Raw genomic sequence first — 288,358 nt, 5'->3', positions numbered from 1 at the left:
TAACCTTGATCTTGGCATTGCGGTAGGTGTTGTTTTATGCTTGTAGTGAACATGGTTGGTAGTTCCCTGTTTGTTGGCCATGTTGTACTTTAGTGGCACCCATCCTTTTGGCTCTTTCTCCAATGATTGTGTTGCTGCCATTTGGTTCTTCCTGGGTTGTTGAGCAAAGGCTATCACCTGTTTTTCTTGTGCATGTTGAATTTTGACTGCATCCGCATTCCAATCTATCTGCACATTATACTCTTTTTACTAAGGTTGTCCCAACAACATGGGGTGTTGTGCGCTTTCATCCTCAACCACATAAAACTTGTGTGGGTAAATATATTGATGTACTTGTACATGCAATATAGTCCAACCCAATGTTTTTAGCGAATGTGATGTACTACTTTCCAGCACTTGTGGAGTAGGATGTAGTTGACCTTTGGGCTTGAGCTGTTTGTATAACCTGTAAGAGATCAAATTTTCTTGAGCTCCAAAATCAAGCAATGCCATCGATTCAACTTGATTGCTACCCACTTTGACTGCAATTATTGGCTCCACTGTGTCTTCATCAAAATTTGTTAGGGTCGAATAGCATTTATTCGCAACGGTGATACACATTGTTGTTGTTGTCGTAGAAGCCGTCTTTTTGCAATGCGTTCTTTTGCTTCTGCTTGGGCTTCTTCTCGTACCCTCTGTTTCTCCTTCATCCGTTGTTTTTCTTGATGGATTTGTTGAAGCATATCCTATGTTAGTGGTAATCCAATTTGGCATTTCTTCACCTGCGAATGTAGCAAGCTTGGCAGCTCCACTTTGTGATAAGTCACTAATCACAAAGGGTCCCATCCCTCGCTTTTTAAGTTTCTTGGCATGTTGCTTCAAGGTATAAACAAGTACATAATCACCTGTTTTGAACTCTTTCGTGTGCACATGCTTGTCAAAAAACTATTTTTGTCTTCTCTTTTTAGCATAGATCGAAGCTACAGCTCTCAAGTGAAGTTCATCTAGCTTTTCAAGATCATCCACTCTTGAAGAGAGCTCATGCCCTGTCCATTCTAAGCGTTTCTCCACTCGTAGAATTGGAATTAAAAAATCTCGGTAATATAGCATTTAGATCAAACACCATGTTGTACGGTGTTGTTCCTATTGATGTTTTGTAAGCTACCCTGTATGCCCATAGTGTTGAGTGTAACTGCTGATCCCAGTCTGTCTTTGATTCTGATACAATTTTAGTTAGAACAGTGCATAGTGTTTTATTTGTGGGCTCAGCTTGTCCATTTGCTTGTGGATGATATGGAGCAGATTTTCTATGTATGACCATGAATTCCTCTAGTAGATATTCAATGACTTCATTAAGAAAATGTGTTCCTCAATCATTGACAATTTCTATTGGTAATCCGTATCGTACAAAGACATTCTCATACAAAAATTTTGCAGGGATTCTTGCGTCTTCTTTTTGTGTTGTCTTGGCTTCCATCCATTTTGTGAGATAGTCCGTAGCCACAATGATATATTGGGTATGGGTGCAATATGCAGGGGGTGAAATAGGCCCCACAAAATCAATGCCCCATTTTGCAAATGCTTTTGCTCCCATCATTGGCCGTAGTGGCATCCGATCTCTCTTTATCGACACTTTGGTGCGCTGACATGCGTCACAACTCTTTACGAACTCCTCAGCATCCATATGCAATGTAGGCCACCATATTCTTGTGGTTAAGACAATTTTTGCCGTCTTATCGCCTGAAAAATGACCTCCACTTATTTCTCCATGTGCGTGTTCTAGAATCAGCAGGTATTCACTTTCACTTGCACAGATTTAAGTTGATTATCCTTTCCTCGCTTATAGAGTTGATTCCCAATTAAATTAAAGTCGCAAGCCTCCAGCTCTATAGCCCTTTTCCGCGCTTTTGTTATGTTTTCAAGAAATGTCCTTGTGGTTAAGAAATCAATGATATATTGACTCCATGCAGGTGCAATGTTTGCCTGAAACAATGTCGCGTGATCCACTGGTTGTTTGGCACTACATATAGTATAATTGTTAACATAAGCATGTGTGTCAGCATACATAGTTGACCAATAAACCCCTAATTGTTTCAGTCTTTGGTGTGTTTTCATTGTTGAACAATGAAATGAACAATCTTGGACGTGTGCCTCTTTAAGATAACACTCGAATTCCTCCGGATTTATACATACTCGTAGAATCTGGTCCGATCCTAGATGATACAGTCGTCCTGCAATCAACTGGAAGTTTTTTGTTTGTCGAATTGTTTGTTGTTTGGATCTGTCTTTCTTGTTATCAAACCTACCTCCAAAGGAAAGAATGCTAACAATTTCCTGAGACCATTTGGGTATCATTTCAATATTGAAAAGATAAGCGTCAGGTATGTCATCATCTACTCCTTCAGGAGCTTCCCCGTTTTGCAGCCTTGAAAGATGATCCGCCCGTAGATGAGTTTTACCCTTTTTGACTACCACTGTGAAGTCAAATTCTAGCAATATAATAAACCACCGTACAATTCTCCCAGTATTGCATGGTTTATTTACTAGATACAAAAGAGCTTGATGATCTGTGAAGAACACAAATTTGTTTGCGAGCAAATAATGCCGAAATTTCTTTACAGCATAGATCATTCCTAACCCCTCTCTTTCAGTGGTTGTGTAGTTCTTTTTTGCACTATCTAGCTGCTGTCGGCATGCATAACAAACTGGGAAATCCATTGTTCCGTCTCCAGGTTGAGCCAGAATACTCCCAATTGCATATGCAGATGCATGAATGTGAACATGGAATATCTTTTCCTAATCTGGTGCTTTAAGTATAGGTGTTGATACAAGGGTTTCCTTAAGCTTTTGGAATGAAGTTTCACACTCCTCAGTCCAGTCGAAACTGACTAACAAACAATACAAAGGTTGTGCAATGACTGCATACATATATATGAATCTTCGATAATATCCGCAGTGTCCCATGAAGGATTGTACTTGTTTGGCATTAGTAGGCCTGGGCAGGTCTACTATGACTTTTTTTTGTCTAGGTCAGTGGTTATGCCATTTCTTGAGACAATATGTCCTAAGATGTGGCCTTGCCTAACCATAAAAATGCACTTTTTTGGGTTAAGACAGATTCGATATGTTCTGCACTTCTCAAATACCTTTTGTAAATGGTCAATATATTCTTCTCGTAGAAGAGAGTGTACACAGAGATCATCCATATATATTTCTAAGAATATTCTCAGGTATTCTTTGAACGCATGAGTCATTAAACTTTGAAAGGTAGCTGGGGCATTGGTTAAGCCAAAAGGCATAACTCTATACGCATATATTCCCCATTCTGTGGCAAACGCTGTTTTGTGTTGATCCTCTATTGCAATTGCCAGTTGGTTATACCTTGAAAACCCATCTAGAAAGGAGTAAGCCCGTTTCCCAGCCACCCTCTCAAGTACATGTTCTGTGATCGGCAAGGGATAATTATCCCTTATGGTGGCTGCATTTACTTTTTTGAGGTTCACACACACTCGCAGCTTTTCGTTCTTTTTGGGTACAACCACAATGGGTGACACCCAATCTATATGTTCGATTTCATAGATGAATTCAACATCCATCAGCTTGTCAATCTCCTCTTTAATTCGTTTAGCAAATGTGTCATTATATGTGTAAGGACGTTGTTTGCTAGGTTTGGCATCTGATTTCAATGGAATTGTATGTTGGCATGTCGATGGATCAAATCCTTTGAGGTCTTTGTAGGACCATGCCAACACATCTTTATACTTCTTGAGAAGTTGTGTTAGCTGTTCTTCTTCTTCAAGCTCTAAATCAGTTGCTATATAGACCGGCTGAGGCTTTTCTCCTGGTTCAACGAGGTCTATCCGTTTTGCATTTTCCGGCCCGTCGTAAGATTCTTGGTTTATTCTTTCCCTAACTGGTGGTGTCATTATGATTTTTTTGTCCTGGATGGTGAATTTTTGATAGTGGGATGGTACATTCATGTTTCCTTTTTCTGACTCCTCCTTACCATCACTTTCTCCCTCAGTCGTCCATACCTCTCGTAATGATTGTTTTAGTTCTTGGTATTTCTTTTTACGCTCCAATTTGGTCCACTCTGGGTCTTTTGTTTTTTCTTGTTTTGATTTTTGAGATTTTTTTGATTTTGTTTCTGTTTTAGCCTTCTGTAGCTGTTTTATTTCCTCTAGTGTTCCTTCCCTTTGAACTTTAGAGAATCTTCCTGATATTTGGTCTTTTACAAAATCCTCTGCTTTGACAAGCATCAGATAGTGAGTTTTATTTTTTATCCTAGGCATAGGGTTCTCTCTCATTTTGTTTTTTGCTCGTTTTTTCCTATAGCGTTCCTGGCGTCTAGGGTGTTGATTGGCAAAATCATAAAACTTGATATTCGCTGTTTTCTCCCGACGCTCGCTTGAGCTTTCGGAACACTCGTTATCTGCATCGTCATTTACCTCCAAATGCTCAGAGGAGTTATAAAACTCTTCTTGTTCTGGTGGTTCTACATTTTCATCTCCTGCTGGTATAAGGATTACCATGTAATAGGGTAGCACATCATAGCCATCCTTATCGCAAAATTTTGTCGTTGGGCTATCTATAATGGCACAAACATCCAATGTTGCTAGTATGTGTTTCCATTCCAGAGGTTCTAAGGAATCTTTGGGAAAAGGTTCCGGAATATAATCCTTGTCCTCAATAGCTCTTTCTAAGACGCATTCCTCTCTTTTTAAGCTCCCACAATGTGAAGCTCCACATATCCATAGCTCCTTTTTTTGCCCTAACCATGCTGGGAGTTCGGACCGTGCCAATGTGGCTGAATCAAACTCTTCCACTGGTGTCTGGTTTACATCTTTGTAACTATGGTCTTTTAGATGTATTTTGGTTGTAGTCTCGCCATTTCTGAGGTATATGTGGTCGTAACCCCAATCTTGGACCATCTTTAATTGTCTCATGAATGGTCTTCCCAAGATGATCTCGTAATTGTTCTTTTTGTCGAAATCGACTATTGCAAATGTATGCTCATACTCGATTCCGCACGAGGTGACAATTACTTTTTCTAAAAGTCCTAGAGGCTTTTCCATGAACCCATTTGCCAGTTGCAATTTCATTCTGGTAGCTCTCAAAGCCGGTTTTTCCCATTTTTTCCAGATTTCCTTGGTGGTGATAGCGACTCCTGCTCCACTGTCAAGAATAGCTTTGGAAACTACTCCTTGGAATTCTACTGGTAGCATGGTGTTTCCATCTTCTCCCTCACAATATTCTCCAACCTTGTTTAATGGTACTGGCCTAGTGTTTAGTTGAGGCTTGTCCAATTCTCAGATCCCTTCTTGAAGCTTTGAGGTGGGGTCTTTTACTCCAAATTTTTCTAAACATTTTCCTACGGTGGTCCACATGTTTGGTCGTAGCCTTAGGAGTTCGGCTAATGTGATTGTGCATGCCAGAAGGGTGGACAATAACTCAATCAACCCTTGTGAATCCATCACTCTGTTAGAAGAAAGTCTTTGAGATGGGATTGCTCTCACCTCCGACTTGGCTTCATACTCTCCTAGGTAAGAGGGTAGAGTTTTTAGCGAGTCTGGTTGGCTTTGCCTTGAACTAATTGACCCCTGGTCTCCCCCTTGTGAATGCGTATCAAAGTTCATTTGTGATCTTGCCTGAAATTCTTCAATAGGAGATAAGATCTCATTTTTCTCTTTTCTCGTGCTATTCATTTGGTAGCTCACCCTATTAGCTTCGTTGGCATCCCGGATTTGCTTCCACAGGTCATCTAGACCGTTGCAATCCTTACCCATTTCTACCAATGTTTTAGGCTGAAAATCATCAATTGTCTCATCTGTTATATTTGGCACTATGATAGGTTCTCTCCTAGACTCGGAGGCAGTCATCAGTCTCTCCTTTGTGTCTACTGGTTCCTCTAAAGTTGGTTTTATAGGGGTTGGAGCTGGTACTTCATGCCAACTTGCAGGTTTACCAAGCGGGTTTTCTATCAAGGATTGAGCTGTTTCAATCATCTTTCGACACATTTCCAACCTCTGTTTTTCTATTTCGGCATATGGATAAGTCATCCATCTTTGCTCTTGGGTTTGGTTGTTTTTGAGTCTGGCTTCGTAAACTTTTAAAAGTGCATCTAACTGCTCATTTACCTTTTCTGCCAACACTGATCCTCCTGATCCTGCAATTTTGGGTTCTGCTATTTCCTTGGGTGCTATGGTTGCCGCAGTGTGTGAGCTTAGACTAGCTAGATCCTCTAACCGCTCTAATCTATCCTTCGTGTGTTTCAACTCCTCGGATAGAGCAGTTTGCTCTCGTTCTCTCCTGGCTTTCATATGCGCCTTTCTAGCTTTCCAATTGCTTCTCTGATTTTTCATTTCTGAACTTGGGGCATCAGTTTTTGGCTCTTCAATTATGGGTTCATTCGTCATTCTTTGAGCTTGGGCTCATATCACTACCTGAATAGGTATTACTGTCTCGTTTTCTGACCCTCCACTAGAAGGCACTGCTTCCAGCATGTTCAAGGTAGTTTTTGCTCCTTTGCTCGGGCTCTTAGGGCAATCAGGAATTAAATGAGTAATTCCACACTCGGTGCAATATGCGTTGACTCTAATGATTTCATCATGAGGACAGTCTCTTAGCCAATGGTCTCCACCACACTTGTAGCAGGGTCCCTTAGGCTGTTGAGGTGCTCCTTGAGCTCCTCTTTGTTGGTATGCATGTCTCTGCCCTCCCATGTCTCCGTTGGCTATGAACAACAATGTTCGTTCATCCAAGCTATATCTTCCTTCTTCTGCTGCCTGTGCAGCTGTTGGTGGTCCTTCACTTCCCATCATGCTCCATGGTTATGGTGTTGGGGGTTCTTTCGGTGGGATAATAGACAGGATTTGCAGCATATCCATTGGGATCTTCGTAATATGCATGCATAGGCACCGAAGCCTTCTCTTCTGGTTCGGTTACTGTTGGTGTGTATCTTATGCCAACTGGTCGTAACCCTAGTAGGGGTGGTTGGTGCCCCAACACTGGTTGTGGTCTTTCTACACCTACAGGTCCTGGTAGGTTGCCTGCTTGATACCTAGGCATCGGTGGAAGTTGAGGAGATGCTACCTGAGCCTGGGGAGCATAAGGTCGTTCTCTCACATACCCCTTGTTATTATAACATTCCTCCGTCCCATGGTTTGTCCACTTTTGTTCAATAGCACACCATTTTGGCTGTTTAGCCTGAGGCTTGGCGTACATGTTAATCTTTTTTAGCACTTCTTCTACAAGTTGCTCTTGGCTTACAGCTACTTCTCCTTTCGGTGCCGTCTTAGCGGACTTGCTTCCACTTTGTTGTGAGGATGAATCGTCGTCAAGATCCTTGAATTCACCCTCCTTTGTTGTAAACCGCACAATTGTCTACAAGGTAAAGAGCCCCCTTAGTTAACTCGTTTAACATCGTGCTCCTCTTCATATGTAAGTCCTTATGGAGATCTGCATTCCTTAGTCCTTGAATAAATATAAGCATAAGTCTGGACTGAGTTGGCAGTTCTTCCACATGACAGAACTTAACATATCTTTTTAGTAGTAGGGCTGCCTTTCGCACAGATTCCCCTTCTTTCTGTTTGAATTTATGGATTTGTGAGACTGTATTATGAGCTCTCCCCCTTTGTGAGAATTCCTCAATAAACTCGTCAAACACCTCATCCATAGACTCAAAGTCTCTACGCTCCACATAGTCAAACCAAGTAGCAGCATCCTCCTCTAGGGTCAGTCCAAACCCTGCAAATTGGGTAGGGAAGTCTAACACCTCTTCAACTCTAATTACACGCACAAAGGCTTCTACATGATCTCTAGGATCTCTGTTTCTCGTGTATTTCTTGTTTACCCATTTTTGCACTTGAGAAGGTCTAATTCTACGATGGTCTACAAATCTCATCATTGGATCTCCTCGTCCTAATTGATATACCTCCTCTTGCCTTCGGTAATGGGCTGGTTCCTCTCCCAATGGTGCTCCTAAGCCATAATTTCTGACGGTTTTTGCAAGAGATGGTTCATCTCGTCGAACTCGTTCTATGGGTGGTCTTCCAGGCTCTGTTGACCCTTGAGTTTTTGGCTTACTCTCTTCGTGCGGCTGGATAACCATCTTGGTTTCGGTCTTGTTCTAATATTGCACTCTGTCGAAGCCATGCTTGCAATGATGGTTGGGTTGCTGGTTGGTTTTGGTAGTTGAACGTTTGTTGTCGGGTAGAATGTGAGGTCGTGTCATATTCTTCTGAAAATGGATTTGTCAACTTGCTAGGGGTGTAGGAAACCCTTGGCACTTCTTCGGGGGCATATGTTGATGCTTCGGGAATTGTTTCCTTTTCTACCTCCTCTGGGAGAATACGTTTGTATTCTCGCCCGTATCTATCAACAAAAACAATATCCTTCCCCATAGCAATTTCATAAGAGAATAAGTAAAGAACCTCGTCTTTGCTTAATTTGTTTGGGTCGGCTTCTTTGCATCGAAAGTAAGAGACTATTCCCTCGCTCTCATGCTTGTAAATCCCCACATTCTCATTATAGGTTGAGACCCTGGTTGTTTTCTTATCATACATAAAAAGAGCTCCAGGTCGATCGATGTTTGGAGGCGGTTCTTGAGTCTCTGAAACCCATTTTTCCTTTTGCCACGTTATCTCCATATCTATTGTAATCCTCAGGGTTACTAACTATCAGATAGTGGTTCCCTTTTTTGTCTCGAAATCTATCTCCATCATCATAGACTCGAATTATCTCCAGTCTCTGAGCAGGTCTTTCTCCAATACAAATACACTTGCGTCCTCGATAGTCAGAATAAACTAGGGCTCCCCTAGAGTTTGTTCCTTCTAAGAAGATTATAGTGATCTTGGAATCGTTCAAAGGATTTAGGGAGGTGCTTACTCCTAGCATTGGTCCTGACTATTCCCTCGCTCTCATGCTTGTAAATCCCCACATTCTCATTATAGGTTGAGACCCTGGTTGTTTTCTTATCATACATAAAAAGAGCTCCAGGTCGATTGATGTTTGGAGGCGATTCTTGAGTCGCTGAAACCATTTTTCCTTTCGCCACGGTATCTCCATATCTATTGTAATCTTCAGGGTTACTAACTATTAGATAGTGGTTCCCTTTTTCGTCTTGAAATCTATCTCCATCATCATAGACTCAAATGATCTCTAGTCTCTGAGCAAGTCTTTCTCCAATACAATACACTTGCATCCTCGATAGTCAGAATAAACTAGGGCTCCCCTAGAGTTTGTTCCTTCTAAGAAGATTATAGTGATCTTGGAATTGTTCAAAGGATTTAGGGAGGTGCTTCCTCCTAGCATTGGTCCTTCATTGGAGAAACCTGGCTGTTAACTACCCATCATGAAGAAGGACTTATCGGATGAAGTGTCAGTATCACTACCCTCCTCAATAATCGGTGCTAGTGGATCTAGCCTTTCTTGAGTTACACTCTCTCCGGTGGACACTAAGCTACCCTGATCACCTGCCACCTTTTGGTCTCTAAGAATGTGCCTTCCTGATCTTAAATTCATCAAACTTAGCAATGCAATTTAACACAAATCCAACCACTCACCTGGAAAAGGATCAGTTTCTGCACAACTTCTTGCTTTGCCGCTGAATATACCTGTACACAAGCGTTTAATTTTGGCAATCGAATCAAAGCATTTAACCGCTAGAGGTGGTCTTAGTAATGATTGGTATAACTGGAGGTTTAACCCCAACCACTACTGTATTTTATACACTTCTGATGTTTTGGATTAGGTCTGCTAATTTGGAACTGTACTTCCCTCGGATGTTGGTCAATTTACATGGAAAGTCTTAATTCCGTCTTTGCTTCGTCAAAAGGTCAAACAAGGTCCAAATTCACTTATGAAAGAAGTTCTAGAACCCTCAAGTCAATTGGAACATCACCCTATTTCCTTAGTCAATTTTTCTCTTCACTAAGCCTCTGTAGACATCCTACGCGTAGGATGTCTCCTGCTCTGTTTTGCCTGGTTTTTGCACTATGGATTCCCCCTGATGTGCTGAGTCCACAATTCTTTTTACTTTTTGATTTGGACACCTACAAGCTGGTCAATGGATCAGAGATCTGTTCCAGCAGCCTGATGTTGGTCTGACGAATCAAATCAACTCCAAATTGGACCAAAATTGACTAGGAGGCTTGCCTAAGGCTATACAACACCCTGCTATGCCTACAATCAGCTTCTGGCTTCAATTTCATGCATTAGACATTCTACGCGTAGCATGTCTAACTGCTCAAAATGTCTTCAAATACAAAGCATAAACTCCCCTTAAGGTGCTTGTCACTTTGGTATGCTGAAAGCTGGGTTTGGAGTGCTCAATCACACAGAACATATCCTACGCGTAGGATGTCTATTTGGCATGTTTGACCCCAGACTTGAGCCACAGCTTCCCCTTGATGTCAGCAACCCAGTGCTATGCTTAGATTTTGGTTTGGATTTCAAAAGACTCCAATTTTAGCTATTCTAGCCCTTTTCGGTCAAAAATGCTAAAGTCTGCTTAAAACCCAATTTTCTCACCCAATTGAGATGAAACCTTCCTCAGGCACTCAATAAATCATGCAGATCATGCTCATGTAGCCATCCTATGGTTTTGGTCTTAAAATAATGCCTTGGCACAATTTGGGTAGGATGTCTGGCAATTTCTGTCTATCTGGCCTTATCCTGACAAGATATGGTCAAATTTCCACTTTCCAGGTGAAGATAGGGTAAAACCTACCTTCTGAACACACTGGTCAACTCAGAATTTCAAAATTTCCACTAGATCACCTTGTAGACATCCTACACGTAGGATGTCTCCTGGCTTAAAATTTAATTTTTTTCCTGACAGAAATACTCCTAATGCTCTGCAGCTCTCTGAGAAACACTCACAACAACTTTTGAACTTCACTTCAGATTTCAAACACTCTTTTGCGTCTTTTACAACCTTGTGATGAACCTAACAGCAAGTATAACATGCATGAAGTGCTCCAGATCATAAATCATGATGTCCTACTTACCCTGCTCCTACTTATCATGTGAGATGGTGATAATGGTGTCTTGGTTGCTTCTTGGCCTCTTCGGACTCTCAAGATATCCTTTCACTGCTTCTACCACTCCAACTCCTACTCTTTACACCACAACTCAACTAATACCTAAAACTACCTAAGACTACCTAAGTCGAAGGATCTAGGCCAAACACACGCTCCCTAGACTCTTCCTAAGACCTAGAGAGTCCTCCACCCTCTGATCCTATCTAAATGTAAAATGAGATTATGGAAAGTCAGAAAATCCCTATCCTCAAGGACTAGTCTCGGTCACCTACCTAGGGTTTTTGTCCCCGACAGCGGCGCCAATGTTGGCGAATACGCTGCGACGGACGTTAGCACAGCGAGAACTCACCTAACAAGATTTGTCAGCTAAGGACGAAGCTCGACCCGCAGGCGCGTGGAAGCAAGCATAGGGTGTCAACCTACACTCGACCGACTCTTGACTAATTCCTACAGAGGTCTCTACCCAATGTCTAAGCTACAGCCTTCATGAGTGCATAAGAAGAGGTTTCCTACAACGCTTTCAAGAGCCAAATACCCATCAAATGTTCTCGAAATGCCACAGAACTTGAAGGAGACCCTACTAACATCAATAGGTCACTCTCCCTAAGGTCTATGAACCAAAATCCCAACCCTAAACACCTGGTGCAAAATCACGTAGGATGTCTGGTTGAAATTTGCAGGTCGTCGTTTTCAAAAACTAAAGTGCCTAATGTGTAGCTCTACTCAATGCGAACATGTGGATATGCTGAAATGCGAAAACGGATAACGTATGCTCACCGAATCACCAGATGAAGCTCGTAGGTCGAGCTTGCAAAACCAGACCGTACACCCGCAATGTAGATATCGGTGTGTAGCTCTCGTCAGGGGAAACACGCTGCACTTCTCCACACTCAATTTTGACCACCGATGCGCGCGTAGCGTCAAGATGAAACTCTCACTCTCTCTCGTACACACAGTACGCTCACTCACAGATAGAACTTTTTTTAAAATGACAAAAGGTTTTTTCATTAAGGTCAAAAGTGGTATAAATACCTTACAATCTCAAACCCTAATGTTCCAATTTAACCATCTACGCAATCTAAATGTCAAAAATGGGATACAATCTGGAAGCTTCTGTAAGCCCCACTATTTACAAAGGTGAAATGTCGGGTTTTCTCAATTAAAGAATAATTACAAAAAATAATATTTCATCGAGCAGTCTTTTCCTGGTAGGGTGTGTCCACCTGCTAACAACACTTTATCTTTGAGCTTGCAATACCTAGATCCACTGAAGTCTGTGAACATTGGGGAGTTCTCTTATTCTGGTGCTACTCTGATCAATAGGATCTTGGCTCCTGTGCTGCTTTTGCTGCTCATCAAGTATCTCTGAATTTGCATATAAGGATTTATCTCCATTGTAGCCATATAGCTGTAAAATATGCTCTTGCAGTTGTACCGATGTTGCTATTGCTACTAGCTTGCTCTGTTGTACTTGGATCCTTGGCTCGACTTGAGTCCATGTTGGCTTGTTCTGTAAAAATTGTCTCTTAATAAATTCTCGTATTGTGTGAGAATCAATGAGAGCTTCTTATTCTTTGTATGTATAAAGAAGAAGGAGATAAATGTGGGCGGCCGGACACTCGCCAACGAGCACAAGCAAAGCACGGTGAGGCACACCACCTTTACCTAATAGTAAAAGGCCGGCGCAGGTGTTTACCTATGGGATAAAACAGGAAATGGTCCTTTCCAGCTAGGATTGAGAATTGTTGGTCTATTTTTTGAGCTCAGGATCATTCAATGCCCTAGAACTGGGAATGAATGGGAGCGAGTCTCCGCCGAGGGATAGAGACCCGTCGATACGTCTAGAAATCAGCCTAGTCCGGGTAGGCCTAATGTCGATGGGATAAAGAAAGAAGGAAAGGATCTTGGGAATGGATTGAATAAGCAAGGGAGTTGTGATTAATTAAAGAACACTTGTTTTCAAAAATTGTTTCCTAAAAAATGAACCTTGGAAAGGCTAGGAACCTAAATGGGCTATCCTGCACTCGTCCACATCAACCAGACAATGCTCTACTTCTCGGACATTTTTTTAAAAAAGGAACCTAAAGAAGATTGTTTTAAAGGCCTTTTCCAAACAAAAGAACAAAATGAAAATTGTGTGAAGGTGCCGCCTCAAACGTGGTAGAGGAGATAGGATACCCGAGTCTTGGGACGAGGATCAGGATATTCCTGGGAAGGTATATGTGATTACTTGAAAGAAATAGCTAGATATATTTAGTATTACTAAAGGAAGAAGGAAATAAAAGAATTCAAAAGGATAAAAAGGTGAGAACAACTTGATAAGTGCACATTTTCAAGGGTATGCAATAGTTTGTATGCTGCTTTCAATTGCTTCAAATGTATTCTTTGATCGACATGACTGGAATATTGGGTTCTAGTATCATAGTACTACCTTAAAAAAAATGTATTTATCAAACGGTTCGGAGGGTTAATTTGTTGCTTAGAAAGTTGAACCCAATTTTATGTTGTCCAGTAAGTTGAGTCAAGTATGGGGAAAGGGAATCCGATCCACGGAGTGAGAGCCAGACTTGGAAACGAGAGATTTGTGCCCAGTAGTTCCACTCATGTCAGGGGAATGCATTGATGGTTGTGCTCGGTCCTAACCGAGAAAAAAACATCAGTGACCTTGAACCAAGGGTGAATTAGTGAACTCCCACCAGTTGACCCTGGAAGGTTGATGTTGTAATTTAGTCTTGTTATGAGACTGGGCACCCTCCTAATGCATGTGGTTAACTGCAATTGTGATAAAATGGTTTATTGTTTAATTACGTGATGTCTATTTGAATTTTACTAACACTGAGTGCATGATGGTTTGTAGATTGGAACTCTGGGAGTTGACGAGGAGGTGTTGGCAAATAATAATTCTCTTAGTCATTTTATCCTAGCACAGTATTTTAGAAATAAACCACTATGGCTCCTTTGTAAATAGAACAATGAGAACCCACCCTAAGAGGGTCATGCAATAAGTAGTGTGTACCACTCATAACTAAAATGGAACTAAAGTGTAAAAGAGGGGCCTCCAATCTTGGCACCAATAATAAATAAAAATATCAAATACCAACTCCACAAGAGAGGTGCTGTGGAATTTGAGGCTATGATTTTAATCCTTTTTTGTGTAGATGCTCTCGATTTTTCATCTCCCCCCTCTTAAGCTATAATGTGTTTGCTGTGTACTCCTTAATTAAGTCTACATCTTCTCTTCCATGTTCTTACACCCTCTTACAACTTGTCTCTATCAATATTATGCTTTTAGTGCGCGCGCGCGCGCGCGTGTGTGTGTGTGTGTGTGTGATAGTCTAGGTGTGTGTGTGCGCTTAGAAATTGGAGAAAGAGGTTGAAAGGTTGATGGTGATGTTTGTGAGCAACTGTTGAATTGTTTTAAGCAACCGGTCTCCCCCCTTTCTCCCAACAAGTTTGATGACTTCAAATTGTAAGTGGAACCGATGAGGAAAGGTGTTTCCGGGTTAAGGGACCCAAATGACAAAAGTGAATGATAACACCCCCTTGAGTTGGCATCAAAGAGAAAGAGGAGTATTGTCTTGGTGTTGGTCTCAAGTGGGAGGGATGTCCGGAATCACGGTGTAGTTGCGGGAAGGAATTGTAGCTGGTGGTACCTGATAGATCCCTCACATTTTGGCCATAAAGTTGAGGAGGGTTTGAAGGGGAGACTCTCTCTCTCTCTCTCTCTCTCTCTCTCTCTCTCTCTCTCTCTCTCTCTCTCTCTATTTGTATCACCAAGGGGAACCAAGGAGGGGTGGCATCTTAAATTTTAAAAAGAAAACTCTTTCTTTATCTCTCCTTCTCTCTCTCTCTCTCTCTCTCTCTCTCTCTCTCTCTCTCTATTTTTTCCGCCACCAAGGGGATCCATTATTATGGTAAGACCACATTTGTGGCACCACATGTGAAACACCCTTTGTCTACTAGGATGGATGAAATGATGACTTGGTCCAATAGAAAAGGATTCAACATCTCTATCCAATGGATGTAAAATACCAAGTCTATATTAGAGGCTATTTTCTTATTAAGCTTTACACTTTGAGCATTATCATTGTGTCTATACTCTCTCTCTCTCTCTCTCTCTCTCTCTTATTTTTGGCATAGCATAATCTTGATCTTCATACCCCTAAGCCTAACCCTAACCCTAACACCATGGCTAAGCTAAGGCTTCACCTCATTAGCCTAGTGCTAACCATTGGTGATTAGGGAGTACGCTTCCACAACTAACCCTACAAGTGGTATCAGAGCCGATGGTTTTGTACCTAAGCCTATTGCTCATTTAATCTCTATTTGCTTTAGATTAATAATCCCAATTCCTAATCACCACTTGGGCACAAGTTGGCTTTACTACCCTTTGGTGATTAGGTGAAGAGGAACTCGTATTTGGCATTGTTTTTCTTGCATTGGCTTAACAATCTAGCACTCTAGGAAACATATTCCACACTAGATTGATTGGGGAATCCCTCTCCTCATCAAAAGCTTCAAGAAAATATCACTTTTGCATGTGGAATGAATGTATCATTTAGCATGGCACAGATAGGCATGACACCAAGCACTTGTATGTATCAAACCTTAAAACCCTTTCTCAAAATAAACATTCTGTATGCAACACAAGTGCAATGAGGCACAAGGGTTCTAGACACTGTTTGCACAATACGTGTATGATAAGACAACCCATGAGCACACACACAAGCATCACAATTGACATGTATGTGTACTTTACATCATTGGCTATGAATTTTGCATCCTCTCCAAACCATACCAACAACATCAATGACGATCAAGAAGCTACATCAACATCAAAATGATGAAGAAAACGTCAACACACACGACAAAGCTCATGACATGAATATGAAGATAAAGACAAATATGGTGAAAGGGGAAACATTGAAAACCGTTTAATTTAAAAACCCATGAATGAAATTTTTGTATCACCCTAGGCCATTAGAGAACCCTATCTTAATTCTCACTTGTGAACCACAGCACTGAATCCGGTAGAGAACAGCTATGATGTATCATAAGGCATTGAACCATGGTTACTGACTCCACTGAGAATCACCACGATGTATCTAGTTGATAACCGCAAGTGTTAAATGCAGTGAGAACTAACATGTTGAATTAGGGTAGCTGAATCCTATAGAACGTAGGAGACTTTTATGACAAAAACAAAACCATTTGTATTTTGCCCCGAGTGTTGGCTTAAAGGGGCGCCTGTTAGGGTAAGCCCACAGTTGTGGCACCACATGGGAAACATCCCTTGTCCACTAGGATGGATGAAATGATGACTTGGTCCAATAGGAAAAGGATGCAACCTCTCTAACCAATGGATGTAAACTACCAACCCTATATTAGAGGCTATTTTTAAATTAATCTTTAAACTTTGAGAATTATCATTCTCTTTATACTCTCTCTCTTGTTTTTGAAATAGCATAATCCTAATCTCCATATCTCTAACCGTAACTCTAAGACCATGGTTAATTAAGGCTTCACTCTCCATATCCTAGTGCTAACAATTGGTGATTAGGGAGTACGCTTCCACAACTAATCCTACATCTAAGAGGGGACTATCCATGTGGCAGTGAGCTTGGTGCCACATGATATGGACACGTAACTTGTCGAGTTATGTGGAAGTCCTATGTGGCACCGAGCTTGGTGCCACATGGAGGGTTTACGTAACTTGTAGAGTTACATGGATGAAACCATGCGGCATCATTTAAAGGCTCAAAATGCCACATTTGTTGACGAGGTATGTGACTCAAATCACATTCTAAGTGTTACACTTGGGGGGAGAACTGCAAAAAGTGGGTACAACTGATCATGCATACACCCAAAAATAGAGATAGATAGATAGATAGATAGATAGATAGAGAGAGAGAGAGAGAGAGAGAGAGAGAGAGAGAGAGAGAGAGAGAGAGAGAGAGAGAGAGAGAGAGAGAGAGAGAGAGAGAGAGAGAGAGAGAGATAGAATATATTATCATCCTCGGAGGTCAAATATGACCTATGGGACCAAAGTTACATGTGATGTAGTATGTGTATGGCTCATGAGTGACTCTCGATGCTCCAAAATTGCGGTGATGAGAGTTGCAATGGAGAGCCCACACTTTGGCTAGGAGAGGAAAGTGTGTAGGTCTAAGTTATGGCTGAAAATGTGAGAGAAGCAAGTTTGGATGTGACCAAAAGCTGAGCACTCTAGTAGTGTGTGGTACTCAGACTCTGGAACTTGCAGTGAGCATAATGTGCATAGTCGATTTGACTCTTCTCCAACACCCTATCTCGCATCGAAGGAAATGGGAGCTAAGCCGAATGGATGCGATAGTGCGTATCGACGACAAGGGGATAGGATCAAGCATGTAAGTGTGAGTACGGTTTGCTCTTTCAGCGAAGAACATGGTTTTCTAGTTGGGGGCAATATGGGTGGTGTAATGTATGAAGCGTAACCCACCGGATTTCTCCCAAGCCGTAATACATTGGCGTTGTAGAAAAGCTTCATTCACTTGGGAGTCAATTGAAGCATCATGTAGCAAGTGTAATGCATCCCATCTCCCAAACCACTTCTATATGTCTTGCATCCAACCCGTGCTCAAGATCTTGCTTTTATGCGCCTTTTGAACTTTTTTGCTTCCTTCCCATGCAATTGTAGGAAGTCGATATGAGGGGTTTTGATGCATCTTTATCATGTACTCCACAACCCTTTCCATGCCCATAACCTCAATTGGAAGACATCCCGACTCAAGAAGTAGGAGTATATATGGTGTTTGTGTTTTCACTTGGAGAAAGTTTGTAAGAAAATGCTTTTGGACATTTTCAAACTCTTTCCAAGTAGACTTTGAGATGCTCCCACCCACACTTCAACTCCATAAAGAAGAACCGGTGTCACCAATGCATCAAAAAGATACTTCTTGAGAGCCCAACACTTGATGTTTCCTGCATTACAAATGTTCTCAAACGCATAAAATGCTCTCTTTCCCACTTCCAAACGACGCATAGCACATTCATGCCACTTGTGATTGGACGGAACCTCAAGGCCAAGGTACTTAAAGCTCTCAACAACTTCAAGTTTCTCATTGTTGTACACAATGCATGGCTTCTCCTTATGGTTGGTTGTCACAAGCATAACCTTTGTTTTGGATTCGTTCACAATCAGCCCATGTTCTCAAGGACAACCATAAGCTTTTGTGCATCTTCTACAGTGTGTGCTAGAAGCACTACATCATCCGCATACAACAAAAGCATGATTACCGCATTGCAAATAGTGACCTCTTCAATGCCTTCTTCTTGCATAAAGTCAAGTACCATTTGTTCCAATTGATCGATGCATAGACCAAAGAGAGTTGGTGACAACACACATCCTTGTTTAACCCCAATAGTGCTTACAATTTTTTTTGAAATTTCTCTTCCCATGCACAATTGACAAATCACCTTCTCATAGATTCGAGAAACCGCAAGCATAAAATCACTTGGCACTTGGAGTTCTTCCATCCTTTTCCACACATTGTTACGTGGAATCATATCAAAGGCTTTCTTAAAGTCCACAAAACAACAATACAATCGCTTTCCTTTCAACCGACTTTCCTCCATGGGAACACGAAGAGTGACAAGATGATCAATGGTGCTATGGCATCAACAAAAACCCGCTTGTCCCTTTGCACGCTTGTCATTATCTTCAGTCCAATCTCAATTTTATCTCCATTATGCACCCAAACAACTTTGCCATAAGAGACCCAATCATTATAGTCCGGTAGTTGTTTACATTCTTTACATCCCTCCTAAATCTCCCGTCCATTTGATCATCTCCGGCTTGATACCTTGAAGATCTCCCGCTTTACGAGTGGCCAACTTTTCAAGCCCACCACATACATCCTCAATAGTAAAAAAAGGAGGGCATACATGGGAGTGAACCATACAATGGCATTTTTTCAGCATTTGCTTGCTCATATAATTGCCTACAATGTGTGTACATATCCACAAGACTCAAATTACCAAACTTCTCAACTCGCTTGCCCCTCAAGTTTCTCCAAAATCTTCCACATGCATGTGCCTTTTCTTGGACTTGAAAAAGTTGTTGCTTTACTTCCCATCTTCTTCTGTTCTTTTGAATCAATGCCTTGTATGTATGAAAATGACTTTGATAGCTGTCTTTGTCCATAGTTGCATCAAGATTTATCAAGGACTTGTGAGCATCTTGACATTCTTTATCAAACCACCTTTTGCGTGATCTATCTTTGTTGATACCATGGAGATGCTTTATAGCAAAGCATTCTTCGGCACAAGAACAAATAACTTTCTTGAAAGCTTCCCATTTAGTTTCCAATGGTGCATCATATTGAAGCTTCCTCACCCATAATTTTTGCTCAACCATTTCAATGTACATTGGTGCCCGCTTGAAATCCATACATAGTAATAATTTCTCTTTCATTTGGCTGAAATTATCATGCTTAGTTGCTTCTCCACATTAAAGGCCAATACATAAGGTGCGATGGTCGGATTTCGGGGTCCATTGGCCAAACATAAAACTCTTTATGTGATACATGATGGCTTCGGAGAGTACCATATAGTAAATCACACTATCCCCATTATGTCTCCTACATGTAAATCCATTGGTTCCACTCCACAAAGATACACCATTGGCAATGAGAATACCTGTGCTATTACACATGTGTAAAAGTAACTTTCCATAGTGATCCGGCTATTTCTCATCCATTGAAGAACGATCATACAAGTGAACTTCCTCCAACTCCCTTGAAATGTATGGCATATTAAATTGTTGAGTATTATGTTGCAATGTTTGAACCATATCTTGCACGAATGAGAAATTAGAAACCACATTGCTACCACATACATCATCCCAAGACTTGTTTGTGCATACATTTTTCATGTGGCCTACATCCCGGATCATGGTGTCAAATTTCTCCTCTTTCAATACATGGTCATGCTCTACTTTGCTCATCCGCTCCTTCAAAGCATTCAAGTCCACAAGAGAGCATTTACATTTCTTCACTTCTTCTTCAAGTTTCATCAAACGTGTTGTTTGCATTCAAGCGTCCTCTTGAGATTCTCATTCTCAACCACAAGTACCCTTAATGTGCCATTCTCCATTGCAAGTGCTCGTAAGTCTTCGCCTTGTTTGTTTATGGTCTCTTGCAATGATACCAAGTATGCCATGATCATGGTTTCCAATGTTGTTGGTTGGGTGGTTGTGTTGCTACCTCCACACTTAGGAGATTTTGGATCATTTTCCACAATGGTTGTGGACCTTGTTGAAGAAGAAGAACCCTTGCGAGTGCCGGAAGACATTGTATGTAAAATAAGAGATGAGAGTCAGTTTTCCTGAACCTATTCACTTCGGAAATACTGTTACAGAAACACCTTCCATAAATCTAAAAATTTCTGTCTTTACATCAATGCTGAGAGAGAGAGAGAGAGAGAGAGAGAGAGAGAGAGAGAGAGAGAGAGAGAGAGAGAGAGAGAGAAATAAAGAGAGAGGGACAGAGAGATAGAAAGAAAGATAGAGGGAAAGAAAAGAGAGGGAGAGGGAGGGAGGGAGGGTGGGAGGGAGAGAATAGAGAAAGACAAAGAGAGAGAGTGATAGAGAGAAAGAGAGAGGGAGAGGGAGGGAGGGAGAGAGGGAGGGAGAGAGAGAGGAGGGAGGGAGAAAGAGAAAGGGAGGAGGGGGACGGAGATAGATAGATTTTATAATCGTCGTCAGAGGTCAAATATGACCTATGAGACCAAAGTTACGTGTGATGTAGTATGTGTAATGGTTGATGAGTGACTCTCGATGCTCCAAAACTGTGGTAATGAGAGTCGCAATGGAGAGCCCACACTTTGGTTGGGAGAGGAAAGTGTGTACGTCTACATCATGGCTAAAAATGTGAGAGAAGCAAGTTCGGATGTGACCAAAAGCTGAGCACTCTAGTAGTGATCATAATGTGCACATTTGATTTGAATCTTCTCCATTGCCTCAATGCCCTGCCTCGCATCGAAGGAAATGGGAGCTAAGACAAATGGCTGCGATAGTGCGTATCGCCAACAAGGGGATAGGCTCAAGCATGTACGTGTGAGTTACGGTTTCCTCTTTCAACGAAGAACATGGTTTTGTAGTTGGGGGCAATATGGGTGGTGTAATGTATGAAGCCCACCGGATTTCTCCCAAAGCGTAATACATTGGCGTTGTAGAAAAGCTTCATTCACTTGGGAGTCAATTGAAGCATCATGTAGCAAGTGTAATGCATCCCATCTCCAAAACCACTTCTTTATGTCTTGCATCCACCGTGCTCAAGATCTTGCTTTTATGCGTCTTTTGAACTATTTTGCTTCCTTCCCATGCAATTGTAGGAAGTTGATGTGAGGGGTTTTGACGCATCTTTATCATGTACTCCACAACTCTTTCCATGCCCATAACCTCAATTGGAAGACAATATATATGGTGTTTGTGTCTTCACTTGGAAAAAGATTGTAAGAAAATGCTTTTGGACATTCTCAAACTCTTTCCAAGTAGACTTTGAGATGCTCCCGCCCCACACTTCAACTGCATAAAGAAGAACCGTTGTCACCAATGCATCAGAAAGATACTTCTTGAAAACCCAACACTTGATGTTTCCCGCATTACACATGTCCTCAAATGAATAATATGCTCTCTTTCCCGCTTCCAAATGACGCATAGCACATTCATGCCACTTGTGATTGAACAGAATCTCAAGGCCAAGGTACTTAAAGCTCTCAACAACTTCAAGTGTCTCATTGTTGAACACAATGCATGGCTTCACCTTATGGTTGGTTGTCACAAGCATAAACTTTTTTTTGGATTCATTCACAATCAGCCCACTATGCAAGCAAAAGTTCTCAAGGACAACCATAAGCTTTTGTGCATCTTCTACAGTGCATGCTAAAAGCACTACATCATCGGCATACAACAAAAGCATGATTAGCGCATTGCAAATAGTGACCTCTTCAATGCCTTCTTCTTGCATAAAGTCAAGTACCATTTGTTCCAATTGATCGATGCATAGACCAAAGAGAGTTGGTGACAACAAACATCCTTGTTTAACCCCAATAGTGCTTACAATTTTTTTTGAAATTTCTCTTCCCATGCACAATTGACAAATCACCTTCTCATAGATTCGAGAAACCGCAAGCATAAAATCACTTGGCACTTGGAGTTCTTCCATCCTTCGCCAAAAATTGTTACGTGGAATCATATCAAAGGCTTTCTTAAAGTCCACAAAACAAAAATACAATCGCTTGCCTTTCAACCGACTTTCCTCCATGAGAATACGAGGAGTCACAAGATGATCAATGGTTCTATGGCATTGACAAAAACCCGCTTGTCCCTTTGCATGCTTGTCATTCTCTTCATCCCAATCAATCAATTTCATCTCCATTATGCACGCAAAAAACTTTTCCATAAGAGACCCAATCATTATAGTCCGGTAGTGTTTTACATTCTTTACATCCCCTCCTTTATGCAAAGGCTTAACCCAATTAGTACTCCAATCATAAGGCATACCATGTTGAAGTGCAAGGTTGAACAAATCACACATCCACTCATGGATAAAATCTCCCATCCATTTGACCATCTCCGGCTTGATACCTTGAAGATCTCTCGCTTTGCAAGTGGCCAAATTTTCAAGCCCACCGCATACATCCTCAATAGTAAAAAAAGAGGGCATACATGGGAGTGAACCACAAAATGGTATTTTTTCAGCATTTGCTTGCTCATATAAATTGCCTACAATGTATGTACATATCCACAAGACTCAAGTTACCAAAATTCTCAACCTGCTTGCCCCTCAAGTTTCTCCAAAATCTTCCACATACATGTGCCTTCTCTTAGACTTGAAAAAGTTGTTGCTTTACATCCCATCTTCTTCTGTTCTTTTGAATCAATGCCTTGTATGTATGCAAATGACTTTGATAGTTGTCTTTGTCCATAGTTGCATCAAGATTTCAAGGACTTTTGAGTATCTTGACAGTCTTTATCAAACCACCTTTTGCGTGATCTATCTTTGTTGATACCATGGAGATGCTTTATATCAAAGAATTCTTTGGAACAAGAATAAATAACTTTCTTGAAAGCTTCCCATTTAGTTTCAAATGGTGCATCATAATGAAGCTTCTTCATCCATAATTTTTGCTCAACCATTTCAATGTACATTGGTGCCCGTTTGAAATTCATACATAGTGATAATTTCTCTTTCCTCTGGCTGAGATTATCATGCTTAGTTGCTTCTCCACATGAAAGGTCAATACATAAGGTGCGATGGTCAGATTTTGGGGTCCATTGGCCAAACATAAAACTCTTTATGCGATACATATGATGCCTTCGGAGAGTAGCATATAGTCAATCACACTATCCCCATTATGTCTCCTGCATGTAAATCCATTGGTTCTATTCCACAAAGATACACCATTGGCAATGGGCATACCCGTGCTATTACACATGTGTAAAAGTAACTTTCCATAGTGATCTTGCTCTTTCTTATTCATTGAAGAACGATCATACAAGTGAACTTCCTCCAACTACCTTGAAATGTATGGCATATCAAATTGTTGATTATCATGTTGCAATGTTTTTGTGCGAGCATTCATATCCCCAAATACAATAACATCAGCTTCACCTTTGAAATAAGCAATGTCCTCTTCTAAATAAAAAAATGACTGATCTCTATCCATGCAAGCATAAAAGGGGGAATCATGATAAGGAATGTAGCAACCGGCTACAAAAATGGGTGTTCTTTTTGGTGTCATAATTATCAGCCATACATAATGTTTGTACTTGTCATCTTTCACAATTGATACAAAATCTTTCAATCCTTTCTTAACCATACATGCTATCCCTTTTTGTCATCTTCGTTGCTTAAGATTCTTTGACCACATCAATGAATGTACATTGTAATTCTCCAAGCCGTTAATTCTTTGTGTATCATGCTCCCAAGTTTCAACAAGAAGTACAACATGTGCTTTGCTTGTTAGTTCATCAATGCCAACCCTCGCATTCCATGGGTACCAATTACGATTCCAAAAGCATATTTTCAATTGTAACTCGGTCTCATAGATCACGCATCCCTATTTGCTCGAGGGATTTTCCTCCTGCTTGGGCACATTCTCTTCATGAGAGATCTCGTTGCTTTTCTTATTCTTTTCCTCATATGCCTTGCAATGCATATTTTGTTGCCAAAGTGGGTTTTGAAGAAATCTTCAATAACAATGGCAAGAGAAGGAGGTGTCTCTAGATTCTCTTCGGGAATTCCACAAATAACAATGTTCTTGGAACGCCGCTCCCGTTCCTTCAACTCCTCCTCATCCACATTCTCAACATTCTTTGTTTGAACCATATCTTGCACGAATGAGAAATTAGAAACCACATTGCTACCACATACATCATCCCAAGACTTGTTTGTGCATACATTTTTCATGTGGCCTACATCCCGGATCATGGTGTCAAATTTCTCCTCTTTCAATACATGGTCATGCTCTACTTTGCTCATCCGCTCCTTCAAAGCATTCAAGTCCACAAGAGAGCGTTTACATTTCTTCACTTCTTCTTCAAGTTTCATCAAACGTGTTGTTTGCATCTCAAGCGTCCTCTTGAGATTCTCATTCTCAACCACAAGTACCCTTAATGTGCCATTCTCCATTGCAAGTGCTCGTAAGTCTTCGCCTTGTTTGTTTATGGTCTCTTGCAATGATACCAAGTATGCCATGATCATGGTTTCCAATGTTGTTGGTTGGGTGGTTGTGTTGCTACCTCCACACTTAGGAGATTTTGGATCATTTTCCACAATGGTTGTGGACCTTGTTGAAGAAGAAGAACCCTTGCGAGTGCCGGAAGACATTGTATGTAAAATAAGAGATGAGAGTCAGTTTTCCTGAACCTATTCACTTCGGAAATGCTGTTATAGAAACACCTTCCATAACTCTGAAAATTTCTGTCTTTACATCAATGCGGAGAGGGAGGGAGAGAGAGAGAGAGAGAGAGAGAGAGAGAGAGAGAGAGAGAGAGAGAGAGAGAGAGAGAGAGAGAGAATAGACAGAAAGAGAGGAGGGAGAGGGAGAGAATAGAGAGAGGGGGAGGGAGAAAGAGAGAAGTAGAGATAAAAAGAGAAAGAAAGGTAGAGGAAAATACAGATTTATAGCTTTAGGATTAGGGTTTAGATTTAGGGTTTAAAATTAGATAGAATGTAGACATAGAAGATAGAGAGAGAAGATGGAAAGTAGAGAGAGAGGATAGAGAGAGTAATAGTAGATAAAACTCCTTTTTCTCTCTCTCTCTCTCTACCCTATCTTTTAGTCTCTGCCCTCATCATACTGCTCTCTACCTCTCCATAAAGAGAGTGCAGAGATAGATAGTTAGTGATTAGAGCCTAGGTTTCCTTTTTCTCTACGTAAGAAGAGATGCACCCCTCTAATCTATGAAAGGTTGGCGTTGTTCATTGCAATAGGGCAAGTGGACATACCTATTTAGAGGATTCGAGGGACACCATCAGGAACTATGGTCTTAATAATGGAGTCCTTTTAGACTTTCCTACGGCTTAACCATTATTGAGCTATGAGCAAGCTCAATAGGAGCCGGTGTCAACTTAACACTATTAAACCCACTCCACTACTCATTGTAATAAAGACATATTTGAGATTTTTGGGAACATTCAAGTCTCAAATTTTATAATGTTACTTAAACTTAGTATTTTTGTGTAGTTTGAGCCTTCATCTATTTGCTAGTACACTCTATGCTCCATTAAAATATATCCCTTGGTTCATATCTATAGGGTTGTCTGTATTTTAAAATATAGGTACATACATCAACTGTAGTGACATTGAAAGCATGACACTAAACTTAATTTGTATTTTACAATATTCTTCATGTGAAAAATGCAATGTAAATCAATGAATTAATTTTGAGACATTCATGTTAAAGATTTGGATTTATTAACATTAAAAAAAACTATAGAATACCCAAAAATTAATTTTAGAATTGAAGGGACCTCAAAAGAATGTGATGTTAAGAAACACCAAGATAGAAAATAAAATCCAATTGACATATTAAGATGATATCCAAGTATTATACAACTCATCCTTAGAAAATTAAAATTTCATCGCAAATATATGTTAAGTGGCTCAATGAGACTGCAAATAAGAAAAAGATAAAATTCCATCTCTTTCAAGAGGCTCAATGAGTACAAATGAGAAATAGGGTACTATGGCTCCTTTGTAAATAGGACAATGAGGACCCACCATAAGAGGGTCATGCAATAAGTAGTGTGTACCTCTCATAAGTAAAGTGGAACTAAAGTGTAAAAGAGGGGCCTCCAATTGTGGCACCAATAATAAATAAAAATATCAAATACCAACTCCACAAGAGAGGTCCTATGGAGTTTGGGGCTATGATTTAAGGCATTTTTTGTGTAGACGCTCTCAATTTTTCATCTCCCCTCTCTTAAGCTATAATGTGTTTGCTGTGTACTCTTTAATTAAGTCTACATCTTGTCTTCCATGTTCTTACACCCACTTGGAAATTGGGGAAAGAGGTTGACGGGTTGATGGTGATGTCTGTGAGCAACTGTTGAATTGTTTTAAGCAATTGATCTCCCTCCTTGCTTCCAACAAGTCTGATAACTTCCAATGGTGGTAAGTGGAACCAATGAGGAAAGGTGTTTCCGGGTTAAGGGACCCAAATGACAAAAGTGAATGATAACACCCCCTTGAGTTGGCATCAAAGAGGAAGAGGAGCCTTGTCTTGATGTTGTCGGTCTCAAGTGGGAGGGATGTCCAGAATCACGGTGTAGTTGGCAGGAAGGAATTGCAACTGGGGGTACCTGATAGAGCCCTCACATTCTGGCCATAAAGTTGAGAAGGAGGGTTTGAAGGGGAGATTCTCCCTCTCTCTCTCTCTCTCTCTCTCTCTCTCTCTCTCTCTCTCTCTCTCTCTCTCTCTCTCTCTCTCTCTTTTTCTATCACCAAGGGGAACCAAGGAGGGGCGGCATCTTAAATTTTAAAAAGAAAACTCTTTCTTTATCTCTCCTTCAGAATCTCTCTCTCTCTCTCTCTCTCTCTCTCTCTCTCTCTCTATTTCTGTCGCCAAGGGGATCCATTGTTAGGGTAAGACCACATTTGTGGAACCACATGGGAAACACCCTTTGTCTACTAGGATGGATGAAATGATGACTTGGTCCAATAGAAAAGGATTCAACCTCTCTATCCAATGGATGTAAAATACCAAGACTATATTAGAGGCTATTTTCTTATTAATCTTTACACTTTGAGAATTATCATTGTGCCTATAATCTCTCTCTTATTTTTGGCATAGCATAATCCTAATCTTCATTCCTCTAAGCCTAACCCTAACCCTAACACCATGGCTAATCTAAGTCTTCACCTCCATAGCCTAGTGCTAACCATTGGTGATTAGGGAGTCCGTTTCTACAACTAACCCTACAAGTGGTATCAGAGCTGATGGTTTTTTACCTAAGCCTATTGCTCATTTAATCTGTATTTTCTTTAGATTAATAATGCCAATTCCTAATCACCACTTGGGCACGAGTTGGCTCCACTATCCTTTGGTGATTAGGTAAAGAGGAACTCGTATTTAGCATTGTTCTTCTTGCACTGGCTTAACAATCTAGCACTCTAGGAAACATATTCCAGCACTCTAGAAAACATATTCCTCCTCACCAAAAGCTTCAAGACAAGATCACTTTTGCATGTGAAATGAATGTATCATTTAGCATGGAACACATAGGCATGACACGAAGCACTTGTATGTATCAAACTTTTTAGAACTTTTCTCAAAATAAACACTATGTATTCAACACAAGTGCACCTAGGCACAGGGGTTCCAGACACTACCTGCAGAATACGTGTATGGTAAGACCACCCATGAGCACACATACAAGCATCACATCTGACATGTAGGTTTACTTTACGTCATCGGCCACAAAGTTTGCATCCTCTACAAACTGGACCAACAACATTAATGAAGGTCAAGATCTACATCAACATGAAAATTATGAAGAAAACATCGACACACAACAAAGCTCACGACATGAAAACAAAGATCAAGACAAAGATGGTGAAAGGGAAAACAAGGACAACCCTTCAAATTAAAGACCCATGAATGAAATTTTAGTATCACCCTAGATCATTAGAGAACCTATTTTAAGTCTCACTTGTGAGCCATAACGATGAATCTAGTAGAGAACCACTATGATGTATCATGAGACATTGAACCATGGTTACTGACTCCGGTGAGAATTTCCATGATGTATCTAGTTAAGAACCATGAGTGTTAAATCTTGTGAGAACCAACATGTTGAATTAGGGTAGTTGAATCCTATAAACCTAGGAGTGTTGTATGACAAACACAAAACCATTTGTATTTTTCCCCAAGTGTTGGCTTAAGGGGGAAATTGTAAGGGTAAGCCCACACTTATGGAACCACATGACTACTAGGATGGATGAAATGATGACTTGTTCCAATAGAAAAATGATGCAACCTCTCTAGCCAATTAATGTAAACTACCAAGCCTATATTAGAGGGAAGTACGCTTCCACAACTAACCCAAAAATCTAGCACTTTAGGCAACATATTCCATGCTAGACTGATTGGGGAATCCCTCTCCTTACCCAATTAATTGATTAATAAACTTCATTTCATTTAGCCCTCACATTTAGCCTAGCTTTTGTATGATTTTAAATCTCCAATTACTCTTTGTGCAAGATCTTCCTTGAAGTGTGACTTTTTGTGTCTGTGGAAAGCCATCAGTAAGACCTTTCTATTGAGCCCAGCATTGGAAGATTTTGACCTTGGATGAACCTCCATTGAGCAATCTTTAGCTTTTTGAATTTTTTCTTTTATGTAAGCTTGCAGCAACTTAAAGATATTTGTGTGTGTGTGTGTGTGTGTGTAGAATTGGTGTGTGTGTGTGTGTGTTGGGGGGTGGGGGCATTATTGATCAACCACCAAAAAGAAGATTATTTTTCCTTTGCTACACGTGGGAAACTCCCAGATATAGGAGACAACAAGGAACAAGCATGGACCTCAAACAAGTGCTCAGTCACGTTGTTGGTGCAGACTTCAAACACGAACCTCAAAAAAATAAGTGAAGTATATTTGGATCCCTCCTCTAAATGACCATTGTGTTCAAGTTTGACAAAATTGCCCACAACAAACTCTACTTCCCAGTTTGTATTTTAGACATGCCCTGACTGGTCTCCCTAGTGAATCCGTCCACCTGCACCTCAACATGCCCGCCATCAATCACACTTCTGTTGGCCAAACGATTGAGGCTCTCACTCACCAACTGCAACTTGCAAACCTTGTAGGCCTTGTCACCATCTTAGAAGCACTGCTTGGAGCATTGCCGATTATATCCCTTTTTGCCATATAGTACGCATCTTTGCTCCGCTCGTCAATCCTCTATCATTGCACGTGCAAGCTTATTTCACCCTCCATTATTTAGTTATTTCAGGGCCTTGTTCCCACATCCCCAAGCAAGGGATCTTTTCCACCGTGCATTTACTACCCCTTTACTCTTTGAGCCATGATTTCGACATTGGATAGCCAGAATTCCCACTAAATGAAGGCCTCCTCCACCAAGAGCTTCAAGAAAAGATCACTTTTTCATGTGAAATGAATGTATCATTTAGCATGGCACACGTAGGCATGACACCAAGCACTTGTATGTATCAAACCTTTCAAACCCTTTCTCAAAATAAACATTATGTATGCAACACAAGTGCACTAAGGCACAAGGGTTCTAGACACTGCTTGCACAATACGTGCATGATAAGACCGCCCATGAGCACATACACAAGCATCACGATTGACATTTATGTGTACTTTACATCATTGGCCATGAATTTCGCATCCTCTACAAACCATACCAACAACATCAATGAAGATCAAGAAGCTACATCTACATCAAAATGACGAAGAAAACATCAACACACATGAAAAAGCTCGAGAAATGAATATGAAGATAAAGACAAAGATGGTAAAAGGGGAGACATTGAAAACCCTTTAAATTAAAAACCCATGAATGAAGTTTTTGTATCACCCCTAGGCCATTAGAGAACCTATCTTAATTCTCACTTGTGAACCATAGAGATGAATTTGGTAGAGAACAGCTATGATGTATCATAAGGCATTGAACCATGGTTACTGACTCCACTAAGAATCGCCACGATGTATCTAGTTGATAATCGCGAGTGTTAAATGCAGTGAGAACCAACATGTTGAATGAGGGTAGCTGAATCCTATAAATGTAGGAGACTTTTATGACAAAAACAAAACCATTTGTATTTTGCCTCGAGTGTTGGCTTAAAGGGGCGATTGTTAGGGTAAGCCCACACTTGTGGCACCACATGGGAAACATCCCTTGTCCACTAGGATGGATGAAATGATGACTTGGTCCAATAGGAAAAGGAATCAACCCCTCTAGCCAATGGATGTAAACTACCAAGCCTATATTAAAGGCTATTTTCTATTCAATCTTTAAACTTTGAGACTTATCATTGTGTCTATACTCTCTCTTTTGTTTTTGGCATAGCATAATCCTAATCTCCATAGCTCTAACCCTAACCCTAACCCTAACACCATGGTTAATTAAGGCTTCACTCTCCATATCCTAGTGCTAATAATTGGTGATTAGGGAGTACACGATCAATGGTAGTCGGTTGAGGTGCAATAGGGACATTGGAATTAATGGGAACTCCATTTCCTCTAGGAGGCATGATCTCTTTCTACATCATGTCAAATCCAAAATCTTATTAACAATATATTATATTAATCCTCCCGCATTATGAGTCAAAAAGGGTGGGCGGGAGGGAAATTTTTTTAAACCATAATTTTCTAAGAAATGGGTAGTCATTTACACCCCATTGAAAGACAAGATCTAGTTTACGAGACGTTAGAATTCACCTGCAAAGGTCATTACTAAAACAAACATTCAAATAAAGTTCTTGATACACTTGTTGAACACTTCAATCACTACTCAAACCAAACACGTCCACTCAAGAAGACAAGTCAAACAAGTACCATCAACTAATGTCACTTATAGATGCATCATGAATACAATATCCTTTCTCAAACAACATTCATGAATGCGTGCATGATGCATAACTAACCCAACTAGTATCAGGCTTCAGGCTATCCCCATAACCTTAAGCATTGGCTCTGATACCAAGTGAGAATACCCCTCCCCAAGGGTCTATACACAAAATATACAATTTACACTTTTATACAATTTTCAATATACATCAGAGTTGCAGAAGCATTTGCATAGGGGAGGAGTTCTCAGCGCCCGACCAAGCATGGAGTTTTGGCCATGAGCCGGACTGCATCCAAAGGTACCTAGCGACTAGTGATACCCCTGAATGGGTTTTATGAATGAAAGCATACTCAAGAAAAATATAACATTGTGGAGGGTGAATATATGTGTACACCGTGTTGGAGGAAGAGAGAGAGAGAGAATATAGTGGAAGGTGAAATAGAGTGCACAGAGACATGAGAAGATGACAACAGAGAATCTTTAAATGCCCATGTAAATGGAATAGGCAACCATATATTAATGCAATGACAAAATCTGGGTATACAATAACATCAAATAGTTTATAAAAAAACAACTAGCAGAACACCGGACCCTGTGTAGGGATTGACTGGTCCACCCATCCACTTCCGCTCTACTATGGACATAGAAAATTTCAATTCCTCGGGAGTGATCCAGAATACCTCTAGCCTACCTGAGCCAGACATAGGTGAGGCCGCTTCGCCTCCCTCCATGAACCCGAGCTCTAAAAGGATCCCAAATATTAGCAGGTGTGGTAGGGTATCAACACCAACCATACCAATTTATGCGCCACGCCTCTTCGATGCCCAACACTGGGTGTTTAGGCAAAGCCAAGGCAAGATCCCCGACGCGTTAGCCATGTAGGTCATTCAACCCCCGATGCACTAACCGTGTAGATGAGCCTAACAAAAAGAAGAAGACCTAGGCAACACCCCCGATCCAGCAAAGCCCCAGGTCAACAACCCTTTAGTCTAAGTCTAAGCGATGTAGGTGATTCTAGTCTTGTAGCAACGCTACCATGAGAAACATAACACATGAGTCCAATCACAATAGCACTTCCCAGATGCACAAACAATCCTTTTCCAAACAGTTAAACCGTAGCAGGGTCTCTACCCTTACACGTCCACCATAAACCATCTCGATCACTTCATGATCCAATCCCAAAAACCATCAACCATAATCCAATCACATCACACGGGTGAGCGCTCCACCCTACTTGGGTGAGGCACGACCAATCTTGCATAACCACTTTAGAACGTAACATGGCTGCAAAAATTTCGGCAGCATAACCATTTCCAAAAAAAAACCATAAGCCACACCGGCTTTCACCATAAATTTTCAACCATAATCCATGAGGGAATCTCAACCCTTAACCATAAATCATAATCACACTGAACCAACTCCCACACTTGGAGTTTGACACATGTGACTCTTAAGATGTGATTATTTCATGCATAAAAAGAGTCCAACTAGAGACCAATCATGATATGAAAATCAAACATCCAACCATGCAAAGTTGATGCATCACATATGCACTTCACCACTCTAGCACATAGAGAGCTAGTTTTGACCTAGAAAGGTGGAAATCAATCATAACCATGCATATGGGGCATCCACATCAATCCATGGGTTCCCATACATCATATGATAACATTCCAACATTATAAGCATGATGAAAAACAACTTCGACCTTTAGGTCAACAATAAACCATAACTTCATACATATGCAAAAAATGATTTTTTGACATTTTTGGGAGCATGCAAAATATGAAAATGAAAGTATTTGACCTCAAAAAAATGCATCAAGTTCAAATCCATAATATAGACTAACACTTCATCACATCACTTTGACCATATGGTATTCACACAAGAAACGGTAACCCCAAAAGAAAGTCACTTTATTCATATCTGCCTATGCGATTCGGAATGTTTAACCATATACTCCTATGTAAGTTTAGGGTCATCTAATAATTGAAATCAACTCACCAAAAAAAACCATAAAACATATCAAAACAGCTCGGTTAACTCACGATGTCATATGGTATCCCCCTTTTGATAGCACTCCTACGCATGTAGGTAAAACTGATAATAGAGTGATTAATCACTCACATTTCCGAAGAGATAACGGAGACCTAAATTCATTTATCATCTAGTTTCATCAATCTTTTAAATTGGTAAGGTGGGTTTGCCCATCCAGTGAATCTATATAGTAGTTATCGAAGGAGCCTGGAGTCAAAAATTGTGGTTAAAGTGTAGTGGGCAGCAATCTGTTTTTTGATTATATCTCTTAGCTTGTGCGTGTTTTTCACATGACACATAAGAGAGAAAATGTTCTAAAAAATGTATTTTATCTATGGTGTAAAGGGTTGGGGTTGATTCATAACGGTTTGTGATTTATGACCAAAACATTGTTCCTATCGCTTCTATGACGCGAAAAGAAAAGCGTTTTTTTATGCACGTGCGTGACCATAACACATCATGTGCATAAATCAATGTGTAAAACATGATGAAACAATCATGAGGCAACCTCGTATGTACCTGGTTAATCCATACATAAACTCGTATGCAAAAAAAACAATCACCAAGAGGGTGACTACGCAAAAAAACAATATATATAGAGAGAGAGATGATGACTATGGAGTTTATGGTTTCTCACCGTGCTTTAGAATCGATTAGGGGTTGTCAAAAGGCTTCTTGCTTTGCTACAAGAGAGCGGTGATGAGAGCTAAATAGAGGTATCCGCCATGAAAACTTCCAGAGAGCGCGTACATCGTGAAACGAGAGAAGATAATAAGCAAATAGAGAGAGAGTAGCCTTCTTTTTCTTCTTCATGAGAGAGAAGAGCTTATGGAGATGGTGATGAAGAACTTTCACCACTCCGTATAATAGATAAGTAATTATGACGTCAAGGCAAGAGAGCTTTCGCGTTTGAGAGTGTATCTATCTCCCCAAAGTGAAAGAAGAGAGGTTTTTATATAGCCTCCCAAGGCCAAAAGCACTAGCTAAGAATAGGATGAGCAAGGAGAGCGCGCACGTTCGCGGATTTTCAATTTTATTTTTTTGAGGACATGGATTTCGATGCGCGATTTAGAGGCTCTAAGAAGAAGCTTGGCTTCCAAGAAAAGAGTTCTAAACTAATCTCCTCCTCTCTTTTCTAAAAAGACTCTTTCTTTCCTAAAAACAAGCCTTTTCTTTTTGTGGTCAACTCTCCCACTTACCATTCAATTTTTACATCAAATTTGCCATCCAAGTAGTATCTAACCAACTAATGGAAACCGTAGCTACACTACGCCATCCCGACATAATTATGACTTTCCAATACTGTCAATCAAAATTCAACGAATTAGATATTGAAAGTTATTTTTTTTAATTTTTAGAAGAGACCCAAAAATTGGGGATCTTACAATATCACTATATCTCAAGGCAAAACGACAACTCTTCTTAGAAATTGAAAGCATGACCTTTACAATAGAAACTAAATGATGCATAACTTTGCAGAGAACTCTAACTCACTTGATCATTGGCATCAACTCCTCCATGACTACCATAGCTTGCTTTAAAAAGCCTGTACCAAAACATGTGCAAACTAGTATTGCCATTTGTTTTGACCTTGTAGCTTCCATCCTAGGTTATGAGGATTTTGAGGTCGCTCAATCTCTTTTCTCAAATTTAAAGGATGAGGAAATCTCCTCTGCTAAACTATCAAGCAAGTACTAAAGAAGTTAGATCACCTCACCCTTATCAACTTAAATCAATCATCCCTTTTTGTAGAGGTTTCCAATTACAAAAGTGTACCCCCTTATAGAGGAAAACCTTCTTCCCTTGTGGACGTAGAGAAGGACAACAAAAGCGCACACTTAGTGGTAACCAAGAAATTCCCACAAAGTTTCCTCAGGAAAGAGACAAGAAATATCATAAATGAAGTTGCTCTTTTGGAACATCAAGGGGCTAATAGACCCCAAAAAGGCTAAAGGGCTTACATGGAACAAGGTTGATGTCATAAGTCTCCAAGAGGTCAAAGTCTCTAGTGAAGATTCAACCAGAAGGCTCCAAGAGATTTCCATGCACTACTCACTGTAAGAAGAAAAATTGCCGTTATTACCACGGATTAACAAATGGAAATGGAGAGAGAAAACATTGCGTTGGTGGTAATATAGGCGGCAATAAGCATGACAATAGTTTATCATCAAACAATAGATGCGGATTTACATCCACGACTATAAACACGTCTATTGTTGCACCTATTATCGTGGATATTATCGTTATATGGATTTTCAAAAATAAAGGTGCTCATTAGTGCCACCAAATTTTGGGTGGCTCAAACGAGCATCTTTATTTTTGACCTGCAAAAAATATATGAAATTGGATCCACAATTCAAGCCTTTGTTATAATGGCCAAGTAGTAGATCTTTGATGCACCTACTTCCTAATTCTTAGTCTAAATGGCGACGTGGTGGATCTAAGATCTACTCATCCCACAAACATGGTGTAAAATTACAAGTATTATGATGGACAAGTGCTGAATGCACCTAACTTTAAGACATGGTTAGAATGGCCAAGTGGTGGATCTAGGAGACATTAGCAATTGGACCCACATTTCAAGCCTTTGTTATAATGGCCAAGTGGTGGATCTTTGATGCACCTACTTCCCAATTCTTAGTCTAAATGTCCAAGTGGTGGATTTAGGATCTACTTATCTTGCAAACATTGTGTAAGATTTTAAGTGTTATGATGACCAAGTGGACATGACATTGTTGTGCACTATGGAGGAGATTTTAGGACAATGGCATTGCTAGGGAGCCAAATGGTTATAATTTTTGAAGACAATGAAGAGTACGCTAACAAGATTCATATCATCTTAGATCAGTAGGCCTCTCATCTCAGAGAGATGCAAAAGAATGGAAAGAGGAAAGTGATTGAGTTGGCTCATGCGATAGGGGAAGGAGTATTCATGGTACCAAAGCCAAGGATTGTAGAGTTAGAACCACCGACCCATGACCTAGAGTAGGAGCGTTTACTTGATCTAACCCTGTATGTAAACCCTAATCCTAAAGCTATAACTCTGTATTTTTCTCTACCTCTCTTTCTCTTTTATCTCTATTTTTCTCTATCTCCCTCCCCCTTTATTCTCCCCCTCTCCCTCCTCCCTCCCCCCCCCCCCCCCCCCCTCTCCTCTCCTCCCCGTCCCCCCTCCCCCCCCCCTCCCCCCTCTCCCTTTCTCTTTCTCCCTCTCTCTCTCCTCTCTCTCTCTCTCTCTCTCTTTCACTCTCCCTCATCTCCCTCCCTCTCTCTCTCTCTCTCTCTCTCTCTCTCTCTCTCTTTTCTTTATTCTCTCCCTCCCTCCCCCTCCCCCTCTCCCTCTCCCTTTCTCTTTCTCCCTCCCTCCTCTCTCTCTCTCTCTCTCTCTCTCTCTCTCTCTTTCACTCTCCCCACTCTCCCTCCCTCTCTCTTTATCTCTCTCTCTCTCTCTCTCACTCACTCACACACACACACACACACACACACACACACACACACACACACACACACACACACACACACACACACACACACACACACACACACACACATCTCTTTCGGACCTAGTAGACATCAATTCACTCTTTTGACCATCACTTGCTCATTCGAACTCCGATTTAGGTGATCTATAGCCTCAATCGAGGAGCACGAAGCCCTCTACGTATTGATGTAAAGACATAATTTTTGTGTGTGTAATGGAAGGCTTTGCTGTAACAACATCTCAGAACTGAAAAAACTATCAAAACTTTTCGTTTTTGTTGCTGACTTGAAAGGCAATGTCAGAAAAAACTCGCAAGGGTGGAAAAGCCACACTCTCCATGGAGAATGATGCAAAATCTCCAAGGAATTTGGATGCTAATCCAACCACATCGTCTACAACAACCGAAGCAATGATCATGGCTTACTTGATCTCATTACAAGAAACCGTCAAACAAGCAAGGTGAAGAGTTGCGCGCACTTGCAATGGAGAATGGCACTTTAAGAGTTCTCATTGTGGAGAATGAGCACCTCAAGAAGGTTCTTGAAATGCAAACAACACGCTTGATGCATCTTGAGAATGAAGTTCAAGAATGTAAACACTCTCTTGTTGACATGAATGTATTGAAAGAGCGCTTGAGCAAAGTTGAGAGTGATCATGTATTGAAAAAGGAAACGATTAGATACAATACGACATGATGTATTTGAGATGAGAAATGCATCCAAATCATGGGCTGATATATGTAAGGATAATGTGGTTTCTACATCTCCTATCACGCAAGCCGTTGTCCAAGCAAAGAATGTAGAGAATGTGGACACTCAAGAATTGCAAGAACGACAAAAATGCTCAAAGAACATCGTCATTCGTGGAATCAAGGAGGAAAGCATGGAAACACCAATCTCTTGCCGTTGCTATTGAAGAGTTTTTTGCTACACACTTTGGCATGTCAGGAATCATGGCTTATGGTGCACATCGAGTCGGAAAACAAGGAGTCCCTCGCTCGGGAGAAAGACCTATTGTATGTACCATGGCTGATGAGGTAAAGAGAAAGATCATCCTTGACAATGGTTGGATCTACCTCAAAGGAACGGGTTGTAATGTATATGAGGATCGCACTATTATGCAAAAAAATGTACGTCGCAAAGCGTATGAGGAAAGAAGCAAGAAGGTTAAGGTATCATCTCAAGAAGAAAAGCCTCCGATGTGATACTTCTTGTCGTAACATGGGAGCATGATGCGCAACGAATTCTTGGATTTGACAAATACGATGTGCATTCTTTGACGTGGGCCAAAAATGGAAAGCAACGAAGAGGCCAAGGAGGTGTAGCATCTATGACAAAAAAGGGTTTGAAAGATGTTTCCATTGTCAAAGAAGATAAGTATAAACGCTAATTATGGCTGAAAATCAACCCACCAAATGGTCAAGTCATGTTTGTGGACTGGTTGCTACATTCCTCACTATGACTGCAACTTTTATGCTCGCTTGAATATGGATAGAGATCAGCCCTTTGTTGAACTAGAGGAAGACATTGCTCATTACAAGGACGAAGGTGAAGTCATTGTTTTTGGAGACATGAATACTCGCACAAATATGTTACAACACGACACACAAGAAGTCGATATGCCGCATGTCTCAAGAAGAATGGATGACTCATATATGTATAATCGAAGTTCTAATGATGCAAAATAAGTGGATCACTATGGAAAGTCACTTCTACATATGTGCAATAGTACCGGAATGCTCATTGCAAATGGTGTATCTCTATGGCAAGGCACCAATGACTTTACATGTAGAAAGCACAATGGTGATAGTGTGATTGACTATATGTTGTTCTCGAAAGCCAATCTAGAATGCATACAAAGCTTTACACTTGGTGAATGGAATCCGGAATTGGATCATAGGATGTTATGTATTGACCTCAAGTGTGGTAAATGGCCCGAGCATGTAGCCTCCAATCATGATGTGAATCATTTGTACCTACATCTAGACTTTAAACGAGCACTTATATTGCTGATATGGTGGACCAAATGTTAAGCATGATAGAGCATCAAGAGAGCCCAAAATTAGAATGCAAGTGGAAAGTTTTCAAAGAAGTAATTTGCTCTTGTGCGAAGGAATGCTTTTCAATGAAACACACGTCTTGCAAAAGGTCTAAGAAGGGTAGCACCAAGAAGAAATGGTTTGACATGGAATGTAGTCAAGCCCGAAAACACTTGCTAAGATAGGATGCAATCAAAGACAAGGAAGTTTACTTGGAATGTTCACACACATACAAAGAACTTGCTCAAAAGAAGAGGAGAAGGTGGGAAGTCAAAAAACAACTTCTTTTAGCACAAGAGAAAGCACATGCATGTGGCAAGTTTTGGCAAAATCTAAAAGGCAACCGTGTTGAGAGCTTTGGTGACTTGACTCTCGAGGATATGTATATGCATTGCAAGAACCTCTATGGGAAACCCAATGTTGATAAGATGGAGTGTTGTAGCTCCCTTCCGTTTATGTCTCCCTTATTTACCATTGAAGATGTATGCCGCGCGCTTGAGAAACTTGCTACTCGCAAGGCAGGTGACCTTCAAGGTGTCAAGGTTAAAATTATTAAATGGACAAGCAAGAAAACATGATATTGGATATGCGATATGTTTAACCTTGCACTTCAGTATGGCATGCCTCATGATTGGAGTGCAAATTGGATCAAGCCTTTGCACAAAGGAGGATATGTAAACAATGTGAACAACTATCGCACTATAATGGTTGGTTCTTTGATGGCAAAGTTATTTGGATGTATCATGGAGATGAAGATAAGTGAATGGGCTGAAAAGAATGGCAAACGTGCACTTGGCCAAGCAGGTTTTTGAAAGCATCATAGCACTATTGATCACCTTATCACTCTTCAAGTTCTTATGGAAGTGTCTTGATTGAAAGGAAAACAGTTGTATTGTTGCTTTTTGGATTTCAAGAAAGCTTTTGACATGGTACCGTGAGGAAATATTTGGAGACGTATGCAAAGCCTTCAAGTGCCGAGAGAATTTATGCATGCAGTCTTTCGCATCTACCAAAAAGTGATATGTCGATTACGTATGGGAGATGGAATTTCAGAATTTTTTGCAAGCACCATTGGTGTCAAACAAGGATGCCCACTTTTCCCAACCCTCTTTGGGCTACTCATTGATGAATTGGAATGCATGGTTCTTGATTTTATGCAGCAAGAAGGTATAGAAGAGGTTAAGATCGGAAATGCGGTGATCATGCTTTTGCTTTATGCCGATGATGTAGTGCTCTTGGCACATACCTTAGAAGATGCACAAAAGCTTATGAGTGTCTTGGAACGCTTTTTCCTACATAGCGGGCTGATCGTGAATGGATCCAAAACCAAGGTTATGCTTGTAAAGACCCTCAATGACGAAAATTCATGCATTGTATACAACAATGAGCAACTTAGATCACTTCAAGTACCTTGGACTTGAGGTTCCATCCAATCATAAACGGAAGGATTGTGCAATGCATCGCTTGGAAGCCGGAAAGAGGGCTTATTATGCATTTGAGAACATGTGCAATGCTGGAGAGATCAAGTGTTGGGCTCTCAAAAAGTACCTCTTTGACACATTGGTGACACCGGAGCTTCTTTATGGAGTGGAGGTGTGGGGTGGAAGCATCGGGAAGTCTACTTGGAAAGAGTTTGAGAATGTCCAAAAGCGTTTTCTCACCAACTTTCTCCAAGTCAAGACACAAACACCCTACATGCTCTTACTTCTTGAGTCCGGATTGCTTCCCATTGAGGTCTTGGGCATGCAAAGGATTGTGGAGTACATGCGTAAGACACAAGGTAGCCCTTTGCATCGACTTCCTAGAATCGCATATAAAGCAAGTCAAAAGGTTCAAAAGACATGTAAGAGAAAAATACTAAGTTCAGGGTGGATGCTTGACATCAAGAAATGGTTTGGAAGATGGGATGCATGTCACTTGGTCAAGGATGCGTCTATCGACTCCCAAGTTAATGAGGCCTTCTTACAACGCCAATGTATCATGGCTTGGGAGAAATCCGGAGGTTCTCGCTTCAACCATTACACCACACACATTGCCCCAAGCTACAAATCTCTCTTCTTCTCCGAACGAGGTAACCGAACCCATCCCTACATCCTTGAACCCATCCCCGTTGAGTGCGATCCGCACCATTGCCTCCATTCGTCTTTAGCTCCCATTCTCTACACTGTGAGACAGGACGTTGGGGCACTGACGAGGAGTGTCATCAACTTTGCACCTTATGCCCTCGTCAAGTGCGAGAGAGTGAGTACCACACACTACTTGAGTGCTCAGCTTTTGACCACATTAGGTCCTCTTTTTCCCATATATTCAGCCATGGGCTCTCCCTACATACTTTCCTCTCCCAACCACGATGTGGACTCTCTATTGCGACGCTCATTTCAGCCATTTTTGATCATTGAGAGTCACTTATGACCTCCACCCACACCACATGACATGTTCATTTGGTCCCATAGGTCATATTTGACCTCCAAGGACGATAATAGAACTATCTCTCTCTCTCTCTCTCTCTCTCTCTCTCTTATCTCCCTCCCTCTCCCTCTCTTTCTTTCCCTCTATCTTTCTCTCTCCTTTCTCTCTCTCTCTCTCTCTCTCTCTCTCTTTCTATTTTTGGGTGTATGCATGATCAGGTGTACCCACTTTTTGCAGTTCTCCCCCCCAGGTGTGACACTTACAATGTGACTCGATCCACATATCTCATCAAGAAATGTGGCCTTTCGAGCCTCCAAATGATGCCACATGGTTTCGTCCATGTAACTCTACAAGTTACGTGGACCCTCCATGTGGCACCAAGCTCGGTGTGCTACACAAGACTTCCACGTAACTCAAGAAGTTACGTGGCCATATCGTGTGGCACCAAGCTCGCTGCCACACGGACAATCCCCCTTGGATTTAGGGTTAGTTGTAGAAGCGTACTCCCTAATCACCAATTGTTAGCACTAGGATATGGAGGGTGAAGCATTAATTAACCATTGTGTTAAGGTTAGGGTTAGAGATATGGAGATTAGGATTATGCTATGCCAAACACAAGAGAGAGAGAGAGAGTACAGACACAATGGTAATTCTCAAAGTTTAAAGATTAATTAGAAAATAGCATCTAATATAACCTTGGTAGTTTACATCCATTGGTTAGAGGGGTTGCATCCTTTTCCTATTGGACCAAGTCATCATTTCATCCATCTTAGTGGACAAGGAATGTTTCCCATGTGGTGCCACAAGTGTGGGATTACCCTAACAATCACCCCTTTAAGCCAACACTCGGGGCAAAATATAAATGGTTTTGTTTTTGTCATAAAAGTCTCCTATGTTTATAGGATTCAGCTATCCTAATTTAACATGTTGGTTCTCAGTGGATTTAACACTCGTGGTTATCAACTAGATAAATCGAGGCGTTCTCAGTGGAGTCAATAACCATGGTTCAATGACTTATGATACATCATAGCGGTTCTCTACTAGATTCATCACTATGGTTCACAAGTAAGACTTAAGATAGGTTCTCTAATGGCCTAGGGTGATTAAAAAATTTCATTCATGGGTTTTTAATTTAAAGGGTTGTCAATGTTTCCCCTTTCACCACCTTTGTCTTTATCTTCATATTCATGTTGTGAGCTTTGTCGTGTGTTGACGTTTTCTTCATCATTTTGATGTTGATGTAGATCTTGATCTTCATTGATGTTGTTGGTATGGTTTGGAGAGGATGCAAAATTCATGGCCAATAATGTAAAGTACACATACATGTCAATTGTGATGCTTGTGTGTGTGCTCATGGACGGTCTTATCATACACATATTGTGCAAGCAGTGTCTAGAACCCTTGTGCCTTGGTGCACTTGTGTTGCATACATAATGTTTATTTTGAGAAAGGGTTTGAAAGGTTTGATACATACAAGTGCTTGGTGTCATACCTATGTGCGCCATGCTAAATGATACATTCATTTCACATGCAAAAGTGATCTTGTTTTGAAGCTCTTGGTGGAGGAGGCCTTCATGTAGTGGGAACTCTGGCTATCCAATGTCAAAATCATGGCTCAAAGAGTAAAGGAATAGTAAATGCACGGTGGAAAAGAGCTTTTGCTTGGGGATGTGGGAACAAGACCCTGAAATAAATAAATACAATCAGTGAAATGGGGGGTGAAATAAGCCTGTAAGTTCAATGATAGAGGATTGATGAGCGGAGCAAAGATGCGTACTATATGGAAAAAAGGGATATAGTCGGCAATGCTCCAAGCAATGCTTCTAAGATGGTGACAAGGCCTGCAAGGTTTGCAAGTTGCAGCTGAGGGAGAGCCTCAATCATTTGGGCCAACAAAAGTGTGATTGATGGCACGCTGAGGCATAGGCAGACATATTCACTAGGGCGATCGGTCAGGGCATCTCTAAAAATATAGATTGGGAAGTAGAGTGAGCTGCGGGCAATCTTGTCAAACTTGGACACAATGGTCATTGAGAGGAGGGATCCAAATAGACTTCACTTATTTTTTTGAGGTCCCTATTTGAAGTCCGCACCAACAATGTGACTGATCACTTGTTTGAGGTCCATGCTTGTTCCTTGTTGTCTCCTATATTTGGGAGTTTCCCATGTGTAGCAAAGGAAAAATGACCTGCTTTTTGGTGGTTGATCAATAATGCACCCCCCCCCCCCCCCCCCCCCCCCGCCCCCAAACACACACACACACACACACATCGATTCTACACACACACACACACACACACACACACACAAATATCTTTGAGTTGCTGCAAGCCTACATAAAAGCAGAATTTCAAAAAGCAAAAGCTTGCTCAATGGTCCAAGGTCAAAATATTCCAATGTTGGGCTCGATAGAAAGGTCTTATTGATGGCTTTCCACAAACGCAAGTAACACTTCAAGAAAGATCTTACACAAAGAGTAATTGGAGATTTAGAATCATGCAAAAGCTAGGCTAGATGTGAGGGCTAAATGAAATGTTTATTAATCAATTAATTGGGTAAGGAGAGGAATTCCCCAATCAATCCAGCATGGAATATGTTGCCTAGAGTGCGAGATTGTTGGGTTAGTTGTGGAAGCGTACTCCCTAATCACCAATGGTTACACTAGGCTATGGAGGATGAAGCCTTATATTATCCATGGTGTTAGGGTTAGAGATCTGGAGATTAGGATTATTCTATGCCAAAAACAAGAGAGAGAGAGTATAAACACAATGATAATGCTCAAAGTGTAAAGATTAACTAGAAAATAGCCTCTAATATAGGCTTGGTAGTTTACATTAATTGGCTAGAGAGGTTGCATCATTTTCCTTTTGGAACAAGTCATCATTTCATCCATCCTAGTAGTCATGTGGTTCCATAAGTGTGGGCTTACCCTTACAATTTCCCCCTTAAGCCAACACTTGGGGAAAAATACAAATGGTTTTGTGTTTGTCATACAACACTCCTAGGTTTATAGGATTCAACTACCCTAATTCAACATGCTGGTTCTCACTGGATTTAACACTCATGGTTCTTAACTAGATACATCATGGAAATTCTCACCGGAGTCAGTAACCATGGTTCAATGTCTCATGATACATCATAGCGGTTCTCTACTAGATTCATCGTTATGGCTCACAAGTGAGACTTAAAATAGGTTCTCTAATGATCTAGGGTGATACTAAAATTTCATTCATGGGTCTTTAATTTGAAGGGTTGTCCTTGTTTCCCCTTTCACCATCTTTGTCTTGATCTTTGTCTTCATGCCGTGAGCTTCGTTGTGTGTTGACGTTTTCTTCATAATTTTCATGTTGATGTAGATCTTGATCTTCATTGATGTTGTTGGTCCGGTTTGTAGAGGATGCAAACTTTGTGTTCGATGACATAAAGTAAACCTACATGTCAGATGTGATGCTTGTATGTGTGCTCATGGTGGGTGGTCTTACCATACACGTATTGTGCAGGCAGTGTTTGGAACCCTTGTTCGTAGGTGCACTTGTGTTGCATACAAAGTGTTTATTTTGAGAAAGGTTCTAAAAGGTTTGATACATCCAAGTGCTTGGTTTCATGCCTATGTGTGCCATGCTAAATGATACATTCATTTCACATGCAAAAGTGATCTTGTCTTGAAGCTTTTGGTGGCCTTGGCTCTTGGTGGTGGAGGAGACCTTCATGTAGTGGGAACTCTGGCTATGCAATGTCGAAATCAGGGCTCAAAGAGTAAAGGGATAGTAAATGCACAGTGGAAAAGAGCCCTTGCTTGGGGATGTGGGTACAAGGCCTTGAAATAACTGAATACAATCAATGAAATGGGGATAAATAAGCATGCACGTGCAATGGTAGAGGACCGACAAGCGGAGAAAAGATGCGTATTGTATAGCAAAAAAGGATATAGTCGGCAATGCTCCGAGTAGTGATTTTAAGATGGTGACAAAGCCATCAAGGTTTGCAAGTTACAGTCTCGCTGAGGGAGAGCCTCAATTGTTCATCCCAAAAGAAGTGTGGTTGATTGCAGGCACATTGAGGTGCAGACGAACTAATTCACTAGGGCAATCGGTCAGGGCATCTCTAAAATACAGACTAGTAAGTAGAGTGGGCTGCATGCAGTTTTTGTCAAACTTGGACACAATGGTCATTGAGAGGAGGGATTAAAATGGACTTTACTTGTTTTTTTGAGGTCCGTGTTTGAAGTTTGTCCCAGCAGTATGAGTGAGCGCTTGTTTGAGGTCTGTGCTTGCTTGTTCCTTTTTTTCTCCTATATTTGGGAGTTTCCCACGTGTAGCAAAGGCAAAATACCCTACTTTTTGGTGGTTGAGCGATAATGCTCCCCCCCCCCCCCCCCCCCCCCCCCCCCCTTAATTGGGTAAGGAGAGGGATTCCCCAATCAATCTAGTATGGAATATGCTTCCTAGAGTGCTAGATTGTTAAGCCAATGCAAGAAAAACAATGCCAAATACGAGTTCCTCTTCACCTAATCACCAAAGGGTAGTGGAGCCAACTCGTGCCCAACAAGTGATTAGGAATTGGGATTATAATGCAAATAGAGATTAAATGAGCAATGGGCCTAGGTACAAAACGATCGGCTTTGATACCACTTGTAGGGTTAGTTGTGAAAGTGTACTCCCTAATCACCAATGGTTAGCACTAGGCTATGGAGGTGAAGCCTTCGCTTAGCCATGGTGTTAGGGTTAGGGCTAGAGGTATGAAGATTAGGATTATCCTATGCCAAAAATAAGAGAGAGAGTATAGACACAATGATAAAACTCAAGGTATAAAGATTAATTAGGAAATAGCCTTTAATATAGTCTTGGTAGTTTACATCCATTGGATAGAGAGGTTGAGTCATTTCCCTATTGGACCAAGTCATCATTTCATCCATCCTAGTAGACAAAGGGTGTTTCCCATGTGGTGCCACAATTGTGGGCTTACCCTAACAATGGATCCCCCTGGAGACAAAAAGAAAGAGAGAGAGAGAGAGAGAGAGAAGGAGAGATAAATAAAGAGTTTTCTTTTTAAAAGTTAAGATGCCACCCCTCCTTCGCTCCCCCTGGCAACACACACACACACACACACACACACACACACACACACACACACACACACACACACACACACACACACACAGAGGAAGAAGAAGAAGAGATAGAGAAAGAGTTTTCTTTTTAAATTTTACTTGTTGATGAAAATCTATTTGTCCATATAGATGATGAGCTAGTGGTCCAAGTAGACACCAATCTAGTTGACCATATATGCGACAATAAAGATGATGATATAGAAAATAATCTAAAAGACCTTATTGATAGAAATCTAGTTAACCAAAGGGCTTGGATAAATCATATAAGCAACCATATAGATGACTATATTGAGGATCTTACCATCAACCACATTGATGATCATATAGATGAACATATGTATGTCTACATAGAAGATTGTTGAAGTAACCATATAGACTAGCATAGAGCTAACCATATAGTCTACCATATGGACTAGCATAGACATGTTTTCCATGACAAAAGGATAGCACTATATTGAGATGACCATATGGAGGCCAATGTAGAGGACTATATAAATGTCCATGTAGATAGTCATAGAGACAACCATATTATAGACAATCATATGCTAATCCATATGGATGACAATGTATACAACCATATAGAGGACAATATAGATTTCCATAGAGCCCAATATAAAGACGTTCATATCCTAATTCATCATAGAAAGATAGCAATGAAGATGACCCTATTGATGACATTAGCCAATGATATTGATGATCCATGTAGACAACCAATCTTTGCCAAAATTAACCATGTATATGCCCATGCAAGAAATTGTATAGATAACCATAGAGACAAAATTGTAGATGCACTTGTAGAGGACCATATAAACACCCATATAGAAACTATATAGGCAATCATGTCGTAATCCATTATAAAAGGATACCAATATAGATAACCATATATTCTACATATATGGACATAAAGCTACAGGTCCACATATATAAATGATACTAATGTAGATGACCATATAAAGGTTCACATATAGCCATAAAGCTAATCATATAGATGAAAATATAGAAAACCATATAAGGACCCATGTACATGGCCAAAGATCCAACCATACCAAATGATTATATCTTAATCCATGATAGAAGAGCTAAATGGGTTGTATGAGCCATACATCCCATTTTAGCACATAGTATGGCCCTTGACCGCCCAAACCATATTGGATGGATGTGTGACTTTGTAGGAATAGGTGAATGTTGCTCATCCCCACTCCTACAAAGTCTCACGGCCATTCAATATGGTTTGGGTGGTCTCGACCCATACTATGTGCTAAAATGGGTTGTATGAGCCATATGTCTCATTTTAGCACATAGTATTGACCCTTCAGTGTATGTATGGTTGTGCAAAATTTTAAGGGTGTGGAAATGGTGCTCACATGGGCCGTATGGCTCATACGATCCATTTTAGCACATATTATGGGCCTTGACCACACATATCATATTGGATGGTTGTGCAAAGTTATAGAGGTGGAAAAATGCTTCTCATTGCATCTTGTTAAAATCTTTATGGCCAGCCAATATGGTTTGAGCAGTCTCGAACCATACTACGCGCTCAAATGGGCTGTATGGCTCATATGACCCATTTTAGTACATAGTATGGGCCTTGACCACCCATACCAATTTGGATAACTCTGCAACTTGGGGGTGAACACCATTTTCCCACCCGTGAAAATTTTCACAGCCATCCAATATGTATGGGCGGTCAAGGTCCATACTATGCGCTAAGATGGGCCGTATGAGTCATATGGCCCATTTGAGCGCATACTATGGTTTGAAACCACCCAAACCATATTGGATGGCCATAAGACTTTGCATGAGTGGGTATGAGAACCATTTTACAACCCTTAAAAATTTTCATAGCCATCCAATATGGTATCGGTGATCAAGGCCCATAATATGTGCTAAAATGGATCGTATGAGCCATATGGTCCATTTTAGCGTATAGTATGATTTGGGATAGCCAAAACCATATTGGATGGTTGTGAAACTTTGCATGGATGGGGATGAACACCATTTATCTACTTATGCAAATTTTCACAACCATCCGATATGGTATGGGCGGTCAACGCCCATACTATGCGCTAAAATGGAACGCATGAGACATATGGCCCATTTTAGCGCATAGTATCAATCGAGACTGTCCAAACCATATCATATGGCTGTAAACATTTTCATGGGTGGGGTTGAGCACCAATACCCCACCCATGTAAATTTTGACAAAACCATCCAATATGGTATGGTCAGTCAAGGCCCATACTATGCGCTAAAATGGGCCATATGGCTCATACAATCCATTTTAGCGCATAGTATGGGTTGGGACCGCCCAAACCATATTGGATGGCTATGAAACTTTGGATGGGTGTAGGTGAGTATCATCAACTCAGCTATACAAAGTTTCCTAGCTATCCAAAGTGGTATGGACAGTCAAGGTCCATGTTATGCGCTAAAATGGGTCGTATGAGCCATATGGTCCATTTTAGCGTATAGTATGAGTCAAGACCCATATAGTATGAGTCAAAACCGCCCAAACCATATGGATGACCAAAAGACTTTGCATGGGTGGAGGTGATCACAATTCCCCCTCCCTTTAAAAGTTTCACAACCATCCTAAGTGGTATGGGAGGGCGGTCAATGTCCATACTATGCACTAAAATGGGCTGTATGAGCCATACAACACATCTGAGCACATAGTATGAGTTGGGACCACCCAAGAAATATTGGATGACCATGAGACTTTATAGGGTAGAGGTGAGTACTATTCCCCCACTCATGCGACATTGTAGAGCCATCCAAATTGGTATGGTGTCAAGGCCCATACTATGCACTAAAATGGGTTGTATGGCTCAGATGAACCATTTTAGTGCATAGTATGGGCCTTGACCACCCATACCAATTTGGATGGTTATGAAACTATGTATGAGTGGAGTAATCATACTCATCCCCACCCGTGAAAAGTTTCATGACCATCTGATATGGTTTGTGTGATCTCAACCCATATTGTGCTCTAAAATGAGATGTTTGGCTCATAAGGCCTATTAGAGGGCCCATTTTAGTGCATAGTATGGGCCTTGACTGATCAAACCATATTTGATGGCTATTCAGCTTTACAAGAGTAAGTGAATGTTTCTCCCCAACACTCATGAACAATCTCATAGCCATACGATATGGTTTGGGCGGTCTAGACCCATATTATGCGCTAAAATGGGTTGTATGAGCCATATGTTCCATTTTAGCACTTAAAATGGGCCTTGACTGCCGATACCATATCAGATGTCTATGAAAAATTATAGGGGTAAAGTAATGGTGCTCACCTCCACCCGTACAAAGTCTTGTGGCCATCCGCCGATATGGTTTGGGCGACCATGAACCATACTATGTGCTAAAATGGATCGTATGGCTCATACGGCCCATTTTAGCACATATTATGGGCCTTGATGGCCATACCATATTGGATGGCTATGAAAATTTTCAAGGGTATGGAAATGGCTCTCACCCCCTCTCTTGAAAATTCTTGTGGCTATCCAATATGGTTTATATAGTTTCAAACCATACTATGCGCTAAAATGGGTCATACAGCTCATACAATCCATTTTAGCATATAATATGGGCCTTGACCACACAAACCATATTGGATGACCACAAGAATTTAATTCATGTAGCCATTTGATATGGTATGGACGGTCTCGGCCCATACTATGCACTAAAATGGGTTTATGAGCCATATGTTCCATTTTAACACATAGTATGAGCCTTGACTACCCATACCATATCAGATGGTTGTGTAACACTATAGGGGTCAAGTAATGGTGCTCACCCTTACCCATGTAAAGTCTTGTGGTCATCCACTGATACGGTTTTAGCGGCCCCGAACCATACTATGTGCTAAAATGGGTCGTATGGGTCATACGGCCCATTTTCGCACATATTATGGGCCTTGATCGCCTATACCATATCGGATGGCTGTGAAATTTTGCAAAGGTGGGGAAATGGTTCTCACCCCCTCTCTTGAAAATTCTTGTAGCCATCCCATATGGTTTGGGAGGTCCCGAACCATACTATACGCTAAAATGGATTGTATGGCTCATACGACTCATTTTAGCGCATAGAATGGACCTTGACTACCCAAACCATATTGGATGGCATCAGATAGTGCACAAGTGGGGGCGAGTAATATGCCCTCCTGAGTGCATTGTATAGCCATTCAAAGTGGTATGGGTGGTCAAAGCTGCTAGGATTTACACCTACTTCCATCCTATTCCTATGTTAACTACCCCTAAAGATGCTACTCTCACACACTTTAGTGGGAAACGTGCCTACGCCTAGCATGCCACATGGAGCAGACACTTTTCCTAAAGCTCCTCATGCACATCACACCTAGCTACCTATGTGGATACATTAGCATCTGCCACCTCCACTGCTTGCATATATTGCTCCATCTATAAATGGAGAAGCATTGTACAAATAATTATCCCATCGATCAACCTACTTATTTTGTGCTATTTTGTACTTATCTTGCTTGCGTCATTTTAGTTATCTTGTTATTTTAATGTATTAATTATGAATGCACCAATTATCATTCGCCATCGTTACTAGCCTTACAAGTGGTATCAGAGCGATTGTGAGGCTCATTATAATTATTATTAGCATTAACATTGTGAAAAAAATATCATTTATTGTCTCCTTTCTGTATGTATGCAATTTTCAAGTAGTTTTTCATCTCATTGTGTTTATTCTTTAGCCTATTTTGTTGTACCGTAACTCTCACTGTATTGGACATTACATTTTGCAACTCACAGATCTATAGCGTGCTTCACAATGCTATTTTTTTAAAGAACTCTCTCGTGCTTAAATCACATGTCGTTTGGGTCTTCTATAAAGCTCTCAAAATTTTCTCTATTTTTCAGGTTTTTCATAGCCTATCTAATTTTTGGATTTAAAGTTCATTAGTATCCTCTGTGTGTGTGTTTAAATAACTGCGTGGGAACCATTTTCTTTGTCTTTTGGAAGTTTTTTATATATTAGGCTAATAAAAAATTGGGGCAACTAGTGGAGATTTGATAAGGGAAAGTGACACTCATTAATGCTACCAGCTATCCATTCTTTGCCACACACCCATCATATGCTCACAGCGGTGCCGAGTCTCCTGACTGCTCTCCACACTGATCCTTCTATCGTTGTTGCAATTCCATGGAAGCCCGTGCCCCTTGTCACCATTGGATTTCTCAACTCTTGCTTGTGAATCATAGGCTAGCTTGTGCCCTAGACTCTATATTCTACTATCTATACTGCCAATGTTGAACACACCTTGTCATCACCTGATATCGGTTTGCTCCTTCTCGCTATTGAAGCACGCTCACTACTCGTCTCGTGGTGCCCTCATCCTCTACATGTCCTCTTGGTTCACCAATCTAGCTATCCATGGCCATTTTCAAATTGATTATTTGTCATTATCGGCAGTAATTCATTGGCCCCTCATCAAGAACCTGAAGAGGGTGCAACTCGCAAGTCGCCAAGCCCAAGGCAGCAAGGTAGCAAGGCAGCAAGTCTTGCCTTGACCATTTGTGATTTTTCTTGTAACATTTAATGGCCTAGTAACTTAAGTGTAGCGAAAAATAGCATGAACATAGTGAGAATTTCATTAGAATAGATTCCTAATGAGCATAACAAGAGTGCTTGGGTGGAGAGAGCAACAAAAAGCATAACAGTTCAGGAGCGGATTTACATGGAGCCGGTCCCCCCTCCAAAAGGCTTTGTATTATAGGTTTTCCCCATCAAGAGAGACATTTTACGATACAATTCTTTGTGTTCCTTCAATAACTAGCTAGTGCAATGAAGATGGAAGCTTCAAGCACTAAGCAAAACACTTATAAAAAACAACATCAATTCCCTCACGGTTTGAGACCCAAGACCTCACACACCTTCAAAGATGGTGAGAGCTAGCGGGGTATGAGAGTAGATTGAGAGGAAGGAGTAGTCTTACGAGAAAGATGTACATCTCCTCACATAAAATCACTCATTTAGCATAGCATAGCTTAGTAATTAGCATGGTAGAGGAGATGAGCATGCATTGAAGCTTGGCTCTTGGTTGGATTTGCATCACAAAGTCAAGAGTTGTTGGTGTAGGCCTCCCTCTCACAAGCTTGGAGTAGGTGATAAGCTTTCCATTAAAGCTTGAGAAGGAGAGAGAGAGTCTTCTTGCTCCACACATGAGATAGTGTGAGTGTGTGTGTGTGATAATGCCTTGACAAAATCAGCCCTCTCTCTCTCTCTCTCTCTCTCTCTCTCTCTCTCTCTCTCTCTCTCTCGGTCGACCCCTCATGAAAATTACTCATGCTGACACCCTATTGGAACTCTCTAGGCTTAGCCAATAGGATTTAAGAAGCATAAGTGATAGCCTTCTGACATGTGTCCCCATTTTCCCTTTTGTGTGAGCTTTAGGTAATTAATTAATGCAACTGAACTCTCATTGGACCCCTTTGTCTTCTGGCCAATAGGAATCAGGCAAGCCATTGGGCTGCTGAATGCTCATTGGACCCCTTGGGAGACTGTCCAATAGTCTTCTAGAGAGCTTGATTCTTATTGGTTCTTTTATTAAGTGTTTTTAAATGAATTAAACTAGATTAAATAAGACTGTCCAATAGTCTTCTAGAGAGCTTAATTCTTATTGGTTTTTTTATTAAATGTTTTTAAATGAATTAAGCTAGATTTTCTCTAGCCTAATTCTCATTGGTCCACTTCCATGGCCATCCAATAGGATTTGAGTGCACCTTGTGGGCATCTGGGCTAGGGAGCTGACATATGTCCCTCATTCCCTTTGTGTAAAGGAAGCTTGTGAGTGTGTGTGTGTGTGTTTCTCTCTCATCCCCTACTTACAGGGCTGGCCCCCTCCTATGTAGGAATCATGAAGACTTTTTTGTACACACACAAAGCATCCAATTTTTATAAGCTTGACCATTGGACACAACCTTTGATTTTTGGAACCTTAGCATTTTGGAAGTCTTAATGGGCTGAACCTTAGGATCTTTAAAGCCCATTGTTGCACATTGCTCTTTTGCAGATGGCCCCCCATTTGGATCCCTATTTTCCCTCCTTGGGATCCCTACTGTGTCCGGTCTACGAGCTTAACCAATATTCTAGCTTTTTGTGCCCTGGTACTTCCCCATAATAAATGATCAGTTTAACATGAGAAAATCATTTAGGAGAATTAGATATTAGTTATTATGACATTACCTCTCTCTTGAAATCATAGTTGTCCTTGACTATGGGGTAGAGAAGATAAAGCCTATTCATTAGTCCTTTTTCTAGCGGGTAGAGGATCCCTATCTTACCCACGACATCATTTCAGAATGGATGACTAATCCATTTGGCGCTTGAGAGCCTAAGCTGCCTAAGCTTGACAATCTCTACTTGGTGTTTGGGAGACATCGTCTCCGCAAACTTGATTCTAAGCATGCATACTACTTCACATTTGTGCACAATAAAGAAATAGAGAGTCTTATAAGACAAAAACTTTGTTCATTTTAAACATTTGTACATTTGCTTACTCTAGGGAATCATTGCATGCATTGACAAGGTTTAGGTTATCCTTTAATTGTATCCTTGCATCTTCAAAAGAATAATTCTTAAACTTAATAAGATATCATCGGATAGTCTTACCGCCTCTTAATACCTTGTCTTCATGTCGGAGAATGAACTCGGGTTGCAACACCTCTTCTTGGTCCTCGATCTCCGTTGGGTCTTCAATAGTTGGTTCTTGAGGTGGCTCTCCTTTGTAAGGCTTTAGTAGGCTCACATGGAAAGCATTGTGTATGAGCCAATGGCTGGGAAACTTGAGTTGATAGGCCATCTCATTGATTGGCCTAAGAATCTGGAAGGGACCATACTACCTTTTTGCTAACTTAGCATAGTACTTTTGGTGTCCCGTAGGATTCTTGCCCGTCGTGTGCCTTAATCAAGCCTTGGAAAATTTAAGTAAGACCCAATCATTTTCTTTAAAGGCTTGGTTTCTTATGTGCTTATCAGCAGCAACCTTTTGCCTTTGTTGTGAGATAGAGCTAGCATCCTTAATCTTTTGGAAAGATTCTTGTAGGTCTTGGCTATACTCATCTGCGGCGAAGATCTTCCCGTGTACCTTAAGTAGTAGGGGTCTTTTTTATCTTCCCTCAATTATCTCGAAAGGTGCTTTTCCCGTGGAAGTATGTACACTGTTATTGTAGGCATAGTCCACTAAGGGTAAGTACTTCTCCCATTGGGACCTTTGATCTACTTTCGTTACATAGGCTTTTAGTAGATAAAAAATTGTTAGGTAAGCATTTCACTTTGGCCATCCGTTTGCGGGTGATAGGCTGAAGAGAAGTTTAGCCTTGTCCCTGAATTCTCAAAGAGACCCTTCCAGAAATTACTGGTCATTCTAGGATCTCTATCCGACACTATGGACATTGGCAAGCCATGGTACTTGAAGGTTTGTGAAATGAAGAGGGTTTCCATTTGATGGGCTTTGATAGTCTTTTTAACAGGTATAAAATGAGCTTGTTTGCTGAACCTGTCTACTATCGTCCATATTCCCGTATCCCCATGGATAGACTTTGGCAATCCAAAGATAAGATCCATGGATATTCTCTCCCATGGTGAATTAGGGATTGGCAAGGGTTGAAGAAATCCAGGTTGCTTCCCTCTATCAAACTTTTTCGTTTGGCATACCCCACATTTAGAAACATACTCTTGTATATTTGCTTTCATGGTAGGCCAATAGAAATATGTTTCAATCCCTTTTAGGGTAGACTGAATCCCTCTATGTCCCGCATAAGGAGGAGCATGAGATTCATACATTACTTTCTCATGTGGTGAGTTAGTAACACATAGTCTATTGCCATAGAGAAGATAATCATCTTGTAAAGTAAATGGTTCCTCTTTCTTCCCTAGTGCAAGGACTGAAATCACATCTCTAAAATTGGGATCAATAGCATACTCATCTATCATAGAAGATAGATCATCGTGATTTTCTATGGAAACCGCATTCACTCTAGATTGTCTTGAGAGTGCATCGGCTATCGATTATGCTTGCCAGCAACGTGAGCAATATGAAAATGAAATTGCGAAAGGAAATTTTCCCACCTCATTTGTTTGTCGGAGAGAGCTTGGTCTGCATTATGAAACTTAGAGTGAGATGATGATCACGAACTTACTTCAATGGTGGTGGAGATGATTCCCCAGCATTCTTCTTGTTTGTCTCCTGATATGCTTACAAATTCAGGAGCATCTTCCAGTTGTGTTTGGCCACATTTTTTCCAAGTGAAAAAGGACATGAAGTTCTTGTCTAACGGAAAATCTAGCTTCACTTCTCTTGACAACTTTTCTTCGTTTTCACCAACAATGTTGCACTTGATCGTCTCAGGATTTCTTTTTGTATTGACTGCTTTTGCTGTGGCCATGTCCTTTGGTTGAGCTTTATCTGCATTTTCTTTGCTTTGATCACCTGCTTCAATTTATGTTGGCTCCATTGGCTATAATATTGCACTTTTTGTCTTCAATTGATGAGCATTATCCACTTGCATATGAGTAACCCTTGATTGTAGAAGATCCAATGTACTTTTTGACAGAATTTGTCTCTTTTGTGGAAATTTTGGTGGTGAATTTTGTGTAGCCTTTTGAACTTTAGCTTCCATTGACTTTGACTTTTTTGTCACCTGTTCTAGTAGCTTGATGCTCTGCATCATCTTCAGATAGTCTTTGATTTCAGTCTTACCATTCATATGGGTTTATACAAGGTCATAACATTTCTGGTATTCATTGCCATCTGCGTCTTGATATGCATATGTGAGCTTGATCACATGTATATATTTGAACACTATTGGATTTGTTGGCTTTTGACTTTGACTTGTGGAGATCAGCTGAAACTTTTGTCCTTGATGATCTTCATATAAGCATTTGTCTGCAGATTCTAAGGGAACCCGGGTCAATTGGAAACTTCCAACAACCATATGACGTTTCAATGGTTTTTGCTTTGAAGGGGTTTGTTGGTTAAAGGCTATAGGGCTTCTAACTGGTGTAGCATTTCCTGGTACATAAGCTGAGCTTGATGAATTTACAGCTCCCCCCTTCCTAGGGTGATCACTATAGCTTGCTTCATGGTAAGAGTTCAAAATTGGTTGGATCTGGTGTAGTCTCACCTTTTGGGACTATGAAAGCACACTTTGATGTTTGGCATCTGCTAACCTTTTGCATAGTTTCCTATGTATCTCCGTGAAACATGACAAATTATTCCCCAAGTCAAGCTGTAGATAGCTTTATCTTTGCCTTGATATTGTATATCCCATGGGTTTCCTATGATATGATCTTTTGTGGTTCAAGGTCCCAAGGAATCATAGATGCTAGACTCTCGTCTATATCTACGACTATGTTGGTCAAAGTTTATGCTCGTTTGGTTACAACATCAAAGCTTGATTTTTGATGGATGAGAGTTTGGCTCTGAATATATTTTTGGGTTCACTCTGGTAATATCCTTCAGCTCTAGAGAGGATGGGCTATAATCAATTATTTCCTCTAAAATGAACCATCCTTACTGATCTATCACTAGATGCACTTCTATGAGTTGGTATGTGGGCCGTTCAATCACTGGTTGATCCTTTTTGTACAGTTGTCCTTTTTAGTCTACATAGTGTGCATATGAATTATGTGTACCATATAATGCTAAAAACATTCTACTTGATGTGTCCCTTAGACTTGTGAATGATTGCACACTTGTGCTAGTGGATGCAGAATCATTTGCAAACCTAACAGTCTTTTCAACATTCGATGATATCTGGACACCTTGACCAAATTCATGCAGGAACTTGTTGCTCAAAAAATCAATTTTAAGCTTTTTAGGTGTTTGTGCATCTTTATGCTGATTTTGAACTTGTAGTGTTTTTACTGGTGCTTCTAATGGTAATGCAGAATTATCCAATTGCATTAAAAATGACAAGTTAGATGCACTTACATCGAGATTCACATTGACAATTTTCTTTGTGCCCTGTTTGGCAATTGATGTGTCCTCGTTGTTTGGATTTCTTGGACAATCTTAAAAAAAAATTCCACCTTTTCGTCCACAATCTGAGCAATACGCCATGATTGGTGGTATTTCATTTGGTTCTGTCATGTCAAGCTCTAGCTGAAAAGTTTTTGTTTCTATGCTTGCCAATTGTTGGTATTCTCTTTTAAAACACTAAGCATCAAGATGTAGATTGCTCCATCTTGACCTTTGTACCGTCTTTGGTTTTTTTCTCCAATTAGACTAGCTTTTATTGGTTGATCTGCTGGATCTTGCAATTCTGGCTCTCGATTGTAGATTTGACCACTGTAATCCCCATGTACAATGACCCCAATTGCGTATGCACTAAAGGGATGCTTTGCGGACTTGTGCAGATTTTAGGAAAAACACTTGGGTTGACTTTTTGAACTTCTATCTGCACTTGTTGGTGGATACGCCGCGACGGACGTCAGCACAACGAGAACTCACCTAACAAGATTTGTCAGCTAAGGACGAAGCTCGACCCGCAGGCACGTGGAAGCAAGCATAGGGTGTCATCAACCTACACTCGACCGACTCTTGACTAATTCCTATAGAGGTCTCTATCCAATGTCTAAGCTACAGCCTTCAGGAGTGCATAAGAGGAGGTTTCCTACAATGCTTTCAAGAGCCAAATACCCATCAAATGTTCTCGAAACGCCACAGAACTTGAAGGAGACCCTACTAACACCAATAGGTCACTCTCCCTAAGGTCTATGAACCAAAATCCCAACCCTAAACACCTGGTGCAAAATCACGTAGGATGTCTGGTCGAAATTTGCAGGTCGTCGTTTCCAAAAACTAAAGTGCCTAATGTGTAGCTCTACTCAATGCGAATGCGTGGACATGCTGAAATGCGAAAATGGATAACGTATGCTCACCGAATCACCAGATGAAGCTTGTAGGTCGAGCTCACAAAACCAGACCGTACACCCGCAATGTAGGTATCGGCGGGTAGCTCTCATCAGGGGCAACAAACTGCACTTCTCCGCATTCGGTTCCCACCACCGGTGCATGCATAGTGTCAAGATGAAACTCTCACTCTCTCTTGTACACAGTACGCTCATTCACAGACAGAACTTTTTTTAAAATGATAAAAGGTTTTTTCATTAAGGTCAAAAGTGGTATAAATACCTTACAATCTCAAACCCTAATGTTCCAATTTAACCATCTACTCAATCTAAATGTCAAAAATGGGATACAATCTGGAAGCTTCTGTAAGACCCACTATTTACAAAGGTGAAATGTCAGGTTTTCTCAATTAAAGAATAATTACAAAAAATAATATTCCACTGAGCAGTCTTTTCTCCGTAGGGTGTGTCCAGCTGCTAACACTCCCCCCCTCCTTGTTGATGTCATCCCCGACATGGCAGTTGAGCTGCTTCTTCAGTGTAGGCTTTCTCTCATCTTGAGAAGAGACTCATATCTTGCATGCTGAGCCGGTAGCATCGGGTTGCATATATCTGTGCTGATTGTGAAGAAGCCAGTGTAGAAGGCTTCTTCAAATGCCTGGAGGTGATACGAAGGCAAAAACATGATTCTCTGATATAGTGCATGTATCACCTAGTGAGAAGGATGAGCAGACAGATCGTATGCACATCTGTATGTATCTTGAAAGAAAAAGATACTGCATGTCGCCTGGCCTGGTTTGAAGGTTTCGAAGACTACCAGAAGGGTATTACATATTTTTCTCATCATGATGCAAGATAGGTCAGGCGAGCCAGTGAACAATTTGATGGCGCCCGTTAGGGTTTTCACCATGTATTTCTCACTTATTCTCTCACCTGCCTTCGAGCCTGGCAGCTTCGGGTAATTGATCCAAGTGGGTTGGCTTCTCTGCAACAGCTCGTGGGCTTTCCATGTCCTCATACTTGGTAGAGGACAGAAACTGAGATTGTCTCTGATCACTTTAGGTGCCTCTACCAGAGGGATTAAATATTGAGGATAATTTTGTGAGCCATGCCTTTCTCCACCTGGGTTGAGAATCCACTATCAGCTTGACTCCTTCAGGCTTGGAGATATCTGCTTTGTACAATGTCACTGGTGGCTCCTCTTTGATCCGTTTGTTGATCGTAGCAGCTTCATACTTTAGTAGAGGATATGGGAGAGATGGTTGTAGCCATTCACGCCAAAGGTTACTGGCATCTATCTTCTGAATGGTCATCGACTTAAACACCCTCTGCTTCACTCCAATGCTTCTCTGGCTGTGTCTTTTACTGCTGCTTCTATGGCTTTCTGTAGCTTTTCTTCCTCTTCTTGTGTCAGATCCCGGGGTTCTTGTGAGGGTCCCACTAGGATTTCCTCTTGCATGGTGGTGTCCACTGGATGTGACACATTCTCTATGTCGATCCCCTCCATTTCGGTTGGCCCAGTGCTAAACTGTTGCTCTTCCGTTTGCTGCTGGCCTCTCAGCTCATCTATCTGCTGTTGAAGTGTCTTCTTTTCCTCTTCCACTTGCTCTCCCATGTTTACTAGGAGGTCGTTTAGATATGCATTTATCTTTTCCACCTCCTCAAGCTTCCTCTTGATGGCTTCATTTTCTGCTTGCCATCTCTGAAAATCCTCATCCATCCTTCTTTTTACGGCTTCTAGCTCATTCTTCATGGCCTGGTTCTCTTCTTCCAATCGGTTTTGCATTACCAGAGACCCCTTGGCCAGCATCAGCCTTTGCCTTTTCTCTAATGTTAACTCCTTTTGGAGCTCCTTCATTTGTTCTTCATATAGCTCATTCTCTGAAGTGGAGCCAGTCGAGCTAGCAGCTCGGACTCTGGCCGGAGATGCTCTTAGCCTTTGGGTGGTCTGATCGTTTACTTTCATCTGATCTTTCAGCTCGATGACTTCATTCTAGCTCGCTTCATGCTCTATCTCTACCTTTTCCTTGGCATTCCTCAGTGTTTCCACTTCTTTGGACTCTTCAGAAAGTTGTAGAGTCAGGTTGTCCCTTTCTCTCTCTGCATCTGTCAATGACTTGCTGATTTTCTTGTATTCTTATTCAGCTCTTTGAAGCTTGTTTTCTGCTGCCTAATTTTGTCGTTCCATCTCCTGGCATCTTTGTAATACCGCGTTCAGATTGGCTTGTTGCTCTGTTTGTTTCCCTATATGCTCTTGGCCTTGTTTTTGTAGCGAGTTGACTTCAGCCTTGATCTGAACTTCATTGGTTTTGAGATTATCAATCTCACTCTCAGTGGCCATTGATCTTGCCCTGAGCCCGATTAGCTTTTGCATCACCACATCCCAATCATTGGTAGGTGGCTGTAGGTCCATTGTATCAGTAGCCATCTCTTTCAATTCCACTAACTGAAGGCTCTGCATCTGTTCCTTGGGCCTTGTGCTTGTCAACTCAAACGCTACCGTAGCTGCCTCTTCTCGAGAGTAACCCGCAGCTAGTAGATCAAGAAATGTGCTAAAATTTCTTTCTTCTGGATCTAGCTTCTCCTCTTTTGGTTCAACTTCTTCTTTCTGCTCTTGCTCTTGCCTCTTCTCTTGCTTGGAATCTTCTTGTTCATCCTCCTTTTGTTGGGTTTGTGGAGGGCTAAGAGGAGGTGGTGATGGCGATGGGCTGGATTCCGGGCTTGACGGTGGAGTTGGTGGCTTCTTCTTGAAGTCCCGGTCCGCCTTGGTATTTCTCTCTCTTTCTTGTCCTTCCTGCTCTTTTAGCAGTTGCCGTCGTACTTCGTCCACTTCTTCTTCTGTAAATGGGATATTAGGGATATTCTCTGTCGTAGCATCTAAAATCTCAAAATTTTTGATGTAGTCTTCAAATCGATCTCTGTGCACACTTCGAGATGATCCGGACATGGATTCCAGGGATGGCTTCCATAGCTTTCTTAAATCTCCCTTGAGTGCTCTTTCGGCTTTGAAGCTTTCCATGAGTCGTTCTAGCCGTGCCGCTTTCTGTGACTTGGTCTCTTTGATCGGCACTTGTAGATTCTCTTTATTTTCTTTCTTCGACTTTGGCGGCTCTTCTAGCATGGTCTCTAACCGGCGCTTCAAATGTGTGGCTACTCTGGGTTCCCTGGGAGGTTCTTCTTCTTTATCTTCTTTCAGCTTTAGCCAGTCATTCTCTGAGGGAGGTTCAGGCCAGTTTCCTTTGGCATGCAATGCTCCATAGATTCCTTTTGTTATCAGCTCACCAAGTACAATATACGTGGGATTTTGTTCCCCATCTTCACCAGGTTGTCATGGATGTAAGTAGCATAATTGATCACTTTCGGCTTGCTCTTCTGCATTGCCCAGGTGAAGGTAGTAGCAATTGCTCCAGGTGGCATCCTGTACTTTTGTGGCCGCTTTGTACACATGTGGAAGTATTGGTTGTAGAGTTGACTCATTATAGCCACTTTAGGGTTTGCAATATCTTCAAAAGTGTAGTTCTTCTTTTCTGAGTACACCTTGACTTCATCTCGCCTCTTTGTCACACTATCTCCCTTGTTGGAGATGTCTAGTGCGGCTGCCACCACCCTCTCTGTGATGACAATCATGGTATCTGGCTTGCCCTACAGATCAGTGACTCGGGCCACTCTATCTTCTTTGATAGTGGTTACAAATTCCCACACTCTTTTGATGTCAATTCCTGCTGGCAAAGCTTCAAAGTAGTTATGGAGGTCCAGCTTCTCCAGGTAATCTCCCATCTTGCTTCTGACAAATTCATTGAGCTCCTGGGGTATCATGGGTATCTCTACTGCATTTCCTTCAAGATCTTTGAACACGCCTTGGTAGATATTCAAATCATTGGACTCTAGCAAATCATCCTGAATCCATGTGCTAGTTGGCTTCAGGGTTCCTTCTGGGATCACAAACGGCTCCAGTTCTTCTAAATAGTCTTTTATTGTCATCCTCTTCTTCTTTGCAGGTGATTTTGCGGCTGCCATGGATCCTATTGCACTCAGTAATCCGAAGTTAGCATTTTTCCATATTAGCTGAGAAATTGAGTTCTAACTATCCAAATGACTTGAAAATTGAAAATAAAACTTTAAAGGAAATAGGGAAACTCTTCATGTGCTCACAGTAGCTTTTTGACTAAAATTTATCATTTAGACATCCTACGCGTAGGATGTCTACTTTGCCTGTTTTTGGTGAAACTTGGTTAGCTGGTGGTCCTTGACCTGTGCAACATGGTTATGTGATTGAAATTGGATTTGGGCATTAAAAAGTGCAATTATGGGCAGATTCAGGCTTTAGGCTCACAAATTGGGTAGAATGTCCTCAATAGGGGAAAAATGATATTCAAATGGGTTGAAATTTGATATACAGGCTTCTTGCACCATGTTAATTGTTGGGTTTTCAAGCCCTCTACCCGTGGGAAAGATCTTTTGTAGCATGCAGTTGCATGGTAGTTAGCATGTTTCAGTTTGCATGGCAAGGAGGAGTCTCTATATGTAAAGGCTTTGATTTAATCAAATAATATAGTGTTTTTGAGTTGATCTCTCTCTCTCTCTCTCTCTCTCTCTCTCTCTCTCTCTCTCTCTCTCTCTCTCTCTCTCTCTCTCTCTCTCTCTCTCTCTCTCTCTCTCTCTCTCTCTCTCTCTCTCTCTCTCTCAATTTGCTCTGCAGCTTCTCCTCGCCATGAACCCTCACAGGCTTCATCCTCCCTAGCTCCGCAGTCCTAATAACTGGTATCAGAGCCATAAGAGCCTGCCCCGGTCTCGGCTCGACTCGAAGAAGCTACCCTGTGGGAAGCGCTGCCTGCAGAGAAGCAGGACCCGGAATCGACCTACTGAAAAACACACAAAAACGACATCAGGCTGTTCGCCCTGGCTGTCTGAGACAGTTTCGACATTGCATCATCTGCTAAATCGGCCTCTTGAGCCTGCTGTGAGCGAAACTGTCCACAAGCGTTGTCGTCGACTGTTGCTACAGAGAACGCATAATTTTTCCTTTTCTTGGGTATTCACACCATTTGGAAAATAATTGAATTATTCAATTAAGAGGACCATCCCACTCTTCCCAAGACGGTGTGTGACTCGACCAAGGTCTTGACGACGGTGGCGGTTAAGCTCATATCGACACGCAGGACTACATCTCCCCTGCTTTTGGTGGCGTGAGCAGTAAACACCAACATGTCCAATGGTATAACCATTCAGTCATCCCAAGCAAAGGTATATGACATGCATCATGTGCCAATGAGTGTCAAATCAAGGCAGGTTCTTGGGACTATGATCGATGAAGATTTATTTGGTATTGAAGATCAACAAGGTGATAGACCTGTAGTTGCAATACATGCGGTGCATAGGCATGTTCCAAGTGCCAAGGAAGCTTTACGACATGTTCGAACACATCGACAATTGCCAGAACAAAGGAGAATATCCTTTGAGACTACAATACAAGTTTTCAAAACTATTTTTTGTCACTTTTGGTGCCATAAATTTTTCCTCTTTTATTGTTAAAACCATCATAAACTTTCAGTCAAAGCCTTATTTTTGCCTATAAATTGTCAGTTATTGTCATGCTTGTTAGTTTTCATCATATCAGACACGGCTCTAGACACTGCCACACAAATAAGTGGTAAGACCTCCCAATTTTTGTCAGTTATCAGCCTATTTTTTACCGCTTCTCATGAGGTTACTGGGTACACCTTAAACCCAAGGTTTGGCAGTAAACCAAAAACTCCACTTTTAGTAGCTACATATTTGGCCTACACCCTATCTGTTTAAGGGGGGGTTACTGATCTAGCACCAGGTTATGGATAAACCAAAAATCCTTGGTTGTGAGAAAACCTAAAACTCACGGTTGACGAGTATACCAAAAACTCCAGGTATCATGAGTTGCTTGTCCAGTTCGGGCTTGAGGGGGGGATTGTTGGGTTTTCAAGCCCTCTACCCGTGGGAAAGATCTTTTGTAGCATGCAGTTGCATGGTAGTTAGCATGTTTCAGTTTGCATGGCAAGGAGGAGTCTCTATATGTAAAGGCTTTGATTTAATCAAATAATATAGTGTTTTTGAGTCGATCTCTCTCTCTCTCTCTCTCTCTCTCTCTCTCTCTCTCTCTCTCTCTCTCTCTCCTTCTCCTTCAATTTGCTCTGCAGCTTCTCCTCGCCATGAACCCTCACAGGCTTCATCCTCCCTAGCTCCGCAGTCCTAACATTAATGGCTCCCATGAGGTCATATCCTGCACAGTAGGTCAAAATCACACTTGAGACATCCTACGCATAGGATGTCTTTTTCATCAAAATGATTTGAAGTTGGTTCTGGGGGTAGCTCTTGGCATGTGGAACATGGCCCCGCTCTTGGATTTTGATTTGGACAAGAATTGGTGTTGGTAAGAGCATGTGTAGTGTTTTTAGGCTCAAAAAGTACATCTTGGAGGTGTTGGGGACCAAATGTGATGAGAATGGCTTGAAACTTGATATATGAGCTTAGGAAGGTGTTATAAGGAGATCTGGAACTGAAAAATGCCAGCTGGGGGCCAAATTGGTCATTTAGACATCCTACACGTAGTATGTCTATTTCATCATTTTTCAGATATGACCCCACAGATAGCTTGGCAATGTGCTCATGAGTGTATTGTGCAAGTTTCATGTGATTTGGATTAGTTTTGGTAGGTCTATGGTCCATTATTGCCTCTATGCTTTGACTTTGCGTTTTTTGATGCACATGAGGTCAATTTTTGTCCAAATGTGATGAAACTTGGTGGCTAGCATGTACATGCTATTCAGAAGCTGTGTGTGATGAGAGATGTTGAGTTTTGTGCCCAAATTTGGCCTTAAGACATCCTACGCGTAGGATGTCTCCTGATGAAATTTACATTGGAGGTGCTACTAGTACCTGCCCTGAGCCCCCCTGAGTCCCTTTTAAGCCCTATTGCAATAAAAAAGGCAAATAGATAGAAACAAACTCCTTGTGTGGATTTCAGAGCCTCCGAGCCATTTTCTGAATCTTCGAGTGCTTTTCGGCGATAAATTTCTTGATGTTGGTCTCCATAGCTTCATGGTCCCTTGGGGATCCTTGCCATATGGTTTTTGTCGACTTTGGCTTCACCAGAGCTTCGTTGGCAATTTGTCACTCTGGAAGCACCCGTGGTTGCGTTTACATGTTGTCGATGACTTGTGGTGGTCTACCACCATAGGACCTGGTTGTTGATGGTCTAGGAAATCCGCTCGTGAAGTTTGGTGGCAAACGGACATGCGGTTTGGCCGTGAGAGCTTTTTGACGCTTTGTGTGTCTGATGCCAACACTGAAGTTTAGTGCTGCTTCCGATCACCGTATGGCCATTTGGGCTATATAGACTTGTCAAGCATGTCGAGATGCTCCTACCTATGAGTTTTGGTAGCATTTGGACGCCTCTTCGCCGATTTTCCATTTGGTGGCCTCTTGTAGGGCTCTAGAAGTTAGGGTTTTTTCGATGGTTTTCTACCGCCTTTGGGCATTCAAAAGTGGTCTCCTATGCTAGGGTAAGCCGCCGATGAAGTTTCATTGCTTTTGGGTTAGCCGTTAGGTGGTCACTTCTACTTGTAGGTCTCTACTGCTCGCTTCCCGTGTGATCTCTACGCTAGTTTTCGCGACAAAACAAAAAACATGCGCAAAAAGCTCAAAGTGGTGAGCCTACCTCTCATGTCTGGATCCTGTCGAGTGGTCGTGCGCGTCGTAGAAGCCGCTGGAAGTTCTGTTCGCTCTAGGTGGCAAGAGCTCTCTCTCAAAAGGCAATAGTAGAAATGAGCTTAAAATGGAGTGAAAAAATCTTATAATGGGGGTCCCCGAACCACTTTCCATGAAATTTGACATGTGCTCCCAACTTCTTGCGAGATGCGGTTTATGCTCAAAAATTTCTTGATTTGGACTCCATTTGCCCAGTTTCCGATAAATTTGACGTTTCGGTCAAAATCTGGCCAAAACACGCTTTTCGCTCCATTTACATAATTGCACCCCCATTGTACCATAGGTTGTCCTATAGTCACTGAATATCCCCATTTTTTTTTTCATTACAACCGTTTTTCACCTGCTTTTTGTATTTTTGAAGTTTTTCTGCCTATAATTAGTAAAATTAAAAGGAAAATAGCAAATCAAACCCAGAAAATCCCCAAAATTCATAATAACTCAAAAACATCACCGCAAAACACTATATACACTCATATGAAATTTTTATGATCGGATACCAATATTCTACCCAAACATGGCTGTTTTTACTTATATACACACACGTAAGGGCTTGATTTGGCGTTTGGCCCCATATACTTGTAGATTCATGCTGTATAAGGGCATATGTACTTGGGTTTGTCCAAAAAATTTCGCAATCAAACGACAACCCTTTAAAATAGTCAAAAAACATGCCCTTTTCTGCTCTTTTTTCCATTGGGTCCGCATTTGAGAATGCCTCCCCCCCTCTTAGCCGGTGTCCTCCCGGACGACAAGGTATCGCCTCGGAGTATGTGCCGTGCATGGGTTAAAAATTGTGCTAATGCTTGGCCACGTAATGTGGCCCTATATGATGCATACTCGATCAATGCATGGAAAAAATTAATGTTGTGCAAGAGGAGGGTATAAGTAAGATGCTTATTGGAATTCTCCGTCGAGGTTTCCTGTTTGTTGTTGATTAGGTTGGCAGATTTTCTTTGCAAGTAAAAGTTGTAACTCTACCGCTCTTTGTTTGATCGTCTTTCTTGCAAAAGTCGCTTGGTGTTCCGCTACAGTCCATATGGCCATGGTTATCTCCTTGGAGAGAATTTTCGTGGCAGAATTGGCCATAGTCTTTGTCTCTTTTGCTTTCCATATGTATATGTGTTTTGGAGGTCTTTGTAGGTTGATTTCTACGATCGCGGTTGTCTTTGTTGTGCTGCTGATTGGCACCCACATTGATTGGTTTTCCGGTTTTATATGTAGTGTGTGTCTGTATGCCGATCTTGCTTGTACTGAAGGGAGTTCCTGTTGCTTTGGTTTCGGGATCCAAATGCGAGTCGCATTTAAGTTGTTACTGAGCATTCTCTTTGGGATCCATATCTGTTTTATTTCCTTGGTTTTTGGTTGAACTCTTTTCTCCTTTGACTTCTGCTGTTGTATTGTGGTTTGTCTGCCATGTCATCTCTATCCTTCCGCACCCATACTTGTTTGTTGCGTGTTGCTAACCTTGATCTTGGCATTGCAGTAGGTGTTGTTTTATGCTTGTAGTGAACATGGTTGGTAGTTCCGTGTTTGTTCGCCATGTTGTACTTTAGTGGCACCCATCCTTTTGGCTCTTTCTCCAATGATTGTGTTGTTGCCATTTGGTTCTTCCTGGGTTGCTGAGCAAAGGCTATCACCTGTTTTTCTTGTGCATGTTGAATTTTGACTGCATCCGCATTCCAATCTATCTGCACATTATACTCTTTTTACTAAGGTTGTCCCAACAACATGGGGTGTTGTGCGCTTTCATCCTCAACCACATAAAACTTGTGTGGGTAAATATATTGATGTACTTGTACATGCAATATAGTCCAACTCAATGTTTTTAGCGAATGTGATGTACTACTTTCCAGCACTTGTGGAGTAGGATGTAGTTGACCTTTGGGCTTGAGCTGTTTGTATAACCTGTAAGAGATCAAATTTTCTTGAGCTCCAAAATCAAGCAATGCCGTCGATTCAACTTGATTTCTACCCACTTTGACTGCAATTATTGGCTCCACTGTGTCTTCATCAAAATTTGTTAGGGTCGAATAGCATTTATTCGCAACGGTGATACACATTGTTGTTGTTGTCGTAGAAACCGTCTTTTTGCAATGCGTTCTTTTGCTTCTGCTTGAGCTTCTTCTCGTACCCTCTGTTTCTCCTTCATCCGTTGTTTTTCTTGATGGATTTGTTGAAGCATATCCTGTGTTAGTGGTAATCCAATTTGGCATTTCTTCACTTGCTAATGTAGCAAGCTTGACAGCTCCACTTTGTGATAAGTCACTAATCACAAAGGGTCCCATCCCTCGCTTTTTAAGTTTCTTGGCATGTTGCTTCAAGGTATAAACAAGTACATAATCACTTGTTTTGAACTCTTTCGTGCGCACATGCTTGTCAAAAAACTATTTTTGTCTTCTCTTTTTAGCATAGATCGAAGCTACAGCTCTCAAGCGAAGTTCATCTAGCTTTTCAAGATCATCCACTCTTGAAGAGAGCTCATGCCCTGTCCATTCTAAGCGTTTCTCTACTCGTATAATTGGAATTAAAAACTTTGGGTAATATAGTGTTTAGATCAAACACCATGTTGTACGGTGTTGTTCCTATTGATGTTTTGTAAGCTACCTTGTATGCCCATAGTGTTGAGTGTAACTGCTGATCCCAGTCTGTCCTTGATTCTGATACAATTTTAGTCAGAACAGTGCATAGTGTTTTATTTGTAGCCTCAGCTTGTCCATTTGCTTGTGGATGATATGGAGCAGATTTTCTATGTATGACCATGAATTCCTCTAGCAGATATTCAATGAGTTCATTAAGAAAATGTGTTCCTCAATCATTGACAATTTCTATTGGTAATCCGTATCGTACAAAGACATTCTCATACAAAAATTTTGCAGTAATTCTTGCGTCTGCTTTTTGTGTTGTCTTGGCTTCCGTCCATTTTGTGAGATAGTCCGTAGCCACAATGATATATTGGGTATGGGTGCGATATGCAGGGGGTGAAATAGGCCCCACAAAATCAATGCCTCATTTTGCAAATGCTTTTGCTCCCATCATTGGACGTAGTGGCATCTCATCTCTCTTTATCGACACTTTGGTGCACTGACATGCGTCACAACGCTTTACGAACTCCTCAACATCCATATGCAATGTGGGCCACCATATTCCTGCGATTAAGACAATTTTTATCGTCTTATCGCCTGAAAAATGACCTCCGCTTATTTCTCCATGTGCGTGTTCTAGAATCAGCAGGTATTCACTTTCACTTGCACAGATTCAAGTTGATTATCCTTTCCTCGCTTATAGAGTTGATTCCCAATTAAATTAAATTCGCAAGCCTCCAGCTCTATAGCCCTTTTCCGTGCTTTTGTTATGTTTTCAAGAAATGTCCTTGTGGTTAAGAAATCAATGATATATTGACTCCATGCAGGTGCAATGTTTGCCTGAAACAATGTCGCGTGATCCACTGGTTGTTTGGCACTACATATAGTACAATTGTTAATATAAGCATGTGTGTCAGCATACATAGTTGACCAATAAACCCCTAATTGTTTCAGTCTTTGGTGTGTTTTCATTGTTGAACAATGAAATGAACAATCTTGGACATGTGCTTCTTTAAGATAACACTCGAATTCCTCCGGATTTATACATACTCGTAGAATCTGGTCCGATCCTAGATGATACAGTCGTCTTGCAATCAACTGGAAGTTTTTTGTTTGTCGAATTGTTTGTTGTTTGGATCTGTCTTCCTTGTTATCAAACCTACCTCCAAAGGAAAGAATGCTAACAATTTCCTGAGACCATTTGGGTATCATTTCAATATTGAAAAGATAAGCGTCAGGTATGTCATCATCTACTCCTTCAGGAGCTTCCCCGTTTTGCAGCCTTGAAAGATGATCCGCCCGTAGATGAGTTTTACCCTTTTTGACTACCACTGTGAAGTCAAATTCTAGCAATATAATAAACCACCGTACAATTCTCCCAGTATTGCATGGTTTATTTACTAGATACAAAAGAGCTTGATGATCTGTGAAGAACACAAATTTGTTTGCGAGCAAATAATGCTGAAATTTCTTTACAGCATAGATCATTCCTAACCCCTCTCTTTCAGTGGTTGTGTAGTTCTTTTTTGCGCTATCTAGCTGCTGTCGGCATGCATAACAAACTGGGAAATCCATTGTTCCGTCTCCAGGTTGAGCCAGAATACTCCCAATTGCATATGCAGATGCATCAATGTGAACATGGAATATCTTTTCCCAATCTGGTGCTTTAAGTACAGGTGCTGATACAAGGTTTTCCTTAAGCTTTTGGAATGAAGTTTCACACTCCTCAGTCCAGTCGAAACTGACTAACAAACAATACAAAGGTTGTGCAATGACTGCATACATATATATGAATCTTCGATAATATCCGCAGTGTCCCATGAAGGATTGTTCTTGTTTGGCATTAGTAGGCCTGTGCAGTTCTACTATGACTTTTGTTTTGTCTAGGTCAGTGGTTATGCCATTTCTTGAGACAATATGTCCTAAGATGCGGCCTTGCCTAACCATAAAAATGCACTTTTTCGGGTTAAGATAGATTGGATATGTTCTGCACTTCTCAAATACCTTTTGTAAATGGTCAATATATTCTTCTCGTAGAAGAGAGTGTACACAGAGATCATCCATATATATTTCTAAGAATATTCTTAGGTATTCTTTGAACGCATGAGTCATTAAACTTTGAAAGGTAGCTGGGGCATTGGTTAAGCCAAAAGGCATAACTCTATACGCATATATTCCCCATTCTGTGGCAAATGTTGTTTTGTGTTGATCCTCTATTGCAATTGCCAGTTGGTTATACCTTGAAAAACCATTTAGAAAGGAGTAAGCCCGTTTCCCAGCCACCCTCTCAAGTACATGTTCTGTGATCGGCAAGGGATAATTATCCCTTATGGTGGCTGCATTTACTTTTTTGAGGTTCACACACACTAGCAGCTTTTCGTTCTTTTTGGGTACAACCACAATGGGTGACACCCAATCTATATGTTCGATTTCATAGATGAATTCAATATCCATCAGCTTGTCAATCTCCTCTTTAATTCGTTTAGCAAATGTGTCATTATATGTGTAAGGACGTTGTTTGCTAGGTTTGGCATCTGATTTCAATGGAATTGTATGTTGGCATGTCGATGGATCAACTCCTTTGAGGTCTTTGTAGGACCATGCCAACACATCTTTATACTTCTTGAGAAGTTTTGTTAGCTGTTCTTCTTCTTCAAGCTCTAAATCAGTTGCTATATAGACCGGCTGAGGCTTTTCTCCTGGTTCAACGAGGTCTATCCGTTTTGCATTTTCCGGCCCGTCGTAAGATTCCTGGTTTATTCTTTCCCTGACTGGTGGTGTCATTATGATTTTTCTCTCCTGGATGGTGAATTTTTGATAGTGGGATGGTGCATTCATGTTTCCTTTTTCTGACTCCTCCTTACCATCACTTTCTCCCTCAGTCGTCCATACCTCTCGTAATGATCGTTTTAGTTCTTGGTATTTCTTTTTACGCTCCAATTTGGTCCACTATGGATCTTTTGTTTTTTCTTGTTTTGATTTTTGAGATTTTTTTGATTTTGTTTCTATTTTAGCCTTCTGTACCTGTTTTATTTCCTCTAGTGTTCCTTCCCTTTGAACTTTCAAGAATCTTCCTGATATTTGGTCTTTTACACAATCCTCTGCTTTGACAAGCATCAGATAGTGAGTTTTATTTTTTATCCTAGGCATAGGGTTCTCTCTCATTTTGTTTTTTGCTCGTTTTTTCCTATAGCATTCCTGGCGTCTAAGGTGTTGATTGGCAAAATCATAAAACTTGATATTCGCTGTTTTCTCCCGACGCTCGCTTGAGCTTTCGGAACACTCGTTATCTGCATCGTCATTTACCTCCAAATTCTCGGAGAAGTTATAAAACTCTTCTTGTTCTGGTGGTTCTACATTTTCATCTCCTGCTGGTATAAGGATTACCATGTAATAGGGTAGCACATCATAGCCATCCTTATCGCAAAATTTTGTTGTTGGGCTATCTGTAATGGCACAAACATCCAATGTTGCTAGTATGTGTTTCCATTCCAGAGGTTCTAAGGCATCTTCGGGAAAAGGTTCCGGAATATAATCCTTGTCCTCAATAGCTCTTTCTAAGACGCATTCCTCTCTTTTTAAGCTCCCACAATGTGAAGCTCCACACATCCATAGCTCCTTTTTTTGCCCTAACCATGCTGGGAGTTCGGACCGTGCCAATGTAGTTGAATCAAACTCTTCCACTGGTGTTTGGTTTACATCTTTGTAACTATGGTCTTTTAGATGTATTTTGGTTGTAGTCTCGCCATTTATGAGGTATATGTGGTCGTAACCCCAATCTTGGACCATCTTTAATTGTCTCATGAATGGTCTTCCCAAGATGATCTCGTAATTGTTCTTTTTGTCGAAATCGACTATTGCAAATGTATGCTCATACTCGATTCCGCACGAGGTGACAATTACTTTTTCTAAAAGTCCTAGAGGCTTTTCCATGAACCCATCTGCCAGTTGCAATTTCATTCTGGTAGCTCTCAAAGCCGGTTTTTCCCATTTTTTCCAGATTTCCTTGGTGGTGATAGCAACTCCTGCTCCACTGTCAAGAATAGCTTTGGAAACTACTCCTTGGAATTCTACTGGTAGCGTGGTGTTTCCATCTTCTCCGTCGCAATATTCTCCAACCTTGTTTAATGGTACTGGCCTAGTGTTTAGTTGAGGCTTGTCCAATTCTCTGATCCCTTCTTGAAGCGTTGAGGTGGGGTCTTTTACTCCAAATTTTTCTAAACATTTGGCTACGGTGGTCCACATGTTTGGTCGTAGCCTTAGGAGTTCGGCTAATGTGATTGTGCATGCCACAAGGGTGGACAATAACTCAATCAACCCTTGTGAATCCATCACTCTGTTAGAAGAAAGTCTTTGAGATGGGATTACTCTCACCTCCGACTTGGCTTCATACTCTCCTAGGTAAGAGGGTAGAGTTTTTAGCGAGTCTGGTTGGCTGTGCCTTGAACTAATTGACCCCTGGTCTCCCCCTTGTGAATGCGTATCAAAGTTCATTTGTGATCTTGCCTGAAATTCTTCAATAGGAGGTAAGATCTCATTTTTCTCTTTTCTCGTGCTATTCATTTGGTAGCTCACCCTATTAGCTTTGTTGGCATCCCGGATTTGCTTCCACAGGTCATCTAGACCGTTGCAATCCTTACCCATTTCTACCAATGTTTTAGGCTGAAAATCATCAATTGTCTCATCTATTATATTTGGCACTATGATAGGTTCTCTCCTAGACTCGGAGGCAGTCATCAGTCTCTCCTTTGTGTCTACTGGTTCCTCTAAAGTTGGTTTGATAGGGGTTGGAGCTGGTACTTCATGCCAACTTGCAGGTTTACCAAGTGGGTTTTCTATCAAGGATTGAGCTGTTTCAATCATCTTTCGACACATTTCCAACCTCTGTTTTTCTATTTCGGCATATGGATAAGTCATCCATCTTTGCTCTTGGGTTTGGTTGTTTCTGAGTCTGGCTTCGTAAGCTTTTAAAAGTGCATCTAACTGCTCATTTACCTTTTCTGCCAACATTGATCCTCCTGATCCTGCACTTTTGGGTTCTGCTATTTCCTTGGGTGCTATGGTTGCCGCAGTGTGTGAGATTAGACTAGCTAGATCCTCTAACCGCTCTAATCTATCCTTCGTGTGTTTCAACTCCTCGGATAGAGCAGTTTGCTCTCGTTCTCTCCTGGCTTTCATATGCGCCTTTCTAGCTTTCCAATTGCTTCTCTGATTTTTCATTTCTGAACTTGGGGCATCGGTTTTTGGCTCTTCAATTATGGGTTCATTCGTCATTCTTTGAGCTTGGGCTCGTATCACTACCTGAATAGGTATTACTGTCTCGTTTTCTGACTCTCCACTAGAAGGCACTGCTTCCAGCATGTTCAAGGTAGTTTTTGCTCCTTTGCTCGGGCTCTTAGGGCAATCAGGAATTAAATGAGTAATTCCACACTCGGTGCAATATGCGTTGACTCTAATGATTTCATCATGAGGACAGTCTCTTAGCCAATGGTCTCCACCACACTTGTAGCAGGGTCCCTTAGGCTGTTGAGGTGCTCCTTGAGCTCCTCTTTGTTGGTATGCATGTCTCTACCCTCCCATGCCTCCGTTGGCTATGAACAACAATGTTCGTTCATCCAAGCTATATCTTCCTTCTTCTGCTGCCTGTGCAGCTGTTGGTGGTCCTTCACTTCCCATCATGCTCCATGGTTATGGCATTGGGGGTTCTTTCGGTGGGATAATAGACAGGATTTGCAGCATATCCATTGGGATCTTTGTAATATGCATGCATAGGCACCAAAGCCTTCTCTTCTGGTTTGGTTACTATTGGTGTGTATCTTATGCCAACTGGTCGTAATCCTGGTAGGGGTGGTTGGTGCCCCAACACTGGTTGTGGTCTTTCTACACCTACAGGTCCTGGTAGGTTGCCTGCTTGATACCTAGGCATCGGTGGAAGTTGAGGAGATGCTACCTGAGCCTGGGGAGCATAAGGTCGTTCTCTCACATACCCCTTATTATTATAACATTCCTCCGTCCCATGGTTTGTCCACTTTTGTTCAATAGCACACCATTTTGGCTGTTTAGCCTGAGGCTTGGCGTACATGTTAATCTTTTTTAGCACTTCTTCTACAAGTTGCTCCTGGCTTACAGCTACTTCTCCTTTCGGTGCCGACTTAGCGGACTTGCTTCCACTTTGTTGTGAGGATGAATCGTCGTCAAGATCCTTGAATTCACCCTCCTTTGTTGTAAACCGCACAATTTTCTACAAGGTAAAGAGCCCCCTTAGTTAACTCATTTAACATCGTGCTCCTCTTCATATGTAAGTCCTTCTGGAGATCTGCATTCCTTAGTCCTTGAATAAATATAAGCATAAGTCTAGACTGAGTTGGCAGTTCTTCCACATGACAGAACTTAACATATCTTTTTAGTCGTAGGGATGCCTTTTGCACAGATTCCCCTTCTTTCTGTTTGAATTTATGGATTTGTGAGACTGTATTATGAGCTATCCCCCTTTGTGAGAATTCCTCAATAAACTCGTCAAACACCTCCTCCATAGACTCAAAGTCTCTACGCTCCACAGAGTCAAACCAAGTAGCAGCATCCTCCTCTAGGGTCAGTCCAAACCCTGCAAATTGGGTAGGGAAGTCTAACACCTCTTTAGCTCTAATTACACGCACAAAGGCTGCTACATGATCTCTAGGATCTCTGTTTCTCGTGTATTTCTTGTTTACACATTTTTGCACTTGAGAAGGTCTAATTCTACGATGGTCTACAAATCTCATCATTGGATCTCCTCGTCCTAATTGATATACCTCCTCTTGCCTTCGGTAATGGGTTGGTTCCTCTCCCAATGGTGCTCCTAAGCCATAATTTCTGACGGTTTTTGCAAGAGATGGTTCATCTCGTCGAACTCGTTCTATGGGTGGTCTTCCAGGCTCTGTTGACCCTTGAGTTTTTGGCTTACTCTCTTCGTGCGGCTAGATAACCATCTTGGTTTCGGTCTTGTTCTAATATTGCACTTTGTCGAAGCCATGCTTGCAATGATGGTTGGGTTGCTGGTTGGTTTTGGTAGTTGAACGTTTGTTGAAGGGTAGAATGTGAGGTCGCGTCATATTCTTTTGAAAATGGATTTGTCGACTTGCTAGGGGTGTAGGAAACCCTTGGCACTTCTTCCGGGGCATATGTTGATGCTTCGGGAACTGTTGCCTTTTCTACCTCCTCTGGGAGAATACGTTTGTATTCTCGCCCGTATCTATCAACAAAAACAATATCCTTCCCCATAGCAATTTCATAAGAAAATAAGTAAAGAACCTTGTCTTTGCTTAATTTGTTTGGGTAGGGTTCTTTGCATCGAAAGTAAGAGACTATTCCCTCGCTCTCATGCTTGTAAATCCCCACATTCTCATTATAGGTTGAGACCCTGGTTGTTTTCTTATCATACATAAAAAGAGCTCCAGGTCGTTCGATGTTTGGAGGCGGTTCTTGAGTCTCTGAAACCATTTTTCCTTTTGCCACGTTATCTCCATATCTATTGTAATCCTCAGGGTTACTAACTATCAGATAGTGGTTCCCTTTTTTGTCTCTAAATCTATCTCCATCATCATAGACTCGAATTATCTCCAGTCTCTGAGCAGGTCTTTCTCCAATACAAATACACTTGCGTCCTCGATAGTCAGAATAAACTAGGGCTCCCCTAGAGTTTGTTCCTTCTAAGAAGATTATAGTGATCTTGGAATCGTTCAAAGGATTTAGGGAGGTGCTTCCTCCTAGCATTGGTCCTGACTATTCCCTCACTCTCATGCTTGTAAATCCCCACATTCTCATTATAGGTTGAGACCCTGGTTGTTTTCTTATCATATATAAAAAGAGCTCCAGGTCTATCGATGTTTGGAGGCGGTTCTTGAGTCTCTGAAACCATTTTTCCTTTTGCCACGTTATCTCCATATCTATTGTAATCCTCAGGGTTACTAACTATCAGATAGTGGTTCCCTTTTTTGTCTCGAAATCTATCTCCATCATCATAGACTCGAATTATCTCCAGTCTTTGAGCAGGTCTTTCTCCAATACAAATACACTTGCGTCCTCAATAGTTAGAATAAACTAGGGCTCCCTAGAGTTTGTTCCTTCTAAGAAGATTATAGTGATCTTGGAATCGTTCAAAGGATTTAGGGAGGTGCTTCCTCCTATCATTGGTCCTTCATTGGAGAAACCTGGCTGTTAACTACCCATCATGAACAAGGACTTATCGGATGAAGTGTCAGTATCACTACCCTCCTCAATAATCGATGCTAGTGGATCTAGCCTTGCCTGAGTTACACTCTCTCCGGTGGACACTAAGCTACCCTCCTCAATAATCGATGCTAGTGGATCTAGCCTTGCCTGAGTTACACTCTCTCCGGTGGACACTAAGCTACCCTGATCACCTGCCACCTTTTGGTCTCTAAGAATGTGCCTTCCTGATCTTAAATTCATCAAACTTAGCAATGCAATTTAACACAAATCCAACCACTCACCTGGAAAAGGATCAGTTTCTGCACAACTTCTTGCTTTGCCGCTGAATATACCTGTACACAAGCGTTTAATTTTGGCAATCGAATCAAAGAATTTAACCGCTAGAGGTGGTCTTAGTAATGATTGGTATAACTGAAGGTTTAACCCCAACCACTATTGTATTTTATACACTTCTGATGTTCTGGATTAGGTCTGCTAATCTGGAACTGTACTTCCCTCGGATGTTGGTCAATTTACATGGAAAGTCTTAATTTCGTCTTTGCTTCGTCAAAAGGTCAAACAAGGTTCAAATTCACTTCTGAAAGAAGTTCTAGAACCCTCAAGTCAATTGGAACATCACCCTATTTCCTCATTCAATTTTTCTCTTCACTAAGCCTCTGTAGACATCCTACGCGTAGGATGTCTCCTGCTCTGTTTTGCCTGGTTTTTGCACTATGGATTCCCCCTGATGTGCTGAGTCCACAGTTCTTTTTACTTTTTGATTTGGACACCTACAAGATGGTCAATGGATCAGAAATTTGTTCCAGCAGCCTGATGTTGGTCTGACCAATCAAATCAACTCCAAATTGGACCAAAATTGACTAGGAGGCTTGCCTCAGGCTATACAACACCCTGCTATGCCTACAGTCAGCTTCTGCCTTCAGTTTCATGCATTAGACATTCTACGTGTAGCATGTCTAACTGCTCAAAATGGCTTCAAATACAAAGCATTTACTCCCCTTAAGGTGCTTGTCACTTTGGTATGCTGAAAGCTGGGTTTGGAGTGCTCAATCACACAGAACACATCCTACGCGTAGGATGTCTATTTGGCATGTTTGACCCCAGACTTGAGCCACAGCTTTCCCTTGATGTTAGCAACCCAGTGCTATGCTTAGATTTTGGTTTGGATTTCAAAAGACCCCAATTTTAGCTATTCTAGCCCTTTTCGGTCAAAAATGCTAAAGTCTGCTTAAAACCCAATTTTCTCACCCAATTGAGATGAAACCTTCCTTAGGCACTCAATAAATCATGCAGATCATGCTCATGTAGCCATCCTATGGTTTTGGTCTTAAAATAATGCAACATAAAATCATAAGCAAGGATGCAAAACGACTCCAAATATAGAAAAAAAAAAACCGATGAAATGTTGAAAGATCATATAGTAGAATGGTTAACGAGGGCATTAAGGGGTGATTAAGGTACAAGGGGGTAGGATACCAAACACGTTTCGCTCAAAATGAGCTCATCAGTGGTGTGGGTTTAGATACAAATGGAGGGGGTGAGCGAGGCTTTATAGAGGGGCAATTTGAGGTGGGATTTGGGGGGAAAAAGGGAAGTTAATGGCAATGTACTCAAGTACATAGGGAAAGAGTAAGGATAGAAGGGGTGGTACTTGCTTTAATGGTAAGAGGTAGACAAGTTGTACCCAAAAAAAGGAGTTTTAATTTCTTGCAGAGAATGGTGAGGGTGTGATTAGATGCCAAAAATTAAAGATGGGGGGTGGGGAGGGTGGGGGTGTGATTTGATGCCAAAAAATAGGGGGGAGAATTTGTTTACATTTAAGCGAGCAAGCAAACAAAGTGTTTGGTAAGCGAGGCTTTGTAAAAAAGGAAGGAAGACAGGGGATCATTGGGTATGAGTTAATGAGGGTATGCCAAAACTTTGGGGAGTATAGAAAGCTATACTAGGGAGGGGAAAGCAAATTGTGAGGATTTGATGGAGACAGGCAAAATTAGGTGGGAAGAAGTTTAAGCGATAGAGTGGAAGGTAGGTACCAACCACTACTTCCCTTATGAGCACGACCATCATAGAGGGCCGCAACATCAAAGGTTAGGGTGTTCACCGGGGTGGTGTAAGGTATGTACAAGAAGTTTATGGATGTTGGGCCCCGAGTTCCAACAAATGGTGGGTCTAGGTAGGTGTGAGAGTGTAGGGTTGCATTGGCAGGCCCGAGCAATGGGGTTACTGATACAGTGAGAGGGTGATAGCCTTCTTGTGGAAGGCGTAAAAGGTAGCTTGAAGGTTATGGGGGGTGTTTTCTTAAGTCGGAGTGATGGTTCCAAGAGGGAAGTACGGTTCTGATAGGTGACTTTGTTGAACACATTATGTAGGAACCCTTGTGGGTAGCCTTTTGTCCTAAGGCGTTTGTAGAAGAGGCTGCGGATAATGAGGTAGCCATCCAAGGAGCTTTCCCTAATGATATATCTTTTGAGTTCATTGATGATGAAGGACACTTTTTGATGCGTAGGGTGCCAAGAGATCCAAGGGATGTAGTTATAAGCGTTTAAGGGTTTTTGGTGGCAATGGTTGTCCAACAAGCTTGAGGAGGCAAACTTGGTACCTTTATAAAATTCAATGTCGAGGATAGTGGCGTGGTAGGGAGAAATGTGGCTAGAGATTCTAATGTGTTCTTGAAGTGGTTTCCCATAATCATTCAAAAGAGATTAGCGCTTGTTGGTGCTAATCTGGAACTGTACTTCCCTCGGATGTTGGTCAATTTACATGGAAAGTCTTAATTTCGTCTTTGCTTTGTCAAAAGGTCAAACAAGGTTCAAATTCACTTCTGAAAGAAGTTCTAGAACCCTCAAGTCAATTGGAACATCACCCTATTTCCTCAGTCAATTTTTCTCTTCACTAAGCCTCTGTAGACATCCTACGCGTAGGATGTCTCCTGCTCTGTTTTGCCTGGTTTTTGCACTATGGATTCCCCCTGATGTGCTGAGTCCACAGTTCTTTTTACTTTTTGATTTGGACACCTACAAGCTGGTCAATGGATCAGAAATTTGTTCCAACAGCCTGATGTTGGTCTGACCAATCAAATCAACTCCAAATTGGACCAAAATTGACTAGGAGGCTTGCCTCAAGCTATACAACACCCTGCTATGCCTACAGTCAGCTTCTGCCTTCAGTTTCATGCATTAGACATTCTACGTGTAGCATGTCTAACCGCTCAAAATGGCTTCAAATACAAAGCATAGAATCCCCTTAAGGTGCTTGTCACTTTGGTATGCTGAAAGCTGGGTTTGGAGTGCTCAATCACACAGAACACATCCTACGCGTAGGATGTCTATTTGGCATGTTTGACCCCAGACTTGAGCCACAGCTTTCCCTTGATGTTAGCAACCCAGTGCTATGCTTAGATTTTGGTTTGGATTTCAAAAGACCCCAATTTTAGCTATTCTAGCCCTTTTCGGTCAAAAATGCTAAAGTCTGCTTAAAACCCAATTTTCTCACCCAATTGAGATGAAACCTTCCTTAGGCACTCAATAAATCATGCAGATCATGCTCATGTAGCCATTCTATGGTTTTGGTCTTAAAATAATGCCTTGACACAATTTGGGTAGGATGTCTGGCAAGTTCTGTCTATCTGGCCTTATCCTGTCAAGATATGGTCAAATTTCCACTTTCCAGGTGTAGATAGGGTAAAACCTACCTTCTGAACACACTGGTCAACTCAGAATTTCAAAATTTCCACCAGATCACCATGTAGACATCCTACACGTAGGATGTCTCCTGGCTTAAAATTTAATTTTTTCCTGACACAAATACTCCTAATGCTCTGCAGCTCTCTCAGAAACACTCATAAAAACTTTTGAACTTCACTTCAGATTTCAAACACTCTTTTTCGTCTTTTACAACCTTGTGATGAACCTAACAGCAAGTATAACATGCATGAAGTGCTCCAGATCATAAATCATGATGTCCTACTTACCATGCTTCTACTTATCATGTGAGATGGTGTAATGGTGTCTTGGTTGCTTCCTGGCCTCTCCGGAATCTCAAGCTCTCCTTTCACCGCTTCTACCACTCCAACTCCTACTCTTTACACCACAAATCAACTAATACCTAAAACTACCTAAGTCTACCTAAGTCGAAGGATCAAGGCCAGACACACGCTCCCTAGACTCCTCCTAAGACCTAGAGAGTCCTCCACCCTCTGATCCTATCTAAATGTAAAATGAGATTATGGCAAGCCAGAGAATCCCTATCCTCAAGGACTAGTCTCGGTCACCTACCTAGGGTTTTTGTCCCCGGCAGCGGCGCCAATGTTGGCGAATACGCTGCGACAGACGTCAGCACAACGAGAACTCACCTAACAAAATTTGTCAGCTAAGGAAGAAGCTTGACCCGCAAGCGCGTGGAAGCAAGCATAGGGTGTCAACCTACACTCGACCAACTCTTGACTAATTCCTACAGAGGTCTCTACCCAATGTCTAAGCTACAGCCTTCATGAGTGCATAAGAAGAGGTTTCCTACAACGCTTTCAAGAGCCAAATACCCATCAAATGTTCTCGAAATGCCACAGAACTTGAAGGAGACCCTACTAACATCAATAGGTCACTCTCCCTAAGGTCTATGAACCAAAATCCCAACCCTAAACACCTGGTGCAAAATCACGTAGGATGTCTGGTCGAAATTTGCAGGTCGTCGTTTCCAAAAACTAAAGTGCCTAATGTGTAGCTCTACTCAATGCGAACACGTGGATATGCTGAAATGCAAAAACGGATAATGTATGCTCACCGAATCACCAGATGAAGCTCGTAGGTCGAGCTCGCAAAACAAGACCGTACACCCGCAATGTAGATATCGACGTGTAGCTCTCATCACGCGCAACACGTTGCACTTCTCCGCACTCAATTCCGACCACCGGTGCGCGCGTAGCGTCACGATGAAACTCTCACTCTCTCTCGTACACATAGTACGCTCACTCACAGATAGAACTTTTTTAAAAATGACAAAAGGTTTTTTCATTAAGGTCAAAAGTGGTATAAATACCTTACAATCTCAAACCCTAATGTTCCAATTTAACCATCTACTCAATCTAAATGTCAAAAATGGGATACAATCTGGAAGCTTCTGTAAGCCCCACTATTTACAAAGGTGAAATGTCGGGTTTTCACAATTAAAGAATAATTACAAAAAATAATATTCCGCCGAGCAGTCTTTTCCTCGTAGGGTGTGTCCAGCTGCTAACAACACTTTATCTTTGAGCTTGCAATACCTGGCTCCACTAAAGTCTGTGAACATCGGGGAGTTCTCTTATTCTGGTGCTACTCTGATCAATAGGATCTTGGCTCCTGTGCTGCTTTTGCTGCTCATCAAGTATCTCTGAATTTTCATATAAGGCTTTATCTCCATTGTAGCCATATAGCTGTAAAATATGCTCTTGCAGTTGTACCGATGTTGCTATTGCTACTAGCTTGCTCTGTTGTACTTGGATCCTTGGCTCGACTTGAGTCCATGTTGGCTTGTTTTGTAAAAATTGTCTCCTAATAAATTCTGGTATTGTGTGAGAATCAGTGAGAGCTTCTTATTCTTTGTATGTATAAAGAAGAAGGAGATAAATGTGGGCGGCCGGACACTGGCCAACGAGCACAAGCAAAGCACGGTGAGGCACACCACCTTTACCTAATAGTAAAAGGCCGGCGCAGGTGTTTACCTATGGGATAAAACAGGAAATGGTCCTTTCCATCTAGGATTTAGAATTGTTGGTCTATATTTTGAGCTCAAGATCATTCAATGCCCTAGAACTGGGAATGAATGGGAGCGAGTCTCGGCCGAGGGATATGGACCCGCCGATACGTCTAGAAATCAGCCTAGTCCGGGTAGGCCTAATGTTGATGGGATAAAGAAAGAAGGAAAGGATCTTGGGAATGGATTGAATAAGCAAGGGAGTTGTGATTAATTAAGGAACACTTGTTTTCAAACATTGTTTCCTAAAAAATGAACCTTGGAAAGGCTAGGAACCTAAATGGGCTATCCTGCACTCGTCCACATCAACCAGACAATGCTCTACTTCTCGGACATTTTTTTTTAAAATGAACCTAAAGAAGATTGTTTTAAAGGCCTTTTCCAAACAAAAGAACAAAATGAAAATTGTGTGAAGGTGCCGCCTCAAACGTGGTAGAGGAGATAGGATACCCGAGTCTTGGGACGAGGATCAGGATATTCCTGGAAAGGTATATGTGATTACTTGAAAGAAATAGCTAGATATATTTAGTATTACTAAAGGAAGAAGGAAATCGAAGAATTCAAAAGGATAAAAAGGTGAGAACAACTTGATAAGTGCACATTTGCAAGGGTATGCAATAGTTTGCATGCTGCTTTCAATTGCTTCAAATGTATTCTTTGATCGACATGGCTGGAATATTGGGTTCTAGTATCATAGTACTACCTTTAAAAAAAAAGTATTTATCAAACGGTTCGGAGGGTTACTTTGTTGCTTAGAAAGTTGAACCCAAGTTTATGTTGTCCAGTAAGTTGAGTCAAGTATGGGGAAAGGGAATCCGATCTACGGAGTGAGAGCCAGACTTGGAAACGAGAGATTTGTGACCAGTAGTTCCACTCATGTCAGGGGAATGCATTGATGGTTGTGCTCGGTCCTAACCAGGAAAAAAACATCAGTGACCTTGAACCAAGGGTGAATTAGTGAACTCCCACCAGTTGACCTTGGAAGGTTGATGTTGTAATTTAGTCTTGTTATGAGACTGGGCACCCTCCTATTGCATGTGGTTAACTGCAATTGTGATAAAATGGTTTATTGATTAATTACGTGATGTCTATTTGAATTTTACTAACACTGAGTGCATGATGGTTTGTAGATTGGAACTCTGGGAGTTGAGGAGGAGGTGCTGGCAAATAATAATCATTTTAGTCATTTTACCCTAGCACAGTATTTTAGAAATAAACCACTATGGCTCCTTTGTAAATAGAACAATGAGAACCCACCCTAAGAGGGTCATGCAATAAGTAGTGTGTACCACTCATAACTAAAGTGGAACTAAAGTGTAAAAGAGGGGCCTCCAATCTTGGCACCAATAATAAATAAAAATATCAAATACCAACTCCACAAGAGAGGTGCTGTGGAGTTTGAGGCTATGATTTTAATCATTTTTTGTGTAAATGCTCTCGATTTTTCATCTCCCCCCTCTTAAGCTATAATGTGTTTGCTCTGTACTCCTTAATTAAGTCTACATCTTCTCTTCCATGTTCTTACACCCTCTTACAACTTGTCTCTATCAATATTATGCTTTTAGCGCGCGCGCGTGTGTGTGTGTGATAGTCTAGGTGTGTGTGTGCGCTTAGAAATTGGAGAAAGAGGTTGAAAGGTTGATGGTGATGTTTGTGAGAAACTGTTGAATTTTTTTAAGCAACCGGTCTCCCCCCTTTCTCCCAACAAGTCTGATGACTTCAAATTGTAAGTGGAACCGATGAGGAATGGTGTTTCCGAGTTAAGGGACCCAAATGACAAAAGTGAATGATAACACCCCCTTGAGTTGGCATCAAAGAGAAAGAGGAGTATTGTCTTGGTGTTGGTCTCAAGTGGGAAGGATGTCCGGAATCACGGTGTAGTTGCGGGAAGGAATTGTAGCTGGTGGTACCTAATAGATCCCTCACATTTTGGCCATAAAGTTGAGGAGGGTTTGAAGGGGAGACTCTCTCTCTCTCTCTCTCTCTCTCTCTCTTTCTCTCTCTCTCTCTCTCTCTCTCTCTCTCTCTCTCTCTCTCTCTCTTTGTATCACCAAGGGGAACCAAGGAGGGGTGGCATCTTAAATTTTAAAAAGAAAACTCTTTCTTTATCTCTCCTTCTCTCTCTCTCTCTCTCTCTCTCTCTCTCTCTCTCTCTCTATTTTTGCCGCCACCAAGGGGATCCATTATTAGGGTAAGACCACATTTGTGGAACCACATGTGAAACACCCTTTGTCTACTAGGATGGATGAAATGATCACTTGGTCCAATAGAAAAGGATTTCAACATCTCTATCCAATGGATGTAAAATACCAAGTCTATATTAGAGGCTATTTTCTTATTAAGCTTTACACTTTGAGCATTATCATTGTGTCTATACTCTCTCTCTCTTATTTTTGGCATAGCATAATCCTGATCTTCATACCCCTAAGCCTAACCCTAACCCTAACACCATGGCTAAGCTAAGGCTTCACCTCATTAGCCTAGTGCTAACCATTGGTGATTAGGAGGTACGCTTCCACAATTAACCCTACAAGTGGTATCAGAGCCGATGGTTTTGTACCTAAGCCTATTGCTCATTTAATCTCTATTTGCTTTAGATTAATAATCCCAATTCCTAATCACCACTTGGGCACAAGTTGGCTTTACTACCCTTTGGTGATTAGGTGAAGAGGAACTTGTATTTGGCATTGTTTTTCTTGCATTGGCTTAACAATCTAGCACTCTAGGAAACATATTCCACACTAGATTGATTGGGGAATCCCTCTCCTCATCAAAAGCTTCAAGACAATATCACTTTTGCATGTGGAATGAATGTATCATTTAGCATGGCACAGATAGGCATGACACCAAGCACTTGTATGTATCAAACCTTAAAACCCTTTCTCAAAATAAACATTCTGTATGCAACACAAGTGCACTGAGGCACAAGGGTTCTAAACACTGTTTGCACAATACGTGTATGATAAGACAACCCATGAGCACACACACAAGCATCACAATTGACATGTATGTGTACTTTACATCATTGGCTATGAATTTTGCATCCTCTCCAAACCATACCAACAACATCAATGAAGATCAAGAAGCTACATCAACATCAAAATGATGAAGAAAACGTCAACACACACGACAAAGCTCATGACATGAATACGAAGATAAAGACAAAGATGGTGAAAGGGGAAACATTGAAAATCGTTTAATTTAAAAACCCATGAATGAAATTTTTGTATCACCCTAGGCCATTAGAGAACCCTATCTTAATTCTCACTTGTGAACCATAGCACTGAATCCGGTAGAGAACAGCTATGATGTATCATAAGGCATTGAACCATGGTTACTGACTCCACTGAGAATCACCACGATGTATCTAGTTGATAACCGCAAGTGTTAAATGCAGTGATAACTAACATGTTGAATTAGGGTAGCTGAATCCTATAGAACGTAGGAGACTTTTATGACAAAAACAAAACCATTTGTATTTTGCCCCGAGTGATGGCTTAAAGGGGCGCCTGTTAGGGTAAGCCCACAGTTGTGGCACCACATGGGAAACATCCCTTGTCCACTAGGATGGATGAAATGATGACTTGGTCCAATAGGAAAAGGATGCAACCTCTCTAACCAATGGATGTAAACTACCAACCCTATATTAGAGGCTATTTTTTAATTAATCTTTAAACTTTGAGAATTATCATTCTCTTGTTTTTGAAATAGCATAATGCTAATCTCCATATCTCTAACCGTAACCCTAAGACCATGGTTAATTAAGGCTTCACTCTCCATATCCTAGTGCTAACAATTGGTGATTAGGGAGTACGCTTCCGCAACTAATCCTACATCCAAGAGGGGACTGTCCATGTGGCAGTGAGCTTGGTGCCACATGATATGGCCACGTAACTAGTCGAGTTATGTGGAAGTCCTATGTGGCACCGAGCTTGGTGCCACATGGAGGGTTTACGTAACTTGTAGAGTTACATGGATGAAACCATGCGGCATCATTTAAAGGCTCAAAATGCCACATTTCTTGACGAGATATGTGACTCAAATCACATTCTAAGTGTTACACTTGGGGGGAGAACTGCAAAAAGTGGGTACAACTGATCATGCATACACCCAAAAATAGATATATATATATATATATATATATATATATATATAGAGAGAGAGAGAGAGAGAGAGAGAGAGAGATAGAATATATTATCGTCCTCGGAGGTCAAATATGACCTATGGGACCAAAGTTACATGTGATGTAGTATGTGTATGGCTCATGAGTGACTCTCGATGCTCCAAAATTGCGGTGATGAGAGTCGCAATGGAGAGCCCACACTTTGGCTGGGAGAGGAAAGTGTGTAGGTCTAAGTTATGGCTGAAAATGTGACAGAAGCAAGTTTGGATGTGACCAAAAGATGAGCACTCTAGTAGTGTGTGGTACTCAAACTCTCGAACTTGCAGTGAGCATAATGTGCATAGTCGATTTGACTCTTCTCCAACACCCTATCTCGCATCGAAGGAAATGGGAGCTAAACCAAATGGCTGCGATAGTGCGTATCGACGACAAGGGGATAGGCTCAAGCATGTAAGTGTGAGTACGGTTTGCTCTTTCAACGAAGAACATGGTTTTCTAGTTGGGGGCATTATGGGTGGTGTAATGTATGAAGCGTGACCCACCGGATTTCTCCCAAGCCGTAATACATTGGCGTTGTAGAAAAGCTTCATTCACTTGGGAGTCAATTGAAGCATCATGTAGCAAGTGTAATGCATCCCATCTCCCAAACCACTTCTATATGTCTTGCATCCAACCCGTGCTCAAGATCTTGCTTTTATGCATCTTTTGAATTTTTTTGCTTCCTTCCCATGCAATTGTAGGAAGTCGATATGAGGGGTTTTGATGCATCTTTATCATGTACTCCACAACCCTTTCCATGCCCATAACCTCAATTGGAAGACATCCCGACTCAAGAAGTAGGAGCATATATGGTGTTTGTGTTTTCACTTGGAGAAAGTTTGTAAGAAAACGCTTTTGGACATTTTCAAACTCTTTCCAAGTAGACTTTGAGATGCTCCCAGCCACACTTGAACTCCATAAAGAAGAACCGGTGTCACCAATGCATCAAAAAGATACTTCTTGAGAGCCCAACACTTGATGTTTCCCGCATTACACATGTTCTCAAACACATAAAATGCTCTCTTTCCCGCTTCCAAACGACGCATAGCACATTCATGCCACTTGTGATTGGACGGAACCTCAAGGCCAAGGTACTTAAAGCTCTCAACAACTTCAAGTTTTTCATTGTTGTACACAATGCATGGCTTCTCCTTATGGTTGGTTCTCACAAGCATAACCTTTGTTTTGGATTCGTTCACAATCAGCCCATGTTCTCAAGGACAACCATAAGCTTTTGTGCATCTTCTACAGTGTGTGCTAGAAGCACTACATCATCCGCATACAACAAAAGCATGATTACCGCATTACAAATAGTGACCTCTTCAATGCCTTCTTCTTGCATAAAGTCAAGTACCATTTGTTCCAATTGATCGATGCATAGACCAAAGAGAGTTGGTGACAACACACATCCTTGTTTAACCCCAATAGTGCTTACAATTTTTTTTGAAATTTCTCTTCCCATGCACAATTGACAAATCACCTTCTCATAGATTCGAGAAACCGCAAGCATAAAATCACTTGGCACTTGGAGTTCTTCCGTCCTTTTCCACACATTGTTATGTGGAATCATATCAAAGGCTTTCTTAAAGTCCACAAAACAACAATATAATCGCTTTCCTTTCAACCGACCTTCCTCCATGGGAACACGAAGAGTGACAAGATGATCAATGGTGCTATGGCATCAACAAAAACCCGCTTGTCCCTTTGCACGCTTGTCATTATCTTCAGTCCAATCTCAATTTTATCTCCATTATGCACCCAAACAACTTTGCCATAAGAGACCCAATCATTATAGTCCGGTAGTTGTTTACATTCTTTACATCATTCCTAAATCTCCCGTCCATTTGATCATCTCCGGCTTGATACCTTGAAGATCTCCCGCTTTACGAGTGGCCAACTTTTCAAGCCCACCACATACATCCTCAATAGTAAAAAAAGGAGGGCATACATGGGAGTGAACCATACAATGGCATTTTTTCAGCATTTTCTTGCTCATATAATTGCCTACAATGTGTGTACATATCCACAAAACTCAAATCACCAAACTTCTCAACTCGCTTGCCCCTCAAGTTTCTCCAAAATCTTCCACATGCATGTGCCTTTTCTTGGACTTGAAAAAGTTGTTGCTTTACTTCCCATCTTCTTCTGTTCTTTTGAATCAATGCCTTGTATGTATGAAAATGACTTTGATAGTTGTCTTTGTCCATAGTTGCATCAAGATTTATCAAGGACTTGTGAGCATCTTGACATTCTTTATCAAACCACCTTTTGCGTGATCTATCTTTGTTGATACCATGGAGATGCTTTATAGCAAAGCATTCTTCGGCACAAGAACAAATAACTTTCTTGAAAGCTTCCCATTTAGTTTCCAATGGTGCATCATATGGAAGCTTCTTCACCCATAATTTTTTCTCAACCATTTCAATGTACATTGGTGCCAGCTTGAAATCCATACATAGTAATAATTTCTCTTTCCTTTGGCTGAAATTATCATGCTTAGTTGCTTCTCCACATTAAAGGCCAATACATAAGGTGCGATGGTCGGATTTCGGGGTCCATTGGCCAAACATAAAACTCTTTATGTGATACATGATGGCTTCGGAGAGTAGCATATAGTCAATCACACTATCCCCATTATGTCTCCTACATGTAAATCCATTGGTTCCACTCCACAAAGATACACCATTGGCAATGAGAATACCTGTGCTATTACACATGTGTAAAAGTAACTTTCCATAGTGATCCGGCTCTTTCTCATGCATTGAAGAACGATCATACAAGTGAACTTCCTCCAACTCCCTTGAAATGTATGGCATATTAAATTGCTGAGTATTATATTGCAATGTTTTGTGCGAGCATTCATATCTCCAAATACAATAACATCACCTTCACCTTTGAAATAAGCAATGTCCTCTCTAAATCAAAAAATGGCTGATCTCTATCCATGCAAGCATAAAAGGGGGAATCATGATGAGGAATGTAGCAACCGTCTACAAAAATAGGTGCTCTTTTTGGTGTCATAAATTTCAGCCATACATAACGTTTGTACTTGTCATCTTTCACAATTGATACAAAATCTTTCAATCCCTTCTTAACCCTACATGCTATCCCTCCTTGTCCTCTTCGTTGCTTAAGGTTCTTTGACAACATCAATGAATGTACATTGTAATTCTCCAAGCCATTAATCCTTTGTGTATCATGCTCCCAAGTTTCAACAAGAATTACAGCATGTGCTTTGCTTGTTAGTTCATCAATGCCAACCCTCACATTCCATGGGTACCCATTACGATTCCAAAAGCATATTTTCAATTGTAACTCGGTCTCATTGATCACGCATCCCTGTTTGCTTGAGGGATTTGCCTCCTCCTTGGGCACATTCTCTTCATGAGAGATCTCCTTGTTTTTCTTATTCTTTTATTCATATGCCTTGCAATGCATATTTTGTTGCTTAATAGTGCAATCTTCACATACAAAACATTTTGTATCCTCAAATAGATCCAACTATTATCAAGGATAATCTTTCGCTTGGTCTCATCCGGCATGGTGCATACAATTGCCCGTTCTCCCAAGCGAGGAGCTCCTTGCTTCCCCACTCTATGTGCTCCATAGACCATAACTCCGGACATGACAAAGTGGGTTTTGAAGAAATCTTCAATAACAATGGCAAGAGAAGGAGGTGTCTCTAGCTTCTCTTCGGGAATTCCACAAATAACAATGTTCTTGGAACGCCGCTCCCGTTCCTTCAACTCCTCCACATCCACATTCTCAACATTCTTTGTTTGAACCATATCTTGCATGAATGAGAAATTAGAAACCACATTGCTACCACATACATCATCCCAAGACTTGTTTGTGCATACGTTTTTCATGTGGCCTACATCACGGATCATGGTGTCAAATTTCTCCTCTTTCAATACATGGTCATGCTCTACTTTGCTCATCCGCTCCTTCAAAGCATTCAAGTCCACAAGAGAGCGTTTACATTTCTTCACTTCTTCTTCAAGTTTCATCAAACGTGTTGTTTGCATCTCAAGCGTCCTCTTGAGATTCTCATTCTCAACCACAAGTACCCTTAATGTGCCATTCTCCATTGCAAGTGCTCGTAAGTCTTCGCCTTGTTTGTTTATGGTCTCTTGCAATGATACCAAGTATGCCATGATCATGGTTTCCAATGTTGTTGGTTGGGTGGTTGTGTTGCTACCTCCACACTTAGGAGATTTTGGATCATTTTCCACAATGGTTGTGGACCTTGTTGAAGAAGAAGAACCCTTGCGAGTGCCGGAAGACATTGTATGTAAAATAAGAGATGAGAGTCAGTTTTCCTGAACATATTCACTTCGGAAATGCTGTTACGGAAACACCTTCCATAACTCTGAAAATTTCTGTCTTTACATCAATGCGGGGAGAGAGAGAGAGAGAGAGAGAGAGAGAGAGAGAGAGAGAGAGAGAGAGAGAGAGAGAGAAAAAGAGAGAGGGACAGAGAGATAGAAGGAAAGATAGAGGGAAAAAAAAGAGAGGGAGAGGGAGGGAGGGTGGGAGGGAGAGAATAGAGAAAGACAAAGAGAGAGAGTGATAGAGAGAAAGAGAGAGGGAGAGAGAGTGAAAGAGAGAGGGAGGGAGGGAGACAGGGAGGGAGAGAGAGAGGAGGGAGGGAGAAAGAGAAAGGGAGGAGGGGGACGGAGATAGATAGATTTTATAATCGTCGTCAGAGGTCAAATATGACCTATGGGACCAAAGTTACATGTGATGTAGTATGTGTAATGGTTGATGAGTGACTCTCGATGCTCCAAAACTGTGGTAATGAGAGTCGCAATGGAGAGCCCACACTTTGGATGGGAGAGGAAAGTGTGTACGTCTACATCATGGCTAAAAATGTGAGAGAAGCAAGTTCGGATGTGACCAAAAGCTGAGCACTCTAGTAGTGAGCATAATGTGCACATTTGATTTGAATCTTCTCCATTGCCTAATTGCCCTGCCTCGCATCGAAGGAAATGGGAGCTAAGACAAATGACTGCGATAGTGCGTATCATCAACAAGGGGATAGGCTCAAGCATGTACGTGTGAGTTACGGTTTCCTCTTTCAACGAATAACATGGTTTTGTAGTTGGGGGCAATATGGGTGGTGTAATGTATGAAGCCCACCGGATTTCTCCCAAACCGTAATACATTGGCGTTGTAGAAAAGCTTCATTCACTTGGGAGTCAATTGAAGCATCATGTAGCAAGTGTAATGCATCCCATCTCCAAAACCAGTTCTTTATGTCTTGCATCCACCATGCTCAAGATCTTGCTTTTATGCGTCTTTTGAACTATTTTGCTTGCTTCCCATGCAATTGTAGGAAGTTGTTGTGAGGGGTTTTGACGCATCTTTATCATGTACTCCACAACTCTTTCCATGCCCATAACCTCAATTGGAAGACAATATATATGGTGTTTGTGTCTTCACTTGGAAAAAGTTTGTAAGAAAATGCTTTTGTACATTCTTAAACTCTTTCCAAGTAGACTTTGAGATGCTCCCGCCCCACACTTCAACTGCATAAAGAAGAACCGTTGTCACCAATGCATCAGAAAGATACTTCTTGAAAACCCAACACTTGATGTTTCCCGCATTACACATGTCCTCAAATGAATAATATGCTCTCTTTCCCACTTCCAAATGACGCATAGCACATTCATGCCACTTGTGATTGAACAGAATCTCAAGGCCAAGGTACTTAAAGCTCTCAACAACTTCAAGTGTCTCATTGTTGTACACAATGCATGGCTTCACCTTATGGTTGGTTGTCACAAGCATAAACTTTTTTTTGGATTCATTCACAATGAGCCCACTATGCAAGCAAAAGTTCTCAAGGACAACCATAAGCTTTTGTGCATCTTCTACAGTGCGTGCTAAAAGCACTACATCATCGGCATACAACAAAAGTATGATTACCGCATTGCAAATAGTGACCTCTTCAATGCCTTCTTCTTGCATAAAGTCAAGTACCATTTGTTCCAATTGATCGATGCATAGACCAAAGAGAGTTGGTGACAAAAAACATCCTTGTTTAACCCCAATAGTGGTTACAATTTTTTTTGAAATTTCTCTTCCCATGCACAATTGACAAATCACCTTCTCATAGATTCGAGAAACCGCAAGCATAAAATCACTTGGCACTTGGAGTTCTTCCATCCTTCTCCACAAATTGTTACGTGGAATCATATCAAAGGCTTTCTTAAAGTCCACAAAACAGCAATACAATCGCTTGCCTTTCAACCGACTTTCCTCCATGAGAATACGAGGAGTCACAAGATGATCAAGGTGCTATGGCATCGACAAAAACCCGCTTGTCCCTTTGCATGCTTGTCATTCTCTTCATCCCAATCACTCAATTTCATCTCCATTATGCACGCAAAAAACTTTTCCATAAGAGACCCAATCATTATAGTCTGGTAGTGTTTTACATTCTTTACATCCCCTCCTTTATGCAAAGGCTTAACCCAATTAGTACTCCAATCATAAGGCATACCATGTTGAAGTGCAAGGTTGAACATATCACACATCCACTCATGGGTAAAATCTCCCGTCCATTTGACCGTCTCCGGCTTGATACCTTGAAGATCTCTCGCTTTGCAAGTGGCCAACTTTTCAAGCCCACTGCATACATCCTCAATAGTAAAAAACGAGGGCATACATGGGAGTGAACCACAAAATGGTATTTTTTCAGCATTTGCTTGCTCATATAAATTGCCTACAATGTATGTACATATCCACAAGACTCAAGTTACCAAAATTCTCAACCTGCTTGCCCCTCAAGTTTCTCCAAAATCTTCCACATACATGTGCCTTCTCTTAGACTTGAAAAAGTTGTTGCTTTACTTCCTATCTTCTTCTGTTCTTTTGAATCAATGCCTTGTATGTATGCAAATGACTTTGATAGTTGTCTTTGTCCATAGTTGCATCAAGATTTCAAGGACTTTTGAGTATCTTGACAGTCTTTATCAAACCACCTTTTGCGTGATCTATCTTTGTTGATACCATGGAGATGCTTTATATCAAAGAATTCTTTGGAACAAGAATAAATAACTTTCTTGAAAGCTTCCCATTTAGTTTCCAATGGTGCATCATAATGAAGCTTCTTCATCCATAATTTTTGCTCAACCATTTCAATGTACATTGGTGCCCGTTTGAAATTCATATATAGTGATAATTTCTCTTTCCTCTGGCTGAGATTATCATGCTTAGTTGCTTCTCCACATGAAAGGTCAATACATAAGGTGCGATGGTCAGATTTTGGGGTCAATTGGCCAAACATAAAACTCTTTATGCGATACATATGATGACTTCGGAGAGTAGCATATAGTCAATCACACTATCCCCATTATGTCTCCTGCATGTAAATCCATTGGTTCTATTCCACAAAGATACACCATTGGCAATGGGCATACCCGTGCTATTACACATGTGTAAAAGTAACTTTCCATAGTGATCTGGCTCTTTCTTATTCATTGAAGAACGATCATACAAGTGAACTTCCTCCAACTACCTTGAAATGTATGGCATATCAAATTGTTGATTATCATGTTGCAATGTTTTTGTGCGAGCATTCATATCCCCAAATACAATAACATCAGCTTCACCTTTGAAATAAGCAATGTCCTCTTCTAAATCAAAAAATGACTGATCTCTATCCATGCAAGCATAAAAGGGGGAATCATGATGAGGAATGTAGCAACTGGCTACAAAAATGGGTGTTCTTATTGGTGTCATAATTATCAACCATACATAATGTTTGCACTTTTCATCTTTCACAATTGATACAAAATCTTTCAATCCTTTCTTAACCATACATGCTATCCCTTTTTGTCATCTTCGTTGCTTAAGATTCTTTGACCACATCAATCAATGTACATTGTAATTGTCCAAGCCGTTAATTCTTTGTGTATCATGCTCCCAAGTTTCAACAAGAAGTACAACATGTGCTTTGCTTGTTAGTTCATCAATGCCAACCCTCGCATTGCATGGGTACCCATTACGATTCCAAAAGCATATTTTCAATTGTAACTCGGTCTCATAGATCACGCATCCCTATTTGCTCGAGGGATTTGCCTCCTCCTTGAGCACATTCTCTTCATGAGAGATCTCCTTGCTTTTCTTATTCTTTTCCTCATATGCCTTGCAATGCATATTTTGTTGCTTAATAGTGCAATCTTCACATACAAAACATTTTGTATCCTCAAATAGATCCAACTATTATCAAGGATAATCTTTCGCTTGGTCTCATCCAGCATGGTGCATACAATTGGCCGTTCTCCCAAGCGAGGAGCTCCTTGCTTCCCCACTCTATGTGCTCCATAGACCATAACTCCGGACATGCCAAAGTGGGTTTTGAAGAAATCTTCAATAACAATGGCAAGAGAAGGAGATGTCTCTAGCTTCTCTTCGGAAATTCCACAAATAACAATGTTCTTGGAACGCCGCTCCCGTTCCTTCAACTCCTCCACATCCACATTCTCAACATTCTTTGTTTGAACCATATCTTGCATGAATGAGAAATTAGAAACCACATTGCTACCACATACATCATCCCAAGACTTATTTGTGCATACGTTTTTCATGTGGCCTACATCCCGGATCATGGTGTCAAATTTCTCCTCTTTCAATACATGGTCATGCTCTACTTTGTTCATCCGCTCCTTCAAAGCATTCAAGTCCACAAGAGAGCATTTACATTTCTTCACTTCTTCTTCAAGTTTCATCAAACGTGTTGTTTGCATCTCAAGCATCCTCTTGAGATTCTCATTCTCAACCACAAGTACCCTTAATGTGCCATTCTCCATTGCAAGTGCTCGTAAGTCTTCGCCTTGTTTGTTTATGGTCTCTTGCAATGATACCAAGTATGCCATGATCATGGTTTCCAATGTTGTTGGTTGGGTGGTTGTGTTGCTACCTCCACACTTAGGAGATTTTGGATCATTTTCCACAATGGTTGTGGACCTTGTTGAAGAAGAAGAACCCTTGCGAGTGCCGGAAGACATTGTATGTAAAATAAGAGATGAGAGTCAGTTTTCCTGAACATATTCACTTCGGAAATGCTGTTACGGAAACACCTTCCATAACTCTGAAAATTTCTGTCTTTACATCAATGCGGGGAGGGGGAGAGAGAGAGAGAGAGAGAGAGAGAGAGAGAGAGAGAGAGAGAGAGAGAGAGAGAGAGAGAGAGAGAGAGAGAGGGAGAGAGAGATAGAAAGAAAGATAGAGGGAAATAAAAGAGAGGGAGAGGGAGGGAGGGTGGGAGGGAGAGAATAGAGAAAGACAAAGAGAGAGAGTGATAGAGAGAAAGAGAGAGGGAGAGAGAGTGAAAGAGAGAGGGAGGGAGGGAGACAGGGAGGGAGAGAGAGAGGAGGGAGGGAGAAAGTGAAAGGGAGGAGGGGGACGGAGATAGATAGATTTTATAATCGTCGTCAGAGGTCAAATATGACCTATGGGACCAAAGTTACATGTGATGTAGTATGTGTAATGGTTGATGAGTGACTCTCGATGCTCCAAAACTGTGGTAATGAGAGTCGCAATGGAGAGCCCACACTTTGGATGGGAGAGGAAAGTGTGTACGTCTACATGATGGCTAAAAATGTGAGAGAAGCAAGTTCGGATGTGACCAAAAGCTGAGCACTCTAGTAGTGAGCATAATGTGCACATTTGATTTGAATCTTCTCCATTGCCTCAATGCCCTGCCTCGCATCGAAGGAAATGGGAGCTAAGACAAATGACTGCGATAGTGCGTATCGCCAACAAGGGGATAGGATTAGGGTAAAAGAGAAGCAGAGATAAAAAGAGAAAGAAAGGTAGAGGAAAATACAGATTTATAGCTTTAGGATTAGGGTTTAAAATTAGATAGAATGTAGACATAGAAGATAGAGAGAGAGGATGGAAAGTAGAGAGAGAGGATAGAGAGAGTAATAGTAGATAAAACTCCTTTTTCTCTCTCTCTCTCTCTCTCTACCTTATCTTTTAGTCTCTGCCCTCATCATACTGCTCTCTACCTCTCCATAAAGAGAGTGCAGAGATAGATAGTTAGTGATTAGAGCCTAGGTTTCCTTTTTCTCTACCGAAGAAGAGATGCACCCCTCTAATCTATGAAAGGTTGGAGTTTTTCATTGCAATAGGGCAAGTGGACATACCTATTTAGAGGATTCGAGGGACACCATCAGGAACTATGGTCTTAATAATGGAGTCTTTTTAGACTTTCCTATGGCTTAACCATTATTGAGCTATGAGAAAGCTCAATAGGAGCCGGTGTCAACTTAACACTATTAAACCCACTCCACTACTCATTGTAATAAAGACATATTTGAGATTTTTGGGAACATTCAAGTCTCAATTTTTATAATGTTACTTAAACTTAGTATTTTTGTGTAGTTTGAGCCTTCATCTATTTGCTAGTACACTCTATGCTCCATTAAAATATATCCCTTGGTTCATATCTATAGGGTTGTCTGTATTTTAAAATATAGGTACATACATCAACTGTAGTGACATTGAAAGCATGACACTAAACTTAATTTGTATTTTACAATATTCTTCATGTGAAAAATGCAATGTAAATCAATGAATTAATTTTGAGACATTCATGTTAAAGATTTGGATTTATTAACATTAAAAAAAACTCTAGAATACCCAAAAATTAATTTTAGAATTGAAGGGACCTCAAAAGAATGTGATGTTAAGAAACACCAAGATAGAAAATAAAATCCAATTGACATATTAAGATGATATCCAAGTATTATACAACTCATCCTTAGAAAATTAAAATTTCATTGCAAATATATGTTAAGTGGCTCAATGAGACTGCAAATAAGAAAAAGATAAAATTCCATCTCTTTCAAGAGGCTCAATGAGTACAAACGAGAAAAAGATAAAATTTTGTCAAAAATACTATGTCAAAAGGATCAATGACCACATATACATCCTCGAACATTACGTTTCCTCATGCGTTGCTTCAATAAAATACTATGTTAAGCATTTCCATGCATTACTTCAATAAATACCATGTCAAGGGGCCTATTTATAAAACCTCTTGATTATGAATCTTTCAAGCTAGGATACCTTATTCTTCATGATCTATAATTTTTTTTGTTATTTATAATAATATTTTGTAATAATGCTCACAAGGCTAGCCTCACATGGCAGTGCTACACTAGCATATGGAGGCAAGGCTCGACCTTAAGTTTGAGCCTATAACTAAATGTCAATCTCTTGTTAGCTACAAAAATATTATGAGTCAAATAAGGAAGGGAGTGTGATTAATTAAAGAACACTTTTTTTCAAAAATTGTTTCGTAAAAAATGAACCTTGGAAAGACTAGGAACCTAAATGGGCTATCCCGCACTCGTCCACATCTATTGGACAATGCTCTACTTCTCAGACATCTTTTTAAAAAGGAACCTAAAGAAGATTGTTTTAAAGGCCTTTCCCAAACAAAAGAACCAAATGAAAATTGTGTGAAGCTGCCGTCTCAACACGTGGTAGAGGAGATAGGATACCTGAGTCTTGGGACGAGGATCGGGATATTCCTGGGAAGGTATATGTGATTACTTGAAAGAAATAACTAGATGTATTTAGTATTACTGAAGGAGGAAGGAAATAAAAGGATTTAAAAGGATAAAAAGGTGAGAGAGACCTGATAAATGCACATTTTCAAGGGTATTGAATAGTTTGCATGCTGCTTCCAATTGCTGGAAATGTATTCTTTGATCGACATGACTGAAATATTGGGTTCTAGTATCATAGTACTACCTTTAAAAAAAAAGCATTTATCAAACGGTTCGATGGGTAGATGGATTCTGGAGGGTTAATTTGTGGCTCAAAAATTGAACCCAATTTTATGTTGTCCAGTAAGCTGAGTCAAGTATGGGAAAAGGGAATCCTATCCACGGAGCAGGAACCAGACTTGGGAACGAGGGATTTGTGTAGCCAGAAGTTCCACTCATGTTAGGGGAATGCACTGACGGTTGTGCTCGGTCTTAACCGTGAAAAAAGTGTCAGTGACCTTGAACCAAGGGTGAACTAGTGAACTCCCACCAGTTGACCCTGGAAGGTTGATGTTATAATTTAGTCTTGTTACGACACTGGGCACCCTCCTATTGCATGTGCTTAACTTCAATTGTAATAGCTGGTTTATTGTTTAAATATGTGATGTCTATTTGAATTTTACTAACACTGAGTGCATGCTGGTTTGTAGATTGGAACTCTTGGAGTTGACGAGGAGGCACCGGCAAATAATAATTCTCTCAGTCATTTTATCCTAGCACAATATTTTAGAAATAGGGTACTATGGCTCCTTTGTAAATAGGACAATGAGGACCCACCCTAAGAGGGTCATGCAATAAGTAGTGTGTACCACTCATAAGTAAAGTGGAACTAAAGTGTAAAAGAGGGGCCTCCAATTGTGGCACCAATAATAAATAAAAATATCAAATACCAACTCCACAAGAGAGGTCCTATGGAGTTTGGGGCTATGATTTAAGTCATTTTTTGTGTAGACGCTCTCAATTTTTCATCTCCCCTCTCTTAAGCTATAATGTGTTTGCTGTGTACTCTTTAATTAAGTCTACATCTTGTCTTCCATGTTCTTACACCCACTTGGAAATTGGGGAAAGAGGTTGACGGGTTGATGGTGATGTCTGTGAGCAACTGTTTAATTGTTTTAAGAAATTGATCTCCCTCCTTGCTTCCAACAAGTCTGATAACTTCCAATGGTGGTAAGTGGAACCAATGAGGAAAGGTGTTTCCGGGTTAAGGGACCCAAATGACAAAAGTGAATGATAACACCCCCTTGAGTTGGCATCAAAGAGGAAGAGGAGCCTTGTCTTGATGTCGGTCTCAAGTGGGAGGGATGTCCAGAATCACGGTGTAGTTGGCGGGAAGGAATTGCAACTGGGGGTACCTGATAGAGCCCTCACATTCTGGCCATAAAGTTGAGAAGGAGGGTTTGAAGGGGAGATTCTCCCTCTCTCTCTCTCTCTCTCTCTCTCTCTCTCTCTATTTCTATCACCAAGGGGAACCAAGGAGGGGCGGCATCTTAAATATTAAAAAGAAAACTCTTTCTTTATCTCTCCTTCAGAATCTCTCTCTCTCTATTTCTGTCGCCAAGGGGATCCATTGGCAGGGTAAGACCACATTTGTGGAACCACATGGGAAACACCCTTTCTCTACTAGGATGGATGAAATGATGACTTGTTCCAATAGAAAAGGATTCAGCCTCTCTATCCAATGGATGTAAAATACCAAGACTATATTAGAGGCTATTTTCTTATTAATCTTTACACTTTGAGCATTATCATTGTATCTATAATCTCTCTCTTATTTTTGGCATAGCATAATCCTAATCTTCATTCCTCTAAGCCTAACCCTAACCCTAACACCATGGCTAAGCTAAGGCTTCACCTCCATAGCCTAGTGCTAACCATAGGTGATTAGGGAGTCCGTTTCTACAACTAACCCTACAAGTGGTATCAGAGCTGATGGTTTTTTACCTAAGCCTATTGCTCATTTAATCTCTATTTGCTTTAGATTAAAAATCTCAGTTCCTAATCACCACTTGGGCACGAGTTGGCTCCACTATCCTTTGGTGATTACGTAAAGAGGAACAATCTAGCACTCTAGGAAACATATTCCTCCTCACCAAAAGCTTCAAGACAAGATCACTTTTGCATGTGAAATGAATGTATCATTTAGCATGGAACACATAGGCATGACACCAAGCACTTGTATGTATCAAACTTTTTAGAAATTTTCTCAAAATAAACACTATGTATTCAACACAAGTGCACCTAGGCACAGGGGTTCCAGACACTACCTGCAGAATACGTGTATGGTAAGACCACCCATGAGCACACATACAAGCATCACATCTGACATGTAGGTTTACTTTACGTCATCGGCCACAAAGTTTGCATCCTCTACAAACCGGACCAGCAACATCAATGAAGGTCAAGATCTACATCAACATGAAAATTATGAAGAAAACATCGACACACAATAAAGCTCACGACATGAAAGCAAAGATCAAGAAAAAGATGGTGAAAGGGAAAACAAGGAACACCCTTCAAATTAAAAACCTATGAATGAAATTTTTTTATTACCCTAGGTCATTACAAAACCTATCTTAAGTCTCACTTGTGAGCCGTAACGATTAATCTAGTAGAAAACCGCTATGATGTATCATGAGACATTGAACCATGGTTACTAACTCCGGTGAGAATTGCCATGATGTATCTACTTGAGAACCATGTGTGTTAAATCCAGTGAGAACCAACATGTTGGATCAGGGTAGTTGAATCCTATAAACCTAGGAGTGTTGTATGACAAACACAAAACCATTTGTATTTTTCCCCAAGTGTTGGCTTAAGGGGGAAATTGTAACGGTAAGCCCGCACTTATGGAACCACATGACTACTAGGATGGATGAAATGATGACTTGTTCCAATAGCAAAATGATGCAACCTCTCTAGACAATTAATGTAAACTATCAAGCCTATATTAGAGGCTATTTTCTAATTAATCTTTACACTTTGAGCATTATCATTGTGTCTATACTCTCTCTCTTGTTTTTTGCATAGCATAATCCTAATCTCCAGATCTCTAACCCTAACACCATGGATAATATAAGGCTTCACCCTCCATAGCCTAGTGCTAACCATTGGTGATTAGGGAGTACGCTTCCACAACTAACCCAACAATCTCGCACTCTAGGCAACATATTCCATTCTGGATTGATTGGGGAATTCCTCTCCTTACCCAATTAATCGATTAATAAACATTTCATTTAGCCCTCACATCTAGCCTAGATTTTAAATCTCCAATTAATCTTTGTGTAAGATCTTTCTTGAAGTGTTACTTGCGTTTGTGGAAAGCCATCAATAAGACCTTTCTATCGAGCCCAACATTGGAATATTTTGACCTGGGACCATTGAGCAAGATTTTGCTTTTTGAAATTTTGCTTTTATGTAGGCTTGCAGCAACTCAAAGAGATTTGTGTGTGTGTGTGTGTGTGTGTGTATACAAGCATCACATTTGACATGTAGGTTTACTTTACGTCATCGGCCACAAAGTTTGCATCCTCTACAAACCGGACCAGCAACATCAATGAAGGTCAAGATCTACATCAACATGAAAATTATGAAGAAAACATCGACACACAATAAAGCTCACGACATGAAAGCAAAGATCAAGAAAAAGATGGTGAAAGGGAAAACAAGGAACACCCTTCAAATTAAAAACCTATGAATGAAATTTTTTTATTACCCTAGGTCATTACAAAACCTATCTTAAGTCTCACTTGTGAGCCGTAACGATTAATCTAGTAGAAAACCGCTATGATGTATCATGAGACATTGAACCATGGTTACTAACTCCGGTGAGAATTGCCATGATGTATCTACTTGAGAACCATGTGTGTTAAATCCAGTGAGAACCAACATGTTGGATCAGGGTAGTTGAATCCTATAAACCTAGGAGTGTTGTATGACAAACACAAAACCATTTTTATTTTTCCCCAAGTGTTGGCTTAAGGGGGAAATTGTAACGGTAAGCCCGCACTTATGGAACCACATGACTACTAGGATGGATGAAATGATGACTTGTTCCAATAGCAAAATGATGCAACCTCTCTAGACAATTAATGTAAACTACCAAGCCTATATTAGAGGCTATTTTCTAATTAATCTTTACACTTTGAGCATTATCATTGTGTCTATACTCTCTCTCTTGTTTTTTGCATAGCATAATCCTAATCTCCAGATCTCTAACCCTAACACCATGGATAATATAAGGCTTCACCCTCCATAGCCTAGTGCTAACCATTGGTGATTAGGGAGTACGCTTCCACAACTAACCCAACAATCTCGCACTCTAGGCAACATATTCCATTCTGGATTGATTGGGGAATTCCTCTACTTACCCAATTAATCGATTAATAAACATTTCATTTAGCCCTCACATCTAGCCTAGATTTTAAATCTCCAATTAATCTTTGTGTAAGATCTTTCTTGAAGTGTTACTTGCGTTTGTGGAAAGCCACCAATAAGACCTTTCTATCGAGCCCAACATTGGAATATTTTGACCTGGGACCATTGAGCAAGATTTTGCTTTTTGAAATTTTGCTTTTATGTAGGCTTGCAGCAACTCAAAGAGATTTGTGTGTGTGTGTGTGTGTGTGTGTGTGTGTGTGTGTATACAAGCATCACATCTGACATGTAGGTTTACTTTACGTCATCGGCCACAAAGTTTGCATCCTCTACAAACCGGACCAGCAACATCAATGAAGGTCAAGATCTACATCAACATGAAAATTATGAAGAAAACATCAACACACAATAAATCTCACGACATGAAAGCAAAGATCAAGACAAAGATGGTGAAAGGGAAACAAGGAACACCCTTCAAATTAAAAACCTATGAATGAAATTTCTTTATTACCCTAGGTCATTACATAACATATTTTAAGTCTCACTTGTGAGCCGTAACGATTAATCTAGTAGAAAATCGCTATGATGTATCATGAGACATTGAACCATGGTTACTAACTCTGGTGAGAATTCCATGATGTATCTACTTGAGAACCATGTGTGTTAAATCCAGTGAGAACCAACTGGATCAGGGTAGTTGAATCCTATAAACCTAGGAGTGTTATATGACAAAAACAAAACCATTTGTATTTTCCCCAAGCGTTGGCTTAAGAAGGAAATTGTAAGGGTAAGCTCACACTTGTGGAACCACATGGGAAACACCCCTTGTCTACTAGGATGGATGAAATGATGACTTGGTCCAATAGGAAAATGATGCAACCTCTCTAGCCCCAATGGATGTAGACTACCAAGCCTATATTAGAGGCTATTTTCTAATTAATCTTTACACTTTGAGCATTATCATTGTGTCTATACTCTCTCTCTCTTGTTTTTGGCATAGCATAATCCTAATCTCCATAACTCTAGTCCTAACCCTATTAATATAAGGCTTCACCCTCCATAGCCTAGTGCTAACCATTAGAGATTAGGAAGTACGCTTCCACAACTAACCCAACAATCTAGCACTCTAGGCAACATATTCCATGCTAGACTGATTGGGGAATCCCTCTCCTTACCCATTTAATTGATTAATAAACTTCATTTCATTTAGCCCTCACACTTAGCCTAGCTTTTGTATGATTTTAAATCTCCAATTACTCTTTGTGCAAGATCTTCCTTGAAGTGTGACTTTTTGTGTTTGTGGAAAGCCATCAGTAAGACCTTTCTATTGAGCCCAGCATTGGAAGATTTTGACCTTGGATGACCCTCCATTGAGCAAGCTTTAGCTTTTTGAATTTTTTCTTTTATGTAGGCTTGCAGCAACTTAAAGATATTTGTGTGTTTGTGTGTGTGTAGAATTGTGTGTGTGTGTTGGGGGGGGGGGGGGGGGGGGGGGGGGGGGGGGGGGGGGGGGGGGGGGGGGGGGGGGGGGGGGGGGGGGGGGGGGGGGCATTATTTGATCACCACAAAAAGAAGATTATTTTTCCTTTGAGAACACGTGGGAAACTCCCAGATATAGGAGACAACAAGGAACAAGCATGGACCTCAAACAAGTGCTCAGTCACGTTGTTGGTGCAGACTTCAAACACGAACCTCAAAAAAATAAGTGAAGTATATTTGGATCCCTCCTCTGAATGACCATTGTGTTCAAGTTTGACAAAAATGCCCACAACTCACTCTACTTCCCAGTCTGTATTTTAGACATGCCTGACTGGTCTCCCTAGTGAATTCGTCCACCTGCACCTCAACATGCCCGCCATCAATCACACTTCTGTTGGCCAAACGATTGAGGCTCTCACTCACCGACTGCAACTTGCAAACCTTGTAGGCCTTGTCACCACTTAGAAGCATTGCTTGGAGCATTGCCGATTATATCCCTTTTTGCCATATAGTACGCATCTTTGCTCCGCTCGTCAATCCTCTATCATTGCACGTGCAGCTTATTTCATTTCACCCTCCATTATTTTTTATTTCAGGCCTTGTTCCCACATCCCCAAGCAAGGGATCTTTTCCACCATGCATTTACTACCCTTTTACTCTTTGAGCCATGATTTCGACATTGGATAGCCAGAATTCCCACTAAATGAAGGCCTCCTCCACCAAGAGCTTCAAGAAAAGATCACTTTTTCATGTGAAATGAATGTATCATTTAGCATGGCACACATAGGCACGACACCAAGCACTGTATGTAGCAAACCTTTCAAACCCTTTCTCAAAATAAACATTATTATGCAACACAAGTGCACTAAGGCACAAGGGTTCTAGACACTGCTTGCACAATACGTGCATGATAAGACCGCCCATGAGCACATACACAAGCATCACAATTGACATGTATGTGTACTTTACATCATTGGCCATGAATTTCGCATCCTCTACAAACCATACCAACAACATCAATGAAGATCAAGAAGCTACATCTACATCAAAATGATGAAGAAAACGTCAACAGACATGAAAAATCTCGAGACATGAATATGAAGATAAATACAAAGATGGTAAAAGGGGAGACATTGAAAACCCTTTAAATTAAAAACCCATGAATGAAGTTTTTGTATCACCCCTGGGCCATTAGAGAACCTATCTTAATTCTCACTTGTGAACCATAGAGATGAATTTGGTAGAGAACAGCTATGATGTATCATAAGGCATTGAACCATGGTTACTGACTCCACTGAGAATCTCCACGATGTATCTAATTGATAATCGCGAGTGTTAAATGCAGTGAGAACCAACATGTTGAATGAGGGTAGCTGAATCCTATAAATGTAGGAGACTTTTATGACAAAAACAAAACCATTTGTAGTTTGCCCTGAGTGTTGGCTTAAAGGGGCGATTGTTAGGGTAAGCCCACACTTGTGGCACCACATGGGAAACATCCCTTGTCCACTAGGATGGATGAAATGATGACTTGGTCCAATAGGAAAAGGAATCAACCCCTCTAACCAATGGATGTAAACTACCAAGCCTATATTAAAGGCTATTTTCTATTCAATCTTTAAACTTTGAGACTTATCATTGTGTCTATACTCTCTCTTTTGTTTTTGGCATAGCATAATCCTAATCTCCATAGCTCTAACCCTAACCCTAACCCTAACACCATGGTTAATTAAGGCTTCACTCTCCATATCCTAGTGCTAATAATTGGTGATTAGGGAGTACGCTTCCGCAACTAACCCTAGACCCTAAACCCTAATCTCTCTCTCTCTCTATATATATCTATATCTATAATATATATATATATAGAGAGAGAGAGAGAGAGGAGAGAGAGAGGAGACGAAGGAGGGAGAGAGAGGGGGGAGGTTATTAAAGATGAGAGATAAGGGGAGGAGAGGGAGAGAGAGGGAGAGAGAGATAGAAAGAAAGATAGAGGGAGAAGAGAGGGAGAGAGGGAGGGACCCTAGAGCATCTGGAATTATGAGGTGAGAGAAGGTATTGATTAGGGAGGATGGAAGAGAGAGATGAGAGTCAGGAGAGAGTGGAGAATAGGCCCAAAGAGGGGGGAGGTGGGAGTAAGATCAAGGGGTTAAAGAGAAAGAGAGGTAGAGGAAAATACAAAGTTATAGCTTTAGAATTAGGCTTTATATATAGGGTTAGGATCAGGGTTTAAAATTAGATAGAATGTAGACATAGAAGATAGAGAGAGAGGATAGAAAGTAGAGAGAGAGAGAGGATAGAGAGAGTAATAGTAGATAAAACTCCTTTTTCTCTCTCTCTCTCTACCCTATCTCTCTAGTCTTTGCCCTCATCATACCCCTCTCTACCTCTCCATAAAGAGAGTGCAGAGATAGATAGTTAGTTATTAGAGGCAAGGTTTCTTTTTTCTCTACCTAAGAAGAGATGCACCCCTCTAATCTATGAAAGGTTGGAGTTTTTCATTGCAATAGGGCAAGTGGGAATACCTATTTAGAGGATTTGAGGGACACCATCGGGAACTATGGTCTTAATAATGGAGTCTTTTTATACTTTTCTACGGCTTAACCATTATTGAGCTATTAGCAAGCTCGATAGGAGCCGGTGCCAACTTAGCACTATTAAACCCACTCCACTACTCATTGTAATAAAGACATATTTGAGAATTTTGGGAATTATTCAAGTCCCAATTTTTATAATGTTACTCAAAAACTTGGTGTTTTTGTGTAGTTGGAGCCTTTATCTATTTGCTAGTACACTCTATGCTCCATTAAAATATATCCCTTGGTACATATGTATATGGTTGTCTGTATTTAAACATAGGTACATACATCAATGTAGTGACATTGAAAGCATGACACTAAACTTATTTGTATTTTACAATATTCTTCATGTGAAAAATGCAATGTAAATCAATAAATTAATTTTGAGACGTTGGTCTTAAAAAAAACTCTAGAATACCCAAAAATTAATTTTAGAATTGAAGGGACCTCGAAAGAATGTGATGTTAAGAAACACCAAGATAGAAAATAAAATCCAATTGACATAATAAATAATAAAAATAAAAATATCAAATACCAACTCCACAAGAGAGGTGCCGTGGAGTTTGGGGTTATAATTTTAGGCATTTTTTGTGTAGATGCTCTGAATTTTTCATCTCCCCTCTCTTAAGCTATAATGTGTTTGCATTGTACTCCTTAGTTAAGTCTACATCTTCTCTTCCATGTTCTTACACCCTCTTACAACTTGTCTCTATCAATTCTATGCTTTTGTGTGTATGTGTGTGCTTGGAAATTGGGGAAAGAGGTTGACAGGTTGATGGTGATGTTTGTGAGCAACTGTTGAATTGTTTTAAGCAACCAGTCTCCCCCTTTCTCCCAACAAGTCTGATGACTTCAAATGGTAAGTGGAACCGATGAGGAAAGGTGTTTCTGGGTTAAGGGACCCAAATGACAAAAGTGAATGATAACACCCCCTTGAGGTGGCATCGAAGAGCAAGAGGAGTCTTGTCTTGGTGTCGGTCTCAAGTGGGAGGGACGTTCGGAATCACGGTGTAGTTGCGGAAAGGAATTGCAACCGGCGGTACCTGATAGGGCCCTCACATTCCTGGCCATAAAGCTGAGAAAGTGGGGTTGAAGGGGAGACTACCCAACCTTTGACACAATTGTAGTGCTTGGGTGCCGGACCAATGTGGATAGGTAAACCACACTACAAAGGGTCCGACAATGAGGGAAAAAACCTCATTCTTCTCATTGTTGGGTGGTGAACATTGACACTAGAACCTCTCATGCCCATAGTGGCATTATGCTCGTGTTAAATTTACCTAGAGAAATACAAAAAGAGCCCATATTCATCTTGAAAAGGAAGTGAAAGTTTCAAGTTATCCATAGGACGATAAACTATATTCAATATAAATAGTATTGACCAAATACAACATTGGCCCCATTGGGTATAGGTATATGCTCTTGCTCTCTCTCATACAACCCCAACACACTCATGTACATATACAAGAGCACAAGTCTATTAAAACAAAGGTCTATGCATTCAGATCCTCTCGTGGAAGATACACCCACAATGAAGCTTGGTGTGTTGTTACCTACCACATCCCAAAACGCATGGTTTGCCTCAATTTTTTTTACAAAGTTGTCTGAGACACCCAAGTTCATATGGTAGTTTTGCAAACTTTATCTAGAAAACCTTTGATGACATGGTCCAAATACAACTAGCTGCTTTGAAACCTTTTGCAAGCAAAAAACTACCTTCCAAATGAAGGGTCACATTTTGAGATAAGCTTAAGTCTCGCTTATCGTTCTTGACTATCACATTTAAGAAAATAGGCCTTTGTTTGTGTACTAAAATGCTTAGAGTACCTTCTAGATAGTTGTTTGGACAAACAATTTGAATTGTAGACTCTACATACATATGAGTCTTTTATAGACAATGGAATACACCAACAATCTTACATGGTCACAACATTGTCATGAGCATGTAACTCCTACGCTTTCCTTACGCCATCATGAGTTAGTTAAATCCTTTATTATCCATCAATATCTATTTTTTCCCATAGAAGATTTTTTATGCGTGAAAAATTTCAAAAGTGGCTTATGCACTAGTTTCACCACTCTGAAAAATGCAAAACCAACAAAATAGAATGATGTAAATGCTTAGTAAATAATAGGAAAAAATTGTCTCATTTTTCATCTTCAATAAATATACAGAGCAAGAACGTGTGTTGACTTGAGAAACTTTGCTACAACAACCCATTGCATGTTGTATAAAACAATTAAAGAATTGCATGGCATTGGACTTTTTAATGTAACTATGATCCCATTGTACTTATTGTAATTTGCAACTCTCACCATAAGCATGGGAGCTGTGAGGCCAAGCATCTCCAACACAATGCTTTTTTCCTGCTAAAATCTTTTCTAGTCTAAGCTTGCTCTACAATCCATAGCTAGGTCTTGCTTATTTTTTATCTAGTCTTTAATGTTGACAACACTACTATCTATATCTGAGAGATACGCCTCCCAGGGGTCTATGCACAAAATATACAATTTACACTTTTATACAATTTTCAATATACATCAGAGTTGCGGACGCATTTGCATAGGGGGGAGGGGTTCTCAGCATCCGACCAAGCATGGAGTTTAGGCATGAGCCGGGGACTGCATCCAGAGGTACCTAGCGACTAGTGCTACCCGTGAATGGGTGTTATGAATGAAAGCGTACTCAAGAAAAATAAACATTGTGGAGGGGTGAATATATGTGTACATCGCGTTGGGAAGAGGAGAGAGAGAATATAGTGGAAGGTGAATTAGAGTGCACAGAGACATCAGAAGATGACAAAAAAGAATCTTTAAATGCCCATCTAAATGGAACAGGCAACCATGTATTAATGCAATGACAAAATCTGGGTTATACCATAAAATCAAATAGTTTATGATAAAACAACTAGCAGAGCACCGGACCTTGTGTAGGGATCGACGGGTCACCCATCCACTTTGCTTTTCTATACAGACGGAGAGAATTTCACTTCGCTGGGAGCGATCCAGAACACCTCCACACTACCTAAGTAGACATAGGTGAGGTCGCTTCGCCTCCCTCCATGAACCGAGCTCTGAAAGGATCCCAATACTAGTAGGCGATAGGGTATCAACACCAACCATACCAGTTAGGTGCAACGCCTCTTTGATGCCCAACACGGGTGTTAAGGCAAAGCCAAGGCAAGATCCCTGACGCATTAGCCGTGTAGGTCATTCAACCCCGATGCACAACCATGTAGATGAGCCTAACAAAAAGAAGAAGACCTAGGCAACACCCTCGATCCAGCAAAGCCCTAGGTCAACAATCCTTTAGTCTAAGGCTAAGTGATGTAGGTAATCCTAGTCTTCTAGGACGCTGCCATGAGAAACATAACACATGAGTCCAATCACAATAGCACTTCCCAGATGCACAAACAATCCTTTTCCGAATAGTTAGACTGTCCCAGGGTCTCTACCCTTACACATCCACCATAAAACATCTCAATCACTTCATGATCCAATCCCAAAAACCATAAACTATAATCCAATTACATCACATAGGTGAGCGCTCCATCCTACTTGGGTGAGGCACGACCAATCCTGCATAACCACTTTAGAACGTAACATGGCTGCAAAAATTTCGGCAACATAACCATATCCAAAAAAAAACCATAAGCCACACCGTCTTTCACCATGAAAATTTAACCGTAATCCATGAGGGAATCTCAGCCCTTAACCATAAATCATAATCACACTGAACCAACTTCCACACTTGGAGTTTGACACATCCCCTACAATCAATCGGAGTCTACACACATGTGAACCTTAAGATGTGATTCTTTCATGCATAAAAAGAGTCCGATCAACGACAAATCATGATATAAAAATCCAATTTTGACAACATCTAACCACGCAAAGATGATGCATCACATCTGCACTTCACCACTCTAGCATATAAAGCTAGTTTTGACCTAGAAATTTGAAAGCAATCATAACCATGCATATGGGGCATCCAAATCAATCCATGGGTTCCCATACATCATATGATAACATTCCAACACCATAAGCATGATGCAAAACAACTCAACCTTTAGGTCAACCATAAACCATAATTCATACATATGCAAAAAATGAATTTTTGACATTTTTGGGAGCATGCAAAACATGAAAATAAAAGTATATGACCTCAAACCTGCATCAATTTCAGTTCAATTTCTTACTCCATAATATAGACATAACACTCCATCACTTCACTTTGACCATATGGTATTCACACAAGAAAGATAACCCCAAAAGAAAGTCATTTCATTCATATCTGGCCAATGCGGTTCGCAATGTTTAACCTTATACTCCCATGTAAGTTTTAGGAATTAATTTGACCTCAAACCAATGCATCAATTTCAGCTCCATAATATAGACTAACACTCCATCACTTCACTTTGACCATATGGTATTCACACAAGAAACGATAACCCCAAAAGAAAGTCATTTCATTCATATCTGCCAATGCGGTTCGCAATGTTTAACCATATACTCCCATGTAAGTTTAAGGCCATCTAATAATCGAAATCAACTCACCAAAACAAACCATAAAACATATCAAAATAGCTCGGTTAACTCACGCCGTCATATGTTATCCCCCCTTTTGATAGCACTCCTACGCGTGTAGGTAAAACTAATAATAGAGTGATTAATAACTGGCATTCCCGAAGAGATAATGGAGACCTAAATTCATTTATCATAAAGTTTCATCAAGATTTTCAATTGGTTAAGTGGGTTTTCCCCTCCAATGAATCTATATAGCAATTATCCAAGGAGCTTGGAGTAAAAAATTGGTGTTGTGTAGTGGGCAGCAATCTGTTTTTTGACCATATCTCTTAGCTTGTGTATGTTTTTCACATGACACATAGAGAGAAAATGTTATAAATGATTTTTTTTATCTATGGTATAAAGGGTTGGGACTGATTCATAACAGTTTGTGATTTGTAACCAAAACAATGTTCCTACCACTTCTATGACGTGAAACAAAAAGCGCTTTTTTATGCACGTGCGTGACCATTACGCATCATGTGCATAAATCAACGTATAAAACATGATGAAATAATCATGAGGCAACTTCGTATTTACCTGGTTAATCCATACATGCACTCGTATGCAAAAAAAACAATCATCGAGAGGGTGACTACACAGAAAAAGGATATATATAGAGAGAGATGATGACTATGGAGTTTATGGTTTCTCACCGTGATTTAGAATCAATTAGAGGTTGTTGAAAAGATTATTGCTTTGTCGCAAGAGAGCGGTGATGAGAGCTACGTAGAAGTATCCGCCACAAAAACTTTCGGAGAGTGCGTACACCGTGAAATGAGAGAGAGGATACTAAGCAAATAGAGAGAGAGTATCCTTCTTTTTCTTCTTCACGAGAGAGAAGAGCTTATGGAGATGGTGATGAAGAGATTGCACCACTCCGTATAATAGTCACGTAATTTTGACATCAAGGCAAGAGAGCTTTCACGTTTGAGAGTGTATCTATCTCCTTAAAGTGAAAGAAGAGAGGTCTTTATATAGGCTCTCAAGGCCAAAAGCACTAGCTAAGAATAGTGTGAGCAAGGAGGGACAAGTTCGCGCACCTTCGCGGCCTTTTTTTTTTGAGGACACGTATTTTGATGCGTGATTTAGAGACTCTAAGAAGAAGCTTGGCTTCCAAGAAAAGAGTTCTAAACTAACTCCTCCTCTCTTTTCTAAAAAGACTCTTTCTTTCCTAAAACAAACCTTTGCTTTTTGGTGGTCAACTCTCCCACTTACCATTCAATTTTTACATCAAATTTGACCATCCTAATAGTATCTAATCAAGTAATGGAAACCGTAGCTAGACTACGCCACACCATAACATCCCGGCATAATAATGACTTTCCAATACTGTCAATCAAAATTTGATAAATTAGATATTGAGAGTTATTTTTCTTATTTTTAGAAGAGACCCAAAAATTGGGGATCTTAGAGCCTCCCACACTTGAAAAATTCAAGATGTCCTCACCTTGACATGGATAACAAATGAGTAAGTCTAAAACCTTCTATAGATATATGCTAAATTGACTATCCTATTTCTCAATTATGATCCTGTCTTGGAGAGATTTTGGTTGTCATAATATTAAATAAGGTTGGAGCATTTGTAAGTCCAAATGGTACCAAAAGTTATTCACTTTCTCCTTCGTTTGTAATAGCTACATGGACACGAACATTTGATGGATTTCCTCCACCTCGAGCATTCTACTGGCTTGGGTTCCTCCTTGAGCCTGTTGATTTCCTCCTGAACGAGCTGGTCTATTGAATTGTCCATTTCTTATAAAGATTGGATTCCCAATCTGAAATTCCCTTGGTTTTGTGGTGGTCTCTGGTTTGTATTAGGTCCAGACTGTGAGGTCCATGTTAGTGTCCGTACTTCTAGCATCATTTTGTGTTGCAAGTTCATAATTTTTTGGATCATTAAATGGACAATCGCGAGACACATGGTTAGGCTGAAAACAATTGAAGCAAAGGTGATCTCTTATTGCCCTCCTATGTAATACGGCTTCTCGAGTCTGAGGATATGAAGATCTAGACTCATCCTCTGGTCGTGGTCCTTTATTACTATTTGATATTTTGAGCTCAATTGGTTTACCCGTATCAAGAACATCTGTAAAATTTGTAAGGTGTAAGCTTTGGAGTCTAGTCTTCAAAGGATTATGGAGTCTTGACACGAATCGATCTGCCTTGACCTCTTGAGTCATCCCTGCTGGAGCATACTTGACAAGGGTTAAGAAATGTTGGTAATATGATTCCAGATCTTTGGTCCCTTGAGTACAGTCAAGAAACTCATTCATACGGTCCGATAGTTCTTTTTAAGCTGGGTCTTAAGATAATCCCAAGTTGCAGCATTAGGATCAACATTTTTTTCGGTGCAATGGTCTCTCCACCAACGCTTGGTTGTTTTCTCTAGTTTAAACTTAGCAATGATAGCCTTGTTCTTTGCGGATGAATGAGCTAAATCAAAGTAATCATCCATGTGCTCAATCCAGTCCTCAAGAACCTTCCCTACATCTTTGCCTTCTCCGCTAAAGTTCCCAGTTTGTGACTTTCGAAGCATAGCATCGATATCACGATCAATGGTAGTCAGTTGAGGTGCAATAGGGACATTGGCATTAGTGGGAATTCCATTTCCTCTAGGAGGCATGATCTCTTTCTGCATCATGTCAAATCCAAAATCTGATTAACAATATATTATATTAATCCTCCCGCATTATGAGTCAAAAAGGGTGGGCGGGAGGGAAATTTTTTTAAACCATAATTTTCTAAGAAATGGGTAGTCATTTACACCCCATTGAAAGACAAGATCTAGTTTACGAGACGTTAGAATTCACCTGCAAAGGTCATTACTAAAAAAAACATTCAAATAAAGTTCTTGATACACTTGTTGAACACTTCAATCACTACTCAAACCAAACACGTCCACTCAAGAAGACAAGTCAAACAAGTACCATCAACTAATGTCACTTATAGATGCATCATGAATACAATATCCTTTCTCAAACAACATTCATGAATGCGTGCATGATGCATAACTAACCCAACTAGTATCAGGCTTCAGGCTATCCCCATAACCTTAAGCATTGGCTCTGATACCAAGTGAGAATACCCCTCCCCAAGGGTCTATACACAAAATATACAATTTACACTTTTATACAATTATCAATATACATCAGAGTTGCAGAAGCATATGCATAGGGGAGGAGTTCTCAGCGCCCGACCAAGCATGGAGTTTTGGCCATGAGCCAGACTGCATCCAGAGGTACCTAACAACTAGTGCTACCCCTGAATGGGTGTTATGAATGAAAGCATACTCAAGAAAAATATAACATTGTGGAGGGTGAATATATGTGTACACTGTGTTGGAGGAAGAGAGAGAGAGAATATAGTGGAAGGTGAAATAGAGTGCACAGAGACATGAGAATATGACAACAGAGAATCTTTAAATGCCCATCTAAATGGAACAGGCAACCATATATTAATGCAATGACAAAATCTGGGTATACAATAACATCAAATAGTTTATGAAAAAATAACTAGCAGAACACCGAACCCTGTGTAGGGATTGACTGGTCCACCCATCCACTTCCGCTCTACTATGGACAGAGAAAATTTCAATTCCTCGGGAGCGATCCAGAATACCTCTAGCCTACCTGAGCCAGACATAGGTGAGGCTACTTCGCCTCCCTCCATGAACCCGAGCTCTGAAAGGATCCCAAATAGTAGCAGGTGTGGTAGGGTATCAACACCAACCATACCAGTTTATGCGCCACGCCTCTTTGATGCCCAACACCGGGTGTTTAGGCAAAGCCAAGGCAAGATCCCCGACGCGTTAGCCGTGTAGGTCATTCAACCCCCGATGCACTAATCGTGTAGATGAGCCTAACAAAAAGAAGAAGACCTAGGCAACACCCCCGATCCAGCAAAGCCCCAGGTCAACAACCCTTTAGTCTCAGTCTAAGCGATGTAGGTGATCCTAGTCTTGTAGCAACTCTACCATGAGAAACATAACACATGAGTCCAATCACAATAGCACTTCCCAGATGCACAAACAATCCTTTTCCAAACAGTTAAACCGTAGCAGGGTCTCTACCCTTACACGTCCACCATAAACCATCTCGATCACTTCATGATCCAATCCCAAAAACCATCAACCATAATCCAATCACATCACACGGGTGAGCGCTCCACCCTACTTGGGTGAGGCACGACCAATCCTGCATAACCACTTTAGAACATAACATGGCTACAAAAATTTCGGCAGCATAACCATATCCAGAAAAAAACCATAAGCCACACCGGTTTTCACCATAAATTTTCAACCATAATCCATGAGGGAATCTCAACCCTTAACCATAAATCATAATCACACTGAACCAACTCCCACACTTGGAGTTTGACACATCCCCTGCAATCAATCGGAGTCTACACACATGTGACTCTTAAGATTTGATTATTTCATGCATAAAAAGAGTCCAACTAGAGACCAATCATGATATGAAAATCCAACATCCAACCATGCAAAGTTGATGCATCACATATGCACTTCACCACTCTAGCACATAGAGCTAGTTTTGACCTAGAAAGGTGGAAATCAATCATAACCATGCATATGGGGCATCCACATCAATCCATGAGTTCCCATACATCATATGATAACATTCCAACATTATAAGCATGATGCAAAACAACTCCGACCTTTAGGTCAACCATAAACCATAACTTCATACTTATGCAAAAAATGATTTTTTGACATTTTTGGGAGTATGCAAAACATGAAAATGAAAGTATTTGACCTCAAACAAATGCATCAAGTTCAAATCCATAATATAGACTAACACTCCATCACATCACTTTGACCATATGGTATTCACACAAGAAACGGTAACCCCAAAAGAAAGTCACTTTATTCATATCTGCCTATGCGGTTCGGAATGTTTAACCATATACTCCTATGTAAGTTTAGGGTCATCTAATAATTGAAATCAACTCACCAAAAAAAACCATAAAACATATCAAAACAGCTCGGTTAACTCACGATGTCATATGGTAGCCCCCTTTTGATAGCACTCCTACGCATGTAGGTAAAACTGATAATAGAGTGATTAATCACTCACATTTCCGAAGAGATAACGGAGACCTAAATTCATTTATCATCTAGTTTCATCAATCTTTTAAATTGGTTAAGTGGGTTTGCCCATCCAGTGAATCTATATAGTAGTTATCCAAGGAGCCTGGAGTCAAATTGTGGTTAAAGTGTAGTGGGCAGCAATCTGTTTTTTGATTATATCTCTTAGCTCGTGCGTGTTTTTCACATGACACATAAGAGAGAAAATGTTCTAAAAAATGTATTTTATCTATGGTATAAAGGGTTGGGGCTGATTCATAACGGTTTGTGATTTATGACCAAAACATTGTTCCTATCGCTTCTATGACGCGAAGAAAAGCGCTTTTTTATGTACGTGCGTGACCATAATGCATCATGTGCATAAATCAATGTGTAAAACATGATGAAACAATTATGAGGCAACCTCGTATATACCTGGTTAATCCATACATAAACTCGTATGCAAAAAAAACAATCACCAAGAGGGTGACTACACAAAAAAACAATATATATATAGAGAGAGATGATGACTATGGAGCTTATGGTTTCTCACCGTGCTTTAGAATCGATTAGGGGTTGTCAAAAGGCTTCTTGATTTGCTGCAAGAGAGCGGTGATGAGAGCTAAATAGAGGTATCCACCACGAAAACTTCCAGAGAGCGCGTACATCGTGAAACGAGAGAAGATAATAAGCAAATAGAGAGAGAGTAGCCTTCTTTTTCTTCTTCATGAGAGAGAAGAGCTTATGGAGATGGTGATGAAGAACTTGCACCACTCCGTATAATAGATAAGTAATTCTGACGTCAAGGCAAGAGAGCTTTCGTGTTTGAGAGTGTATCTATCTCCCCAAAGTGAAAGAAGAGAGGTCTTTATATAGCCTCTCAAGGCCAAAAGCACTAGCTAAGAATAGGATGAGCAAGGAGAGCGCGCACGTTCGCGGGTTTTTTTTTTTTTTGAGGACACGGATTTCGATGCGCGATTTAGAGCCTCTAAGAAGAAGCTTGGCTTCCAAGAAAAGAGTTCTAAACTAATCTCCTCCTCTCTTTTCTAAAAAGACTCTTTCTTTCCTAAAAACAAGCCTTTTCTTTTTGGTGGTCAACTCTCCCACTTACCATTCAATTTTTACATCAAATTTGCCATCCAAGTAGTATCTAACCAACTAATGGAAACCGTAGCTACACTATGCCACACCGTAACATCCCGACATAATTATGACTTTCCAATACAATCAATCAAAATTCAACGAATTAGATATTGAAAGTTATTTTTTTTAATTTTTAGAAGAGACCCAAAAATTGGGGATCTTACAATATCACTATATCTCAAGGCAAAACGATAGCTCTTCTTAGAAATTGAAAGCATGACCTTTACAATAGAAACTAAATGATGCATAACTTTGCAGAGAACTCTAACTCACTTGATCATTGGCATCAACTCCTCCATGACTACCATAGCTTGCTTTAAAAATCCTGTACCAAAACATGTGCAAACTAGTATTGCCATTTGTTTTGACCTTGTAGCTTCCATCCTAGGTTATGAGGATTTTGAGGTCGCTCAATCTCTTTTCTCAAACTTAAAGGATGAGGAAATCTCCTCTGCTAAACTATCAAGCAAGTAAAGAAGTTAGATCACCTCACCCTTATCAACTTAAATCAATCATCCCTTTTTGTAGAGGTTTCCAATTACAAAAGTGTACCCCCTTATAGAGGAAAACCTTCTTCCCTTGTGGACGTAGAGAAGGACAACAAAAGCGCACACTTAGTGGTAACCAAGAAATGCCCACAAAGTTTCCTCAGGAAAGAGACAAGAAATATCATAAATGAAGTTTCTCTTTTGGAACATCAAGGGGCTAATGGACCCCAAAAAGGCTAAAGGGCTTACATGGAACAAGGTTGATGTCATAAGTCTCCAAGAGGTCAAAGTCTCTAGTGAAGATTCAACCAGAAGGCTCCAAGAGATTTCCATGCACTACTCACTATAAGAGGAAAAATTGCCGTTATTACCACGGATTAACAAATGGAAATGGAGAGAGAAAACATTGCGTTGGTGGTAATATAGGCGGCAATAAGCATGACAATAGTTTATCCAACAAACAATAGATGCGGATTTACATCCACGGACTATTAACGCGTCTATTGTTGCACCTATTATCGTGGATATTATCGTTATACGGATTTTCAAAAATAAAGGTGCTCATTAGTGCCACCAAATTTTGGGTGGCCCAAATGAGCATCTTTTTTTGACCTGCAAAAAATATATGAAATTGGATCCACAATTCAAGCCTTTGTTATAATGGCCAAGTAGTAGATCTTTGATGCACCTACTTCCTAATTCTTAGTCTAAATGGCCAAGTGGTGGATCTAGGATCTACTCATCCCACAAACATGGTGTAAAATTACAAGTATTATGATGGACAAGTGCTGAATGCACTTAACTTTAAGACATGGTTAGAATGGCCAAGTGGTGGATCTAGGAGACCCAACAATTGGATCCACATTTCAAGCCTTTGTTATAATGGCCAAGTGGTGGATCTTTGATGCACCTACTTTCCAATTCTTAGTCTAAATGGCCAAGTGGTGGATTTAGGATCTACTTATCTTGCAAACATTGTGTAAGATTATAAGTGTTATGATGACCAAAGTGGGACATGACATTGTTGTGCACTATGGAGGAGATTTTAGGACAATGGCATTGCTAGGGAGCCAAATGGTTATTTTTGAAGACAATGAAGAGTACGCTAACAAGATTCATACCATCTTAGATCAATAGGCCTCTGTCTCAGAGAGATGCAAAGAATGGAAAGAGGAAAGTGATTGAGTTGGCTCATGCGATAGGGAAGGAGTATTCATGGTACCAAAGCAAGGATTGTAGAGTTAGAACCACCGACCCATGACCTAGAGTAGGAGCGTTTACTTGATCTAACCCTGTATTTAAACCCTAATCTAAAGCTAATAATTTATCTCTCTCTCTCTCTCTCTCATTCACTCTCCCTCATCTCCTCCCTCCACTCTCTCTCTCTCTCTCCTCCCTCCTCTTTCTCTCTCTCTCCTCTCCTCTCTCTCTCTCTCCTCTCTCTCTCTCTCTCTCACTCACTCTCACACACACACACACACACACACACAACACACACACACACACACACCTCTTTCTGACCTAGTAGACATCAATTCACTCTTTTGACCATCACTTGCTCATTCGAACTCCGATTTAGGTGATCTATAGCCTCAATCGAAGAGCACGAAGCCCTCTACGTATTGATGTAAAGACATAATTTGTTTGTGTAATGGAAGGCTTTGCTGTAACAGCATCTCAGAACTGAAAAAACTATCAAAACTTTTCGTTTTTGTTGCCGACTTGAAGGCAATGTCAGACAAAACTCGCAAGGGTGGAAAAGCCACACTCTCCATGGAGAATGATGAAAAATCTCCAAGGAATTTGGATGCTAATCCAACCACATCATCTACAACAACGGAAGCAATGATCATGGCTTACTTGATCTCATTACAAGAAACCGTCAAACAAGCAAGGTGAAGAGTTGCGCGCACTTGCAATGGAGAATGGCACTTTAAGAGTTCTCATTGTGGAGAATGAGCACCTCAAGAAGGTTCTTGAAATGCAAACAACACGCTTGATGCAGCTTGAGAATGAAGTTCAAGAATGTAAACACTCTCTTGTTGACATGAATGTATTGAAAGAGCGCTTGAGCAAAGTTGAGAGTGATCATGTATTGAAAGAGGAAACGATTAGATACAATACGACATGATGTATGTGAGATGAGAAATACATCCAAATCATGGGCTGATATATGTAAGGATAATGTGGTTTCTACATCTCCTATCACGCAAGCCGTTGTCCAAGCAAAGAATGTAGAGAATGTGGCTCTCAAGAATTGCAAGAACGACAAAAATGCTCAAAGAACATCGTCATTCGTGGAATCAAGGAGGAAAGCATGGAAACACCAATCTCTTGCGGTTGCTATTGAAGAGTTTTTTGCTACACACTTTGGCATGTCAAGAATCATGGCTTATGGTGCACATCGAGTCAGAAAACAAGGAGTCCCTCGCTCGGGAGAAAGACCTATTGTATGTACCATGGTTGATGAGGTAAAGAGAAAGATCATCCTTGACAATGGTTGGATCTACCTCAAAGGAACGGGTTGTAATGTATATGAGGATCCCACTCTTATGCAACAAAATGTACGTCGAAAAACGTATGAGGAAAGAAGCAAGAAGGTTAAGGTATCATCTCAAGAAGAAAAGCCACTTGAGGAGGATGCAAGTTCACCCAACAAATAGGGACACATGATCTATGAGACCAACTCACGCTTGTGGTAAGCTTTTGGAATTGTAACGGGTATCCATGGAATGCGGGAATTGGAATTGATGAGCTTACCAATGACTCCGATGTGATACTTCTTGTCGTAACATGGGAGCATGCTGCGCAACGAATTCTTGGATTTGACAAATATGATGTGCATTTTTTGATGTGGGCCAAAAATGGAAAGCAACTAAGAGGCCAAGGAGGTGTAGCATCTATGACCAAAACGGGTTTGAAAGATGTTTCCATTGTCAAAGAAGATAAGTATAAACGCTACTTATGGCTGAAAATCAGCCCACCAAATGGTCAAGTCATGTTTGTAGACTGGTTGCTACATTCCTCACTATGACTGCAACTTTTATGCTCGCTTGAATATGGATAGAGATCAACCCTTTGTTGAACTAGAGGAAGACATTGCTCATTACAAGGATCAAGGTGAAGTCATTGTTTTTGGATACATGAATGCTCGCACAAATATGTTACAACACGACACACAAGAAGTCGATATGCCGCATGTCTCAAGAAGAATGGATGACTCATATATGTATAATCGAAGTTCTAATGATGCAAAAGAACTGGATCACTATGGAAAGTCACTTCTACATATGTGCAATAGTACCGGAATGCTCATTTCAAATGGTGTATCTCTATGGCAAGGCACCAATGACTTTACATGTAGAAAGCACAATGGTGATAGCGTGATTGACTATATGTTGTTCTCGGAATCCAATCTAGAATGCATACAAAGCTTTACACTTGGTGAATGGAATCCGGAATTGGATCATAGGATGTTATGTATTGACCTCAAGTGTGGTAAATGGCCCGAGCATGTAGCCTCCAATCATGATGTGAATCATTTGTACCTACATCTAGACTTTAAACGAGCACTTATATTGCTTATATGGTGGACCAAATGTTAAGCATGATAGAGCATCAAGAGAGCCCAACATTAGAATGCAAGTGGAAAGTTTTCAAAGAATTAATTTGCTCTTGTGCGAAGGAATGCTTTTCGATGAAACACACGTCTTGCAAAAGGTCTAAGAAGGGTAGCACCAAGAAGAAATGGTTTGACATGTAATGTAGTCAAGCCCGAAAACACTTGCTAAGATTGGATGCAATCAAAGACAAGAAAGTTTACTTGGAATGTTCACACACATACAAAGCACTTGTTCAAAAGAAGAAGAGAAGGTGGGAAGTCAAAAAACAACTTCTTTTAGCACAAGAGCAAGCACATGCATGTGGCAAGTTTTGGCAAAATCTAAAAGGCAACCGTGTTGAGAGCTTTGGAGACTTGACTCTTGAGGATATGTATATGCATTGCAAGAACCTCTATGAGCAACCCAATGTTGATAAGATGGAGTGTTGTAGCTCCCTTCCGTTTATGTCTCCCTTCTTTACCATTGAAGATGTATGCCGTGCGCTTGAGAAACTTGCTACTCGCAAGGCAGGTGACCTTCAAGGTGTCAAGGTTGAAATGATTAAATGGACAAGCAAGAAAACATGATATTGGATATGCGATATGTTTAACCTTGCACTTCAGTATGGCATGCCTCATGATTGGAGTGCAAATTGGATCAAACCTTTGCACAAAGGAGGAGATGTAAACAATGTGAACAACTATCGCACTATAATGGTTGGTTCTTTGATGACAAAGTTATTTGGATGTATCATGGAGATGAAGATAAGTGAATGGGCTGAAAAGAATGGCAAACGTGCACTTGGCCAAGCAGGTTTTTGAAAGCATCATAGCACTATTGATCACCTTGTCACTCTTCGAGTTCTTATGGAAGCGTCTCGATTGAAAGGAAAAAAGTTGTATTGTTGCTTTGTGGATTTCAAGAAAGCTTTTGACATGGTACCGCGAGGAAATATTTGGAGACGTTACAAAGCCTTCAAGTGCCGAGAGAATTTATGCATGCAGTCTTTCGCATCTACCAAAAAGTGATATGTCGATTACGTATGGGAGATGGAATTTCAGAATTTTTTGCAAGCACCATTGGTGTCAAAAAAGGATGCCCACTTTTCCCAACCCTCTTTGGGCTACTCATTGATGAATTGGAATGCATGGTTCTTGATTTTATGCAGCAAGAAGGCATAGAAGAGGTTAAGATCGGAAATGCGGCGATCATGCTTTTGCTTTATGCCGATGATGTAGTGCTCTTGGCACATACCTTAGAAGATGCACAAAAGCTTATGAGTGTCTTGGAACGCTTTTGCCTACATAGCGGGCTGATCGTGAATGGATCCAAAACCAAGGTTATGCTTGTAAAGACCCTCAATGACGAAAATCCATGCATTGTATACAACAATGAGCAACTTAGATCACTTCAAGTACCTTGGCCTTGAGGTTCCATCCCATCATAAATGGAAGGATTGTGCAATGCATCGCTTGGAAGTCGGAAAGAGGGCTTATTATGCATTTTGAGAACATGTGCAATGTTGGAGAGATCAAGTGTTGGGCTCTCAAAAAGTACCTCTTTGACACATTGTGACACCGGTGCTTCTTTATGGATGGAGGTGTGGGGTGGAAGCATCGGGAGTCCTACTTGGAAAAGTTTGAGAATGTCCAAAAGCGTTTTCCTCACCAACTTTCTCCCTCTACTTGGAAAGAGTTTGAGAATGTCCAAAAGCGTTTTACCTCTTGGAAAGAAGTTTGAGAATGTTCCAAAAGCGTTTTCTCACCAACTTTCCTCCAAGTCAAGACACAAACACCTACATGCTCTTACTTCTTGAGTCCGGATTGCTTTCCATTGAGGTCTTGGGCATGCAAAGGATTGTGGAGTACATGCGTAAGACACAAGGTAGCCCTTTGCATCGACTTCCTAGAATCGCATATAAAGCAAGTCAAAAGGTTCAAAAGACATGTAAGAGCAAAATACTAAGTTCAGGGTGGATGCTTGACATCAAGAAATGGTTTGGAAGATGGGATGCATGTCACTTGGTCAAGGATGCGTCTATCGACTCCCAAGTTAATGAGGCCTTCTTACAACGCCAATGTATCACGGCTTGGGAGAAATCCGGAGGTTCTCGCTTCAGCCATTACACCACACACATTGCCCCAAGCTACAAATCTCTCTTCTTCTCCGAACGAGGTAACCGAACCCATCCCTACATCCTTGAACCCATCCCATTGAGTGCGATCCGCACCATTGCCTCCATTCGTCTTAGCTCCCATTCTCTATGCTGCGAGACAGGACGTTGGGGCACTGACGAGGAGTGTCATCAACTTTGTACCTTATGCCCTCGTCAAGTGCGAGAGAGTGAGTACCACACACTACTTGAGTGCTCAGCTTTTGACCACATTAGGTCCTCTTTTTCCCATATATTCAGCCATGGGCTCTCCCTACATACCTTCCTCTCCCAACCACGATGTGGAATCTCTATTGCGACACTCATTTCAGCCATTTTTGAGCATCGAGAGTCACTTATGACCTCCACCCACACCACGTGACATGTTCATTTGGTCCCATAGGTCATATTTGACCTCCAAGGATGATAATAGAACCATCTCTCTCTCTCTCTCTCTCTCTCTCTCTCTCTCTCTCTCTCTCTCTCTCTCTCTCTCTCTCTATTCTCTCCCTCCCTCTCCCTCTCTTTCTTTCCCTCTATCTTTCTCTCTCCTTGCTCTCTCTCTCTCTCTATTTTTGGGTGTATGCATGATCAGGTGTACCCACTTTTTGCAGTTCTCCCCCCCAGGTGTGACACTTACAATGTGACTCGATCCACATATCTCATCAAGAAATGTGGCCTTTCGAGCCTCCAAATGATGCCACATGGTTTCGTCCATGTAACTCTACAAGTTACGTGGACCCTCCATGTGGCACCAAGCTCGATGTGCTGCACAAGACTTCCACGTAACTCAAGAAGTTATGTGTGTTAGGAAATAAGATGTAGCTAAATAGATAATTGAGTAGATTACTTAATGGAGAGAGACAGATTTATATACATGAGATTATAGAGTAGAGAGAGAGAGAGAGAGAGTACACACGATATACGTGGTTCACCCAATGTGGGCTACGTCCACGGGAAAGCAGCCACTCAATGGCTTTAGTACTTCAAAACAAGAAGTAGTTTACAAAGGGATTATACTCTTAATGGAGCTCCCGCCTTGCTTCACTCTCACCACCTCACACTCACCTTGTTGCATCAACTTCACACTATGAAATGTGTGTAGAAATGGCCTCCTTTTATAGGCCAAAAGGGCTGCCCTCTCTTATGAGAGACAGCCATGTGTAGCCGCCCTTGTGTGAATAAGTCCAAATCGGACCCTCCAATCCGCCCATGTGTGGCCGCCCTTGAGAAGATAAGTCCGCTTTTGAATTCGGCCACCGGCCACCGGCCATTGACTTCTGACCACCGGCCACCGGCTATTGACTTCTGACCACCGGCCATCGGCCATTGACTACCGGCCACCGGCCAACCGACCTGTTGTTTTCCGACCGCTTTCCGACCGCCGTTCGGTCATAATATTCCGGCGAAAAAAAGTCTTGGGGGCCTCCGCCCCCAAGGCCTTTAAAGTTGCCCCTGATTCTTGTGCGTGAAAATTTTGGTTTTCGGTGAGTGATTTTCCTTCACGCACGATGGCTTCTCCTCATAATGGGGGCCTTACAAATGTGCGCTTTTACCACAGAAAATTACAAGGGTAAATCAGGCTCCATACTTAACAATCTCCCACTTGGAGACTGATCTCCAAACCAAACCTGTGAATGCTTTCCATTCTGGCTTCTTATCCTTGAATGCCGATTGAATATGAACAAAAGCTCAACTTCTCCTTGTTGACCACCTTTGTAAACATGTTTGCAGGATTTTCACTTGTATGCACCTTTCCTAGCTTTAGTTGTCCCTCTTCCAAAAGAGTGCGTATGAAGTGATATCTCACCTCAATGTGCTTTGTCCTTGAATGAAAGGCTGAGTTCTTCGCAAGATGGATAGCGCTTTGGCTATCACTGTACAAGACACAATTGTCTTGTTTGAATCCAAGCTCTTCTAAGAATCTGTGAAGCCACAGAATTTCTTTGCTTGCCTCCGTCATTGCTACATACTCTGCTTCCGTGGTAGAAAGTGAAACCACTTTCTGCAGCTTTGAAGCCCAGCTTACTGCTGTGCCTCCAATCGTGAACACATAGCCAGTAGTGCTCCTTCGAGTATCTTTGTCACCTGCCATATCTGCATCAGCATACCCTTCTAGAAAAATATCAGTTCCTCCAAAATACAAAGCATTTGTTGTTGTCCCTTTTAGATACCTAAGTATCCACTTCACAGCTTGCCAATGCTCTTTACCTGGGTTGTCCATGAACCTACTCACAACTCCCACTGCATGTGCAATGTCTGGCCTTGTCCAGACCATAGCATACATTAGAGAACCTACCGCTGCAGCATATGGAACTTTAGACATATAGGCTATCTCCTCTTGTGTCTTTGGACACATATCCTTCGTTAGTTTAAAATGACCAGCCAAAGGTGTAGAAACTGGTTTTGCATTTTGCATTGCAAACCTTTCTAGTACCTTCTTGATGTAATCTTCTTGAGATAGCTTTATTGTCTTCTTCGTCCCGTCCCTTGATATTTTCATACCAAGTATCCTCTTTGCAGCACCTAAATCTTTCATTGAAAAATATTTAGACAGCTCCTCTTTTAGGTCTTTGATGTCCTGCATGTTAGCACTTGCAATCAACATGTCATCAACATACAACATTAGGATGATGAATTTCCCATCTCCCAAATTCTCCGTGTAGACACAGTGATCCGAGTTGCATCTTGTGAATCCATGATCCAACATCCATCGATCAAACTTCAAGTACCATTGTCTTGATGATTGCTTTAAAACATACAAGCTCTTCTTTAATCTGCAAACCATTTTCTCCTTACCTTTTACTTCATACCCCTTTGGTTGAAGCATGTAGATTTCCTCCTCTAAGTCACCATGAGGGAATGCCGTATTTACATCCATTTGCTCGAGATTTAGATCATGAGCAGCCACAAAGCTTAAGAAAAGCCTAATTGAGTTCATTTTTACAACAGGAGAAAATATTTCATTGAAGTCAATACCTTTCTTTGGAGAAAAACCTTTTACCACAAGCCTAGACTTGTACCTTTTCTTCCCACCTTCTTCTTCCTTTAGCTTGTACACCCATTTGTTTTGAAGTGCCCGCTTACCTTTAGGCAACTCAACCAACTCCCATGTTTGGTTGCGATGTAGTGAGTCCATCTCCACTTGCATGCTCTTCGTCCATTCTTCTTTGGATTCGTGTTGCATAGCTTATTCATATGATTCCGGCTCTCCAGAATCTGAGATCAAGAGATGGTTGAAGGAAGGAACAAACCTTTCTGGAGGTCTACTTTCTCTTGTAGATCTTCGGGGAATAGGTTGAGGCTCCTCATTTGGTTGACGTTGTTGCACATTGTCACCGTTTGCAGTCCTTGAGTCTTCACCGTCCTCAAGCTCCACGTACTCATCACCTGTTTCTTTTGTTTGTTTTCTTTCCAAGTAATCTTTGTACATATTTTGTTCGTTAAAAATTACATCCCTACTCCTTAAGATTTTACCATCTTCAGGATTCCATAGGCGATACCCAAAGTCTCCTTCTCCATAGCCAATGAAGAAACACTTTTTGGACTTTGCATCTAACTTTGATCTTAGGCTTCTATCTATGTGCATGAAAGCCTCACACCCAAACACTTTGAGAAATGCATAATTCACCGGTTTACCTGTCCATGCCTCTTCTGGAACTCCCCCATGCAATGCCGTTGAGGGTGACTGATTGATTAAGTACACAGACGTACTTACAGCTTCCGCCCAAAGCTCAAGCGGTAGGCCTGCATGTAGCCGCATGCTTCGTGCTCGTTCCATGATTGTCCTGTTCATCCTTTCCGAAATCCCATTTTGTTGAGGTATCCTTGGGGTTGTCCTTTGCCTCCGAATGCCATTGCTAGCACAAAAGCTTTCAAAAGCTTGGCTGTAATATTCGCCTCCATTGTCGGATCCGAGGCATTTAACCTTGGTACCTGTTTCATTCTCCACAAAGGCTTTCCACCTTTGAAATATGGAAAATACATCGGATTTATTCTTCATGACATAAACCCATGTTTTTCTAGTCGCATCGTCTATGAATGTTACATAGTACAATGAGCCACCAAGTGATGGTGTACTTGCAGGACCCCAAACATCAGAATGAACCAACTCAAGTTTTTTATTTTTTCTTTCATTTCCTGATTTTTGAAATTTTACCCTCTTTTGTTTACCATAAACACAATCTTCACAGAACTCTAAGTCCACTTCTTTCAAACCTGGTAGAAGCTTCTTTGTTTGAAGGATTTGCATTCCTTTGGCACTCATATGCCCAAGTCGGTAGTGCCACACCGCACTGTCAACTTCTGTAGTTGCTGCACAAGCTGAAGGTTGCGTGCTAACAGTACACAAGTAAAGTGTACCGACTTTTTCACCCTTGGCAACCACCAAAGATCCCTTTGAGATCTTCCACCGTTTGTTTCCGAATGCAATGTTGTGACCTTCATCGTCCAATTGTCCTGTAGAGATCAAATTTTTGCGAAGAGAAGGAACATGCCTAACATCTTTAAGATTCCATTCATTTCCGTTAGCAGTTTTGACAGAAACTGTACCTTTGCCGACAATCTCACAAGCTTCATCATCTCCCAAGTATACATACCCAAAATTACCTTTGGTGTAGTCTTGGAAATGTTGCTTGTGTGGTGTCGCATGGAATGAAGCCCCAAAATCTACTATCCAGGAATTAGACACATTGTCTAATGAGAGAATTAGAGCATCTTGCTCTACTTTACCTGCCACATTGGCCTCCGATGTTGGCTTGTTGTCTTGAGACTCTGTCTCCTTCTTCTTCTTGGACTAGCAATCCTTCTTGACGTGGCCCTTCTTGCCGCAGTTCCAACATTCAAGAACTGACTTTGTGCGTGACTTGCTCCGCCTTGAGCGATCACGACCCTTTTGGTTTTTGAACCTCTCCTTAAGCCTTCCTCTTGTTTCCACTGATAGTGCAACACTTGATGATTCTCCTGTGCTTCTCCTTCGCATTTCCTTGCTTAGGAGAACACCCACAAACATCATCAAACTTAAGAGTATTTGTGCCAGAGATAGAATTACTTACAGCCATCACAAGGCTGTCCCAACTATCCGGTAGAGATGATAGTATAAGGAGAGCTCGTACTTCGTCATCGAAATTGATTTTCACTGATCGAAGTTGACTTATGTTTGTGTTAAAGTCATTTAGGTGTTCTGCAACTGAACCATTCTCTGCCATCTTTAGATTGAACAAACGCTTCATAAGAAATACCTTATTGGATGCCGATGGTTTCTCGTAGAAGTAGTCAAGTGACTTCATCAAGTCCTCCATGGTCTTCATCTCCGAAACATTGAAGGCCACCGTTGACGCCAAGCTTAACCGAATTGTTCCCAGTGCCTTTCGATCAAGGACAATCCATGCTTCATCTACCATTGTTGCGGGCTTCTTCGCAAGACCGCCTAGTGGCAAATAGAGGTCCTTCTGGTAGAGATAGTCTTCAATCTGCATCTTCCAATGTTGGTAGTTTTTACCGTTGAACTTCTCAATCTTGAGCTTCCCTTCCTCCGCCATAACTCCCACTCAATTCAAGGAATCCTTTCCTTGAGATAATTTAGCTACGAGCAAACCTTGCTCTGATACCAGTTGTTAGGAAATAAGACGTAGCTAAATAGATAATTGAGTAGATTACTTAATGGAGAGAGACAGATTTATATACACGAGATTATAGAGTAGAGACAGAGAGAGAGAGAGAGAGAGAGAGAGAGAGAGAGAGAGAGAGAGAGAGAGAGTACACACGATATACGTGGTTCACCCAATGTGGGCTACGTCCACGGGAAAGCAGCCACTCAATGGCTTTAGTACTTCAAAACAAGAAGTAGTTTACAAAGGGATTATACCCTTAATGGAGCTCCCTCCTTGCTTCACTCTCACCACCTCACACTCACCTTGTTGCATCAACTTTACACTATGAAATGTGTGTAGAAATGGCCTCCTTTTATAGGCCAAAAGGGTTGCCCTCTCTTATGAGAGACAGCCATGTGTAGCCGCCCTTGTGTGAATAAGTCCAAATCGGACCCTCCAATCCGCCCATGTGTGGCCGCCCTTGAGAAGACAAGTCCGCTTTTGAATTCGGCCACCGGCCACCGGCCATTGACTTCTGACCACCAGCCATCGGCCATTGACTACCGGCCACCGGCCAACCGACCGGTTGTTTTCCGACCACTTTCCGGCCGCCGTCCGGCCATAATATTCCGGCAAAAAAAAGTCTCGGGGGCCTTTAAAGTTGCCCCTAATTCTTGTCCGTGAAAATTTTGGTTTCCGGTGAGTGATTTTCCTTCATGCACGATGGCTTCTCCTCATAATGGGGACCTTACAAATGTGCGCTTTTACCACATAAAATTACAAGGGTAAATCACGCTCCATGCTTAACAATGTGGCCATATTGTGTGGCACAAGCTCGCTGCCACACAGACAATCCCCCTTGGATTTAGGGTTAGTTGTAGAAGTGTACTCCCTAATCACCAATTGTTAGCACTAGGATATGGAGGGTGAAGCCTTAATTAACCATGGTGTTAAGGTTAGGGTTAGAGATATGGAGATTAGGATTATGCTATGCCAAACACAAGAGAGAGAGAGAGAGAGAGAGAGAGAGAGAGACAGAGAGAGTACAAACACAATGGTAATTCTCAAAGTTTAAAGATTAATTAGAAAATAACATCTAATATAACCTTGGTAGTGAGGCGGTCCGGGGCGGGCAACAAGAAGAGCAACCTCTAGACACCCTTCAAGGCTCCCGTGCTGCTCAATTGGGTTGGGGTTGGAAAAAACAACAAACACACACACAAACCCACAACCTAACCCTACACAAATTTGGGGCACCACCTAGTTTTGGATGCGAACTAGGACGCGTAAAGAGAGAGAGAGAGAGAGAGAGAGAGAGAGAGAGAGAGAGAGAGAGAGAGAGAGAGAGAGAGAGAGAGAGAGAGAGAGAGAGAGAGAGATAGTGCTTGGGCTGCTTTGAAACGTATCGGCAATGATCAAGCAAACACAATTATATATGTAAGAAAGAGAGAGAAGGGAGAGGGGGTGTTTGTTGCACGAATACCTTCTTACAAATCTGTCATGACCAATCAAAGTGATATTAGTATTTGTTCAACATCGCTTGAGTAAATTACACCACAACACATCACAAGAAAAGCCACCCCACTCACTGTCTTAAGGCCAGGGGAGTCCTCTCCACCCTGTCGCCCTCTTACAGTATGTGGGATTTATGGCTAAATTGATGACAACACTAGAGACAAGCTATCAAGAACTTAATAAAAAAAAAACCAAGACACTTACACATCATTGTTGTCCATTACTTCACGTGGGAAGAGAGACAAAGTATCCAAGCTTAGTCCAAATCCACCCTCCTTGATTCAGAAAATGTTGGGCTTACACTAGTAGGAGAAATGATAGATTTCCTACTCTCAATTGAGTGATCACTCTCTCTCTTACAATGGCATAGAGTTCCCTTGCTAATCTCCTATTACAACACATGCACATGCATAAGACAATGAGCTTCCACTCAAGAGCTCCTTCTAGAGAGGTTGAGCTTGGCTTCTCAAGTTATAGCATAGTGCTCTTGCTTATGGCTCCCCCTTTTGTGCTAGCTACACCCTTGTTTTATAGCAATTTTGAAGGCTAGGGTTACTCCTCTAACCATGGTTGGGTTAGATTTTCAGCAATTTATCTAATTTCTTTTGCTTGGAATTATCAAGAAGTTGGTGGGGAAAGAGAGAGGAGAGAAATGGAGGTGATAGGACTTTTCATAGTGGGTTAGTGTTAGTAGAGTTAGTATTAATTTACAAATGGAATTGGATATTTACAATGGGAGTATCCATGTAGGATACAAATAAGGAAGAAAAACTCTTAAGAGGTAAGAAAAGGTGGATTTCTTACAAGGTTGATGCTCCAAGTGTCTTGAGTAGGGCCAATTTTGACGCTTATTGACGGTCCACTAGCTTTGACGGTACATTTTTTCTCCACTCTTGACCTTCCTTGAGAGACAAGGTAATTGAAGCTGAGTAATCAACCACCATGATGCTGTCTTTTAAGAGAAGAGGCTGAATTTTGTGGTTTTTTTGATAAATATGGGTAAATTGGAGGAGGAAAAATGAGACTAGGTGGTCAATTTTGGAATGGAATTGTGTGTGGGAGGTATGAGTTCACCATGGTTTCTCTTATTCTTCAAGGTTGAGGAGAAGGTGAGTAGGGTGCAGAGAGGAGTGGTGAGAGAGGTGGGGATGATGAGTGGAGAAGTGTGTGTGAAAGAGGAAAATGATAAAGTGGAAGAGAGAGTGTGGCTGCATAGCATGGGAAAACTGGGGTCCACAAATAAAATCATAGCTCACAGCTCGTAGCTCAAAAAAATATGAAAAAATTTGAGGCAAAAGTTCAGCCCACGAGCTACAACTTTTGTTTGTATCACCTTTTCAAATTTGGAGAGCAAGTGAACTTTAAAAATTCAGAAAAACTGACCGTTTTTTTCCATTGCACAAGGTCCTTGTGGGGTCCTTCTTTGGATGATTCTTTTGAATACCTCCAAGAGTGAGCCCTCCATAGTGCATGTATGCATGCCACCTACCCTTGACCTTATTTGGTAGGTCTGTAATTGAAGATATTGTTGAGATTATTATATAAGTGAATAGTACAACTAAGAAAATCAAATATTGAGGGGTCTAAAAAATATGTACATGTCAAATATAAATAATATAAGTGGAAAAAATATAAAGGGGTCAAAAGAAATCTCTCTCATTATGAGGCTACCATAAAAAGATAAATATTTTTGGTGTTCTAATTTTTTAGAAAAAAAAAAACAAAATAGATGTAGAAAGGGAAAAATCACAATAGTGAAAAAATATACACATAAATAAAACTAGTTTTTTTGGATTTTTGTTGGGGTGGAGTTACACCAAATATAAGAGAAGCTTACATGAAAATATTTCTATATGGAATAAAGAGTATGAAAAATGGTAAGAAAAATTGTGGTAATGGTGAGGCAATGTACAGAGCATAAATAACACACACCTAGGTAGAAATATTTAAATAAATACCAAAATAATTATGAAAAATCTTTTATTTAGGCCCTATATACAAAGAAATATTTACATATGCATGGGCCATAATATACTTATATTTTTTATTTTATTTTTATTTTTTTGGCTCAACTAGCCCAATGACTAGCTAATTGAGGGTTTTTTAAGAAGATATGGGAAAAGTCCCGTGACTCACGCACGCCTATGTACAGTGAAATGGTAGGGATAGCCACAGTGTTTGGGTGATTTTGGTAGGGTGAGGTAACTCACTGTGGCAATTACAAAGAGCCGAAAAACGGCTATCAGTAGTTTACATCCATTGGTTAGGGGGTTGCATCCTTTTCCTATTGGACCAAGTCATCATTTCATCCATCCTAGTGGACAAGGAATGTTTCCCATGTGGTGCCACAAGTGTGGGATTACCCTAACAATCACCCCTTTAAGCCAACACTCGGGTCGAAATACAAATGGTTTTGTTTTTGTCATAAAAGTCTCCTATGTTTATAGGATTCAGCTATCCTAATTTAACATGTTGGTTCTCACTGGATTTAACACTCGTGGTTATCAACTAAATACATCGAGGCGTTCTCAGTGGAGTCAATAACCATGGTTCAATGCCTTATGATACATCATAGCGGTTCTCTACTAGATTCATCACTATGGTTCACAAGTAAGACTTAAGATAGGTTCTCTAATGGCCTAGGGTGATAAAAAAATTTCATTCATGGGTTTTTAATTTAAAGGGTTTTCAATGTTTCCCCTTTCACCACCTTTGTCTTTATCTTCATATTCATGTTGCGAGCTTTGTCGTGTGTTGACGTTTTCTTCATCATTTTGATGTTGATGTAGATCTTGATCTTCATTGATGTTGTTGGTATGATTTGGAGATGATGCAAAATTCATGGCCAATAATGTAAAGTACACACACATGCCAATTGTGATGCTTGTGTGTGTGCTCATGGAAGGTCTTATCATACACATATTGTGCAAGCACTGTCTAGAACCCTTGTGCCTTGGTGCACTTGTGTTGCATACATAATGTTTATTTTGAGAAAGGGTTTGAAAGGTTTGATACATACAAGTGCTTGGTGTCATACCTATGTGCGCCATGCTAAATGATACATTCATTTCACATGCAAAAGTGATCTTGTTTTGAAGCTCTTCGTGGAGGAGGCCTTCATGTAGTGGGAACTCTGGCTATCCAATGTCAAAATCATGGCTCAAAGAGTAAAGTGATAGTAAATGCACGGTGGAAAAGAGCTCTTGCTTGGGGATGTGGGAACAAGACCCTGAAATAAATAAATACAATCAGTAAAATGGGGGCTGAAATAAGGCTGTAAGTTCAATGATAGAGGATTGATGAGCGGAGCAAAGATGCGTACTATATGGCAAAAAGGGATATAGTCGGCAATGCTCCAAGCAATGCTTCTAAGATGGTGACAAGGGCTGCAAGGTTTTCAAGTTGCAGCGGAGGGAGAGCCTCAATCATTTGGGCCAACAAAAGTGTGATTGATGGCACGTTGAGGCATAGGCAGACATATTCACTAGGGCGATCGGTCAGGGCATCTCTAAAAATACAGATTGGGAAGTAGAGTGAGTTGCGGGAAATCTTGTCAAACTTGGACACAATGCTCATTGAGAGGAGGGATCCAAATAGACTTCACTTATTTTTTTGAGGTCCCTATTTGAAGTCCGCACCAACAATGTGACTGATCACTTGTTTGAGGTCAATGCTTGTTCCTTGTTGTCTCCTATATTTGGGAGTTTCCCATGTGTAGCAAAGGAAAAATGACCTGCTTTTTGGTGGTTGATCAATAATGCACCCCCCCCCCCCCCCCCCCCAAACACACACACACACACACACACACACATCGATTCTACACACACACACACACACAAATATCTTTGAGTTGCTGCAAGCCTACATAAAAGAAAAATCTTGCTCAATGGTCCAAGGTCAAAATATTCCAATGTTGGGCTCGATAGAAAGGTCTTATTGATGGCTTTCCACAAACGCAAGTAACACTTCAAGAAAGATCTTACACAAAGAGTAATTGGAGATTTAGAATCATGCAAAAGCTAGGCTAGATGTGAGGGCTAAATGAAATGTTTATTAATCGATTAATTGGGTAAGGAGAGGAATTCCCCAATCAATCTAGCATGGAATATGTTGCCTAGAGTGCGACATTGTTGGGTTAGTTGTGGAAGCGTACTCCCTAATCACCAATGGTTACACTAGGCTATGGAGGGTGAAGCCTTATATTATCCATGGTGTTAGGGTTAGAGATATTGAGATTAGGATTATGCTATGCCAAAAACAAGAGAGAGAGAGTATAGACACAATGATAATGCTCAAAGTGTAAAGATTAACTAGAAAATAGCCTCTAATATAGGCTTGGTAGTTTACATTAATTGGCTAGAGAGGTTGCATCATTTTCCTATTGGAACAAGTCATCATTTCATCCATCCTAGTAGTCATGTGGTTCCATAAGTGCGGGCTTACCCTTAAATTTTCCCCCTTAAGCCAACACTTGGGGAAAAATAAAAATGGTTTTGTGTTTGTCATACAACACTCCTAGGTTTATAGGATTCAACTACCCTAATTCAACATGTTGGCTCTCACTGGATTTAACACTCATGGTTCTTAACTAGATACATCATGGAAATTCTCACCGGAGTCAGTAACCATGGTTCAATGTCTCATGATACATCATAGCGGTTCTCTACTAGATTCATCGTTATGGCTCACAAGTGAGACTTAAAATAGGTTCTCTAATGATCTAGGGTGATACTAAAATTTCATTCATGGGTCTTTAATTTGAAGGGTTGTCCTTGTTTCCCTTTTCACCATCTTTGTCTTGATCTTTGTCTTTATGCCGTGAGCTTCGTTGTGTGTTGATGTTTTCTTCATAATTTTCATGTTGATGTAGATCTTGATCTTCATTGATGTTGTTGGTCCGGTTTGTAGAGGATGCAAACTTTGTGTTCGATGACATAAAGTAAACCTACATGTCAGATGTGATGCTTGTATGTGTGCTCATGGTGGGTGGTCTTACCATACACGTATTGTGCAGGCAGTGTCTGGAACCCTTGTTCGTAGGTGCACTTGTGTTGCATACATAGTGTTTATTTTGAGAAAGGTTCTAAAAGGTTTGATACATCCAAGTGCTTGGTTGCATGCCTATGTGTTCCATGCTAAATGATACATTCATTTCACATGCAAAAGTGATCTTGTCTTGAAGCTTTTGGTGGCCTTGGCTCTTGGTGGTGGAGGAGACCTTCATGTAGTGGGAACTCTGGCTATGCAATGTCGAAATTAGGGCTCAAAGAGTAAAGGGATAGTAAATGCACAGTGGAAAAGAGACCTTGCTTGGGGATGTGGGTACAAGTCCTTGAAATAACTGAATAAAATCAATGAAATGGGGGTAAATAAGCATGCACGTGCAATGGTAGAGGACCGACAAGCGGAGAAAAGATGCGTATTGTATAGCAAAAAAGGATATAGTCGGCAATGCTCCGAGTAGTGATTTTAAGATGGTGACAAAGCCATCAAGGTTTGCAAGTTACAGTCTCACTGAGGGAGAGCCTCAATTGTTCAGCCCAACAGAAGTGTGGTTGATTGCAGGCACGTTAAGGTGCAGACGAACTAATTCACTAGGGCAATCGGTCAGGGCATCTCTAAAATACAGACTAGTAAGTAGAGTGGGCTGCATGCAGTTTTTGTCAAACTTGGACACAATGGTCATTGAGAGGAGGGATTAAAATGGACTTTACTTGTTTTTTTGAGGTCCGTGTTTGAAGTTTGTCCCAGCAGTATGAGTGAGCGCTTGTTTGAGGTCTGTGCTTGCTTGTTCCTTTTTTTCTCCTATATTTTGGAGTTTCCCACGTGTAGCAAGGGCAAAATACCCTACTTTTTGGTGGTTGAGCGATAATGCTCCCCCCCCCCCCCCCCCCCCCCCCCCCCCCCCCCCCCTTAATTGGGTAAGGAGAGGGATTCCCCAATCAATCTAGTATGTAATATGCTTCCTAGAGTGCTAGATTGTTAAGCCAATGCAAGAAAAACAATGCCAAATACGAGTTCCTCTTCACCTAATCACCAAAGGGTAGTGGAACCAACTCGTGCCCAACAAGTGATTAGGAATTGGGATTATAATGCAAATAGAGATTAAATGAGCAATGGGCCTAGGTACAAAACCATCGGCTTTGATACCACTTGTAGGGTTAGTTGTGAAAGTGTACTCCCTAATCACCAATGGTTAGCACTAGGCTATGGAGGTGAAGCCTTAGCTTAGCCATGGTGTTAGGGTTAGGGTTAGAGGTATGAAGATTAGGATTATCCTATGCCAAAAATAAGAGAGAGAGTATAGACACAGAGATAAAACTCAAGGTATAAAGATTAATTAGGTAATAGCCTTTAATATAGTCTTGGTAATTTACATCCATTGGATAGAGAGGTTGAGTCATTTCCCTATTGGACCAAGTCATCATTTCATCCATCCTAGTAGACAAAGGGTGTTTCCCATGTGGTGCCACAATTGTGGGCTTACCCTAACAATGGATCCCCCTGGAGACAAAAATAGAGAGAGAGAGAGAGAGAGAAGGAGAGATAAATAAAGAGTTTTCTTTTTAAAATTTAAGATACCACCCCTCCTTCGCTCCCCCTGGCAACACACACACACACACACACACACACACACACACACACACACACACACACACACACACACACACACACACACACACAGAGGAAGAAGAAGAAGAGATAGAGAAAGAGTTTTCTTTTTAAATTTTACTTGTTGATGAAAATCTATTTGTCCATATAGATGATGAGCTAGTGGTCCAAGTAGACACCAATCTAGTTGACCATATATGCGACAATAAAGATGATGATATAGAAAATAATCTAAAAGACCTTATTGATAGAAATCTAGTTAACCAAAGGGCTTGGATAAATCATATAAGCAACCATATAGATGACCATATTGAGGATCTTACCATCAACCACATTGATGATCATATAGATGAACATATGTATGTCTACATAGAAGATTGTTGAAGTAACCATATAGACTAGCATAGAACTAACCATATAGTCTACCATATGGACTAGCATAGACATGTTTTCCATGACAAAAGGATAGCACTATATTGAGATGACCATATGGAGGCCAATGTAGAGGACTATATAAATGTCCATGTAGATAGTCATAGAGACAACCATATTAAGAAAATCATATGCTAATCCATATGGATGACAATGTATACAACCATATAGAGGACAATATAGATTTCCATAGAGCCCAATATAAAGATGTTCATATCCTAATTCATCATAAAAAGATAGCAATGAAGATGACCCTATTGATGACATTAGCCAATCATATTGATGATCCATGTAGACAACCAATCTTTGCCAAAATTAACCATGTATATGCCCATGCAAGAAATTGTATAGATGACCATAGAGACAAAATTGTAGATGCACTTGTAGAGGACCATATAAACACCCATATAGAAACTATATAGGCAATCATGTCGTAATCCATTATAAAAGGATACCAATATAGATAACCATATATTCTACATATATGGACATAAAGCTACAGGTCCACATATATAAATGATACTAATGTAGATGACCATATAAAGGTTCACATATAGCCATAAAGCTAATCATATAGATGAAAATATAGAAAACCATATAAGGACCCATGTACATGGCCAAAGATCCAACCATACCAAATGATTATATCTTAATCCATGATAGAAGAGCTAAATGGGTTGTATGAGCCATACGTCCCATTTTAGCACATAGTATGGCCCTTGACTGCCCAAACCATATTGGATGGATGTGTGACTTTGTAGGACTAGGTGAATGTTGCTCATCCCCACTCCTACAAAGTCTCACGGCCATTCAATATGGTTTGGGTGGTCTCGACCCATACTATGTGCTAAAATGGGTTGTATGAGCCATATGTCTCATTTTAGCACATAGTATTGACCCTTCAGTGTATGGATGGTTGTGAAAAATTTTAAGGGTGTGGAAATGGTGCTCACATGGGCCGTATGGCTCATACGATCCATTTTAGCACATATTATGGGCCTTGACCACACATATCATATTGGATGGTTGTGCAAAGTTATAGAGGTGGAAAAATTCTTCTCATTGCATCTTGTTAAAAGCTTTATGGCCAACCAATATGGTTTGAGCAGTCTCGAACCATACTATGCGCTCAAATGGGTTGTATGGCTCATATGACCCATTTTAGTACATAGTATGGGCCTTGACCACCCATACCAATTTGGATAACTCTGCAACTTGGGGGTGAACACCATTTTCCCACCCGTGAAAATTTTCACAGCCATCCAATATGTATGGGCGGTCAAGGTCCATACTATGCGCTAAGATGGGCCGTATGAGTCATATGGCCCATTTGAGCGCATACTATGGTTTGGGTTGGAAACCACCCAAACCATATTGGATGGCCATAAGACTTTGCATGAGTGGGTATGAGAACCATTTTACAACCCTTAAAAATTTTCACAGCCATCCAATATGGTATCGGTGATCAAGGCCCATAATATGTGCTAAAATGGATCGGATGAGCCATATGGTCCATTTTAGTGTATAGTATGATTTGGGATAGCCAAAACCATATTGGATGGTTGTGAAACTTTGCATGGATGGGGATGAACACCATTTATCTACTTATGCAAATTTTCACAACCATCCGATATGGTATGGGCGGTCAACGCCCATACTATGCGCTAAAATGGAACGTATGAGACATATGGCCCATTTTAGCGCATAGTATCAATCGAGACTGTCCAAACCATATCATATGGCTGTAAACATTTTCATGGGTGGGGTTGAGCACCAATACCCCACCCATGTAAATTTTGACAAAACCATCCAATATGGTACGGGCAGTCAAGGCCCATACTATGCGCTAAAATGGGCCATATGGCTCATACAATCCATTTTAGCGCATAGTATGGGTTGGGACCGCCCAAACCATATTGGATGGCTATGAAACTTTGGATGGGTGTAGGTGAGTATCATCAACTCAGCTATACAAAGTTTCCTAGCTATCCAAAGTGGTAAGGACAGTCAAGGTCCATGTTATGCGCTAAAATGGGTCGTATGAGCCATATGGTCCATTTTAGCGTATAGTATGAGTCAAGACCCATATAGTATGAGTCAAAACCGCCCAAACCATATGGATGACCAAAAGACTTTGCATGGGTGGAGGTGATCACAATTCCCCCTCCCTTTAAAAGTTTCACAACCATCCTAAGTGGTATGGGAGGGCGGTCAATGCCCATACTATGCACTAAAATGGGCTGTATGAGCCATACAACACATCTGAGCACATAGTATGAGTTGGGACCACCCAAGAAATATTGGATGACCATGAGACTTTATAGGGTAGAGGTGAGTACTATTCCCCCACTCGTGCGACATTGTAGAGCCATCCAAATTGGTATGGTGTCAAGGCCCATACTATGCACTAAAATGGGTTGTATGGCTCAGATGAACCATTTTAGTACATAGTATGGGCCTTGACCACCCATACCAATTTGGATGGTTATGAAACTATGTATGAGTGGATTAATCATACTCATCCCCACCCGTGAAAATTTTCATGACCATCTGATATGGTTTGTGTGATCTCAACCCATACTGTGCTCTAAAATGAGATGTTTGGCTCATAAGGCCTATTAGAGGGCCCATTTTAGCGCATAGTATGGGCCTTGACTACTCAAACCATATTTGATGGCTATTCAGCTTTACAAGAACAATCTCATAGCCATACGATATGGTTTGGGCGGTCTAGACCCATATTATGCGCTAAAATGGGTTGTATGAGCCACATGTTCCATTTTAGCACTTAAAATGGGCCTTGACTGCCGATACCATATCAGATGTCTATGAAAAATTATAGGGGTAAAGTAATGGTGCTCACCTCCACCCGTACAAAGTCTTGTGGCCATCCGCCGATATGGTTTGGGCGACCATGAACCATACTATGTGCTAAAATGGATTGTATGGCTCATACGGCCCATTTTAGCACATATTATGGGCCTTGATGGCCATACCATATTGGATGGCTATGAAAATTTTCAAGGGTATGGAAATGGCTCTCACCCCCTCTCTTGAAAATTCTTGTGGCTATCCAATATGGTTTATATAGTTTCAAACCATACTATGCGCTAAATTGGGTCATACAGCTCATACAATCCATTTTAGCATATAATATGGGCCTTGACCACACAAACCATATTGGATGACCACAAGAATTTAATTCATGTAGCCATTTGATATGGTCTGGACGGTCTCGGCCCATACTATGCACTAAAATGCTTTATGAGCCATATGTTCCATTTTAGCACATAGTATGAGCCTTGACTACCCATACCATATCAGATGGTTGTGTAACACTACAAGGGTCAAGTAATGGTGCACTGATACGGTTTAAGCGGCCCCAAACCATACTATGTGCTAAAATGGGCCGTATGGGTCATACGGCCCATTTTAGCACATATTATGGGCCTTGATCGCCTATACCATATCGGATGGCTGTGAAATTTTGCAAAGGTGGGGAAATGGTTCTCACCCCCTCTCTTTCAAAGTCTTGTGGTCATCCCATATGGTTTGGGAGGTCCCGAACCATACTATACGCTAAAATGGATTGTATGGCTCATACGACTCATTTTAGCGCATAGAATGGACCTTGACTACCCAAACCATATTGGATGGCGTCAGATGGTGCACAAGTGGGGGCGAGTACTATGCCCTCCTGGGTGCATTGTATAGCCATTCAAAGTGGTATGGGTGGTCAAAGCTGCTAGGATTTAAACCTACTTCCATCCTATTCCTATGTTAACTACCCCTAAAGATGCTACTCTCACACACTTTAGTGGGAAACGTGCCTACCCCTAGCATGCCACATGGAGTAGACACTTTTACTAAAGCTCCTCATGCACATTACACCTAGCTACCTATGTGGATACATTAGCATCTGCCACCTCCACTGCTTGCATATATTGCTCCATCTATAAATGGAGAAGCATTGTACAAATAATTATCCCATCGATCAACCTACTTATTTTGTGCTATTTTGTACTTGTCTTGCTTGAGTCATTTTAGTTATCTTGTTATTTTAATGTATTAATTATGGATGCACCAATTATCATTCGCCATAGTTACTAGCCTTACAAGTGGTATCAGAGCGATTGTGAGGCTCATTATAATTATTATTAGCATTAACATTGTGAAAAAAATATCATTTGTTGTCTTCTTTCTGTATGTATGCAATTTTCAAGTAGTTTTTCATCTCATTGTGTTTATTCTTTAGCCTATTTTGTTGTACCGTAACTCTCACTGTATTGGACATTACATTTTGCAACTTACAGATCTATAGCGTGCTTCACAATGCTATTTTTTTAAAGAACTCTCTCGTGCTTAAATCACATGTCGTTTGGGTCTTCTATAAAGCTCTCAAAATTTTCTCTATTTTTTCAGGTTTTTCATAGCCTATCTAGTTTTTGGATTTAAAGTTCATTAGTATCCTCTGTGTGTGTGTGTGTGTAAATAACTACGCGGGAACCATTTTCTTTGTCTTTTGGAAGTTTTTTATATATTAGGATAATAAAAAATTAGGGCAACTAGTGGAGATTTGAGAAGGGAAAGTGACACTCATTAATGCTACCAGCTATCCATTCTTTGCCACACACCCATCATATGATCACAGCAATGCCGAGTCTCCTGACTGCTCCCCACACTGATCCTTCTATCGTTGTTGCAATTCCACGGAATCCCGTGCCCCTTGTCACCATTGGATTTCTCAACTCTTGCTTGTGAATCATAGGCTAGCTTGTGCCCTAGACTCTATATTCTACTATCTATACTGCCAATGTTGAACACACCTTGTCATCACCTGATATCGGTTTGCTCCTTCTCGCTATTGAAGCACGCTCACTACTCGTCTCGTGGTGCCCTCATCCTCTACATGTCCTCTTGGTTCACCAATCTAGCTATCCATGGCCATTTTCAAATTGATTATCTTTCATTATCGGCAGTAATTCATTGGCCCCTCATCAAGAACCTGAAGAGGGTGCAACTCGCAAGTTGCCAAGCCCAAGGCAACAAGGTAGCAAGGCAGCAAGTCTTGCCTTGACCATTTGTGATTTTTCTTGTAACATTTAATGGCCTAGTAACTTGTGTGTAGCGGAAAATAGCATGAACATAGTGAGAATTTCATTAGAATAGATTCCTAATGAGCATAACAAGAGTGCTTGGGTGGAAGGAGCAACAAAAAGCATAGCAGTTGAGGAGCGGATTTACATGGAGCCGGTCCCCCCTCCAAAAGGCTTTGTATTATAGGTTTCCCCCATCAAGAGAGACATTTTACAATACAATTCTTTGTGTTCCTTCAATAACTAGCTAGTGCAATGAAGATGGAAGCTTCAAGCACTAAGAAAAACACTTATAACAAACAACATCAATTCCCTCACGGTCTGAACCCAAGACCTCACACACCTTCGAAGATGGTGAGAGCTAGCGGGGTATGAGAGTAGATTGAGAGGAAGGAGTAGTCTTACGAGAAAGATGTACATCTCCTCACATAAAATCACTCATATTAGCATAGCATAGCTTAGTAATTAGCATGGTAGAGGAGATGAGCATGCATTGAAGCTTGGCTCTTGGTTGGATTTGCATCACAAATCCAAGAGTTGTTGGTGTAGGCCTCCCTCTCACAAGCTTGGAGTAGGTGATAAGCTTTCCATTAAAGCTTGAGAAGGAGAGAGAGAGTCTTCTTGCTCCACACATGAGATAGTGTGAGTGTGTGTGTGTGTGATAATGCCTTGCCAAAATCATCCCTCTCTCTCTCTTGGTCGACCCCTCATGAAAATTACTCATGTTGACACCCTATTGGAACTCTCCAGGCTTAGCCAATAGGATTTAAGAAGCATAAGTGATAGCCTTCTGACATGTGTCCCCATTTTCCCTTTTGTGTGAGCTTTAGGTAATTAATTAATGCAACTAAACTCTCATTGGACCCCTTTGTCTTCTGGCCAATAGGAATTAGGCAAGCCATTGGGCTGCTGAATGCTCATTGGACCCCTTGGGAGACTGTCCAATAGTCTTCTAGAGATCTTGATTCTTATTGGTTCTTTTATTAAGTGTTTTTAAATGAATTAAACTAGATTAAATAAGACTGTCCAATAGTCTTCTAGAGAGCTTAATTCTTATTGGTTTTTTTATTAAATGTTTTTAAATGAATTAAGCTAGATTTTCTCTAGCCTAATTCTCATTGGTCCACTTCCATGGCCATCCAATAGGATTTGAGTGCACCTTGTGGGCATCTGGGCTAGGGAGCTGACATATGTCCCTCATTCCCTTTGTGTAAATGAAGCTTGTGAGTGTGTGTGTGTGTGTGTGTGTGTGTGTGTGTGTGTTTCTCTCTCATCCCCTACTTACAGGGCTCGCCCCCTCCTATGTTGGAATCATGAAGACTTTTTTGTACACACACAAAGCATCCAATTTTTATAAGCTTGACCATTGGACACAACCTTTGATTTTTGGAACCTTAGCATTTTGGAAGTCTTAATGGGCTGAACCTTAGGATCTTTAAAGCCCATTGTTGCACATTGCTCTTTTGCAGATGGCCCCCCCTTTGGATCCCTATTTTCCCTCCTTGGGATCCCTACTGTGTCCGGTCTACGAGCTTAACCAATATTCTAGCTTTTTCTGCCCTGGTACTTCCCCATAATAAATTATCAATTTAACATGAGAAAATCATTTAGGAGAATTAGATATTAGTTATTATGACATTACCTCTCTCTTGAAATCATAGTTGTCCTTGACTATGGGGTAGAGAAGATAAAGCCTATTCATTAGTCCTTTTTCTAGCGTGTAGAGGATCCCTATCTTACCCACGACATCATTTCAGAATGGATGACTAATCCATTTGGCGCTTGAGAGCCTAAGCTGCCGCAAGCATGTCTGCACATTAGTCCTTTCAATATTCCATAGTAGAGTGACAATCTCTACTTGGTGTTTGGGAGACATCGTCTCCGCAAACTTGATTCTAAGCATGCATACTACTTCACATTTGTGCACAATAAAGAAATAGAGAGTCTTATAAGACAAAAACTTTGTTCATTTTAAACATTTGTACATTTGCTTACTCTAGGGAATCATTGTAAGCATTGACAAGGTTTAGGTTATCCTTTAATTGTACCTTAAGTAGTAGGGGTCTTTTTTATCTTCCCTCAATTATCTCGAAAGGTGCTTTTCCCGTGGAAGTATGTACAGTGTTATTGTAGGCATAGTCCACTAAGGGTAAGTACTTCTCCCATTGGGACCTTTGATCTACTTTCGTTACATAGGCTTTTAGTAGATAAAAAATTGTTAGGTAAGCATTTCACTTTGGCCATCCGTTTGCGGATGATAGGCTGAAGAGAAGTTTAGCCTTGTCCCTTAATTCTCAAAGAGACCCTTCCAGAAATTACTGGTCATTCTAGGATCTCTATCCGACACTATGGAAATTGGCAAGCCATGGTACTTGAAGATTTGTGAAATGAAGAGGGTTGCCATTTGATGGACTTTGATAGTCTCTTTAACAGGTATAAAATGAGCTTGTTTGTTGAACCTGTCTACTATCGTCTATATTCCCGTATCCCCATGGATAGACTTTGGCAATCCAAAGATAAGATCCATGGATATGCTCTCCCATGGTGAATTAGGGATTGGCAAGGGTTGAAGAAATCCAGGTTGCTTCCCTCTATCAAACTTTTTCGTTTGGCATACCCCACATTTAGAAACATACTCTTGTATATTTGTTTTCATGGTAGGCCAATAGAAATATGTTTCAATCCCTTTTAGGGTAGACTGAATCCCTCTATGTCCCGCATAAGGAGGAGCATGAGATTCATACATTACTTTCTCATGTGGTGAGTTAGTAACACATAGTCTATTGCCATAGAGAAGATAATCATCTTGTAAAGTAAATGGTTCCTCTTTCTTCCCTAGTGCAAGGACTGAAATCACATCTCTAAAATTGGGATCAATAGCATACTCATCTATCATAGAAGATAGATCATCGTGATTTTCTATGGAAACCGCATTCACTCTAGATCGTCTTGAGAGTGCATCGGCTATCGATTATGCTTGCCAGCAACGTGAGCAATATGAAAATGAAATTGCGAAAGGAAATTTTCCCACCTCATTTGTTTGTCGGGGAGAGCTTGGTCTGCGTTATGAAGTACTTAAGACTTTGGTGATCCGTCCGTAGAATGAAAGGAGTCCTCAATAAATAGTTCCATGAGTCTAAGGCAAGTAGAACTACGAGGATTTCCTTTTCATATATGCATAGAGCTTGCTCAACAGGGTCGAGCCTTCGACTTTCATAGGCTATGGCGTGCCCTTCTTGGAGTAAAACAGCTCAAAGGAAATCACCACAAGTGTCACATTGGACCTCAAATGGCTTTGAGAGATCCGGCAGTGTAAGCACATGTTGAGAGATAAGCTTTTCTTTAAGCTTTTCAAAAGCATTGCTCTCCTTGGCAGACCATGTATACCTAATGTTTTTATTTGTTAGGTCATGTAATGGTCCTGCTATTAGTGAGAACTTTTCTATGAAGCGTCTATAGTATGCACAAATACCTATAATGCTTCTTAGTTCATGAAGATTCCTTGGTTTAGGCCATCCTTTTATTACCTCTAATTTTGATGGATCCATTTGGATGCCATCTTGAGAGATAATGTGACCTAAATACTAAATCTCTTGTAAGAAAAACTCACTTTTCTTTCGATTAACATAAAGTTTATTCTCTCTTAAGACTTGAAATATTACCTAGAGGTGTTGCTTGTGTTCATGTAGTGAATTAGAGTAGATGATAATATCATCAAAGAACACTCCAATAAAGGTTTGGTGAGGCCTGAATAGCTTCTCCATCCAACGGTTGAATGTGGCTGGTGCATTGGTCAAGCCAAAAGGCATGACAATGTATTTGTAAAGACCAAATGTAGTGTGAAATGTGGTATTTACAATATCTTGATCAACTATCCTTATTTGATGGTAGCCACTTTTAAGGTCAATCCTAGTGAAGTAGGTGGACCCTTGTACCTTATCAATAGGTCTTCTACCCGTGGAACGGGAAACCTATTCTTGATAGTGATCCTAATTAGTTCTCTATAGTCGACACATATACAATATGTGTCTTCTTTCTTTTGCACTAGTAACACGGGTGAGCAAAATGGAGATGAGCTAGGCCGAATCATGCCCTTCTCAACTAACTCATGCACTTGACGCATAATCTCCTCTTGTTGAGCTTGAGAAGCTCTATAAGGAGGTTTATTAGGTGGTGAACTTCCTAGAAGGAGTTCAATTGCATGGTCATCATTGCCTCGTTTAGGAGGTAGTTCACAGAGGATGTCGTCATCAATAAAGACATCTTGAAACACCTTGAGAAAATTGGATAACTCTAATTCTTTGTAGTTGTTTATATTTTCTTTTGCTAAATCATTAGGTTCATTTTGAGAATCTTTAACAAAAATCATGTACACATAAATAGAGCTCTTTATTGACTTATTGAAAGCTTGCATATGTACAATGGGTATGGTGTTACCCATCTCTATGGCATCTATGTACACATCTTTTTTCCTGTACTTAAATTAGATTTTCCTTTCAGGGAATTTAACATTGGCAGCCATGCAATCAAACCGTGGTGTCCCTAGGATTACATCCTTGTGCTTGAGAGGAGAGATAAAGAAGCCCTCTTTGTCCACATAGCTTTGGACATGGAGCCTCAATTTCCCAATTAAGGGAGTGACTCAAGCTTCTTGCCCCTTGAAAGCACCATCTATGGGTAGGACATCTCCCATCTCATAGGCTTGGATGCCTAGCTTGGTGGCCAACTCTGTGGATATAAAATTGTGAGTAGAACCAGGGTCAAAGAGAATAAAAGCATCATGTTCTCTTACCTTTGCCAAGCATGGTATAGAGGAGATCCTTTGTGGTGAGATTCCTCTTCTTGGATTTTGACCAAGGTAGCTCTAGGAGGCTCATGGCGGGTGTTCTATTGGAAACAAGCACGGTACGCATGCCCTTGCTCGCTGCACTTGAAACAACGGTTATCCTTGCAATAACACTCAAGCTCTTCAAGAGAGAGTAAACTCCCTTATCCTTAGCCTTGTTGTTATTGGAATTTCCCTTAGGAGACTTTTGGACATTTTCCTTCCTCTTAGGCTCATTGGGACCCTTGTTTTCCGTGGGCTTAAGATTTCTCTTAGGCTCTATTTGGAAATTGATTTGAGAAGCCACCATAGTATGGTGTTTAACCGCGGATATGGTGTGTGGCCTTTGGGAGTTGACATACTCCACCATTTCTTCAGTTAAGCCCGCAAAAAATTGTTGCTTTTGCTCTCCAAAATCCATCTTTTTGAGCACAGTGCCTTTGAGATGTAAATCCCAAAACTTGTCTACATATTTGTGAATGGATTTGTAGGGAGAGAGCTTCAAGCTTCACCATTTGGTGAGTACGTTGTCTTTGCAATCGATGGACAAAAACTGCTTCATAATGTAAGCTCTTAAAGATTTCCATGTTTGTGGAGCTTCACCATTTGCTCGTAGGCTAGACCACCATTGCCTGGCGGACTTTTGAAAATGCATGGGTACATGATGTAGCTTAGAGGACTCCATGAAGCCCTCATCTCCAAACGCCGCATCCAATTGTTGGATAAAGACCAAGACTTTTTCCTTAGCACCAAAGGTGCCATCGTAGGTAAGAAAAGAGATGCTCTTTCCTCTCTCTTTGAACTTCTTGAGTTTGGACAACCTCTTCCATGCGGCATAGGATTTCCTATGGCCTCTTCTTTTTTATGGTTTGCACCATCACTTTCATTCTTTAGAAGATGAATAATTTGAGGAAGATGGAGAAGAGGGTGACCTCTTTCTCACCTTTTTATTGCCTTGGTCCTCCTTGTCTGCACCATCACTTTCATAAGATGAAAAAGATGGAGAAGAGGGTGACCTATTTCTTGCCTTTTTCTTCTCTTGTTTTCTATCATCCTTCTTTGAATTCTGGTGTGGAGAAGTGTGCAATGGTCTTCTCCGTTTAGGGGGTGATGGAGAGCGTTTTGCCTACCGTCTTCGTGGAGCCATCTCCGTCGAGGTGGTAGGAGACTCGCTTCTTTCTCGTTCCTTTGGTGGGGGACTCTTAAGTTCTCCTTTCGGAAGGAGATGCGTTACCAAGAAGCAAATTTTTGGCCCCTTCGTATGGATCCTCTTCTTCTTCCCGAATCGGAGAGAGGCCTCTTTTGGGAGTCTCGCAAGGAGGTTTTCTAGGTACTCTCTCGTCATGTTGGGGAGTTTGAAGAATCCCATGAGCACGAAGATGCCGTTACACTTCACTTTGGAGGGATGGATTGCCCTTGGCTTGTTGAAGCCTAGAAACAAGGTAGTTAACAAGCATAGGGGCATCATTAGTAGCCTTCTCTCATTAGCAAAATCAAAGCTATCAACATTAATTTCACTCTCTTTATTATTGTCAGCCATTCTAACAACTATTAGGTGTAAACCTTTTTAGGTGTACTTTGGCACTTCAAGCCCTAGCATTAGGAAATTTTGGAGGTCATCTGAAGGGCCTTCTAAGAAAAAAATAATTTTGCATTTCTCTCTCTAGAAAATAGGTGTGGTAAAAGAAATTGTAAACTTGGAATAACCATTCAAAAAGTGCACTTACAAGTAGATTCTTGCCACAGTGTCATAACGGCCGTGATGATTGAAGAATTAATCATTTTCAATTGCATTTAATGAATGTCCTAGAATTGGAGGGAGTTTCCTGTACATGGAATGTATGACTAAAGAAAATAGGACGTATCCTTCCAAACCTGCTCTCTCCTTACTCTCTCACTGTTTGTGCACTGACCTTAAAGAAATCCTCCCTTTCTTGCCCTGTTGCATACATGGCTTCTTCTTCCACCCTCACAAATTTCCTCCTTAAAAGACCCTTGTATCATCTACACATTGACCTGGATCCCCAATATGCACCACTGTGTAAGTGAGGAAAAACTAACATCAAAGTGACACCGATCATGATAGAGAGACTCAGAGCAAAGGGAGCAAAACACTTAGATATTTGGACAAAAGGCTCACTCTATCCATTGAATCCCATGACCAATGCTTTCCATGCATTTTCAAATCCCACTAACTTATTGACCTTTGTAGGTAATGGAGAGAAGGGATTGCTTGGCTACTATAAAGCTCTAAACAACAAATCGGAAATTTATAAAGACATGCAAAGCACCAAGAAATGAAATTCAGAGACTTTCAAACTTGCATTATGAGGACCAAAAGACTGTAATGCAGCGCACACAAGAATCACAGTTCTTGCCGAACAAAGGTATGGTCATTACAAAACAAAGAGACAATGTTAGGCACTCGTGTGCGAAAGAAGAAACTACGGAATCTTGAAACGTTGAAGGTAGTCTCTGGCGGCCTTAAGAAAAGAATCCAAGCATTGAAGTGAGCATTGTAAATTAATTTAAACTAATCTATGTTTTTGTTTATGTTAGTTATGCTTTCTTTGTAGAGATTCCATCTATCCAGACAAAAAAAACATAGACCCAAAGGCCAATGTAGGAAAGCAGTTAAAGCCATTGGTAATTAGTGGTCTTGCAAAAGATATAATGCATGACAAAAAGTTTAAGGTTTTGCAATGGGATGTCGTTGACAGATTCATTTCAAAGAATGAACTGCCTGCCAAGCATATACAGGGTACATTGGACTCCCTTGGAGTTAGTAAAAGAGGTTACTCAACTATTCAATAGTCTATCTCTTCCATGTTTGTGTCAAGAAGAGAATAAAGTCTAAGCTTTTACCAACAGCCTGCAAGTGTTTGGAAGAAAAGACTACAGCTCAATAATGAATAGACAGACTTCATTGGATATCCATTTCATATTCAAGATATTTATAGCTCACAGGGAAATACTGTCACTTATGATGAGTACAACAACATCTTCATGGACCTCACTTTGTTGCAAATTATGGTAGAGTTCTACAATATCAAATTTGAAGAGACAGGTGGCGTTCTACATTTTGTTTTGAAGCTAGATGAGTGTGAGATTCTTAAAGAGAAGAAGCTAGAGTGAGTTACAATCACATCAATGAATAGGGCTCTTTCCAAATGTCCCACTGATGACCCTTCATACTTCAGTGTTCAGTCAAAAACAAACATATGGTGGCTTGGTGCATTTCAGATAATCCAATTATCTCCAATTTTGTAGCTCTAGCAAGCCCTCTATTGTACCTAAATTTTAGATTTATTTTTCATATCTCATAAGGATTAATCTTGCAGATAAAGAAAGAAGACCATGACATTTTATTTTGGGTGTGCCATCAAACCCCTATTCCAGATATCATTGATAGGCAAATGAATCGAGGAGAGGTATTGGCTGTAGATGGGAGAGGAGATTTTCACGTTCAATGGAATCTTGCAGGTGACCTCAAAACACTGAAGTGTATGTATAATTGTGGAATGGGTGCCATGGCAAGTCTCCATGCTTGTATTGCATGGAGCCTGCAAAAGTGATGGACCCAAAGTGGTGGCGAAAGGCTCCTACTCGTCACAATCAAGACTCTAATTTCCGACCAGTTCTGGATATACCACTTGTTAATGTCCATATTTGTACAATGCATGGGCTTTGCCAAATTGTAGAGAAGTTGGTATATCTGTACATTGGGTTTGCTTGGAAAATCAAAAAGTTATCTGAACGACAAGTCGCTCAAGAGGCTTTGGAACTAGTTTTGTCAGATATTGGTCTACATGGGGGCAATGTGAAAATACAGCGGGACGAAAAAAGATCAATGAATGAGAAAGATGTACCCTGCAAACCATCCATAGGTGGGGTCAAGGCACGCCGTTTTCTATCTAAACCTCAAGGTATGAAAGATGTGAAGCTAACAAAGCGAGGGAGAGTATATCACTCTACCTACATTAGCAAAGTTGAGTATATGCAATGGAAAAAACTTCATTTAGCAGTGAAAGACCAAGAGCTGACAACTCGCAATGCAAAGGGTGATGTGTGGCATTCCATTTACACCTTATTTCAAATGTATGATTGGTCGCAGGATAATCTCAACAAGTTTAAACAGAACCTTCACCTACTGAAAAAATCCTTCAAGACAGCATGGACTGACACTGAAATCACTCATTACGTGGTAAATTCAAATCACCTCAGATAGTCTTATTACTAAGTTTGTGTTTAAATTTCTTGTTTTGCAACACATTATTTTTAATGAGTTTCCATACTTCATCCAAAGGTATGGGAATCCAGGTATATGGAACACCCAGGGCCTGGAGAAGTCTCATTACATGGCTAGAAATGCCTACTTCAAACACACATAGCATGGAGGATTTCAAAATAAGGCAAACAGTCTGAAGGAGTTATTTCAATGGTTTTATCACAGAATCATTTATTGCATGCAACAAAATCAAGTATTGGCCTCTTTAGAAACCGTACATGCAATTAGACATTTGCAACTTTAGAAAAGAAAGCGAGTAGACGCATTCAGCAACTCAAGTGCTCTTGAAAGTCAAATCAGGTGGAGGGAGACAATGCAATATGCCAATCATCGGTGGAACAAGAGAGTTAGAGTTTAAATGATCGGATGTACCACAAATGCCTGTAGAATTAAATTCAATATGTACCACAACTATTTCAACCTTTTGATGATTTGCAAATATCATTTGGAACCTTGCCCTTATATCCGATCATTAAATGTTTGCCATACTCTAAGATTTTAGTAGAGTTTTCTTCCCTAAAGATAATGTGTAACATTTAATGGCCTAGTAACTTGTGTGTAGTGGAAAATAGCCTGAACATAGTGAGCATTTCATAGAATAGATTCCTAATGAGATTAACAAGAGTGCTTGGGTGGAGAGAGCAACAAAACACATAACACCTAGTTAGAGAGCATGAACAATACTTCAAAAGAGAGAGAAATGAATCAATTGACAACAGTTGAGGACCGGATTTGCATGGAGCCGGTCCCCCCTCCAAAAGGCTTTGTATTGTGATTTCTCCCATCAAGAGAGACATTTTACAATACAATTTCTTGTGTTCCTTCAATACTAGATAGTGCAATGAAGATGGAAACTTCATGCACTACGCAAAACACATATCGAACACAACATCAATTCCCTCACGGTCTCAGACCCAAGACCTCACACACCTTCGAAGATGGTGAGAGCTAGCGGGGTATGAGAGTAGATTGAGAGGAAGAAGAAGTATTCTTACGAGAAATATGTACATATCCTCACATAATCACTCATATTAGCATAGATTAGCTTAGTAATTAGCATGGTAGAGGAGATGAGCATCCATTGAAGCTTAGCTCTTGGTTGGATTTGCATTACAAATCCAAGAGTTGTTGGTGTAGGCCTCCCTTCTCACAAGCTTGGAGTAGGTGATAAGCTTTCCATTAAAGCTTGAGAAGGAGAGAGAGTCTTCTTTTCTTCACACATGAGCTAGTGTGAGTGTGTAGGTGATAATGCCTTTGAAAAATCATCCCCCTCTCTCTCTTGGTCGACCCCTCTTGCTATTTTCTCTTGCTAGCATCCTATTGGACCTCCCCAGGCTTAGCCAATGGTAATTAAGCAGCATAAGTGATAGCCTTCTAACATGTGTCCCTCTTATTCCTTTTGTGAGAGCTTTAGGTAATTATTTAATTCAACTAAACTCTCATTGGACCCCTTTGCCTCCTGGCCAATAGGAATCAGACAAGACATTGGGCTGTTGAATGCTCATTGGTCCCCTTGGGAGATTGTCCAATAGTCTTCTAGAGAGCTTAATTCTTATTGGTTCTTTTATTAAGTGTTTTTAAATTAATTAAACTAGATTTACTCTAGCCTAATTCTCATTGGTCCACCTCCAAGGCCATCCAATAGGAATTGGGTACACCTTGTGGGCATCTAGGCTAGAGAGCTGACATGTGTCCCACATTCCCTCTGTGTAAAGGGAGCTTGTGTGTGTGTGTGTGTGTGTGTGTGTGTGAGTTTATCTCTCATCCCCTACTTGCAAGACTTGCCCCCTCCTATGTAGGGATTGCCAAAGACTTTTGGGACACACACAAAGCGTCCAATTCCCCCAATGTTTGACCTTTGGACACAACCTTTGAATTTTGGAACCTTAGCATTTTGGAAGTCTTAATGGGCTGAACCTTAGGGTCTTTTAAGCCCATTGTTTCACATGGCTCTTTTATAGATGGCCACCCCTTTGGATCCCTATTTTCCCTCCTTTGGATCCCTAATGTGGCCGATCTACTAGCTTAACCAATATTCTAGCTTTTTTTCCACTGGCACTTCCCCTTGTTAAATGATCAGTTTAACATGAGAAAATCATTTAGGAGAATTAGATATTGATTATTATGACATTACCTCTCTCTCTTGAAATCATAGTGCTCCTCGACTATGGGGTAGAGAAGATAAAGCATATTCATTAGTCATTTTCTTAGCGGGCAGAGGATCCCTATGTTACCCTACGACAGCACTCCACAATGGATGACTAGTCCATTTGGCGCTTGAGAGCCTGAGGCTACCGCAAGCATGTCTGCACATTAGTCCTATCATCTTCCATAGTAGAGTGACAAGCTCTACTTGGTGTTTGGGAGACGTCGTCTCCGCAAACTTGATCTAAGCATGCATAATACTTCATTTTTGTGCACAATAAAGAAAAAGAGAGTCTTATAAGACAAAAAATTTGTTCATTTTTAACATTTGTACATTTGCTTACTCTTGGGAAGCATTGTAAGCATTGATAAGGTTTAGGTTATCCTTTAATTTTATGGCTTGCATCCATCTAGCATCTTCAAAAGGATAATTCTTGAACTTATTAAGATATCGTCGGATAGTCTTACCGCCTCTTAGTACCTTGTCTTCATGTCGGAGAATGGACTCGCGCTGCAACACCTTTTCTTGGTCCTCGATCTTCGGTGGGTCTTCAAGAGTTGGTTCTTGAGGTGGATCTCCTTTGTAAGGCTTTAGTAGGCTCACATGGAAAGCATTGTGTATGAGTCAATGGTTGGGCAACTTGAGTTCACAGGCCATCTCATTGATTGGCCTAAGAATCTGGAAGGGAACATAGTACATTTTTGCTAACTTAGCATAGTACTTTTGGTGTCCCGTAGGATTCTTTCTCGTCGTGTGCCTTAATCGAGCCTTGGGAAATCTTAATAAGACCCAATAATTTTCTTTAAAGGCTTGGGCTCTTCTATGCTTGTCAGTAGCAGCCTTTTGCCTTTGCTGTGAGATAGAGATAGCATCCTTGATCTTTTGGAAAGATTCTTGTAGGTCTCGGCTATACTCATCTGCAACGAAGATCTTCCCGTGTACCTTAAGTAGCAAGGGAATTTTTTATCTTCCCTCAATTACCTCAAAAGGTGCTTTTCCCATGGAAGTATGTATAGTGTTATTGTAGGCATACTCCACTAAGGGTAAGTACTTCTCCCATTGGGAGAAGTAGTAGATCGAGAATTGTTAGGTTAGCTATTTCATTTTGGCCATCCATTTGTGTGTGATAGGCCGAAGAGAAGTTTAGCCTTGTTCCTAAATTCTCAAAGAGACCCTTCCAAAAATTACTCGTCATTCTAGGATCTCTATCCGACACTATGGACATTGGCAAGCCATGGTACTTGAAGATTTGTGAAATGAAGAGGGTTGCCATTTGATGGGCTTTGATATTCTTTTCGATAGGTATAAAATGAGCTTGTTTACTAAACTTGTCTAATATCGTCCATATTCCCGTATTCCCATGGATAGACTTAGGCAATCCAAAGATAAAATCCATGGATATGCTCTCCCATGGTGAATTAGGGATTGGCAAAGGTTGAAGCAATCCAAGTTGCTTCCCTCTATTAAACTTCGTCTTTTGGCATACCACACATTTAGAAACATACTCTTGTATGTTTGATTTCATGGTAGGCCAATAGAAATATGTTTCAATCCCCTTTAGGGTAGACTGAATCCCTCTATGCCCTGCATAAGGAGGAGCTTGAGATTCATACATTATTTTGTCACATAGTGAGCTAGTAACGCATAATCTATTGCCATAGAGAATACAACCATCTTGTAAAGTAAATGGATCCTCTTTCTTCCCTAGTGGAAGGGATGAAATCACATGTCTAAAATCCGGATCAATAGCATACTCATCTATCATAGAAGATAGATCATTGTGAGTTGCTATGGAAACCGCATTCACTCTCAGCCGTCTTGAGAGTGCATCGGCTACTTGATTATGCTTGCCAGCAATGTGAGCAATATGAAAAGGAAATTGTGAAAGAAAATTTGCCCACCTCATTTGTTTGTCAGAGAGCTTGGTCTGCGTCATGAAGTACTTAAGACTTTGGTGGTTGTTGGCGCGGATACGCTGCGACGGACGTCAGCATAGCAAGAACTCACCTAACATATAATGTTGAGGACGAAGCTCGATCCGCAGGCGCATGGAATCAAGCAAAGGGTGTCAACCTCTACTCGACCGACTAATGACTACTTCCTACAAAGATATCAAATCTACATGCCATTGGTTCTGTGAATGTGAGAGTCTCCTATGATGCTACCGCAAGCCAAAATCCCATCAAACGATCTCGAAACTTCACAAAACTCTAGGAAAGTCCTACACACACTGGAAGTCCACTATCCTTAAGGTCTCTGACCACAAATCCTAACCCAATACCCTCCGTGTAGAAAAATTATAGGATGTCTGGTCGGATTTTATAGGTCACTGTTTCTAAAATCTAACATGCCTAATGTGTAGCTCTACTCGCTTTGATCGCGTGGATATGCTGAAATGAAAAAACGAACAACGTTTACTCACCAAAACTCCAAAAGTAGCTCACGGGTGAATCTGCCAAAACACATACGAACGTGCGTGATGTAAGCATCAACGCGTAGCTCTCCTCGTGGGCAACACGTTGTTGCTCTCCGTTTTCGATTCCGACCATCTTAGCTCTTGTAGCACACACACACACACACACACACACACACTCTCTCACTCTCTCGCAGTCTCCCAGTCGACATAGAAGATAAGATTATTAGAAAATCCCTTACAATGCTTTAGGTTTTGGTTTATATACTAAACCTTAGAAAACCTGATGTCTGGCCAAAATGACATTATTTGTCCCTAAGCTTCTATAGAGCTTAATTACAACACTGTGAGCTGGCTTTGCTCATGGCTTTGCTCATCCAACAAGCATCTGCGGCCAAAATACAATTGCCGACTTAAAATATGAAGTTCCTGTAAACATTACAAAAGTGGCCGTAATGGCTCAAAATGATAATAACGGGATATTCAATGATGTCCATGAGCTTGTATCTTCACATTACAGCATCCATCTTCATCTTCATCACTTCATCAGCATATTCATATGGAATATTTAGAGAATCTTTGAGAAATGTAATGGGAATGGCCTATGAACTTAGAGAATAGCGGAATTTAGAGTGAGCAATTTTGAGAGCATAGAGGGTGAACTTAATGGGTAGTAGCAACTCTATCATAACACTTAATTAACTAGGCATGAACAATACTTTTACAAGAGAGAGAGTGTAGAGAATATGACAACAGTTGAGGACCGGATTTATGTGGAGCCGGTCCCCCCTCCCAAAGGCATTTGTATTATAGATTCTCTCATTAAGAGAGACTTGGTACAATACAATCTTTGTGTTCCTTGAGACCTCCTTGGCAATATGGAGATGGAAGGTTCACACACCAAGCTTTTGCATAATTTCAACAATCAATCTTAGCTTGAAAACAATCAAGATCTTGTGAACATCATTAATCTTTGTGTTCCCTAAATCATTTGAGTGCATGAAGATGTATACTTTTATGCATCAACTTGTGCTTAAAGCAATAATTAATCTACCTTGCAATACAATTAATCTACTTGCATTAAGTAATTAATCTACTTGCAATAAACCATTAGCCTTCTTGCAATAAGCATAACATGCACTTGTAGAAAGCATTAAATATCCCAAGCCTCAATCCCAAGACCTCAAACACCTTCGAAGGTGGGGAGAGCTAGCAGGGAATGAGGATAGGGAAGAGGAAGAAGAAACATTTCATAGGAGAAAGAATTAGTTCCTCACTTATCATACTCTTGTTGCTAGCATACATAATAGCATAGTAATGAAGAAGAATAATATGGCAAGCTTAAGCATTGAAGCATAGCTCTTGGTTGGATTTGCATTCCATAGCCAAGAGAGTTGGTGTAGGCTCTCTACTTCTCAAGGAGCTTCGAGAAGGAGATGGAGCTCTTGCACTTTGCATAGCACCCCATGAGAGTGTTTGTGAGTGTGTGTGGGTGAGTATACCCCCTAAGCAACCCCCTAGCTTGCTTGGGTCGACCCCCCCTTGTAGCTCATGCTTGAAGCTCATTGGACCCCTCCAGGCCTAGCCAATCACAAGCAGGAGCCATTACAAGCAACAGGGGTAGCCTTGGGACAAGTGTCCTCCTTTCCCCTTTGAGAGAGAGGACTTGATAAATGCAAAATAAATTAATTAAATATCTTAAATTATCATTGGACCCCTTGGGTGGCCAACCAATAGGCTTCAGGCACACCATGAGGGCAACATGAGGAGGAACTTGACAAGTGTCCTTGCTACCTCTTCAAGCTGGGGTTTCCCTTGTGTGTGTGTGTGTGTGTGTGTGTGTTCTCTCTCATCCCCCCCCCTTGTAGGCTCGCCCCCCTCCTTGTAGGGATCTTTTTGACTTTGGATGAGCAAGCCCCTTAGTCATCAAGCATGACAAATCACTTGAACTAGGGGGTGTTCTCACAAGCATCTCAGGCAATCATCGCAAGGCACCTCAAGCACCTTAATCATGTAGCAAGTGAAGCACCTCAAACATGGAGCCAGTCAAGCACCTCGAGCTTGGGCCGGGTTCCCACCTCAAGCTCAGCCCTAGCTTACCTAAGGTCAAAGGACTTTTACACACATTATTGGAGGTCTTCAATGAAGCTAACCCTAAGGTCTTATGCTCCATTGGTTAGCCTTGCTCTTTGATAGACCATCTCTCATTTGGGCCCCTTAACCATTGGCCCCGTGTTGAGATAGATCTATAAGCACATGTCTATATCTTAACCCTTGTTCCCTTGTATTCTCCCACATTAAGTGATTAGTTTAATATGAGAAAATCATTTGGGTTGGATAGATATTAATTTTTATGACATTACCTCTCTCTTGAAATCATAGTCGTCCTCGACTATGAGGTAGAGATGGTAAAGTCTCACCCATTAGTCCATTGGTTTAGCAGGTAGAGGATCCATTTTTACCCTACGACATCATTCCAGAGTGGATGACTAATCCACTTGGTGCTTGAGAGACATTGTTTGCCGCAAGCATGTCTGCTCTTTTTAGTCCATATCATACTTCCAAAGTAGAGTGACAAGGTCTACTTGGTGTTTGGGAGACATAGTCACCACAAACATGATCCTAAGTATGCATACTTTAAAATTTGTGCACAAAACATAAAAAGGAGAGTCTTATAAGACAAAAACATTGATCATTTAAAATGCATTTCTTTTACATTTGCTTACTCTTTTGTGTCATTGTAAGAATCATTAACAAGGTTCATATTATCCTTAAGCCATGTTCTTTGCATGCATTTAGCATCTTTGAAAGGATAATTAAATAAGATACTGTCAGTAATCTTACCATTTCTTAATACCTTGTCTTCTTGTTGAAGGATGAACTTGGGTTAGAGCTCCTCTGCTTCATCCTCGATCTGTGGCGGGTCTTCATTTGTGTGTAATTTGCCTTAGATGAGCCTTGGGAAAGTTTAGTAAGACCCAACTTTTTTTTTTTTTTTTTAAAGGATAAGGCTCTTTTGTGCCTAACGGAAGGAGCCTCTTTTGACTAGCTAATAAATGGATATAGCCTGTTTAATCTTGTAAAAAGATTCTTTTTTATCTCGGCTATACTCTTTTGCAATGAAGATCTTCCCAGGTATCTTAAGCTACAAGGGACTTTCGGATCTTCCGTCTTTAGCCTTGAAAGGTAGTTTCTCCTTAGAAGTATGTTCACGTTATTAGAGACATATTGTTGTTAAGATAAGTACTTCTCTCATTTTGAGCATTGATCTACTTCGAATCACAGACTTTTAGTAGATCAAGGGTTATTAGTTTTGTATCTTTTGGCCATCCATTGGAATAGTAGGCCGACATAAGAGGGTTACTCTAGTTCTGATAGAAATTCTATCAAAAGTTAATGGTCATGGTAGGATTTCTATCCAACACTATTAGATGTTGGAAAGCCATGGTCCTTTTTTCATACTTCATCTTTTGGTATACCATACATTTTGAAACATTCTCTTGTATGTTATTGTTTCTTGGTAAGCCAATACAAGTATGCTTCTACTCCTAGCAGAGCAAATTCGAATTCCTCTTTGCCCCGCATATTGAAGGAGCATGGGAAGCAAGGAAGATATAGCCTATTGAGGTATGGAAGATAACCATCCTTTTACGGAGTGGTTCTTTTTTTTCCATTTGTAAGGCTATTATCATATCCCTAAATCCTGGGTTAGAAGCATATTTAACTATCATAAAACATAGCTCATTGTAAGTTGCTATTGATATCCTATCTACCCTTGGCCATTGGGAAAGTGCATCGGCTACATGATTGTGCTTGCCAGCAATGTGAGCAAAGTAGAATTTAAGTTGCAAAAATTTTCCTACCTCATTTGATTGTCCGAGAGCTTGGTTTGCATCATGAATGGAGTCCGCAAGAAGTAGTTCCATGTGTCTAGAGCATTTAAAACAGCTCATAGGTCCTTTTGTATATGACCAACATTCGCTCATTGGAGTTGAGTCTTTGAATCTCGTATGCTATGGTATTCCCTTCTTGAAGCAAAGTTTTGCTCAAAGGCAATCATCCAGGAATTACATTGGACCTCAAATAGCTTTGAGAGATCCCATAAGTTGAGAAATAAGTTTCTCTTTAAACTTTTTAGAAGTATTTTTCTCTCTTTGCGGTCCATGTATACTTAACGTTCTTTTTTGTTAAGTCATGTATTGGACCTGCTATAAGCATGGATTTTTCCTATGAAGCATCTTTAGTATGCACTCATACCTTTAGAGCTTTGCAACTCATGTAGATTCCTTGGATTAGGCCATCTTTTATTACCTCTACTTTTTGTGGATCCATAGAAATACCACCTTTAGAGATAATGTGACCTAATTATTGAATCTCTCTTGAAACTTACCAGTCCATGTTATTGCCTTTTTGAACTCCTCTTGTGGAGCTTGTAAAGCTCAATAAGGAGACTTATTAGGCAATGAGCTTCATGGTAAAAGCTCCATTGTATGGCCATTGTCCCCTCATTGTGGAGATAGCTCACGGGGGTATCATCATTAAAAACATTTTGGAATCCATTTAGGAATTTAGACAATTCTAATTCCTCTTGATTCCCGTTTTTTTTAATATATATTTAATAATATTGTTATTGGTTGAAACATTAAATTCATTTATAGACTTTCTAACAGAAATCATATATATGAAAATCTAAATTTTCATTAACTTGTGAAAGCATGCATATTTACAAGGGATAGGATACTACCCGACTCATAAACATGTATGTACATATCTTCTAGCATAGGAAAAACAAAAGCCTTTTTCTATAAGCATCCTCTTTTGGAGTTTCCAACATAGAAACTCAAGGTGGCTTGTTGCGTGCATTTCGTTGGGGACAAGCACGATAGACATGCCCTTGTTGTCCACACTTGTAGCATTTGTTATCCTTACGATAACACTCTAGCTCTATTGCAGAGAGTTTATTCTTACCTTTATAGACTCCTTTCTCCTTAACTTTGTTATTGGTGTTGCTAGAGTTGCCTTTGGAGGAAGTTTGAGCATTAGTCCTCCCTCTAGGCTCATTTTGATCCTTCACTTCCATGGGTTTAGAGTTTTTCTTAATCCCTTGTTGGGAATCGATTTGAGAGGCGACCATAGTATGGTGTATGACCGCCGATATGGTATTAGGCCTTTGTGAGTTAATATACTCGGCCTTCTCTATAGAAATACCCGCACATAATTGTTGCTCTTGCTCCCCAAAGTCTATCTTTTTGTAGATAGTGGCTTTGAGAAATAAATCTCAAAACTTATCTACATACTTTTGGATAGACTCGTAGGGAGAGAGTTTCAAGTTTTTCCATTCTGTGAGGACATTTTCTTGAGCGTTGCTTGCCAGAAACTGTTTTATGATGGAGGCTCTTAAAGCCTTCCATGTCTTTGGAGCTTTTCTTTGGGCTTGTAGGCTATCCCACCATTGTCGAACGGAACTTTGGTAATGCATAGATACTTGACGCAGTTTAGAGGACTCTATGAAGCCCTCATCACCAAAGGCCGCATCAAGATGTTGGATGAAGGCCAAGACCTTGTCCATAGCACCAAAAGTGCCAGCATAGGCAAGGAAAGTGGTGTTCTTCCCTCCCTCTTTGAACTTCTTTAGCTTCTTGAACCTTCTCCATACCAGATAGAACTTGCGATGACCTTTCCTCTTGGGCTCTTTGAGAGAAGAGCCGCTAACTTCATTGGAATATGAGGAAGTTGATGAAGATGGAGAAGAGGGTGACCTCTTTCTCTCCTTTTCCTTTATTTGGTACCTCTCTTCCCTTTTGTGATAACAAGGAGGAGGACTTTGTAGTGATCTTTCCCTCTTGGGGGAAGTTGGAGATCGTTGAGGCTGCCGTCTTCTTGGAGCCATATCTTTGGAAGTATTGGAAGACTCACATCCTTCTCCTCCTCTTGGTGAAGGCTCTAAAGTAGAGACTTTATCTTTCTTCTTGGATGGAGGTAAGCCCGCTAGTAAACATTTAAGCTCTTCGTATGGGTTCTCCTCTTCTCTCGCCGTAGAGAGCCCTCTCTTGGAAATCTCATGAAGAGACTTCTCAGGTGCTCTCTCTTTTGGGGGAGTTTGGAGAATCCCATAACTATGAAGTTGTTGGAAAACTTCACCTTGTAGGAATGGGTTTTCCATAGCTTGTTGCAGCTTAGAAACAAGACATTTGATAAACATGGGAGCATCATAATTAGCACTTTCATGTGCAAAATCAAAGTTATCAATGTTCATTCTACTCTCTTGATTATTGTCAGCCATGTTAACAGAATTTATGTATGTACTTAGTGTATGCTTTGGCAATTCAAAACCTTAGTTGCCACTCCTCTTAGCCTTTGAAAATCGGCTCTTAAGTATCTACACCCACGGCTCAAAGTGGTTAATTATAGAGAGTAGAGGAGTAGGTCTAACATAGAAGAATTGCCAAGGGCTAGCTCCTTTCGGACTTCTTATGGCTCAATAATGGTAAAGCCGTAGGCAAGTCTAAAAAGACTCCATTATTAAGTCCAAAGCTCCGCTCCCGAGGTGTGCACCATCCCCCACATACTGGGCTTAACAAAACCGATATTAGATCCTAGTTCCACTTACCCTATTATAATTAACAACATCAACCATTTATAGGCTACTTAAGGACCCCTCTTCTTAAGCAAGAAAAGAGAAACCAAATGCTCTGATCCCAATGTAATGGGAATGGCCTATGAACTTAGAGAATAGCGGAATTTAGAGAGCAATTTTGAGAGCATAGAGGGTGAACTTAATGGGTAGTAGCAACTCTATCATAACACTTAATTAACTAGGCATGAACAATACTTTTACAAGAGAGAGAGTGTAGAGAATATGACAACAGTTGAGGACCGGATTTATGTGGAGCCGGTCCCCCCTCCAAAAGGCATTTGTATTATAGATTCTCTCATTAAGAGAGACTTGGTACAATACAATCTCTCCTTGGCAATATGGAGATGGAAGGTTCACACACCAAGCTTTTGCATAATTTCAACAATCAATCTTAGCTTGAAAACAATCAAGAACTTGTGAACATCATTAATCTTTGTGTTCCCTAAATCATTTGAGTGCATGAAGATGTATACTTTTATGCATCAACTTGTGCTTAAAGCAATAATTAATCTACCTTGCAATACAATTAATCTACTTGCATTAAGTAATTAATCTACTTGCAATAAACCATTAGCCTTCTTGCAATAAGCATAACATGCACTTGTAGAAAGCATTAAATATCCCAAGACCTCAAACACCTTCGAAGGTGGGGAGAGCTAGCAGGGAATGAGGATAGGGAAGAGGAAGAAGAAACATTTCATAGGAGAAAGAATTAGTTCCTCACTTATCATACTCTTGTTGCTAACATACATAATAGCATAGTAATGGAGAAGAAGAATATGGCAAGCTTAAGCATTGAAGCATAGCTCTTGGTTGGATTTGCATTCCATAGCCAAGAGAGTTGGTGTAGGCTCTCTACTTCTCAAGGAGCTTCGAGAAGGAGATGGAGCTCTTGCACTTTGCATAGCACCCCATGAGAGTGTTTGTGAGTGTGTGTGGGTGAGTATACCCCCTAAGAAACCCCCTAGCTTGCTTGGGTCGACCCCCCCTTGTAGCTCATGCTTGAAGCTCATTGGACCCCTCCAGGCCTAGCCAATCACAAGCAGGAGCCATTACAAGCAACAGGGGTAGCCTTGGGATAAGTGTCCCCTTTCCCCTTTGAGAGAGAGGACTTGATAAATGCAAAATCAATTAATTAAATATCCTAAATTATCATTGGACCCCTTGGGTGGCCAACCAATAGGCTTCAGGCACACCATGAGGGCAACATGAGGAGGAACTTGACAAGTGTCCTTGCTGCCTCTTCAAGCTGGGGTTTCCCTTGTGTGTGTGTGTGTGTGTGTGTGTGTGTGTGTGTGTGTGTGTGTGTGTGTGTGTGTGTGTGTGTGTGTGTGTTCTCTCTCATCCCCCCCCCCTTGTAGGCTCGCCCCCCTCCTTGTAGGGATCTTTTTGACTTTGGATGAGCAAGCCCCTTAGTCATCAAGCATGACAAATCACTTGAACTAGGGGGTGTTCCCACAAGCATCTCAGGAAATCATCGCAAGGCACCTCAAGCACCTTAATCATGTAGCAAGTGAAGCACCTCAAGCATGGAGCCAGTCAAGCACCTCTAGCATGTCAAGCACCTCGAGCTTGGGCCGGGCTCCCACCTCAAGCTCAGCCCTAGCTTACCTAAGGTCAAAGGACTTTTACACACATTATTGGAGGTCTTCAATGAAGCTAACCCTAAGGTCTTATGCTCCATTGGTTAGCCTTGCTCTTTGATAGACCATCTCTCATTTGGGCCCCTTAACCATTGGCCCCGTGTTGAGATAGATCTATAAGCACATGTCTATATCTTAACCCTTGTTCCCGTGTATTCTCCCACATTAACTGATCAGTTTAATATGAGAAAATCATTTGGGTTGGATAGATATTAATTTTTATGACAAGAAATCTTCATGGAATCTTTGTGGAAGTGTTGTTGAAAGGTTGGCCTGTCAACACTCTCCCCCTCCGAATTCTTATCGTCCCCGACAAGACCCTATGTCTGCAGTGGCCTTGACGAGTGTTTCATGTTTTGGTGTTGGTTGAAGCTTTTGTTGTTGCAGTTGCTTCTACTAGATGCTTTGTATGTTGTAGAGTTACCTTTTTCTTGTACATGTAGTGTAGTTGAAGCCATAGCTCTCCCCCTCCGATTAGTTGTTGTATCATGAATAGGTTGAGTGAGGTTTGTTGTTGCAGCAAGTATTTATCTTGGCAGCTCTGTATTGTTTGTTCTTTGGGTGTCATCATGTATGTGTACTTGTAAACTTGAAGCCTTTTTGAATTTTTTCTGGGCCGCTCCCCTTTGATTTTCTAGTTGATGAGCATGTAGTTGTTTGGGGATGTCGTTGGTCTGCTTTTCTGTGTTTATATAAAAAATAAAATAGTAAAAATAAAATGTGGCGTATATTACAAAATGAAGGTCTTGGATACTTGGAAAGGACTAAAGGGAAAAAACCAGTGGGGAAAAATTCCTTTAGTCACAATTAAATGTAAGGCTGTATGTATTTATGTTTTGATGTAACCGAGTTTTGTTGAGTTAAAGTACTTATGGCCATATGGCTACTATTATTGACTGGATATACATTGGATAACTATTAGTAGCTTGAAGTCAGAGTCGTTGTTGTTGAGAAAATGCTTATGAAACCTATTACCGCTTCGTCATCATCATTTTGTTTTGTAAGTGCATGGGTGGAACACAAATCGTGTCAAATGCAAATGTTTAATGATGTGACATTATATAAGCTTGCATAGATATATGCATGGGAAACAATATGTTGTGCGAGAAGAGTTTGAATGGTCCTTCCAGGAGTGAACGTAGCTATAGAAGCAAAAATATATTTGACTTCAAGAGCTGCCATTACTCACAAGAAGGGTTGTTGATGCTCGAGGTTTTTTCACTCTCCTCACTGTGTACATGTGCATGAGTGTTTTGTGGATTACTCCGCCTCTCCACCAAATAAAATTGTTAGACTTTGACTCTTCTGCTCACCTATCCAGCATGAGCGACTCAATTCTATAATATGACCAACTCTTCCAGCTTGAGCTATAATCTAAATATCTAGACTCATAGACCACAAAAAGTATTAACACATGAAGCTTGGGTCTGACGCTTGCTCATTTAGTGGCTCAGCTGCCCGACTCTTGACTCTTATGCCATGATTTTTATGGCGACTTGACTTACTCTCGGGAGCTTTCGACCAAGAATAGGTTTTAAAATTCAAAACTCCCATCCTCGAAGAGAGGATTTGTAAAGGACCATACTGGCAATATTGGTTTATTTTGCCATACCTGGGTGACCTTGGTTGTCAAAATTTCTTTTTGTTGTTGTTGTTGGTCCCTTGGTTGAGAAGATTGGCTTGCTCCATTCTCTGTAACACTTTGTCTATCATGTCTTGACATTTCTTGAGAGCTAGAGATGACTTCAATCTTCTTCGGTATGTGTTGTTCGTTTGGCATCCATTTGTATCTGCATCGTGTGATTAGCGTGTCTTTGCAGATATCCTTTGCCTTGATTATGACATTGTCCTTGATTTTGCCTTCCGTGAAATTGCGATTATTTTCAAGCTGAAGTCGTTTGGTTGAAGAATGTTTACCTGGCATCTTTGGTAGCCAGATTCTCCGATTGCCTTGATAGTAACCTTGTGCTTGAAGAATTGTAGATGGCACTTCCCATGATGCTTTTGATGTCGTGTTGAGATGTACAAGAGTGCCATTTTTGGGATTATTTACCGATGAAGTCCTATGTTGGTATGAAGGCCAATTGGATTTGAAATTTCCTGCTTACCTTTGGCGAGCCTTGTTGGTTGGTCTCCTTTGGCAATATAAACATGAGCTTTGTTGCTTTTGGGGACGCTTTTTGAAACCTTTATCCACCACATAAGCCAAGGTATATGGTTTTGGTAACCAAAGTTTCTTTTGACCTTCATAGTAGCCTTGCTCTGCTAAGTTGTACTGTGAGGATATCCATCCCATGTGTTTACCGTTCATCAATTGGCTTGGATCACTGATCCATATTGGGTCCTTGACTTTGATTTCTTTAGCTTTAATGTAGACCTTTGAAAACCTTTGGCGGCGGTGATCTCGCAGTGTAGGGTATTTCGGTTGAAAGGTTTTCTTTGGAGTCTGCCTTTCATGTGGAAGCATGTGGTCAGAGAAGCTCTATCTTGAACTTTTCTGGGTTGGATTGAAGACTCTGATTTAAGGGGCTGCTTCTGTTGGTAGGACATTTGTGTGCTCATTTTGGCTTTGTCTTTGTCGGCAGCCGATAATCTTGGAGCGATAGTAGGCTGGCTTTCTTGAGAGCTAGTCGTGATGACCATCATTGAAGATTCAGATTCTTCTTCAAGTGTTTTTGCCCATAGCTTGTACAAAATCAAATGTGTACTCATTTTGGAAGAATCCATTACTAGGAATTTGTCTTTAACTATCTTTGACCGTAGTTTAAGGGTAGCTTCTGCAATCCCCAAACTGGTGACCTTAATTCCATTTGATAGTGATACCGGTACCTAAATTTTATACAGTTCTGGCTTATCTAGAAGTAACCACAGCCCATAAGACATGACATTAGTCGTGGCAGTGCAATCTATCTCTGCTGTAAAATTGAATTTCAGTTTCTCATGCACATCCACAACGAGAATTTAATCTTCTGGTTGGCTGCCAAGTAACTGATGTCCTCTTTGCTTTCGGTGCTTGTCTCAGACTTTTGTGCCTTGGAAGCTTTGTCATCCTCCTGTATGTTGAAATTCTTTGTCATTTGACTGGTTATAGCATGTCCCAAGTGCTTACTATCTTCTGATCTATAGCTTTGGGGAAGGTCTATAGCCTGAGCTGCTCGTTGGTCTTCATTGCTAGTTTCTGATTGTGATGCCTTGATTCTTGATTTTAGAAGCTCTGTATCACTATTTACTTCTTCTAGAACTTGAAGGTCATTCAATGGTGACTTTTCTTCTTGGAAATGTTTTGAAGCTTGTGTAGCAGGATGTTGAGGTTGACTCTCTTCTTCTGATGCAATGGTCATCGTGGCCTTTGGTTCCCATTGTTCCATGGGTTTTTGTAGAGTCTCTTCTCGAAAATATTCATTCATATCCTGCATTGCTTGTCCTGGTAGTCAATTTTGGAGTTGGTCATTTTCATTTCTTCTGTGGGTTCTAAAACTTCAGCCACATTTTCTTTTAGCTTCTTTTGCTCTTTGATTTCTTCAATCATCCTTGTAGAGTCTACAGTAGAGGAATTCTCTTGTAGAATTTCAGCTTCATCCATTGATTCAACTTGCATGTCTTTGTCTCGTGAGGTGACACTAAGTTTTGTTGTTACCTCTGCCACCTCTTCTTGGGTTTGCTTACCATCTTCACAATCTTGGCTTTTTTTGCTCTTGAACCTTGAACTGCGAGCTTCATCTTCATCACCTTGTGGATGCTTTGACTTGTCCTCACTGAGGTTCTTTAATCCATCTTGAATTAGCTGCTTTAATTGATCTTTTTTGAAAGCTTGATTCTCTATGATAATGTCGTTGGCACCCTTGACTTCAAGCAATTGTGTCTTGAGCCTATCTTTTGTGCTCTGCGACAACATTTGCTTCTTTTCCGGAGATCTAGTTCGGGATTCTTGCTCCCGTTCCCTTGTTGTCACTATTTGAACTTTGCTTTTGGCTTGTTGCTTCTTCTTTTCCATGTAGAGCTTTGTTGGACAGTCCTTCACTAAATGACCAATGGCACATTGGTTGCAATATGTCGCTATCTCAAAATGTGCACCCTTTGGACGAGGCAGCTCTCCATAATACTATTGATAATGGTTTCCTATGGTATCTAGATACAGCTATGACCTCTTCTTTGCATGCATGAACCTGTAGATTACGACTGACTTAGGTGTATCCACTGGCTTCGTCTCTCTATCCTCCATCGTCTTGTCCTTGAGAAGCTGAAAATAGCTTCCATTATTGCTTGCATACAAGATCAAATCACTATCCGTGCTTTCTAGAAGTCGTAATGCTAATTCTTCCATCAACATATGGTCTTTGACATGGGGCTTCTGCATAGCCTTAGGGCTATGTTTCCGAGTTGATTTTAGCGAGGTTTGCACCGAGGGTGAAGATCAAACCAAATCTTTGTTTTCCGTTTCATTGGATGGTGCTTTTGGATGGGGTCCAAGTATGTGACTTACAGGTTGCCCACAAATGCTAAACTCATCCATATTTTTCACATCAGCTATTTCATAGTGCCTACCGTATTTGTCGACCACAATGACATCTTGACCTGACCTTCTACATTTGGCATTGTGAATTTCCGGTGGTCTCTCCTCATCCGGCTTGGCATCTTCCAATACTTCTTGGAATTCCACTTGGGCTCCTGAAAAGGACACTGCTTCTTGTAAAAGTGGACTTCTTAATCCCACTCTTGAAGAGATAGGGTCGCTTTGTTGAGTTTGAACTCCCCCCATCCGAGAGGGTTCCATATCTGATGTTGGCATCTGTTTAATGCTTGATGATATGACTTGTTGTGCTCTCTTAAGTAGCTCTTGAGATCGAACTAGTTCTTTTTGAAGTTGTGCTATCTTCATAGCTGGTACTTCCAGCGTATTCCCTATTTGTGCAATGGTGTGTTTGTGCTTTGTCTTGTGCTGGTGCGCCGCACGAGACTTGTGTCGTGTCTTTCCATGTTGTGCCTTGTGTTGTGCCACTCATTTGTGCAGTGACAGCTATAGTTGTTAACTCTTCTAGCTGCATATCAAGAGGTAAAGCCATGACTAGATGATAAACATTACCACCTTCAGATTTGTAGTCTTCCCCTCTTGATCCAAATATTTCAGTTGCAAAATATTGGTTACTCTCTACAGGAACTTCATGATTTGTGGAAGCTTTGTAGTAGCGACCGTCCTCATCTACATAGAGGGTACCAATTTGCCATTTCCCATCTTGAGATTTGTACAAAAAAATACTTGGAGGATATGCGTAGAGTTATGTAAGTTGATCCTTGTACAACATTTCTATCTCATTGTCGATGTATTTTTTGTGCCTCATGTAAATTGATCCCAGACAGTCTTCCATGAAATCTAGATGTGGGTGTAGTACATTCTTCGCTGTTTCAACGTCCACATGTTGAGATGTCAGAGTTTCCTTTGTATCTTTCTTTGTCTTGATGTACAAATTTTGATTGACATCCTCATAGCATGGCAGTCCTTTGTTGTGGCCAATCAGATAGATCCAAATTTTCTCTCTTGTAATTTCTGTGGATGTACTTGAAGCTTTGTCTTGGCTAGTCTGATTCCTTTGAGATGCCATTGATTTCGTCTTGACTCCCTTGTTGTACTTGTTCAGTGATAGCTCTAATTGCTTGCCTCAATGCTAATAAAAATTATTAGCACCCTTGTGTTGGTCTTTTTCGCTTGAGGTCCTTCAGCTTTTGTGGATGCCTTAATCTTTGAGTATTTTGAACTGGGCTTTGCTTGCACTGCTTGAACTTCTTAGCTCCCTTGCTTGCCAAGACTGATACTGACTTGTCTGACTGCTTGCTTTTCCTAGAGCTTTTTAGCAGGCCTCGATCTATTGGAAGCACTGTGATAAGTTATGCAACTTACCACTATACTGCAACGACTGCTCCCTTCGTAGCGATTCTTGAGTCGAGCTAACCTGTGTTCACTTTAGCACACAATCTGCAAAATTCTATTTAGCTGGCAAACTTTTTCACAATGAATGCAAAAATTCTTGATGTGCCTTTGATGGCCACACTTGTTCCGTGGGCTCGGAAGTGACTTTCAAGTTCACTTTTAGCTGAACTAAACTTAAGCTAGCACAAGAGAATTATGCACAAGTTGTAATGATTTGCTAGCAAAAATCTTGTGTTAAAGTTCTCCAAAACTTGCGACTGTTGTTGCAAAATCAAGAGTCCTTGTGTATGGTCTTACTGCTACCAGATTTGTGTATGGACGCTCAAATTTTACACTAGGCCGTAGTTAACTTTTACACCTTCCCGCGGGTGACCAATGGTTTTCCCAAAAGATAATTTCTATCTGCTAACTTAGCAGTCTTTAATTATCAATTGGCCTAGAGACCAAATCTGGTTTCAAATTTTGACTTTTTGATCTCACATGCACTTGTGTCGCTCTAGGTCGATTTGAGCGGTTTGTTCCAGAGCCTGGGTTGACTCTAGCCGATGACCTCTCTTATGGCTCACTAGCCCCTCTCCTAGGGAAAAGTCAAAACTATGTTCAAAACCGTGACCGTTTTCTCACAATTCTTTCGAACTGTTGGTTTTAGACACTCCTGACTTCCGGATGCATTTTGAGGCCTTAAACGACGTTTTTTTCAAAGTTGAACTAAATGGTTGCCAAAGTCATACATTTAGTTCAAGTTTTGCTCTAAGATCTGTAGTGTCACTCTTAGGCTACGTTTTGATATAAAAACTTTTCCAATCCAATACCGTTTGTGAAAGTTATGGCCAAAATAGTGAAATCAGTTTAGAATGGTCAAAATGAGTCCAAATTCAATTTTAAAAGAAGATTTGGGATCTTGTGACACTGTGAACACTTTTGTATGGTCAAAATTACAGTTGGCCCTAAAACTAGCCTGGAGACATCCTGTGCCCAAATTTTTTTCTGCTCAAATGAAGCAAGATTTGGTTCAAAGGTTCACCTTGGGTCTAGCAACATAGTGGTATGGTCAAAATTTCAAAATAAGCTCCTAGACATCCTACGGGTAGGATGTCTTTTTGCTCAGAATTGAATAAAATTTGGTCCAGAGACTCCCCTTGGTGTGTTGAACCCCTAGGTATCCTCACTTTTTGTTTCTGACACCTCTAGGCTGGTCAAATGCTCAAGAATTTGTTTCAAAAGCTGGATACTCTATCAGCTGATTTTTCAAGTCAAATGAGCTCCAAATTGGACCAAAATTGACTGGCAGGCTTATAAGATGCTATGAAACACTCTGGTATTGTCAAATGTTGGTCTAGGGTCCAAAATCATGCAGGAGACATCTGCTCAGAATTGAATAAAATTTGAACCTAAGACTCTCCTTGTGTCCAGCAACCCAATGGTATGCTCAAATTTGAATCTGGATGCCAAAAGGTCCAGATTTAGGCTGCATAAGTTTCTGGTGCACTCAGAGGGTAGGATGTATTTTTTCAGGAGCAAATGATGTCCAAATGACTTGAAACTTGATGGCTAAGCTTAATAGGACATGATAAACAATTGTAAGAGGTCAAAATCTCCCTAGAAGTTCATTTAGCAACTGGAGACATCCTACGGGTAGGATGTCTTTTTGCTTAGATTTGGCCAAAATTTGAACCACAGGTTCCCTTGGAGTCTAGCAACACACTGGTATGCTAAAAATTTCAATTGGACATAAAAATGACCTTGAGACATCCTATGGGTAGGATGTCTTTTTGCTCAGATTTAGCCCAAAATTGAATCCAAGGTTCCCCTTGATGTGCTAAACACACAGCTACTCTCACTTTTTGATTCTGACACTTGCAGGATGGTCAAATGATCAAGTATCTGTTTCAGAAGCCAGATGCTCGATCTGGTGAATTTTCAAGTCAAATCAGCTTCAAATTGGACCAAACTTGACTAGCAGGCTTATATAAGGCTATACAACACTATGGTATGGTCACAGTAGAATTTTGGTCTCAGAATCATGCAGTACACATCCTACGCATAAGATGTCTTTTTGCTCAGAATGAACCCAAACTTGGACCAAAGATTCCCCTAGTCTTCAGCAACCCACTGGTATGCTAGATTTGAGTTTGGATGTCAAAAGACCCCAAAACTAGTTGTTCTTGCCTTTTGTCCATCCAAAAACGCTAAAGTCTGTTCAATCTTCACTTTCACTGACTCAAATGAGATGAAATTTATCACATGCATTCAATACAACATTTAGAACATGCCTATGGAGTCACCCTATGGTTTGGTCTCAAAGTTAGGCCTTGGACACAATTTGGGTAGGATGTCTGGCAATTCTCGTCTTTTGGCTTTAATCTATCAAAATTTGGTCAAATTTCCACTTTCCAGGTGAAAATAGGGTAGAACCTACCTTCTAAACACACTGGTAACCTCAAATCTTCAAAAAAGTGCCCAGATCACCCTGTAGACATCCTACGCGTAGGATGTCTTACTGCTTATTTTTTCAGTCTGAAGTGTCCCTGATGCTTCCTTATGCTCTCAGCAAGTGCAAGTATACTTCACAATTGCAAAAACATGCAAAAATCACTCAATTTAAGCCTTTTTCTAAAATTTTACGTTTTCTGACTCCGCCTTTTGGCTTTTGGTCAACAAAAATAGGAAAAAACACTCAAGTCAATATGTTACTAGGGTAAAACCTACCCTCTGAACCCACTGGTAACCTCAGTTTCCCCAAATTCCCTGCCAAAAGTTCCCTCGAGACATCCTACACGTAGGATGTCTACTGTCTTAAAATGCAAATTTTTTCTGGCAGTAGTACTCTCTATGCTCTGTAGAGCTCTCAACAATAATCACAAAAAATTTTGGACTTCAAATCAGCTTCCAAACACAATTTACCGTCTTTCCTACTTAGCGTTTTCCACTTCTCTGATGAGCCTAACAACAAATAAGACATGCATAAAGTACTCTAGATCAGCAATCAAGATATCCTACTTACCCTACTCCTACTTATCATGTGAGATGGTGATTTTGATGTCTTGGTTGCTTCCTGGTCTCACACGGACTCTCAAGTCAACCTACCACCACATCTACCACTCCAACTCCTACTCTCTACACCACAACCTACTACTACCTAATACTACCTAAGACGGAAGATCCAGGCTAGACACACGCTCCCTAGACTCCTCCTAAGACCTAGAGAGTCCACCACCCTCTGATTCTATCTAAATGTAAAATAGTACTCTGGCAAGCCAGAAGGACCTCTATCCTCAAGGACTAGTCTCGGTCACCTACTTAGGGCCTTCGTCCCTGGCAGCGGCACCAATGTTGGCGGATACGCCGCGACAGACGTCAGTATAGCGAGAACTCACCTAACATATAATGTCAACTGAGGACGAAACTCGACCTATAGGCGCGTGGAATGAAGCAAAGGGTGTCAACCTCTACTCGACCGACTAATGACTACTTCCTACAGAGATATCAAATCTACATGCCATTGGTTCCGTGAATGTGAGAGTCTCCTATGATGCTACCGCAAGCCAAAAGCCCATCAAACGATCTCGAAACTTCACGAAACTCAAGGAAAGTCCTACACACACTGGAAGGCTGCTATCCCTAAGGTCTCTAAACACAAATCCTAACCCAATACCCTTCGTGCAGAAAACGCGTAGGATGTCTAGTCGGATTTTACAAGTCATTGTTTCTAAAATCTAACATGCCTAATGTGTAGCTCTACTCGCTCTGATCGCGTGGATATGTTGAAATGCAAAAACGGACAACGTTTACTCACCGAAACTCCAAAAGTAGCTTGCGGGTGAATCTGCCAAAACACAAACGAACGCGCGTGATGTAAGCATCAACACGTAGCTCTCCTCGTGGGCAACACGCTGCTGCTCTTCGTTTGCGATTCTGACCATCGTAGCTCTTGTAGCACACACACACACACACACACTCTCTCTCTCTCTCTCACTCTCTCGCAGTCTCCCAGTCGACACAGAAGATAAGATTATTAGAAAATCCCTTTACAAAGCTTTAGGTTTTGGTTTATATACTAAACCTTAGAAAACCTAATGTCCGGCCAAGATGACCTGATTTGTCCCTAGGCTTCTATAGAGATTAATTACAACACCGTGAGCTGGCTTTGCTCATCCAACAAGCATCTGCAACCAAAATACAATTGCTGCCTTAAAATATGAAGTTCCTGTAAACATTACAAAAGTGACCGTAATGGCTCAAAATAATAATAACGGGATATTTGATGATGTCCATGAGCTTGTATCTTCACATTACAGCATCCATCTTCATCTTCATCAATTCAACAGCATCTTCATATGGAATCTTTAGATAATCTTTGAGAAATCTTCATGGAATCTTTGTGGAAGCGTTGTTGAAAGGTTAGCCTGTCAACACTGGTCCGTTCGCAAAATAAAAGGAGCCCCCAATAAATAGTGCTTCCATGAGTCTAAGGCATGTAGAACTGCGGGGAGTTCCTTTTCATATATGACTAAAGCTTGCTCAACAGGGTCGAGCCTTCGACTTTCATAGCCTATGGCGTGCCCTTCTTGAAGAAAAACAGCTCCAAGGCAATCACCACAAGCATCACATTGGACCTCAAATGGCTTTGAGAGATCCTGTAGTGTAAGCACAGGTTGAGAGATAAGGTTTTCTTTAAGCTTTTCGAAAGCATTGTTTTCCTTGGCAGACCATGTGTACCTAACGTTTTTCTTTGTTAGGTCATGTAATGGTCTTGCTATTAGTGAGAACTTTTCTATGAAGCATCTATAGTATGCGCACATACCTATAAAGCTTCTTAACTCATGAAGATTCCTTGGTTTAGGCCATCCTTTTATTACTCTAACTTTGATGGATCCATTTGGATGCCATCTTGAGAGATAATGTGACCTAAATACTGAATCTCTTGCAAGAAAAATTCACTTTTCTTTCGATTAACATAAAGTTTATTCTCTCTTAGAACTTGAAATATTACCTGAAGGTGTCGCTTGTGTTCGTCTAATGAATTAGAGTAGATGATGATATCATCAAAGAACACTCCAGTAAAGGTTCGGTGAGGCGTGAATAGATTCTTTATCAAGCGGTTGAATGTGGCTGGTGCATTGGTCAAGCCAAAAGGCATAACAATGTATTCGTAAAGACCAAATGTAGTGCAAAATGCGATCTTTACAATGTCTTGATCAACTATCCTTATTTGATGATAGCGGCTTTTTAGGTCAATCCTACTAAAGTAGGTGGACCCTTGTAGCTTATCAAATAGGTCTGCTACCCGTGGAACGGGAAACCTATTTTTGATGGTGATCCTATTTAGTGCTCTATAGTCGACACACATACGATATGTGCCATCTTTCTTTTGCACTAGTAGCACAGGAGAACAAAATGGAGATGAGCTAGGCCTAATGTTGACAGGCCAACCTTTCAACAACGCTTCCACAAAGATTCCATGAAGATTCCTCAAAGATTCTCTAGAGATTCCATATGAAGATGCTGATGAAGTGATGAAGATGAAGATGGATGCTGTAATGTGAAGATACAAGCTCATGGACATCATCGAATATCTCGTTGTTATTATTTTGAGTCATTATGGCCACTTTTGTAATGTTTACAAGAACTTCATATTTTAAGTCGGCAATTGTATTTTTGTCGTAGATGCTTGTTGGATGAGCAAAGCCAGCTCACGGTGTTGTAATTAAGCTCTATAGAAGCCTAGGGACAAATCAGGTCATTTTGGTCGGACATTAGGTTTTCTAAGGCTTAGTATATGAACCAAAACCTAAAGCTTTGTAAAGAGACTTCTAATAATCTTATCTTCTGTGTCGACTGGGAGACTGCGAGAGAGTGAGAGAGTGTGTGTGTGTGCTACAAGAGCTACGGTGGTCGGAATTGCAAACGGAGAGCCGCAGCGTGTTGCCCATGAGGAGAGCTACGCGTTGATGCTTACATCATGCACGTTCGTCTGTGTTTTGGCAGATTCACCCGCGAGCTACTTTTGGAGTTTCAATGAGTAAACGTTGTTCGTTTTTGCATTTCAGCATATCCACGCGATCAAAGCAAGTAGAGCTATGCATTAGGCATCTTAGTTTTTGGAAACGTCGATTTGCAAACAAACTGTCAAACATCCTACATGATTCTGCACCGGGTGTTTTTGGGTAGGGTTTTGGGTCACGGACGTTAGGGAGAGTGGCCTATTGGTGTTGATAGGATATCCCTCAAGTTTCGTAACATTTTGAGAACGTCTAATGGGCTTTTGGCTTGTGGTAGAATCATAGGAGACTCTCACATTCATAGAACCGATGGCATGTAGATTTGATATCTCTGTAGGAAGTAGTCATAGTCGGTCGAGTAGAGGTTGACACCCTTTGCTTGCTTCCACGCGCCTGCGGATCGAGCTCCGTCCTCAATTGACATTATATGTTAGGTGAGTTCTCGCTATGATGACGTCTGTCGTGGCGTATTCACCAACATTGGCGCTGTTGCCGGGGACGAGGGCCCTAAGTAGGTGACAGAGACTAGTCCTTGAGGATAGAGGTCCCTCTGGCTTGCCAAATTATATTTATTCTTTAAGATAGGATCGGAGAGTGGTGGACTCTTTTGGTCTTAGAGGGAGTCTAGGGAGCGTGTGTCTGCCTAGATCCTTCGACTTAGGTAGTATTAGGTAGGAGATAGGTGTGGTTTGATGGGGAGCTGGTGAGGTGGAAGAGGTGAAAAGTTAGCTAGAGAGTCCGTGTGAGGCTAGAAAGCGACTTGAGCATCAAAAATTTCACCATCCCATGTGATGAGTAGGAGTAGAGTAAGTAGGACGTGCTGATTTGGATCTTGAGCATATCATGCATGTCATATTTGCTACTAGGCTCATCAAAGTTGTGAAAACATAAAATCAAGGAAAAAGTAAAATTGCATTTGGATGCTTGCTTGATGATTGATGGTTGTTGTGAGTAGTCCAAAGGGGTTGGCAGAGCTTAAGAGAAAGTTAGAACTGAAAAAATCACAATTCTATCAGTGGGGACATCCTACGCGCAGTATGTCTCTAGAGGTAAAACTGTGAAGATTTTGAAAATTTTGAGGTCACCAGTGTGTTCAGTACGTATGTTTTAACCTAAGAACATGTTGAGTTGAGTGTTTTTACATGTTTTTGGTGTCCAAAAGTCAAAAGGCGAAGCTAGAAAGCGAGAAAAAAATCATAAAGTGCTTGTTTTGAGTGATTTCTGTGCTTTTTAGTGTTGATTGTGATTGATATCAAGTGTAGAGACCATAAAGAAGCATCAGAAATACTCCAATCAAGAAAATTATGCAAGAGACATCCTACACGCTTAGGATGTCTCTAGGGCCATTTTGGGGCAACATTTTGCAAAACTGATATCACCAGAGTGTTTCCAGGATCTAGGGGATTAAGTGGGACAAAAATTGGATCATTTGGAGCATATAGACATCCTACGCGTAGTATGTCTCTAGGCTAGATTTGGGGGCCCAGACGAATTTTTGACCAAACCAAAGTGTTTCTTAGCGTAAAAGAAGCCTTCACACCAAGTTTGGACAAAATTGGAAATCATTTGAATGGGTAAACAACTTGAGAAAATCATAGAATCTGAAGCAAAATCTTGAGTTTTTGACTAGCTCAAAGTTGTCAAAATCACCAAATTTGGACATATTGGGAATCAGCACACCAAGGAGAACCTCTAGACCAGATCTTACTTCATTCTGAGAAAAAGAAAATTTTGGTGTAGTATGTCTCCAGGGGGTTTTAGGGCAGGAATTTGGGAATTTTGAGACCACCAGTGTGTTCAGAGGGTAGGTTTTACCCTCAGTACGTGTTGAGCTGAGTGTTTTCCCATGTTTTTGACGTCCAAAAGTCAAAAGGAGAAATCAGAAAGGGAAAAATTCATAAATTGCTTGTTTGGAGTGATTTTGACGTTCAAATGAAATTCTGAGCATACCAAGGTGTTGCTAGACTCAAGGGGAACCTTTGAACTAGATCTTGCTTTATTCTGAGCATTTTTTTTTTTTGGGCGTAGTATGTCTCCAGGGGGTTTTTGGGCAAGAATTTGGGAATTCTGAGACCACCAGTGTGTTCAGAGGGTAGGTTTTACCCTAGGAACATGCTGACTTGAGTGTTTTCCCATGTTTTTGATGTCCAAAAGTCAAAAGGCGAAGTCAGAAAGCGAAAAATTCATAAATTGCTTGAAGTGAGTGATTTTTGCACATTTTTTTCATTTGTGGAGCTTACTAGCACTTGCTGTGACCATAAGGAAGCATCAGGAGCACTTCAATCTGAAAAACTAGGCAGTAGACATCCTACCCGTAGGATGTCTACAAGGTGATCTGGGCATAATTTTGCAATCTTGAGGTCACCAAAGTGTTTAGAAGGTAGGTTTTACCCTGTTTGCACTCCCAAACCAAGAATTTGACCTTATTTTGACAGATTAAAGGCAAAAGACGAGAATTGCCAGACATCCTACCCAAATTGTGTACAAGGGGTGATTTTGAGACCAACCCATAAGTTGACATCATATGCATGTTCTAAATGTTGTATTGAGTGTATGTGACAAGTTTCATCTCAGTTGGATGAGTAAAATTGAAGATTAAGCGAATTTTAGTGTTTTGTACCAGACAAAGGCAAGAATAGCCAGCTTTGGGAGCTTTTGGCATCCAAACACAAATTTGACCATACCACTATGTTGCTAGACCCAAGGGGAGTCTCTGGACCAAATTTTATTCAATTCTGAGCAAAAAGACATCCTACCCGTAGGATGTCTCCAGGTCAGTTTTAGGGTCCAACAGTAATTTTGACCATACAGGAGTGTTCACAGTATCATAGAGATCCCAAATCTTCTTTTAAAATTGAATTTGGACTCATTTTGACCATTCTAAGCTGCATTTCACTATTTTGGCCATAACTTTCACAAACAGTATTGGATTGGAAAAGTTTTTATATCAAAACGTAGCCTGAGAGCGACACTACAGATCTTAGAGCAAAACTTGAACTAAATGTATGACTTTGGCAACCATTTAGGTCAACTTTGAAGAAAAAAAAACGTCGTTTAAGGCCTCAAAATGCAGCCGGAAGTCAAGTGTGTCTAAAACCAACAGTTCGAAAGAATTGTGAGAAAACGGTCACGCTTTTGTACATAGTTTTGACTTTTCCCTAGGAGAGGGGCTAGTGAGCCATAAGCGAGGTCATCGGCTAGAGTCAACCTAGGCTCTAGAACAGACCGCTCAAATCGACCTAGAGCGGACACGAGTGCATGTGAGATTTTCATCACCGGGAAGCTAAAATTTGAAACCAGATTTGGTCTCTAGGCCTTCTAATTGACCATTAAAGACTGCTAAGTTAGCAGATTGAAATTATCTCTTGGGAAAACCATTGGTCACCCGTGGGAAGGTGTAAAAGTTAACTACGGCCTAGTGTAAAATTTGAGCGTCCATACACAAATCTGGTAGCAGTATGACCATACACAAGGACTCTTGATTTTGCAACAATAGACGCAAGTTTTGGAGAACTTTAACACAAGATTTTTGCTAGCAAATCACTGCAACTTGTGCATAATTCTCTTGTGCTAGCTTAAGTTTAGTTCAGCTAAAAGCGAACTTGAAAGTCACTTCCGAGCCCACGGAACAAGTGTGGCCGTCAAAGGCACATCAAGAATTTTTGCATTCATTGTGAAAAAGTTTTCTAGCTAAATAGAATTTTGCAGATTGTGTGCTAAAGTGAACACAGGTTAGCGCGACTCAAGAGTCGCTACGAAGGGAGCAGTCGTTGCAGTATAGTGGTAAGTTGCAAAACTTATCACAGTGCTTCCAATAGATCGAGACTTGCTAAAAATCTCTAGGCAAAGAAAGCAGCCAAACAAGTCTGTATCAACCTTGGCAAGCAAGGAAACTAAGAAGTTCAAGCAGTGCAAGCAAAGCCCAGTTCAGAAAACTCAGAGATTAAGGCATCCACAAAAGCTGAAGGACCTCAAGCGAAAAAGACTGACACAAGGGTGCTAATAATTTTTATTAGCATTGAGGCAAGCAATTAGAGCTATCACTGAACATGTATAACAAGGGAGTCAAGACAAAAGCAATGGCGTCTCAAAGGAATCAAACCAGCCGAGACAAAGCTTCAAGTACATCCATAGAAATTACAAGAGAGCAAATTTGGATCTATTTGATTGGCCACTACAAAGGACTGCCATGCTATGAGGATGTCAATTGGAATTTGTACATCAAGACAAAGAAAGATACAGAGGAAACAACGAAGAATGTACTACACCCACATCCAGATTTCATGGAAGACTATCTGGGATCAATTTACATGAGGCACAGAAAATACATCGACAATGAGATAGAAATGTTGTACAAGGATCAACTTACAGAACTCTACGCATATCCTCCAAGTAATTTTTTGTACAAAGCTCAAGATGGGAAACGGAAAATTGGTACCCTCTATGTAGATGAGGACGGTTGCTACTACAAAGCTGACACAAATCATGAAGTTCCCGCAGAATGTAACCAATATTTTGCAGCTAAAATATTTGGATCAAGAAGGGAAGACTACAAATCTGAAGGTGGTAATGCTTATCATCTAGTCATGGCTTTACCTCTTGATATGCAGCTAGAAGAGTTAACAACTACAGTTGTCACTGCACAAATGAGTGGCACAACACAAGGCACAACATGGAAAGACACGACACAAGTCTCGTGTGCCACACCAGCACAAGACAAAGCACAAACACACCAAATTGCACAAACATGGAATGCCCCGAAAGTACCAGCTACTATGAAGATAATACAACTTCAAAAAGAACTAGCTCGGTCTCAAGATCTACTTAACAAAGCACAAGAAGTCATATCATCAGGAATTAAACAGATGCCAACATCAGATATGGAAACCTCTCGGATGGAGGGATTTCAAACTCAACAAAGAGACCCTATCTCTTCAAGAGTGGGATTAAGAAGTCCAGTTTTACAAGAAGCAGTGTCCTTTTCAGGAGCCCAAGTGGAATTTCAAGAAGCATTGGAAGATGCCAAGCCAGAGGAGAGACCACTGGAAATTCACAATGCCAAATGTAGAAGGTCAGGTGAGCTATATATGGTTGACTTAGATCAAGAGGATGTGGGATTATACAAATTTTGGAATCCTAATACTAAGTCTACCACATACTACATATGCTTAGATCCCAAACCTGGAGAATTAAGTAAAATGAAAAATTTATATTGGTTTAAATCTGTGAACCCAACAGGTCAAGATGTCATTGTGGTTGACAAATACGGTAGGCACTATGAAATAGCCGATGTGAAAAATATGGATGAGTTTAGCATTTTTGGGCAACCTGTAAGTCACATACTTGGACCCCGTCCAAAAGCACCATCCAGGGAAACGGAAAACAAAGATTCGGTTTGATCTTCACCCTCGGTACAAACCTCGCCAAAATCAACTCGGAAACATAGCCCTAAGGCCATGTAGAAGCCCCACATCAAAGACCATATACTGATGGAAGAATCAACATTACGACTGCTAGAAAGCATCGATAGTGATTTGATCTTGTATGCAAGCAATAATGGAAGCTATTTTTAGCTTCTCAAGGACAAGACGATGGAGGATAAAGAGATGAAGCCAGTGGATACACCTAAGTCAGTCGTAATCTACAGGCTCATGCATGCAAAGAAGAGGTCATATCTATATCTAGATACCATAGGAAACCATTATCAGCAGTATTATGGAGATTTGCCTCGTCCAAAGGGTGCACATGTTGAGATAGCGACATATTGCAACCAATGTGCCATTGGTCATTTAGTGAAGGAATGCCTAGCAAAGCTCTACATGGAAAAGAAGAGGCAACAAGCCAAAGGCAAAGTTCAGACAGTGACAACAAGGGAACGGAAGCAAGAATCCCCAACGAGATCTCCGGAAAAGAAGCAGATCTTGTCGCAGAGCACAAAAGATAGGCTCAAGACACAATTTCTTGAAGTCAAGGGTGTCAACGACATTATCATAGAGAATCAGGCTTTCAAAAAAGATCAATTGAAGCAGCTGATTCAAGATAGATTGAGGAACCTCAGTGAGGACAAGTCAAAGCATCCACAAGGTGATGAAGATGAAGCTCGCAGTTCAGGGTCAAAGAGCAAAAGAAGCCAAGATTCTGAAGATGGTAAGCAAACCCAAGAAGAGGTAGTGTCATCTCACGAGACAAAGACATGCGAGTTGAATCAATGGATGAAGCTGAAATTCTACAAGAGAATTCCTCTACTGTAGACTCTACAAGGATGATTGAAGAAATCAAAGAGCAAAAGAAGTTAAAAGAAGATGTAGCTGAAGTTTTAGAACCCACAGAAGAAAGGGAAATGACCGACTCCAAAATTGACTACCAAGGACAAGAATGCAGGATATGAATGAAAATTTTCGAGAAGAGACTCTACAAAAAACCATGGAACAATGGGAACCAAAGGCCATGACAACCATTGCATCAGAAGAAGAGAGTCAACCTCAACATCCTGCTACACAAGCTTCAAAATATTTCCAAAAAGAAAAGTCACCATTGAATGACCTTCAAGTGCTAGAAGAAGTAAATAGTGACAGAGAGTTTCTAAAATCAAGAGTCAAGGCGTCATAGTTAGAAACTAGCAATGAAGACCAACAAGCAGCGCAGGATATAGACCTTCCCCAAAGCTATAGATTAGAAGATAGTAAGCACTTGGGACATGCTACAACCAGTCAAATGACAAAGAAGTTCAACATACAAGAGGATGACAAAGCTTCCAAGGCACAAAAGTCCAAGACAAGTACCAAAAGCAAAGAGGACATCAGTTACTTGGCAGCCAACAAGAAGATTAAATTCTCGTTGGATGTGCATGAGAAACTGAAATTCAATTTTACAGCAGAGATAGATTGCACTACCACGACTAATGTCATGTCTTATGGGCTATGGTTACTTCTAGATAAGCCAGAACTGTATGAAATTCAGGTACAAGTATCCCTATCAAATGGAGTTAAGGTCACACGTTTGGGGATTGCAGAAGCTACCCTTAAACTATGGTCAAAGATAGTTAAAGACAAATTCCTAGTAGTGGATTCTTCCAAAATGAGTACAGATTTGATTTTGTCCAAGCTATGGGCAAAAACACTTGAAGAAGAATCTGAATCTTCAATGATGGTCATCACGACTAGCTCTCAAGAAAGCCAGCCTACTACCGATCCAAGATTATTGGCTGTCGACAAAGGCAAAGCCAAAATGAGCCCACAAATGTCCTACCAGCAGAAGCAGCCCCTTAATCAGAGTCCTCAATCCAACCCAAAAAAGTTCAAGACGGAGCTTCTATATCAACTAACCACATGCTTACACATAAAAGGCAGACTCCAAAGAAAATCTTTCAATTGAAATACCCTACACTACGAGATCACCGCCACCAAAGGTTTTCAAAGGTCTACATTAAAGCTAAAGAAATAAAGGTCAAGGACCCAATATGGGTAAATGATCCTAGCCAATTGACCAAAGGTAAACACATGGGATAGATAGCCTCCCCCTATAGCTTAGCAGAGCAAGGCTATTATGAGGTTCAAAAGAAACTTTGGTTACCAAAACCACATACCTCGGCTTATGCGGTGGATAAAGGTTTCAAAAAGTGTCCCCAAAAGCAACAAAGCTCATATTTATATTGCCAAAGGAGACCAACCAACCAGGCTTGCCAAAGGTACGCAGGAAATTTCAAATCCAGCTGGCCTTCATACCAACATAGGACTTCATCGGTAAATAATCCCAAAAATGGCACTCTTGTACATCTCAATACGACATCAAAAACATCATGGGAAGTGCCATCTACAATTCTTCAAGCACAAGGTTACTTCAAGGAAATCGGAGAAACTAGCTACCAAAGATGCCAGGTAAACATTCTTCAATCAGACGACTTCATCTTGAAAATAATCGCAATTTCACGGAAGGCAAAATCAAGGACAATGTCACAGTCAAGGCAAAGGATATCTGCAAAGACACGCTAATCACACGATGCAGATACAAATGGGTGCCAAAAGAACAACACATACCGAAGAAGATTGAAGTCATCTCTAGCTCTCAAGAAATGTCAAGACATGATAGACAAAGTGTTACGGAGAATGGAGCGAGCCAATCTTCTCAACCAAGGGACCAACAACAAAAAAAATAAATTTTGACAACCAAGGTCACCCAAGTATGGCAAAAGAAACCAATATTGCCAGTATCATCCTTTACAAATCCTCTCTTCGAGGATGGGAGTTTTGAATTCCAAAACCTATTCTTGGTCGAAAGCTCCCGAGAGTAATTCAAGTCGCCATAAAAATCATGGAATAAGAGTCAAGAGTCTGGTTGCTGAGCCACTAAATGAGCAAGCGTCAGACCCAAGCTTCATGTCTTAATATTTTTTGTGGTCTATGAGTCTAGATATTTAGATTATAGCTCAAGCTGGAAGAGTTGAGCATATTGTAAAATTGAGTCGGTCATGCTAGAAAGGTGAGCAAAAGAGTCAAAGTCTAACAATTTTATTTGGTGGAGAGGTGGAGTAATCTACAAAACAGTCACGCAGATGTACACAGTGAGGAGAGTGAAAAAACCTCGAGCATCAACAACCCTTCTAGTGAGTTACGACAGCTCTTGAAGTCAAATATATTTTTGCTTCTCTAGCTACGTTCACTCCTGGAAGCACCCATTCAAACTCTTCTCGCATAACATATTGTTTCCCATGCATCTATCTGTGCAAGCATATATAATGTCCCATCATTGGACATTTTCATTTGACACGGTTTGTGTTCTACCCATGCACTTACACAACAAAATGACGATGACGAAGTGGTAACAGGTTTCATAAGCATTCGCTCAACAAAACGACTCTGACTTCAAGCTACTAACACTTATCCAATCTATATATAGTCAATAATAGTAGCCATACGAATTACTTTAACTCAACAAAACTCGGTTACATCAAAACATAAGTACATATAGCCTCACATTTAATTGTGACTAAAGGCATTTTTTTTCCCACTGGGTTTTTCCCTTTAGTCCTATCCAGGTATCCAAGACCTTCATTTTGTAATATACGCCACATTTTATTTTTACTATTTTATTTTTTGTATAAACATAGAAAAGCAGACCAACGACATCCCCAAAAAACTACATGCTCATCAACTCGAAAATCAAAGGGGAGTGGCCCAGAAAAAATTCAAAAAGGCTTCAAGTTTACAGGTACACATGCAAGATGACACCCAAAGAACAAACAATACAGAGATGCCAAAATAAAGACTTGCTGCAACAACAAACCTCACTCAACCTATTCATGATACAACAACCAATCAGAGGGGGAGAGCTATGGCTTCAACTACACTACATGTACAAGAAAAAGGCCACTGCAGACATAGGGTCTTGTCGGGGACGACAAGAATTCGGAGGGGGAGAGTGTTGATAGGCCAACCTTTCAACAACACTTCCACAAAGATTCCATGAAGATTCCTCAAAGATTCTCTAGAGATTCCATATGAAGATGCTGATGAAGTGATGAAGATGAAGATGGATGCTGTAATGTGAAGATACAAGCTCATGGACATCATCGAATATCTCGTTGTTATTATTTCGAGCCATTACGGCCACTTTTGTAATGTTTACAGGAACTTCATATTTTAAGTCGGCAATTGTATTTTTGTCGCAGATGCTTGTTGGATGAGCAAAGCCAGCTCACGGTGTTGTAATTAAGCTCTATAGAAGCCTAGGGACAAATCAGGTCATTTTGGTCGGACATTAGGTTTTCTAAGGCTTAGTATATGAACCAAAACCTAAAGCTTTGTAAAGAGACTTCTAATAATCTTATCTTCTGTGTCGACTGGGAGACTGCGAGAGAGTGAGAGTGTGTGTGTGTGTGCTACAAGAGCTACGGTGGTCGGAATTGCAAACGGAGAGCCGCAGCGTGTTGCCCATGAGGAGAGCTACGCGTTGATGCTTACATCACGCGCGTTTGTCTGTGTTTTGGCAGATTCACCCGCGAGCTACTTTTGGAGTTTTGATGAGTAAACATTGTTCGTTTTGCATTTCAGCATATCCACGCGATCAAAGCAAGTAGAGCTACGCATTAGGCATCTTAGTTTTCAGAAACGTCGACCTGTAAAAACCTGTCAGACATCCTACGTGATTTTGCACCGGGTGTTTTTGGGTAGGGTTTTGGGTCACGGACCTTAGGGAGAGTGGCCTATTGGTGTTGATAGAATATCCCTCAAGTTTTGTAACGTTTCGAGAACGTCTAATAGGCTTTTGGCTTGTGGTAGCATCATAGGAGACTCTCACATTCATAGAACCGATGGCATGTAGATTTGATATCTCTGTAGGAAGTAGTCATTAGTCGGTCGAGTAGAGGTTGACACCCTTTGCTTGATTCCACGCGCCTGCGGGTTGAGCTCCATCCTCAATTGACATTATATGTTAGGTGAGTTCTCACTATGCTGACGTCTGTTGCGGCGTATCCGCCAACACCTAACCATGCCCTTCTCAACTAACTCATGCACTTGCCACATAATCTCCTCTTGTTGAGCTTGCGAAACTCTATAAGGAGGTTTGTTAGGTGGTGAACTTCTTGGAAGAAGTTCAATTGCATGGTCATCATTGCCTCGTTTAGGAGGTAGCTCACAAGGGATGTCGTCAATAAATACATCTTGAAACCCCTTGAGAAAATTGGATAACTCTAATTCCTTTTGATTGTGTATATTTCCTTTTGCTAAAACATTAGGTTCATTTTGAGAATCTTTAACAAAAATCATGTACACAGAAATACAACTCTTTATTGACTTGTTGAAAGCTTGTGTATGTACAATGGGTATAGTGTTACCCATTTCCTTAGCGTCTATATACATATCTTTCTTCCTGAACTTAAAGGAGATTCTCCTTTCAGGGAATTTAACATTGGCAGTCATGCAATTAAACCATGGTGCCCCTAGGATTACATCCTCATGCTTGAGAGAAGAGATAAAGAAGTCCTCTTTGTCTACATAGCTTTGGACATGGAGCCTCAATTTCCCGATTAAGCGAGTGACTGAAGCTTCTTGCCCCTTGAAAGCACCATCTGCGAGTAGGACATCTCCCATCTCGTAGGCTTGTATGCTTAGCTTGGTGGCCAACTCTATAGAAATAAAATTATGAGTAGAACCGGGGTTAAAGAGAATAAAAGCATCATGTTCTCTTACCTTTCCCCAAGCATGTCATAGAGGAGATCCTTTGTGGTGAGTTTCCTCCTCTTGGATTTTGACCAAGGTAGCTCTAGGAGGATCATGGCGGTTGTTCTTTCGGGGACAAGCGCGGTAGACATGCCCTTGTGTTGAAAGGACGCCCTTTCAACAACGTTTCCACAAAGATTCCTCAAAGATTTTGTAAAGATTCCACATGATGATGGTGATGAAGTAATGAACATGAAGATGGATGCTGCAACATGAAGATACGAGTTCATGGACGTCATCAAATATCCCGTTATTAATATTTTGAGCCATTACGGCCACTTTTGTAATGTTTACGAGAACCTCATATTTTAAATCGGCACTTGTATTTTGGCCGCAGATGCTTGTATCATGAGTAAAGCCAACTCAGTTTCTTGTAATTAATCTCTATAGAAGCCTAGGGACAATTCAGGTCATTTGGCCGGACATTAGGTTTGAAGACTGTGTATATAAGCTGAAACCTAAGGCTTTGTAAAAAAACACATTACGTTATCTCAAATAATATACAGTTGTGGGTTCTGTAGCACACAGTAGTGAGCTTCACGCACACACACCATCGCGCACACTAATCACATTGCAGATATGAGAGTAGGAGCGTGTTAGCATCGAGGAGCTCTCCGCGTCGACGCAAGCAATGCAAGCCAAGGACCACATCGCGAGCCCGCCTACTACGAGCTATATTTGGTCGTAAGTACCTCAAACGACATCCGTTCTGAATGATCGAGTAGTCGTTAGAATCAGGGCGAGAAGCTCTTCGTGTTGATGTCTTTGTAGATCAGTTTCGGACACTTTGGAAATTGCTGTTTTGAGTCTATCGTGACAGCGATTAGAGGTCTTACAGTTATGGTTTTCAAGGTTTAGGTGTTTGGCCATATAGGATATGTCCTTGTGAGTCTTGCCCTCCGATTTCGAGTCATTCCGATATGATTTGAGACTGTTTCGAGCTTGTAGTGTTTCGTAGGATGTGTTGTCTGTTTCTTTGCTTTATGGTAGTGTTGTGGTAGGATTAGTGACTGTAGAGTGTTGTTCGTGTCTAGCTCAGGGTTGACAACCCAGAGATTGCCTCCATGCCCTAGTCGGGTCAGCTACGTCCTCGGATTGACAGTTTGTTGGTCTGTATTCTCGCTGTGCTCCATCGTCCGTCGCGGCGTACCCGCTAACATTGGCGCCGCTACCTGGGACGATGCGCCTAAACTAGCGTAGACCGCATCACTTGTGTTTGATAGTATAGCATTTCTCTAGAGTTTTCTAGAGTGTTGTCACCATTTGCCTTCTTAGTGGGAAGTCAGAGAGCAGATCTCTTGACTGAGGGATAGCCAGGGAGCCTGCGTCTCGCCGAGGTGGTCAACCATGAGGTTGAGGTATGGTTATATTATTTTGTTGTGTGTTTAGATTAGGTTTTATGGTTTGTGTGTTTGGTTGTGACTTATGGTTGTGAAGAACTTGAAAGAGAAAAAAAAAACGCAAAGAAAAACGCAAAAGGTAAGTAGGAGGCTATTTTCTTGCCAGAAAGCAAAAACAACCATTCAACCATCCAAAGTAGGACTTTAGGTAGTGTAGGACATCTGATGTTGATCTAGAGCAATTTTGACATGAAAATGTGCTCGAAAACACAAAAGGCAAAATTGTGCTGATTATGGTAAAAGTGCTCTAAAATGGTCGTTTGAAAGCCGATTTGAGTGCTTGTTTTTGCATTGGAGACCTTAAGGTAGGGGGAAAACACAGATTTGGTCCAATCCCAAAAAAAAAAACCTAAAAAACCCAAAAAACAAAAATCTGAAACCAAATCTGCAATTTTCAAAAAACAGAAAGCTTGACCTCAAGACCTTGTTTTGCATATGCTCTAGAGCTTGTATGTGAAATTTCAAAGCATTTGCATCAGTGCTTGTGTATCTAAGTGGGAATTTTCTTTTTCCGAGTGTAAGGAAGTGAACTGTGAAATGCTTGAATCCAAAAGAAAAGAAGTCCAAATTGAATGAAACTTTGGGGATAGGTTTCTAAGGGCATTGGGAACCAAACTGTCCAAAAACAGAGAAGAAAATACTTTCCAGTGGCTCTCTGCCCAGTCTATCGCTATAGACTGATGAATTGGAGATAGACTCACAATCAGGCAAAACCCCTCATGCCACCGGTAAAACACATCAATACAAGGCTGCTCCCAAAAAATGAGTGTACTTGGACACCTGCTTGACCACCAAACCTCAAGTCTGGTGTTTAGAGTCTAAGTTCAGAGACACATTGGGTAAAGGGACTTGACCAAATTTTCAAACCTTGTGAAACTTGGTATACATGATCTACAGAGGGTAGGGAACACATCTTTGAAGAGAAAATTTGAAAAAAGTGTCATGTTAGCATACTTGGTGAGTATATCGCGATAGACTAAGAACCTAGTGATACAAACAGAATTTTTCAAAAAACCTCTGTGGCATAGCTTGGAAAGGTGCTATCAAGGACACATAAAAATTTTGAAGTCATTTGGACATCAGAAAGTGGGTCTAAGACCATTTGAGAGGATTCAGCTTGTAGAAAACACCAGATCTGGTCTAACTGACAAAGTAAAAGTCCAAACCACTTGAAAATTGGAAGGAGGACTAAGGAGAGGTGTTGGAACACAGTGGTATAGTCAAAGTTCAAGTTTGACCTATAAAAAGGGTACTTGCTGAGTCTATCGCGATAGACTCAAAGCAGGGCCAAAGAAATTGAAATCTTGAAAACCCTCTGGAGCATAGCTTGTTTAGCCTCTCAGGAGATTACACACAAAATTTGGTGGATTTTGGACATTGGGAAGTCATCCTAAGTCTATTTTCTAGTGATCAGATAGACTCAGAATTCTAGAGTTGGAGTTAGAGACCTAAGAAAAACTCCAAAACAAGTGGAAATTGGTGAGCAAGGTGTACAGAGCATAGGGAACATAGTGGTAAAGAGAAATCTGGAAAATTTTCAAAACTGAAGAACTTGTTGAGTCTATCGCGATAGACTAGGGTTTTGTCACAAAAATTGAAATTTTTGAAAATTGACCTTAGGGCCTTGTTCTACATGTTGTTTTGAGCCTATGGTTAAATTCTGAGTAAATTTGGAGTATTGTAAGTACATCTAAGAGGATTACTTCATAAGATCACAAAAGAAACTGTTGTTTGATGCAAGTTACAAAGGAAAAGTATTCCAAATTGGTTGAAACTTGATGAGTAGTATCTCAAGAGAAGGGGGAACTCAAATCTGTGAAAACAGTTGAAAAACTGTATCCCAGTAACACTCTGGTGAGTTTATCGTGATAGACTCAAAAATTCACTGTAGAAAAATCAAAATTTAAATCTGACTTCATATTTGGGTTCAGAAGGCCCACTATACCCTATACACAAAGTTTGAGTGCATTTGGACATCTGCAAGGGGTACTTGGTGAGTCTATCGCGATAGACAACTGAGGAAAAAAAATTTGAGAAATTTTGTGAAACCAAGTATACCATTGGGTTTATCATTGCCTAAGGAGTGCACACACCAATTTTGGGCTCAAGCTGACCACTTGCAAAAACATCAAATAGAGCAACTTTCCAAATTACATCTCACTGTTTTGGTCATAACTTTCACATACAGACTCCGATTCCAAAACTTTTTTTATCAAAACGTAGCTTGAGAGCAGCACTACAGATCTTAGAGTAAATTGACCAAAGTGGTTTCCAACGGCATCATTTTGGTCAGTTTTGGAAAAAACGTTGTTTAAGGCCTCAAAATGCATCCGGAAGTCAGGGGTGTCTAAAACCGACAATTTGAGAGAATTGTAAGAAAACGCTCACGGTTTTGGACATAGTTTTGGATTTTCCCTGACCAAAACACTTGAACACACTGAGAGAGGTATTACTACAGCAAGCTAGATCTGTTAAGCCTAGAAGTCATGTCTACATCAGACTCAGACCCAGACTCAGCTTATACAAGCACATGGATTGTAGGGATAGATGAGCACCCGCCCAGAATAGATCTTCCAAACCTACAGTACATAAAGACCAATTTTGTGGAGAGAGTTTGGACGAATAACCATGAAAGTGAAGGACTATATAGGTATATTAATGGAAATCAATTCAACCTTTAGAGTTGCTTAGAGCCTTACCCAGATGAGCTGACATAATACAAGCTCTTATATGTCTATACATACGAGGTCGACCGACAATGGACATCTTTATTTGTTGACAAGTATGGACGAGAATATAGAGCTGTAGAAAGCACAAATCCGCAAATCAAATTAGAGATGAGTGGATATTTGGTCAATGAAGGACCTCAGATACATCCACCAAACACAGGAACCTCTAAGAGAATTCCAAAGAGGGGACCACCACCTGGATTTCCTCCTAGAGCGATAACGAGAGATGAAACGATACCAGAGAGGAGTATGGTTCCATACTTTGCACCCCAAAGTATAAGACCATCTCAGCTAAGAAAATGGGTAAATAGAAAGTACAATGGCATAGGAGACCCATACGCCCATGTCTCGGCTTTCAAGCAAGTCCTACAAGCAGAACGAGTAGAGGACTTCCACACGCAGTATGAGGGTTTTGGACTTACATTGGAGGACAATGCACAAGCATGGTTTGAACTATTGAACCGAAGAGAGTTCACAACCATTGAGAAAATGTTGGATGAATTTGTTCAAGAATTCACCAAGAGGGGCATAAAACATAACACCCTTCCTAAGATTCACGAATTTAAACAAGGCGAAACAGAAACATTACGACATGCAATACTACGTTTCAAGAAATATGTTGCTAGATGTCCTACCCAAGAGTTACCCACGCCAAAACGTCAGATCCTATGCTTCATCAGAGGGCTTAGGAATGAGAATCTCCAAAAGGACATATACATGAAAAGATACCAAACCTTGGAAGAGGTGACCAAAGCGGCAGTTGACCTAGTTGACAATGCAAATTCTATGAAGATGTTCAGAAGAAGGTGAATGATGCGAGTGAAAAAAAGAAAACCGCTGATCTTGAGGATCAAAGAGGGGATCTAGGACAAAACCAAGTAAATGCTGAGGAGCAAGCAAATCATAGATAATGTGATGCAACGCATCAACCACTCTGACAGAGTACCAACCTAAAGAATTCCTCAATGACGAAGGTGCATGACATGTGGAGGGGACCATCCGACGCAACATTGTCCTGACTATAGACCTAAGACTCCACCAGGGTTTGAGCATGTTATGTCTCAACCGCCTAGATATCATCATGTAGCGAAAGAAGTGTTCTTAATTGAAAGACCCATAGCTGCTAGAAATGCATATGTGAGTCATGAGCTTCAAATAGAAAGAAATGTGGTAGATCAGAGGCCACTTCAAGGTCAATATCAAGTATTGCCACAACAACCAATACGTCCATGTGAGAGATGTGGTAGTAGTGATCACTTGATTAAGGATTGTCCACACCATGATATCATGATAAATGTATATTGTAATGAGTGTGCAGTCACACATATGATTTTGGATTTTCCTAAGAATCCAAGAAAGAAAGGTAAAATGCAACCACATGTTACCTTTCCTTCTACCAGCAAATTAGAGAAAGAACGAGCCGCAACAAAAGGAGAGACGACGACAACAACAGAGCAAGAAACAATTGCAAAAGAATAGGTTCTTAAACAACAAGAAGATGAAAGTAAGCAAGTTTCTCCAGTAAACGTTGTCACAAGAGCACAAGCAAAAGTGCAAGAGCAGAAGCCTACAGATGGAGAGACTATTAAGAGTTCCAAAAGCCGTAGAAACTCTAGACGAGAAAGAAGGACTAGAATGAAAGGAGACTAGAAAGGGAGAAAGGAGAAGAAAAGGCTGTTACAGATGAGTTGGAAACAACTCAAGAGCAACAGACACAGCAAAGGGAAGTTGAAACCCTTAAAGCAGCTGAAGCACCCAAGAGTGCTAGTTCAGGAGGATCTATCCTAGTGGACAAAGTGAATGAGCCTTTAGACGCGATTTTACAGGCTTATGAGGCTAGATTGGCAAATAGACAGACCTTAGAACAAAGATGGATGACCCATCCTTATCCTGAACTAGAGAAGCAGAGGCTATCAATGTGTAAGCAGCTCATTGAAACTGCTCAAGCATTGCTAGAACCACCTCCATCGGTGCATAAAGATCAGAGCATTAAAGTAGACGAATTGCCTAGAGAAGAGGTAGATCATAGGGAAGAACCAATGCCAAGGTCGCAAGACTCGAGGGTAGTCCAAAATACAACAGATGAATCAATGAGGGATTTCCCACCCTATGTTCCTATAGTTGAGGAGCAGTGGCCAGAGGAGTTATGGAAGGCTGTCCGAGATGCCCAAAAAAGAGAAGAGGATGCTGGACCAGCACCATTTCTTGAAATCACATTAGATAGACCACAAATGAGTGTTGATGTGAGGTCATATTATGGTGATGTAGGATCGATAGCCTCCAAAGACAGTAGACCTGCATCGTTAAGAACTTTGCCACAGTACATGGGAGATTTTGAGGCAAAGTCTAAGATTGTGAGAGTTCCATCACAGAGGCTAGGAGGGACAAAAGAATTGGACACAAAAATTTTGACTGACTCGCTATCCACGCCAGTGAAGTGCACAATTACGTTGGCAGAACTTTTGAAAATCAGACCAAGTATGTGGACGGATATAGGAAAATGCTTGGAAAAAATTGGGATCAAAAGCCCATTAAGGTTCCTGGAAAAAGAGCTAGATGAGATCGAGAAGCCTAGATCAAATGTAAGACCGGTACCTCTGAACAAAGTAGGAGAGTACTGTGAAGGAGAAGATGGTAATGCCGCTTTGCCTGTCGAGTACAATGGGATTGAAACGAAAGCTATACTTGACAGTGGAGCAGGAATTGCCATAGCAACAAAACGAATATGGGAGAAATGGGGTAGGCCCGCCTTTAGAACAACCAGAATAAAATTAAAGTTAGTGGATGGGCATGTGGAAAGACACATGGGATTGCTAGAAGAGATAGTGGTGTCTTCTTGTGGTATAGAGTATGCGCATACTTTTGCCGTAGTTGACTTTGGCAAGAAAAATAACTATGAAATCATCCTTGGAAGACCATTCATGAGGCAACTCAAGATGGTACAAGATTGGGGTTATGATTATCTATACTTGAGACATGCTGAGACCACAACACGTGTAAATATGAAAAATCATAGTTACCAAGATGTAACTAGAACGCCCGTGGAAGATTTTGATTCTGCAACACAAAGTGGATCAACAGACCATCCGTGGATGGACAAAAAGAAAGAAATCTGGATGTGCGGAGCATCGGAATGTAGTGACTTTGGGAGAAATGAGAATTCCTTAGAGAGGGTCTTAGAAGATGATGCTTACATAAGAGAACCTTTTCCGGAAGAGGCGTAGAACTGCTAGAGTGGACTCAGATATTGGCTACTTTGGATGTCTGTGTTAATGAGACCACACCAACAAAATTTTGCGATGAGAATGGGTATGACATAGTCCCCTACTACATGCTAAGGTTTATGTGTGAGACAGATGAAGAATCTGAGTATGAGTTCGAAACAGGGTTATCAGCTATGGGGATAGCACAAAACCAAAAACCTAGCCCGAATACTGGTCATACAGAAATAGGTGCTCTTTGCGATCAGTGTGCGATAACACACTTGATTACAAACTGTCCAACTCGAATGCATAGTACAAAGGAGGAGCCGCAAGTCAATGAAGCAAAGTTGCAAGAAGAAGGGCTAAGATCCAAAGAAGATGCTTCAGGTCCAGCACCTACAAATGAGCAATATGAAGACTTGGAATCAATCAAAGAAGAGGTGCAGCAAGTGACAGGAAGTTTAGACACTATTGGTGACATTTCAATAGCTGAAGTCGAGGAAGAAGAGCCTATGAGTCTACAGGAACCAAATGCTGATTTTGTCTCTCCAAAAGACATAACAGAGGAAATGGTGGTCAAGCAGGAGCTAGAACACACAGATCAACTCAGAAGTGTGAACAATGAAGAAGAAGACGACAAGGAGTCCAGGCCAAAGATTGCTCAAGTCACTCAAGAGAACACAGGCAATCTAGTACCAAAGAAGATCAACTTTTTGCTAAGTGCACAAGACGGAGTCAAGATGAATTTTATGGCAGAAATTGATACAAATTCCACGACTAATGTCATGTGGTTACTTCTAGGTAAGCCAAAGCTTTATGATATTCAGATAAAGGTAAATCTCTCACCTGAAGTGGATGTTATAAGTATGGGGATTGCAGAAGCTACTGTCCAACTACACTCACAGAATGTCAAAGAAAAATTCTTGGTGGTAGATTCTCGACAAATGGGAACACACTTGATTTTGTCCAAGCCATGGGCACAAGTCTTTGAAAATGAGCCTGAATCTTCAACAATGGTCATCACGAGAAGCTATCAAGTGGCAACAGAGGTCAAGCCTACAACAGTTCAAAGATTCTTGGCTCTAGCCCAGCCAATGCAAGTGCAAGACAAAGCCTCTACATCAAAAGCCAAACCATCAACAAAACAATGGAAACCCAAGCAAAAAGTCTATCAACCGAAGTTTCCATCGCACGAAAGTCTCCAAAGGAAGTCAAAACAGGTCAACCAAGTGCTAGTATCCAAGGCACATATTAAATTTAATGATCCAGTTTGGATACAATCACAGGAACAACCTCAACAAGCATAGGTAACAGGATGGATCACATCAAGCGAGTCAATTATTGCACAAGGCTACAAGAAAGGAAATTCAGATGTTTGGGTCAACAAGCCCAAGATAACAGCCTGGCGACTTCCATCCCATGACAACCACTCAGTCAAGAATCAACAAAGCCATCAACGTCAATCACATAACTCAACCAAGAGAAAGGACAGGTACAAAAAGCAAAAGAGAAGGTCTTCCACTGGACAAACCATATGACAAGTTTGGGTAATGAAATCAAAATTCTACCAGACTACCCAACAAAGTCAAGTGAAGATCACCTCCAAGCAAGTCCAAAGATTCATTCCAGTCGAGTTACTCAAAGCACAAGGATTCTATGAGGGTAACTTTCAAATCTGGTTACCTAAGGTAGTAGCTTATCAAGGAATCACCAAGGAAAAGCAAGAAACATCAAGAAATGAAGAGCAGCCACCCGCTACACCCAAGAGTACTACAACCTATAGATGGATCCCTCGTCAATTACTACAAGAGCAAGGCTTTTACAAAAGCAACAGCCATATTTGGAAATTAAAGAAAAGGTACCATCAAGTCAAAGAATAAACAAGGCAAGTGGCAAAGGACATCACACCAGGCCCAAGAACAATGTGGGTTCCAAAATCCGCGATTGAGGCTCAACAACAAGAAAGATACACAACTCCTTTACAGCCTCTTAACAACAAAAAGAAAGCAACGGTAAATGTGGAGGTCATAGTTTTGAAGAACACTATCTGGAAGAAGAAGACTTCATCAACCATTGCTTCAACATCAATACCTGTCTCATCAAGCGACCACAATTTGCTACCAAGGAATGAAGAGCAGATATATGCCAATGTATTGGACAACATGGCATCTCAAACAGAAACTAACGAGAAAGGCCTAAACATCAAAAGCATATGGAATTGGATTTCAAGCCGCGATCAGGTAAGTCCAAGTCGCCATTAAACTTACATGGCATAAGAGTCTAGAGTCGGGCAATTGAGCCACTAAATGAGCAAAGTGTCAGACCCAAGCTTCAAGTTAATATTTTTCTGTGGTCTATGAGTCTAGCTAATAAGTATAAGCTCAAGCTGGAGAGTTGAGCATACATAAATTCATGTCGCTCATGCTGGAAGAGGTGAGCATAAGAGTCAAAGTCCATATAATATATAAGGTGGAGAAGGCGGAGTAGTCCAAAAAAAAAAACAAACAAACAAACAAACACTCACGCACTTGACACAGTGAGGAAGAGTGGAGAAACCTCGACAACAAAAACCCTTCTGTGAGTAGTGAAAGCTTTTGAAGCACTCATGCTATATGTTTTGCTTGCTACACTAACTCCATGAAGAACCCATCAATACTCTTCTCTCGCACCGCATCTTGTTTAACATGCATAACTCTGTGCAAGCATATAGATGTCCCATCATTGGACATATGCATTAGGCACTCTTTTTTATTCCACCCATGCACTTACAAAAACAAATGACGATGACCAAGCAGAAACAGGTTTTATAAGCCTTTGCTCAACAACAATGACTCTGACTTCAAGCTACTAACACCTATCCATGTATATCAAGTCCATACTAGTAGCCATATGGCCATATATACTTTAACTCAGCGTAACTCTATAACATCAGAACCTAAGTACATATATCCTCGCATTTAATTATGACTAAAGACATTTTTTCCCACTGGGTTTTTCCCTTTAGTCTTATCCAGGTATCCAAGACCTTCATTTTGTATATATGCTACATTTTACTTTTACTCTTTTATTTTTTATAACAACAAAAACAAGAAGAACCACGCTATCCCCACACCACTAATTGCAATCTACTGACAAGTCAAAAGGGAGAGGCCAAAAAACAGCTTGACAAAGCTTCAAGTCAACTTACAGGTACGACTTCCACATAACAACCACAGGAAAAGAAAACTAGAGCTACAATGACAATGAAATGCTGCACCAACAAGTCGATACAACCTCATGCAATTCAAGATACAACAACCAATCGGAGGGGGAGAGTTCGAGGCTTCAAATACACTAGAGGTACAACTTCAAGGTAGTCTTAACATCACACAAAGCAACCAACTGCAGAAGAGGCTGCCACACTCTTCTGCCACAACAACTTCAACCAACACCAAGACATCAAGAACTCGTCAAGGCCAGCAAAGACATAGGGTCTTGTTGGGGACGACAAGAATTCGGAGGGGGAGAGTGTTGAAAGGACGTCCTTTCAACAACGTTTCCACAAAGATTCCATTAATATTCCTCAAAGATTCTGTAAAGATTCCACATGAAGATTGTGATGAAGTAATGAAGATGAAGATGGATGCTGCAACATGAAGATACGAGTTCATGGACGTCATCGAATATCCCGTTATTAATATTTTGAGCCATTACGGCCACTTTTGTAATGTTTACGGGAACCTCATATTTTAAATCGGCACTTGTATTTTGGCCGCAGATGCTTGTATCATGAGTAAAGCCAACTCAGTTTCTTGTAATTAAGCTCTGTAGAAGCCTAGGGACAATTCAGGTCATTTGGTCGGACATTAGGTTTGAATGAAGGCTATGTATATAAGCTGAAACCTAAGGCTTTGTAAAAAAACACATTATGTTATCTCAAATAATATACAGTCGTGGGTTCTGTAGCACACAGTAGTGAGCTTCACGCACACACATCGTCGCGCACACTAATCACATTGCAGATATGAGAGTAGGAGTGTGTTAGCATCGAGGAGCTCTCCGCGTCGACGCAAGCAATGCAAGCCGAGGACCACATCGCGAGCCCGCCTGCTACGAGCTATATTTGGTCGTAAGTACCTCAAACGACATCCATTCTGAATGATCGAGTAGTCGTTAGAATCAGGGAGAGAAGCTCTTCGTGTTGATGTCTTTGTAGATCAGTTTCGAACACTTTGGAAATTGCTGTTTTGGGTCTATCACGACAGCGATTAGAGGTCTTACAGTTATGGTTTTCAGGGTTTAGGTGTTTGGCCATATAGGATATGTCCTTGTGAGTCTTGCCCTCCGATTTCGAGTCATTCCGATATGATTTGAGACTGTTTCGAGCTTGTAGTGTTTCGTAGGATGCGTTGTCTGTTTCTTTGCTTTATGGTAGTGTTGTGGTAGGATTAGTGACTGTAGAGTGTTGTTCATGTCTAGCTCAAATTTGACAACCCAGAGATTGCCTCCATGCCCTAGTCGGGTCAGCTACGTCTTTGGATTGACAGTTTGTTGGTCTGTGTTCTCGTTGTGCTCCATCGTCTGTCAGAGACTTTTGGACATTGTCCTTCCCCTTAGGCTCATTGGAACCCTTGTTTTCAAGGGGCTTAGAATTCCTCTTAGCCCCTATTTGGAAATTGATTCGAGAGGCCACCATAGTATGATGTATTACCGCCGATATGGTGCGTGGCCTTTGGGAGTTGACATACTTTGCCATTTCTTCGGTTAAGCGCACACAAAATTGCTGCTTTTGCTCTCCAAAATCCAACTTTTTGAAGACAGTGGCTTTGAGTTGTAGGTCCCAAAACTTTTCTACATATTTGTGGATGGATTCGTAGGGAGAGAGCTTCAAGCTTCGCCATTCGGTGAGTACTTTGTCTTTGGCATTGGTGGCCAAAAACTGCTTCTTAATGGAAGCTCTTAAAGCTTTCCATGTTCGTGGAGCTTCACCGTTGGCCCATAGGCTAGACCACCATTGTCTGGTGGACTTTTAAAAGTGCATAGCTACATGGCGCAACTTAGAGGACTCCGTGAAGCCCTCATCTCCGAACACCAGATCAAATTGTTGGATAAAGGCCAAGACTTTGTCCTTAGCACCAAAAGTGCCATCATAGGTAAGGAAAGAGATTCTCTTCCCTCCCTCTTTGAACTTCTTGAGCTTGGATGACCTCTTCCACGCGGCATAGGATTTCCTATGGCCTCTTCTTTTTGATGCTTCAAAGGTTGCACCATCACTTTCTTCAGAAGATGAAGAATTTGAGGAAGATGGAGAAGAGGGTGGCCTCTTTCTCACCTTTTTCTTGCCTTGATCTTCGTTGTCTTGACCATCACTGTTTTAGCGCAAACCACTCTCCTGTTAATGATCACAAGCACAACACAGACAACATACTTATCATTCGATGACACGACTAACCCGTAGGTGCACAGAGGCAATCTCATTAGCTTGTCAGTAGGCTGAGACCAACCTACACATACGCACTTCTATGATGAATCAATCAATAACCCTTGTTGACTGCAACCCACTATATCCCTAAACGCTCACAACACCGTTTACATATCAAATGAACTCGGAATCTCTTCAAACTTGCTAGGCACCATCCTCTCACTAGGATATACTTACCTATAAGTCTAATCTCACTAGATTTTAATCCTAGTTATCTCAAATTCAGTCGCGATAGACTCACAAGTCATAATCTAAAAGTGTGCGAAACCTAAGTCTATGAGTATCTATACGTAGCTAATCTCTCCCTCATTCCATAATGTACTTGATTGTTGAAAACAGACACTGTTTGTGCTACTTACAAGCAAAACAAGCTCGAGGAAGGATCGCTCGCGAACAGCTCGAAAATGCGAATGCGTGGCGTGGGTGCGTAGCTCTCGGAGAGGCTACCGCGATGGTCTGGTCGCGTCGTGAATCCGGTGAGGGAGATGCGCGTAGAGAAGAGGATAAGATCACTCTCTCTCTCTCTCTCTCTCTCAGACTCGTACGACACAGGGTTAATTATTCAAATGTTATGTCAAAAATGGTTCTAAGGTGACTTTTATACTTTAGTCACCTTAGCTTGTAAAATGTACATGGGGTTCTACTCTTCATAATTACAAAGTGGAAACACATTTGGGTCCTGACTGACTGATTAATGTTTATATAACCGAGACAAGTGGATCAAAATGATAAGACGTCTTTGACATAAAAATGGGAATTTGATAGGCTTTACAAGGTGGGCTCATTACAACAGTTGGACAAGTTGGGCTCCAACAATCACTTTCATAAGAGGAAGAGGATGAAGAAGATGAGAAGAGGGTGTCCTATTTCTTTCCTTTTTCTTCTCTTGCTTTTTGTCATCCCTCTTTGAAGTATGGTGTGGAAAAGTATGGTGTGGAGAAGTATGCGATGGTCTTCTCCGTTTTGGAGGTGATGGAGAGCGTTTAGCCCGCCGTCTTCATGGGGCCATCTCCGTCGAGGTGGCTGGAGACTCACTTCTTTCTCATTGCTTCGGTGGAGGCTCTTGAATTCTCCTTTGAGAAGGAGATGCATCATCAAGGAGCAAATTTTTGAGCCCTTCATAGGGATCCTCTTCTCCCGAATCGGAGAGAGACCTCTTTTGGAAGTCTTGCAAGGAGGCTTCCTAGGTGTTCTCTCGTCATGGTGGGGAGCTTGGAGAATCCCATGAGCACAAAGCTGCCGTTTCACTTCACTTTGGAGGGATGGATTACCCATGGCTTGTTGAAGCCTAGAAACAAGATAGTTAACAAGCATCGGGGCATCATTAGTAGCTTGCTCATTAGCAAAATCAAATTTATCAACATTAATTTCACTCTCTTTACTATTGTCAGCTATTCTAACAACTTTTAGGTGTAAATTTTTTAGGTGTACTTTGGCACTTCAAGCCCTAGTTGCTACTCCTCTTTACCCCTTTAGAAAAAGAACTCAAGCTAATGTACCGGTGGCTCGAATACCATTAACTGCAAGGAATAGAAGAGAGGGTCATTCAACACCAAAATAGCACCGGCTCCTATCAAGCTTCTAATAACTCAATAGTGGTTAAGCCGTAGGCAAGCCCTGTAGGAGTCCACTATCAAGACCATAGATCTCGACGGTGATGCCCCGTTAGCTGCACAAAGGCAGGTGCACTGCAAGGCTGAAAAATCCCTATTCTACCTACTCACATGCAATTAATAGTACCAACCATTTATAGCTAGCTTGAGGACCTCCCTTCTTGAGCAAGAAAAGAGAAACCTTGTGCTCTGATACCAATGTAGCATTTAATGGCCTAGTAACTTGTGTGTAGCGGAAAATAGCATGAACATAGTGAGCATTTCATTAGAATAGATTCCTAATGAGATTAACAAGAGTGCTTGGGTGGAGAGAGCAACAAAAAGCATAACACCTAGTTAGATAGCATGAACAATACTTCAAAAGAGAGAGAAATTAAGCAATTGACAACAGTTGAGGACCGGATTTGCATGGAGCCGGTCCCCCCTCCAAAAGGCTTTGTATTATAGTTTCTCCCATCAAGAGAGACATTTTACAATACAATTTCTTGTGTTCCTTCAATACTAGATAGTGCAATGAAGATGGAAATGATAAGACGTCTTTGACATAAAAATGGAAATTTGATAGGCTTTACAAGGTGGGCTCATTACAACAGTTAGACAAGTTGGGATCCAACACTCCCCCCCCTCGTAGTTCATGTCTACCACGACATGACTGTCTTTGTCTTCAATGTTGTTATCTTTCTTCCTGGTTTATTTGATGTAGGAACGCATTGTATCGCATAGATTCGCTCGCCATTAATGGGCCAAATTTTTTTGACTTGTACATGAAGAAGTCGGTGTAAAATGCTTCTTCGAACGTTTGGAGATGGTAGCTGGGCAAAAACATGAGCCGTCTGAAGTAGGCATACAAAACTGGCTCTGTAGGTGGCCCACTTAGATCATATGATAGCTCTGATATGTTTCTTTCTGTATTCATGTACTCTGAACTCCAGCTTTCTGAGAACGCTATGCGACAGGCCAAAAAAGTTAGAGCTATTTTACAAAGCATCTTGCAGGATAGGTCGGGAGAGCCTCCAAATTCTGCAATGGCGCCCTGAAGGGTTTTCACCATGTAAGAACCGGATATTCTCTCTCCTTTGGCAGGTCCTGGAAATACTGGATAGTTCAGCCATGTGGGATTTCTGCTTTGTAAGGCTTTGTGTTGGTTGTAAGTATAAGTTCTGGGTGTTGGGAAAAAAGTCCTATCGTATCTCAGCTCAGGTGGTGCATTGACTAAGTGGATCAGGTTGTTAGGATGATCCAAAAGCCACTGACTCCTCCACTTTGGCTGGCTATCTACTATTCTGCTTTGCTATTCTCGAATCTGTAATTCTCCTTCAAATAATGGCACTTGTTCTTCCTTTGTGAGCTGCCGTTGATGTGTCAGCGTTTCATATTTCAGCAGAGCATAGGGTAACATCGGGGCATTCCACTCTTCCCGTAGCTCTGTTGCTATTTTTCCTGATCTGGAGAGTCCTTGTAGCATCTCCTTCTCTAGTTTCATGGCCTGGTACCACATCATCTCTGATTGCTTTTCCATTTCTTCGGCCAGCTTCTGCTCTTCAAATTTTGTGACCGAATCTTCGTCTTCTTCTTGGTTGTTGGAGCCAGCTTGATCAGTCTATGTATTTGGGGCCCTATGGTCCTCTGATTCTTTCTCATAGTCATCATCGCCCCCATATAGGTCTGTCAGTCCAGCAAAATCCATGGGCGCTTGCACCAGGTGTACCCGCACTTTCCCTTGGGGTTGCCTTGCAATTTGGAGACTTGCAATTTGTGCAGCCATTGTTTGATTATTGATTTGGAGTGTTTGAAATTCCATCTCCTTTTGGGCTGCAGCCTCTTCTAACTCTTTTACCCTGATGTGCAATTTTTCATTCTCTTCCTTGATGGACTTGGAAACAAGGCTTTCTATTTCACTGTCATGAGCTAGTCCTTGTTGTTGTTCACTTTGTAAGTCCGAGATTTGCCTTTGCAATTGATCCTCAGCTCTAAGTGCCATTTCGGCTATCATTAATCGTTGTTTTCTTTCCAATTCCATCTCTCTCTTCGGTGCCGCCAGTTCTTCTTGCGGTTGGACCACCGGTGTTGCTGGTAGCAACGTTTTTTGTTTCTTTGCTCTTTCTATCTCCCTTGCCTGTATGTCTGTTTACTGCTCTCAAATCCTTCACTTCAATTTGTAAGTCATCGATTACGACTTGCAAATTTTTGACTGTCTCCAGGGCATCTTGCTTTTCTGCCACCAACCTTTGGATTTGTTCATCTCTTTCATTGATGTCTTCAAGAAACACATTGATTGTATCTTCACAAATGGCATTGAAACTTTTTGACTCCTGTAAATTGTCCTTGAGGAGGTTTACTCTGCTTTTGAGCCCCAAGATCTCAGCATATTTAATGCTGATTAGTTTAAGGTTGTCATATCTTTGCTCCTGCAACTTCAGAACCTCTTGATGGGTTGTTTCTAATTTCCTTTTGTTTGCCCTGTTCTGATCGGCTAACAACCGACTGTGCAGTCTCGTTTGGTTTAGTAGAGTCTCCATTGATTGTAAATCCAGGTTTATAGTAGCTTCCAACTCAATTTCTTGTGAGGAGGAAGCTTTTTCTCTTGTCAGATCTACCTCTATGTGCTTAACTTTATCAATGTTTGATACTGTTCCAGTGTTTGGATGGCCATCAGTCCTTTCTTCTTCTTCTTCATTGGGTGGTGTAGGAACCCTCTCATCACGATGTGAGCTCTCTGAATGCGGAGGAGAGTCAGTAAGTGGAGTTGATTGCCTTTCACTTGTCTCTGGCCTTGGAGATGGAGGTGGTGTTTCCTCATCTCGTGTAGTTGGCCTCAACTGATCTCTCAAGGTTTGGAGATCCTCCTCTTCAAGTAGAAATTCTGGTTCATCAGTAGCATTCCTCTCTTGGATGTATCTCTCAAACCAGTCCAACTCAAAAGCTGGATTGTGTTTATTCTTTGTTCTTAATGTGTAAGTGATACTAGAGGGTCTCCAAGTGGCTCCTACATCGCCTCGTAAATATCTCTCGAGTACAAAGCCTTCGAGCATTCTTTCCATCTTTGCTACCTTCTGCAATCTGGTGTTGTTCTCCATTTCCGCTTTCTGCTTCTTAAGTCTCAAATCTTCTTCTTCAACTTTTCTTTCTTCTTCCATCTTTTCCTGTGTACTTCTGGTGACTCTTTCCAGCCTGCGTCCTCCAATGGTGTTAGTAGAGGCCGGTACTCGCCTTTGTGGTCTGTCTTCAATATTCTCTCTTAACACCAGCTAGTCATTTTGTTGAGGAGCAGGTGGTAGCTGATCTGCCACGCCTATGGCCTGGTATATTATTCTGGTGAGGACTTCTCCACCTGCAATGTAATTTGGCTTGTCTTGCCGTAGCTTTCTGATTTCCTCAAACATATATGATGCATGATCTATATAGAACTCATGTGTCATTCCTATAGCCCAAGTCGTTGTTGTTGAGATGACCCCATGTGGTGTAGTGTATCTAGGCGGTCTCTTGCTGTAACTCAACAAACATTGACTGTATACCTGTGTCAGTTCTCTTACTTCCGGGTTTGTTATGAGTTCAAAAGAAGGCAGTTTGGATCTTTGCAGGTAGACTGTGAGATTCTTCCTTCTTTCTCTCATGTTGGCTCCCTGATCAGACGATTTTAACTTTGATGATTTCCTTGGTGATCTGAATCTCCATTATCTCATTATCCATACCTACAACCCTGCAAGTTTCGTCTTCTTGGATAGTCTCAATTAGTTGTTGTACCCTCTTGAAATCTATCCCCACTGGTGGTAGTGAAACAAAGTTCCACAAGCCAACTTTCTTTAGCCATGACCTTTGCGGTGATCTTTTCAGGTAATTTTCTACCTCCTTGGGGATCATTACTGTATCCACTAAATTTCCTTTGTCATCCAGAAAGGAACCTTGGTAGATTTGGAAGGCTGCTGTCTGTTGCACATCTGCAGGTATCCATGTGGCTGCTGGATTTAATGAATTGGGTAGAAGTGTATAGGGTATTGCACCTTCCAGGTTCTTGCCTTTTCTTTTTCCCGGAGAAGCATCCATGGATCCTGTATTCACAAGTAACGGTTAATGTACAAACATAGTACTTCTTTTCTAAATTGATTACCACTTAATCATGCATCTAGGTGAGCCTTCTTAATCCCAAGATGAGTTAAGGTAAAATGTTAGCAGATAGACAAGCTCTTTCAGTGTCTGACTCTGACGGCTTCAAATTAATGTTGTTGATGGAGGAGAACATGTCCAAATGCCTTGAAATTTTGTGTGGTGTATGTGCATAGGGCATGTAAGGTCACTCTATAGTCACAAACTGAAAATCAACTCATTTGCAAATTCTGCCCAGTCTATCACGATAGACAGGCTATCTTTTGATAGGAGATATATTTTCCACATGTGACTCCACCATTTGGTTCCTCATGTCTTGTACATGATCTGATCCCATTTCCATCTCAAGTGGATGTCAAGTGACCCCCTTTTGGATCAACTTCCATTTTTTCAGATTCCCTCCAAGGAGATGTTGGTCTATCTCCCTTATTTTGTGTTGTTTTGGGCTCAAACTTAGTGGGTAGCCCTCTTGCATCATGCTAAAGCCAACTGTTGATTCCAATTTTTGATCAGATGGCCCTTTGTCATTCTGCTTAGTCTATCGCGATAGACTAGGACTTAGTGTCATTTTGTTATATTTTGGCTCTGTAGTCATCTGTCTGCCTTCTCCTAGTTGATGTAAGGTTCCTTGACCTCTCACATGTGAATTTTAACTGTCTGCCCTTGAGGTGTCCTGTTCTGACTCTGAGTTGCTGTCAAGTCTATCTCTTCTTGTCATATTAGTCCATCTTGTCTCAAAATTTGGTGTTCTGCCTCCATATGCTTCCCCAAGTCTATCCTTGTTAAAATTTTTGAAAAGCCTCCTCCCAAAGATAAGAGTAGTTGGTCTATCGCGATAGACTCAGTCTCTTGGTCAAGATAGAGCAATTTTGCACTTTGATATTGTCATTAGCCCTTGTTAGTACCCTTTATGAAGTCACAATCAAAATTTTACTTGTCTAAGTGTATGAGCAAGTCTATCGCAATAGATTCAACATCTAGCCATTTTTACAAGTTTTTTTTTATGTTAGTTGACCACAATGGTGTTAGTAGGCTCTCCTAGACACACACATTAAGTTTTAACCAATTTGGAAAAATGTACTCCCTGTTTGCAGCACTTAGCTGTTTCTGGAGTCGGAGTAGACCACTTAGGTGATGGTCGCCGTTCTTTTTGGTCATTGTATGACTCAGGCTGACTTTCCTTTCCTTTTGACCTTCCGTCAAAGCAGTCGGTTGTTCTTTTGGTGCTTACATCACCAAGAACGACCATTTGGACGTCTTTTTGGCCTATTGCTGGAGTTTGCCCTCGTGGAAGAGCTTTTTCTTGAGTGGCCACATTCCAACTCGTAGTTGACCTCTTTTGGATGTACCCTGTCAAATTTGGTGTCATTTGGTCACTTGGTCGGTCCGTTAGAGTATCGTGACGCTTTGCGCAGTTTTCATCAGATAGGGACTTTAGGCTCCGTTTTGAAGAACTTTTTCATGGTCTAACCATTCAGTTGGTTTGTCGAGGTTATTGGCTTGCTGCGTATGAGTTTTGGCTCATTTCCGATCACTTTGGGTCAACTGCCCTTCTGCAGGTCCTATGAAATTAGGGTTTTCTGGGCGGATTCCTTCGCACTTTCCGAGGTCATAGGCTTGATCCCTAAGCTATAGGCATTGTGCCTTTCAATTTTGGTTCCATTTGGTGGCCTCTAGGTCTTCCTAACAACCGGTCTACAACATGTGTGCACAGGTTGTGATGGTGGTGCTGGCGAGGTTTTGTGATTAACTGAAGTAAACAACACTTAGAGTCAGTGTTGACGAGCATACCTCTCATATCTGATGTCGATGTGGTGACCGTGTGTGATGGATGAGCTCCTCGAAGTCTCAGCTGCTGTAGGGAGCTCTCTCTCTCTCACAATGGAAAATGACTCAAATGTGAGATTTCTAGCCTAGTCCCTCCATATGTAATCGAGACTCCGACACAAAATTTTCCCATCTTTTACCTGTAGCCATAAATTTTTGCGAGATGCGGTTTAGACTCACAAATTTCTTGATTTGGACCTCGTTTGCTCCAGTTCTACAATTTTTGCAGATTTCTCCTTTTGGAGGTCCCGTCACGACGATGGTCATTTTTGCCCTGTCACCTTCGCAGTCCATATTTTTTATGTGTCTTCTTTACCTTGATCTGATCAGGCGTCTCTTTTGTTGTGTTTCCATCTGGATTATGGATTTTTTTTTTCTATATTTTTTGCTAGAAAATGGCTAAAATAAATCAAATAAATCCCAAAATAACCCGAAAAATAGCAATTCTTACCTATAAAAATATCAATGAGTAGAAAAACACTTTGTAGCTCACTTTTCTCTCGTCTATGTACATTCTCACTCTTAATCGTCAACCTTGGCCTATTTTTGATGTTTTTCGACGGTTTTTGGCCAGTTTTGACTCGCTTTATAGTATATACACATCCCTAGGGGCTCATATATGATCATTTGGTCCCCAATTCTGATTAATTACGAGGGCATATTATTTTCCCAAAAATCACACAATAAAACGCAAAAATGGTTGAAAAATTAATCACAAACATTGCCCTCTAATATATGACGTGAGTCCGCATTTGTAATGCCTCCCCCCCTCCTAGTTGGAGTCCTCCCGGACGACAGGGTATCGTCAAGGGTATGTGATGTGCATGGACATGAACTTGTGCTAATGCAGGCCTTGTAATGTAGCCCTATATGCATGCACAGTCACAGCATTTAGAAAAAATTTATGCGGTGTAAGAGGAAGGTATAAGCGATTCGCTTATTGGCATTTGTCGTTGAGGTTTCTTGTGGTAGCTTGAGTTGGCTGGCAGATTTTCTTTGCGAGAAGAAGTTGTAAATCTGCTGCTCTTTGTTTGATGGTTTTCCAAGGTTTTGAACTTGTGTTTGTGGCTCCGTTGAAGTCGATATTGTTGTATTCTTTGTTGCATGTTCTGGTTGAACATTCTTTCGTTTCCATATCTTTTTGATTACTCTGGTTGTACAGATCCTCGTGGTTGTTGTTGTTGACGCTGCGTGTTTCCGCATGATGGATGTATGGTCTAGCTTGTCATTGACAGTTGTAGACAACTGATTGTTGGTTTTCTTCGGCATCCATACCTGTGTTGCTGGCTCGTTCTGAATTGGTAATTTTGGACGCCATACCAATATAGTCCGTTGCGGATTCTATTGTGTAATAATTTTTCTTTGAAGCTTTGCTGGCTTTTGGTGTTTTGTCCTTTCTTCTGTTAACTTGTTTACAGGAATTAGGCTATCTTGCTTGAGCCAAACTTGATATTTCCGCCCTTGATATTTTCAAGCTAGATCTGTACGTCGCACCCAAACTTGCCTGGTTCCCTGCATGATTGTTGGTTTTTGATAATACATTTCTTGCCATGTAAACTTTGTTTTTTGTTGATCAATGCTTTGCGGATGTATTGACTCCTGTCTCCACAGTGACATATATTTATCATATGATAAGAAGGGTTCTGAAAAGTTTTCATTTCTGAATAGTGATTCATTAGTATCCAAATCAATGAATACCCTGTTAGCTTTCATCCACGACACTGCTAAGATACATGGCATTGCTTATCTAATTGGTGGCAGTACATGGAACCTATGAGTGTCCATGCACTGTGATTGGTAACATAATAGACCACAACGTGGTCACCTCATCACCCGATGCTACTTTCAACCTGTGTGTATCTGGGAATTTCGTCATTGGTCCAAGTTTTTGAAAGATCTCAAAGCTGATGACACTCAACTTTGCCCCAGTGTCAAGCAATGCATAGATTTTGACTTGTTCTGTGCCTGCATATGCCTTTATGTAAGGACTACACCATGTATTTTCTAACTTGTCAATGGTGCTCTTGTCCTGAGCCATAAAGTCTGTTATTGTCTTTGCTAATTCTTCGCTTTGTATATCCGCTTCGATTGTTTGGAATGTTGAAAGAGGATATTATTCACTCATCATTGGTGTGACCATGTTTATTGTCCTTAGAAATTTCTTTCGCTTAGCAATGCATTCCTTGGCTTCTTGTTGTGCTTTGTCCTGAATTCGTTGCTGTTCCTGTCTATAGGCTTTGCCGTAATGCAATTGAAACAACATTCCCGGAGTTAAAGGTAGATGATACTTTTTCAAACGACACCCACTAATCCAATTCGGCATTTCTTTTCCATCGAGTGTCGACAGTTTTACTGCTCTGCTAGACAAGATTTCTTGGATCAAATAAGGCCCCATTCCTCTTTTCTTTAGCTTCTTGGCATGCTGTTTAAGGGTGTATACCAAGACATAGTCGCCTGCTTTAAAGTCCTTGTTTTTGACATGTTTGTCAAAAAACTCTTTCTGTTGTCTTTTTTTTTTCATAAATGGCTGCTACCACATTGAGTCGTAACTCATCTAATTTTTCAAGGTCATCTAACCGTTCTGAAAGCTCATGGCCCGTCCAATCCAACTGTTTAGCTACCCTTAGTGTGGGAATAAAAAATTCAATAGGCAATATTGCATTTAACCCATATGCCATATTAAATGGTGTAGCATTGAGTGTTGTTTTATATGCAATTCGATAAGTCCACAATGTTGAATATAGCATTTGATCCCAGTCCGTTCTTGTTTCACTAACCAGTTTCGTAAGAACTGTGCACAATATTTTGTTGGTCGCTTCTGCCTGGCCATTGGCTTGTGGATGGTAGGGTGCAGATTTGTGATGAATTACCATAAACTCATTTAAGAGATGTTCGATAACTTCATTTACAAAGTGTGTCCCTCTATCACTCACCAGTTCGATTGGAAGGCCATAACGTGTAAACACATATTCATATAAGAATTGTGCCGTGGCTCTAGCGTCTGCTTTCATTGTGGCTTTTGCTTCCACCCATTTGGTCATGTAATCCATGGCCACTACGATGTATTGTGCTTGTGAACGATAAGCTGGTGGAGTAATAGGACCAACAAAGTCCAATCCCCATTTAGCAAATGCTTGAGCACTCATCATTGGTCTTAAAGGCATTTCGTCTCTTTTAATTGGCACCTTAGTGCATTGACATTCATCACACCTTTTCACAAATTCTGTTGCATCTTGAATCATGGTCGGCCACCATATGCCTGCAACCATAATGATTTTTACGGTTCTCTCCGCTGAAAAATGACCTCCTGCTATGCCTGCATGAGCTTGTTCCAATAATGGAAAGTAGTCATTTTCATGAGGAACTAACCTCAACTGGTCATCAGTTCCTCTTTTATACAATTGGTCATTAATTATGGTGTACCTATTCGCTTCGATTTGTAAAGCCTTTTGTCTGGCTTTAGACCAATCTCCTGGTAACTCCTTATTAGTCAAATATTCCACAATAGCATGACTCCATGCGGGTGCTATTGTCACTTGGTATAATGTGGCATAATCCACAGTGGTATTGGATGTGCAAAAGTTGCATTTCTTGATGTAATTAGCTACATCGCCTGCCATTCCAGGCCACTACACTCCAAGTCTTCTTAATCGTTCATAGGTCATTTGATTTCCTCGATGGAATCCCCTTGTTTGTGTATGTGCATCCTCTAGATACGCGTCGTACTCCTCTGGGCCTATACACAACCTTAGAATCCCATCGTTTCCATGATGATACATTCTTCCCACAAGCATTGTGTAATTTTGTGCTTGTCTAACGTCCGTGTGTTTGTCGTCAAGATTCATTCCATATGTCAACAACGGAATAATATGCTCTGACCATTTCGGTACCATCTCTATATTAAACAGGTATGCGTCTGGGAGATCACCATCTACACCAGTAGCCTTTTCGCCATGTAGTAATCGAGAAAGGTGATCTGCTCTTTGATGAGTTTTTCCTTTCTTTACTACTACCGTAAAATCAAACTCCAGCAACACAATGAACCATCTTACAATTCGTCCCATGTTAAAAGGTTTGTTACAATTCGTCCCGTGTTACAAGGTATGCGTCTGGGAGATCATCATCTACACCAGTAGCCTTTTCGCCATGTAGTAATCGAGAAAGTTGGTCTGCTCTTTGATGAGTTTTTCCTTTCTTTACTACTACTGTAAAATCACACTCCAGCAACACAATGAACCATCTTACAATTCGTCCCGTGTTACAAGGTTTGTTTACTAAGCACAAGAGTGCTTGATGATCCACAAAAAATGTGAATTTGTTCGCAAGCAAATAATGATGAAATTTCTTCACCGCATATATCATACCCAATCCTTCTCTTTCAGTGGTGGTATAATTCTTCTCTACACTGTTGAGTTGTCTACTAGCATAACTGATGGGAAAATCTGTATTACCCTCCCCTGGTTGTGCTAATATACAGCCTATTGCAAATGCCGAAGCATCTACATGTACATGGAAAATCCTTGACCAATCTGGTGCTTTTAGAATTGGTGCAGATACCAGTGCATCTTTTAGTTTCTGGAATGACTCCTCACATTCGTCGGTCCATATGAAGATCGTGATTAGACTATACAAGGGTTTTGCTATTACAGCGTACATGTAGATAAAACGTCGATAGTATCCACAATGTCCCATAAATGATTGTACCTCTCGTACAGTGTTTGGTCTTGGCAATTATATGATCACCTTTACCTTGTTTTCATCAGTGGTAATTCCATTAGCCGATACTATGTGACCTAGGATCTTACCTTGCCGTACCATGAATACACATTTTTCTGGGTTGAGGCAAATCCTATACGTTCTGTATTTTTTGAATACCTTTCTAAGATGATCTATATGGTCTTCTCTCAAGAGAGAATAGACACACAAGTCATCCATGTAAATATCCAAGAATATTCACAATTATTCTTTAAAAGCATGTGTCATTAATCTCTGAAATGTGGCTGGAGCATTGGTCAAGCCAAAGGCATTACCCTAAACGCATATATGCCCCATTCCGTTGCAAACGCTGTTTTGTACCGATCTTCTAGTTTGACCCCCAATTGGTTATAACCAGAGAATCCGTCCATAAAGCTATAGGCCTGCTTGCCTACTACTCGTTCCAGGACGTGTCCCATGATAGGAAGAGGATAGTCGTCCCTTATTGTTGCTGCATTTACCTTCTTGAGATTCACACACACTCGCAATTTCCCTTTTTTCTTAGGTACCACCACGATTGGCGACACCCAGTCTGTGTGCTCTATCTCATAAATAAATTCAGCCTCCATAAGTTTGTCTATCTCTTCCTTGATCCTTTTGGCAAATGTCTCATTGTACGTGTATGGGCGTTGTTTGCTTGGATTTGCATCCGACTTCAGAGGGATTGAATATTCACAAATGTTAGGATCCACCCCCTTCAGATCTTTGTATGACCAGGCAAATACATCACGAAATTCTTTAAGCGTTCTGATCAGTAAGTCCTCTTCTTCCTGGCTTCGATCTGTGGCAATGTAAGCAGGTCGAGGACTTTCTCCCGTCTCTGCTAGGTCTATTTTCTTGGCGTTCTCTGGCCCATCATAGGACTCGTTGGATTTAGGCTCTCTCATCGGTTGCTGAACCACCAATTTTCTTTCCTGAATGGCGTACTTACAATAGTGAGGAGGTAAATCTATCTTTTTACTCCCATCACTAGCGTTCGATCCATCGCTGCTTTCCATTTCAGTTGTCCATACATTTTTCAGCTTTTGTTTCAAATCATTGTATTTCTTTTTCTGCTCATATAATTGGATCTCCAAAGACATCCGATATTTCTATTGCAACTCTTTTTTTTGCTTTGCTGGTTTTCTTAAGTGTCAACAATCTTGCCTTAAAACCTGGGTCTTCAGCAACTTTAAAAAATCTTCCTGACACTTTATCCTTAGCACAATCAAAAACATGAATTTTCATAAGGAAATGTGTCTTACTGCTGAACTCAGGCATAGGTCTAAGCCTAGTTGGTAGACTGTTATGGTGTCGCCTACTCTTGTATCTTTTTTGGCGTCTCACACTTTGGTTCGGGAAGTTGTAGAAGACATCATTGTCTTGATCTTGATGGTCGTCTTCCTCCATATTTTTTGACTTCTCATCATCCGAATTATCTTCTTTTTCACATTGATCAGAAGAATCATAAAGTTCTTCTCTATCCTGCTCGATGTCTTTAGTGGGGATGTCAACATAGCCCACTATCTTAATCTCAAGTTTTGTTTCCGTTTGATTGATCCTCGTATTCTCGGTGTTTCCTTCATTTTCGTCTTCCTCCACAATTTTGCTCAACATGTAGTATGGTACGATATCGTAGCCATTATTGTCACAAAATTTGGAAAGAGTGACTTCATTGACGCATACATCCAATGTAGCCAAAATTTGAGACCATTCTAGGGATTCGGGCTTCTCTTCAGGAAAGGGTTCTCGTATATAGGCATCGTCTTCCAATACCCTCTCTAGTGTCCTTTCATTGTGGTCGAATTCACTACATTGAGATGCTCCACACATCCATATCTCCTTTTTCTTACAGAGCCACGCTGGGACTTCTGATCCGCTAATGGTGGCTGAGTCAAATTCTTCCACAGGTGTTCTCGTGACATCATGGTAGCTATGATTCCTCATATTTACACGTGTAGTGGTTTCAGCATGTCTTAGATACAAATAATCATATCCCCAGTCCTGCACCATCTTGAGTTGCCTCATGAACGGCCTACCAAGGGTAATTTCATAATTGTTTTTCTTGCCGAAATCTACTATGGCAAATGTATGTTCGTACTCTATGCCACATGAAGATACCACAATTGCCTCAAGCAATCCTATAGACCTTTCTATGTGCCCATCCACTAGTTGCAATTTCATTCTAGTTGTTCGTATTGCCGGTTTTCTCCATTTTTCCCATAGCAATTTGGTCGCAATGGCAATGCCAGCTCCGCTATCAAGTATGGCCTTAGTCTCTATGCCGTTATACTCGAATGGTAGAGTAGTGTTGCCATCTTCGCCCTCACAATACTCTCCGACCTTGTTGAGAGGCACTGGTCTAGTGTTGACTCTCTTCGGTTCTGTGTCATTAAGCTCAGTTTCGAAGAACTTAAGAGGCATCCTTATACCAAATTTTCAAGACATTTTTCCACTTCCGTCCACATGCTTGGCCTAATTTTTAACAATTATGCCAATGTGATTGTACACTTGACCGGAGTGGACAACAAGTCTGTCAAGATTTTAGTGTCCAATTGATTTGACCCTCCTATTCTTTGAGAAGGTACCCTTCGAATTTTTGACCTTGCCTCGTAGTCTCCCCTGTATGGCGGCAAAGTTCTGAGTGATGCTGGTCTGCTATCTTTGGATGCAACTGAACCATTATCCCCTTGAAATGATTTAGCGTCTAAATCCCATGGAGGCTTATTCAAGTTCAACTTTGAGAAAGGGGCCGACTCGACTGTTTTTGTCTCATATTTTTCTTGAGCTTTTCTCACCGTTTCCCATAGCTCTTCAAGCCAATTTTCTTCCACAATAGGTGTATATGGTGGAAGATCTTTAAGTGATTCATCAGTGCTATTAGGCACGATTCTTGCATCCTCTACATCAGGCAAGGATTTAACGTTTTCTATCTTGTCAGGTACCCTTTGTTCCGTTTTGATAGGTGTTTCATTGTTTGGTGGTTTGATTATTCTATCTCTCACTTCCATAGGTGGAGGCTCTAGTAAAGCTTGTGCAGTTTCAATCAATTGCTTGCACATATCTAGTCTCTGTTTTTCTATCTCTGGATATGGATATGCCATCCACCTTTGCTCTAGAGTCTGTCTGTTTTTCAATCTTGCTTCATATGCTTGCAAGATTGCATCTAAGGGTTCATTGACCTTATCTACCAATACAGACCCTCCTAAGCTTGTGCTCCTTGGTCCCTCCGTTGATTTTAGAGAGTCAGACTCTCTTTGCTATTTAAGTTTCTCTCGAGCCATTGTTAGCTCAGCTTCTGCAACTTTCTGTTTTCGCTCACATCTAGCTTTCATTTTCACTCTTCGTTCTTTCCAAGGATTATCACGACTGATGCTAGACTTGTCAGTCTTGATTTTCATCGTTACTCTTGGGCTGATTGTCATTTTTCCTTGTTTGGGCTCTCGTCAAGACCTTAACAAGAATCATAGTTTCATTTTCTGACCCTCCACTGGAAGGCAATGCTCCTAGCATATTCAAATTAGTTTTTGCTCTTTTGCTTAGGTTCTTAGGGCAATGATCAAGTGAGTAATTCCACACTCGGTGCAATATGCGTTGACCCTAATGATTTCAACATGAGGACAGCCCCTCAGCCAATGGTCTCCACCACACTTGTAGCATGGTCCCTTAGGCTGTTGAAGTGCTCCTTGAGCTCCTCTTTGTTAGTGTGCATGCCTCTGCCCGCTCATGCCTGCGTTGGCTATGAACAACAATGTTCATTCATCCAAGCTATATCTTCCTTCTCCCACTACCTGTGCAGCAGTTGGTGGTCCTGTATTTCCTATCATGCTCCATGGTTCTGGTGTGGAGGGTTCTTCCTGTGGATAATAGACAGAGTTTGCAGCATATCCATTGGGATCTTCGTAGTATGCATGCATAGGCACCAAATCCTTCTCTTCTGATTCGGTTACTGTTGGTGTGTATCTTATGCCGATTGGTCGTAATCCTGGTAGGGGTGGTTGTTGTCCCAACACTGGTTGTGGTCTTTCTGCCCCTACAAGTCCTGGTAGGTTGCCTGTTTGATATCTAGGCATCGGTGGAACTTGAGGAGATGCCGACTGAGCTTGGGGAGCATATGGTCGTTCTCTCACATATCCCTTGTTATAATAACATTCCTCCGTCCCATGGTTTGTTCATTTTTGTTCAATCGCACACCATTTTGGCTGTTTAGCTTGTGGTTTGGCATACAAGTTAATCTTTTTTAGCACTTTCTCTACAAGCTGCTCTTGGCTTATAGCTACTTCTCCTTTTGGTGTTGTCTTAGCAGAATTGCTTCCACTTTGTTGCGAGGAGGAATCATCGTCGAGACCCTTGAACTCACCCTCTTTGTAGACCGCACAATTGTCCACAAGGTATAGAGCCTCCTTGGTTAACTCATTCAACGTTGTGCTCCTCTTCATATGTAAGTCCTTCTGGAGATCTGCATTCCTTAGTCCTTGGATAAATATAAGCATAAGTCTAGACTGAGTTGACAGTTCTTCCACAGGGCAGAACTTAACATATCTTTTTAGTCGTAGGGTTGCCTTTCGCAGAGATTGTCCATCTTTCTGTTTGAATTTATGGATTTGTGAGACTGTATTATGAGCTATTCCCCTTTGTGAGAATTCCTCGATAAACTCGTCAAACACTTCCTCCATAGACTCAAAGTCTCTTCGCTCCACAGAGTCAAACCAAGTAGCAACATCATTCTCTAAGGTTAATCCAAACCCTGCAAATTGGGTAGGGAAGTCTAACACCTCCTCAGCTCTAATTACACGCACAAAGGCTGCTACATGACATCTCGGATCCCTGTTTCCCGTGTATTTCTTGTTTACCCATTTTTGCACTTGAGAAGGTCTAATTCTACGATGGTCTACAAATCTCATCATTGGATCTCCACATTCTAGTCGATATACCTCCTCTGGTATTCTGTAGTGGCCAGGTTCCTCTCCCAATGGTGCTCTTAAGCCATAATTTCTAACAGTTCTTGCAAGAGATGGTTCATCTCTCCGAACTCGTTCTAAGGGTGGTCTTCCAGGCTTTGTTGACCCTTGAGTCTTTGGCTTACTCTCTCCTTGATACTGTGAATAGAGTGGTGGTTCTTGTAAATCCCTTAGCCCTCGTACGGTTTGATAACCATCTCGTTTTCGGTCTTGTTCTAATGTAGCACTCTATCGAAGCCATGCCTGCAACGATGGCTGGGTAGCTGGTTGGTCCTGGTAGTTGAACGTCGATTGTCGGGTAGAATGTTTGGTCGCGTCATACTCTTCTGAAAAGGGATTTGTCGACTTGCTAAGGGTGTAGGTGGCTCTTGGTACTTCGTCGGGGGCATATGTTGATGCTCCTGGAACTGTTGCCTTTTCTACCTCCTCTGGGAGAATACGTTTGTATTCTCGCCCGTACCTATCAACAAAAACAATATCCTTCCCCATAGCAGTTTCATAAGAGAATAAGTAAAGAACCTTGTCTTTGCTTAATTGATTTGGGTAGGGTTCCTTGCATTGAAAGTAAGAGACTATTCCCTCGCTCTCATGCTTGTAAATCCCCACATTCTCATTATAGGTTGAGACCCTGGTTGTTTTCTTATCATACATAAAAAGCGCTCCAGGTCGATCAATTTTAGGAGGCGGTTCTTGGGTTTCTGAAACCATTTTCCCTTTTACCATGTTATCTCCATATCTGTTGTAATCCTTAGGGTTACTAATTATCAGATAGTGGTTCCCCTTTTCGTCTTGGAATCTGTCTCCATCATCATAGACTCGAATTATCTCTAGTCTCTGAGCCGGTCTTTCTTCAATGCAAATACACTTGCGTCCTCGATAGTCAGAATAAACTAAGGCTCCCCTCAAGTTTGTTCCTTCTAAGAAGATTATAGTGAACTTGGTATCGTTTAAAGGATTTAGGGAGGTGCTTCCCCCTGGCATTGGTCCTTCACCGTAGAAACCTCCTGACTGTTGACTTCCCATCATGAAGAAGGACTTTTTCGACGAAGTGTCAGTATCACTACCCTCCTCAATGATCGGTGTTAATGGGTCTAGTCTTGTCTGAGTTACACTCTCTTCAGTGGACGTGGTGCTTACTTGACTTTTGACACTTTTAGCTCTTGACTTAAAAAAGGCTCCTGACCTTAAATACATAAGAATGAAAGCTGGGTTGCAAAATTAAAGCTTACCTGGACTCCTTCTTCCTGTGCGGCTCTGTGATGATCTCCTTCGGGGATCTACACAAGTATGGTTAGTCTGTTCACAAGGGTTTTCCATGAACCAGGAAAAATCTTTCAATTATGTACAACAACCACTTTTTTTTATGACAACTAGTCAGTCTTGTGGTGGTTCAATTTCAAATGTGAAATGATGGGGCTGGGATCTATGTGAAGAGTATGTCCTAGCAGTATAGTCACAACTTGCAAAATTTTTTTGAATCACCACTTTCCGAGTCTATCGCGATAGACTGACGGATTGCTCAGCATAAGTCAATTTAAAATTGTGACTTTACCTTTAAGTTCCTCTTACTCTCTAGATTCTATCCCTTAAGTTTTATGAAGTTTGGACACTAGTATTTTTTTCAGAGCCTGATTCTCTATCTGGGCCTTAGATTCACTTTCAGTGATCTAAATACCTTGAAATTTGGTGTGTATGCTATATAGGCTTTGCTAAAGCTCTCCCTAGGGGAAATTTGGAAAATAAGGTCCTCAGCAGCAGCTTCCCAAGTCTATCGCGATAGACTCAGCAAGTTCTCTAATGTTGGCCTTTTTCACAAGTTATCTCCACAGCTGGTTTCCCCACTCCCTGTATAGTGCATTGATAAGTTTGTGCACTGTTTGGACATTTGGTCAAAGCCTTCTTGCCCCTGTCTCTGAATTCAGACTCTAAAACACTAGTTTTGAGGTTTTGTGGTCAAGATGGTGTTCAAATTCACTCAATTTTTGTGAGCACCCTTGTATTGATGTGTTAAACCTGTGGTATAAAGGGTTTTTCCGGTTGTTAGTCAATCTCCAAATTCACCAGTCTATCGCGATAGACTCACCAGAGAGCAATTGGGATCTGATTTTTTTACTGTTTTTGGACAGTTGTGTTCCCTGTGCCCATATAAGTCTATCCCTCAATTTTTATGAAGTTTGGACTTATTTTGACCTTGGACTCAAGCACTTCACAAATTTCACTTTTCTATGGCAATTCACAACTCAAATGCACTTAAAGTGATGCAAATTTGATGACACTTCATCTTAAGCTTGTGAATATCAGTTGTACCACATGACATAATCAGTTCACCCCAGGCTAGTGGTTATATCTCTTCTTGGCCTCTTTAGGTTCACTTAGTGTTTTCTTATGACAATCACCTATTTCTTTTTGTTGGTTTTAGTCGCAATTTTTACGTTTTCTCAAGAGTTGGATCATAAATTCAAATGTCTACTCTTTTCACCCCCTTAAAGAGTATATGGTGTGGGTTTTGCTTTCAAGGCAAGCAAACAGCCTTATTGTTTCTTCTTTTTGTTTGTTTTGTGTTTTTACAGCATTTTTCTACACTATTTCTACACAACCATAACAAGCACTCAAAACCATAAAACCATAGCTCCACATTATCCTACCTAACTAAATCTAACTAGTCACAGACCCTCGGCAAGACACACGCTTCCTGGCTATCCACTAGACCTGAGGATACCCTATCCTGGATCTTGTTCTAAAAGTTTAAGCTCTCTCTAGTCGAAACTAAAGTAAGCTAACCATCACACAAGCGACGTAGATCTCCCTACTTAAGGTCTTGTGTACCCGGCAAAGGCGCCAATGTTTTAGGGCAAAATAATCCCCTGTTCATCCTCACAAGCACAACACAGACAACATACTTATCATCCGATGACACGACTAACCCGTAGGTGCACAGAGGCAATCTTGTTAGCTTGTCAGGCTGAAACCAACCTACACATACACACTTCTATGATGCATCAATCAATAACCCTTGTTGACTGCAACCCACTATATCCCTAAACGCTCACAACACCGTTTACACATCAAATGAACTCGGAATCGCTTCAAACTTGCTAGGCACCATCCTCTCACTAGGATATACTTACCTATAAGTCTAATCTCACCAGATTTTAACCCTAGTTATCTCGAATTCAGTCGCGATAGACTCACATGTCATAATCTAAAAGTGTGTGAAACCTAAGTCTATGAGTATCTATATGTAGCTAATCTCTCCCTCATTCCATAAAGTACTTGATTGTTGAAAACAGACACTGTTTGTGCTACTTACAAGCAAAACAAGCTCGAGGAAGGATCGCTCGTGAACAGCTCGCAAATGCGAATGCGTGGCGTGGACGCGTAGCTCTCGGAGAGGCTACCGCGATGGTGTGGTCGCGTCGTGAATCCGGTGAGGGAGATGCGCGTAGCGAAGAGGATAAGATCACTCTCTCTCTCTCTCTCTCTCTCTCTCTCTCTCTCTCTCTCTCTCTCTCTCTCTGTCTCAGACTCGTACGACACAGGGTTAATTATTCAAATGTTATGTCAAAAATGGTTCTAAGGTGACTTTTATACTTTAGTCACCTTAGCTTGTAGAATGTACATGGGGTTATACTCTTCATAATTACAAAGTGGAAACACATCTGGGTCCCGACTGACTGATTAATCTTTACATAACCCAGACAAGTGGATCAAAATGATAAGACGTCTTTGACATAAAAATGGGAATTTGATAGGCTTTACAAGGTGGGCTCATTACAACAGTTGGACAAGTTGGGCTCCAACAATCACTTTCATAAGAGGAAGAGGATGAAGAAGATGGAGAAGAGGGTGTCCTCTTTCTTGCCTTTTTCTTCTCTTGCTTTTTGTCATCCCTCTTTGAAGTATGGTGTGGAGAAGTATCCGATGGTCTTCTCCATTTTGGAGGTGATGGAGAGCGTTTAGCACGCCGTCTTCATGGAGCCATCTCTGTCGAGGTGGCTGGAGACTCACTTCTTTCTCGTTCCTTCGGTGGAGGCTCTTGAATTCTCCTTTGAGAAGGAGATGCGTCATCAAGGAGCAAATTTCTGAGCCCTTCATAGGGATTCTCTTCTCCTGAATCGGAGAGAGACCTCTTTTGGAAGTCTTTCAAGGAGGCTTCCTAGGTGTTCTCTCGTTATGGTGGGGAGCTTGGAGAATCCCATGAGCACAAAGCTGCCGTTGCACTTCACTTTGGAGGGATGGATTACCCATGGCTTGTTGAAGCCTAAAAACAAGATAGTTAACAAGCATCGGGGTATCATTAGTAGCTTGCTCATTAGCAAAATCAAATTTATCAACATTAATTTCACTCTCTTTACTATTGTCAGCTATTCTAACAACTTTTAGGTGTAAAATTTTTAGGTGTACTTTGGCACTTCAAGCCCTAGTTTCTACTCCTCTTTACCCCTTTAGAAAAATCACTCAAGCTATTGTACCCGTGGCTCGAATACCATTAATTGCAAGGAATAGAAGAGAGGGTCGTTCAACACCAAAACAACACCGGCTCCTATCAAGCTTCTAATAGCTTAATAGTGGTTAAGCCGTAGGCAAGCCCTGTAGGACTCCACTGTTAAGACCATAGATCTCGACGGTGATGCCCCGTTAGCTGCACAAAGGCAGGTGCAGTGCAAGGCTCAAAAATCCCTATTCTACTTACTCACATGCAATTAATAGTACCAACCATTTATAGATAGCTTGAGGACCTCCCTTCTTGAGCAAGAAAAGAGAAACCTTGTGCTCTCATACCAATGTAACATTTAATGTCCTAGTAACTTGTGTGTAGCGGAAAATAGCATGAACATAGTGAGCACTTCATTAGAATAGATTCCTAATGAGATTAACAAGAGTGCTTGGGTGGAGAGAGCAATAAAAAGCATAACACCTAGTTAGATAGCATGAACAATACTTCAAAAGAGAGAGAAATTAAGCAATTGACAATAGTTGAGGATCGGATTTGCATGGAGCCGGTCCCCCCTTTAAAAGGCTTTGTATTATAGTTTCTCCCATCAAGAGAGACATTTTACAATACAATTTCTTGTGTTCCTTCAATACTAGATAGTGCAATGAAGATGGAAACTTCATGCACTATGCAAAATAATTATCAAACACAACATCAATTCCCTCACGGTCTCAGACCCAAGACCTCACATACCTTCAAAGATGGTGAGAGCTAGCGGGATATGAGAGTAGATTGAGAGGAAGAAGGAGTATTCTTACTAGAAAGATGTACATAGCCTCACATAATCACTCATATTAGCATAGATTAGCTTAGTAATTAGCATGGTAGAGGAGATGAGCATGCATTGAAGCTTAGCTCTTGGTTGGATTTGCATCGCAAAGCCAAGAGTTGTTGGTGTAGGCCTCCCTTCTCACAAGCTTGGAGTAGGTTATAAGCTTTCCATTAAAGCTTGAGAAGGAGAGAGAGTCTTATTTTCTTCACACATGAGCTAGTGTGAGTGTGTAAGTGATAATGCCTTTGAAAAATCAGCCCCCCCTCTCTCTCTCTCGGTCGACCCCTCTTGCTATTTTCTCTTGCTAGCATCCTATTGGACCTCCCAGGCTTAGCCAATGGTAATTAAGCAGCATAAGTGATAGCCTTCTAACATGTGTCCCCCTTTCCCCTTTTGTGAGAGCTTTAGGTAATTATTTAATTCAACTAAACTCTCATTGGACCACTTTGCCTCCTGGCCAATAGGAATTAGGCAAGCCATTGGGCTGCTGAATGCTCATTGGTCCCCTTGGGAGACTGTCCAATAGTCTTCTAGAGACCTTAATTCTTATTGATTCTTTTATTAAGTGTTTTTAAATCAATTAAACTAGATTTACTCTAGCCTAATTCTCATTGGTCCACCTCCAAGGCCATCCAATAGGAATTGGGTACACCTTGTGGGCATCTGGGCTAGGGAGCTGACATGTGTCCCTCATTCCCTTTGTGTAAAGGGAGCTTGTGTGTGTGTGTGTGTGTGTGTGTGTGTGAGAGAGAGAGAGAGAGAGAGAGAGAGAGAGAGAGAGAGAGAGAGAGAGAGAGAGAGAGAGAGAGAGAGAGAGAGAGAGAGAGAGAGAGAGAGAGAGTTTCTGTCTCATCCCTTACTTGCAAGGCTCGCCCCCTCCTATGTAGGGATTGCCAAAGACTTTTGGGACACACACAAAGCATCCAATTCCCCCAATGTTTGACCTTTGGACACAACCTTTGAATTTTGGAACCTTAGCATTTTGGAAGTCTTAATGGGCTGAACCTTATGGTCTTTTAAGCCCATTGTTTCACATGGCTCTTTTACAGATGGCCCCCCCTTTGGATCCCTGTTTTCCCTCCTTTGGATCCCTATTGTGGCTGATCTGCTAGCTTAACCAATATTCTAGCTTTTTCTCCCCTAGCACTTCCCCATATTAAATGATCAGTTTAACATGAGAAAATCATTTAGGAGAATTAGATATTGATTATTATGACATAATTCCATTGTTGTGTATGCGTAGTAATATGCTACACGGCCCCCAGTATATCCTGATAAGTAACCAAAACATTCTCTCCCAAAAACCTTGTCGATGAGGATAACTTTGTCAACATTTTGTGGCAGGATTGGAGCACCTAAGAAGCGAGATAATGTCTTGAAAGCATAGGTTGCAGTATTCCCCTCTTGTGACATTCCGTTGTGGAAGATTAGGATGGGTGCCTCACATAAACTAGGAAGATATTGTCCTGGAGCTGCATCCCTACCACGGAACTGTCTTTTTCGATGACGAAGAAAGTCGTCCGTTTCATCAATCCATGATTGTAAACAAAAGAAGTGTTTGTGTATGTGTGTGTGTATGTGTGTGTGTGTGTGTGAGAGAGAGAGAGAGAGAGAGAGAGAGAGAGAGAGAGAGAGGGAGATGTGGGGGGGAGAAGGGGCAAGATTTTATACCATGAAACTCTCATCTTGCAAAAAAAGCTCATCGTTCCATAGGTTGACTAATCCGGTTGACTCTTGGGCCGGTCGCTTAAACCAATCCTCCATATCCTGTTTACTAGTTGATGGCTTAAGATTATTTCGAATAGTTTGAAATGTGGCTTCATCAGGAAGACTTTCTTTATACTTTTTTGCCTTTTCAAAGCAGAGTTTAAGGCATTCCAATGGGTTACTGGAGATCTCCATTTCCTCGTGATCATTACTGTCATCTGAAACAAATCCATTCCTCTCCTCCTAATACTTGGAGATAGTGCACTGCCAGTGCAAAGTCCTCCCACAAACAAAAAATACTTTGTATATCATGAAGAAAAATGTATGACCTATCTCCAAATTTAAACTCTGGCACTCCTGGTAGCATTAAGGTGGCTTGTTGCTCCTTGAAACCTGACACATGTAGAGGTAGCTTGATATTTGAGGTTTTCACTGAGAGATGTTTGCTTCGTTTCACCTCTTCTGCTTCTTCTTCAAGATCAATGGACTCCTTTCTCTTTGTCCCTTCAATATATTCCTCATTCTTGTCCTCTTTTTCATATGCTGGTAAATCGTGTTCCTCCATGACCTCCTTAGTATCTTTCATAAGACTTGTAAATAATCCATTTAAAAATATTAGGAATCTAAAGGATTCTTGAATCAGCTTGCACTCCCGTTCATGTAAGCTGCATCAATGGGGCTTGTACATAAGAGGCAACTGATTATACTTCTTGTAAGACTGCCTTTTAGGATCATAGTCTTTTAAATGGACTACCACCATTTCACCAACATTAACCCTGTCCTCTTGAGTGCGAAGCTCAAACTCCTCTCATTCCACCTTCAAGTGTTCACTCTGTTCAGCTATAGACACATCAAGATTAAATGGAGCATTAAAAATGGAGGAGACCAAGTCAAACTTATCCCCAGCCCCATACGAAACTGCAAAATCTAAAGGCCTTTCATCAATCACTGTAGGGTCTTCATAAATAACTGCCTCTTTTTTCTTTTGGATTGTTGCAACACATTGAGCACTCTGCAAAGTAGGTGCTGAAAAATCCACTTCTCTCTTAAGTGAGTTCAGTAAAGTAAATTTTAGAGTAGAAGGGGACTCCATTTTGATAGACGGATCAGTATCAGGCTCCTCCAAACCTAGAGCAGGCTCCTCCAAACTCATGGCAGGTTCTGCACCAGATATATCAATGGGTTTTGTGAAGTCTACATTCCTCTTCATTGATGTTTTTAACAGCTCCGACAGTCTTCTCGGAACGTTTGCTTGGCCAACGATGCGCTCGGGATCTATTTTCTTCCTCTTCCTCCTATGTGATCTTAATCCTGCCATTTATTTCATACTCACAAATATAAGTTTCATCAAACATAAATAAAAAGAAGAGCACCACATGATCATATAATTTTTGAACAAACTATAGCTAGGTATCTCACAGTTATTCCCAACTAATCATATAGACAATAACACAAGATGATTAGTATGGATAAAATGCAAAACTGCTTTATAGTTGTGAAGAGAAAAAGCCATACTAGTGGATCACGGCGCGCAGAGTACATAAACCAAAATCCACAGAGCTACTGACGCGCTGTGATCCACTTAATGGGATTTCATACAATTGAATAGCTACCAAAACATCAAAGAATATTATTCTTCAAAAAAACTTTTGTACAATTTCAAAAGAGGATTACGGCGCACGGAGTATGTAAACAAATTTCCACAACACCACTGGTGCACCGTGATCCAGTATTGGCTGGTGAATTGTTAAATGGTCTTTTACATTTTGAAGCACAATTCCTAGACACAACTAAACTATGGACCAAATGAAAGTGAAGAGATTGACTAACTAGAAATTGCTCTTGGAGTAGAGATTCAAGACTAGGAATGTTGTTTTGGGTCTTCAAGCTTCTAATTCCTGCACCTTGAAGGAGGTAGAGGCTTTCTTAAGTCTCTCTCTCTCTCTCTCTCTCTCTCTCTCTCTCTCTCTCTCTCTCTCTAGGCTCTATCTTTCTCTCGAGGTCTGTATTTAGCTTCACCAATGTGATTTCTATTCTCCCCTTGATCTATTCTATCACCACACGAGTTATTCTCTCTCTCTCTCTCTCTCTCTCTCTCTCTCTCTCTCTCTCTTCTCTTCTCTCCCCTTTTCATACAATAATAGACATTACTATTAGCATTTTTAACGAAGCAAGCTGAATGTTATTGTACACGTGTTACAAGGACATGCATTAAATGGATGGTACAACCACAATAAGTACTTTTAACAACCGAAAAATAAGTGTACTATTTATGGTAACAAATGCACACTTGGATTCATGATAAGAGAGAGAGAGAGAGAGAGAGAGAGAGAGAGAGAGAGAGAGAGAGAGAGGGAGGGAGAGATACCTAACGAAAGAGACGACCTCCGCAAGAGAGAGAGAGAGAGAGAGAGAGAGAGAGAGAGAGAGAGAGAGAGAGAGAGAGAGAGACCTACCACCGAGACAACCTCTGCAACCAAGGCGCAAAGCTCCTTAGAAAATTTTCTTCCAATTTAATTCCCCTAAGAGAGGTATTTCCAAAGTGTTTGTTGAAGTTGAGGAGAGAGAGAGAGAGAGAGAGAGAGAGAGAGAGAGAGAGAGAGAGAGAGAGAGAGAGAGAGAGAGAGAGATAGTGTTTATGATTGCTAGCTTGGTTTGAAAGAGGAAGATACATAGAGAGAGAGAGAGAAAGAGAGGGAAGTCATGAAATGGAGCACAACGTGATGGACTGTTTTCTTTACTCAATTTTGACCCCGCGCGTCGTGATCCACACACACACACACACAGATAGATAGATAGATAGATAGATAGAGAGAGAGAGAGAGAGAGAGAGAGAGAGAGAGAGAGAGAATACAAGAAGTGGATATTAAATCTATTATCCCGTCTTAAAGCTGAGCCTGCGTGCCGTGATCCACACACACACACACACACACACACACACACACACACACACACACACACACACACACACACACACACACACACACACACACAGAGAGAGAGAGAGAGAGAGAGAGAGAGAGAGAGAGAGGGAGTGAGGTAGGGGGTAAATTCTCAGACAATACAAAACAACATTTCTCACTAGTCCACCTTGGAGTAAATAACAAAGCACTGAAACCAATGTCTAAAACTAGAGTGGGGTGGTTAGACGGATAGTTAGGGTATCCATATGGGTGCATACCATTATAGCCATGTGGAAGAGGTGGTGGGAAAAACACCAAATGACAATAAAGGGGGGGAGAGGGAGAGGGAGAGGGAGGGAGGGGGCGGGGGGGGGAGGAGAGGAGAGAGAGAGAGAGAGAGAGAGAGAGAGAGAGAGAGAGAGAGAGAGTTAGGGATTTCAAGAATTGGTGCACAACGCACGATAGGCTATATTCTCCTCGCAATTTTCAGCCCGCGCATCGTGATCTACACACACACACACACACACACACACACACACACACACACACACACACACACACACACACACACACACACACAGAGAGAGAGAGAGAGAGAGAGAGAGAGAGAGAGAGAGAGAGAGAGAGAGAGAGAGAGAGAGAGAGAGAGAGAGAGAGAGAGAGAGAGAGATCCTTTGCATTTCTCTCTTACAGTGGAATGGCAAGAACAAAGGCAACAGCAAGGAAGGCAGGGAAAGGACCAAGGCTTGCAAAGAAAGCATGTGGAAGGTCTGCTAGTAAGAAGAAAACTTTAGGTAAACCAATGAAGGTATTGAAGGGACCAAGAATAAAGAATATTCAGAGAAACATGGGTTTATTTAAGGACATAAAAAAGCTCAGAAATGTATTGAGCTTTGTGTCCCTAAACTTCCTTTCCAAAGAGCAGTAGGCAAATTTGTGAGGAAGCATGTGCTGGTAAAATGAGATGGAAGGTTGTTGCCTTGCTCTGTCTTCAAGAAGTAGCAGAAGATTTTTTACTGGAGTATTTTAATGATGTCACCATTGTTGCTGCTCATGCTCACCAAGTGACAATAATGGACAAGGACAGTGAGACGCTCAAGAGAGTACGTTGGAGATACAACAAGCTCATTATCCCTATTGAGTTTATTGACCCCAAAATGAAGGATATATTGGTAATACCACCAAGCCGACGGGATCATGGGGTAAAGATTCATGAGGTTACTCATGATGTGAACACCAGAGCCAGAGCTAAGCAAGAAGAAAGACGTCACCTAGAAGAAGAGAAATTAAAGAGGATACAGACTGCTACTGTGCTGATGAAGAGGCCCAGAGGAGAAATTATGGGCAAGTTACCACAGACTTAAATGAAAGAAACAATGATATTTTACATTCCATGAAAGAAGGACTGTTAGCAACCATTCCCCTTGCTGATGGTACTAGGCAATTAGCTCTAGATTCTGTTGATATTGGGATTTTGAAAGATCCCAATGCACAAATTACGGATTCTATTGTTTATTTATGCCTAACGTAAGTGCTCTTCTCTACCTTTAAGATCCTTTTTGTTTGGTACTTGGTCTCTAATTAAATCCTTTTTTTTAATTGTTGCTTAATAAAGAGCCAGCTCCCTCAACAAACCCATATTAAAATACATGTTTTAGATCCACATTTATCTGTGCCACTCCGAATAAAAAACACCCCTCATGGTACATTTGGAGAGATGGTTTGTCCACTGTCCAATGCTTCAGGTCACAATTATGGTATTGCCATACGAATCAAATAATCATTGGAGCCTTGTATGCATTGAACTAGACAAACAAGTGGTATGGACTATCAACTCCATACAAGGAACACATTCAGAGATAAGAGTGTGAGTGTTGATAAAACCTTGAGTGTTTATTTGGGCTATGGTTGATGACCTCAATATTGTTAATCACAAATAACCTTTACTGTTCATAGATGTGTAAAAATATTACTTCATGTCTATGGAAGGCTTTGTGGAAATCATGAACTCTACAAGTCAACCTTTAAAACTGTCAAAGTGCCTAATCAGACAGATCCAAATTCCTCTGGTTGGAGATGTCTTCTGCATGCAGAGTACATACTTCAGAGCTTTTTTACTTTGAATCCATTTATGTCAAAGGTATTTCCTTGCTATGGTTTGGACCAACTTGGTGCTATTATTAATTAAAGTATTGACCACAAGTTAACCTAATTTTACAGAATGTTTTGGAAAATTATACCTTGGAATATTTACAAAGGCACCGCTCTTCAATGATTCAACATCTACTATCTCTTTCAACCCTAAGAGTTTTAGATACAGAAGACAGTTTTGTCGAAAACCATATAATAACTTTAATGATGACCGGTGATGAGGAAGTCATGCCAGTTTCCACCACTGATAACCAAATCCCTAAAACTGACCCCATATTAGAGGAACAGACACCGGTATGCTTTGCAGTTGCAGCGGCTGAATCCGAAGTTGGGGTTGATCAATGTGAAGTAGACCAAGCCCTTGAAAATGTAGATGTAAAATGCTCCTCAAAGCCGAGGAATGCAACAGAGGTTCTAGGCCAAGTAGAGGAGGATAAGGGAGTGCCTATTATTGTGGCACAAAATGCGGTACATAATCAATATGAGGGAGTCCAAGCTCCTGTAATTGCTGATGTGAGAGCTCTTTAGAGCCAAGAGAAGATACATAGTGCCTTGACCATGTAGAGGAGGAGACCAACATTGCAAATCAAAGCCAGGAACAGACAACAAAACAGGTTAACCATTCGGCCATGGAAACACAAGAGTCCTGTACTGCACAACCACAATAGGTGAATACCCTTGGCAATACAAAAGGAAACATCGACACTCAACAACAGAATGTCAACATTAGAAATGACCAGTATGGACTTTTGCTTCAAGTAGATATGGTTGTTCCGGTAATATCCATTGTACTTAAATAATATACTCTATTTTGTTTCTAACTACTTATATGTATGCACACAATGATTGCAGAATCTAATTATCTTGGATCTCAATGGATTGTTGTTGCTACAATAGCCGTACAGTGTACATACAGAGTTCTCTCATTTACGTAGTTTTCACTTGGGAAATCTCAGAGTAGTAATTTGACCAGGCACATGACCAGGCACAAAGGAATTTTTGATTTTTTGGATTCCACGGTTTAGGTTGCTATCTAGTCTTCAATGCAGGCCCAAAACTTGAATCCCCTTGTTACCATAGTTTGCAATTTGGCTGAAATTCAGAGATCGGATTTTTATTTTGTGTATAGTAAAAGAAATTGTAATACCATTGCGTGACATTTCCACCCCACTAAAGCTAATGCACCACTTTTCTACAAGCCCTTTGACCAGATCAATGTGCCTTATGATGCTCTCAATACTTTGTTGATTGATGACATACCACATAAGGGTTTACTTAATCCACCCGGCACTACTATTTCCCCACCTTCATTTGAAGGGCATCCTCATGATTTTTACCTAGAGGAAATTTTGGTCCCATACCTGCAAGGAATGTACATAAGCCCATTGAGCACATCGGAATTTGTACTTACAAATGTACTTAGTAATTCATTGTTTATACCTTAAATTGATACTGTCTACCTATCTATGTGTTTCGAATACTGAGAGAGAGAGAGAGAGAGAGAGAGAGAGAGAGAGAGAGAGAGAGAGAGAGAGAGAGAGCCTTGAGCAAACACTTGATATTTAAGATTAAACTAGTAAAAAAAGTTACATTTTGTTGAAGCCATTTAGGCTAGATTACATGGGCACAATTTGAATACGGCCAGAAAGATCTCCACACAAAAAATCCTTCTCCCTTCGTTGCATTACTCTTCGTCCGCCCAGCAAGAAATAAACGTTTATGGAGTCAATATTGGCAGTCTCCTCCACTATGTCATGTCAAAGTTGCAAAAGATTTCATTGCTGCCTTATTGTAATTACTGTCATAAGATTAAGGTCTTTTTCCACCACTTCCACGTCTATGACAACATTGTTTGCCAAACTTGCTGCCTCTTGATCCATAGGCACATAGCAACCTTCAACAAAGTGAGAACGCTTGTACCAAAAGGAGATTATTAAGCATATACTTGAAAATGAAAGAGTCACGAGAAATCTCACAACATATGCCATCTGTTTCTTTCACATACCACCCTCAATGAAGAAGCTTATCACACAAGAGGGAATCAAATGATTTGCGGAGCAACATAGTTTTAGCAACATGTACTTTGCAGGTATGAAATAAATCAACAAAGAGACCAACAATAGGACAAAAGTTTGCAAGTTTCACCAATTTAGTGGGTACAGAGTTTTGGAGAGACCTCTGAACATCCCTATAGAGCCTGCTCCTCGATGCCTCACTCATTGTTGTGTCGGGAACGGGCCAATCCATGGAGTTCTAGTTGGTTGGTAGTGAAAACTTCACCAGCACTCCTCTTTGATTCCTTTGATTGAGTTAATAGAAATGGTCATAGAATAAAATACCCTTGTCTGCAAGGCTTTTGCTAGTTCTGCCAGCATATTGCAAGACCCCAATATGAGCATGGGTCACAGAGATGAGACCTATAATGCACTCCAATGGCTCCCATTCCTCATATGAGGAAGGATAGACATCTGTGAATGTAAGGATATAGAAATAAATACAAACATCTGTATAATCTAATTATATATTTGTAATAAGAGAAGAAAAAAATAGATTCACATTTGAAATGTAAGATAACATTTATAGAGGAGTGCTAAATAATTAACTTACAGTTGCACCATGGATTATCGCCATGGAGACATTGCTGTCATTAGCAATCACATCAGAGTGAGTGAAAACATGTTGAAGAAAGACTTCTTTCATAGTCTTCTTACCAACCTTGACTTTGAAATCCAAAACTCTTGCTTTCCATGCAGAACGACACATATTTGTTGCTTTTGAGCTTTTTCTCCTTCTTGGCTACATAAGAACCCAAGAACCTTTGCTTATCCTCTACTCTTGCCACCTATTATCTGTAGTGAGAGAGTTTGAAACTGAGATAGTGCTTATGCTACTACATGGTCTTCTTGGCACAATAATGGTGAGGCTAGTTGGGGACAGTGTAGAGCACCCTCTAGAACTTCTTGGGTGGGTAGAAGACGAAGCCATAGGGAGAATGAGTTTGGAAATCTTTCATAAAGGTAGTGGATATCTTTTAATGAAGGAAGAGAGTTAGCTATCAATTAGTAGTCAGGTGTTAGCAACTTGACGGCTATTGGCAATGGGCCCTACTTTGTGAGACGAGGAAGTTACCTTACAAAAATGGGACAAAAATCAATATTTCAAAATGTTTTCTTTCATTTTTATGTTATTTTCCATGCATTTCTACGTTATGTAAGGTTGCTGCTCATTGGTTGCGCCTTCTTTTCTCTCTCTTCAATAAGGCCCTCCAAATGACCTCCAAAATCTCATAATGTTGCTACTCCTCTTTACCCCTTTAGAAAAGCACTCAAGCTATTGTACCCGTGGCTTGAATACCATTAATTGCAAGGAATAGAAGAGAGGGTCTTTCAACACCAAAACAACACCGACTCCTGTCAAGCTTCTAATAGATCGATAGTGGTTAAGCCGTAGGCAAGCCCCGTAGGACTCCACTATCAAGAACATAGCTCATGACGGTAATGCCCCGTTATTTGCACAAAGGTAGGTGTCCTACAAGGATGAAAAATCCCTATTCTACTTACTCAATTGCAATTAATAATAACAACCATTTATAGCTAGCTTAGGGACCTCCCTTCTTGAGCAAGAAAAGAGAAACCTTGTGCTCTGATACCAATGTAACATTTAATGGCCTAGTAACTTGTGTGTAGTGGAAAATAGCATGAACATAGTGAGAATTTCATTAGAATAGATTACTAATGAGCATAACAAGAGTGCTTGGGTGGAGAGAGCAACAAAAAACATAACACCTAGTTAGAAAGGCATGAACAATACTTCAAAATAGAGAGAAATTAAGCTATTGACAACAGTTGAGGACCGGATTTACATGGAGCCGGTCCCCCCTCCAAAAGGCTTTGTATTATAGGTTTCCCCCATCAAGAGAGACATTTTACAATACAATCCTTTGTGTTCCTTCAATAGCTAGCTAGTGCAATGAAGGTCCATACTATGTGCTAAAATAGAACATATGAGCCATATGGCCCATTTTTAGAGCATAGTATGGACCGAGACTACGGATGGTTGTGAAATATTGCATGGGTGGGGGTGAGAACTATTTCCTCACATGTGCAAAGTTGCAAGCCATCGGATATGATATGGGCAGTCCAGGCCCATATGAGCCATATGATATGGGCAAGCCATCGGATATGATATGGGCAATGAAGGTCCATACTATGTGCTAAAATAGAACATATGAGCCATATGGCCCATTTTTAGAGCATAGTATGGACCGAGACTACGGATGGTTGTGAAATATTGCATGGGTGGGGGTGAGAACTATTTCCTCACATGTGCAAAGTTGCAAGCCATCGGATATGATATGGGCAGTCCAGGCCCATACTAAGCGCTAAAATGGGTCATATGAGCCATACAATCCATTTTAGCACATAGTAAGGGTAGAAAGCGCCCAAACCATATCGGATGGTAGTGAAACTTTGCATGGGTGTGGGGGTGAGCACCATTTCTCCACCCGTGCAAAGCTGCACAACCATCCAAGTTTAGGGTTTACATGTTAAGGGTTAGGGTTCATGATTTAGGGTTTAGGGTGTAGGGTAGCCATACGACCCGTTTAGCACATAGTATGGGTTGGACCGGCCAAACCATATTGGATGGCTATGAAGCACCATTACCCCACCCGTCCAAAGTTTCACAGTCATCCAAGTTTAGGATTTATGGGTTAGGGTTTAGGGTTTAAGGTTTTGGAGTTTAGGATTTAGAGTACATGGTTTAGGATTTAGGGTTTATGGTTCAAGGGACAATGTTTATGGTTTAGGGTATATGACTTGGGTTTTAGGGGCTAGGGGTTGGGGTTTAGTGTTTAGGACTTAGAGTATATGATTTAGGGTTTAGGGTTTAGGATTTGTGGTTCAAAGTTTAAGGTTTATGGTTTGCGTTGATCTACTTCGATAACATAAGTCTTGAGTAGATCAAGTATCGTAAGATTGGCTATCTCACTTTGGCCATCCGTTTGTGGGTGATAGGCCGAAGAGAAATTCAATCTTGTTCCTAGATTTTCAAAGAGACCTTTCCAAAAATTACTGGTCATTCTAGGATCTCTATCTGACACGATGGATGTGGGTAATCCATGGTGGTTGAAAATCTGAGATATGAAGAGAGTTGCCATTTGATGTGCCTTAATAGTATTTTTGACAGGAATAAACTGTGCTTGCTTGCTAAACCTGTCGACTATTGTCCATATTCCTGTATTCCCATGGATAGACTTGGGTAATCCAAAGATGAAATCCATGGATATACTCTCCCATGGTGAATTTGGAATAGGCAATGGCTGGAGTAATCCACGTTGCTTCCCTCTATCATACTTGGTCTTTTGGCATACTACACATTTTGATACATACTCTTGTATGTCCACTTTCATGGTAGGCCAATAGAAGTACGTCTCTACTCCTTGGAGAGTAGGTTGAATACCTCTATGCCCTGCATATGGAGGAGCATGGGATTCATACATAACTTTCTCACGAAGGGAATGGGTAGCACATAGCCTATTGCCGTGGAGAAGATAACCATCCTGCAAGGTGAATGGTTCCTCTTTCTTTCCCAAAGCAAGGGCTGACATTATGTCTCTAAAGTCAGGGTCAGTAGCATACTCATCTATCATAGAGGATAGATCATTGTGAGTAGCTATAGACACCGCATTAACTTTGGGTCGTCGTGAAAGTGCATTGGCTACTTGATTGTGCTTACCAACTATGTGAGCAATATGGAAATTAAATTGTGAAAGAAAATTTTCCCACCTCATTTGTTTGTCGGAAAGCTTGGTTTGCGTCATGAAATACTTGAGACTTTGGTGGTCAGTTCGTAGGATAAATGGAGTCCCCAATAGGTAGTGCTTCCATGTGTCTAGGGCATGTAGAAAAGCTAAAAGCTCTTTCTCATAAATGCCCAAGACTCGTTCATCAATATTGAGCCTTCGGCTCTCATATGATATGGCATGCCCTTCCTGGAGCAAAACTGCTCCAAGGCAATCACCACAAGCATCACATTGGAGCTCAAATGGCTTTGAGAGATCCGGAAGCACGAGGACTGGTTGGGAAATAAGCTTCTCTTTGAGATTTTCAAAAGCATTTTGCTCCTTAGCAGTCCATACAAACTTAACGTTCTTCTTAGTTAAGTCGTGTAGTGGTCCTGCTACTTGAGAGAATTTTGCTACGAAGCGTCTATAGTATGCACACATACCAACAAATCTTCTTAGATCATGTAGATTTCTTGGGTTAGGCCATGCTTTTATTACCTCTAACTTTGATGGATCCATTTGGATACCATCTTTAGAGATAATATGACCTAGGTATTGAATCTCTTGAAGGAAGAATTCGCTTTTCTTTCGGTTGAGATAAAGCTTGTTCTCCCTCAATGCTTGAAAAATCACTTGGAGATGTTTCTTATGTTCCTCCAAAGACTTGGAGTAGATGATGATATCATCAAAGAACACTCCAGTGAATTTGCGATATGGTCTAAAAATTTTCTCCATCAAACGATTGAACGTAGCTGGTGCATTAGTCAAGCCAAAAGGAATGACTAGATATTCATAAAGACCAAACGTTGTGCGAAACGCGGTCTTTAAGATATCTTCATCCACTATCCTTATTTGATGATAGCCACTCTTAAGGTCAATCCTACTAAAGTAGGTAGAGCCTTGTAGCTTATCAAACAGATCTTCTACCCGAGGTACGGGAAATCTGTTTTTGATAGTGATATGGTTTAGTGCTCGATAGTCCACACACATACGGTATGTACCATCTTTCTTTTGCACTAAAAGGACTGGAGAACAAAAGGGAGAGGAACTAGGTCTCACCATCCCTTTGTCTACCAGCTCTTGTACTTGCCTCATGATCTCCTCTTGTTGCGCTTGTGAGACTTGATAAGGAGGCTTGTTAGGTGGTGAGCTTCCAGGAAGGAGCTCAATACGATGGTCATCATCCCCTCGTTTTGGAGGTAAGTTCATAGGGATATCATCGATGAACACATCTTGGAATCCTTTTAGAAAATTAGACAAGTCTAACTCTTCTTGATTCCCATTATTTACATTTGATGAAACATTAGTATCTTTTAGAGACTCTTTGACAAAAATCATGTACGCAGAAACTGAGCTCTTCATTGACTTATCAAAAGCAAGAGGATTTACAAGTAGAATAGTGCGACCACGCTCACTAGCATCTATATACATGTTTTTTCCCTTGTAGGTGAAGTAGATTTTCCTTTCAGGGAACTTCATGTTGGCAGCCATGCGATCAAACCATGGTGCCCCTAGGATAACATCCTCATGTGGGAGAGGAGAGATGAAGAAGTCTTCTTTGTCAACATAGCTTTGGACATGAAGCCTCAACTTCCCAATCAAGGGAGTAACGGAGGCTTGTTGTCCCTTGAAAGCTGCATCAACCACTACTATATCTCCCATCTCAAAAGCTTGAATGCCCAACTTGGTTGCCAACTCCATTGATATGAAGTTGAGAGTAGAGCCAGGATCACCAGGATCAAACAAGATGAAGGCATCATGCTCTCTTACCTTTCCCCAAGCATAGGAGAGTGATGATCCTTTGCAATGAGCATCCTCTTTTGGAGCTTCGATGGTGGAAGCCCTAGGAGTCTCATTGCGAGTATTATTCTTGGGACAAGAATGATAGCCATGTCCTTGCTCCCCACACTTGAAACACTTATGGTCCTTGAGAAAAGCTTCAAGCTCTTCAGGAGAGAGTTTGTTTTTACCTTTGTAAACTCCCTTCTCCTTGGACCGATTGTTGTTGTTGTTGGAAGTGACTTGGGAATTATTTTGAGCATTGGTTTTCCCCCTGGCATCATTTTTGTCTTTGTTTTCCATGGGCTTGACATTACGTCGAGCCCCTTGATGGAAATTGATGTGTGAAGCAACCATGGTGTGATGGAGCACTTCGGTAATAGTAAGAGGCCGTTGAGAGTTGATGTATTCGGCCATCTCTTTAGGTAATCCTGCATAGAATTGTTGCCTTTGCTCGGCAAAATCTATCTTTTGAAAGACAATAGCCTTGAGATGTAAATCCCAAAACTTGTCTACATATTTGTGGATAGACTCATGGGAGAGGATCTTCAAGCTGCGCCATTCGGTAAGCACTTTGTCCTTTGCATCGCTTGCAAGGAATTGCTTCATGATGGAAACTCGTAGAGTTTTCCATGTCTTTGGGGCTTCACCATTTCCACGAAGGCTAGCCCACCATTGATGAGCTGATTTTTGGAAGTGCATAGCTACATGGCGTAGCTTGGAGGACTCTGTGAAGCCCTCATCTCCAAAGGCCGCATCAAATTTTTGGATGAAGGCCAACACTTCGTCGGTAGCACCGAAGGTGCCATCATAGGTGAGAAAAGAGATACTCTTTCCTCCCTCCTTGAACTTCTTTAGCTTTTGTGACCTTCGCCATGCACGAAATGATTTGCGATGTCCTCCCCTCTTGTATTCTCTAGGAGAATAGCCATAACTTTTGTCAGAAGAGGAGGAAGGTGAAGAAGAAGGTGAAGAGGGTGACCTCTTCCTAGCCCTTTTCTTCCTTGTTTTCCTCTCTTGCCTTTCAGAGTGATGAGGAGAAGGACTATGTGTTGATATTTTCCTCTTGGGAGGAGTAGGCGATTGTCTAGACCGCCGTCTTTGTGGAGCCACATCTTCAAAGGAACTTAGACTTTCATTGCTTTCTTTCTCTGTGGATTCCTCCTCTCGAATGGGAGAGAGTCTTCTTTTGGGGGTCTCTTCAAGAGGCCTCCTAAGCTCTCTCTCCTCTTGGAGAGGAAGGGAAATTCCATAAGCACGAAGTTGTTGAGTAACTTCAGCTTGCAAAGCAGGGTTGCCCATAGCTTGCTACAACCTAGTGACGAGATAATTCACAAACATGGGAGCATCATCATTAGCACCTTCATGTGCAAAATCAAAGCTATCAATGTTCATTCTACTCTCTTGATTATTGTCAGCCATTTTAACAAAATTTATGTATGTACTTAGTGTATGCTTTGGCAATTCAAAACCTTAGTTGCCACTCCTCTTAGCCTTTGAAAATCGGCTCTTAAGTATCTACACCCACGGCTCAAAGTGGTTAATTATAGAGAGTAGAGGAGTAGGTCTAACATAGCAGAGTTGCCAAGGGCTAGCTCCTTTCGGACTTCTTATGGCTCAATAATGGTAAAGCCGTAGGCAAGTCTAAAAAGACTCCATTATTAAGTCCAAAGCTCCCGAGGTGTGCACCATCCCCCACATAGTGGGCTCAACAAAACCGATAATAGATCCCAGTTCCACTTACCCTATTATAATTAACAACATCAACCATTTATAGGCTACTTAAGGACCTCTCTTCTTAAGCAAGAAAAGAGAAACCAAATGCTCTGATACCAATGTAATGGAATTGGCCTATTTAACTTGAGAGTAGCGGAAATTAATGAGAGTACTTTTGAGAAATAACTTTGTGAGCATAACGGGTGAACATATTTGAAGATAGCAACATAATCATAGCAATTAGTTAACTTGGCATGAACAATACTTTTGCAAGAGAGAGAATTTAGAGAACATGACAACAGTTGAGGACCGGATTTATGTGGAGCCGGTCCCCCCTTCAATAGGCATTTGTATTATGATTTCTCCCATTAAGAGAGACTTGTTACAATACAGTGTTTGTGTTCCTTGTGACCTAGGTGATGCAATGAAGATGGAAAGCTTCATGCATCACAAACATAACATAAACTTGAAGAAAGCTTTAACTATCCCAGGCCTCAGTCCCAAGACCTCAAACACCTTCGAAGGTGGAGAGAGCTAGCAGGGAGTGAGGGTAGGGAAGAGGAAGAAGAAACATTTAGTAGGAGAAAGAATTAGTTCCTCACTTATCATACTCTTGTTGCTAGCATACATAATAGCATAGTAATGAAGAAGAAGGAGATGGCAATCTTAAGCATTGAAGCATGGCTCTTGGTTGGATTTGCACTCCATAGCCAAGAGTGTTGGTGTAGGCTCTCAACCTCTACTTCCTTGGAGAGGGAGCTCTTGCCCTTTGCATAGCACACAATGAGAGTGTTTGTGAGTGTGTGTGGGTGAGTATAACCCCTAAGCAACCCCCTAGCTTGCTTGGGTCGACCCCCCCTTGTAGCTCATGCTTGAAGCTCATTGGACCCCTCCAGCCCTAGCCAATCATGAGCAGGAGGCATTACAAGCAGTATGGGTAGCCTTGAGACAAGTGTCCCCCTTTCCCCTTTGAGAGAGAGGGCTAGATAAATGCTATATCAATTAATTAAATCTCCTAAATTACTATTGGACCCCTTGGGTGGCCAACCAATAGGTTTCAGGCATCTCATGAAGGTAACATAGGTAGGGGCCTGACATGTGTCCTTGTTGCCTCTTCAAGCTTGGGCCTTCCTTGTGTGTGTGAGTGTGTGTTCTCTCTCTAGCCCCTAGGAAAAGGGCTCTCCCCCCCTCTTGTAGGGATCTTTTGACTTGTGGTGCTCAAGCACCTTAGTCATCAAGCATGACTAAGCACTTGGACTAGGGTGTATTCCCACAAGCATCTCAGGCAAGCATGTCAAAGCACCTCGAGCACCTTAATCAAGTAGCAAGTCAAGCACCTCAAGCATGTAGTAGATCAAGCACCTTAATCAAGCACCTCAAGCATGACAAGCACCTCAAGCACGACAAGCACCTCGAGCTTGGGCCGGGTTCTCGCCTCAAGCTCAGCCCTAGCTTACCTAAGGTCAAAGGACTTTTACACACATTATTGGAGGTATTCAATGAAGCTAACCCTAAGGTCTTATGCTCCATTGGTTAGCCTTGCTCTTTGATAGACCATCTCTCATTTGGGCCCCTTTACCATTGGCCCCGTGTTGAGATAGATCTATATGCACATATCTATATCTTAACACTTGTTCCCGTTTATTCTCCCACATTAAGTGATCAATTTAATATGAGAAAATCATTTGGTTTGGTTAGATATTAGATTTTATGACACATGCATTGGTCCCGCATTCATGTAGGCCTTGCTTTTTTGGCTCCCCTTTAGGTTTGCTTCAACGATGTTGTCGAGAAGGTAATTTTTGAAGTCGCAACTGACCACTCTTCTCTCTGCCCAGCCCATTGCCATTACTATTGCCATGTGCAACAATGGTTTTGTATATCTAGGTGGCTTCTGCACTTTGACGTGTTGCAATATAAGGCGCAATGGCAATTTAGTTTCTGAGTATATCAAATCCTGATATGATAACTTGTGGCCTCTTTACTTTAGGAAAGCTTTGTCGTTGTCTATTGCCTTTGTCTTTTGCAATAAGTTGTGCGTCCCTTGCTACAAGTGGAGCGTTTCATTGATTATTTCTGCCGTGATCTTAACCTTGACCGCTGCCCCATCTTTGCCAGTCAAAGTGGCTTTCCCGTTGTACTGTATTGAACTTATGAGCTCATGAGCTCGTCTGAAGTCTGTTCCCCAAGGACGTAATCGTAGGAAGCTGTCTAACTGTAGGCATATGCCCCCTGCTAACACTTCTAGCTTTTGGTGCAGCGTTCGCATTTCTTGTGGGAAGATAGAGGCCTTCACTATGTCTCTGTCTGCGGCTTGAAACCTTCCGAGATGAAGAAGTTAGTCGAAATTGCTTTTAAGTACCTGTTTGGTGATATGAGCCTTCTCATTCAAGGAGATACCTATTATCTCATAAGGTGCAACATTCCACTCCCTTTGTGCTTTCCTTCGAGGCATCTTGTGGTCAATTTAGTATTGAAAATAGGGTTTAGTGATTGATCAAAACCATCAAGAAGTTGCAAACTTTGACCATAAAATGAAAAATGAGCATAACTCTGTCAAAACTACCCCAAATTTGACCACATTTCATCAGTGCATCTAGGATTACTATAGGCACAAGGGCATAATGTAACAGATGAATTTTGGCAAAAAGGAACATGGATCGCGATCCATGTTGGGAGGAATTTTGAAATTCCAACTAGGGGAAGTTGTTCCTGGGCATATGGAGATGCTACTGTGCAATTTTTTTGGATTTAGGGTTTGAGGTACATGGATCGCGATCCATGTTGGGCAACATTTTGGAAATCTGATGATACCATCTGGTAGGGTTCATCTAGATGATGCCTTGGTCCATAAATTTTGGGATTTGGATCAATGGTTTGACACTTGGGCTAATTTTTGGAAGTTCTTTGCTGACTTAGAGATTTTTGGCATTTTGAAGTGGATTTTAGAACTCAAATGGCTTGAAAATTCATGGCTTGGCTTTTTTTAGCATACTAGACTAGATGGTATGGATTTTTCTTTGTTTGGGCAAAAAGGTACATGGATCGCAATCCATGTTGGGATGAATTTTGATACACTTGTTTGCACATAGATTCCCATAGGTCTTCCTAGTACACTGGTGAAATATTTTAAATTTGGACATGTTTTTTCTTAGTTTGTCCCATTTTCCAATTTATGGTCACGTTTTCTCCGTTTTGACCATATCTGTTTTTTGGACCCACTTTTGGGCACATTTTTTTCCTGATTTCTATTATTGCCTTGGTTCCTGATGTTTCGTGTCTGTAATTCACAGGATTGCTCAGTTCCCTTTCAAATCCCACCAGAATTTGAATTCATTTGAGGAGACAAAATGATGCCGGAAAATTTTACCATTTTGCTAGTAATCGTTTGCTTGGTTTTGATCCTACAAACATCCTTAAGCTACATTTCCTTGTTGATAGGCTTCAAGGAGAGTGTGAAGTCTCCCGACTGGCTTAAGCAACAATTTGAAAACTTCTCAAGAACTCTGCTTTTGACCCTTCTTCATAAGTTTTGTTGGCATCCTACCATTTGTCTTTTCCCTGAGTTTTTGTTGGAATCCTACCCTTTTTCCTCTGAAAATGACCAAAAGACCATTTGCAGACTGAAGGTAGCCAACCAGGAGGATTTGATGATCTTAAGAGCGATTTTTGTGATTATTTTTGCAGCCCCAGTCATATTTTTGCATTCCCCAGCTAGTGAGCCACTCCTGCCTTGATTTTGGCAAAAAGGAACATGGATCGCGATCCATGTTGGGATGCATTTTGAAATTCCAACTATAGAAGTTTGTTTCTGACCACCTGTGGGTGCTCCTGTATAAATTTTTCTGATTTTAGGATTTAAGGAACATGGATCGCGATCCATGTTCCAACACCTTTTGTTGTTGTTTTTGTCCTGCCTGATTCTGCCAACTATTTGGGGTTACTGGTGAAAGGTTTTTGGTTTCTGATGAGTTTTGAAATTCCCCATTGGCCTTGTTAGTTTGCAGATTTTGTGACTTTGTACTGATCTGACCTGTTGTTTTGGCAATGTTGATGCAGTATGGGACACACATGTTTTGGTAAGGTTAATGATTATACCTGTCGAATCCAGGCAGTAAGAGCTACCGAGATGGTCGTAGCGGGCAGAAAAAAATTTCAAAAACTCTATGCTTTTGTGGCTCTCTCTCTCTCTCTCTCCCTCTGAATGAAAATGAGCTAATGTTGCCCCATTTGACTATATGTTCCTAGTCTACCCGGAATGCCCCATTCATACTTACCTCCATTGAACATATCTTGTTGTTCATATTACCTGCAGTTCAAACCATTCTTCATTCTGATATTTAGTCAAAAAATGGCGTTCGATCTGCAGTTTTGATCCTTTAGAAGTTGGCTCAAAATCCACCTTGTGCCGAATCTTTTCATATTTGCCATGTTCGAAGCCCTTGCTTTGAAGCTTTGGCGTTTTCTTTCAAAAGTCAATTCCGAATTTCCTGGCTCGACTTATTAATTTTTGTTGATTTTTTTATCTTTTTTCGCTTTTTAGTACAAGAAATTATTTACAATTATTATTAGTTGGCCAAAAATCAGCCAAAATTAGTGTGACCTCCCATACATACATATTTTTAACCTGGTATTAGATGGTGTCGGTATGGCTCATGATTATGTCGGCTAAGAGTTTATAAGGCTCTACAAAGCTTGCTTTAAAAGAAAACAAAAAAGTAATGAGATGATATGATAATAATATATACAAAATGATAATCCTGGTGCCTTTTGCCCCCTTTCTAGAGTGAGTCATCCCCGATGAACATGTGTTAGAGTGCATGGGAACAAAGCATGTGTCTGTGCATAGCCGTATAGTGTGGCTCTATGATGCCGATGGAGGATATGCATGGGAAACAACATGCTGTGCAAGAGAGGGGTGCTAAACAATATGTTCAGTGGTTGCTGACGACGAGGTCATGTGGAAGCTGCGTGGTCCAAACAGTAGTAATTGTAGAAGATGCGCTCTGTGTGTTTGACTGTGACCTGCAGAAGTGGTGATTCTGTTGGTTGTGCTGATTGAGGGCTTTGTTTTGGTTGCCACTAAAATTGCTTGCTTGTGGATTCCCTAGAAAAAACATTGTGTGAGCAAGTTTGTTTTGGTTTCCATACCCACTTGACATTTTCTGGTTGTCGAGGTTGGTGTTGGATTGGCCTAGGTTGTCCGACAAAAGCCGTAGGCGGTTTGGCGAGGTCGGATTTTTGTGGAGGCAATGTAGACTAGCTTGTATTGCTTTGCCATTTGAGTATCCATAATTTCTTCGGATTGGCTTGCATGATGGATTTTTTAACCCATATTTTCTTGACCACCGTTGGATAATATCGTTGAATTGGTGCATGTGGGGATGATAGAGGTTCCCATACATGGTCTATTTGTACAAAGGGCGTGGCAAAAGATTGGTCCTCTTGTCTGAGCTATAAGGTATTGGCATGCCAGTTTGGCGTGGCTTGATAAGTGCGCATCCATGGTACACCTAGAATAGCTGCTTCATTAAGAGGATAAATTGTTCATCAACAGTGATTGGTAAATTTACGTGTCCTAGACTTTCCATTGTGCCTTTGTTTTCCACTTTGAAACCCATTGTGTTTGGCATTAGAGGTTCCCGCGTGATTTTTTTGAAAGTGGAGTAGTTAACAACATTAGCTGTGTCCCCATTGTCCACTAATGCTTGCTCGGAGGTGCCATCAACATGTTGTAAATTAATGCATAGATCCATTTCTCCTAACCACATAGCCGCCGTTTGTATGGACGTTATCGGAATAGTATCAATACAATCATTCTATTGTGTCTTTCTCTAAAAGTTTGCTTGCTCCTTGCACTTTAATATTTGGATTTTGGCCTCCTGTTGTGCCTGTTTCCACATGTCATGTGCTTGACTTCTGTGCTGAGCCGCTGCATATATTGTTTTGAGTTCTTCTGGTGTCAGCGGAAGAAGGTATTTCTTTAATTTGCAGCCACTCATCACATTAGGCATCTCCTCACCTGCTAATGTTGCAAGCTTGATGGCGCCGCTTTGTGATATATTATGTATTACAAAAGGCCCCATCCCTCAATTTTTGAGTTTATTGGAGTGTTTTTTGAGGGTATACGTTAAAACGTAATCCCCTTTTTGGAACTCTTTGCTAATCACATGTTGATCATGAAACGCCTTCATGTGTTTTTTCTGAGCATATATCCCAGCTATCGCTCTAATTCAGGTTTCATCTAATTGTTCCAGGGTGTCTAGTCTCTCTGATAGCTCATGGCCCATCCATCCTAATTGTGTTGCCACGTAGGGTTTTGATTAATAATTCCATGGGTAGGTCGCATTAATCCCAAACACTAGGTTAAAGGGAGTCGTCCCAATGGAAGTTTTAAAAGCTACTCTGTAAGCCCATAATACTGTGTGTAGCTTTTGATCCCAATCATTTCTTGAGTCACTGACTATTTTGGTGAGTACAGTGCATAAGATTTTGTTGGTACTCTTTGCTTGCCCATTAGCTTGCGGATGATAGGGTGCTGATTTGCGATGGACCACCATGAATTTGTTAAGAAGGCTTTCAATGACTTCGATTAAAAAGTGTGTTCCCTATCACTCACTATTTCGATGGGTAGACCATATCTTGTAAAGACATGTTCAAAAAGAAACTGAATTGTAGTTCGTGCATCATTTTTTTGGGTTGCCTTTGCTTCTACCCATTTCATCATGTAGTCTGTTGCTACTATGATGTATTGTGCGTGAGATCTGTATCTCGGAAGTATGATGGGGACAATAAATTCAATGTCCCATTTGGCAAAAGCACGTACCCCCATCATTGGCCTTAATGGAATTTCATCTCTTTGTAGGGGTGGTTTTTTGCGTTGACATTTATCACATAGTTTGACATAGGTCTTTGCATCCATAAACAGGGTTGGCCACCATATGCCCGAGTGTAGCATGAGCTTTGCCATTTTATCACTAGATAAATGTCCCCCTGGCTGTCCTGAGTGTGCTTGTTCTAAGATAACATAATATTCGCTTTTCATAGCACACAACCGTAGTTGTTTGTCTTTTCCCCGCCTATACAGCTGGTTGGCAATGAGCAGATAGTATTTGGCATCTTCTTCTATAGTTTTCATTCTTGCCTTGCCCCATCCCTCTGGGGAGGTTTTGTTTTTTAAGTACTCAGCTATGTGAGTACTCCATTTGAGTGCTTGTACTACTCAAAACAGGGTGGCATGTTCCACTAGGGGTTGTTTTTTACAACTATCACACGATTTTACATATGTATGGACACTGTGTGCCATGGTTGGCCAGTAGACTCCCACTCTCTTTAGCTGTTGTCGTGTCTACGTTTCTCCATTGTGAAATCCCGTATTTTGTATATAAGCATATTTGAGGTAGTAGGTGGATTCTTCGACTGTACACATAGTCATCCCATCCTTACCGTGTTTGTACAACCATATTGCTAAAAGCTGGAGATTTTGTGTTTGATGTATAATCGATGGTTGTCTTTCTATCTCTAATGACCCGATTGTGAGTAGAGGAATGACCTCTTCACTCCACCTTGGAACCATTTTCATGTTAAGCAGATAAGAGTCTGGAAGATCATCATTGATACCTTCAGGTGCTTCCCATGAAACAGTCGTGAAAGATGATCCGCTCATGTATGTGTAGTCCCATTTTTTATGACTACTGTGAAGTCAAAGTCAAGTAATAGTATAAACCAGCAAACAATTCTTCCACTGTTGCAAGGTTTGTTTACTAGATATAACAGTGCTTGGTGTAGTGTCTAAATTTTTTGACAGCATATATCATTCCCAGACCTTCTCTTTCCGTAGTGGTATAATTTTTCTCTACGTTGTTTGGATGTCAACTAGAGTAGCAAATGGGAAAATACATTTTCTTCTCTCCTGGCTGGGCTAATATGCATCCTATGGCATAGGTTGATGCATCAACATGAACATAAAAGATTTCGCTCCAGTCAGGGGCTTGCAAAATTGGAGCAGAAATTAATTGCTGCTTCAATTTATGGAAAGCCTGCTCGCATTCTTTCATACATTCTAACTTAGCAATGAGGGTGTACAATGGCTTAGCTATTACAACGTACATATATATGAAACACCTGTAGTACCCATAATGCCCCATAAATGACTGCACTTCCTTCATCTTTGTTGGTCTTGGTAGTGCGGTAATTATTTGTACCTTGTCTTGATCAGCGAAAATTTTGTTTTTGGACACAATGTGGCCCAAAATTTTACCTCCTCTTACCATGAAGACACATTTTTCAAGGTTTAAGCAAATACGATACGTTTTGCACTTTTCAAAGACTTTCCTAGATGAGTTATGTGGTCACTTCTTCGATGAGAATGAACGCAAAGATCATCCATGTATATCTCTAGAGATTTTTGAGATATTCCTTGAATGCATGACTCATTAGTCTTTGGAATGTAGCAGGGGCATTGGTCAAGCCAAAAGGAATTACCCTGTAGGGAAATATATCCCAATCTGTTGCAAAAGCTGTCTTATGTTGATCTTTTGCTTTAATTGTCAACTGATTGTAGCTTGAGAACCCATCTAGAAAACTACAGGCCTCTTTCCCTGCTACCCTCTCAATAACATGATCCGTTATTGATAGTGGATAGTTATCCCTGATGGTGGATGCATTTACCTATTTGAGGTTTACACAGACACGTAGTTTGCCATTCTTTTTGGGTACTACCACAATAGGGGACACCCAATCCGTGTGTTCAATCTTGTAGATAAACTCTGCATCCTTCAATTTGTCTATCTCTTTCTTAATTTTCTTGGCAAAAGTCTCATTCTATGTGTAAGGACGTTGTCTGCGTGGTCTGGCATCACTCTTAAGGGGTATTGTGTGCTCCAAGATCTCAGGATCTATCCCCTTTAGATCTTTGTATGCCCATGCAAAGACATCTTTGTATTGTATGAGCGTATCGACTAGAAGTCACTCTTCTACGTCAGTGAGATTCGTGGGGATGTATGCCAATTTAGGCTCCTCGCCTGGTTCTGCTAAGTTGATGCATTTGGATTTTTCAGGCCCATCATATGAACTTTATGGTTCTTTGGGAGCTCGTTTGGGTTTCTGCACCACGATTTTCCTATCTTGAATAGTATACTTCTTATAGTGGGAAGATGCATCAAATTTATCATCGTCCGACTCCTCGTCAGTTTCCATTATTTGGCGCTCCATTTTGGACAACTTCGTCGATTTCTCAAAATTGCTCTCTTCATTTGGTTTTTGTGTGTTCTTCTTTTTTGTTTTTGTTTTGGTTGAGTCAGGTTTCATGTATCTCTTTGATATCCAGTCTTTGAGGCAATCAATTGCTTCTACTAACCTTAAGTACTACGTTTGTCAGTTAACAAAGATATCGAGTCTTCTTTGGTCTTGTTTTTCTGGTTTTTGAGTTTATCTCAATATCTACGCTGTCTTTGAGGATTTTGGTTTGGAAAATCATAGTAGATCACCCGTCAATCGTTTCTTTTGATGTTCTAACTTTAGCTACTAGACAACTCGTCATCTGCGTTGTCCTCTAATAGCTTATGAGTCGAGTCTTGGAAATCATCTTCGTCCATTTGTTCAAGGTCTCTTACTGAGATCTCATCCACTATGCGTTGGAAATCGGCAACCCCCTTCTTGTCATGGACTTTCCATTCTAATTTTGGATCTAGGCTAACATCCATCATCTGGATGGAATGATATCATATCCTTCCTCATCGTAGAATTTGGTGAGGGTCACCTCGTTTACACACACATCAAGAGTGGCCAGTATCTGTTGCCATCAAAAAGGTTCGAACATCTCCTCTAGAAAAGGCTCTGGTACATAGGCCTCGTCTTGTGTAGTCCTATCAAGAATGCAATCTTCCCTTTTTAAACTTCCACCTTTGGAAGCTTCTCTTGTCCAATGGTGAGCTTTGTTTTGCAACCAAGCCGGTATTCCCCCTTCTTGGTCAGTTGTGGAGTTAGGTCTTCTCCTGGGGTTCATTCTACATCTCTATAGCTATGATCTGTGATACTAGTTTTTGTAGTGACATCCTTGTTCCTTAGATAGATATAGTCATAAATCCAATCTTGTACCATTTTGAGCTAACGCATGAATGGTCTACCCAATCTGATATCAAAGTTGCTGCTCTCATCAAAATTCATAATAGCGAACGTGTGGACATATGCAATTCCGCAAGAGGTTAATACAGTCTGCTCTAGGATGCCAATTGGGCTCTCCAAATACCCATCAGCTAATTGACGTTTCATTCTAGTCTTTTGGAGAGCATGTTTTCCCCATTTTTCCCACATTGCTTTGGTGACTATGGCTATTCTGGCCCCACTATCCAATATTGCTATCGACTTAACCTCCCTGTACTCCAGTGGCAGGGTAGTATTTCCTTCTTCGCCTTCACAATATCTCGTACCTTGTTTACTGGTACTTGCTCATGTTTAGTTTGTTTTGAGGGTTGTGTCTTTAGTGTTTTTGGAGAAGCATTTGGTGGTGGAATTACCAGCCCTATTTATTCCAAATTTTTCTCGACCTCCTCCCAAAGATGTGGTCTGATTTACAATGTTAGCATTCAACAGATAGGGGATGACATCAGCTCATGAAGAGTTTTGGTATCCATCATCTAAGGATTGGCCATTGAGATGGTACTTTCTTCACCTCCGATCGGGTTTCATGGTTACCAATAAATGAAGGTAAAGTCTTCAATGACTGCGGTTTGCTATCTTCCGATATCGCTGCAACTGCATCACCATACAGTGATCTGATATCATTTGGGTAGAGCTCATGTTCCAGGTGGATCTATGTGATAGGGGCTCACAAAAGTATGGCACTTCCATCTTTTCTATTCCTGATCTGTTCCCATAGCTCCTGAGGCCATTGTTCTTCCACTTCCAGAATTGGCAATGGTGCTTGCGAATACAATCCATCTGTCGTATTGGCTGCCACCCTCGTATCCAATGGTGTTTTGTTTATAGAATCTGGTTGGTCTTCCTTTTCAATTCCCTGCCCCTCTAACTCTTGAATTTTTTCATGGATTAATACCTCAGTTTTTGGAGCAGTCAAAATTGGTGGTTCCATAAGCGCTTGAGCGGCTTGGATGAGCTCCTTGCACATATTTAGCCTCTCCTTTTCATAGATCGGATGAGGGTATGTTAACCACCTATCTTCTTGGGTTTGGTTAGGTTTTAGACTTGCATCGTAAGCTTTTAAAGTTGCATCCAAAGGTTCAAAAACCTTGTCTACCAAGACAGATCCTCCAGATGGTATAACCGATGGTTTTTTAACCTCGTTGTTTCCCTTAAGGCCTCTTTCCCTTCTCAGTTGTTCCTCTGTTTGCAGTAAATTTGGTTTCCAAGGCCGTTTTTTCTTTCTCTCTTTTATCTTTCATCTTGTCTCGTTTTGCCTTCCAAGATTTCCTAGGGATTCGGACATACAAATTTTCTATCTCTATTTGGCTGACTGGGACGTTCCTTACTACCTCATGTGCTTGGACTCTCATTACAACGTTTATCAAAATTGTTGGTTCTGCTTATGATCCACCTGAGCTTGGCATAATCCCCATCTTGTTCATGGTTACTTTTCCTTTGTTGTCAGGGTTTTCTAGACAGTGTGGAATGAGATGGTCAGTGGTACATCCATCACAAAACCCAAAAAATTTAACCCGTCCTCCTTTGTTTGGACAAACCCTTATCCAATGATCACCACCACATTCATAGCAGGGTACAGGTGATGGAGAAGCTTGTGGAGCTCCCATCGATTGTCCTGCTCTAGGACAATACCCCCTAGGTTTATAGTTCTTGTTTGCCCCGAATATAAGCATATTTTCATTGACCAAGTAATGGTTTTTCGTTGGTTGTGCTATGTATGAGGGCTCGGGCATCTCTTCAAAAATTATCCATGGAATTTTTCCCTCCGGAGCATATGCATTCCCATCAAAGCCCCTCTCGTATATATCTGAATCTTTCCAATATGAGACTTTCTGGACCATAGTCTGATCAGAAGGTGTTTCTAACACAGGTTGAGGTTTTCCCTGCCCTTGGATTGCGTTATTTGGCCTTTCTTGGTATCTTGGAGGGGGTGAAAATTGTTGTCCTCCATGTGGTACATATTGTCTCTCTCTAACATAGTTTTGATTATAAAAACATTCGTGGATTTCATGGTTTGTCCATTTTTGTTCAGTAGCACACCATTTCAGTACTCGCAGTGCATTTAAGCCTGGCCTTTGTCGAGGGTTGCACCACTGAGTTGGATGATCTCCTCCACAAGTATCGCATTTTTGGGTGGGCGGTTGTCGTGTGTTTGGGTTCGCCCTGTTTCCTTGGTTTATCCTTCTGATCACTTCCTCGATCATTTGATCAACGTCCGACACAGTTGGGTTTTGCCCGCTCAGTTTCATTGTGGACTCACTAGTGGTTGAAGAGGTGCTACTTGTTCCCTAATCTGTGTCTTCAATCACTTCCCCATATGCCTTGCAATTATCTACCAGATAAACGCCTCTTTCGTGACTTGCTCAAAAGTTATACATGCCTTCAAGTGCAATTCCTTTTTGAGTGTGTCATTCTGCAATCCTTCTATGAAAAGGACTGACAGTCTCTCATCCTGAGGTAGTTCTTGAGCAGGGCATCTTTCTATATACTTTGTGAAACAAAGTGATGCTTCCTTCACCTTTTCTTTGTCCTTCTGCCTAAATGCATAGGTCTGGGAGACAGTGTTATGCTTGATTTTCCTCTTTGAGAATTTCTAGGCGAACTCTTGGAGAAGTTGCTCAATACTTGGGAATTCCAAGCTGTTTAATGGTTGGAACCAAGTCAAAGTAGTCCCTTCTAACGTCAAACTAAAACCTTCATATTGAGTATGAAAACCAGTTACCTATTCTGCTCTCAACACTTGTTTGAAGATCGAAAGATGGGCATACGGATCTCTTGATCCACTAAACTTTTTGGGTATGCATTTTCCCAATTGAGATGGTCACATTTGTCTGGACTTTGCAATCATTCTTACAACACCTGGTCCTCCTGGTGTGGCTTCTCTAGGTTCATAATCTCTTCTTCGTACTACTAGTGGTATCCTATCCGCTATACTTTTGTCAAGTCGATCTTGTGTAATAGTGGGAGGGATTCTAGTGGTGTAAGTGACATCAGGAGCAATATTACCCCTATGTGTATTCATGGAAGCCCTAGACGCTATTGATCCTAAAGGCCCTGTGTTTGGGACTCGTTCATGTGCAAATGACTCCTCCACCCTGGATCTCACTGAGCTCACATGTACAGTCTCAGGTCTCGTGTGAGTAGTCGTGATTTTTACCTCTTCCGGATTTACATAGTATTGGTGGAGTGGTCCTCCAAAATATGTATATCTCTCTAATTCCTTATGATCCATTGGAGAGTACTTTTGGCCATACTTGTCTATAATGACCACTTGAATACTTCTCCTCTCCGTGTACATGAAAACATACAGGTTTTTACGATCAGTCAGTTCCTTGATGCGTGGTTCGTCACATCTGTAATAGAGTGTTTGTTCTCTATTATGAAACTTGTATAGCCCCACATATGGGTGTTGTCTGAATTAAGACGCTCTGTCTCATTGGTGCGTCTAAGCATTGCGTTTTGTTTCTCCATTTTGGGTGGCTCATCGGAGAGCTCGTAATCTACCCTCTCCTTGGTGCCAATCATCCCCCATTTATCCACAATAAAGGGGTTATGAACCACTAGGTACATCATTCCCTCTCGGTTGAAATATCTATCTCTGTCATAATCAGCAACTACAAGGTCTCTAAACTCGCTCCGCTTATTCCAACTTGACACAGTAGCGGTCCATTCCATCCTTATAGATTTTGACCTTAAGCACATTTTCAAATTGAAACTTCAAATACAATTTTTCATGAGATGTAGGTTAAGAAGGACCTGCCCCCATCGAAGTTGTTCCCTTAGGGTTTGATTTGTTAGAATTCTCAGTCATGAGGCTGTATGATCTTTCTGACAAAGTGTTAGAGAAGCTCTCCTCTAAAATGGGTTCTAAAGGCGGTAGTGGTCTCTGATTTACGCTTTCTTCCGTTGAGTGATTGCTCCCTTGGTCCAAGATGTTGGGATTCCTATTCTGGTACAATCTTCCTAATCGCAAATTCATGGTGCTGTGGGTAGAATATCTGTTTGATAATTTACAAGTTTTGGCCTGACAAATGCTCCAGACGCATTCAAACTCATGATGGACAAAAATCTTCTGGCCATTCAAATTCTCTTAAAGAGTACAAGCAACACCTCCAGGTAATCTTTCAAGTTGTGAGAGAGAATAAGCTTTTTATTAATCAAAAGAAAAGTGAATTTTTCCTACAAGAGATTCAATATTTAGGTCACATTATTTCTAAATATGGCCCCGTATGGATCCAACAAAGTTAGAGATAATAATAGGATGGCCTAACCCAAGGAATCTATAGGATGTACAAAGATTCATATAGGTATGTGTGCATACTACAGATGCTTCATAGAAAAAATTCTCGCTAATAGTAGACCCATTACATGACTTAACAAAAAGAAACGTTAAGTATTCATGGACTGCAAAAGTGCAAGAAGCTTTTTAGAAGCTTAAGGAGAATCTTATCTCTCAACGTGTGCTCACACTACTAGATCTCTCAAAGCCATTTGAGGTCCAATGTGATGCTTGTGGTAGTTGCCTTGGAGCTATTTTTCTTCAAGAAGGGCATGCCATAGCATATGAGAGTCAAAGACTGAACTTCGATAAGTGAGTATTGGGCAAATACTAAAAGAGCTACTAGCTATTCTATATGCCCTAAACACGTGGAAACACTATTCTTGGGGACTCCATTCATCCTACGAATGGATCACAAAGCCTCAAGAACTTCATCAACAAACCAAGCTCTCCGACAAACAAACAAGGTGGGCAAATTTTCTTTTTCAATCAAAATTTCATATTGCTCAGATTGCTAACAAGCACAATCAATTGGTCGATGCACTTTTACGACCAAGGGTACATGTGGTGTCTGTAGCAACTCACAATGATCTATCTTTTATGATAAATGAGTATGCTACTGACCGAGACTTTAAGTATGTAATTATAGCCTTTGCAATAGGGAAGAAAAAAGAACCATTCACCTTGAAGGATGGTTATCTTCCAAATGGAAATAGGCTATGTGTTAATCACCCATACAATAAGAAAGTCATGTGTGAATCCCATACTTCTCCTTATGCGAGGCAAAGAGGGATTCCATAATCTACTCTTCGAGGAGTAGAAATGTATTTGTGTTGGTCTACCATGAAAAGTAAACATACAAGAGAATGTTTCAAAATACGTGGTACACCAAAAATGGAAATTTTATCGAGGGGAGCAACTTGGATTGTTTCAGTCGACAAGCTTAGCAAGAAAACACACTCTATGCATGTCAAAAAGACTATTAAGGCACATCAAACGGCAACCCTCTTTAGATCTCAAATTTTCAAGTATCATGGGTTTCCAACATCCATAGTGTCAAACAAAGATCCTAGAATGACTAGTAATTTCTAGAAGGGTCTTTTTAAGAATCTAGGAAGTAGATTAAATTTCTCTTTCGGCCTATCATCCAGAGACGGATGACCAAAGTGAAATAACTAATCTAATGATTCTTGATCTACTAAAAGCCTATGTCATGGAAGTAGATCAACGTTCTCAATGAGAGAAAAACCTATCTCTGATAGAGTATGCATACAATGACATTTTACATACTGCTATGGGGAAAGCACCTTTCGAAGTTAAAGAAGGAAGATCCAAAAGTCCCTTACTACTTAAAGTACATGGAAAGATCTTCGCTCTACTGCTGCTGATGAATATAGCCAAGACCTACAAGAATCTTTTCCAAAGATTAAAGGGGTTATATCCATCTCACAGAAAAGGCAAAAAGGGTTGTTGCTAATAAGCACAGAAGAGCCTTAGCCTTTAAGGAAAATGATTGGGTCTTGCTAAAGTTTCTCAAGGCTCATCTGAGGCATATTATGGGCAAGAGTCCTACGGGCCACCAAGAGTATAATGCTAAACTAGCAAAAAGATACTATGGTCCTTAAATTTCTTAAGCCAGTCAATGAGATGGCTTATCAATTGAATTTGCCCAACCATTGGCTCATGCACAATGTTTTCCATGAGAACCTACATAAGCCTTACAAAGGAGCGCCACCAAAAGAAGCAATAGTTGCAGACCCTCCAAAATCAAAGATCAAGAAGAAGTACTTCAATCTAAGTCCATCCTATGACATGAAGACAAGGTATTAAGAAACGGTAAGATTATCTGAAGATATCTTATTAAGTTTAAGAATTATTCTTTTAAAGATGCTAGATGGATGCAAAGAACCTAGCTTAAGGATAATATGAACCTTGTCAATGCTTACAATGTTGAACTAGAGTAAGCATATGAAAATTCATTTTAAATGAAAAATGTTTTTGTCTTATAAGACTAGTTCTCTTTTTATTATGCACAAATTTAAATAGTATGCATGCTTAGAATCATGTTTGTGGTGATGACGTCTCCCAAACACCAAGTAGAAATTGTCACTCTACTTTGGAAGTATGATATGGACTAAAGAGCAGACATGTTTACAACATCTATGTCTCCCAAGCACCAAATGGATTAGTCATCCATCTTGGAATGATGTCGTACGGCAAAAAGGGACTCTCTACCCGTTAAGATAAATTGACTAGTGACTATGGCTTCATCTCTTTTACCTCATAGTCAAGGACGACTATGATTTCAAGAGAGAGGTAATGTCATAAAATCTAATATCTAACTTTACCAAATGATTTTCTCATATTAAACTGATCATTCAATGTGGGAGAATAAACAAGAACAAGAGTAAGAATAGAGACATGTGCTTCTAGACCTATCTCAACAAGGGACCAAAAGGAGAGATGGTTGCATCTCAATAGGGGTCCAAAAGGATATGGTCTATCAAAGGGAAATGTGCAATAAGTGCTTCTAGACTTACCTCAAAAGGGGACCAAGAGGAGAGATGGTTACATCTCAATAGGGGTCCAAAAGGAGGTAGTCTATCAAAGAGCAACGTGCATCTAATGGAGCTTAAAATACCTTAGGGTTAGCTTCATTAAAGACTTCCAATGGTTAGTGTTAAAAGTCCTTTGACCTTAGGCAAGCTAGGGCTGAGCTTGAGGCGGGAACCCGACCTAAGCTTGAGGTGCTTGTGGTGCTTGATGATTAAGGTGCGTTCTTGATGACTAAGATGCGTGCTTGATGACTAAGATGCGTGCTTGATGACTAAGGTGCTTGAGGTGCTTGTCATTATTGATGACTAAGGTACTTGAGGTGCTTGTCATACTTAATGAGGAAGGTGATTGAGAAGCTTCCCATGCATGGGAGGGGTGAGGTGCTTGAGTCAAAAAGAGACCCTACAAACTTAATGAGGAAGATGCATGAGAAGCTTCCCATGCATGGGGAGGTAAGGTGCTTGAGCCAAAAGAGACCCTACAAACTTAATGAGCTTCCTATGCATGAAATTTCCAAAGTTAGGGGAATCTTTGACTTAACCTTCCACTTACACAAAGGGAACCCCTTTTCTCAAAGGGAACATGGGACACATGTCAGACTCTCCCTACACTTAACCACATGGTGTGCTTGAATGCTTTTGGTTGGGCTAAAGAGGGGTCCAATGAGATTCTAGTTCCATCCAACAAATATCTAGATATTTTCAAGCTCTTTCTCTAAGGGGTAAGGAGGACACTTGTCCAAAGACTACCCATGTACTTGAATGCATGTTGCATGTGATTGGCTAGGGGGGAGAGGGGTCCAATGAGCTTGAATCATGTTTAAAAGCTACAACTTTTCCCAAGCAATCAAGGGGGGTGATGGGGGGATATACACCACACACACGCACTCATTTTGGTGGATTTATTCTCACTTGGTGAAAGTTGAGGAACTCCACGTCCTTCTCCAAGCTTGTGAGAAGTGAGAGCCTACACCAACACTCTTGGCTATGGAATGCAAATCCAACCAAGAGCCATGCTTCAATGCTTAAGCTTGCCATTTTTTCCATCTTCATTACTATGCTGTTATGTATGCTAGCAAGAAGAGTGATGATAAGTGAGGAACTATTTATTTCTCCTATGGAATGTTTCTTCTTCCTCTTCCCTATCCTCATTCCTCGCTAGCTCTCTCCACCTTCGAAGGTGTTTGAGGCCTTGGGATAGTTACTGCTTTCTATAAAGTTTATGTTATGCTTGTGATGCATGAAGCTTTCCATCTTCATTGCATCACTTAGGTCACAAGGAACACAAAGATTATATCGTACCAAATCTCTCTTGATGGGAGAAACTATAATACAAATGCCTATTGGAGGGGGGACCGACTCTGTATGAATCCGGTCCTCAACTATAGTTATGCTTTGTAAACTCTTTCTCTCTTGCAAAAGTATTGTTCATGCCAAGTTAACTAAGTACCATGTTTATGTTGCTCCGTCAATTAAGTTCACCTGCTATGCTCACAAAGTAATCTCTCAAAAGTGATTCATTTAATTTCCTAATTTTGATATTAACAAAGTTCATAGGCCATTTCCATTACATAACTATCCATCCATGCACACTAAAAATGTTTAGAAAACTTCTTCACTTGGAAGAGGAGTCCACCAGTGGCTGTGCCCTCACATATCTTAGGGGAAAAAAAGCATTGGTTAAGGATACAACACCATATTAGAGAGTTGGAAACTTTAGAGCCAATTTGGGAATTACCAATGTCTTAAAGATTTGGCCTTATGGACAAATCTTAAACTATATTTGAAGGACGTCTTCCAAAAGGTAGTACTTGAAAAGCTCTTTCAAGCCATGCTCTTAAAAACTTTGCTAAGATTTGGCCATGTGGTCAACTCTTAAGCCCATTTTAAAAGCGGGAATTGAAAAATTTCCAGATTCACTAATTTAGTGTTATACCTTAGCCCAACTTGTGGTAGTTATATGGCCGAAATAGTTTTGGACTTTTAATATGTTGTCCCGTTTCCACTGCGAGACAAGAGTAGGTCTTCTTCTAGGGCTATAGACCCAAGCCATTGTCAATGGTAAAGGTCTTTTCCTTGGATTTTTCTTGTTTAGAGACTCTGATTTTTACTAGGCTTAGAGACCTGTCAAGGACCCCATCCCAATTTTGGTATTGGTGGGTTGGGGATATTATAAGTGGTATCAGAGCCTGTGTTAATTGAGTTCTTGGACCTTTCAAAAAGTTTAAGTGTTAGGTTGAATTAAGTGATCTTTGACAAATTCAATTAAAGACGTATTTAATTGAAAAGACAGAGAGAAAGAAAGAGAGAGAATTAACCCCATCTTTGCAGGAAGATTTCCATCAGGCCTACCGCAAATCCATGGGTTTCAACATTAGGTTTATGAGGGCTTACCTATCCCGACACTATTCAATGCAAAAAAGCGTGATGAAATGGCTAGATAAGAGATTTTCTCCTTCCACTTGGAGGATCAGCTGGTCAGAATCTGGTGGAATTTTCTTCAGTGATGCGGGAGAGTTAGAAGGTTTAGAACTAAGACTCAAATGGGCCGAAGATCTTCAAGTGATTGAAGTATACTTTTTCATTGGGACAGAGAATCCAGAGGAAACCTTTGTAGTGGATGGTGCACAAGTATCACAGAATCAATGGGTGTTTGATCAGGTGTCTAAAGTAACCTACCCAAGTAGATTTAGGCCCATAAGTGTAGGCTTGAGTTTTAGAGGACCAAAAGATGTTGTATATTTTGATCCTATATCTGATCCACCCAAACTCCACAAGATTCTAGTATAGGATTGTCGTCACCCTTGTACATAGTAGGATCTTCATGAATTGTATTAACTCTTGTACATATTATGGTTCTCATGAGTATGCTATAAGTAGTTTTGTTTATGGTTTGGAAATTGTCTTCATCCTGTGTGCAAAAGTTTTGAGTATAAGATAAATTAAAAGCATAAGTAAGAGAGATTTCATTTGGTACTAAATTCCACTAATTTAATCTCAGGAAAATACTCACATAAATAGCCTTTACATTGTTACTCAAGAGAAAAAATTACTACTAAAGCAAGTCCAACTCCCTACCTTCAAGGGAGAGGAATTGAATTTAGAGAAAAATGTCGAAGCATGATTAGATGCTATGGACGACTATTTCAAAGCTGGAGGAACTGCTCTAGAAAACCAAACAATGTTGGGTATGTTCAGTCTCAGTGGAGATGCCAAACTTTGGTGGAAGCAACACTGTAGATATAATCCCACGAGTAGCTTGACTTGGGAGAAAATGAAGTAGACAATCAAAGAACGCTATCTCCCTCCTGCACATCAGGCTATTAAGATGAATGAATTCTTTGGTCTACGCCAATTAAGACTTTCATTAGAGGAGTACTACACCAAATTTGTGTCCTTACAACGCTATGCTCCCCAGATGAAAATGGAGCAGCAGATTGCTGAATTTTGTCAAGGCCTCAATAAACCCTTGAGTACACGTCTTGAAGCCATGAGGCCTACATCAATTCAAGACGCCCTTCTCAGGGCCAAGCCTCTTGCCGTTGAACGAACCAATTCTACAAGGAACTATAATGGATTTAATAGCTTTAATAGAAGATCCAAGGGAACTTTCAACCAATGATATCAACAACGTGGAGCAGTTGCAGCAGTGAACTTGGAGCAGACCTTCTTTGATGGTAGGTGCTATGGATGCAATCAAATGGGACACTATAGAAATAGTTGTCCTGAAGAGCAAAACCCTCGAACTATTGTTAGCACCATTCTTCAAAATCAAGGAGATAATCTAAGAGGAGATAGAAATGGAGGACGAGGTAGAGGAAGAGCAAGAGGATCCATAGCTTATGCAATCATGAAAGAACCAACCTTAATGCACGAGGAGGATGAAAGAGCCACTCGTTTGGCCACAGTTAGCAATCCTAGAGCTCAGCAACAATAGAAAGTTTTGTAAACCACAATAAACCGATAATGTAAAACTTTGAGTTACTTATATATTATAATGGCATACATTATTTTCTTTTTACTTAAGGAATGTAAAGTTAAGATATACTTAATCGAGAAATTAGAGGGTAGATCTAGCATTTAAGAAAGAGGTTCTCGATAGGATGGTAGATTCGAATCTTAGAAATGAGATAGTTATCCAAAAACCAACTCACATTCCTTGTGCACAAGATAGCCTTTCTTGAAAAATGACCTAGAGACTAAAAGAACTTTTGGTATGATACCTCTTAAAACCCTTTACATATTATTGGTCAACCAGGTTAGAGCATAGAGGGGATACCTCTGGTGCAATGGTGGAAGCTTGTGCCGAACACAGATTGCTCAGAATGGCAAGAACATGCCGAGCGCTTTCAGATTGGCAAAGCTGGAATACACGGTACTTGTCGAACGTTGATTGCTCTGAATGGTCAGTTAGACCGAGCGCATTCATGTTGACAAGGTGGATATATGGATATTTTATGGAATGGATTTAACTTGGATTTTTGAGATGATACAAATGGTTTGTAAATGATTTTAAGATGGACTCAACACTGAAAGTTTCTTGGGGAAAAATTGAGTAGCAGGTAATTAGTAAGGAATTGTAGAAACTTCAACTAGATTGTATCCTTGAAACTAGAAAGAACTCTTAGAGTAATCAGTAACACTTGGTAAAGTGGAAAGATTATCACTCCGAAGATGCCACTTGGAAAAATGAAACCTTTTTTCTCAAAGACTTTCCCAGTTTCGGTTGAGATGAGGGCATCTCAAATTCTTAAGTTGGGGTGATTGTAAGGTCTCCACCTTTCTAGCTGCTGAGAATGAATTCAAAGCTTTCGGAGAAAGCATTGGTCATTCAATTAGGTAAAAACACTATCTCAAAAATTTTAAAAAATGGTATTTTTGGAATCTTAAACACAGCAAACCCCGGGCTAGAAATTTTCAGAATTAAATTTGGACAAACAACTGACTCGGTTAGTCCTTCCTGAAGATTCAATATAATTTAAATTATTACGAAATATTGAATGGTTGCAGTAATCATTTGAGCATAGACTTTACTAAAGGCCTTCAGATATTTACCAGATATTTACTAATTAAGCAAAAATTAGGTCAAAATATAGCAGATTTGATTTTTAAAGCTGGAAGGTGATGGGAGGGGTCATCACTGACCCACCAGGGACACAATTAGCAATAGGGGATGCCATCTTGAGCCTGGGAGCTGCTTGAGATGCAAGGAACTGCCATTTTCAGCCTATGAGAGCTTATGAGTGCCAGAAACCTATAAATAGGATCCCTTGCTTCACAATTTCAGTCAGCAGACTCGGAGGTCTGGTAGATTTCTCGTGTGAAATAAGAGAACACCTCTCAAAAATTACTTAGAGAGCAAAAACTCTTTGTAATTAATCAAGGTAATTAATTTAATTTTAATTAATTAAGAAAATAGCTTAAGTTTTGACTAATTTTATTAATTGAACTATTAATTAGGAAGATTAAGCATTTCCTATTATTAAATACTCTCTATATGATCATTAGGTTGCTGATCAGTAATTTCTTAAGCTTGATTAGTAATCTAATTAATTAATTATTGTATATTAAGCTAAAAATGATTAATTTTAGGTTCATTTATGAAAAAATAGTTTTTAAGATTAAATAATTATAGTATAATTTTCAGAGCTTGGTTATGTTGATCTTAATTTTTTGAGTAATCTACCTAATCAATTAGGTAGAAATTAACTATTTTTAATTATCAAATAAAGAGAAAATTAGTTACCACACTTAGATAATTATATAGTAATCACCAAAGCTAGAATCACTGTTAGGAAGTTGATATAATTAGGCCATGCATAGAAAATTAGTTTAGCTAATTAATTAAAATAAAATTATTTGTTTTTAAACATAATTTAAAGGAAAAAATTAGCTAAATCACTTAGATAATTATACGGTAATTATCAAAGCTAGAAATCACTATTAAGAAGCCGGAATAATTAGGTCATGCACAGGAAATGAATTTAGCTAATTAATTAGATTAGAATTGTTTATTTTCAAGCATAAATTGAAGAGGGAAATTAGCTAAAGCACTTAGATAATTATACAGTAATTATGATAGCTAGAGATCACTATTAGAAAGCCAAGATAATTAGGAGATGAACAAACAATTAGTTTAGATAATTAATTATGCTAATTTCTTTTGTTTTTAAGCATAAATGGAAGTGAAAAATTAGTAAATCATGTTAAAAAATTAGGTCTTAATTTTCAGACTTAGATTAGATGATGAAAAAGACGTGATAATTATCTTAAGTTTAGAAAATTAGTATAGATATTTATCTAAGTCAAATTTTACTAATTCTAGCTAAAAATTAAAGGGGGAAACTAGTAAATCATGTTAGATGATTACATGCTATTTATCAAAGTTAGATTACATGATAGAAAGTACGTGATAGTTATATTAAGGTTAGAAAATTAATATAGATATTTATCTAAGTCAAATTATATTAATTCTAGATGAAAATTAAACAGGGAGATTAATAAAAATGTTAGGTGATTACATGCTATTTATTTGAGCTAGATTACATGATAAGGAAGCCATGATAGTTATCTTAAGGTTAGAAAATTAGTATAGATATTTATCTAAGTCAAATTATATCAATTCTAGCTGAAAATCAAAGGGGAAAATTAGTAAATCATGTTAGATGATTACATGGTAGTTATCAAAGTTAGATTACATGATAAACAAGTTGTGATAGTTATCTTAAGGTAAGAAAATTAGTATAGATATTTATCTAAGTCAAATTATACTGATTCTAGCTGAAAATTAAAAAAAGAAATTAATAAATCATGTGAGATGATTACATGCTATTTATTTGAGCTAGATTACATGATATAAAATCTGGGATAATTATCTTAAGGTTAGAAAATTAATATAGATATTTATCTAAGTCAAATTATACTAATTCTAGCTATAAATTAAAGAGATAAATTAGTAAATTATGTTAAGAAATTGGGTACTATTTATCAGAGTTATTTTATATATTAAAGAAGCCATGACAATTATGTCAGAATTAGAAAATTAATATAGATATTTTTTTAAGTCAAATTGGACTAATTCTAGCTGAAAATTAAAGATGAAAACTAGATAATCAAGTTAGAAAATTAAAAGATAATAAAAAAGGTAAAAACTATTATTAACTACTTGAGATAATTATACCATAGTTAATTAGTCAGTTTAGAAAATTATAATTGATCAAAAGTCCTATTTTTAGCTAAAGATTAATTAAAATAAATAGAGGTTGTAGTCAAAAGTTTTTAGGAAAATTACAGTAAGTGTACACCAATGATATAAAGTTGAGGAAAATATTTAAGAGAAAATAAAAAAATAAATATTAAGCTCAAAATAAGCAAATTCCAAGCTTAAAATTCGATCAGAAAATTAGGAAAAAGATATAGAAAATTATAAAAAAACTAAAAGAGCTTAGAAAACCCTTAAGGAAGTTGTGAAAAGGTTATCATACCTATATAGACAAATAAAAAATTACTAGGTCAAGAATTTACCAATTAAGACTACGAATTTAACCTAGATTGGGTTAAATTTGAATACAAAGGTTAAGTTTAGGTTTTGGATAGTTTACCTAATGATTAGACGTTCTTTTTTATAAGGATAAGAAGTTATGGCACTTAAAAGGACCCGAGCCAATCCTACATCTGATGATGAGAGCGGAGCTCCAAAAAGAACTAGAGCGTCGCACGACGACGAGGCCGGGCCTAGTAGTAGGCCTACTGATGGGAGTGTACAGGTCCGAGTGCTACAACAAATGCTAGATTAGTCCCAGGTAGGTTTTCATTATAGTTTAAGTTTTGAATAATTCAAGTTCTTCTTTAAAGTATTAACATTGTATACGTAAAGAGGAACCTAGGAATTAGGAAAAGTAAAATTGGCCGAAACAGAAAACATCTTCTAAGAAACCAACGCATACTTGTTTGTAAATTAGGAAAGAAATGTTTGGATTAGCCTGGATTGAACTAAGAAAGATATGATTGATCATCCTTAAGACAGCTTGTCTCAAGACATCTCCGACTCCTTGGTATATTTTGATGAATAATGATGGCTTTCCAGCCACGGATAAGTCGGTTACCCCCATGAACGATGAGTTTCTACTCCGTGTCATGTCTTGATGTTTCTACATAAGTTAGGATACCGTTTTTATCCTAGGGGGGCCGCTCGGTTGTATGGGCAACTAGTTTGGTGTATGGGCACCACGAACCTTGTCTTGATGTCATGTCTTGATGTTTCTACATAAGTTAGGATACCATTTTTATCCTAGGGGGGCCGCTCGGTTGTATGGGCAACTAGTTTGGTGTATGGGTAGAGAAAAAAGAAACCTAGGCTCTAATCACTAACTATCTATCTCTGCACTCTCTTATGGAGAGGTAGAGAGGGGTATGATGAGGGCAGAGACTAGAGAGATAGGGTGTAGAGAGAGAGAGAGAGAGAAAAAGGAGTTCTATGTACTATTACTCTCTCTCTACTTTCTAACCTCTCTCTCTTTCTATCTTCTATGTCTACATTCTATTTAATTTTAAACCCTAAATCTAAACCCTGATCCTAGCCCTATATGTAAACCCTAATCCTAAAGCTATAACTCTGTATTTTCCTCTACCTCTCTTTCTCTTTTTATCTATGTTTCTCTCTATCTCCTCCCCCTCTCTCTATTCCCCCTCTTCCTCCCTCTCTCTCTCTCTCTCTCTCTCTCTCTCTCTCTTTCACTCTCCCTCCCTCTCTCTTTCTCTCTATCACTCTCTCTGTTTCTCTTTCTCTATTCTCTCCCTCCCTCCCTCCCTCTCCCTCTATTTCTTTCCCTCTATCTTTCTCTCTATCACTCTCTTTGTTTCTCTTTCTCTATTCTCTCCCTCCCTCCCTCCCTCCCTCTCCCTCTATTTATTTCCCTCTATCTTTCTCTCTCTCTCTCTCTCTCTCTCTCTCTCTCTCTCTATATATATATATATATATATATGTATATATATATCTATCTATCTATATATATATATATCTATATATCTATATGTATGTATATATATATATATATATATCTATATGTATATATATATATATATATATATATAGATATACATATATATATATATATATTCTCCCTCTCCCTTTCTCTCTCTCTCTCTCTCTCTCTCTCTCTCTCTCTCTCTCTATTTCTGGGTGTATGCATAATCATGCATACCTACTTTTTGCAGTTCTCCCCCCCAGGTGTGACACTTACAATGTTACTCGATCCACATATCTCGTCAAGAAATGTGGCCTTTTGAGCCTCCAAATGATGCCACATGGTTTTGTCCATGTAATTGTACAAGTTACATGGACTCTCCATGTGGCACCAAGCTCGGTGCTGCACAGGACTTCTTCGTAACTCGACAAGTTACATGGCCATATTGTGTGGCACCAAGCGCTGCCACATGGACAGTCCCCCCTTGGATGTAGGGTTAGTTGCGGAAGCATACTCCCTAATCACCAATTGTTAGCACTAGGATATGGAGGGTGAAGCCTTAATTAATCATGGTGTTAGGGTTAGGGTTAGAGATATGGAGATTAGGATTATACTATGCCAAAAACGAGAGCGAGAGAGAGAGAGAGAGAGAGAGAGAGAGAGAGAGAGAGAGAGAGAGAGAGAGAGAGAGAGAGAGAGAGAGTATATACACAATGATCATTCTCAAAATTTAAAGATTAATTAGAAAATAGCCTCTAATATAGGCTTGGTAGTTTACATCCATTGGTTAGAGGGGTTGTATCCTTTTCCTATTGGACCAAGTCATCATTTCATCCATCCTAGTGGACAAGGGATGTTTCCCATGTGGTGCCACAAGTGTGGGCTTACCCTAACAACAATTGCCCCTTTAAGCCAACACTCGGGGCAAAATACAAATGGTTTTGTTTTTGTCATAAAAGTCTCCTGCGTTTATAGGATTCAGCTACCTTGATTCAACATGTTGGTTCTCACTGGATTTAACACTTGTGGTTCTCAACTGTATACATCGTGGTGATCTTAGTGGAGTCAGTAACCATGGTTCAATGCCTTATGATACATCATAGCAGTTCTCTACTAGATTCATTGCTATGGTTCACAAGTGAGACTTAAGATCTTCTCTCTAATGGCCTAGGGTGATACAAAAATTTCATTCATGGGTTTTTAATTCAAAGGGTTGTCAATGTTGCCCCTTTCATCATCTTCATCTTTATCGTCATATTCATGTCATGAGCTTTGTCGTGTGTTGACGTTTTCTTCATCATTTTGATGTTGATGTAGATCTTGATCTTCATTGATGTTGTTGGTATGGTTTGGAGAGGATGCAAAATTCATGGCCAATGATGTACACATACATGTCAAATGTGATGCTTGTGTGTGTGCTCATGGGCGGTCTTATCATACACGCATTGTGCAAGTAGTGTCTAGAACCCTTGTGCCTTGGTGCACTTGTGTTGCATACATAATGTTTATTTTGAGAAAGGGTCTGAAAGGTTTGATACATACAAGTGCTTGGTGTCGTGCCTATGTGTGCCATGCTAAATGATACATTCATTTCACATGCAAAAGTGATCTTGTCTTGAATCTCTTGGTGGAGGAGGCCTTCATGTAGTGCGAACTCTGGCTATCCAATGTCGAAATCATGGCTCAAAGAGTAAAGGGATAGTAAATGCACAGTGGAAAATATCCCTTTCTTGGGGATGTTGGAACAAGGCCCTGAAATAACTAAATACAATCAGTGAAATGGGGGGTGAAATAAGCCTGCATGTGCAATGATAGAGGATTGATGAGCGGAGAAAAGATGTTTACTATATGGAAAAAAAGTATATAGTCGGCAATGCTCCAAGCTGTGCTTCTGACATGGTGACAAGAAAAAGTATATAGTCGTCAATGCTCCAAGCTGTGCTTCTGACATGGTGACAAGGCCTACAAGGTTTGCAAGTTGCAATCGCTGAGGGAGAGCCTTAATCGTTTGGGCCAACAGAAGTGTGATTGATAGCGGACGGATTCAATAGGGCGATCGATTAGGGCATCTCTAAAATATAGACTGGAAAGTAGAGTGAGTTGTGGGTAATTTTGTCAAACTTGGACACAATGGTCATTGAGAGGAGGGATCCAAATAGACTTCACTTATTTTTTTGAAGTCCGCACCAGCAATGTGATTGAGCATTTGTTTGAGGTCCATGCTTGTTCCTTTTTGTCTCCTATATTTGGGAGTTTCCCACGTGTAGCAAAGGAAAAATGACCTGCTTTTTGGTAATTGATCAATAATGCCCCCCCCCCCCCCCCCCCCCCCCCCCCCCCCCCCCCCCCCACACACACACACACATACACACACCAATTCTACACACACACACACACACACACACACACACACACACACACACACACACACACACACACATATCTCTGAGTTGCTGCAAGCCTACATAAAAGAAAAAATTCATAAAGCTAAAGCTTGCTCAATGGAGGGTCATCCAAGGTCAAAATCTTCCAATGTTGGGCTCAATAGAAAGGTCTTACTGATGGATTTCCACAAGTACAAGTCACACTTCAAGGAAGATCTTGTAGAAAGAGTAATTGGAGATTAAGAATCATGAAAAAGCTAGGCTAAATGAAATGAAGTTTATTAATCAATTATAATAATTGGGTAAGGAGAGGGATTCCCAATCAATCTAGCATGGAATATGTTTCCTAGAGTGCTATATTGTTGGGTTAGTTGTGGAAGCGTACTCCCTAATCACCGATGATTAGCACTAGGCTATGGAAGGTGAAGCCTTACATTAACCATGGTGTTAGAGTTAGGGTTAGAGATATGGAGATTAGGATTATGCTATGCCAAAAACAAGAGAGAGAGTATATACACAATGATAATGCTCAAAGTGTAAATATTAATTAGAAACTAGCCTCTAATATAGGTTGGTAGTTTACATCCATTAGCTAGAGAGGTTGCATCATTTTCCTATTGGACCAAGTCATCATTTCATCCATCCTAGTAGACAAGGGTGTTTCCCATGTGGTTCCACAAGTGTGGGCTTAACCTTACAATTTTCCCCTTAAGCCAACGCTTGGGGAAAAATACAAATGGTTTTGTTTTTGTCATAGAACACTCCTAGGTTTATAGGATTCAACTATCCTGGTTGTGACTGGATTTAGTAACTCATGGTTCTCAACTAGATACATCATGGCAATTCTCACCGAAGTCAGTAACCATGGTTCAATTTCTCATGATACATCATAGCGGTTCTCTACTAGATTCATTGTTATGGCTCACAAGTGAGACTTAAGATAGGTTCTCTAATGACCTAGGGTGATACAAAAATTTCATTCTGGGTTTTTAAATTGAAGGGTTGTCCCTATTTCCCCTTTCACCATCTTCGTCTTGATCTTTGTCTTCATGTTGTGAGCTTCGTTGTGTGTCGACGTTTTCTTCATAATTTTCATGTTGATGTAGTTCTTGATCTTCATTGATGTTGTTGGTCCGGTTTGTAGAGGATGCAAACTTTGTAGCCGATGACGTAAAGTAAACCTACATGTCAGATGTGATGCTTGTATATGTGCTCATGGGCAATCTTACCATACACGTATTGTGCAGGCAGTGTCTAGAACCCTTGTGCCTAGGTGCACTCGTGTTGCATACATAATGTTTATTTTGAGAAATGTTCTGAAAGGTTTGATACATACAAGTGCTTGGTGTCGTGCCTATGTGTGCCATGCTAAATGATACATTCATTCCACATGCAAAAGTCATCTTGTCTTGAAGCGTTTTGTGGCCTTGGTTCTTGGTGGTGGAGGAGGCCTTCATGTAGTGGGAACTCCTGCTATGCAATGTCGGAATCAGGGCTCAAAGAGTAAAGGGATAGTAAATACACAGTGGAAAAGAGCCCTTTCTTGGGGATGTGGGTACAAGGCCTTGAAATAATTGAATACAATCAATGAAATGGGGGTTGAAATAAGCCTGCACGTGCAATGGCAGAGGATCAACGAGCGGAGCAAAGATGCATATTGTATGGCAAAAAAGGATATAGTCGGCAATGCTCCGAGTAGTGCTTTTAAGATGGTGACAAAGCCAGGAAGGTTTTCAAGTTGCAGTCGCTGAGGGAGAGCATCAATTGTGCAAGCCAAAAAAAGTGTGGTTGATGGCAGGCATGTTGAGGTGCAGGCGGACAGATTCACTAGGGCGACCGGTCAGGGCATCTCTAAAATACAGATTGGTAAGTAGAGTGGACTGCATGAAGTTTTGTCAAACTTGGACACAATGGTCATTGAGAGGAAGGATCAAATTGGACTTCACTTGTCTTTTTGAGGTCCCTATTTGAAGTTCGCCCCAGTAGTGTGAGTGAGCGCTTGTTTGAGGTCCGTGCTTGTTCCTTTTTGTCTCCTATATTTGGGAGTTTCCCACGTGTAGCAAAGGCAAAATGCCCTACTTTTTGGTGGTTGAGCATTAATGCTCGAGAGAAATATTTTTGAGTTTCTACAGCCCTACATAAAAGCACAAATTCAAAGAGCTAAAGCTTGCTCAATGGAGGGTCATCCAAGGTCCAAATCCTCCAATGTTGGGCTCAATAGAAAGGTCTTTTTGACGGCTTTCCACACACACATCACACTTCAAGGAAGATTGCACAAAGAGTAATTGGAGAATTAAAATCATGCAAAATCTAGGCTAAATGTAAGGGCTAATTGAAATGAAGTTTATTAAGTGATTAGTTGGGTAAGGAGAGGGATTCCCCAATCAATCTACCATGGTATATGTTGCCTAGAGTGCTAGATTGTTAAGCCAATGCAAGAAAAACAACGCCAAATATGAGTTCCTCTTCACCTAATTACCAAAGGGTAGTGGAGCCAACTCGTGCCCAAGTGGTGATTAGGAATTGGGATTTTTAATCTAATGAAAATAGAGATTAACTGATCATACTCCCTAATCACCAGAGATTAACTGGAAGCATACTCCCTAATCACCAGTGATTAGCACTAGGCTATGGAGGTGAAGCCTTAGCTTAGCCATGGTGTTAGGGTTAGGGTTAGAGGTATGAATATTAGGATTATGCTATGCAAAAAATAAGAGAGAGAGTATAGACACAATGATAATGCTCAAAGTGTAAAGATTAATAAGAAAATATCTTCTAATATAGTCTTGGTAGTTTACATCCACCATTGATAGAGAGATTGCATCCTTTTCCTATTGGACCAAGTCATCAATTCATCCATCCTAATAGATAAAGGGTGTTTCCCATGTGGTGCCACAATTGTGGGCTTACCCTACCAATAGATCCCCCTGGCGACAAAAAAGAGAGAGAGAGAGAGAGAGAGAGAGAGAGAGAGAGAGAGAGAGAGAGAGAGAGAGAGAGAGAGAGAGAGAGAGAGAGACAATAAGAAGAAGAAGAAGAAGAGATAAAGAAAGGGTTTTCTTTTTAAATTTTAAATGATGAAAATCTATTTGTCCATATAGATGATGAGTTAGTGGTCCAAGTAGACACCAATCTGGTTGACCATATATGCGACAATAAAGATAATGATATAGAAAATAATCTAAAAGACCTTATTGCTAGAAATATAGTTAACCATATAAAGAACCATTTAAAAGGGCTTGGAGAAATCATATAAGCAACCACATAGATGACCATATTGAGGATCATACCATCAACCACATTGATGATCATATAGATGACCATATGTATGTCTATATAGAAGATTGTTGAACTAACTATATAGACTAGCATATAACTAACCATATACTCTACCATAGACATGTTGTCCATGGAAAAAGGATAGTACTATATTGAGATGACCATATGGATGCCAATGTAGAGGACTATATAAATGTCCATGTAGATAGTCATAGAGACAACCATATTATAGATAATCATATGCTAATCCATATAGATGAAAATGTATACAACCATATAGAGGCCACTACATATTTACATAGAGCCCAATATAAAGAGGTTCATATCGTAATCCATCATAGAAAGATAGCAATGAAGATGACCCTATTGATGACATTAGCCAATCATATTGATGATCCACGTAGACAACCAATCTTTGCAAAATTAACCATGTATATGTCCATGCAAGAAATTATATAGATGATCATAGAGACAACATTGTAGATGCACTTGTAGAGGACCATATAAACACCCATATAGAAACTATATAGACAATCATGTCGTAATCCATTATAAAAGGATGCCAATATAGATAACCATATAAAGATCTACATATATGGCCATAGAGCTACATGTCCACATATATAAAGGATATCAATGTAGATGACCATATAAAGGTCCACATATATCTCCATAAAGCTAATCATATAGATGAAAATATAAAAAACCATATAAGGACCCATGTACATGGCCAAAGATCCAACCATACCAAATGATCATATCTTAATCCATGATAGAAGAGCTAAATGGGTTGTATGAGCCATATGTCCCATTTTAGCACATACTATGGCCCTTCACCACCAAAACCATATCGAATTTTTGTGTGACTTTGGAGGAGTGGGTGAATGCTGCTCACCCCCACTCCTACAAAGTCTCACGGCCATTCAATATGGTTTGGGTGATCTCGACCCATACTATGTGCTAAAATGGGTTGTATGAGCCATGTGTCCCATTTTAGCACATAGTATGGGCCTTCAGCATCCATACAATATATGGATGGTTGTGCAAATTTTTGAGGGTGTGGAAATGGTGCTCACATGGGCTGTATGGCTCATACGGCCCATTTTAGCACATATTATGGGTCTTGACCACCCATACCAATTGGATGGATGTGCAAATTTATAGAGGTGGAAAAATGGTTCTCATCCCAACCCGTGAAAAGTCTTATGGCCATACAATATGGTTTGGGCGGTATCGAACCATATTATGTGCTCAAATGGGTTGTATGGCTCATACGACCCATTTTAACACATAGTATGGGCCTTGACCACCATACTAATTTGGATGACTCTGCAACCTTTTAGGGGGGGGGGGGGTGAGAAATATTTTCCCACCCGTGAAAATTTTCACAACCATCCAATATGTATGGGCGGTTAAGGCCCATACTATGCGCGCTAAGATGGGCCGTATGAGTCATACGGCCCATTTGAGCACATAGTATGGTTTGAAACCACCCAAACCATATTGGATGGCCATAAGACGTTGTAGGAGTGGTTATGAGAACCACTTTTCAACCCTTACAAATATTCACAGTCATCCAATATGGTGGATGATCAAGGCCCATAATATGTGCTAAAATGGGTCGTATGAGCCATATGGCCCATTTTAGCGTATAGTATGATTCGGGATAGCCAAAACTATATTGGATGATTGTGAAACTTTGCACGCATGGGGATGAGCATCATTTATCTACTCGTGCAAATTTTCACAACCATCCGATATGGTACGGACGGTCAACGCCCATACTATGCACTAAAATGGACCGTATGAGACATATGGCCCATTTTAGCGCATAGTATCGGTCGAGACTGCCCAAACCATATCAGATGGCTGTAAAAATTTTCATGGGTGGTGTTGAGCACCAATCCCCATCCATGAAAATTTTCACAACCATCCGATATGGTATGGGCGGTCAAGGCCTATACTATGCACTAAAATGGGCCATATGGCTCATATGACCCATTTTAGTACATAATATGGGTTGGGACCGCCCAAACCATATTGGATGGGCTATGAAACTTTGGATGGGTGGAGATGAGTACCATTACCTTACTTATACAAAGTTGCACAGCTATCCAAATTGGTATGGACAGTCAAGGCTCATGTTACGCACTAAAATGGGCCGTATGTGTCATATGGTCCATTTTAGCGTATAGTATGAGTTGGGACCCGTATAGTATGAGTCAGAATCGCCCAAACTATATCGGATGACCAAAAGACTTTGCATGGGTGGAGGTGATCACTATTCCCCATCCCTTTAAAAGTTTCACAACCATCCTAAGTGGTATGGGCGAGCAGTCAATGCCCATACTATGCACTAAAATGGGTCGTATGAGCCATACAACCCATTTGAGCACATAGTATGAGTTTGGACCGCCCAAGCAATATTGGATTACTATGAGACTTTATAGGGTGGAGGTGAGTACTATTTTCCCACCCGTGCAACATTCCAGAGCCATCCAAACTGGTATGACAATCAAGGCCCATAGTATGCACTAAAATGAGTCGTATGGCTCATACGAACCATTTTAGCGCATAGTATGGGCCTTGACCACCCATACCAATTTGGATGGTTGTGAAACTATGCATGGGTGGAGTAATCATACTCATCCCCACCCATGCAAAGTTTCATGACCATCTGATATGGTTTGTGTGATCTTGACCCATACTGTGCTCTGGCTCATAGGGCCCATTTTAGCGCATAGTATGGGCCTTGACCGTCCAAACCATATTGGATGGCTATTCAGATTTACAAGAGTAAGTGAATGTTCCTCCCCAATACTCATGAACAATTTCATAGCCATACAATATGGTTTGGGCGGTCCGGACACATATTATGTGCTAAAATGGGTTGTATGAGCCATATGTTCTATTTTAGCACTTAGTATGGGCCTTGACTGCCGATACCATATCAGATAGCTATGCAACATTGTAGAGGTGAAGTAATGTTGCTCACTCCCACCCGTGCAAAGTCTTGTGGCCATCCGCCGATATGGTTTGGATGACCCCTAACCATACTATGTGCTAAACTGGATTGTATGGCTGTACGGCCCATTTTAGCACATATTATGGGCCTTGATTGCCCATACCATATTGGATGGTTGTGAAAATTTTAAGGGTGGAGAAATGGTTCTCACCCCCTCTCTTGCAAAGTCTTGTGGCTATCCAATATGGTTTATACAGTTTCGAACCATACTATGCGCTAAAATGGGTCGTACAACTCATACGACCCATTTTAGCATATAGTATGGGCCTTGACCACCCAAACCATATTGGCTGACCACAAGAATTTTCATGGGTGGGGGAATAATACTCACCCCCATATGTAAAAAGTCACGTAGCCATTTGATATGGTTTGGATAGTCTCGAGCCATACTATGCACTAAATATGTTGTATGAGCCATATTGTGATATCCCCAACCCACCAATACCGAAATTGGGATGGGGTCCTTGACAGGTCTCTAGGCCTAATAAAAATCAGATTCTCTAAACACGAAAAATCCAAGGAATAGACCTTTACCATTGACAATGGCTTGGGTCTATAGCCCTAGAACAAGACCTACTCCTGTCTCGCAGCGGATACGGGACAACATATTAAAAGTACAAAACTATTTCCGCCCTATAACTTCCACAAGTTGGGCTAAGGTATTTTCAACCAATGCTTTTTTCCCCCTAAGAGATGTAAGGGCACAGCCGCTGGTGGACTCCTCTTCCAAGTGAAAAAGTTTTCTAAACATTTTTAGTGCACAGGGATGGATAGTTACCTGACTAATCAGGTCCACCCGTCCATGATTCACAACCTTAGTCAATCCCCACTTATCACTCCGCACTCACACATGATTCTTTTGTTTTGTAATTACAATCACATTGTTTTAACATTTAAAATAATTGTTTCTTTTAACTTTCCGTCATAGTAATTCCTTCAATCAAGTATTAAAGATAGCATTGAAAAGCATTCTTTCAGCAAACAGACATCTTTAAACTTAAGACAGGGTAATGTCAATCAAAAATATTAACCATAATAACCATGACCAGTACTCTTCTTGCCTCAAGATCACCTAAGGGTGACAAAAAACAACACCCATTCCTTGTTCACAATCCGCACCCCTCTAATCTATTAAAGGTTGGAGTTGCTCATTGCAATAGGGCAAGTGAGACTGGGATTTATTATCTCGGTTGACATACCTATTTAGAGGGTTCGAGGGACACCATTGGGAACTATGGTCTTAATAATGGAGTCTTACTTTCCTACGGCTTAACCATTATTGAGCTATTAGCAAGCTCAATAGGAACCGGTGCCAACTTAGCAATGCTAAACCCACTCCACTACTCATTCTAATTATAAACAATACTCTAAACCACGGGTATAGTTACTTGGGTGATTTTTTTGAAGACTAAGAGAAGGAGTAACCAAAGCTTTAATCTCCATACATTAGATAGAGATATGTACTACTTAAAGGTATGCACAACTAGCCCCTACTTAGGTCTTAATGGTATATATGTGTGTAAGATGTCCTAATACTTACCAACCTTTAATGTAGATGTCCAACGAGAGACCACCTACCGGGAGCAACCCAGTCATTCTTTCTTTGGTTGGTTCACATCCTAGATGGCCCCCAAGCCAAGGTGGACGTCGCCTCCAGTGAACCTGACTCTTGAGCATGCATGACCCTCTTTACGAGTGGAGTACCTCCATTCGACGGAGGGATTGTTTTGTTGCTAGCAACAGCTTGCAGCCTACGTTCTTTCTCAGTAGACCATGCCATGGGGGATCTCGGGAGGGTCTCCCTACATTGAGAGCCTTGCATCAAAGACACCTCCTTTTATGGTCCCTTCTTATCAACCTACTCCCCTTCCATCATAGGGCCCCACTCCCCTTCCATCACAAGACCCCACACCATTCCATTCGACGCCTGCTTCATTCGAGCATCATCAATAGTCCATAGTTGATTGACAAACTTCTTCTAGCAGCACACATTGATGTTCATCTCAGGGTAGTGAGCGCCGTGAGAGGCGGAGCGACGAGGGATCCTGTGGCTTTGATTATTTTGGTAGTGGAGGGGAGACAGAGTCTCCTATTTTAGAGCATGCCACTCCAAAAATTTCCTATGGAAAATCTAGTTGACATCTAGCCTACTAATTGTGTATATTTTAGAGCACATGTGATTTTTAATAAATTATAATACTCATTGTACTTTATTTAAATGTATTTTATGTAATTTCTCTTAATTTTCCTATTGAAAATCTAGCCAACACCTAATCTACAAATTAATTGTTGATTTTTTAAAGCATATGTGATTTTTAATAAATTTCTTGAATTAACATGTCTCTCTTTCACGGGTGTGTAGGATGATTGGATGATTGTGGTCCTTCGAATGGACCCAAACGTGATCAGTGGCTCAAAGAAAAACTCCCTTGTCTTTGTGCCAAGTACAAACGAGCAATCCCTCCCTTGAGGCGCACCTTTGGAGCATGTGGATAACGAAGGGCTTTAGCGACCTCGGAAAAATGTTTGAGTAGATGAAAGCATAGCCCGCACCCCCCCCCCCCCCGGCCCCCTCTTGAGGATGCCTCCCACTAGTCTATGTTCGGTGGTGGTGCTCTGGCACTAAGGCTGAAAGACAAAGACAAGAGTGATTGGGCGAAGGCATGGCACGTGGTGACAACCCACTAGCTCTGCTTCGATAGCTCCTCTACACGCATCTTAGGGACAATTTGAGCTTGATGATGAGCACATGTTTGACATGGTTGATGAGATATTGGCTCATGAACGCAACATGTATGAGGAATATGGTAGATCATGCACTCAATGGGTAGTAGCAATGGAAGACAGGTTGTCATCGAGTGCCCAAACACCTCTTTACGAGGGTGCATAGTACTCGATGCTCCGGGCATCATTGGAAGTCCTCAACTTGAAAGAAAAATTTGGTTGGAGCAATGAAAGTGTAGATGCACTCCTTGGGTAAGTTTTATATATGGCTTTTTATACATGACACTTCTTTCATGGCGTGGGCTTGCATTTGAATTAATAATCTTTTTCATTGTAGTTTGATGGGCAAAATGCCTCCTATAGATCACCACATGCCTTCTGCGCTAGATCATATGTCATTGCACTTGACATGGAGTATGAGCGCATCCACATGTGTGTCAACAATTTTATACTATACCGCAATGAGCACACACATGCTACCTCATGACTTGTATGCAGGGAAGCATGCTACAAGACCCAGGTGAGCGGGGCACACCTACCCTGCAAGGTATTGAGAAATTTTCCACTAATCCCTTACATTCAACACATGTTTAAAAGCAGGTCTATGATGGAGCTTCTCACATGGCACGCCAACCACCTTCAAATGATGGAATGATCTATGTTCCTATCGATTCAGCTGCATGGAGGCACATAGACGTAGTGGCCAGAGTTTTGTCTAGAGCCTCGATACTTGAGACTTGGGCTTGCAAGTGATGATGTCAATCCCTTTGGCACGAAGTCCACTTGATGGAGCACTTGGCATGTGGTGATCATCAACTAGAATGCCAGTGAATACAAGGTGGCTAATATTGATGTCTACCTCGATCCTCTCATCAAGTAGTTGGAGGAGTTATGGAAAGGCATCCCCATTGTAGATGTCTCACTTCTAAAAGAGAGGAGAGGAGCCACTGTGAGGGGAATCCTTATGTAGACTATGCATGACTATCCTAGGCTTGGAGATATTTTTGGTATGTTATTTATATTCTTCTCTCTAGCTACCATTTGGACTTTGAAGCTTCTCTCTAACAATGTGATATGTGTGCAGGGTTGTCCACATCTGGCCACAATGCCTTCCTTTCTTGCGGGCCACCATTGGTGACAGAGAGGCAAGATGCCTTGCACAAGATAATCTATCCAAACAACCATCATTTCTTGTCCCAAGTTCATTGCAAATACAAGGCTCCAACAAATGGGAAGTTGCCACTAAAGCGCACGATGGCAGATTGGGTAACTATTTGGGAAGAGCACTACAACATTGATCCGGTCCTGACTAGTCCACCAAAGGTATGTCGAGGTATTCCATATTTTTAAGGCTTCCATATAGGAAGGACTTAAAAATATAACACCTCTTGCATTAATATAAGAATGTAGCTCACACCGTATGGGACCACATTATTGGGAAAAAAGAGTCATTAGGGGTGAGGGAGGATTTGAGGGCCTTGAATTGTCTCCCAGCTCCACCACTCCATGTCAAGCTCCCAATAAAAATATTGTGCTTCCTAAAGCACCACGGATGCTAACCAAGGAAGAGCTAGATCAACTGAAGGTTTCCATTGCATCTATTCGCACACCAACAAGACACATGAGGTCACTAAAGGGAGCGTTCACAAAAGCAAACAAAGGTGGAAGCATTCTATTGTATGGCTTGAAGTCCCATGATTCGAACAAGATGCTATAGATAGTTCTCTATTTCTATCTCTCCCTCTCCCTCATTTTGTCTAGATATTGATTTGTGTCTATGACTTTCTCTTACTTTCTCGTTTACTATTTTAACATTGTAGTTCATTTTTCTAGTGATTATAAGCATATGACGGGACAAGAAAGTGAAGGAAGCTATTTTCAAACGCGAAGAGTTAGTAATGTCACAATTTAATGACATGGGATGACCATCTGGGTAGGATCAGAGGACAAACAATACGATTGTTGACATGGATAGGCTGTATGGATTTTCCATGATCTGTGATGATTACTAACATGGATGTTTTACAAATTTTTGCGTTATGTGCTGAATTACTACTTTTGGGGCTCTACTTTTGGGACGTCCCTTGTAAAAATAAATAAGACCCTTGGGTCTCACTTTGCAAAGCATATGGACGCATACTCTGAGAGCAGAGGTCCCTTCAAGAGTTGTAAATATAAAAATAAATGTCAAAAGAGACGCCAACTTTTGGGGCTAATACCTCTGGCAACGGAACTACACTGGGCCATGTCGACAAAACTAAAGTGTGATTTAAAGTTGTGAAGTGTTTAAAGGGATTCTCTCGTATGTTGTGCCAGATTCTTGACTTGGGGTGTCCAAGTCTGTAATAGTGATATCAAAGTATGGCCAATTTCTCTTTTACAAAGAAATCCAATCCTCTCACCACGACACACATGGATTCAAACGATGAATCCCACAAGAATCAACGGAACCCTCCTAGAACTTCTAGAATGGGAGGCAGCACGAGAAATTAAGGCCTACACGTCATATCAATTGATGGAGATGAAACATCAACAATATGTTGATGATTGTGCAAAGCATATGCTTTAGTTGGCAAAGGATTCCCAATATGCTATATTTTTGACCCGACACCCAATTGATGAGGTGCATTCCCATTGGAAAAAAGCCATCGATTCCCCAATAAAGTTAGCCCTCAAGAAACCTCCTACCCCACGAATGTGTACTGAAGATGAGCTTGAGGACATTGTCGAAAGACAAGTCAGCCAACTTTTGGGGGCAAAGCAGAATCAACTAAAGAAATGCAACAAGTCTTCTTCTTTGGGATAAAAATCCTCTTTTGCAAATGCAAGAAAACAGAAGAATCATGTATGCTTTGAAGGATTTTCCAATTCGTCCTCATCTTCATCTGAGAGATCGGACAACTCATCCTCTTCTGATTTGAGTGATGAGGATGGAAAGGGCAAGAAATGATGAAAGAACCAGAGATTGGGAAAGAACAAAAAGAAGCCTAAGGAAAGTGGATCCCGACACTTTTCTGACAATTTTGATGAGGATTCATCCTCTTGTGAGAGTTTGGACTCAATATGATTTTCTCAAAGACAAGGGAAAAAAACACCAAGGAATTCAAAGAGGGTGGACAGGTAGTAAAGTTTGAAACCTTTTCAAGGTTTCGAGATGCTCCTAAGGCTTTAGAATTTATTCAACAGTTTGACATATCAGTTTTTGGAGGTCGCTATACAGAGCACTCCAAGATTAGACGGGCATTATCCTTTTTGAAAGGAAATGCACGGACATGGTGGCTCACTCAAGAATACAAAAGAGACATGATTACTAAATGGAATCATCTATAGATGGTCAAGGCAAAAACTTTGGATACTTATTGTGAAAAATTTTGGGATGTTTTTCCACCAGCTTCATCCTTTAAGAAGATAAATTTCAAGCAACAAATCTAGCAATTTTGCCATGTGGACTACCCAAAGAGATATGAGACTACTGCTTGTTATAGAAATCTTAATCCATGTAGCAATTGATGGGTCATGCTATGGCAAGGCTTTGCTATACATTTGGGTAACTTGAATTATCCATCAGATGAACCTTCAACAAATCATAACAAAAGCAGACGACAGAGAAATACACAACCTTGACTGATAGAAGAACAAAAGGACAAATATTTCAAAGCGAGAAAGTGTTTTGAATGTGATGAGCAAGGGCATATATCTACATGATGCCCCAAAAAGTCACAAGAATCAAAATGACTGACAAATTGAAAAATAGAATTGAGCGAGAAGAAACTCATTCTAGAACAGATACTAGATAAGAAATTATGGATGAACTAACATTAATTTTCTTTGATAATTTATGAATGAATAATTTTAAAGTAGGACTTTTTGAAGATGAATTTGATTTATGTATGAAACTAATGTTATGGAAGATCTTGCTTTTGTGAACAAAGGACAAGATCAAGAATGAGATGATGATGAATTTGGAACAATGATAGCTCCAGAATGAACCTGATAACGATAACAATCATGAATTTTAAATAATGATGAAGATTGAATGGAACTATTGTGAGCGCATCAAGAGTCCCCAAGGGATGAGATGGCCACATAGCTAGAACTGAATGATTGAAACACTCTATTCAATATGAAATTAGTGTTTGATTGATGGATTGGATTTATTGGAAATAATTACTCACCCATGATTGTGTTTGAGTGTAGATGGAATGATTGACAAAATGTCTGCAACATTTTGGTCTCAAGAAATCTATGGACATGATTGCAATATAGGATTAGTTAATCCAACATCAATGAGGTTTCATGCAGATCTAGATGCGATTGCTAAATACATTGCCAGGAATCATGGTCCTAGATCTTAATGGATTCTATATGATATGACTTTGAGCGTGATGTGATGTGACTGTCGTCTTTGTACAAGTGTTGGATTTGTGTCGTCTAGTGCATCGATACTTAGAGGAAATGTCTATTGAACTAGTTTCTGACTTATGTCTAATTTTGTAGGCGTAATCAAGGGCGATTACAATTCTTTCAAGAGGGGGGTATGTCACAAACTGATGATGTGGCATGACCACCCAGGCAGGATCAGAGGACAGACATTATGCATGTTATGTTGATAGGTTGTACAATTTTTTTGTGATGTGCGTTGATTGTTGACGTGGCTGTTGTACGGATTTTTGTGTTATGAGTTGACAACTGATGATGTGGCAAGCTGTAATTTTTTAAAAAATTTCTGTTGGCTGTTTTTTGGTGGGCAAATTTTAGGCCTAATGCTTTTGGGAGTTGACTTTATTTGAGTTACTGCTTTGGGGCTTTGCATTTGGGGCATCCCTTGTAAGAATAAATAAGACCCTTGGAGCCTCACTCTGTAGAGTATCTCAATGCAGATTCTGAGAGAAGAGGTCCCCTTGGGAGTTTTACTTTTCTCAAGCATTAATATAAAAATAAGTATCAAAAAAGGCACCAGCTTTTGGGGCCAATACCTCTAGGCACGGAACTACGTCGGACCGTGTCGCCTAAATTGAACTATGATTTAAAGTTGTGAAGTGTTTTAAGGGATTTTCTCATGTGTCGTGCCAGATTCTTGAATTGGGGTGTCCAAGGTTGTAACAAGTAAGGTACACCACAACTCCACTCAACTAAACTTTTCTATGTACACTATTAATACCCTTAACAAACACTTAGGGTACTCTTGTGTGTTCTCTTGTAGATTTGTAAGCTTCAAAGAAATTAAGAAATAAATGCCATCCCTATTGCTCAAACACTTGCCATGGAAACCAAATTCATTGAGGATGCATTTCCTCGATCCATTCTTCTTAGCCAAATCCACCTCTTGGTTCATGTGGTTGAGGAGATCGTTATATGAGGAGTAGTGCATGCACAATGGATGTTCTTTTTAGTGAGGTTTTTAAAGACTCTCAAAGATTTTGTTCGGCTAAGATCCCAGCCAAAGGCATGTATGGACAAAGGTGGATTGTGCAAGAGGCATTTGTTTGCATTTCATAGTATTTGGCACAAGTTGATCCCTCAATGCCTCACCTGTGGTCAGATGAGGAGGATTCAAGTATGACTTCACACTTGTCAAGTGGAAAGGGAAAATTATCTAACATGGATATGGATCTATCTCGAGTGGTCAATAACTTTTGTATCCTCAATGCAAAGGTTATGACCAAGTGGGTGGACTTGTGGACAATGGCTTTGTATGAGACAATGGTTGGGAAACTTTGAGTTGATAATCCATCTCATTGATTGGCTTCAAGATTGAAAAAGACCATAGTATCTTTTTGCTAATTTAGCATAATACTTTTGATGGCCTGTAGGGTTTTTGCCCGTCGTTTATCTCAATTGAGTCTTAGGAAACTTAAGTAAGACCCAATCATTTTCTGTGAACATTTAGGACCTTCTCTCCTTGGGGAACAACAACCTTTAGCCTTTATCGAGAGATGGATATAGCCTCCTTAATCTTTTGAAAAGATTCTTGTACATCACGGCTATATTCATCGCTTGACAGCGAAGATCTTCCCATGTACTTTAAGTAGAAAGGAATTTTTAGGTCTTCCCTCAATGATTTTGAAAGGTGCTTTTCCCGTAGATGTATGTATAGTATTATTATACATATACTCTACAAGACGTAAGACTTTTCCCATTGTGAGCCTTGATCTACTTGGATAACATAAGTCTTTAGTAGATCGTGTATCATAAGATTGGCTATCTCACTTTGGCCATCCGTTTGTAGGTGATAGGCCAAAGAGAAATTCAATATTTTTCCTAGATTTTCAAAGATACCTTTGAAGGTGCCAAGGCAAGCGTGTGCGAGTGCAAATGCGAGAGCAGAGAGAGAGAGAGAGAGACCTGCTTTGGGTGGAGCGCCCAACAACGTTATCCTATCGCAGCTCCTTATTCTATTTTATTAAAGAATAAGTGTATATTGGTTATGTTAGTAGATGGGTTAGTAGTAAGTGGGATCTCCGGCCAGTTGGCTTGAATCCCAACAAGCTCCCACTTGAAGGCCAACGCAGCCCAAGTGACCTGGTATGTACAATCATGAAGCAATTTAGTGGCTTCAACCTATAACCATCAACTCACTGCAATGTGTAAACCGCGACCAAGCTAAGCTTTTCGTCAAAGCATCTGCTGGGTTGTCGTCAGTGTGTACCTTGACCCGAATCAATGAGCTCTTTGGCCAAGAAATCTCTCACGAGATGATACCTGACTTCAATGTGTTTTGATTTGGAGTGAAACACAGGATTCCTTGCCAATGCAAGAGCACTCTGACTATCACAATATATCACTGGAGTCTCATCAATGCCAAGATTTTTGACCAAGCGAGATGACCATACATTCTCTTTACTTGCATCCGACAATGCAACGTACTCTGTGTCCGTAGTGGAAGATGCCGTGCAATCTTGAAGACATGACCTCCAAGATACTACTGCTCCAACAAATATGAAGACATAGCCAGATGTCGATCTTCTATTGTCGACACAACCCGCATAGTCTGCATCCGCATAACCCATGATGGATGCATCACTGTTCCCAAAGTGTAAACACCTACCGACTGTACCTTTAAAGTACCTAAGAATGTGCTTCACTGCTTCCCAATGCTTGCTGCCAGGATTTGCCATATATCGGCTCACCACTGTCGAAGAATATGGTACCTTAGCCATTTCAGCTCGCTCAACATCAGATTTGTGTGCATCTTCCTTACTGAGTTTCAAGAATGCTTGCATTGGGGTATTCAATGCTTTCCCCCCCTGCATATTGAAACGCTGCAAAACTTTCTCAATGTATGTTTCTTGGGATAACTCAAGAATATGACGTTTGCGATCTCTTTTGATTCGCATGCCAAGAAAGTGTGTAGCATCCCCAAATCTTTCATTGCAAAATTATTGCTAAGTGTTTTCTTCAACTTGGCAATTTCCGCAATGGATTTCCCAGCTCTATAAGCATGTCATCAACATACAAAACTAGAATGATCATCGAGCCATCATCTAGCTTTCTTGTGTACAAGCAGTGATCCTCTTCGCTCCTTTTATATCCTTGAGACCTAATACATGCATCAAATTTATGATACCACTTCCTTGAACCCTGATTTAAGCCATAAAGTGCCTTTTTGAGCTTACACTAGCTCCTCACCTGATGCATCTCCTGAACAAACCCTTCAGGCTGCTGCATGTAAACATCCTCATCGAGATACCCATAAAGAAATGATGTCTTCACATCCATTTGGACAAGTTCCGTGTCCTCAATTGCTACAAGACCAAGTACGATTCTAAGTGTTGTCATCTTGACCACAGGCGAGAAGATTTCATCAAAATCGACTCCCTTTTGCTGTTTGAACCCTTTGGCTACAAGTCTAGCCATGTACTTTGGATTTGGATCACCTGAGGTAAATTTCTTCTTGTAAACCCATTTGCAAGGTAAAGCTTTCGCATCATTTGGCAGTTCTACCAAGTCCCAAGTGTTATTAGCCAGAATCAAGTTATACTCAGATTGCATAGCCTGCTCCCACTTCACCACATCATCCGCCATCATGGCTTCTTGGTAGTAGCTTGGATCACTGCAATCGGTCAACATGATGTAATCAAGACCTAGCTCGAAACATGCAGGTGGACGAGAGACTCTAGTAGACCGTCTCACTCCTTGACCATTGCTATTCGCTCCCTCTGGAGCATTGCTAGTAGAAGGTACATCACTGTCTCCGAGGCAACATCCTCAAAAGTGACTCTCCAAATCTCTATTTCCTTGATAGGTTGTTTATGCATCTTCACTGAGTTGATTTCATTGTCTCTGAGGCAACATCCTCAAAAGTGACTCTCCGAATCTCTATTTCCTTGATAGGTTGTTTATGCATCTTCGACTCATTGAAGATCACATCTGAACTACGGATGACTCGACAAGATTCCGGGTGCTAGAGACGATATCCCATCTCTCCATCTGCACCATATCCAATGAAAATACATTTGTGTGACTTTGGCTCTAACTTTTGGCAAAGTTGTTTAGGCACATGAGTATAAGCTTCACAACCAAAAACATGTAGATGGTCATAGTGGGGCTTACGTTTAGACCATAACTCTTCTGGAATCTCATAATTCAATGGCGTACTAGGAGAACGATTTATAATGTGCACTGCAGTCAAGACGGCCTCTGCCCAAAAGACTTGTGTGAAATTTGCTCTAGAAAGCATGGTTGTGACTCTTTTCTTGATTCGTACGATTCATGCACTCAGCAACTCCATTCTGAGCTGGTGTGTATGGTGCAGTAAACTGCCTTTTTATCCCCCTTTTAGCACAAAAATTGTCAAACTCCTTGTAGACATACTCTCCACCATTGTCAGTTCGCAACCTCTTGAGTTTCTTGCCAGAGTGATTCTCAACGAGTGCTAAAAAAATTTGGAACATAGGAAGAACTTGATCCTTATGTTTCAAAGGATATGTCCACACCTTTCGAGTAAAGTCATCTATGAATGTCACAAAATAGCTGCCACCCCCCCTAGAGATTTGGTTGACATAGGACCACAAACATCACTATGCACTAAATCTAGAGGTTCAGCTCGCTTTTGACCCAATGGTAACTGCACGGACCTAGTCTATTTGCCATAGATACAATGCTCACAAACAGAAAACTCAACATAAGACAAGATAGGTAAGTAGCCAAAACAAGTCAGAGTTCTCATGCCTTTTTGGCTAATATGACATAGCTGGAAATGCCACAACTCAGTAGACGGAAGCTCGGCTATAGATATGTAATCATGACCAACATTTGGCACATGCATGGAATACAAGGTACCATGCTTTTGACCTCTGAGTACAACAAGATTACCTTTGTGTACTATCCACGAACCATTGCCAAATGTGGTGTTGTAGCCCAACTCATCAAGCTGACCAACAAAAATCAAGCTTTTAGTCAACTTGGGCACATGTCTGACATTACATAAAGTAAAGTGCGTGCCATTCCTTAGATGCAATTTGACATTTCTGACACCCTCATTGTCTAGTTCATAAGCATCACCAAGTCTCACTTTTTGCCACAAGAGTGAGAATAAGTAGAGAACCACTCTCTATGTGGTGTCACATGGAAACTCGCACCATATTCTACTATCTAATTTTGTGCATACTGCATCTTCTGTAACAAGAGCCTCGATAGGTAGATCTGCTGTGAAGACGAATACGTCAGAGGTAAGTGGCATAAAAACCGCTGGAAGAGTCTCTACAATAGGACCATTTGAAGACTCTAGCACATTGATCTCCTCTAACTTTGCTTTTCCCTTGTTTGAATCATCAGACTTAGAAGTTTCACCGGATTATTTATCCTTCTTGCTTTGTTTCCATTTCTTGCAATCCTTCTTCACATGCCCTTTTTTATGGCAGTGATAGCACTTGACATTACGCATAGAACCCCGACACTTACTGCGTGAGCCCCCACGTTCCTTGCTTTTGGCACGACTTTGAGTGCGACCCCTCCGTCTATCACTAGCAACATACGCGTCACCATCCTTCTTGCCTTTGAGAGATTTCCTGCAAATCTCCTCGGTAAAGAGACTCCCAAGGACATCATTGTACACTAGACCGGTACAGGTGCTGCGTTGCTAATCGCAGTACAGAACGTATCCCAAGATGAGGGTAAAGTGCATAGCAAGAATATACATTTGATTTCCTCATTTAAGACCAAACCCCGAGTGGTCAACTGAGTGAAAATGATATTCAACTCATTAATGTGAGTAGAAATAGTGCCCTCTTCCTTCATACGAAGGTCAAACAGCTTCTTCATCAAGAAAACCTTATTAGTGGCACTTTTGTTCTCATAACTGAACACAACCTATCCCATACATCTCTAGCAATTCTTTCTCCAACTATAGTAAAGTACATATATTCGGCCAAATGCAAACAAAGGGTAGATTTGGCCTTAGCATCAAGTTTCTCCCACTCAACATTTGTATACTCGCCCTCTGGGCACTCCATGATAGGATCTAGGGCCTTTTTGTATAAGAACATCTGAATCTACTCTTTCCAGATAGCAAAATTCATCCCATCAAATTTCTGGATATTGTAAACATCCTTTTCACCACTAGATGACATGGCTGCAAGCTAAAGATAATATGGCGATAAATACAGGTAATTCTGGTAAAAATTTGGCACATTTTCTCAATTAAAGAATAATTACAAAAAATAATATTCCGCCGAGTAGTCTTTTCCTCGTAGGGTGTGTCCAGCTGCTAACAACACTTTATCTTTGAGCTTGCAATACCTGGCTCCACTGAAGTCTGTGAACATCGGGGAGTTCTCTTATTCTGGTGCTACTCTGATCAATAGGATCTTGGCTCCTGTGCTGCTTTTGCTGCTCATCACAAGTATCTCTGATTTTCATATATATGTCTTTATTCTCCATTGTAGCCATATAGCTGTAAAATATGCTCTTGCAGTTGTACCGATGTTGCTATTGCTACTAGCTTGCTCTGTTGTACTTGGATCCTTGGCTCGACTTGAGTCCATGTTGGCTTGTTCTGTAAAAATTGTCTCCTAATAAATTCTGGTATTGTGTGAGAGTCAGTGAGAGCTTCTTATTCTTTGTATGTATAAAGAAGAAGGAGATAAATGTGGGCGGCTGGACACTGGCCAACGAGCACAAGCAAAGCACGGTGAGGCACACCACCTTTCCTAATAGTAAAAGGCCGGCGTAGGTGTTTACCTATGGGATAAAACAGGAAATGGTCCTTTCCATCTAGGATTGAGAATTTTTGGTCTATATTTTGAGCTCAAGATCATTCAATGCCCTAGAACTGGGAATGAATGGGAGCGAGTCTCGGCCGAGGGATATGGACCCGCCGATACGTCTAGAAATCAGCCTAGTCCGGGTAGGCCTAATGTTGATGGGATAAAGAAAGAAGGAAAGGATCTTGGGAATGGATTGAATAAGCAAGGGAGTTGTGATTAATTAAAGAACACTTGTTTTCAAACATTGTTTTTCCTAAAAAATGAACCTTGGAAAGGCTAGGAACCTAAATGGGCTATCCTGCACTCGTCCACATCAACAGACAATGCTCTACTTCTCGGACATTTTTTTTAAAAAGGAACCTAAAGAAGATTGTTTTAAAGGCCTTTTCCAAACAAAAGAACAAAATGAAAATTGTGTGAAGGTGCCGCCTCAAACGTGGTAGAGGAGATAGGATACCCGAGTCTTGGGACCAGGATCCAGGATATTCCTGGAAAGGTATATGTGATTACTTGAAAGAAATAGCTAGATATATTTAGTATTACTAAAGGAAAGAAGGAAATAAAAA

The sequence above is a fragment of the Adiantum capillus-veneris genome, chromosome 11 (genome assembly GCF_014529385.1).
Source record: "Adiantum capillus-veneris isolate H3 chromosome 11, ASM1452938v2, whole genome shotgun sequence".
Lineage (NCBI taxonomy): Eukaryota > Viridiplantae > Streptophyta > Polypodiopsida > Polypodiales > Pteridaceae > Adiantum > Adiantum capillus-veneris.
This window is presented reverse-complemented; position numbering follows the sequence as displayed.